This window comes from Atractosteus spatula, chromosome 16 (genome assembly GCF_055471065.1).
Source record: "Atractosteus spatula isolate fAtrSpa1 chromosome 16, fAtrSpa1.hap1, whole genome shotgun sequence".
In the NCBI taxonomy this organism is placed as follows: domain Eukaryota; kingdom Metazoa; phylum Chordata; class Actinopteri; order Semionotiformes; family Lepisosteidae; genus Atractosteus; species Atractosteus spatula.
The window spans coordinates 7,811,889-8,032,592 of record NC_142721.1 but is presented as its reverse complement, the minus strand read 5'-3'; the positions used below and the strand labels follow the sequence as shown (position 1 = coordinate 8,032,592).

General features: G+C 40.9%; 9 protein-coding genes and 2 non-coding genes across 22 annotated transcripts; 5 read left to right on the top strand and 6 right to left on the bottom strand.

Annotated features, from left to right (window-relative positions):
• Positions 1-10,355: 10,355 nt before the first annotated feature.
• swap70b (switching B cell complex subunit SWAP70b) lies at positions 10,356-44,718 on the bottom strand. The gene is made up of 12 exons (XM_088934912.1): positions 44,483-44,718; positions 35,935-36,075; positions 31,098-31,271; positions 28,524-28,751; positions 24,436-24,582; positions 23,749-23,857; positions 23,015-23,196; positions 17,645-17,752; positions 16,143-16,309; positions 13,598-13,796; positions 12,382-12,478; positions 10,356-11,772 (listed from the first exon to the last, which is right to left on the bottom strand). Exons 1-12 carry the CDS (start codon positions 44,576-44,578, stop codon positions 11,654-11,656), a joined length of 1,767 nt encoding a protein of 588 aa, XP_088791038.1. The 5' UTR covers positions 44,579-44,718; the 3' UTR covers positions 10,356-11,653.
• A 2,585-nt stretch (positions 44,719-47,303) lies between these two features.
• On the bottom strand, positions 47,304-53,941 carry wee1 (WEE1 G2 checkpoint kinase). Its single transcript, XM_088934799.1, has 10 exons — positions 52,848-53,941; positions 51,844-52,055; positions 51,421-51,487; positions 51,166-51,338; positions 50,805-51,073; positions 50,609-50,698; positions 50,310-50,395; positions 49,218-49,388; positions 48,852-48,997; positions 47,304-48,171 (listed from the first exon to the last, which is right to left on the bottom strand). Exons 1-10 carry the CDS (start codon positions 53,316-53,318, stop codon positions 48,012-48,014), a joined length of 1,845 nt encoding a protein of 614 aa, XP_088790925.1. The 5' UTR covers positions 53,319-53,941; the 3' UTR covers positions 47,304-48,011.
• A 2,009-nt stretch (positions 53,942-55,950) lies between these two features.
• Positions 55,951-70,832, bottom strand: znf143b (zinc finger protein 143b). Of its 6 annotated transcripts, none has more exons than XM_088934793.1 (16): positions 70,751-70,832; positions 67,967-68,085; positions 66,949-67,041; positions 66,455-66,550; positions 65,963-66,070; positions 65,525-65,718; positions 65,025-65,099; positions 63,686-63,808; positions 63,163-63,238; positions 62,569-62,694; positions 61,763-61,942; positions 60,700-60,927; positions 59,465-59,613; positions 58,634-58,792; positions 58,073-58,219; positions 55,951-56,507 (listed from the first exon to the last, which is right to left on the bottom strand). In XM_088934793.1, exons 2-16 carry the CDS (start codon positions 68,076-68,078, stop codon positions 56,424-56,426), a joined length of 1,950 nt encoding a protein of 649 aa, XP_088790919.1. In that variant the 5' UTR covers positions 68,079-68,085; positions 70,751-70,832; the 3' UTR covers positions 55,951-56,423. The 6 variants fall into 6 exon arrangements, with proteins under 6 accessions (XP_088790919.1, XP_088790922.1, XP_088790921.1 ...); XM_088934796.1 differs by having other exon boundaries at positions 65,963-66,046; XM_088934795.1 differs by having other exon boundaries at positions 66,455-66,538; positions 70,751-70,798.
• Positions 70,833-74,733: 3,901 nt separating this feature from the next.
• On the bottom strand, positions 74,734-97,890 carry ipo7 (importin 7). 2 transcript variants are annotated; one of them, XM_088934910.1, is made up of 25 exons: positions 97,679-97,890; positions 93,559-93,640; positions 90,636-90,789; positions 89,878-90,033; positions 89,432-89,588; positions 88,806-88,895; positions 88,062-88,156; positions 87,793-87,877; positions 87,574-87,708; positions 86,525-86,624; positions 86,037-86,113; positions 85,022-85,138; positions 84,795-84,884; positions 84,015-84,180; positions 82,858-83,018; positions 82,250-82,378; positions 81,150-81,216; positions 80,868-80,993; positions 79,838-79,935; positions 79,632-79,727; positions 78,946-79,166; positions 78,168-78,373; positions 77,558-77,764; positions 76,366-76,482; positions 74,734-75,837 (listed from the first exon to the last, which is right to left on the bottom strand). In XM_088934910.1, the coding sequence occupies exons 1-25, from the start codon at positions 97,760-97,762 to the stop codon at positions 75,740-75,742; spliced, it is 3,114 nt and encodes a 1,037-aa protein (XP_088791036.1). In that variant the 5' UTR covers positions 97,763-97,890; the 3' UTR covers positions 74,734-75,739. The 2 variants fall into 2 exon arrangements, with proteins under 2 accessions (XP_088791036.1, XP_088791037.1); XM_088934911.1 differs by having other exon boundaries at positions 77,558-77,761.
• Positions 85,355-85,524, bottom strand: LOC148819487 (small nucleolar RNA SNORA23). The gene has a single exon (XR_016094323.1). It is a non-coding gene; the product is annotated as a small nucleolar RNA SNORA23 (small nucleolar RNA).
• On the bottom strand, positions 86,717-86,897 carry LOC148819486 (small nucleolar RNA SNORA23). The gene has a single exon (XR_016094322.1). It is a non-coding gene; the product is annotated as a small nucleolar RNA SNORA23 (small nucleolar RNA).
• A 695-nt stretch (positions 97,891-98,585) lies between the features above and the next one.
• tmem41b (transmembrane protein 41B) lies at positions 98,586-113,059 on the top strand. The gene is made up of 7 exons (XM_088935109.1): positions 98,586-98,855; positions 101,204-101,321; positions 101,766-101,894; positions 106,873-106,966; positions 107,728-107,832; positions 108,369-108,507; positions 109,956-113,059. The coding sequence occupies exons 1-7, from the start codon at positions 98,756-98,758 to the stop codon at positions 110,123-110,125; spliced, it is 855 nt and encodes a 284-aa protein (XP_088791235.1). The 5' UTR covers positions 98,586-98,755; the 3' UTR covers positions 110,126-113,059.
• Positions 113,060-115,264: 2,205 nt separating this feature from the next.
• Positions 115,265-173,842, top strand: dennd5a (DENN domain containing 5A). 5 transcript variants are annotated; one of them, XM_088934771.1, is made up of 24 exons: positions 115,277-115,465; positions 136,843-136,914; positions 137,749-137,858; positions 138,615-139,284; positions 143,755-143,942; positions 146,813-147,130; positions 150,376-150,591; positions 151,143-151,377; positions 151,951-152,040; positions 153,981-154,131; positions 155,330-155,423; positions 156,598-156,729; positions 157,161-157,313; positions 158,741-158,828; positions 159,637-159,721; positions 162,439-162,567; positions 164,336-164,457; positions 165,011-165,156; positions 165,252-165,370; positions 166,178-166,359; positions 167,012-167,094; positions 167,741-167,864; positions 168,374-168,542; positions 170,655-173,842. In XM_088934771.1, exons 1-24 carry the CDS (start codon positions 115,366-115,368, stop codon positions 170,836-170,838), a joined length of 3,960 nt encoding a protein of 1,319 aa, XP_088790897.1. In that variant the 5' UTR covers positions 115,277-115,365; the 3' UTR covers positions 170,839-173,842. The 5 variants fall into 5 exon arrangements, with proteins under 5 accessions (XP_088790899.1, XP_088790902.1, XP_088790897.1 ...); XM_088934775.1 differs by lacking the exon at positions 151,951-152,040 and adding an exon at positions 155,736-155,843 and having other exon boundaries at positions 170,655-173,832; XM_088934773.1 differs by lacking the exon at positions 136,843-136,914 and having other exon boundaries at positions 115,265-115,465.
• A 1,567-nt stretch (positions 173,843-175,409) lies between these two features.
• sinhcafl (SIN3-HDAC complex associated factor, like) lies at positions 175,410-183,145 on the top strand. 2 transcript variants are annotated; one of them, XM_088935148.1, is made up of 6 exons: positions 175,410-175,494; positions 176,896-177,043; positions 177,658-177,757; positions 177,954-178,065; positions 178,416-178,566; positions 179,034-183,145. In XM_088935148.1, exons 2-6 carry the CDS (start codon positions 176,916-176,918, stop codon positions 179,194-179,196), a joined length of 654 nt encoding a protein of 217 aa, XP_088791274.1. In that variant the 5' UTR covers positions 175,410-175,494; positions 176,896-176,915; the 3' UTR covers positions 179,197-183,145. The 2 variants fall into 2 exon arrangements, with proteins under 2 accessions (XP_088791274.1, XP_088791273.1); XM_088935147.1 differs by lacking the exon at positions 175,410-175,494 and adding an exon at positions 176,249-176,282.
• A 2,989-nt stretch (positions 183,146-186,134) lies between these two features.
• Positions 186,135-212,680, top strand: scube2 (signal peptide, CUB domain, EGF-like 2). Its single transcript, XM_088934885.1, has 23 exons — positions 186,135-186,262; positions 187,031-187,153; positions 188,152-188,277; positions 189,676-189,810; positions 192,823-192,948; positions 193,105-193,221; positions 194,626-194,715; positions 196,007-196,123; positions 196,395-196,517; positions 197,366-197,482; positions 197,959-198,081; positions 198,452-198,568; positions 198,673-198,762; positions 199,024-199,146; positions 200,344-200,511; positions 200,776-200,979; positions 205,034-205,204; positions 206,983-207,150; positions 208,064-208,225; positions 208,452-208,649; positions 209,172-209,324; positions 209,436-209,515; positions 209,765-212,680. Exons 1-23 carry the CDS (start codon positions 186,175-186,177, stop codon positions 209,909-209,911), a joined length of 3,066 nt encoding a protein of 1,021 aa, XP_088791011.1. The 5' UTR covers positions 186,135-186,174; the 3' UTR covers positions 209,912-212,680.
• A 1,895-nt stretch (positions 212,681-214,575) lies between these two features.
• Positions 214,576-219,371, top strand: LOC148819480 (forkhead box protein M1-like). Its single transcript, XM_088934522.1, has 7 exons — positions 214,576-214,597; positions 214,829-214,941; positions 215,305-215,478; positions 216,151-216,279; positions 216,868-216,904; positions 217,777-217,937; positions 218,667-219,371. Exons 1-7 carry the CDS (start codon positions 214,576-214,578, stop codon positions 219,369-219,371), a joined length of 1,341 nt encoding a protein of 446 aa, XP_088790648.1.
• The last annotated feature ends 1,333 nt before the right edge of the window (positions 219,372-220,704 follow it).

The following is a 220,704-nucleotide window of genomic DNA, read 5'->3' as shown; positions in this document are numbered from 1 at the left end:
GTAAACTAATAATAATGAGAATTAATTACATTTTTTGCAACACTTTTCATCCCAAGGGATCCCAAAAGGTTTAATATTTAGGACCTCACCCTCTTCATCCACCACTGACGAGTAGCCCTTATCTGAGTTGAAGCCATTCTCAACCACTACAGTCCCACTCCACAACACATCTGGGGAGGAGTAAGAAAGAGTGCACTACTACTGAGATTAAGGATGAACTTTCTAGAAGGCCAGACTGTATAAGCCTGATGCAGGGTTATATGTGTGGAAATTGGCCAGCTCGTTGGAATTAATGCCCTTGCTCTAAAGGTATCTTTTCATAAACAAGCACTCAGGATCATGGATCATCTCATCTAGTGTTGGAACACCTACACCCTACTCCTGTTACCATACAGGAGCCACATACAGCAGCAGCTTGGATACTGACCAGGGCCTGCTTTGCTTAGCTTTGGACATGTAAGTGAACTATTTTATTCCCCATGGAGTTTTCTTAATTAAGTCAAGTGAACCTTTAATTTCACCTTTTAGAAAGGGTCAAGAAATCCAGTGTCACATGCTGGATTTAGAACTTTGCCTCTTTTTTTTAAAATGATTGACGGAGTTTCATTTAACCAATGAGTCTGAGTCCGTTGACACATTGTGTTGACAACAGAAGGAGCCCTCTTCCTTTGTTGCTAAAGGATGGGCAGTCTGACCACGGCACATCAGGTGAAGAGGTGAGAAATTTTATGCTTCTCTATATCATAAATTGACAATTAAAAGTAGTTGTTTTGAAAGCGGTAGAAAAGGAATAATTTAACCATTTACTGGCTGAATATTTGTTTTGTGCGAAAAAGAGATGTTAGTATGTTTTAAGAATGCTTCCTTTGATAAATAAATAATTCACATAATTTTTCATTACTGTATCATAATATTTAAAGGCAGTGGGACCTAGAAGTTCCAGCATGTCTTTTTGTACCATGTTGAATATTGTGATGTTATAAGGTAGTCAAATGAATGTTCAGTGCATGGTGTGTTTATATTATTACACCACAAAATCAGTTTTACACATTTCTATTGGATATTTTAATGGTCCAGTAATTTAAAAAATGTTTAAAACTAATATGTTTTAAAATTTATTAAAAACTCAGTTGGAACAGAAACCAGAAGACGGAGTGATACTCTGAGACCAAGGTCTTGGAACACTTATTAAGAACGTGGACTCTGGACCTGAACTGATACAATTCAAATATTTTCGCACAACCACCACTGTGATATCTTCACGGTAAAAGTACCGTCAAAACCCAAATCCATGCGTCAATGTGGAGCCACATTCTGGTATGGAAAACAGCAGCGAACTGAAGTTCCACCTGTCTTAAAGAATAAGGAAAAGCTTTAGATGAAATTCCGGTGTCGGAGACATGTGGTTTTCCTCATGTTCAGCTTGCTGGTATAGGGAGCAGGTGCAATGCTATACTGACATCTGGAAAGTTTGTGGCTAGCAGTCATTTCCAAATTTAGCTGGCTTTCCAAGCTGTGGATTAGCACCCACCCCCAGGAGGGAAGGTGCAGAGGAAGTGGGATTCCTGATGGATTTACTGGGGTTGCACTGGAAGGCACGCCACCAGCCGTGTGTGGAGTTCTCCTGAGGAGAACTGGAGCTTTCAGCCTGCAACAAAAATGAGGAAAACAAAAAGCCCTACTACTGACACAAAGCAACTGCATGCAAAACCTACAACAGCTGTAAATGCATGGAATAAAAGTCAGAGTTGATGTTTAAAGCACTGCTCTTCACCAGTCCTTTCAGGAGAGCTCTTGAGAGATAAAGTGTCTGTCTGTCCCTACAGAAACTCAGACTGTTCCAGCATTTTGAAGATTTTATTAATTAGCTAAAACAAGAAACTTCTTAGCATTGCTGCCTAGCAGTGCTGGAGCCCTGCAGTCAGTTCCAGACCTGAAGGGGATGCTATCTGCATGGAGTTTGTATGTTCTCCCCATGTTTGCGTGGGTTTTCTCCAGGTGTTCCGGTTTCCTTCCACAGTCCAAAGACATACTGGTGGGTTAATTGGCTTCTGGGAAAATTGACCCTGGTGTGTGTGTGTGTGTGTGGGCGTGCGCCGGCAATGGATTGGCCTCTCATTCAGGGAGTATCATGCCTTGTGCCCGTCGCTTGCTGGGATAGGCTCCAGCTCCCCCCGTGACCCTGAATTGGATAAAGCAGTAAAAAAATGGATGAAGAGAAGAAGTCTTTTGCTTTCCACCTTTGCTTATCCCATGGCTCATTGCGCTAAATAATTGCCAGTTTTATTAATTAATCAAGATCCTAGAAAACTGGCTAACATTGGGTGTGCACTATTGAACCAGGGCAATTCTGCGTAAAAACGGTATTACTTGATCAGCTCATTGTGGTTCATTTGATTTCACAATATTAGATCTCTCATCTATTTTTAATTTATATTTCCTGGAAATCTAAAATCTAGAGAACCTTAGGGAATAGCACATCATGATGTGTTTGCTTTTGTTAGTTCACTGGAACATCTGTGATGATCAGTTTATTGTTAATACTGGAGCAATCCTTTCCATTCAAGCACTCTGTTCCAAATTGCACTCATTCTAAACAGGAGATTCTTTAACCATGGTCTAAAAATATTCTTTAAGGTCCCTCTGGTAGATTTGTTTTGACTTGTTTGTACCTTGTTTTACCTCTGGAGAAAATCAGCCTTTTCTCTGAATGTGTTCCTCCTTTTGTCCATCCCATTAAAAATGCTTTCCCACTGACTACGTCCACTGATACAGCCCAGCAACAATCCAGGCAATGTCCCCCTTGATACTCTGATTCGCATTTCAGCTAGCATCTGTGAGCCTGTTCTTAAGCATGAGTCTGGAGCCTGTTTGTGCCCTCAAAAAAGCCACCTCTTACAGCAGAGATGAGTGTAGTTCCTATGTTTTCAAAACTCACAGCTGGCAAACTGCAGTCTACTTCAGTTTCAGTGAATTAAATGCCATTTAAACAAAATACTTCACTGCCATCCACGATTTTACAGTTTCCTAAAGTAAAATCACATAAAGGAAGATTGTCTTCTCTTTTCTGCTTTTCAAATCTTTCAATTCAATCACTCAATTCATATTTTGTCCCAGCATTAATGTTACTGAAATGTTGTGACAGAGCTTTAGAAAAATCATAGCATTCATTTTTGTCTTTACTCACTCATTTCATAAATATGGCTCCATAAAGCGAAAATACTCCTTGCAGCAATATATGTGACAGGATCAAGAACCTGAACTTTAAAAATGAGAATGTCAGGAATTCCAATCAGGAATTGGAAGGACATCATATTTATTGGCCCTTATTATTGCATCATGTTTGGGAGAAATCAATAAAGCTGTCACTATTCTGAATCATATAGGATGGGTGACTTCAGAGTTAACCACGAGCACCAATCTGAATGTCCTCCACAGGACTGCCTTAGAAGGACTACATCAGCCAGGAAGATTTCAATATATATAACATATTAATAGCCATTTTTAACATCATGCCACTCCAGATACTAAACAAAGTTATTTTGCGAGATGCTGTTTCCAAGGTAACAGTAAACAAAACAAAAGTGTCTTGCTATACTGTGCTGTACAGACCAAAAGAAGTGGTTGCCGTAGTTACTTGTGTCATATTTGATGTAATTCATACCAGGCTATTCTGCACTTGTGTCATCACGCAAGTATAGTCTGCCACCTTTACCACAGGATTTTAATCGGGAGTGCTATAGACAATGCTATGAAGTCACCTCGGGAAGATATTTTGGCCAGAAACATGGCCAACTAAAACCACAGCTGTGAGAGATTTATTCATTATCAGACAGTCAGAAAGAATGTTCCCGATCCAAATCTGTTTAAATGAAAATCTCCTGGAGAAGATTCAAATAAACTGGTCACGGACATTAAGAAGCCTAGACCACATGTGGCCACAGGCAGAGGAGAAGGTATTTTTGCCTTATTATGGAATGTTAGAGTTTGTGCAATTAATTCCTGGAGACGTGACCTTGATACATTAACGATTAGGACTCAGAAGAGTTTAAATCAAACTTTGCGAAAATGCGTTTGAGATATTAATGCCTCCTTTGAGGGGCAGGCAGATGAGCTTACTTTCAAATCTTCTGCTTCTTTGCCGTGGAATTCTTTGCAGGAGGGAACCTGTGTCCATTAGGACCAATAACGGGACTGATCCTTACTGACAGAAATTGAGATTTGATTTTAAATATTGAGTTTAACCCCCCAAAAAACTGCAGGCGAAAGTGTATATTTTTAAAAGTATTATTTTGAAATGAATGGTATTTGTGACTTAACACAATCTCATATGAAAATATTTGAAAATGTAGTGAGGAGTAGACAAGTTTATGCCTGGAAAGATATTGGTAATGCCTCTTGCTCCAATTAATAATGGGTAGGGCTGCTCTTGTTTAAAAGCTTCCATGAGTCACTCAGGTGGGAGCTGTGCCTTATTGTTGATGAGGTGGGTCCCTCCCATATGTATTTTGAGATCATTTGGGATGAAACGTCTGTATTACAGTATCACATTAGAAAAACAGTGTGTGTTTCATGAAAGTAAGTATTTTGCATTAACAGTACATTATTTACACAAAGTAAGTATTTAAATGCATTTTTTGTGTTCTTTTCATTATGCACATTTTGTCTTAACCTGTTGAATTTCGCTGCTGTTAACTAATCAGAACAAAATTGTCGACTGTACACAATTGGAGCAGGTATGGAAGTAGCAGGCAAACCATGACTTCATTATTGTGCAAGTAGATGCCTTGAGGTGCAGTCGAGCAGTTGGGCTATGTCCAGCTGAGCAAACAAACAACGCCATAAAAGGAATGTATTTTTGATTTGTCACATTATTTTGGATGTGCCACATTCCAATCCGATGCTGACATGTTGATCACGTTTAGAGCACTTGCAAGAATTTCACAACAGTCATTGCACACAGTTGACGGTATTGCTAAGCTTTCTGTTTGTCTAACAGCTCTTATTAGCCATGACAATAAAGCTGCCAGCTGAAACAGGTTAGCGCATGTAATTAAATGTTATCTCAAATGGCACTCATTTGGCCTTGGGATGAACTGTAAATTCTACACTCTCTGCCCCATCCTAATTTGGTTAACACTGGCTCTGCTTGCTCGTGATGTAATGGCCCGCATGACTTTGCAGTGTTTTTTTCATGCCCATAGATTCTAATTTGGGGTTGCTAAAAACCTCTTTTGTTCTTTTTTGGGGGCGTTTGCTGAAATAAGAGGGACAGCAGGAAGGGCAGATATGCAAAGTCTCTCGGCCTGTTGCCCTGAACACGGAGGCATTGTTAAAAGATTATTACTCACTGTCCCGTCTTGTCTTCACTCTGTGCTGAGGCTGGATTTCACCTGCTCCAGCGTGCCTTAAGTAATGCACAAACAATGTGTTTTAAAAAATATACTGTTTCATAATTGATGAATTTGCCTAGTCAAAGATGAATGTTGCACTTCTGTAGTGGCAGGAAGAGAACAAGGCAATTTATTGTGTTGAGAGAGATCGAAAATTCGTGTATTGGAGGACACAGAGACCCTGTGATGCTTAGATGTTACCTAATTTCATACTTATCTTTGAAATTCATTTGCATGGATCCTGGCAGTTATCGACCCCAGTAAATGACTTTCACAATCCAAATCAGCAACAGTGAAATTGCTAGAAAATGTAATTAACAAGCCCTGCTAAATGGAGTTTGTGCCAGACATTTGGGAGGAAGGTTAGATCTTACTCTCACCCACTTCCTCTCTCTTGAGTGTATACACACATCTCACACCAAGTGCTTCCCTTCACACATGACTTTCCTTCCTCTCCCACCACCTCATCAATACCTCTGCAGCAGCTCTCTAGCTCTTTCCTTGCAGTCATGAGGGGAAATTCAGGCAGCCTCCTCCTGGGGGCTAGTCAGCCATTCCCTCGGCCGGGATAGTTAAACCAAACGTGCGCTATACATTTCCCCTCCCTGTTGCTTTCCTCAGCATCTAACCCGACTGCTGAAATGAAGACATGTTGCTGTGGGATAGGGATTCTGCAACAGATCAAGAAGCCGAAAATGAGCACGCGCTAACAGATCGAGCGGTTTAGCTTTAACACGTTGCAGGGCCCGACGCAGACACCTGGCATTTATTTCATGGATACAGAGGTACTGTGGAAACCTGGGCCGAGGCATTTTTGTGCTCTTGTTTAAGTTATGATAGGGGCTTCACAGCAAAAAGGTTCATCAATGGGAAGTCTAAGATTAAACTGAGTTATTTTGTGAAAAGCTCACACAATGTTCCGCATGTGTCCAAAGTGATGCTGCTCTGGATTCCTTTAAAAGCAGTGGTTAATTCCAAGAATAAGAAAGCTGCAAAGCTCCCAGATGCAGGGAGGGGAGAGAACACAAAGACCTGGGATTCCTCCAGGGCAGAGTGAAAGATTTACATTTCTGGTTGGGAAAGTAAGAATTGCACTTGATGAGCTAGAGTGAATTCAAGGGTGTGGAAGCAAATAATGTCAGTCAGTGTTTAATAATCGCTGGGGTTTCAAATTCCTAGCTGGATGACTCAAAGAACGAAAATAACTTGCTCGGTGCATTCTTTAATTCATCCTTAACTAACTTTGGATTTCTAAAGAAAATAAAAGGCTTTTGTAACTTAAACTTCAAGCCAGAAACTGAAGAAAAAAAAATCTTAAATCTCTCAAGCAGAGGTTGGAAAAGTACCTTCTGGCATTTTTGAGCATTGCACAGATTTGTGCAGTACAGCCAGCAGGATGGAATATCAAGTGTACTCCAGCAATTACACAAGCTATGTAGCTCTGAAATTAAATTAAGCAAATACATTATTCTGTTAATTGCGTCCGGTATTTGAGTCCCAATAACACTAGATAAGTAATCTTACAGAAATTATTTCATCACTCTATGGAAGACAATACTACAGTAATGCAGGACAAAGGGTTATCTTTACACATCCTTTTTTATTTGAATGGCATAAAAGTCTTGTAACAAAAAAAACACTACTTTTGGTCATGCTGTAGAGATTTGTTGTTTTAGCTCATAGTACAACAAAAATAAGGTGCTTCAATACAGTCTCACAGAACATGTTCAGGGGGAAAAGTGTTAACTAAAGATTATTTAATTTTTCTCCGACATTCAGAAGCTGCATTGACACCATTGAAACTTTATGTGAGTAGAAACTGTAATAGGTGTGAAGCTTTGAACCTACCACAAATTAAGAAGTTACTAATTTTCATTATAAAATTAGATGCGTGCCAGTATTTACATGCAACATGTGGGGAATGAGAGAAAAAGATGGATATGCCTCAGTAGAATGATTTCAAGGACTGATCAGATTTCCTACAACCAGGATCTTCCAGGTTAAAACTCAAGCCTGTAGTTCTGACAGATTTGTCCCTGCAAATGTCCTTACTTTATAAGGTCGTCTCTGCAAAAATTAATAGTTGGAGGTGGAGTGGGTGTGTGAGATCTTGGCATTTAATTGTCAGCACTAAGAACAGAGCTTGAAGAGCCTGGTTAGGGGAGTGCAGGTGCCATGTTAGGAAACTAGATTTCTACAGACTCATCGAGATGCAAAGTCACTCTGAACAAGGGCACAACAGCTCTGTGGCACTCGACAGCAGAGGAAGAGAAGATCTTCTGAGGTCGTTGTCTTCTCTGTAGGTATCTGTTTGTGCAGAAGACCTTCCTCCTTTCAGCCTGAAAGAAGGTATTTTGGAGGGCTTAGATGAATCTATAATTTTAGAATTTATGTAACAGTGAATTGACCCATGAGAAGTAGATATTAGAACAATAATAGTAAACCCCTTTTTTCTGTAAAACACCTAGAATGTGCATTAATACTATTACTTTACTTTAGATTAATATATGGAGAATCTCAATATAGAGAACTACTTCAGTGTGCAAAAGGGGAGGAACAGAGTGTAGTTTTTAAATGCAGCCCTGCCACCTAGTGTCCATACATTCCCCTACCTTTTTTAATTCCACTGCAACGGAATACTAAACCTTTTTTATTTTGCAAAAATATAAACAGGAAGTCATGGGGGGGGGGATGTAATTTAAGCACCCCTAAAAACATTAATTGGGCTCATGTCTTAGTTGCATGAAAATAATATTTATACTTTACCCTTAATTAGGTTACCAGCATCAGTGTGTTTGACTTCTGTGTGCAAAGTCTTTAAACTTACATTAAAACAAAGCAGAGGTCTTGCATTAAACCTTTTCACTTATTCACTGGGAGATTATTATCAAACTACTATTAAATTAAAATATTATAAACTTTGAGCTATTGAAAGGCACAAAATTCTCCCAATCATTGTAAAGAAGTAGATTTTGTTAATTTATAAAATGTGGAGAGGGGTTGTGTTTAATGAGACTTTTTTGCACCCCTTACTGTGTAGCTGACTTCACGACTAATTCTCAGTGGAAGTAAATATCTAACTTTTGAAATTCAGCAGTGTATATTAAAGATGTGAATTCCTTACAGGCCCGGTCAGTTTCTCTGTGAACAATTTGCCTGACATCTAACCCCAAAGAACTGAAAAAGTAATGCCAAAGAAAGACAAACTACAGATCTGGTCCTGAAAGGGGATTTTCATTCTGTTGATAGTCCAGTGATAGGAGTCCTCTGCAAGTACAAATTTGATATATTTATGCAGAAATGCCAGCAGCAAAGGTTGTCCTATATTGTCTATGCATATGGTCACCAGAAGCCTCATTCTTTGTGAGGTTGCTCTGGTTTGTTGCAAGCCCTTCATCTGCCCTTCATCTATGTGCTGAAAAACAAGACAAGCGAAACAAAAAGAAATAAATTACACTAAATTAAAACAAACAAATGGAAATGTACTATGAACTAAAGTGATTCTGGAGTGAGGAAGAATGAAGAAACTACAAATGGTAAGTATACAGCTGACAAAAAAATTAACAAAACCTGACATAATTCTGTTTTTTCTGGCTTGGACAGCGCAAGTTATGGAAAGAATGTTTTTGTGCCAAAGCCTTGAAGCACAAGTGCTGGCCCATTTTGGCAAAATGTGAAGCTACTGATGGCTTCCAGGTTTCTAGAGTCCCTGTAACTTAGTATGTGAGCATTTCAATTGTAAACTAGTTACATATAACAAGTGCAATTGCATTTTGAATATGTGCTGATTATTCTGGGGAATGTTAAGTGCACAGATCAGAGCTCTTCTAAAGCAAAATTAAAGGTGCATACTGTTAAGGGTGAGCTTGACAAATATGATAATTAGAGCTAACTCTTTGTTCTGTCACTCAAGTACAAACTATGTGTTTCATTTCAAATTCTCAGTTTGAGGGTATACCGCCAAAAAGCTGGATACCATTAAAAATGCCTCGGCAATGTCAGTTTTTTTAACTGGAAAATTTTTTATATGTTTTTTTTTTCCCTCTGGAAATGACTTGTTAAATGATGTATTGATGGTGACAGATATGGTGACTAGATTGAAAACACCTATGATACTAGAGATTGCAGCACCAACTGATCTTTGACAGCTGCCATCCAGCTAAGACCTGCTTCAGCCCTGCAACTCACAAGTCGCAGGGCCACTTTTCATACCCACAATGGGTATGAATGGCTTGCTTGGCGAGACACACCCTTCACCACCAGCTGCTCCTCTTCAAAGACAGTTTTTCAGAGGAATTCCCCACCTGGTAGGGATCCAGCCGAGTCAGTGTAGGTGCATAATGTAACGTGGCTTTGCTGCGAGTTGCAATCCAGAGTAGGTCCAGGTGTAAGGAAACCATTTGAGCTTCAACCTAACTGGTGCAGCAGTTTGCAGAATAGGAATAAAATCTGAACAACTCCATCTGAACTGTAGTAAAAACAGATTTCTACATTTGCATTCTACTTAAGACTGAGGTATTGTCCAGGTGCCTTGGAATAAAGTGTTAACATTTTCATTTTGCTACTGATTCAAATAATCTTTACACTTATATATAGCGCTTTTCTGGACACTCCAATCAAAGCTCTTTACAGGTAATGGGGACTCCACCACCACCAGCGTGCAGCCCCACCTGGAAGATGCGATGGCAGCAATAGTGCGCCAGAATGCTCCCCACACATCAGCTGATGGAGATTATTAGGGGAACATGGTTGATTTAGGCCAGGGGGAAATTGTTCAGCTCCAGGTGAATTCAGAATCCAGTCCTGTCTTATGGTGACCAGTAATTATAGGGCTTGGTAGGAACCATAACCAGGGGTCTCAAATGCAGTTCAATGATCCTACAGCCGCACTACACTGCTGTAAATTGTCTGGTTGTATCCCTTCACCTAATTTTACTGCAATAAAAAAATACAATATGTATAGTCATTTCATTAACATCTTTATTAAAGTACAGTTTCAGTTTTTTTAACCTACACTAAAACTTCCTAAATATTAAATACTGTTCAAGATGTTTGATAAACAGTACACAAAATATGAAGGAAGAATAACTTCAGGCTGAAATTGTACATGAAGAAACTGTTAATAAAAATGACTTAATTAGGTCACATAACTACTGTATTTCACAGAACAGTAATCACTATGAAATTCCATGTTCCCATTTTAAGTGAAAACTGTTTAAATCTGAAAGTCAATGGATTCCATTGTTCTGGTATAAAAATTAATGATTTACTGCACATAACATGGAGCCTAAAAAAGTAGTTATTTCTAATTTGATAAAAAATTGTAAAATAAATTTGTAGTAATGTCTTTTTTTATCAAAACTTCAGTCTTTAGCTCTTTTTCATAGCCACGGAAATGCACACCTGTACATTCTTAAAATCTCACATTAATATTTAACAACTAACTTTTGTCTTCAATTTCACAAAGTTCTTTTCAGGCTTTACATGGAAATGTTCAGTTAAAAATAAATACAAAAAGCTCTTTTTTTCAAATGTTCTCCCAGTGTCTTTTGGTTAATACATAGCATGAAAGTTTTAAAGTAAAACGCTAATTTTCCTCAAAAGCAGTAACCATTATTAGAGAAATTACTGTTAATTATTGTTAAAAAAAACAGGCTTCATTATGAAAAATATCCTAGAAAAACGTCTTCACAACAAAAGAATAAGATATTACTCTCTGTGGTTGATTTTTTTAGCGAAGGTAATATAACTTCTGGGGTTTTATATCTAATACTACAGAAACAGCCAAAGATTTTTTGCAGGAAAAATTGTCATCTATTGTCAACAAAAACACGTTAATATTCTTTCATCCACACTTTTAGGAAATAAAAGATTTGAACTAATGAAGATTTACTCCATGTAAACAAAATAAAAAAAAACATTTGGATAATGTATGCAGTGTTTATCAAATTAAAACTGTACACTCAACAAAAAAACTGGAATTCCAGGCAGACAGGTTCAATTGAAGTGATATCAAGTGCAGCAGAAAAAGTAACAGGCTACTCTAGTTGATCAGGTGCAGTTTTAGTTAAGAAACAGGAATGCTATTGAACATCACGTTCCCTTCAGACGGGACTGTAAGCTTGTTCTGCACTAGCAGCTGCAGGTGTGGTAAAGAATGTTCCAGAACCTTCTCCACATCTGTGCCGATGCCCAGGATGTCTGAGCACAGGGCTGATCAGCCCGAGATGTATGCTCTCCATGGGGTATGTCAGTCTGTTCTATTGGGCCTCAGTGGTTCTGTTCTTCTTCTCCTGCCAGCTTTTCTCTCTCAGGCTCAGCTCTGCCTCAGTGAAAGCAGCTGCTCCCCAGTTAGTGATCAGCTGTGGACCCTTGGATCCTGGAAATCGCATGTAAATAAATATATTAATAACCCTCTCGGAATGGAGGGATAAGTGCCTTGTCTGTAGCCTTGACCCAAGTTTGTAACCTTTTCTCGGGTTGAAGATTAGACCTTGCAAGTCTCTTTTAAGATTAAAACTGTTGTAAATGGTCTTTCTTTTTCTTGATTTTACAGAATTAGAAATGATCCTTATAATGTTTGCTAGATCACCAGTTTAACAACTTGAAGATCCATAGATAAAACACAGACATTTTTCACTCTTTGCTGCCAGTAGAATGTATTCCAGCTCTGACCAATAGATCTAAAACGATCCTAAACCAAGGGCACCTTGGCTTCTTGGCTTATTTTTTTTTATTTCTATCTGAGCTGTTAAACCCAAAGGTTTCAGATTGAACAGGCTCTTTCACCCAAAGGTCTGAAGGACTTATAGAACAAGCTACCAATAAACAACAAATATAATAAGGTTGAAGGTTGAAGATGATATATTGGCTTCTTACAAAAAAATGTGGAAAGATCATAAGCCCCCCTTTAGCTACCATCATTTCAGCAAGATGGTGTGAATGGCCTCCTCTCATCTGTGACTTGTGTTCTTATAGAGTACACTACCTGGCTGAATTAAGCGGATCAGGCCTTCATGTTGAGCTACTTTGTCCTTCCAGCTCCTGGTCTTATTTGCAGCCTTCTCCAGCTTCTTCATCACCTCCTGTCACACAGAGAACTCAAGGGATGAGCAGGGTGGCAGGCACTCTGATGTGAAACCACAGTCCCCCGATACTCCCAATTACAAACAGAATCCACCATCCATTACAATCTATACCACTGTGTCAGTGGGAGTACTCTTGCTTCTTTAAGAAAAGCACATCCATTATATTTTGTTAGGTTTTATTTAAACCTAAAATAACTGCCCCCTATAAATTCAATGGAATAATAATAAAGTTCAACTAGTTTGTAACATATGATCAGAGGCCAGTATATGGCTGCACCACACAAGTCCCCCAGCAGGTGGGGCTGCATAACAACATTTAGCAAAGCAGAACCAAACATGACTAAAATCCTCCCAGAGGAAAAGAGAAAAAAGGCTAGCAATCACTCAGCTGAATTACATAAGCCTGACTTCTTTATGTACAAGCTTAAAGAATATAATTTAAAAATTTAGAATTTAGAAATTACTTTCAAAAGAGCTAACTCAAACTCAAGAGTGCTGCTGTTACAAAATTCTTAGCATGGCAGTGAGTGGTTGTCAGTCTTAATAATGGGTCACAGAGCACAGGAATTTGAGGGTCAAAATGCCAGTTCATTCCAGACTCCTTCACAAAAATGTGTTCAGTTTTTCAAGGAGTGGCTATCCACTATGACACAAGTCCTGGAGGGGGGGGCTGTGACTCAGCTTTTTCCCCCAAGATTTCCTCTTAGATCTTTCTTTCATTAGTGTATTACAACAGAAACTGAAAATAATTGCACAGACGGCGGATAGCCAGGAAAAAAGGGAACCCAAGCTATGTTATCCTTTCACTTAACTCAAGCCTAAGGAAACAGCACAATGGTGCTAACCAGTTCATAGTAAGCCTATTTCTTTTTAAAAACCCAGAAACCTTCATATGCTAGTATGTACCACATGTACAGTACTAAAAAAAGTGATTGATTGTCTACGTAATCCGACCAAAGGTTTTCAGAAACAGGGCAGAGCTGTGATGTGTAGGTTGTTAACCGTAATAAAAATAAATCAGGTGGTTTATTGATACAGAAACAAGCAGTTGATTTCCATTTCCTCCTGAATGAACTTCGTCACACCCATGACTCCCCCTGGGGTGCCACAGCTCACCTCGTACTGCTCCAGCGCCCCTCTGCGCTCGCTCTCCAGCTGTTCCAGCTGCTGCATGGCAGCTTCCAGAGCCTGCTCCTTGGCCAGGCGCTCGTTCTCCAGCTCCTGCTTCTCCGCCTCCGTCTGGGAGATGGCCTTCTGCTGTTGCAGGTGGATCTGCTCCAGCTCGGCGCGCTTCATGGCCTCCTCTTCCAGCAGCCTGCGGGGCAAGCACAGAAGCCAGGCTTTGGAGAGCCGTGCTGGGGAAGACATCCTGCGAGAACATCCATACGTTCTGCCAGCACCTCCTCACAAACACTTGTATTCCATCCTCATTTGGGTCAAGAATGTATCAGCTTAAAGCTCAAGGATCTGGCTGTGTAAAATTATTTCATATGTGTAATCTCTTATAACCGGTGATATGACAGAGTGTCTTTTAAGTGCAGCAGGCTCACACTCTATTATGTGCTTTTGACCGAGGCTGCAATCCGGTATAATAAAATTACTGTCCAGCTGAAGTGACTTCTCACAGGCGGTATTAGCAAAATGCTTCTTCAAACAGGAAATCATTCATTCACAGGTGCATGGAAATACCGAGGCATTCAGAGGACTTTCCCGCTATGCCTGCAAGCAATTAATGTCCAAAAAAACAAACATTTGCTAAATCTTAACATATTTCTAACCTAGCGTATTCAAAATAAATTATAGCCCCCTGGTTAAGTATTAACAAAAAATCATTTTAACATTTTACAAAATATATAATTTACATAAAATACATATTCAAAAGGGCAAAATTACATTTACTGTGCGTATATACACATCTGTGATTACATTATAATCTTGACTGTATTCTGAATCAGATTGCCTATGACAATACATATCTGATTTGTTGGCTATTAAATGTTTTTGCCCTTGACCTGTTGAACTTCCCTGTGGACTAACACGTTGAAAAGCTGTCTAAATAAAATTTCAAGCAAGGGAACGCTGGACACGTGTAAACCAGGGTGGGCCAGCCTGCTTGTCCTAGTTAGGGATGCTGATTTTTTTTTTATTTTACAAAATGAACTGTATTTTCTTTCCAATGTCAAAAGCCAGAAATCTGTTTGGGGTCATTTTCCACTCTGTGTGGAAAATTCATTGCAACGGAGTATAGAGTAGTAAATAAAAACAGGTTGAGAGGCAATGGGATGTCCCACCAGATAAAGCAATCCAAATGTGCGTGTGTGTGTTTGGCTGTGTGTGTCACAGTGCATCCTGTTTCTGTAAGTCTCCTCTGTGCCGCATCTCTCTGCTACAGTAGAATCAGGACCATCCTGTAGCTACCGGTACAGTATCTCTAATGTATACATATCATATTGGTTTCTCTGTCGACACTTTCACACGGAAATTTCTGCACCTGCACATCACATCAGATCTTGGTTGTTCTGCACACCCTTATGTACTGTAACCCTTTGCTTCCGTAGTGTTGTGATCATGCTTGCCTTGATGACCTTTGCTGTGAAACCTTTAAAAAAATGTAGCTTTCAGCTATACGTTAGTCCTGCTTCTGTTTTACCAACATGACAAAAGAGGAGCTGAGGCTCTGAAAGGTGTGAATAGAGGGTTAACAAGTTAAACCGGCCTCAGTCAGGGGGAGCACTTGCTCTAGACTAGCCTTTTCACAATAGTGAGCCACCGATCTGATGGCAATAGCGGTTCTCTCTCTATTAATCTGCCCCGCTTCAGAGACATGCAATTAACCTACAGCACCCTACTGCAGAGCTTGGTTATTGTCACATTTATATTATTAAATGTTTCTATAAATGTAGTTTATATAAATATAGTTTATAAATGGCATTTTCAACCCCAATCTAAAGCGTTACTGAAATATCAGCTGTACAAATGTATCACAATGTATCCCTGGGATCCTGAAAAAAACATCTGCAGGTTGACCTGCAGCTTTTTGTCTCCGACAATACTTTGCATTAATTGCGAATTAAATGTAATGCAGAAATAAGAAATTGTTTACATTAAGTTAATAGAAGTTGTACCACTCACTCACTAAAAATGAAGGTTCAATAATCTTATGCGTCAGTGTTTTCCATGTGTGTATGATATGTAATTAAAAAATGGTTGACACAGAGATGAGGGGTGTCGATACTGTGAGTATACCATTCTCACGGAAAGCAAAATAAATATAAGAAATATTATATGGACATTAAGACAAAGTGCCACCGGACAAGTCTTTACGCATCATGCTTGTCCCCTTTCTACTTTGATAGCTCTGATTTTTATTTGCAGCTAACTGACGCACAGGCACGTTAGTGCTCTGGTGCAAAATTAACCCAGCGATACAACTCAGGACTCTCGATTAATGTCATGCCTGCTGCTTTTCTTCATTACACAAAGGCTGGAGATGAAAGTGCAGTCAGAGGCATTTTGAGTTTCCCTCCTCGTGGCGGACGCCTCGACTGGACGTGGCGTTTCAGCAGCCCTCTCTCTGGGTGTGCGTGTGTGTGTGTGTGTGCGCGTGTGCGTTCGGTGCCTGGCTGCGTGTCCCCCGCTGTGCTGTGCCACTGCTGCTGACCTGGCCTGCAGCTTCCGGACGGCCTCTTCGTCCTGCCGGGCCTGCCTCTCGTCCTCCAGGGCCTCCTCCAGCCGTCGGTACATGTCCTCCAGCTCGCGCACACGCTGCAGGTACTGCTCCACCTCTGAGGACTTCTGAGCCACTTCCTCCTCCATCTGCTGCCTGACCTGGAAACGGCACCCACACACACGCTACTCACTGGCTCAGCTGCCAGCTGGACACACAGGCTGCCTGCTGGCGATTCTCCTCTACGATGAATGACACCGCCAAACGTAGACAACCCCCTTCTAAATGGTGATCCACATTTCTGCTACCTGAGGAAGACTTACATATTATAAAATGGGGAATATATATATAAATACAGAGGACTAAAGGCATTTATAAATACAATTTACAGGCAACATCACACCATTCAATTCACTCATGTAAAAGGAAGAAGTGTTCAAACCAGTTCTGGGGTAAATGGTACAGCATACCACTGTACATCATGTTTGACATGTACAAGATAAAACTATACTGGAAAAACAGCTCTGATACAAGCCAAGTTCCTTTTTGAATGAGATACAACGAGTCACATTCCTAACACAGGGCAGTTCTGTTTATTTTCGCTATATAGAAAAGGTTCCTGACTTTGACAAGTGTGTGCAAACTTGCATGGTCTTGCTACATTATTACTACATTGCAATAATGAATTAATCTCAATTAAGATTAAAATAAAGAATACTGGTGATGGTGGTCACGGACCTTAATACCAGGGATCTTAAATAACTCAGGATTCAGTATAGATGTACAAATTGTAACAAAAGATTCAGTTTTGTAGTTCACTGTTCAGTAGACACACCAGTACCCAAATCATGTGGTAGATTAAATCAAACTGTTTCTTTTCCAAGAATTATAATAGCAGAAGTAGGTATCTCAAAAGTCCCTCCTCTGCTTCCTAAAAATACACAGGTTGTCAGAACTGAATTTAAAAAAAAAGAGAACAAACAATTCTATTTGCTTTTCACCTTCCACTTCAGGAAAACTTTCTGTTGAAATTGAGATTTCTTTGCTAGTGTGTTAATGAAGTTGGTGTGTAAACAGCATTAGTCTGTGAAGGTTCCACAGGTCAACAATGAAAACAGATTAAACAAACAGAATTGTGAAGACATATGTGTTGAATTTTGCACATTCCCATAACCTGTTCCCTGCTGTTTTTTTCCCGTATAGAAGTTCGTCAAGAACTTATCTTTTCTGAGTTTATTGAAATAATGTTTTCCTTATTTATTAATTGTGACTTCTAGGAGCAGCAATTAAAAACAGGTTATATGAAACAAATGCAAAAAAAAAGAACAAGTTACAGCTCACAGTCCAAACTACCATCTTTTGGAAGATGCAACGCAAAAATTATTGGGTTGAGTCTGGAGCTCTGACTGCATTCACATCCTGCGCAACTCAGGGATTCCTGTGGTGACGGAGCTGCCCTATGAGGAAGAAAGGAAAGTGCCAGGCTAGGCAGTTACCATTTTTTCCCTTTCCAGGTCCATCCGGTAGCGGTCCTGCAGCTCCCTCTGCGTCTGAAGCCGTCTCCTCTCCTCTTCGGCAGCGTCGGCTGCTGCTTCCGCCAGTTTCTATGTGCGTCCGGAGGGGAAAAAAAAGAGCACGTTAACCAAGAGCTGCCGCCACTCCTGGAGAAAAACCGTTCTCTCACGGCTTCGCACAAAGACCAAGCAGGACTGCGTTAACAGACTTCGCCCTTGCACCGAGACAGAAAAACTCTTCTGTTGATAAAGCTGGCCGAGAGGTGCCAGCTGCACACTTCCAACAAATCCGCTCAAGAGGCCGAGTTCAGGAGCTCTCATTTTCTTTCACTTTAACGGTAGCATTACCCCAAAAAGTATAACCTTAAAACACAAAATGTCAGAAACCTTACCCCTCATGATACATTCAGGATTAGCTTGATTATTTTATTCCCGGCCAACGCATCGCCAAACGTTTTAGGGGCGGTGCAGTGACCCTGTGGCTAAAGATCTGCGCCTGTGGCTGGAAGGTTGCCGGTTCGTATCCCGCAGCCGGCAGAGGAATCCAACTCTGTTGGGCCCCTGAGCAAGGCCCTTAACCCCAACTGCTCCAGGGGTGCTGTATAGATGGCTGACCCTGCGCTCTGACCCCCAGCTCTTCTCCCTGTCTGTGTGTCTCATGGAGAGCAAGCTGGGGTATGGGAAAAGACAAATTTCTAATCAAATTATATATGGCCAATAAAATGATCTTATCTTATTTTAGTATTTGTCAAACTTTACATTCAGACATAGCTTATGATGAATGTTATATTATTTAAAACAGGAAACACAATGTTTTCCTGCTGACATACACCTTGTTTTTTTCAATGCAAAGACAGTTTACGAAGTTTTTATCTGTGTCTTTACTGAGCAGCAGAAGGTACTGTACAAAAGCAGCTTTTACCTCATGCAATAAATTCCCTGCTTATTTTTGAAAAGAAAAAAGAAAAGCCAGATTTAAAGTCTGAATCACAAAAGTATGGCCGTTCTGTAGCTAGTCTTTGATGAATGTGGCTCAAAGTGATATCTGTTCTAAATAATAATATTCTTTATAGTTAAATTGCATCTATACCTGGAGGCTTCATAGGCCAATTATAAATAACTGTTTTTGAAGTTTATTTTCCATTAGTCTTAACACACACTACATAGTAGTGCAATGCCTTCATAAAAGCGCTCTTGTGGAGCAATGCTGCCAGACAAGAGATGAAGAACAGGAACTGAAAGTACAGCAATAAATGCCTGATATAACATTGCAACAAGATGGCTACAACAGAGGCCCTGTTAACTCAGAGGAAACCCACCTGCATAAACTTCCTTTGTCACAGATGGCCCATTATTTTCTTTTTCTCATGGTTTGAAAAACTTACCAAGGACTACCCAAAAATGTATGACCATAGTGTCATTCTCAATTGACACTTTCTAAAGTATACAAAGGGTGCCTTTGCACATTCACGCTACAACTCCCCCCATCTCAATTGAAGTGTGAGGACTTTGTGATGCAGGTATCTTGTCAGTGCTGTTTAGAATTGTAGCGGGTTACTATTTTATTATGCATTAATATAAAAACAAACTTTAAAAAGCAGCTGCTGTCACTCTGATACACAATATTTATAAATCACCAATGCAGCACTTTTCAAGGACATGTTAAAGCAAACAAATCCTGTTTCCCAGTGCAAACTTCCCAGCTGCCAATAACCTTACAGCAAGTCCTGAACACCACCCAGCTCCAAATCTTTAGATAGATAGATACATACTTTATTGAACCCGTGAGGGAAATTGCAGAGCAATAAATGCCTGATGGCATTTAATGCCTGATTCTCATGGTTTGAAAAACTTACCAAGGACTACCCAAAAATGTATGACCATAGTGTCATTCTCAATTGACAGCTTTAGTGGCTTTCTAAAACTTCTGTCGGTGCCTGATTCAATTTCTGTTGTTCAATGTATTGTACGGAACAGAAAATATTTTAAAATGCACATATTAAAACCAGAATGACTACGAATGATTGTGTCACTGTTCAGCTGCCCACAGTGTTGTGTATTTAACCTCTCCAGTCTTCTGTACCACAGGGGTAAATGCAAGCCTCTTGATTTCCAATACATGAAGAAAGAGACTCTCATTCATGGAGGAACTGAAACTTACATGAAAAAGTACATTTTCTCCAACAACCAACCAAACCACTACAGCTGTGTCTATCCCTTGCAACTTTAATAAACACCCATAGATCACAATGCATTACTATCACCGAAAAGCACTGGCCTAGCTTAAAATAAGCCCACAAAAAATATATAAAAAGAACCTCTTATCAGAACCTCTTATTACTATACTTGCCTGCTATATAATGCTGAAACTGTATATAAACTTCAAAGCTGCCACAGCAGAATCAACAGAAACATTGATCATATTGCTCTTTCCACTAATTACATCTTTACAGCTTAAGGATGTGACACCTCTTTCCTAGCAGGTGTGTGCCGTTCCCCAACCTCCAGACAATAAAGAGCTGCAAGAGGTAGTTCTTCTGCTTACTAGTTTCAAAACTTTGTTTTCAATATATCCAGGAAAGTACGACACAGTAAGTCAGACACAAGAAGTCTCTTTTATCATGAAAAATACACAATTTATGAAGGCTTTATAAAATACAAGGTTATTATGCTATCAAAATGATGAAATTACATTATAAAGCTAAATACAAGGAGAATGTTTTTACCCTTTTTGTTTACAGTACTTGGTGTGAAAGAGTGCATATTTTCACATTAGACACCAATTATAAATGTTACAATACAGAAACATGACATCAGACTGATCTGCAACATGAGTCCTTCCTCAGTGTGCAAAAGTCACCTAACAAGTTGGTTAAAAAACAAAGAAATCAGGTAATTTAGTAAGACCAGACTTCTATAGTCAGGAACAGGAAACATGGTAGAAGAGTTGGCTTTATTCTTGACAACAGAGAGCACTGAAAGACTGAAAAAAGGTGTCCTGTATGTAAGTGTTCTCTCTTATCACAGAAAGTAACATTTGCATCTCCATGAACCAGAGTAGATCCAAGCCTCGATATCTGACATGTTCTGTGGGAAATACAGTTCAATGAGAACTTTTAAATGTGACCTTTAAAGATAATCTGTACCAGACGGTATTTAAAACTGGCAATAGATTTTGAATTTGAATGTACTAAAGACAAAAACTGAATATGAAAGGAATTTTACTATTTCCTGTTTGTGATTCTTAACACCTTAAAATTCATCCTTTTCAAACTATTTCAGAGTGACTCATGCAACATACAATTGGTTCAATGCATCAGATCACTGATAAAAGATATCAGCCAAGAGAAAGTCTTTGTCAGAAAATGTGGAACAAACACCAATTTATTTGATAAATTTGCCACCCATTCAATTCAGTAGAACTCACCAGGTGAGTAGATGGCTACTGGCTATTGGATTAGCAAGTCTCACTTTAACAGGGATGAAGACAATCCTGAAACCAACTGAACAGTGTTTGCAAGACCATTTTTATTATCAAAGAGACTTTTCTGCTATTAAAAATTGAATACAAGTTAATATCAGATTACTAGGATTAAATATTTTCAAATCAGTGTGAATAAAAAATAAATTTCCACATAAATGGTTAGAATTTTGGATGTAAAAAAATACCTAAAGAAAACTGCCTTCTTATGTAGGGCAGTAATAGTCAACTTTTAAATCTTCTTACAATGAGGATGGCCTTTTGGGGTATGTTATCCGTTATCATTCACATTGGTAAGAGATTATTTATAATCTATTGCTATTGTTTTAACGTTTTCAGACAAATACCGTACTACAAATAGGTAACTATCCTTCATTTTGCAGAAACTTCACTGCCACAATAGAGCTGTATTCCTATCATACATTCAAGAGCTTTACTGGCAGTTTAACAGACCTTGATCAGCACTCATTTTGAACCGCCTAATGTCCTGTAATCCTGATCTGTGAAACCAGCCCTTAATGCCTTGGTTTGGCACAGCACACTGCTTATTCCTGGTAAGGGTTGTAGCAGGAGCCCTTTCAGAAGCACAGGACAGGCAGGACTGTACCCTGGAAAAGACACCAGTCCATCATAGAGCACAATTTACAGACACCAAAAAACCTAGCAAGCAGGCCTCAACACCCAGCAAAAATCCCCACGAACATCCACCTGGTTTACATACTACACAGATATGTATATGGACTACATTGTTACACTCCCAAGAAAACAGCAGTGTGAAACTGGGCGGTCATATTTCCTGGTAAGGTAAGGAAAATGCATCACAATGACATCGTTCCTGTCGAGCCCCTCTGTGTCTAAGAGGGGGCGTCTGTTCACCACATGAAGGAAGGGTCTTTGCAAATTAGGGATTGCACAGAAAACCAGAGGAAAACATCTGCGGACTGATTAACCGGTTCTGACCCGTATACGGTCAAAATGTAACCCATGGGAACTCGGCTAACACTAGATGGTAGCCTTCTAGTTTTACAGAAGCTCTGTTAGCAGCTGGTGGAACTCCACCATGATGTACTGGGGCTTGAAATTTCATATCAGTGGCTGGTTCAAAGTCTGGTTTTATCTGGGTCTCAGCTATCTACGCCATATAGACACGTCGCTTCCTTCATGTAACGTGTGTAAATTAGGTTAAGAATGGCCAGCAAAAAAATAATTTAAAAGAATGAACATAGGCAGACATTTTTGTAAAGAATAGTAGACAAATTTCTGTCAGGTTTCAGAAGAGGATAGGGTCTCCTTTTGAACAAAAGGTTAAGGACCCTGTGAACCAAAAGCACAACCCAAGTCCTAATGACGTTAGCATTCCATTAAACAAGCATGTGCAATGCAAATGAACATTTCTACCTTATTACACGACCTGTTCAGTAGACCTGTGAAAACCTATACAGTAGAAAATGACATGGCACTTCAGATATACTCTCTTTTCTTGTTCAGAGCCATGGGGCACAGATTTCTTTGTGTATTGCAAACTGCTGTCAGCACCGGACATGCTTAAAGTTTTACCTAAATGGTCGTTTGACCCCAGAAAGGGCTTTACGGTGAACTGTGTTTTATCCTGTAGGTGTACACAGTGTTCGTTTTACAGGATATAAGGTGAAATACTGTGGACTGAGGGGGGCCATTTATTTTATGCCTGGAAAATGCACTCCCATATGTGTGAAACATTTGCCAAACTCTGTTCACCGCTCTCCCCTCCTTGGCCATTCCAAATTAGAAAAGTTGATTATACAACAATATAAATACTGCCACAGATGCCACAAAACGTCGAATGGCTGTGTCCTGTGGAGAGCCTGACACAAGACAGTGGCTGCATGTACCTTCCTCATGGTCTCCAGCTCCCTCTGCTTGTTCTCGTTAGCGGTCTGCAGATCCTTCATCCTCTGCTCCAGCTCCTCCTGCTCCGCCAGCAGTTTCTGCCTCAGTTCCTTCCGTTTCTGACGGGCTTCCTTGTGCGGGGCTGGGAGGCCCAGCTTCAGCAGGCTGATGCAGGTCTGAATGCCTGGGAGGGAAACCGAGAGGACGTCAGGGCGCAGCAACCCACTCTGTGACTCACAGCACCCCCCTCCCCTGTCCTAAAAGTGCCCCAGATAGAACGGTGGGACAGCTCGACACATCTTTTCGCTGCACAGGCATGACAAGTCTGCCTTGTTGCCTGGATCGTGATGAACAGTTCATTCACCACATAAAAATAAAACAGTAACATTTTTTGAGCCATGGTTGTGAGGTCAATAGCTTGGCTCAGAAGTTGCACACATGCTATTCCTGTGACTCATTTATATATCCTGATACATCCTGTTAATTCTTCAAGAGCTCAGAGACCTTCCTACATTTATCTTAACACCAGCAGCCTGACAGTGATGATCTCCCTTTATAACAACTGTCACATGCCTATTCCAGACTTCGCGTGATACAGATATAACAGAATGATTTATGACATGCTGCTTCGCACTGCAACAGAAATACTACAGAATATTTAGTCAAGCCCAGGAAATGTGGCTCAATGTTAAAGATAAATGTTCAAGCTTCTATTACAAAATGTCCTATTTCCTACCTTGAATCCATTCCTGCTTCTTCTTTTTATCAGATGCACTGATCTCAAAACTTTTGTCAGTGCATTTTATAATAAAGAGGCATTTCTTTCCCTCCTTGTCCGGTAATGACTGCAACAAGAAAATTATTGTATGTTTATTTACACCAGATTTCCTTTGGCTTAGGCCAATAAGTAATGAACAATGGTTAAGGGAAGCTGATGAACAAAGGGTGGGCAAGAATTTCAAAAACTCTGTTGATTAAGGATTGCTTATTATGAAGAAATGTTAGGCTATTACACAATGAGTAAGACCACTCCTACTTCAAATATGCCCTAACTTCCCATAATTTATGGTCTTGTGGGAAAGAAAAGAGACCAAAGCGATTCTTAGAATACAAAAGCTGATTTGCTTTTCTGATGCTGTTCCTTGTGCTGAGCAAAAATATCTCTGTTAAAGTATACTGCAAGAATGTAGTGATGTTTTTTTGTGTAAGATTTTGTAAGGGGAGGTCAAGAACAACAAATCCCCCAGATCGATTCCAGTCTTAATATCTCACCTGAAATCACCGAATGTTCATGAATACAGAATTTTTATATCTAGTACTTTCAGACTTTTTGAAGATCACTACAACTGGAAAAAAGATGGCCAGGCAGAAAAATGAAAAGATGGTTGTTGTTGCTCTTAGGAAAGACAAGTGAACCGCTGACCTCCACACAGCAGTTCCCATCCAGGGTAATATCCCCCTTCTTCTCCGTTAAATCTTCGCTCACGTAGTATGAAATAGCACTGGGGCGCAGCAGGAACCAGCGCTCTGTCCAGTTTTTCCGTTTGTGCCCTTTCTTCATCATGTAACCCTGCCGTGAAGAAAAAAAAAAAGTTTCTGGAAATATGCTCTCGCCAGATTCCATCGACAGCCAATCAAAACTTCCCACTCAATGACATCCAATCCGTTGCCTATGTCAATAGATCAGCACAGGACCACTGGCAAGGTGGGGGGGGGTGATCAAAATCAATAACGATCATGTACTGCAGAGGAGAGGTGCAACTAAAAGCAGGTTTGTTTTCTGTACTGTTTCTTAGATCCAAAAAATAACATTTACTGATGTAACAGCTGCTGTCAGGTCTTGATCTGGCAGTTACAAACTGAATAATCAAGTCTGTAGCTGAGTAGGGTTTAGCCTGTATGGGTAGCTTGGCTAGCTAGAGTTTGTAAAAAGAGATTTAGATAGAAAGTAGTTTTGCTACTTTAGAGATTCAAAGGGAAAACCAAACAACTAGCATTTTGCTAGCAGGGGGAAGTGTTGACTGACCAGCTGCTGATTCCCAACTTGCCATACTGTATATTGCTGACAATTTCAGACAGTGTCAGCTAGAACGAAAGAGGACATGGGGCTTATCTGTGGAAGGCCACTAAAGAAAGGCTAGAGCAAGCCAAACACATTAATGACTATATATAGATATTAAACAAAAAATACAAGAAGACATTCAACATGTTCTTCATGTCTGTGATTCGTGTAACATGTGAGTATCCCAAACGACTGACGGGTAAACTACAACTGTGAAAACTGCCCAAGAATCCAGTCACTCTATAAAAAGCTCAAGACAATGGTGGTGGAGCAGCAGAAACTGAGAGAGCAACATGAGACAGAGGAATGTGCAAATCCCACATTCAGGGGGAGATGCACCCTTATCAGAGCAGCAACACAGAGGAGCTGCTGGCATTTTGCTCCACTCCAGGACCTCAATACTAACAACCAAGACTTGGAAGCTGAAGGCAGCAGCTCCCAGGACACCACCATTGTAGATACTGAAATTCAGACACCAGTCACCACAATGTCAGGCAGTGCCAGTGACAGCAAAAACACAAGAACACATGTGGTGGTTGATGGAGACTCAAGAACAGTGCAAGTGAGTTATATAGTGAGGACCCCAAGTAAACAACAGCACACTGTCCTCCAGGAGACAAGGTGGATATCATTGTCCAAGGAGTGGGCAGGAGTCTAGCACAGGCAGAAAAGACCTTGTGGTTTAGGTTTTGATTAGGATCAAATTATTTGGCATAAGAACACTCTCTCAATTAAATGAAAGCAATCACAATTACACCATATACTGTATGCCCTATGTGGATCCACTACTCCTGCTGCTTGTTCAAAGCACTCTGACAAATCAAATAACACTTCTTCTTTTCATTCTTGAACTATGGGAAGACTATGTGGCAGCCAGTGTGAGGAGCCCGAAGGTCTAAGGTATAGATTTATTCACAATGAACCATAATGCACGGTGAATCACAAACCAGAGGATGTAGTGGAAACCAGTGAGACAATACATTTAAAACTGAGAACATGCAGCACAAAGGTGTGGTAGTCTAAGGCAAGTGACTCAGTGATGTTGTAGAAGCTCGTTTCTTTCAAGAAATATCTCATCTTGTCTAAATTAGATCCTCACACCAATTAGCTACTGCCTTCTAAAATGGATTGATGAGCTGAATGACTTCCCCACATTTGTAACAGTTATTATATTTTTATATCATTAAAGAGGAAGCACTCACTGAAGGCTGTTCTTTAAACCCTTTTTTATCTCTCCCATACAAAGGACCTTATTCATATTTCATTGTTCAGAGGTTAGCATTAAGGGACCGATTGAGAGGCACTATTTGAGTTTGTCTTGTCCCTCCTTCTGTTTTTATGCAAAATAAGGTGTGGACTTTTAATTAATGCAGTAATTAGCTAGAATGTCCCAATAGACAAAGATATTGCATTACATCTTTATCACAAAAACAAAAATAATCAAGAGCACCTTCTAGTACACAGTGTAATGTATGATTTTTCATCTTGAGAAAAAGCTGTGGTGAGTGGTAAAGTCCAGGAACGGTCTCTCCCTATATGTTTCATCTAACATAGGAAACAAGTCCTGTAATTTTTTCTTTAGCCATCTTATCTTAATACAGATTATTAGTATGGATTATTCTTATTTGTATTAACATACTGTACATCCAATGCATCAATACTACTATCTACCAAACAAGCATTTTATAGCACACTTTCACGGGAAGGTAATTTGTGAAAATCGACCACTAACACAGCACCTCAAACCAAACTACATTAAATAGCATCTGCCAGGTGCTTGTTTAAAACTGAACTGGAAATGTAAAGGGCAAAAAAATGCTGAGGGCAAGAGTCTGCAACAACTGTGAAAGAATTAGCCCGGGCAACTCTTTGGAAGTGCTTGAAACACATCGTTACTCTGCCCGCCAGATTTTCACAAAGTAGTTACTATTCCCATTATGTGAAAGTAAAGCAAGTTTTTGGAAAAGCAAACTGAAACAAGTGAGTTACTGAGCAGCTGCTCCAGGATAATAATTGACAAAAATATTAAAACATCAGGTTCTTGAAACAAAATCACAGTATGTACATTTCACAGAGAAATAAAAACTACCCTTCCTTTTAACTTGCTTTTTATGATTAGTTCCAGTACTTCATGATCGAGAATAACCAATAGTGTCTGTGCTACGATTTACGCCAAAGAACAAATGACACTGAGCCAATCAAGATTCCTCAATACAGGCCAAACGTAACCAGACCAAAGAGAAAATAACGAAGTCTGCAAATCATAAGAACCACCACTTTAGTAACAGTTGTCTAATTTATACAGAGAGAATTGTGAGATTATGATGCACAACATGGACAGAATCATTCAGTCGCGTAACAACCCTGAAGTGAAGTCTAGCGAAGTCTAGCTGTGAATCCTTGACTATTCTGTCTGCAAATCTGCAGCTGGCAGTGTCTGGCACTGTGAACACGGGACCATTTCAACCCATCCTATTCAACCATGGCCAAAAAAATTGAATGAGGAAGGTCTAAATGCTTGCCATTCATCCAGTGTGCAGCCACAAAATCAACAGCATTGATCATACCGAAATACCTCTGAAGACCTGACTGTTGCTATGATATTCTAAATTTGACAGCGACTTCTGCTCATTAATGTTTTAAAGTGAAAGGAAGGCTACTTTTGGAGAGCAGATTTTTTGTAGAAAAGGAGATTTTAAGTATTAATAAAACAGCCATATTAAAAATGAAATGGTACAGAATTCAGTGAACTGATACAGGAAAACATTTCTGTCTAGTTTTTTTTATTTTTCTTTGCATTCTTTTGAAATGTCCATATGCTATTAGCTGACAAGTCCTACATATCACTTGAAGGACAGCTATCACAGTTTCAATTTAATTTAACATCTCCCTGATCTTGTTAGGGGAGTATAAGTAAAGCACCTATAATTTTTCATCTTATGTTTATCATGTTAGCAACTGTGAACGACTAAACATCTGGCTTCCGTGCATCATAGTCAATAGTAACATCTCAGGCCATTATCATCGCAGTGACATCAATATTCCTCCTGAACAGTCTGAATGAACTGAACCTTCAGAAATTATTACAAGAGGACCTGTTCCAAGCTTTTCCAGCTTTCAACAGCATTACTGCTAAAAGACCCACTGGCACTTAAAGAATATGTCTCAATCCTAAGGGACTTTTTCTGGGGATAGAAATGTGTTGAAGTCAAAGTGTGAACTGTACAGCTGTTCCTATGGATCCAGAAGTTAATCCATTTTAAGTCATGTAAAGAGAAATGAACAGCCTGCTCTTCTAAAAACTAAGAAGCATATATGCATTCAAATCTAATGCAACCCAAAAGCAATAGAAAACACCCCTTAAATAGATCAAATTTAATTAGATAATTATTCTACATTAATTCTAAGATAATGTTATCATTCCTGCCATGTAAAATCAAAAGACTCACTTGTTTGAGCACGTCCATAATGAGCTCCTGGAAGACCTCAGTGATGCCCATGGAGAGGGTCTGCCTGTCCATTCCTTTACTGAATTGCCCTGTCCCAATCAGGTCGATCAGCTCCCAGGCTGTCAGGCACTGCTCCTTGCTGTTCAGCTGGGTCTTGTAGTCCTCGAACTTCTCCTCGATCCAACTCCCACCCATGGCATCCGTGAGCTTCCGTAGAAAGTACTCTATCTGTGTGAAGCAATGATGACAAAACACACACACACACGTTCAAGCCTGGGAACTGTTTCAGGATCCATACTTGACTAGGCTAGAAGCTGTCTTGCCCAGCTCTGCTGTCCCATTATGCACACAGCTACAGCAGGAAGGCTGCAGGTCCCAAGATCTGTCTCAAGAGCCTTTTTACTGCTAGGCTGCTAAAACCTGAACTGATTCAAAGACAAATCCTGACATGCAGACTCAACCTCCTCTTGTCCGCTGTTATTAAATCCTCTTAGCCCACTCTGTGATGTTTGCACATGTAAATGCAATTAATAAAAATGAATAATTGATTGATAGATTAACTGCCCTATTGAGTAATCCCCAGGTACAGTTTACGTGGGGCAATATCTTAAAAATGGAACAGAACTACAACAGTACATGAGTATGATTAAACTCCAGGCTTGAATACAGTCTTAGGAAGGTACAAAGGAGGCTGTTAACATCTGATTACAAAGAAGTGTTAGCAAGTGCTTCAGGAATATTTTTTTAAAAATTACTTCGGTTTCTAATTAAAGGTCAGATTCCTAGATATGACTGATGTTTTTAGCTGTTGATCCCTGTGGTTGTAATGCAGAAATACAGGTCTATATATCCCCAGGGGTCACAAAACAGCAGGAAGCAGCAAACTTCCTGTTCTATTACTATTACTGAACAAAATAGCAGATTCCAGAGTGTCATTGTTGGAGACCAAAGAGCAGAACACAGGCAATGTTTAGATGTTTCTACTACATAAAAATTGTAACTAGGCTAACTGTTAAAATGTTTAAAAATAAAGTACATAGCAGATGAAAATAAATAACTAAAAACAAAACTTTTGGTACAACAGAAAGTGGCTACAGGAGCAAAATAAATACAAGCTAAATTTTTTTAGGTACTAAATTCAAAATTTCACTTCAAATTATTTTTTCAGATATAATTTTCTTTTGAGATCAAATGAATCAACTATGCAGTGCAAACTGACAAACATGCCACGTTGGGTTTCAGAAACTCTGCTGCATCAGAAACAAGTATGTTTTTAAGTCGTATTTTTTTTCTTGTCTGCTGCAAACCCTATTACTTGAAAGGCTCTGAGCAACTACTGTGTCCACCATTTTGTCAACAAAAATGTCATGTGACCCATTGCATTCACAGTCCCAATCTTGTCTCCTAGCAACCTGAGTCATTTACCTCTTCTTCAGAAGACTGGGACAATGAAGGCTATTCCTGGGAGAGCCAACAAGGGGAGACCTTGTCCCTTGAAAATGGTTTTGTGTCAACACAGCTGAATGTTCTGTATCTCCCACCAGTTTATAACCCCTGCATGTTTTCCAGTTTTCAGCATTCTTTCTACAATTTAGTAGGCCTATACCTGTTGTCGTACTAAACCATACCAATTTTCCTTCTGGTATATAAAAGAATTTGATTAATGTCTTTATTTCATTATGAATCATGTTTGTCACCTGTCTCCTTGTTTTTCTAGTTGTAATGCATACTGCTGTATTGTCTAAAGCCTGAAGAGTTTCAGATACAAGGAACAGTTACAAATTAACTATTTTGAGGAAGCTATTCATGAACTGGGTATCCCCCTGGAATTTCTTTACACTGACTAGAACAGTTCAGTAGCCCTTATGCGAGCAGAAGGAACAAAAACGAAAGATTAATGAGCAGATAAAGAACAGATAAAAATAGCAATACTTAATGAACATATGAGATTGTGAAAAACAAAGCTGAGGAAATGAAAATCAGATTCCAGTCAAAGTAGAACAAAATGGACTTTGTACAATGGCCTATCACCGGTAAAGATTTTGTAATCTTTAAAACAGAATGCTGTAATCAATTGATATTTTAACATAATATAATCAGCAATAATTTTCATCTAATGTAGAATCTGACCCTTTATTAGAATTTATTTTAGGACAAAAACTCTGTTGACATTTCTTAGATTTCACAAAGGTATGGTAACTTTGTAAATTTACAGGAAATACACATAAACTATACAAAATAACACACACACACACTTGGGGGTCTCCAATCCTAATCCTGGAGGTCTCTAAAGCAGCAGCACCTGAAGAGCTGGGAAAAGCTGTTAAACTGGACCAATTAACCCAATAATGACCCAAATTACCCAAGTCTGTGTCCAATATAATGTATACATACTTGTAAAAACGAAATAGAAAAACACGAAGAACTGCTGTGTTTTTGGGACAATGAAGTATTTGATATTGAGTTAATCAAATTTCCTGTAGGGAGTGCCTCTCCTGTCGGTACTGTTCTCAGCTGTAGGTGGGTCAGTGGCTGAAAAAGGTCATTTAAATATATACCTGCAGGAAATCTCACCTCTTCAGTAACAATAACCAGAGGGTACTTGTCTTCAGAGAGAAAGTTAAAGATGCACCAGATTTTGAAGGCATCCTCATCTGTGATAAGCAAGTAGTTTTTAATGAGGTTTTTTCTTGCGCACAGAGTCCAGCACATCTTGTTGAAATCCAAACGATCAAAATTGTCCTGGACCTAAAGAAAAGACAGAGGCATCCAAAATTCAAACAAAGAAAGCATACTAATTACTAATATTACTCAGTGTACTGGAAAGATGATCAAGTCCCTGTGGCCTTCATTCTTCTTAAAAATGTATCCCTAGTCGTGATGTGGACTTACTAAATACAAAAATTAAAAAAACTTTGCTAGTTATCATTGTGGTATAACATTTACACATACAAAACACACGTTAACAGTTTATACCGGCTATTCAAAATATAATGCAAATCAAAAACTTGCTGCTTTAATGGTTTAAAGAACTCTTCCATTGTAGGTTATTCTTAAAATCTACAAATCATTGTATGTGATCCAAATGGCAGGTAACAAGGTCACAATTTATTGCCCTTCTATTATATGTGATAGCCATATAATTTCTGCCCAATGTGTATATGAAAAAAAAACATAAAAAGGCTACTGCATTTCGGTATTCACAAAATACAAGCAATAAACCAAGTTACACTCAGCTAAAAAGGATTAAGGAGACGGATAACTCTCTATGCACAATACAATGTTTTTTTATTAGGAAAGGTGGACTCTCTATAAATAAATCACCATCTTAAAAAGCATAGTGGATTACAAACACAATACATAGTATAGCCAAAATGCCTATTTTAAGCTTTTTTGTTTCAACCAAATTACTAGTAAGAGACTAGTAATCCCAATAATATGCAGAAGACACCAACTATTACATATTTTTCTGAAATGGCAGTTTGTTGTATTATTATACTATATATGTTTGATCACAAAACAAGCACATCGAAATGCAAGGTAACTCTGGTGAAATGTGCTTAGAGTCATTCGTAACAGAGTGGTCAATGGAATTCAAAACAGCTTGAGCCCATGGCGGAGGATGTATAAAAGCAAGCTAAATGAAAGTGAACGGAGGAATGTAAACAGTCAGTGTTGTTATAGCTTGTTGTAGCAGGGTATAACAAAGCATGGGGCTCTGCATGGAGATTTAACATTCATCATAAACTCCTAGATGTGTCTGGCATACAAATTTCTTTACCACATTAACGGAGGCTACTACCATGAGACAGAAACATTCTCTGCAAACGGTAAACTAATTAACATTGGTGTTTGTTATATTACCATGGAAACCCCTGGCACATTTACTGTACAAATCCCTACAGATTAGTGGCACATCTAATGCCAAGCCAGCAGGGTGGTGAAGAAAGAACAGAAATAGCTATTGATGTTGTGATATTCAGTTTAAAGTGAACTGCACTGAGACACACTCAGCAGTGAGTCACTGGTTTTATCCAAAAATAACAGTGTTAGGTCATTTTAGTTTGGAAACCAATGATCAGGCTGGTCCATCCTCCTCTGAGCTCAGTGAGATACTTACTTCCTTTATTCTCCCAAATGGAAAATGTACGTTGCAGGCAGGTAAAAGACAACACAATGCGAAATACATTTAACACAACATAAACCCATTAACAAATAAGAAACATACATGCACACATTTAGAAAAACACGGAGCGTAACAAAGCAAAACAAAAGCGAATACAAACAGTTATTTCAGTCCAGAGAATCACCTCATTGAAGCCTAAACAAAAATCTACTACACAGACAGGGAATGTTTTCTGTTTCTTGTTTCACAATCATTTTCTGATTATTATTTTTGGCCTGAAAATGGTGAAAAGCATGTTCAACAAGCCAAAGGCCTTTTCACTGGCTTCATGTAAAGCAGGTTTTACAACTTGAAAGAAAAACACAACAGGAGAGAGACTCGCATACCTTTAAACCCTTAAAAACGCAATCACTCTGAAAAGTGCATGTGATGCTATTCTTTACCAGAGAATTATGCAACATATACTGATGACCATAACAACTTGGAAAAGAAAGGTACTTGGTTTAAAAAAATACCACAATAAAAAAAAACTGTGTTTGAAGTTCCCTGAATAATATTCCAAGTATTAGGAGACTAGGTTACATACTGATACCACGTTTGACACCTGCTACACGTGCTGGCTCAATGAACTGAGTACTCCCCACTGCACTCATCAGCAGGGAGACAAAGAAAAAGAAATTAGGGCTACCTCTTCCTAAACACTGGTACACAAAATAATGCAGAAATCCTAAAACGTCTTGCCTGAAATATGCAAAGATTTATATTTCACCTAATTATCGCTAGGGACAGAGAACACAACTTAAAATGCAGAAGATAGCCATAGACGTGACCATAAAAGGCTATTCTTATCTGTCTAAACCTAACAAGCTGTCCCACGAATGTTAGAAGACTGACACAGTAGTCTATTTGGACACACAAGCACTGAGAACTAGTCGTTTACACACATACTGTGGACTGGAGAGTCTGAAAGGTGTAGAACAGTAATCTTCAGGAGTAAGGGGAGTGTATGGGGAAGGTATAGCTGATGGGATATCCCATGTTTGTGTGAAAGAATTTTTCTCACTTTTATTTTTGCAGCTTCCGTCAGCCACAAAACCTTACCCCCCCTCCACCACACACACACTCCCCTTGCTGTCCGTCTGGGACTCTCTCCATCTTTCTGCACTTAAACAATGGTGGCCTTGTTAAAGACCAAGGAGTACTTTCCTGCTTTAAAGAAATATTCAGTGCCATTCACAAGAGTAATGAGAGGAGGTGCAGTATAGATGGACATTATCAAAGGCACTAGCTGAATAAATGAGACTGTTTGATCTAGAAACCTAGACCCTTCTTTAAGTGCAGTGAAAAATAGAAACCAAAAACCAGAGGAAGCTGAGTTCTGAATGACTAACTCAAAACTCACGCCCTTGAGTTTTTTAAATATACTGGCAGACCTCAGGGGACTTGTCACAGTTTTCATATGCTAAATTAGTGGAAACAAAGGCTAAGCTCTAAACTGATTTTTCAGCAATCAAAAGAACAGTAAATGGAGTTCACAACAAACGTTCGGGAGGGGTTAGCAGTAGCCAAGTTCAAATGACCTCAGATGTGCTAAATCGTAATCATTCCAGACGTCATTTCCTCTGTTAAACAAAACAATAAATACTACATGCAAGACCCTGTCCTCCACCCCATCTCCACCTGCACAGCTCCCCCTTGGCCACTCAGCAGGAGAGACCCATCCTCCTCCCCCTACAGCCAGGGGGCTGGACCTCAGCAAAGCAGGTTAAACCAAATGACTCTGCCTAAAAATACACTGAAATTCCTGGATGGTGTTGTATTCACTGGGAATAACATTTACTGACTATAGAAAAAAATTGAACTACTTATACATCAAGTACCACAAACCTAAATTGCTTAATAAAAAGGCTTCATTAGTACAGACAGGTGTGTTGCCCCCCTTAAATATTATAGATCATAAAACAGTAATCTCTTAATTTCATTCACAACACTAAACAGTATTTTACAAAGTGTTTAAATGTGTTGAGAGTGCCTGAACTTTCAATTGTTAGGTTTTTAAGAGAAATCCTGCCGAACTTTAAGGGAAACAGAAATCCAAATATATTAATGGGAACAGTATAAGGAGATATTTGATAGCTCCAAACTGACACCATCCATAACTCAACACTGCATTACATCTTACGTCACATGGAGAACAAGGCATAGTGCATAGCAAAATAGGTTTAAAATCTGAATACATTAACCATTTCTGTTGTAAATAAAAAAATAATCTAAAATAAGAATCTCAGCTCAACTAAAGCAAGAAATCCATGCTTTTCAGGATACTGACTGGTAGGAAAGGCCAACACAGGAATTCACATTCTCCTGCAGACCATTCTCAGAAATGGGAATTCTTAAAAACCAGCAGAGTATTAAAAATCAACAGACCCGGGAGTTTGTGTTCTTTGCACATCACTTTCGTCTGACATGGAGCCGAGAGAGGCCAGCAAGGTTGTACTGTATGTGGACAGCAATGTCCCCACATGGTCTTATCTCTAGGTACACATTTTCAGGAACTTCCCTTTTTAAGCTGACGCAGTGCTCTTCGTGTGACGCTGCCTGCACAGCTGCCAGGCTCAAACGAGAAGGTGGCAGGCTGGGAGGTGTGTGACAATGAAGGCCCTGCTGTAAGGCCTGCTGCAAGGGTATCTTCAAGAGCTGCATGGCCACCAGTTCCCACGCTCACGTAAATGGCCTTTTCAAAATCTTTAGGTTTCTGGAGTATTTATAACACCAAACTCTCGAGATACAAATTATAGTAAAAGAGACACAGCAGGAAATAACTGTCTCATCGGTGCTGGGAAATACATAATGCATTCCTAATGCAGAGCAATAAACGACTGAAGAGATCCCTAAAGAGTTAGAACTATAATGAGGTTTTGCTAAAAGAAATAAAGTTACCGGACAGAGCTGCATTTATTTCTACACACATATAGAGGAAGCCAGACATTCCTTTAAAATCCACCTGGAGGTAACACCAGTTGAATTCTGGAGGTATTTTTTTTCAAGTAACTAACGATCATTGAGGGGGACTGGATGAGGAGGTTCTGCACTTGCTGACTGAACAAACAGCCAGGAAAGTCCTGTGAAGGCCAGATGCCGTACCACATTATTTTAGTGCAAACTGCAAAAGCCACAGAAGTTCCTGAAAAGTGATATTTTAATGGGCTTGGAGAAGCTACGGCAGCGCTGCGCGACAAGAAGAAAGCTTCAAAAGAGCGTGTGGGTGGGGAGCTGTAACTTTACCTTATCTAAAATGAACTTATTCAGGTAGGGCATGTACCCCTGATTGGAAACAGGCCCTTCGTCATCGTCCTTAAAATGCTCCTCCAGTGCCACGGGGTCATGAGGGATCTTCATCACTGTGCACAGATTGTGAGAGAGAACCTGAGAAGGAAAGAAACACAGTCAGAGAAACATTGTACCTGCAGCACCTTCAGAGTACAGCCACTCCCCCACAGATGCTTCTAGCCTAGCATGCGCTCTAATGATGGCTGACCTGTCTCGATCTTCGTCACAGCACAGTAAAGAACAGCCTGGCACACAAATGGAGGTGTGGTAAGGCATGACTCCAGCTGGGAAAGCGGCCTGACTCCAGGTTATGCCGCTGGGTAGCAGCCAAAGGACAGTTGTGGTCATTTGCGGCGCTCCTGCTCACTTCCCAGACAGTCACAGGACCCCTGGGAAGGGGAGTGCCTCGTGTCGAGCATGTCTCTTTGATAAAGAATGAATTTAAAAACTGACACCTACACTGAATCAATAAGGGGAATAAAACTCCAGGCTGACCATTAGAAAAATAATGGTATATCTGCTTTTAAAATCTAGCTGTATTAACCATTTCTAACCATTTATGCTATCACTTCAGAAATAGTCTATAATGAAGTGGACAATTTTAATCGGTGGATGTCTAGAACAGGACGAGTGCAAGGTTCAGCTAAAACCAGCAGTCTATGAAAGTCATGCAATCTTCCCAGTGCACTAGGCCAAGACAACCAGCTAATGCAAAGCAAAAGCACAGTGCAAGTACAGTGAACCAATGGCAGATCCATAATACAGAGCAAATCTGCTGTTGTATATTAGAGATTTCTTCAGTGCTAAAACAATGAAAATTTAGTGCCTGAAGATAAAAAAAGATTTTGTATCACAACACCTATGGAACAACATTGTTGCTTTAAATCCATTAATTTTGCTAAAAACAATGCTAAGTTCTATTCTTGAGCTATATTTTAAATATCCAAATATGTGTGCGTGAAAAAGAAGTGTGATTTATGGATTCTAAAAAGGCTTTTTCTTATTTATTCATCATCTTTCATATTGTAGAGTAGTAGAAAGTTTTAATTAGGCTAAGTGCACTGCAGTTTCAAACTCCCCCCCTAAATGTGTGCTTGTCATCAGAGTTTAGTCATGTCCCAGAACTATTTCACGCCTGGCTTGGCGGTTCTCCTTACTGCAGAAAAGGGTCTCAACCTGATCAGCATTTGTGCAATCAGGTGCAGCTGCCTTCAATGTATTAAACCGCAACACAGTTTGCAATAATAAAACTTAGAGTGACATAACAGACCAGCACCTCTGCAGCTAAGAAAATAAGATTTTCACATTCAAATTCAAACTACAGCTACCTCCTTTTTCTTCCAGTTTCAACAATATTCACCTTTAGTGGTGCAACATTCAATTCATTCCCACAACGTGGTTCCTTCAAATTGCCGAAACATAAAAGGATGTTTAAAAACAATTAAGAGGATGGTAAGGAGACACAGCCCAGTTATTCCTTACCCTTGTGGGGAGTGGAAGACAAAAACAGACCTATAACTACACTATTTGACTCATACATTTTTTTTTAAATGTAGATTGAATCCAAATGCAGTACACATTGTGAACACTATTCCAAGCATGTCGTGTTGAGTGAGAGTTACGAGAAAGCTGACGAAGCAAGCTGTCTCCCCACCCCACTGCCACAGACAGCCCCTTCCTGTTTGCAGCTTTATCAAGGCTGAGCACACAGATTGCTGTGGTTCAGACTGGTGCCAGTCAGTCAGGAAAACAACTCCTATCCTCTGCAAATAAGCCCTGCTCTGCTAGTCTGACACAGTGCAAGAGAGCCTTAGCAGGTCTCCGTGGAGACGTAGAACGTATGTTTTTTCATACGTACCATCATCAAAGGACCAAGAAAGCCTTTTAGTGTTTCTTGCTTATTTTTTAGGCATGACATAATATTGTAAATTTTGAATGTTCATGTCCAACAAAGGCACACTGAAATGTCTCTAGTTATTCTAAGAGAAAATACAAACACAGTTTGGGGCTACCAGTCTGCGAAATTCCAGTCTCTCTGCCTATGTGGCTATGTGGATCATCTATCTTGTGTGGATCCTAGCAGATCCAAGGATCTTCATCCAATAGTTTCAACCAAATATTTGGACAGCTTCTTCAAAATATAGGAACTATCTTTTGTCATTATAGAAATTTACAATACATTACTGGTTTCTGTGATAATACAGGGTATAAAGGTAGCTGTAACCTTCACCTTGCGACAGCACTGAGGCTGTTTTTTGATTAAATGTACTGCATATGTAACTTCAGAGTTTAGTTAATGGGAATGTTACGAAACACATCTGCAGATCTGCAAAGGCCAGACAAAAACAGCACGCCAAAGCATCTATGAACGTGTCAGAAAAATCGATAAAAAATACAAAGATCAGAATTCCCATGTGTAACGACATAATTTTTAAGAGGAAAGTGTCATGATAAAGAAATCTCATACAGTATATCAAAACTGCCAGCTACAAGCTCAGCATTTCACTTTGTGAAAATGGAAATTTCACTTTGAAGGTCAACCATTTACTGTGCCAGCATACTCTTCCCACAAGCGAAAGATAGTTTTCACATTACCACAGACAAGACGCTGATACACATCTGTGTGAGAAAAGGAGAACAGCACCGTAGTTTCTACGCTTTATGCACCAGCACGTTACATCTATGGTTCTGCACTGTCAATGAAGATAAGAGAAAGCTTAGGTTTCACAAATATGAAGATGGACACATCAATGCACGTAGCACAAAAACAAAAGTGATTAATTTCATCAGACTTTAACTGGTTCTTAAAGGCACTGTCTATACCTAAATAAGTAGAACTAAAAACTGTAGTTTCCATCTGTAAATTGAAATAGACCTCTTGCCTGCGTTTTGATTAACGACGCACAAATAATGAGGCAGTGAAAACTACTCTTCGATGGGCACCAGCAACAGGACACGACTCTGGAAAATTAGTTTTGATTACTTGAGAGCTCAAGAAATGGTGACATTGTACAAAATTAAATTGAAGCTAAATTAGTCAAAATGGCTGTATGTTCATGTTTGGTTAACATGTTGAAAAAAGAAAAACCTGCTGTTGATGTTGTTAAAGTAGTTACAGTTGCTAACAATAATGAAGCAAGGTATTCTAATAAAGCATTTCCTGACCAGAAGTGGCAATTCCTCAGCTATTGGTTGTTACATGTAACAAGAGACAAATATACCTATACAGTGCACATATACAGATAAAGAACAACACCCATATAGCCAAGGATATGATGGTCTTCACATGATGCAGTCCCCTCCATCAGAACAATACCATCTCTTGCAGGCAGGCAGGCTCAACCAGCAACAGCACATGACAGATGCAACATGTGACAAGGACATCAGCACACAGTACTGTCTGTACCAAGCCACTGATCTTGTCTCAGGGGTGGATGGGAGCTCAAAGGCATTCACACTGTCTGCTGGATGTTAATGTAACTCAATGTGGGAAACTGAGCAAACACCCGATAAAGTGAGGGGAGAGGCCTGACCAACAGAACTGTATGCAGTATTCCTGTATGTTCAGCTGAGGAGATCCCCCCTGGTAAGAAGAGCTATTCCATCCACCCATTTTCTTAGTGCTAAAAACAGGCCCAAAACAGGGCCGTGGGTGAGATAGAGCCTATCCCAGCAAGCAACAGGCACAAGGCAGGAAACAAGTTAAACGGGACGCACACAGATACAAACATTCACACACACTCACACCAGGGCTAATTTCCCCAAAACCAATTTACCTACCAGTATGTCTTTGGATTGTGGGAAAAAAAACAGAGCACCCAGAGGAAACCCACATGAACAGGGACAAACATATAAACTCCATGCAGACAGCACCTCAGGAACTGATCTCGGGGCCCTGGCACTGCAAGGCAGCAACGCAGATCGCTGTGCCACTGCGCTACACAAAAAGAGCTATTATGCTGACAATACATTACTCTCTTCCTGTCAGAAATTGTAACACTAATAGATACCTGGCTCTAAATAAAATCTACACTTAGCAAAATAACACAGTTCATGAGGAACTTAATAAAGATAAATGTAGATGCTCAGAATTAATAACTTCTTAAGAGACAATTAACTAGTGTTACGCCAAGCCACCCAGAAGGACAGCAGGGGCAAGTCAGGAGGCGTTACAGACCCAAGAGCAAGGGCATCACTGGCCGGTGCGCTCCAGAATGGACTCCGCTTCACAGGAGCAGGGAGGAGAATGGGGGATCAGGGAAGGGCTGGTCAGCCAGGCAGGATAGATCGCACTGAAGGGGAGCAGGCTGGACACAGGGCTGGAGTGCAGGCAGGAGAGCAGGCTGGACACAGGGGTGGACAAAGGGCTGGAGTGCAGGCAGGGGAGCAGGCTGGACACAGAGCTGGAGTGCAGGCAGGGGAGGACAGGGAGGACCACCAGGACCAGTGGCAGTGTTGAACTCCAGTGCTGCTGGGTCCCTAAAGCATCAACACCACAAAAGGACTGCAGGTCCAACGCAGCAGCAAACCCCACCACCAGCACACACACACCTGCAGGGTCAGGGCTGCCATGCCCACCGCAGGGACAGGGGTGTGCCCCCAGAGGAGTCAGGCGACAGGGAAAACCCAGGCAGGCAGGGAAACGGGATCACTGGCTGGCAGTGATGCGATGCTGGATTGCAAAACAGGAGCTATGCAGAGCTTCAATAACCCACAGCACCCGATGCAGTGCGACTTTTTGTCACAGCCAGCTGCTCTGGGCATCTCGTGTCCTCGGCAATCTGCGCAAAGCAGGCAGGAGGGTGGAGATGTGGTCTGCAGCCACTACAGCTGGGCACGCCCCGCCACTTCACGGCAAGGCCGAAATAACAACAACCCCGCGCAGAGGGCGGCAAAATCCCTAACCCCACAGTCGCCAGAACAAAAAAGATCAGGCAATAAACCTCACCCCCTGCTGAAGAAAACCAAAGCCAACTCATTATGCAGCAGCAGATTCTGCTTAAAACGACCACCAACTCAAAACCCAATCTTATTGCTATCACATGGGAGCGTAGCTCACTCGACTTGAAGACTACTGGATTTTAAAATTAGGTCTGGTTGCTCAGACTCAGAGGTCTTGAATCTAGAATCTCCAAAAGTGAGCTCAGTGCCAGTTTACCTCCATTCATCAGGTCTGAAGTATTTAAGTACAGAGGGATTGTCTTTGGAAAAAAAATACACACCGGCCATAAGCCTCTTTTCCAAGATAATGTGTAAACTAGCTCTTTCTGTAGACTTAGTATGCAAGATCATTATGCAAGCCTTATTTTACAGTGGTTTGTGAGGTGGTTTTTAACTCACTTCTGAGTCTGACTACACTACAGAAATGCTAAACTTAGCACAGCATGCAGAAAAGGCGAACATGATTCTTGTGTAGGTGGTCTGTGACCCACATTTTTTCATGAACAAAGAACATTGCTTTGTGTAAATCAGAGAAGACAATACGCTTCATACTAAAAAGCGTGTCTTTCCAAAATAAAAGTCTTTACGTTTTATCTGAACAGCATTACAGAATGACCTTTGATGCAAAGCTCTGCTGAAACAGCTCTCAACTGGAAGGTCAAGTATTTTTAGCCAGATCTCGCTTCCTCTTTTGGATTTTGTGCTACAGCTGTATGCTGAAAGATAGGTAACACATGCTACAAATGCGATACATTTCAAATAATTTTGAAAGTATTTTTTTTATTTGTATTTGCATCTTACATTAAGTAACACATACAAAGCATGTCCATCTTTCCAGATAAAACACACAATCATGTCACGGCATGCAGGGAGAGGACTGTACAGCAGCCCCATACACAGCCAATGATAAATGATTTCAGAGGGGGAACCTTCAATGTAAGTCCAGAGGACTTTGGAGATCTTCCAGATTGAAAAACTTTTTACTGGTTTTAATATCCATTAAAAACGTATGCTAATATATTAATAGTAAATATTTAAGTCCATGCCATTACATTGAGTTTTTTTCACTAAAATTGTAATAGGAGGACAGCTGTAAACTCGCCTCTTTCCTAAACATCAGGGAGAAGTAGTTCAGGTGGGGAGCTGCGTCAGCATGCATAAGCTGCAAAGGAACAAGTAAGGTTTATTCCATGCTGAAAAGAGATGAGAGAAAACACAACGTTTTGACTCTGGCGCTTCTTCAAGTGTCACACAGGTGTCTTTTCAGCATGGAATAAACCTATTACTTGTTCCTAAACATCAGGTACCCTCACATCTTCCCCCTCTCCTCACCTCACTGAGTGGATGGGCCTTTCCTTACGCCTCAGCCAGGCTGGGTAAACCAACAACAAGGGTCTCATTTCATCACGTCCAGCATTCTGCCTTGATCAGACTGTTCTAGCCCTTAATGCTACATCCAACGTTTCGTTCCTTTGCTTCTTGGTATTGTAACGCATAGCACTACAGTATGTTTTTTTTAATTGATGTCAATTCACTGCGTGCAGTAAGTAATGAACTTTTTGGCTTAAGGTACTGCCTGTCTTGCAAACACAAAATTAATTAAATGGAAATCTGCCTTTAATGGTGTTTGGAAAGCCATTATCACCTGTAATGGCTACATGGACACAGTTTTCACTCTATTCATAACTGCACTACATGTATATATTGCACACACCATGGACACATAGCAGCTCTACTCATATTGAGTTTTATTCAATTTCAAAAATGTAACCTCAGTTTTGTGATTTTTGTGTTTTTGTGAATTTTGTGATTTTTGTGATTCTTGTGATTTTTGTGAGCTCGCAGAAAAAGACATTTCATTACCAGCAACTACCGCTGCACGCCGTATTGTTGTGCATTTGATAAATAAACTTTGACTTTTTGTTTTACTTTTGGAAAGAAATCGCCATTGATTTAATCATTACTACCCACTTGATACTGTTGAGAGGTCTGTGTGTATTTTTTTTTTACAGTGTATGGCGACATGTCTTCATTTTGTCAACCGATGCAGTTCTGCTTAGAGAAGAAAGAGCCAAAATATGAATAGCTCTTCATAAGCAGTTTCCCCACCACTGGTCATGTGAAAAGCTGATGACAGTGAGAAGGGATATCTAACGAAAGAGACGTACGGTGTACATTATTAAAGGTACAGCACCCACATTAACTCTGACAAAACCAGTTCGTGCCTTAAGGGAGTCAAGATCAGAATTCAAGAAACGTAAATATATACAGTAACGAGAGGCTAATACATTTATCCCAGGCTTCTCTCCCCGTCTGTGTGTCTATGTGTCTCACGGAGAGCAAGCTGGGGTATGCGAAAAGACTCATTCCTAATGCAATAAATTGTATAGGGTTAATAAAGTGATGTTATGTTATGATGTTATTTCAAAAGACTGGATTTTGTAGTCCTGTAAATCCTGCACTTGCTGTAGTTCTGCATTTTAGCATAAAATGACTCCTAATTACCGTGTTACCAACACTAAGTAAGTCTGCACGATCTAACATTTTTCTTGGTAATGCAAGCAACGCAAAGACAATTTGACACGCTGCTGTAATTTCGGGTTTTATGCACATGTTCAGGCCCAATATAGAATGTAGAAGGAAATGGATCTCGTTTCAAAAACAGGCAATTGCGTCACTCGGACCAGTAATTTCAAGAATCCCTTTCCTTTCTGAAGAAATTAAAATGCTCTCCGAACGGGTAGCTGGCAAACAATTTTTAGAAGTAGTATCAGATAAAACTATATAATAAAACAGTATGTGTAAAATATGGGAAACGCTGTAAGCACTACCTTTCAATTCAAAAATTGCCACAAATTGTGAGACTAGGTATCAGATGTTACTGTGAACACAATTCAAAAAGTTTTCTTCCACTTCGGAGCTTCGTTTATTTACATGTACCGACATCAATATTATGATGTCAAATACGTCTATAACAAACTTTTATTAAATGTTTTGGTAAAAGACATGGAGTTGTCAACTAATTATTACAACTCCGATACTGGGTAACCCCACACGTCTGACTCCTTATTTTTGTTATTGGATTTACAATACGTCACCAAAGCAATTGCGACTTTAACCATTTAGGATCTGGAAAGCAATAAAGCGCAGATGGATCACGTTAATTATACCTCCCAGCACTGAAAATTCGTATAGGGTTAATCATTAGTGTACAGCTACTGCTTTCTTTACCCGATAAGATTTGCTCTGTCTAAAGCTTGGTGCATGTCATTTAACATTGCAAAATACATAAGATCACTTTATTGGCCATACAGAATTTATTGTATTAGGAATTACAATTGATCGAACATAAAAACGGAGCTTGTAAAGCAGTTTTATTTCTTACTTTAGCTAAACCCACGTTGATTTATTTTTTAAAAAGGCAGCGACTTCACTTTAAGTAGCGTCCGATTAGTGCGCATTAGCCTGGCTTCAGGTCTCTAGGAGGAAAATAACTCGCCTGGAAAGGTACAAGCACGATTTCCAGCACGAATAAAAGTAACGAATTGCTTCACAACCTTACCTTTAACTGCGATTTAGATACTTTCCCGCTTTTGTCCACGTCCAAAGCCGTAAAGGCGTGCCAAATGGACTTTAAAAGCTCTTCCCGAAGTCCCATTTTGAACCGTTTTACCCAGCTGTCTCAAAACACTCTCAGTTCTGTGCGCCCGTAACAAAGTTTCTGTTATCTCTGCGGAGGTGCTGTACAATGGGAGCCGGTCACATGACCGACACTCCGCCGGCTCTGAGTGAAATCACTGAGCCATTAGCGCAAGCACCTCAGCGCCGCGTAGGGACTGGAGATTATTAAACATTTTCACCATTAAAGAGCTTTTTTTTAATGTCAATAATAGTCTGATGGCTCGCTCCTGGTGACAGTCACTGTGGTATGTGTGGATCGATATCAAAAGTCGATTCAAAGGAAACTAACCGTGAAATCAGGTGTTTAGATGGATAAAATTATAATTTTCTTCGTACGCTCACGACAAATGCGATCACTTCCTTTTGTGTTTAAAATGTTTAAATGAAATCGGCATCCCCTGATCGCAATTATAATTTTTCCAATTCAGGTGTGCAAAGAGTCTTAATTCACATTGAGTTTATATATATCATAATCATATGAACCCTTACGTCTTTCGAGACCCCAGATATCACTGGATTTTGGACTAAAAGGTTATCCCGCCCTTTCAGTAAGCGAGCAGGTGTGATGTGAGCAAACGGCACAAGGCTTGCTTACTAATACTTCATTTTTACCCGCATAGAGCCTGGAGTCACTCATGCATGTCATGTGAGAACAGATTTCTGTAAGTTTTTAATGTTTTCACTATTTTCCCAAATAAAATACATAAAATTGCAAATTTGGAGAAGTTTTTTTTTCCCCAGAAGTTATTAGTAATATTATAATTTTAAATACTTAATATAATATCAATTATATTAAGTCAGAAAGACTACAGAAACCAAAATTATCCTGCAGCTAAGATCACACCTTCCCCCTTCTCTTAACGACAGACTACTTTTCTTCTAAATTGACTCCATTCATTGGAAGTTTCATTTCGCACCTCTCTACACCCATTCTGACTTCACACCTCTTGATTGGCCTCTTTCTGTCCCCTGCTCCCGCCTCTCTCCCAGCCTGTGTTCTCCCGCTACATCACCTTTGCTGACTGCCTTGTCTCTCTCACACCTGAAGAAGGCCCCACAGCCGAAACGTTGTTTTCTTTCTTCTTTTTTTCCCCAGCATGAAATAAACCTATTACTTGTTCCTTTGCAGACTACGCATGCTGACGCAGCTCCCCACCTGAACTAATATCAATATTATAAGCATGTAGTACCAGCACATTCATCAAGCAAAACAAGAAAATAGCATAAGAAAGGTCATAAATGAGAAAATGCCGTAGATTTCATTTGGCAGCTCATCGTAGCCTGTAAATACAAGGACCTCTCTCAGATATTTCTTCCAAGATCTCAGGAAACGTGAACAACAGTTCCAATTTCATTCCTTAATGTTAGATACCCTCAACACGCTCCTGGGATGTCTCCTACTCATGTTAAATCCCATCATCATCTCTTTATCGGCCATAATATTTCTAGCATTAGGAATTCGTCTTTTTCCGCATATCCCGGTTTCCTCTCCATGAGACACAGACAGGGAGAGAAGCTTGGGGTCAGAGCACAGGGTCAGACATTTATATGTTGCCCCTGGAGCAGTTGGGGTTAAGGGCCTTGCTCAGGAGCCCAACGGAGTGGGATTCCTCTGCCGGCTGCAGGATTTGAACCAGCAAAGTTTCAGGCATAGGTGCAGATCCTTAGCCAGAGCCATTGGATTTGAGCACATATAGACTCTCAAATCCATCCCTTCATTTCCTAACCAATACATGGTATCGGGGCAGCCAGAGCCTATCCCAGCGAGCAAAAAATGCAAGTCAAAGACACCATGGATGGGACGCCAGTCCATCACACAGCCACACGCTAAGGCAACCACAGGGACTGATGATGGTACCTAAATCCACTGCCCAACATCCTCATGAGTAATTTTACAGAGATGAACAGAGCACAAAGATGTGGAACTGAAAAAGAAACATGCACCTGCAACTCAACTCAAGATCTTCAACAGTTATTCAAGGTTAAATGGTACTGCTTAGTTGGAACAATCAGGCAAGAATACTGGAAAAAAAAACACAAAAAGTGAAAAGATGTGGAACATCACAGCTGTGTGGTAGTTTAACTTGGCAATCCGGCTACGCATCTGGTATTCACAGTAGAACCTAGTGTTTTGTACAACATTTCTTTTTGCGTATGTGAAAACATCCAAAATTAAACATGCAAGTTAACTAAAACATACAATAGAGATCACAATTCCCTGGCTACCATCCCTCAACTTGAACAGCATTTGGAGTGTATAGCAACAGAAGGTAAAGACTGGCTGGTTTCCAGAAAGAAAACTATCAAGACGTTCTTAAACAGCATATTCTCTTTGGAAGATTAAAATATTTTGACAGTTTTAACTATTGACAACAGCAATTTTGAATACAATCTGCCATCTTCTGGTTCCATCTGAAACTACAAGCTTACACAGTGCACAACAGGTATTTCATCAGTCAAAATAACATCAGCTACTTCAGAAGTGGAGATCGAAACCTACACCAATCTCTGAATTGAGAAGCCATTCCATCAATTTGCTACTCATTCACTGAACTATTGGAATAGCACCCTCGATTTAAAACATTCAGCAATTAACATACTGCTGCTCTATCAAGGCATCTTTGGAACAGAGGGTAGTAGATTCAGCTCACATCCGGGGTTTCACAGGAAAAGGAGGGGAGAGAAGACCTCAGGACCACAGCTTTGCAAATCTTTATATTTACTGGATTTAGGACAGTTTGTACAAAGCTGAAAAAACTATCATACACTAGTTTAGACAGTATGATACACTGAGAAAGTATGAAACTACAGAGTATACTGCAACAAAGACAAAAATAAAATCTTGTAAAAACAGCTAAAAGACAGTTGCATTATTCACATACTTAAGAAAGCCTAATAACCTGGAAGTGATTGTTTTTAATGCTACAGTTACAAACAAAACACTAATAGCAGCAGGTTTCATATGGCAAGGTCACCAAGAAAATAAATTCCAAGGCTTCATCATTGCCTACAAAGTGCTCAATTCGATATTTTTCATAAAAACTGGTTTATCAAATATATTACCCGAGATCAGGTATTTTCACAGGCTGTAAAAGGTGCAAATATCTACTGTTAACTTTTAATTCCCTCACAATGAGAACAAAAAGCTTCTAGTACATTATTTTGATAGTGAAGGTTTGAAGAGCACCCACATATGCTGGGGATGTTACATCCCTAAACTCTCAAGGACAGCAATGACCGAGTGTTGAGTTTTAGTTCTAGATTCACTTAACTGCAGTTTACACGTACCCAATAGTAAGCACTACCAAAGAAAGTACAGCAGTTTTATCAAACGTACTCTGCCTTCATCCTAAGGCATTGCAGACCTTGGTCCAACACAAACTTTCCCTTTGCGGGGATTTCAGTCCACTTCAATAAATCGTAAGGCTAACCGAACGATTCATTTTCTTTCCAATTAGCCTTGAGGTCCTGTTACTAGTTGTCTGTGCTGTCGACCTGGTCATCATTCTGTCTGTGAACAACACCCGCTCTTCTGCTGCAGCTTTAGCCATCTGTGCCTTCTTCAGCTCTCTGCAAATCAGAACAAGCACACGGTACCGGTCACCACGAATCTGAGCCTTTGGAAATAAGCATTCTGTTAAATTGGAGCAACATCTTCAGTGCTGGTCTCCATCAAAAGTAAAGCCTGCATATCATGTTTTGAGGAGGTGTGAGTAAAGCTTTAAAGAACGGGGACTGAATGCCCGATCACATGCTTCCGTCTCTGCTAGTTCCTGCCACCCGTTGCTTATAAAAAGACATGGGCAGACTGTCAACGAACAGCACTAGACTGTTATTCACCTGTTTACCCCAAATCAAGAAATCTGTGTTCTACAGAGAATGCGCATTCAAATTGCTCCAAACAAGTACAGACTTGTGGATATTTAAATTAGAAAAGTAATTTTAATATAAATTAAACTACTTTTAAACATTAGTGATCAGTTAGCAATCTACAGCTCCATATGGACGGATATGCTTTCATAGCACTGACTAAGCGATACATCATCTTTGGAGCACAGAGTAAAAAACAGTGCCCCCACCCTTAAGCATATTTCTGTAGAACACACATATCAAATTACTTTTAAAAGATACATTCTGCCATTAACATCAAATTAAGTGTAAACTAATTAAAATATAGAATTATGTATAATATGGAATCACACTTCTAAATTCTTCATTTCAAAACATGTTTAACATTTCCAATTACTTACTTCTGCAAAAGTGCATTTTTGAACTTTTCAGCATTGAGTTCAACTCGGAGCTGGTCTGCACTCATTCGAGCAGCAGTGAGCAGCACTGGGTGTTTGATCAGGGCTGAAGCAGAGGGTCTCCGCTCTGGATCCGGGTGGATCATCAACTGCAAGTACAAAAACAAGGAAATCACAGAATCCATTCATTGTACTGCAAGTGCTACCTACATGTGTTGCAGAAACACAAACATAAGCAGTTCAAAAACTAAAACAGTACAAAGTCTCACTGCAAAGAACTTAAAGCATATTGCTAAACCCAGAGTTTCCCAAAATCATTCGCTCTGGACAGGTGTGATCTAGCTTAGAAGAAAAATGGCACTTTCATACCTTTAATAACTCCAGGAATTCCAAAGACAGAACTTGTGGCATCCTCGGGAGTTTTCCTTGCCGTATTTCATGCCACTTGTCACCATTAGAAGGCATTGGTTCAGCTCCTGCAGCACTTATTACAGTCAATGCCAGGGCAAAAATATCAGCTTTTGTTAAGTTTCGATAGTCCTGAAAAAAAGAACAAGAAAGTTCCTATAACATGATAAAAACACTTTGAGCTGCAGTTTTCAAAAAGTAAATTAGTGCTGGTAAAATTTAGCTTATGCTTTAATCTTGCATGCAAAATAATGTTCTTTTGATTTTTTCAAAATTCATTAATGCCATAAATCAAATAATTGTAGAATAAACATGCAATACTTGGATGAACTTGCAATATTGGAATGAAACATAGGCTTGTTACAGTTTTGCAAGTGTTGTAACAGAACCATGCATGGTCTCCTATCCATGGCCATGAGAAATTCCAGGTGTCAAACCTGTGAAGTTTTCTGCTGAGGTCTCTTATGCAAACCAATACGTACATGACTCAGCTTAAAGAGACGGTTCTGTTTAAACATAGGCATTCCTTAGCTGCCTGCAACCAAGATACTCCAAGTAGGGTCTTAAGCAATAAACTGAATTCCCAAAGGAAAGACATGCAAATTAAAAAAAAACTACAACAATCCTATTGTAAAAACAGTTTCAACTCACACCAATCTGCATATTGTTAAAAAACAATGTTGCATATAACCTAAGTCTAGACTGCAGTGTGAAAAAAACTGAAACCAATGTGCCCCTTTCAGAGAACGTGTAGTCAATATCTGTATTTCATTGGGATGAAGGTCATACAGCTAAGTATGACCCAAAGCCTAGCGGTTCACAAAATGAAATCGGATCCATGTCACTGGCTGTCCAGGGCTGGGGGAGGCCCAGAGGTAGAGCAGATCACAACCCCTTCAGTACAGGGATCAGGTTAACTGGGAAGACTTCAGACTTATCATTGGTCACGGCAGCATGGTAAAGTATATCACTCCCCTTCCCTAAGGCTGATGCATGTTTGTAGCAGTGAGTTGATCTGAACCACACTTTATTTAAACATCTACAAATGGTCACCTCTTGTAGAACTTCATTCGCCAAAAATCGGCTGTCTCCCTCCTCAACCTGTGGATTGCTTATCCGTGTCACATGGCCAAGATCTCCTGGAGGAGGGGATAAAAAAAAGATTAGTATTACTCTGGTGGTGTTAAGCTGACAAGCACTAGGACTACATGAACATGTCAGATCTGACAGTTCACATGGTTTAATATCTCAGAGTATATAATATCACTGACAATGCCCGACGCATCAACTGTGAATTAACCAGTAGTAAGGTAAATGTCAGGAAAAACCTTCACAAAAAATAAAGTGCTTACCTATTTTGTACACAACACTTGTGGATAAACCATCATCATCATCACAGTCATCCACACATGGTACAGTCTTCCTCGATATGAAGATGTTACCTGGCAAAGTCACAGAAGTAAATGATGAATTTGTTATGCAATAAACCAACATAAAAAGATGTGGAAGAATTGGCAGGGAAATTAGCAATTCTAACGGGACACTTACTAGGTTTAATATCCATGTGTACCAGCGATGTCGAGTGAATATATTTCAATCCCCGGGCCACTTGCAGAAGTAAATCCTTCAACTCCATTTCAGTAAAATAGCGCATACTTCTGTAGTTCTCCGTGAGGACATCAGACAGGCTACCACCATTGCAGTATTCATTCTGGATTAGCATGTGGTCATCTTCTGCCCAGGCAGAGTAGTACCTGACTACGTGGGGATGCTGTCCCAGCACTGCATGAGCATAGACTTCCCGGAGAGCATTCTGCCTGGAAACAGAACCCAAAGCTTTCTCACACTGCAATCAGAGATCTCTTCGCATTTTCAAAACACTAACAAAAAAAACAACATTTGCACTTACTCGTCTACAGAACCGGCCAGTGGCTTCTTGGAGCGTTTTATGGCATAGATACAGCCGTCCAGTCTTTTCACGCACTTGAACACTGAACCAAACTCTCCAGACCCAATCTTCTCCAGCTCATGGAACTCTGTTGCATATCTGGACTTCATGTTACTTTCAGTTATAGTAATCCTCTGTTAAAACAAAAACGTTTAAGTGCCACATTCTTTTATCCCAAAGGCTAATCTGGATACTCGGTTGCTCAGGTGTACCTACCTTAGACGGGGGAAAGAGTTCATCTTCAAATTCTCCATCGCTAGCTTCCATATCCTCCCCGCAGGAACTAAACAAGAAAAAAACTCGCAGGGTTAGTGAGAGCAGACACCACTAGAGGGCAGCACTTCCGCCCTGGAGAGCACGTGGTGACTCAGGCGACACGTGCTCCAGTCGTGTATTTGCCAACCGATTATAACGAAGCCCGGTACACAAAACTAACCCGTGCGTCATGTTCCGCACACCCCTTCAAATGGGAGACACGGTGACTGTAAAATAAATTATTTTCTTCCAAGTTGCAATGCACACTGCAACTACCAGTTAACTTTTAGAGCCAAGTTTCCAAGTCAAAGGCCATCGATTTCAGAATGGGCTGATGTCCTGAGGAGGAGAGCTGACCGAGTAGCTAGTGAAGCTCTGTCTTACTCGTTCCAGTGGGTCCGCTTCCTGCTGTTCTTCTGCAGGGCGGCGGACTGGATGAGCAGGGAGTCCGGCGTGAAGGGGTTGATGTTGATGTGCGGCGGCTGCTGGCTCCGGCCCCCGGAGGCGCTCTTGCCGGAGGGCTCCGCGGTCCTGAAGAGAGCCCCTCTGCGGCGCACGGACGCCGAGCCCAGGGCGCTGGCTTTGGACAGCAGGCTCTGCGAGTACAGGATCAATACAGCCAGCACATGAAACGGACCATCCCGGGGACTCGTTTCAAGGACGCCCCCAAAACACTGCCCCCCGTTCAATCCTACAGACCCATCCCGTTTCTGCCCTTAAGACATGAGCTAGCTTATTAGCAGCAACCATCAAATTCCAACAGCAGTAGGTGAAAGGGGCGATTTAATAAGTCTGCAGACAGCTGTGTATTTACACTTGCCGAGACATGCCTGGGAATCATGAATCACGCGATCGAGACCAACTTCAGCCTTAAACCGCAGATATTTACGGAGCTTTTATAACTCGCTTAAATAGGTCACCTGGACAAAAAAAAAAGTGCAACAAAGCGAGCCTTTCACAAATGTCTGCTAAAGCTTGAATCGCGCTGGGATTCCTGAACTAACTGATGAGACCCGTGTTTGGTGCTGGTGTTAAAAACCGTCTAGCAAAAAATAAAAAGAGAGAGAAGACTTTACTGAAGTAATTTCTCCCCGATGTGCCGCAGCTAGATTTTGCAGCCCGGGTCCGACACATGAAGCTCTCTAGTTATTACCCAAGTGAACAAGTCTGACTTTTAAAAAAAAAAGGAGACTGAGATGTCAAAAAAAGAAAGTGTCCGAGCGCGGAGCTGTGTTATCTGGGAAGTCACCTCCCTGTGCAGGCTGCGGGGGTTTCTTCCCGATCACGGGCCAGCGACAAGCCGGCCGCTCGGCCCCTCAAACGCTCCGGCAGCTCAAATCAAAACAACCGGAGCCTCCGGCCCGGCCGCTCCGCCCGAGAGCGCTCACCTTGGGGGTGTGCGGCGTGTCGAAGAGCCGCAGCTTCCTGAAGGTTTTGTGGGGAGGCGTGTCGGGACAGTCCGGGACGGGAGAGCTGGAGCCCTCTCGCTCCTCCCGGCCGTAGGCGCCCCCCGGAGAAGACCCCCGGCAGGCCGAAGAGCTCTTCCTGGGAGACGGGGACTCCATCAGGAAGGAGCCCGGGGACTTCACGGGGGACGGCGATCCCAGCCCCTCCTCGTCCCAGAAATCCTCCTCCTCCTCCTCCCCGTGGAGGCGCCTGGGGCTGTCCCCCGGCTCCTCGCTCCTCTTCTTCGCCGCTCTCTGCCGGGGCTGCACCGGCGAGTCCAGCTCCTGGAAAGCCGAGTCCGCCCCCGTGCTGTTGCCGTCCTCCTCCACGGGGTCGTCTTCCCCGTCGCTGGGCGAAAACTGCAGCTTCTGCCGGATGGGCCCCATCTTCGGAGAGGCAGCGCGCAAGCTCATCTCCCCTGCACCGCAAAAGGCCCGGTGGGTCTCAACCAGGCACACAAGTTAAGACAAACACACAGCTGGCCGCCGACCCGAGCCTGAATGCATATGGTGGCTCACAAGACCACCGGGCCCGAGGAGCCCCTCCCCGGGCGATCAGAGTCCGCGGCGCGGCTGAAAGGGGGGTCTCAGCGGCGGCGCCGGGTCACCGAGCTTCCCCACACAACCGGAGCCCTGTCACCCTGAGGCACCCAGCGGACTCGGACGCGTCAGCGCGGCGCTGGCCCAGTCCCTCTTCCTCTGGGTCTCCCACCGGCGGGCCCGCAGGCGGAGCTTCGCTTCCCTGCCTGGGCCGGACACGGCTAGTGGAAAATGGCTGCACGCACGGCTCTCACTCCTGCTCGCTGCGCTACACCAGGCTGTTCGAAGAAGCCTCCTCTTTTCCCTTTCGTTCTCCTCTGGAAGATAGTAAGCTAGTCAGCTTTCCGGAGAACAGTCACTTGTCAAACAAAACCCCCCAAAAAAGTTGTTTTTTTTTGCCGCTCCCCCGACATGCGTTTGTTTACTGAATTAATTCGAATCACTCCTCTCCGCAGCCCACTACGCGGCTTCCCGCGACCGTTGGTCAAATGACTCCCGTCCCAGCCAATCAGCGCCCGAGCTGCAAGTTTGAAATCTGGGCGGTACAGCGCTTGGACACGGGCAGTTACGTCACCGACCCAGGGGCTGGACACCACACGTCATTTTGGCGCGAACATTTCGCGATCCTGTTGGTGTGGGGGGTGGGGTGGGGAGGGGGTTATTCTTGTAGTTTTGCGCAGGGTGGTTTTATTGAAGGCTGCCTTTCCGATTGTAATAAGGATGTCCGAGTCAACGAGCCGTTGTTTCGGTTACAAGAACTGCTCTAAAATAAATTATTGAATTTATGATGTATCTGGATAGTGTCTTTTAGAGCGCCATTGAAGGCTCGTTACATCAGTCCCTTTAGGAAGTGTTATTAAGGAAATCTTTGTAACAGATTATTTAGTTGTTGCTGGACTGGAGCAAGTTTTAAATCGCTGTAGGATGTTTATTATTGATCTAAAGTTCTTGCTCTTGATAGAATCTCTACAGTCAATAAGAATGATAATTAGGAGTAATGTCCTTGAGGAAACTAATCTTGTCTCGGTGTGTAGGGACGATGAGTTTTCAAAACCTTTTCGTATGTTTTATGAGTTTAACCCTGTATGGGACTTCGTGATACTTAGATATGACACAAGGAAAGGTGCAATTTAAAAGAGAAAAAAAGTGTTCAAACAACAACTCCCACGGAGGTTTAAATATTAATTTTAAAACATTTAAATATACTCTTGTAGTCCTCAAATTACATTTAAGCGTGACACACGAGCAACTGCCGTAGAGCCAGATTCTTATGACATAAACGTGAAGTTATGTTACAGGAGGCTGTAAATAGAGATTTCTTTTTCAGGGACCGCCTTTTTATAAATTACTCTTGTTTTTCCTAAACGTTTTAAGATTAATTGGTAATCTCCTATTTATTACCTAAAAATAACGAATCACTTAATACAATTAACCAAAGTGTAAATTTGGAAACATTTCGCGAACGTCCTTAAAATAAAAGTTCTGGGGAAATACGATGACTGGCAACTGTTTTAGTTTTTTCACAGTATAAAATACTACTTTGTGTTCTGAATATTTAATTCAAATAATTGTAACTATTAAATATACACAAATAAAGAGACTATTGAAAAGGGTAATCGATTTTTTTTTAAAACGAAGGAAAAGTCATCTATTCACACGCCCTAATTTAGACATTTAGCTTTAAGTTTCGGAAGGGCGTTGTGATTGAAATGTCCTTTGTACCTTTACCACATACTTCGCCAGTGCCGGATTTTCCACCACAGGTGGCTCTTTAAACTATGATGTCACCGCATTACATCATCGGGCGTTCCTGCCTTGCGTCTGGCTTTTAAGGGTTCAGTTGGCTAAGGCGTTTGTTTCGACATTTATGTCCGTCTTGCCTGTGAGCTAGATAACTCGGATAAGCAGTGTTGATCTTACTATCTACTTCACTTGATTAGCTCCAACTTTTAATCGGATTTTACTCCTTAAGCCTTTTCGTGTTAAATCATATCTTCGATTCTTCTGATATTGCGCAAATTACGCTTAGGGAAGCCTTTTATTGTTGTGAATATGACTTAAAGGAGAGCAAAGGTATATTCTAGTTTAAAAATTGCTCGTTTTTGTAGAAGCAATTCATTTTCACAGTTTTTTAAAGGTTATTCTTATTAAGTACAGCACAAATGTTACCAACATGTTCTCCGTTCAACCTCAAGCTTTTGAATGTAAAAATGGTCGATTGCTTCCTGCCCAGCAGAAATTTAATCAAATATTAAACTTCTATACACATAATGATTTTAAAAACACACTGCAGTTTTTAACATAAATATACACACAAATGGAACAAATTATACATAAAGTGCTGCAGTGAAAAATCTAAAAAACCTGAGTTATCACAAAAAGTATAGTAAGTGCCTCTTTAGGTTTGATCTGACTTTGTGGTTTAGGGTGTTCAATTATAGTTCTCCTCTTAGCTATAAGAATTATTATTCAAACAACCCTAACTAGGAACTGACCCAGAGCAAGATTTCAGATGGATTGTACTGCTTTAATATTGCACAACCAAGAATTTATACATAATCAAATGTAAAATAGAGAAATTTAAACCATTAGCAGGTTATATATACACAGTACAGTGACTATAACCCCCAAAACATGTAATTGAAAGAAGGTGGTAATCTGTAGCTCCAAATGCATTCATGTCCTGAGTACAATGTGGAATACAAAACGATTTTCATAAAGAACTTCTGGGATTTAATCCATCCTTCTAGATAAGAGAATTTAACATTTCCGATCGACAGGAAAGTGATCAATTACGCCCCCCCCCCTCATTTAAAATATATATACACAAAATCTACAAGAGAAATTCATGGTTTTGACCTTTAATATTAATAGCGGTGAGCAAGCTAGTTGCATTTTTTGCTTTTTTAATTTTCTTCTTCCTGAACAGTCTCTGATAGCATTTTCGTGGAAGCATTGGAAGGCAATGCAAGTTGTATATTAATCATCCATTCCGGGATTTTCTCCTTGCTGTATTCTTGAGGCTATCCTAATGGCTTCTTCCAGTGATGGTTGTTCACTCAGCTAAAAGATAAAAAGGGTAATCATATACAAATGCTGACTTCTGAAAAGAAAGATTTCAAGTCTTATATACAAGACAGTTTGATTACGGCTATACTTGTACTTTAGTCATTTGTTATACTTAACAAGTTTTTAAAAAATAACAAAGAAAACTAAAATATGAGCATTTTAAATATGACTGATAAGGTATAGTAGGTTTAATTTAAACTACAAAGGAACAAGTAATAGGTTTATTCCATGCTGAAAAAAGAAGAAAGAAAACACAACGTTTCGGCCATGGAGCCTTCTTCAGGTGTAGTTAATTTAAACTAGAAATACTGATTGTTAGGAGACAAAATATCGACACAGATGCATAAAAAAAAGCAGATCACCCCTTATCTGTAAAACTTAAATTGATAATGATAAACCGCAGCAGACTAATCTGTCTCTAGCTGAATGATTTGGATGTAACAAGACTCCATAAACAAATTTCCCCTAGGGGACAATAAAGCTTTAATTGAATTGAATAATAATCAAGTCTATTCTTACAAGGTTTATTTACACAGGCTATTGTGTAACAGACTTCATTTGCATCAAAGAGTGATAAGTGAAAAGCTTGTAATATAGAAAAAAAATCTTTAAATTTGGCGAAACTTAATAATTTGATATACTTGGCACATTTCTTTGCAAAATGTGTTCAAAACCAGTAATATACATAATTAGTGTTTATAAAGAAATAGTTTCTGTGCTTTACATTGGATACAGTGGAAAATGTATTCACAGATTTATACCGAAAGCAAATACAAATGTATCCTGTTTCCCTCATCTTCAAGCCTATTCACTACTTTAAGATACAGCAACATCTTGTCATGTGTGAAAATGTATCAAATGAATACATATTTTAATTCCTGTTTTTATTCGTACTGGAGACAAGAAGTTAAAAGTAAGGAGATCCACTATCCAGTGATGGCTGAGTATTCATAGAATCTGCAAGTAACAATTAAGAAAACAACTTTAAGACTTTTCTGAAAAGTCTGCATCCGTTAAGTGTTAGTTCTTGGGCCAAGTTTAAGGGTGCATATTTCTGGGTAATGTGATAAGCTTTCCAACTTCTTGTTTGTCAGTTTTAATGTGAAGCCATGTGTTATAAATCAGTTTAATGCAAGCCATCTTGGCAAGCAGAAGGCTGTGTTGAGACCTGAACATTATCCACATGCCAGGCTGCAGGCTGTTAGAATTATGGGCCACCATAACAGTTCGGAAAACACAGGCAATTATCCTGCTTCCTCCAGACTCTTCCTGCGACAGTAGAATTGCGTGGTCTGAGCAAAGTGAAAATCATGCGCACCATGCTTTCACACCAGAGATGAAGAGTTTAAAATCCTACTTTATTTCTCAGCAGACCAAGAATCTGTGAATTCAGTAACACAAACTGAATTAAGTAATATTCAGTAATAATGACACCACACATTCAGGGAACAAGCTAGTTCTTGAAAATGGCAGGGAATGAACAGTTAGAGTCGCCTGCAGTCAGGGTGCGCTCCCTCGTGCGGAGTGTTGCTGGGATGTTTTCTGTCTCGTTCTAGTACCTGAACTGCGATCTGCGTGCCGTTCGATGTTGCCAGAAGTGTGACTGGGTGAGGGCTGCCCGATACCAGATGATGCTCATGATGTTCCTGGGTCATATCAGTCTGGGACGTCTGGAATGTGGCTAAATCTGGAGTCACTATGGCAACCTGAAAATAAAAGAAAAGCGCTGAGTCGGAAAGAAACGACTAAAATACACCCCTTATCCCTCTCCCAGAAAACGATGTGGACTGCAGTATTTTGAAAACACGGAGCCAGTCAGTCCTGTTATCTATTTCCTTCTACTGAACAATCAACCTTCTATCAGAAGAGTACACAAAGACAATGAATTTGCTCTGAAAGACACCATTGTCCATTGTCAATGGCCAATCTATTGCCCGTCTGTGTATCACGTGACACTCCAAATAAGATTGTTAATGTAAGTTTAGGGTTCACATTCTGAATCCTTTCTATATTTGTCAATTAAATATAAAACTCTGGACACGTTTCTTAGCCATATTATGTTTTTTGAAGAATACTGAAAAATTGGAAATAAGTGATAAAATTAGAAAAAGAAAACTTACTTGTCCTTCTGTCCCGTCTGCAGTTACCATAGTGACTGAATGTGTGCCTCCTGAAGCCAGCACTGCTTCGTGCGCTGGGACAGTGATGGTGGTGCCATCTTGTGTTACCATTGTGATAGTGTTCCCCAGGGCCTGCATGTCTGCCTGGGAGATACTGACCTGAGAACAGTGACAGGGGGAAGAGAGGATGAAGCACATTACATGTACACGAACTGCTTTCATAGTGCATGCAGTTAAAATACTGAAGAAGGCTCCACGGCCAAAACGTTGTGTTTTCTTTCTTCTCTTTTCAGCATGGAATAAACCTATTACTTTTTCCTATACTTAGAGACAGGCTTTGCAACAAAATTGCTTCCAATACTCATCTGTTTCATTTTTAAGGCTTCTTGCTATATTGATAACATTTACTTAAAATATACTGTGGATTCAGGCTTTAAACTGTATTTTAATATATAACTGTAGTCCTGAAATATGCTATATCCTATTCTGCAGACATAGCAATATTTGTTTTTATTTTAAAACACAAAGACTGCTTACTATTTCCACTGTCTTCTTAATACAATTTGGAATTTACCCATCTTCAATTGCAAATATATTTTTTTTCTCCATTAGTGGTTTTCATGGGGTTTGGGATTTAATTTGGTGTAGTAAAGTAGGTTAAACTGCAGGTCCATTTATATACATGGATAAACTACAAGCAAAAGCAGCTGACTCACACATGCAAAAATGGGGTGGAGATGGTTTTTTAGGATAAAATCAACTCTTTACTTCCCAAGATCATGCAAAATGGAATTTCATAATAGTTATTTTTGGCTTTTTCATGATACAAACCTGTTGGGTACCATCTTGTGTAATAAGAGCCACGTGCTGCTGTCCAATTGCTTCCTGGTTCCCAGAAGTAACTTGTGCTGTCCCTGCATCCTCTCCTTCGATCCCCGGCACATAGGTTACCTGTGACTTGATCACATCTTCAATAGGCCCTAGTTGAAATACAAACAAAACTCACTAAACCTATGTTCTCAGCTCTACCCTTTTCATACCAGTCATATTACACAGACTCTTACCTTCCATGAGCTGACAAACAGAGTAAAAACAATCACCCGACTACTGGAAAAGGCTCAACAGCTGAAATGTCTTCTTTTTGCTTTCACCCTGCTACTCACACCTGGCAGCCCACTGAAGCTCAGCAGGTGTGAGCCTGGCCAGTGCCTGGATGGGAGACCTCCTGGGAAAAACTAAAGCTGCTGCTGAAAGTGGTGTTAGTGGGGCCAGTAGGGGGCGCTCACCCTGTGACCTGTGTGGGTCCCAATACCCCAGTATAGGTGACACGTAAAACTGAGGTCCTGACTCTCTGTGGTCATTAAAAATCCCAGGGTGCATCTCGGAAAAAGTAGGAGTGACCCCAGTGTCCTGGCTAAATTTCCCCTTGACCTTTACCACTCACAGCCCCTAATAATCCCTAACTGGGGATCACTCTGTTCTCCTCCTCACTGAGAGCTGGGTGTGGGGAGCGTAGTGGTGCACTATGACTGTTGTCGCATCATCCAGGCTGCACACTGGTGGTGGTGAAGGAGTGTCCTCATTACCTGTAAAGCTCTTTGAGTGGAGTGTCCAGAAAAGTGCTATGCAAGTGAAAGGAATTATTATTATTATTATTTTGTGTAATTGTTTATTTATTCCTGAGTAAAAATAATTTCACACACACTAGTCCCCCAGACACATGGTAGTAGAGTAAGCAGAAAGTGACACCAAAGAGACCCTTTCTTGAATAATGCCATAAAGAATTAAAATGATCAACTGCCTTATAGAATTTGCATTTTTTTAAAACATAGGTTAAAAACTGCTTTTTGTATTGCACTATTTTGTATATAGAGTGTAACAGCAGAATTTATGGAACAGGCTCCATGTGGTTCCACTGTTGTAATATCGAATGGCTGAGAAGTCTGGTTCCATGATGTATAAACTATAATTCATTGTCTCTGACTTTGTCCTGTGGAATTTAGGTCCAGTAGCGATGAACGCTAGAAACCAGAGCATGCAAACAACACACAAGCACACTGACTGACCTGCCGGGGGCTCAAAGTAGGCCTCCTGCTCCTCCTCGATGGGCTCCGTGTCGTTGTGCGCTGTGCGCTTGTGCATGGCCAGGGTGGAGATCTGCTTGTAGGTCTTCCCGCAGTGGTTGCAGTTGTAGGGTTTGGATGGGGTGTGGACCACGTGGTGCTTGTACAGACTGGAGTATTCTGTGAAGCGCTTGTCACAGCCAGGCACAGTGCACACGTAGGGCTTCTCCCCTACAGACAGAAGCAAATAAAGGAAATAATCCTCCTTCAGCATTCAACTGCCTCAATCAGGGCTTGCTGTAGGTACAGTAAGTGTTGCTCTCCTGTTTTAATATCACAAACACGTTCAGCCAAAGGATACAATCTGAAGATGAAACTGCTTACTACTTTTTAGTCTTCTCAGTGTCTTAGTGTACAGTATAATAACCCACAGCATAATAAAAAAGAAAATTAGGTTTTATAATTTACAACAAATATTAAATAAAATGTTATATTATGATCTTAACAGTTGTTCACTGAGTCCATAAAACCTCTAGGGTCACATTCAGTGACTGAAAAGATGACAGACTTCGCTTATTACTTCGAGTTCAAATAAACTTGTCTCCATGAGGTGTGATGTAACACTAGTAGCAAAATCCACAACATTTCATTTACAAATGACCTGGGCATCTCCTAAAGTAATTAAACTGGTTCTAAAAACAAACCATTGCCCGGCAAGAGCAAATAGAATGTCAAATTCAATCACTGATCAGCCCACTGAGGAAGAAAATGAAATGTTCCTGTATGTGATCATTCGTTTATACTCCAGCTCCACAAGAAACACACATGAACCGAGTCCAAAATTAGCGAAACTTCAGGTGAATCTCACATTTATTTACCTGTACCTTTATACTCTTAATGGCAAAAACTAGCAAAGAGTGCTGATACAGACTCCTTGGCAACAAATCAGCAGAGCTCACTAAACCGCTGACAGAAATTCTTGAAATTCTTGGTTTCTGGAACGTGTGCAGTGAGCGTCCTGCCAGCATGGTGTTGTAAAGCTGTGCTGATCTGCGAGTGTGCTTGCCTGTATGGATCCTCATGTGGTTCTTGTAGTTGGTGGCACTGGCGAAAGCTCTCCCACAGCCCGGCTCGGAGCAGTAATAGGGCCTCTCTCCAGTGTGTGTGCGGATGTGAACCTTGCGGATATTGGATGTTGTGAAGGATCGACCACAGCCTTCAAAAGGACATTTGAATGGCCTTTCTCCTGCAAGCGAGAAGAAAGATATAGCCTCAATGCCCAAGGCAAAGTAGACGTTTATTCATGACCAGATAAGATTTCATCCTAGTAAAGGCAACACAACTGCTGCTTCAAAGCAACAGCTCCCAATAAAAGAAGTAGTGATTCTACTTGGTTTATACACTGTGTGAATAAAAAACTAAATACATTAAATGTGTTTTTTATCTGAAGGAAAACTATAAAATGCATTCCATGTTTTACATAGCCTTTTATAACTATATAAAGAAAAAATATTAAATCGACACAGTGATAAAGGATTATCTTAACTGGACTGTCGACCAATCTCTTTGAAATACACCTGAAGAGAAAAATAATAAGTGTTCTTTTCTTTGTAATACTCACAATAATGGCAAGAGCGCCTTAAGAGTATAACAACAGGACACTGACATGCTGCGACTAGTGAATGTCTGACATTTATTCTAGTTCCTCACAAACACCGGGACAGTTATGTGATAAAATCGTACTATTTACGTATACTTTTCAAAAGAAAAAATATTTTTTCCTGCTTTAGTATACATAATCTGGGTTTAAGACTTGCTTTCTTAGCTTTCTCCAGACGGCTGAAACAGGGCAGTCAAATGCTGCGGCCGTACCTGTGTGAGTTCTGATGTGTTTCTGCAGGTCCCCTGACGTCTTGAATGACTTGTTACAGTTCATCTCCTGACACCTGTATGGTTTCTCCCCTGTATGGGTCCGGATATGACTCTTTAACCCATAGCCTGCCAAAACAGAAGCAAACCAAAACACAGACACTAGCTGTTACCTATACTGACAAAAATAATGAAACAGGAAAAAAAGTTATCTTTTTCCATCTTCAGAACGAATAAAAAAAGAGACAGAATCTCTAGGCATCAGTCGACTAACTCAGTGAAGGCCTATATACAGTAGGCTTTCACCTTGCAGTAATTGTGAGGAAATGATTATGAACATTTTTTGACAGACGGCCTGAAAGAATGTAAATTCTGAATTGAATGCTGCTTTACTCAGTGCTTCCGAGTAAAATTGTCCAAGGAAAAAAAACGTATTCTAAAATATTTTTATATATTATTCTGGATAGATACTGCAAGCACAAATACAGGGTCAACTGAGAATACTAACTTCCAAAGGAATCTGTGCTGGACTACTGCTGCACCTCTTCACATTCACAGGCTCGGACGTTCCCAGCCCTGACAGGAAAGGGTCATTACCTGTGGCGAACGCCTTCCCACAGCCGAGGTGGTCACACTGGTAGGGTCTGTCGCCTGTGTGGGATCGCTCATGTACCTGCGCACGAAACACACCGTCACTGCAAATACACCAAGGGTCTCCGCATTGGACAAGCCACTCCAAATACAAGACCCATTTCCCCCAGATTAATGAACCATAATGAATGTGTGGCAAAGCCTTTTAATAGCTTTATTTACATTTAAATACACAGGATGTCTAGAAAAGGTGCATTTTGATTTTTCACTGTATTTTGGGATTTGTGCTCGATTTAAGGATGTTGTCATCTTTTTTTTAATCTATCGTATCCCTGTTGAGACAATAGAAAAAACTGTTGTCTCCTCAGTAACAATATTACCGAAATACTCAGATCTCCGAGAAGCAGAATTTCCAAGACAGGACTATATTGACTTCCACATTTTCATTATTTTGACATCTTTTTTATCTCAGCACCCTGCACGGCCTGCAGAGCTCTGTGCGAGTAGCCCAAGAGTACGAGGCCCTTGCCTTCAGATGGTGGGCTGTAGTGTAGAGTTTCCCACAGCCCTCATAGTCACAGCGGAATGACTTCTCTCCAGTCTGCTGGGGCTTTGTCCCATTGCGGTTCACTGGGGCACTCTGCAGAACAATCTGGGAGGAGAAACAGACACCTGTCATGAAGACATCAAAGACTTCTCCGTTGGACTGAAAACACCATTCAAAAAATCTATTCTTAACTACAATATATAGAGCACCTAAACAAGCAGAATTTAATTCCAGAGTGAAAAGTGGAAAGAAGAAACAACTTTTCAGCTGTGGAGCCTAGAGTTGCAAGGGCACATCTTTAAAGTCCCATGAATTTGAAATGTTTATTTGAGTGTAACAGGAAAAATACACTATGAAGAATAAAATCTGGTCTTTTCATAAAGTAAGTTTTTTATGAAATACAAAATATTTAAAACCTATAGCACATATTAACACAAAAGGCAAATTCGGTGGTCTACAACACAGATATGGATAACATCTCTTGCGTCTCCATCGTCCTCAGTGTTTTTGATTTTTAACATTCAGAATAAGGAGCTCAAATTCTATTCAGCACCAGATAATATTTTCCATTCCAAAAAATGCTGCTTTGGAAATAAAAACGTGTGCAGGCAGGCTCTAACATTTTTGTGTCAGAGTCCAGCCAGACACACTGCACTCAGCCCCGAAGCCTGCTTTCTGCCTCGTGTTCCTGAATGGGAGCTGCTCTTTATCGTCTGAGCCTCTTTCCTTCTTTACAGGAACTGACAGAGGTTGCAAGCACAGTTTCAGAAACATTTGCAGCCGAGGGAATTCATGCTGCACAATCACCCTCCATAAGAAAAGTTTTAGGAAAGGAAGGAGAAGTGTGCTGTGTGTCCAGAGGTCCTTGTACTGGATTTGTGAACATACTGTTTTTTCCACTTAGACTGATGAGCAACAGTAGCTACAGGTTCTGATATAACCCTAGTATCCCTAGACATTATGAGATCACAGAGAATAAAGGGATAAATTCACACATTTTCAAATCATTAAAAATGTGACAAGGTAAAGACAACAAAGTGGAACAGAAAAGAGAGAAATGCAAATAACTCTATTTTTTATAAATACTACTCATTACCGATAATGATCCAGCAAACCTTAAGACATCCTGATACATCTTTGTGACCTTAAATGTTTCTTAAAAAACTTCTTAGCACAAAATTTCTGATTTTTTTCCAGAAGCATATTTGATCAATTTCACTATGGAAGAAAGAACTTTGAGAAATTACTGTATGTAAACCGCACATATAATATATATTACACACTTTACTTCCCAAGGTCTTTTCAGTAAAAAGCAGATTACCTGCATCGGCATGCTGGCATCGCTCTCACTTCTGCTGATCAGCCCCGTGCTGGTTACACAGTCAGAGCTTTCCACCTGAGAAAAGAGCACACTGCCTGTGACAGGGCATCTACTGGACAGTGGCTAGAAACAGCCCCAGTGGACAGACTGCTCGGCACAGAAAGGGATCTTGAGCGTATTACTAACTTTCCAATCATTAACTTAATAAATTCAACAGGTTGTACCAAATATTTATTGAAACGCCTCTAACATTTCTCTTCTCTTTTTAGATATGAAGTTTTGGCTGAAACTCATGGAACAGCCAGGGGCTTGGGGGCCACGTATCCCCCAAAGCCAAACAGGTTAGAAAGGAAAAACAAGTAAGAAGTTCAGATAAAGGGATCAGTTAGCCTTAGCGATTAAGGATCGGTTCAGGAATACAAAATGGCAGACATAGGGGTGTTCCAGAGAATTAATGTCCTGCTGGCTTAAAAAAATAATGTGTCCTTTCCTCAGTTTACCTTAGTGGTGTACTGCTCTAGCACGCTGATGGTTTCAGGGTCTATGGTGCCCTCTGTGTGGATATCGGACACGGTGCCATCAGCCTGGATGGCCAATATAGTGTCCGACTGCGGCACCTGTACTGTGTGCTGGATGTATGCTGTGGTGCCATCTTCTAACTGCACAGCCTGCAGTGTGCTCTGGTCGTATGTTTCTAAAAACATTGCAATGAAAAAAGGCGATTAGGAATCATGCCACTGCAGTTTTTAATTAACAGATTACAATTTATACTTGATATGCTCATTTATATTTAGAAATACATGCAAGTATGAATATATAGTTCTTCACCAATTGTACTTTAGTATCACAAACAACAGATTTAGGAATTGCACAATTTTAAGTGCTTTAATGTTCTCTGCTGAAAAATCATCGACTGGGTTAATGCTTGAGGAAAATACCCTTTGGAGCATGGTGAATGTAGGCCGTTGTTCCATCTTCCAGTTGGACAGCCTGACCATCTTCAAGTCTCAGACTTTCTCCTCCTAAGAAATATGAGGAATTTGATCCTCAACAATGCAATTATAAAATGAAAACATCTGCTGTGGACACAAAAATGCTTTCTTAAAGTCACCTCACAAATACATTAACTTTCAAAGGTGTAACAGCTTTGTCAGTTAAAGTGTTAAAATTTCAAAAGTCAAAATAGAACTAGGCTTAGGCTAGGAGGCTTGAGTTAACATTAAGTAACCCCAAATAACTAAAGATTTCATTAATTCAATGTTATGTATGCTGTTAGGTGTCATCTGGATGCACAGGTATTTATTTTATTTTTTTAAATGATAGGAAAGGCTGTGTTATCTGAAAATCGGTTGTCTCAAATTCAGATTTGCCTATGGGAACACAACAGGAATCAATCACAGTTAAGCCACAAGAGACGGGAGGTAGCACACCTGTTTTTGGCACAGATACGTGCTGGACATACGCTGCAGAGCCATCTTCCAGCTGAATCACCTGGCCATCCATGAGCTTTCCATCTGAAAGAGAAACTGCATTTTTCATTACACTCTGCCTCTCACACAACCAACACAAAATACTCATTATACTCTTTCAATCAACTACTAAGAGTGGACACTAGCATACTGTTTAAATTCTCAGCTACCTTGAACATTCAAACAAATCAGTCAAATGACCGTTTTTAACACTAATATCTCAAATGAAGTTACTGGTATATTTAGGTTGCAAATGTAAAAAGCTTAGCAAGATAAAAAATACTAGTCAACATGATTACTGTGACTGCATAAGAAGAAACTTTCCACCAAAATATATCTAATATATAACTATTATGGGCATATGTTCGTAGGCGGCAACTTGAAACATTCTAACAACTTAAACATACTGTATCTCATACTTCTTGCAGTCTGTCAGCAGGAAAAAACGTCACTACCTTTGGGGTTGTGCTGTATATATGCAGTAGAGCCATCCACAAGAGTCACAGCTTGTAAACTCACAGTGTCCATGTTTTCCAACTGGTCACCATCTAAAAAAGCAGAACAGCAGTCAACATGGGAGAGAAAGGTTTCTCATTTTACTTACCTTGGCACTTCTTTGAGAAGGCACATCTAAACTAGAATAAGAACTGGAACAGAACTAAAATCAGTGTTCAGTAAACTTTTAAAAGATCTCACTGCTGCACAGCTACTGTGTATAAAAAGCTCACTCTTATTTGTCACCCACTATTTCAAATGAAAGGTGTCAAAAGTTTTGCCTGCAATTCTACAGTTATACAAAACTGGATGCTGAAATATTGTACAAACGTCATGCATTCTATTAAAAAATAAAAGCCAATGAAAAACAACCCCACACCTTAATCCACAGTCATCCTCCTGCCTCCTGAGCCATGTTTATCTATTTGAAATTACATATGAGCTCAAGCACACACACGCAGCTTTCCAAAGAGCTCTGAGGGTCTGTGTGGATAGTATATGGAAATGCAAAGGAAGACAGAAAATCCTGAAAACACAGGTAGCATGGACAAGGAGCAGAAATTAAGCAGGTCATGAGAAACATATACAGAGAAAACACACCTGTACATGAGCCTTGATTAAAAAAAGAATACTCTTTTAAAAGCATGCGTCTAACCCTATATACCATGCTGGAATAAACTGTAAGATGAGCAGCATCTCTGCACAAATGTATTCTTGGCTTCAGCACTGAAACAAAAAACTCTACATCACTGCAATGTTGTGTTTCATGCATTAATAAAAATTAAATTACTTCCATATTACATCATTTAAAATCCTAAGGGAGTGTGACCTTGAGGTGGCTCACAGGTAATTTTACTAAGTCTGTATTTTGAGTACATACAACAACAACAACAACAAAAATTAGGAAATGTATCCTAAAAACAGGATTTTACAGAACAACCCCTCCCTCACACCCAGTTTGATGCCACTTGAACACACCTGCAACAGCAACTGCCTCGGCCAGGCAGAGGGTGACGTGCTGGGCATCTCCTGCTCCGCCCTGGAACTCCGCCATGCCCTGCGAGTCTCGGTTAATCTGAGCCAACAGCATGATAGTCCTGGACATGAACACAGACTCTAATTCATCATAATGCTGGACATGAACATCGGCTCTAATTCATGATAGCGCTGGACATGAACACAGACTCTAATTCATCATAATCCTGGACATGAACGTTGACTCTAATTCATGATAGTGCTGGACGTGAACATCGACTCAAATTCATGATAGTCCTAGTCATGAACACAGACCCTAATTTATTATAATCCTGGTCGTGAACACAGGGTATGGCTTTGGTGTACAAGAGTCCACTACCCTTGACACTAAATGGTCTGCAGCTGTATGGCAAATTCGCTAGAACTTTCTGAATATGACCCCAAGAGGTCACCAGCAACCCATTTTGAAATGAAAAAGCTCATTTGAGGCTGACAGATTTACCTTCTTGCCAGTTCAAGACACTATCCTAAACTGCTACACGCATTTGTGAAATGTTCAGATGTTCATGTGACAAAAATTGGCTCTATGCAGATTTTCAGTAATTCTGAAATCTTGTTGCTGTTTCGAGCTGATACTTGACCTGAAACCTCAGTAAGATGTAAAACCTTTAAGATCTTAAAAGCAACTGGAAGGCTGAAGAGAATGACTGGCTCCAAAGCTTTCTGGCTCAATTCAAATTAAGTCAGCCTAACCTTTAATACAAATGCACTATGACTAATATAGTGTAAGATACATTCATAAATAAATCCTAAAACAGGGGTAGTGAAGAGCCGAGACAAAATAAATCCCAAAACATAAAACTTTATTGTGATATACTGTGCAAGATAATATTTTTTTAAGTCAGGGCTCTGCAGTCCTGGTCCTTATGACACCAGTGGCTATTGATCTTAATTCCATTCGTACTAGAGTTTAGCTCCTAATTGAACACACAATTGTTTTACTATTGTTTTCATTTTCAGGTACATAGGACACATTCCTAATAAAATGTAATTTGATATCTTCCATCATTTTACAATTGGAAGATAGTACAATATATTGGAATTAAGCAAACCAGTAGCTCAAGAAAGGGTTCAATTAAGTCCTAAAAGATCAGGACTGGGAAACCCAGGATAAAGGGCTCCCAACTGCAGCACTAAAAGGGGTTGAACTTTCTCTATGACATCATTGGAGTTTTTATTTCAGGAATGTTTCAATTCCAGATGAACACAGAGTTTACAGCTGCTCCTGTAAGAGGATTGATTCATCATGAAAGAAAATAATTCATCAGTAGCTCAGTCTTTACTGTCCACAAATAAAAAAAACAAGTTCACTTGTATCCCAAATGCATACAGGAAATACTGTAATACAACACAGATGATTAGGCTGAAGGCTGTTGCAGGGAAGTGTTGATGCAATTAAAGCAAAGGACAACATTAACACTCTCCACTAAAATTATGCCATCATACTGTTTGGTACTGGCATATTCTGAGTCTCTTCTACTGATTAATTATATTCATGGAATCTGGAATCACCTCCATCAAAGGCCAAAAGGTTTTAAGTGTTTTACACATAAACCATTTTCTCTATGTAATTCTAAGGTTATTGTATATAGTTTGTAGTTCCAAGACGGGTTATTAGCTTCAAAGCGACTTTCCATTATTGGACCCTGTCTTGATTAAATTGTCCTGAAAATTCAAAACGGACCTTGAAAAGTGTTAAACCGCAAACCCAAGTACCGCGCTGCTTAATGGGGCTGTACTCACAAGTGGAATAAAAGCAAAGAAATACACAACGCAGGTGTAACTCCTTTATTGACCCAATGCAGCCCTTTCGGCAATTTCGTGTGTTGTTTAGGGACCTAGCACCTAATAAATGACAACCTTGCACGGGAACTGTCCAGAAAGAAAAGGGGGGAAAAAAAATCGTGAAGACGGGTCATGTGGCCAGGCGAGGGGAAAGGGATAGGCGATAGCTACCGAAATAAAAAAATAAAGATGGCTGTGAGACCAAGAGATTACGAGCGCTGGACTGGTGATAAAGGGGTGTGGGTTCCCAGCCTTTCAAACTGCAAAGGCCACGGAGAAGCGGTGCAGGGATCTGTATCGTCAACTCCTCCAATACACATCCCCGACCTCTACATTCAAACATCATCTCCCTCTCTGGTCACTTACGACACAAGCCGAGCGATGGGAGAACGAGAAACATCACTTTAAAAAAACAAAAAACAAAAAACAAAAACGAACCGCGTTAAAACTTAATTTCCCCCTCCCCAACAAATATGTGTTGCGTTAAGCGAAAAGGACAAAATGGGGGGGTTAGGACTTCATGAAAACGACGCTGTAAACGGCTGGGCGCATATACACACGATCATACACAAATCGTGTTTTTTCTTTTTTGTTTTACAGAAAAAAAAACCCCACATGATCACGACTGAGGGAGCCTGGCGCTATTTCGAGGTAAGATTATAAACGTTTTATTATATTCCGCAACGGTCGGCGAATACGCAGCAGGCAAATTCGAAATCGTACAAAGGAGCAAAGCAGGACCGTAGACCAGTGAGCACAAGAACGCGGAATCCATTAATTAATAATAAAACACTTTCAGGCTTCTGTCCTTAGGATGTGTTTTAATTCGGTATATTTCCCTCTCGGTTCCCCCCCTCTCCGGTCTCCAGCCGAAAGTTTTCCCCGCTGGAGATGGCTGTTTGAAATAAGGCACACTGGGTAAAAACACATTTATATACTAACCTCGAAAATTTTCCAACAATTCCTTCGTCCGACCACCATGCATCAGGGCAGGAAACGGACTACAGTAGCGCCTGCGTCCGCCGAGCCCCGGCATCTGAATGGAAACAAAAGACACAGAGGATGGGCTAAACGTGGGCTGGCCCAACCCAGGGAAAGGACGCTGATTGGTCCACGGAACGCTCACTTCCAGCCATCCGCTCCGTGTTTGGCCCGTGGTCCCATCAATCATTATTCGCGGACGCCCCACCCCCCCGTCATACAGATTGAGGGGTGAAGACGACTGGAAGCCATTCTGGTACGCTTAGTTTTGGCAGACGCTCGATGAAACGCTTAGGGAAACATGGCGGGGTAGGCCTTGCAGCTGAAAACAGAAATGTATGTTATGTTGTGTTGCTGCGGGGGTGAATTAATGTTGTTCACAGTTTATCTCACCTCCGTTGACCTCCACGTGTAGAAATATTCTAGCATTTGCCCTTCCTCTGATGTATATTGGCAAACAGGCTGAGTTTATGGCCCTAGACGTACGGAAGTCTGCAGCAAATTTAGCCAAGTTCAGCATATAAGTGAACTCGACCGGAAAAAAAACGTCACTAGTGCACGCATCCAAGAACTGAAATCCTACACGGGCAATTGCTCTTCTAGTTGTATTTGTAAATTCTTTATACATTTAATATATTTTTTTTAATCCTACACGGGCAATGTTTATTTCTTGGTCTGCTGTTTTCTTGTATACGTCTTGCATTTTCTTTAAGAAATAAAATGCTAGATCTGAACTGTATAGAATCGTCTATTTTTATACATTTGAGGGACTTGTGAAAGTTTTTTTTTTTTATTTTGTGTAACATTACAGTTATATTTTAATATTTTCTTATTCTTTTCTCCTTCGTCTATCCATTTTATTAATGATCTTACTCATGTTCATTTAGCTGTATATTGTATTTGGTCTTGGTTGCTAACAATTTGAATTTGAGCAAGTAGTTGTTTTTTTATTTTATCTTCTTTCATTTAAGTTCCTTTAAGGGGAGACAAACACCTATTTTATGGAGTGATCATCGAAAAAATGTGACATTTCAGAACAATTTGAAGGCAAGGTTAAGCTTGATCTAAATTCCATTGTACTATGTATTCAAATTTGGATGTTGAACCTAAATATGAATCTTAAATATATGCTGATCTAAAATATTTGCTCAAAAGGTATCTCTCAAGTTACATGGTAACAGAGAGATTGAAAGCAATGATTTGTAACCTGTACTGTAGTCTGCACCCTTTTGATTATCAAAATATGTTCTTGCATCCCTTATCAAATCATTTGAATTGGTTTATTCTTTACACCTAAAATATATCCTAAATATAGAATGAAAGAGCTAAAATTTATTATAGTAAAATTAAAAATGCATGAAAAGTTACTTTTCATCTTGACCTTAATTTTTTTGGGATGAAACAAAGTAGTTCTTACATGCATGAAAATATATATTGCAATCATTTACGTACTAAAAAAAAATGTCATTCTCATATCCCAAGAGAGGGCAAATCGGGTTAACGCTTGGGTCCAGAGCAAAATGGTAAAACATACTTGTGTTCCTGTTTGCTCTCCGAAAATGGGCTTTTCATAACCGAATACAAGTCTCTTCAAGCCTTCACTCAAGTGTGTGGTGACTTCTTGCTCCTCTGTACCATTGATGCTGTGTGTCCCCCAGGAGTACGGAATAAGGTCACATATCCTAACCAAGTGGCAATATACAGTATACAACACCAAGGCAAAGAATCACCTCAGAAAAGTTGTACCTACATGGAAACAAATGGTCTATGTCACTGGCGTGAAAAGCGATATTAAGACTCCTTTGGGACAGAGGAGGGTGAGTGAAGACAGTCAGAGAGACCGTACAAACACAAAATGTAATTGCTGGCCGATGAAGCATGTGAATAAAGCAGGAGGGACTCAATTACCAACAATCAAGACTGACAGTTTTTCACAAACAAGCCCTGTCCATTGTTAATTCTGTGAATATAAGGGTGTGGTCTCACCTGATTGGGATCGAGAGACTTCCATGTTGTCACCACGACAGACCTCCTCTAGGTTTAGGATTAAATAGCAATAACTCAATGTGTACTTGGCTGGGCCTGAACAAGTGGCGTTTTAAGTTTAAATGTGCATCTGGGTTCCGCGTTAACTCTTGGGAAACAAGTACTTGAAAGTGTTATAGTTATAAGTTGTTGGATGTTTAGCAGTTGTGAATAGCGGGTACAAAAGCAGGAGGAAAAAACTGACTCTTTGAGGCTGCTGTTCAATTAACCACTTATAATTCATTTTCACCATACTTTGAGATTGGTGGCATTTTGTTTAAACCATCAATGTCACAACCACATTGGCATTCTTACATTGGGGCACCTACATCAATTTTATGTTTTAAGTATAAAGTACATTCTGTGATGGTGAAGCCTTCAAACAATGGGAAAACCCAGCATGTGCCAAAATACTAGAGAACACAAACTTACACATAACTTGGCTACACCTTGCTGCCTCTGGTTTTATTTTTCTGGGACACAAAAGAACCAAATACCACTTTGAACATTTGTCAATAGTACCCGTTTTAAACACTGACTTCAGATTGTCTTGCATTTAATGTGGAGGAAAATATTTTCCACTGGTAAATTCAGATGTAGAAAGATCTTTGAAATACCAAAGGGTACACTCCCACTGTAATACAGCAACAAAAAAAGTTATTTTATTGTAGCTTTGAATAAATAATGCTAGTTACTTAAATCCATATCATCAGTGGGTTCAGAACACTTAATGATCTTCCATCAGGTGTTTGAAGGGGGAAAAGCTAGTGAAGTCCATACACCTCTTGTATGGAGTAGGGCCCACACATCAATTCCTTTCTTATTGATCAGGTTACTAGTTCATAGGTTTACTCCATTGAACCCTCATCCTCACAAGGAAAGGGGGTGGGGTATCTTCTCAGACCCACAAACTACATTAACAGAAGTACTTAAGTATTTGTTGTTCTATTTGAGAAGTAACCTTTTAAGCCAGCCCAAGACTGAGTCTTAATAATAATAATAAAACAACAACAACAACAACAATAATAATAATGAGCTTAAAGACACCTAGATAGGCATCAGCTCCACAGACAGTTATACTCACAGAATAACTGAAAATAAAAGAGTAGTGAATTTGTTACCGGTATGAGGAGAGCCATGATCATGAAGAAATACAGAGAACAAACTAGAGCAATAGGCTCCACACTAGCTTCTGGAGAATCCCAACTCCAGTTAATCCTACATCCTACTCTGTAAAGATTCAGAACACCTATTGACTAAATTGGTTGCTTAATAAAAGAATCTTTGTCATTAAGGGCTAAAGGGTATTTAGATGTTTGTTTTAAATATAAAAATGTATCCACCTTTTTAATTAATTAGGGTTCCAGTAATGACTACTAATAAAACCTGCTAGGTGAGTTCTGAGTCTCCATGAGATGGGCTGGGCTTGTTCCTAGAGGATTTTTTTTTGACGATGAAACGGTCATAAATTCAACAGATGAGAACCTAAAGCATAATAAACTAATAAACATAATAAGGACAATGTGAATGAGTCCTTTAATATTAGTTTAACAGATCTCCTAATTAAGATGGCCCCCCATGAAAAATATTAGGCATCAACCCTTATGAGTTATCAAGAGTTATCAAGACCTACTTCAACACACTTATGTATCTGCATTAAAACTGCAGGTTTTCTAAAGACATAACTTTGAGGGGGGAAGATGAAGTTTTACTACTTCTCATCTTTGTGTAAGCAATGTAAACACAGATCAGAAAATATTTTTGATTACTACTTTCATGAAGAGCTACACATTTCCCTCTTTCTGCACTTCCTCAGACTAAAAGATGGTTCAGCAGACCTTGAATTTCTGACACTGCTCACAGTGTGCAGAGAAGTTCCTTTTTGGGATCGCATTTTAAAAAGGTACAACTCTAACATGTAACCCAATTTTTGTTGTTTTAATATTTTGTTGTATATAGAGATGGTTCACCCATACATCAACCAAGCGCTTGAGATAATTTCAACCCAAGAACTTCAATATCAAGTCCGATTATACATGCTTCAATGAAGTATCCAATGTACTTTCAAGTGCGTACAACACAATGGTCTTGTATCCAAATTTAACAGCGTTTTTTTTTTAAAAAAGGAAAAAAACCCAGAGGGAGTTGCTTTTTTAGCAGCAACGAAATGCCACTGATTATTCAACACAGTAACCATATTCATGAGACAAGCAGCCATAATCAAGTCAGAAAAGTTGCCTGCTTGAGCAAGAATGTTAGTTTCCATTTGCCTTTTTAAATATTCTCCATTGATTTTACAAATTTGCAGTCTGATACAGAAGGCTAGGAGACCTGAACAATATGAAAGTGCTATTAATTAATTTACAGATAATCAGGCATCACATAGTGCTATAACAAGTATCCAATATGCTACATATGAATACACTTGCTTACACCTGTCAAATGCCTAAGGTTATTCTCCAAGGCTACTATAGTACCTTGGCTTATATACATTACAAACATGGGAATTTGATAATGCAAAAATCTAGACAAACACTACTGCCACAGGTATAATTTAAAGGTGGCCTTCTAGCCTATACTGTGAATTTCATGAGATACTTAGTCCTATTGTCAATGATTTTTATTTCATTTTTGTGGAAGAAAAAAAAGCTGCCGTCTTGACATCCCCTCCCACATTCGGACTTCTTTAAGAATGTAGCTCGGAGCTTAATTTCTTCTTTTGCTTTTTCAAGTTCTTGGTTAGTTTTCCCCAGCCATAGGTGGCATTTGGTTGCTTTCCCACATCTTCTGGTGCCAAGTCCAATTCAGTACAGTCAGATTGAAGAGTGAGTGAGAAGAACCAGCTCTGGAACCACTACTTGAGGGAACAACACAAGCTTTTTTTTCACTACAACCAGTCACAGAGTAAGAGAGGGAAAGGGCGACTCAATTCATTCCTGGAGCGTTGCCACCAAAATTGAAGTTAGATGGTACCACCGGAGCTGTGAACTTGTATCCGCCATGCTTCTCAATCATTTTTGATTCTGAAAGGAAAAAAGCTAGCGTTAACTTCAACGTGTTCATCAGCTGTGCTGGTAATGTTACAATCAGAGCTAGATGTACTAGATGTCCCAGTAATTCTAAGTGCATCTACATATGCCGGGAGGGTTTACATACACCACTTACTCCCTTCCCTCTGTCTTATTTGCCATAAAGATACAAATCGAACATAGTAGGCTTCAATCAGATTCCCTATATTGTGTGAAACACTAAAAAGTTTAAATTGTACAAAAGTTCCTCCTCTGGTGCTACGGGCACTGCCCAGGCTAAAAAGTGCACAGGACTCACTCTACATTTGCAGCGGGGATAAGCAATTAATAGACCATAAATATAAATACACTTTTATTAAATAAGTATCATTGTATATATATAACAATTTAAAAACTCTAAATATTAAATAGCTTGTTTTGGATACCAGAAAAAAACAACTAAGAGCACTAGAGATTATGCCGGTGAACTTCACTGGGAACATTCGATCCCTCCTCTGCGGGGAAGTGAAATGTTGAACGCACCATGGGCTGCCCTTCTCTGATCGGCGAGAGTGGCGATGTCCTGAAGCTGTTTCGCCTGTTCCTCATCTAGGCCCTGTGTGAGTGCCTGGTACCACGCAGGCTCACGCGTCTGGACATCTGCCATTACACACAGAAAGGAGAACCTCAGCCACATCACCATACTCCCTTACCACACTTCCTGCCTGCTTACAAAAGGAATGTTGTATAAAAAAAAACAATACTGCTTTGTAAACAGATTTAAAATTGGACAGAACCCCTCCTGGTTTCCACTTTAATTTGCATGTCTGCATTTAGGCACAACATATTTAAAAAACAAAAAGGTCATACTGCATGGGTTTTGTGATCTTTCCCATGTTCCCATTAACGCTGCAGTCCCGGAAACGTATAGGGTAGGAAATTCCGTCAATTTGAAAACGCTAGCTATGCAAGTAGCTCAAACATCAACATCTTCAATGCCAATGATTGCATGGCCAAAGCACGTGTAAAGAACAGGAATGAAATAAACTAAGATCTTCCATGAAGAACTGTTTTACAGTAGTTGTGTTTACTCGGGAGAAGTCGGAAAAGGGTCCACGCCAGGTTCTGACGATCTCACTTTGGCAGTGTGTGAAGGAACAGGAGTGCGGTTCTAAAGATTCTCATGAGCCAGAGCAACAAACAGCACTAATGAAAGTGTTAACTGTGTAGGAGAGTTTTGGCACTACATTTACAGTACTCACAGAGGGAAAAAATATCAAGAGCAGGAATTAAGCTGTTCAAAGATGACTAATACCAATATCAACACTAAAAGGCAAGTGGTGCACAGTTCACAAAGAAGTCATAACATATCAACATGCAAAAACATGTCGCTTTTTACATGTAACTGGCTTGTTTTAGAAGATAAGAGCCACAGATATGTTACCCCCCCCCCCCCCACCGCTTTCCCCAGGCTATTTATAAGCATGCATGCAGAGCACAACCTGGAGCAGCTTAACTTGAATTTCCACATGTATAAACAAAATCACTGAAAAAATATCCCAACTCTAAAATAACCTCTGTTTATTCACACCCCTCTGAACAGATGCAATTAATCGCTTTCTTTCTGGAACATGTAAACCTCAGACCCGCAGGCTATATTTATCTACGGCCCAAGGAAATGCTTCTGTGCCCAGGGCATCATGTGCAATGTCATTTTACAGCAGCGAGTCCTTACTCTGCAGGATGACTTTGAAGATCTGGTACTCATCCACAGGGTTGTCCTCATCATCCACAGCCGTGGTGTACCCCTCCAGGGCTGTCTCCTCTGCATCGTCCTCCTCCCAGTCCTCGTCGTCCCCGTCCTCGCCAGCCTGCTTGGCCAGCATCTCCAGATACTCCTGCCCCTCCTCGTCTATGTCATCTTCATCGCTACCCAGCTCTTCTGCCAATGAAAGCCCAGCCCCGTCAGGCTAAACGCCCCTCACCCGCTGACCTCTGACACCCAGCAAGCACTTTTCTTATTGACCACAAAGATGACTATATCACCTATTTTTCAAAGTATTGCTACAGTGGGCAGTTATTTTAGGTTAAGACCAATTAAACCTACAAAGGAAGAGTTGGGGAAAAAAATAATTGATATTACCATAGAAAAAATTGTAAGCTATCCAGTGGACATGTGTTGGGGCAGTATTTAGCATTTAGAAACTGTACAAGAGTGATTTTGACTGATGGGCCCTTCATTCCAAGTCTGCCTAGTGCCCTTGTGGGGTTACAGGTGAAGAGTCAATCAAGACTAATTTTATGGTTTTAGCCGCAGCAGCTCTTGCGGCCAGTCCAGCTCGTACCATTCTCGTCGTCGTCTTCCGCTTCGTCGTCCTCATCTTCGTCGTTCTCGTGCTCGGCCCGGCAGGCGTACGCCCTCTTCAACCCGTTGAAGAGCAGGATGACTGCGGGGAGCAGCTGTGCGGCCACCTGGTTCACCACCTGTGGTCTCTGTTCCAAGTCCATCAGGGCGCACAGGCCCAGAACGCACATCTTCCGGTCATGCAGTCTGCACACACACACACAGATGATCAGCTTTACCAAGGTCACTGCCGTTTGCCCAAATCCTGAGCATCATGGGGTCCAATACAGGGAGAAATTAGGTCTCTTTTTTGTTCAATTCACCTAAATACATTGAACAGCGTAGGGAGTACAGACACTCCCCAGCTTGCATAAATCCGATTTTCCGCAAAAAAGTTTCCAGAGTAATAAAGATTGATGATGTGAAATGTATTTTAGGCCTTAACGTGAGAAACTACTCCCGTTTCTCGGGAGGTAAGAGGCAGTCATGCAGCACTTTGTGCATCACCTCCATGTGCAATGTCAGGAATAATTTCCACCGTGTTTTCGTATTGTTTTAAGTCACGGCTGAAGAATATTCTAGTGATGCGAGAGGCGTAAATCTGTATTACTATAATAACAGCACTAAGTGAAAATATACCGTGTAAGAGTTTGTTCTAACCCATACATAATTTGGAGAGTGCCCGTTTACCTAAAACAGACACCTTCTAATGCCAATAAAATAACATTTCCCCTTTACACTCTTAAGTTGCAAACCACCAACAGGAGATCCGGGCGTACCCGAGGAAGCAGTCGATGTCGTTGAGCCACTGCGTGATGAAGTGGTTTGTGATGGGCTCGGTGTTGTTGGGGAAGCGCAGGTTCTCCAGCGTGTTCAGGAGGAGAGCGGGGCTGTAGTACAAGGCTGCGATGGCCACCTGCAGGCACATGGTCCGCAGCTCGCTCGTCTTCACCTCCCGGGTCAACCTCTCCAGTGCCGCCGCCACGAACAGGGGCACCACCTGCCAGACCAGCATACACCGGCCCGTTACCAAGCGCCCCCAAAACTGGGACGCCCCACTTCCCTTTCACTCATTCTGGACACCACTCTTCAACAGGACAGCAGCACTGGAGCAGATTTGTAAGAACAACTGACAAACAGCCCCAAAAAACCATCCTGCCACTTGCTGCCAGGGATTACATTGCAGAATATAATTAATATACTTTTTAAAATGATGAGTCTTCCTCCAAAAGCCTGCACTTGGCCAGCTGCACACTTGAGCTGATTACATTCTGCAAGGATTTTGAGGTTTAAAGTGACACTTAATACAATCTGCACCTCCTTGGGGTTCATAAATCAAGGTTCGCAGTGACCAATATACCAAAACAGGAACAGTGAGGTGGTGCAAGTGAACGATGGCGGACTGGCCGTTAGGGGTCGTCTGTGAACACAACACCAGCCCTGCTCCGAGGGTGGCTGTACAGACCTGGTCGATGCCACGCCCTTTGCACTGCAGAATGATGACTTCTAACAGCTTCGCTGCATGACACTCGGCATCCTCACCCGCATCTCCTGTCAGGACCTAAGACAGGAAAGATTGCCATGCTTAGGAAAAGCTACACTAAACAGAGAACTACAGGTATTCAGATTTCGCTAACACACAGGACTGTGGCTGTTCTAGAAGGGCTTTACCTTTTTGCACATGCTGTAGATCATCTCAAGGTATTTGGTGTCTGACAGAAGCATATCTGTATCTACCGTGACATAGTTATGCAAAAGAGGCATCATATCTGTGGGGGGAAAAAAAAAAAGATTTGTGACCATTGTTCATTGACCAGTTCCAGGAGGAAACTGGTTATAATCTTACACATTTCACTGCTGCAAAAAAGTTAGCACTGTGAAAGTATTTTTGTTATATAAACCACAGAAGATAACTGTACTTCACAAGTTTGATTGCATTTGGTTGTAAATACACACACATGTACAACGGCACACAACAGCAATATGATTGACACGTAGGTAGACATGACATCTTAAGACAATCCTCTATACAAAAGGTTCAACTTTTTAAGCAAGCATGTTCTCCATATACACATCTCCATAACAGAGCAGCATCATATTAAAATTGTATTATGTCAGGGTAAGCAGTATCAGTAAAACTCCAACTCCAGTTTTGTAGACCAACAGTCCAGTTAGACCTATAGTTCACCCTAAATCACCTTAAATATTTAGGTGACATTTTTATATTACTGATTAATTAAGTCATTTGGTCAATTAAGCAAACTCTAGTCTTTGAGAACTGAAAGGTCTTCAGATATTTTCTTAAGATTACCTATTTTAACAAATCACCAGTTTAACAGATGACATTTAAATTATTCCAGGTCTTTAGATCTTGATTTAGTGGCTACTTGCTGGACAGGGCTTCTACAGGAGCAGGGTTAGACCCTCCTGATCCGGACTGAGTGCTTAAATCGAGTCCTGGAAAAAGATTCTGCACAGTTTACAGCTTTGCCTACTCCTACGTTTGACCTTTAAAATTAATAAAAGATCTGCCAACATTCTAGACAAACCTGACAGTATTGACAGAGGAAAGTAAGATGGTACAAGAGTTAGTTCAAATTTAGCAGAGAAAATGACAAAACAATAAGATGTTTAAATGTGCAGAAGCCCATGAACTCATTTCCCATTTTAAATCGCGACTCGGAGACCAGCAGTTCGGTACCTGTGAAGTAATCGAACCCATCCTGCTGGAAGACCTCAAAGACTAGTGGTAACAGCTGCCACATCTGTGGGGACACCTGCTGACACGTCAGACTGTGAGCCAGAGACAGGATCTCCTCGTAAAACTCTGAACACCAGACACAACAACAGAAACAATTCATGTTAACTTCTACTGTCAATATGGAGCTCATCCAATTTTATGCATTAACTACATAACTTAATGAACAATGATAAAAAAAAGCTTATTGAAAAAACACTGCACCACATGAATCTAATCACTCACCCAAAACATGCTGCTGCAGAACTGTTCCAATCACCTGCAGACAGATACCTTCTAACTGCTGAGTGATCTGAAACAGGCATAATCATAAATTTAAACTTTAAAATCCTGAACAAAAGGAAGAATAATCTTAGGAGAGAACAGGCATAAACACAATAAGGAAAATAAGATTTGTAAGGATTTTAACAATAAATGCACATCACTCTTCATCCATTTCAGTAACGTTAGATTCCATGATCTAGGAATATTTATCTCATGCCTTTCAGAGAAAATCAAGATGAATTACACAATTACTGATTAGCGACACTGCTCCATTGCCTTTTACAAACTCTAATGTATATGGTAAATACCAAAACTTATTCCAACTAAAACATGATAAATAATTTAAGATCTTTTAAGTAGGTCAAATGCAATAATGATGGACTACCTCTGTTGTCTGGGGAACAAACATTTTAAAAAATCAGCTTCTTGTAAAAAAACACCGTTAAAGAAGACAAATATAGAAAAAGCTTACACACTAAAGAAATGATCAAATGCACATTTAACATGCGGCAGAATAAACAATTTTAAAAGAAGGTATTACATCCCGCTCAAGAGCATTTATAAGAATTATTTCAAGTCTAGAGAATGCAAAAGCAGCTGTTCTGATGAGTAAACCCCTGTTCCTTTTTTTATCTCAGTTTAACACAAGAAGAGCATAAGGGCTGTCTGTGCCTGTAATCTGGAGGAGGCTCTATGTGCAGCATGTGTTGTAGACAAAAACTAAAAATAAAAACTGAGAAAATGACACAGAATTGCCTTTTTGGAAAGATGGGGGCTTTTGCTTACCTAATGCTCATTAGGTAACTCCCCCAAGAAAATGCAACTTGTCTTTGGCTGCCTCCGATACACAGATACTCACAGAAATGTACAGTGTTTATTCCCCTCCTTAAATATACACTGATAATTCTCTTTAAATTTCAAAGATCTAGCCTAAGGGAGCAAATATCTATTTTCCTTTGACTTCTTTACTCCCCTTCCTCATGGATTTGTCTGGCCCAGCACTTGAGCACGGCTGAAACCCAAGCACTGAAGCCGCCTGTACGAGAAAGAGCAGCACTGACCTCCTTGTGGTCCTCCACCACACTGAGCAGAGTGTCGATTGTGTTCAGGATGCCCATGGCCGTCACTGCCTTGTCATCACCGCCTTCCTCATCGGGACCCGTCTGGATTACCTGGTTAAATGTCATCGCCTGGTGGGCACAAGAAGAGAGAGAAGCTTTGAGTCCTCAGGACATCTCCCATGGGATCTCACCACAAGAGCCACCGCATGGGTCATTAACTGCACTGTAAGCATGGCAGATAATGAAAATGCAACTTTCTTCAAAATGTGAAGTCTCTTTCAGTAGCCTGTTTTTTTACTCAGCCTTTCAGCTACTAACAACACAATGAACAAATATGCTTCTGTGTTTAAAACCAACCACAGCACAACCACCTATCTCATACCGCACCTTTTCCAATTTGACACCAGGGCTGAAATTCTACCAAATTTGTGGGGTTAAAAATTGCAAGAAAGTTCAGAGGAAGACAATGCCTTTGTTGAAAAACGTGCACATCTGAACAGACCAGCAACACAGGCAAATTTTTACTCATTAGGCTTCAAAGCACACCAGTTCAGTCATAAAGGAAAAGGAACAGCAGCAAGAGCAGCTGCTGCTTATTGGACACTCACCAAGTGCTGGGTCATCTCCACGGCGATGGGCGTGACTTCCTCGCTGTACTCGCAGATCATCTTCTGGATGACGTTTGTGAGGTCATCGTTCTCAGTCTCCCGCACAATGTGCAGCAGCGCCTGCATCACCGGCCTGATGAAGGGAGTGATGTACTCTTTTGCTGAAAGAACAGAGGGGGGGGGGGGGGGGGAAGATGAGCTTTCACTTATCCTTTCAGGCAGCTCCCTGCTCAAGCATGCTGGAAGAGCAGAGGATAAGGCTCAGCTTCCTTCAACATGTAAAAATAAACCTAAGAGTAAAGCTGTTCTACACCATTCAGCTCAAGGCAAAGCTTATGGCAGAGACAGAACTTTTACCTTATTTAGAAAAAGCTTAATAGAATCTCCCAATATTTTGCCAGCATTTTCAATGAATGATTTCCATACAACTACAGTAACAATAAGAGTCTTCTGAACTGATGTGGGAGATCAGCAGTGAAGCACAAACCCGATGACAGAAGCAGATCCCATGTGGTAATTCATTTAGAACTGAAAATAGGAAGCACTTTTAGTTTGGACAAAATGTTCTGGGGGGTCTGGAACAAGCTATCCCTTATGTAGCTAAAGCCAATACCCTGCCTTCCTTCAAGAAACAGCTGGATAAGATACTTGGATCAACTGGCTACAGGCAATTAAATGAGCCACATGGGAGATCCCTTTGTATACGTTTGTTCTTCCAAGATCTAATCAGGAAGTACAAAGAAACATTACCAGCCTCTCCGATTACATAGTCCAAAGCTGTAAAATAAGGTGCAATACCTACATGTATAACGTGTTGCTAACATCATGTATACAAATCAGGAGGGTTATATGATCACCCAATGTTCCTTGCTTTACCTGTTTGATTAATCCTTAAATCCAGTAAACCAGATTCTATATGAGAAGCACTTGAATGCGAGTGCTTTCCAATGTGTGATACAATTAGAAACACCACCGAGCAGACTTTGAAAGAGCAACCTTTTTGATGAAGTGCACTTAATGATCAGTTTTACCCAAACATTATCCAAGTTCCTTATACGGTCAGTAGTTTTACCTTCCCTGTCCATCAACTGCAGCTCAGAATGGGTTGTTAATTAAGACAGATCAAAGCTCAGGAGAGGAATAAGCAAAAGTGACACCTTTCTCCTGGTTGCTGATGAGAACCTGCAGGGCAATTGCAGCTTCAACTTTCACCGGCATTTCATTATCATTGATCAGACAGCGTCTCGTCAGCTCAAGTGCCGTCTGCAGGTTCTGGTCGCTCTTGAACTTCACTTCACAGAAATAATGAAGAACCCAGCATGCCTGAAAAAGGGGCAGAGATCAGAAAATGTGTTACTGATACCATGCACTTCGACTGCACACACTTTACATCCCCCCCCCAACACTCCATCAAGCTAATTCTGGACTGGATTCACTCCCAAAAAAACGGCCTACACAACGTCAAGAACCGTGAGCTCATACAGCTTGCTGAAGATGGTGGGGGGAGGGGGTGAGCAGAGGCCCTCAAAGAACAAACCTTTCAGAAAAAAAACACCACCCCACCATACAGCAAATAACTACAACCGATTAAACCTCTTACTAATCCATCAACAAGATGCACCTTTAAAAGGTGTACTCACAAATCCCATACAGTATATACATAACCGATGTTCCTTAATATAGAGTAATCATGGAGATAAAGATGTTCTGAGACCAAGTCGCGTGAATCTGAGAATTTTATAGTAAATTACATTTCCAAGTCTTTACACACAAAGCCCAGGCAGAAGCACCTCCAAGTGAGAAAAAACAACTGAAAAACTACACTGGAGGGGTGTAGTTTGTATACTACTGTACAAATCAATGTGTCAGCTTATGCAGCTGTACTCTAAGGGGCAGATCCTGCCTGAGGATGGCATGATGAGCAGCTGCCGTCTTACCCTAGCTCTCATGTACCCCAGCTCACTGCTGAACAATGGGAAGACGTGGTTCTGCAGCATGAACTCCATCTGGTCTTTGTAGATCTTTTTCTGTTAAGAGGAAATGTGAAGAGTTTAACAGATTTTTTTTCTTCATGACTTTATCCTTCTGCCATGTTTTTTTTTTTTAAAAATCGAATTAAAAGACGCTGTTAAAAACGAAGCTTCCAAGACAGAAAAAAAAATACCTTCAATAAAACTTCAGCCAGGGAGCCGATCATGTGTAGAGCCCCATCCTTTTTGCGTGGGTCCACCGTGGGATCTGTGAGCATCTGGTAGCAGAAGCCCATGGTTTTCTGAAGCACCTGTTGCCGAAAAGAGCCCTTCACATGAGCACTGCTAAAAATACTTTTATTACCCTGTGAACCTCACAGCTATAAGCCGGAATTCGCCTGAATTACTAAAACATGTAGAAACACTTAAATCTTCACCAACTCAAAAGTTCAACAGTGCATCTGCATTGCAACATGACTTGTTCAGTACTATTACACAATATTAGTGTTCGAAGTGTTTACGGTAAACCATGTGGGAGAGTATGGAGGCTGGCCAGTGGTGGAGACGTCGCTAGACCAGTACTATGACCTCCAGTTTCTCTGTGGCTGCAGGCATTGTGTGAGCACTGCTGTCAGACTGCAGGACACAGGCAAACAGCAACACTTAACATGGACTGTCACCATGCACACAGGCTGCCCACAGCCAGGACACCTCAGCTTTTAGAAACGTCACCGGTTCAGTGTGTGGTGAGAGGAAAACACCACATGTAAAGCGGAAAACATTTAACCGACAAAGTTATACTAGCCTATCCCAGCGATTCTGTAAGGACTTCTTTTGCCCTTTGTGACAAAGGTAACCAAGGAGAAAAGGCAATTCGGGTCACCTCGCGTGTTAAGTAACTAGTGTTTAATTCACACAGAAATCTGACAGTTTGAGCGATTCCAAAAAGTAACACCTTTGACCAAAGCAACGCTTCTATATGTCCGTGTCACGGCCGTGAAATAATCTAAAGTAACTTTTAAGAGAACTGACAAGTGACTCGGGTTCCAAACTATTCAGTAAACTGGCAGCCCACAGATGAAGTGATGAATGATCAATGAGCTGCACTACTGAGAAAAATGAGGGCCTTGAAATGTGACACGATCAAAGGGGGAACATTGCAGAAAACACAAGAGGAACTGTGTTAAAACACGTTGACTAAGCACTCACTTCTTTCCTCTTGCTACACGCTGTGAAGAGAAGCGTCTGCGCAGCTGTTGTTGGGGAGATGAAATCTTCAAACACGTCTGTTCAAGAGAAACATATTGCATGCTAGTCTTGGTTACCAACAATCAACAGAGGTGCAGCAGCAACAGCCACCTGGGAAAGTCTCATTACATCTGCTTGATCCAATTACTTGCTATCGAGTCTTTAACTATTTTGTAATAATCAGTCCACGGTACTGGCACTGCATCCAGATGACACCATGTGGCCGAGCTACATTTTGGCTCTATTCTAAAGGAATAAGATGGCTGAAGATTTTCAGAATAACAGAAGTAGAAGAGAGTAACCTTCAATTAACCATGTTGATTACAGCCTATCACCTAGAGCCATTCATTCCAAAAGGCCATTCTTTACTCATGGCTTATCACCCATTCTGATTCTTCATTCACGGCTCTGATGTATTCATTAACAGGGGTGTAGAGGGGCCTTCTTACCAAACTTCATGCGGATGTACTCATAAGGATCTTCCTGCCACAGCTCTTCATCAGTGTCTGTGTAACACATCAGGGGGAAGACCACATCCTGAATGATCCCCTGTGTTATGTTAAAAATAAAAAAAGCACATGACCCTGAGCAAAAACAAATCTGAGTCAGGTAATCACATACAGCCAGCAGTAATGCACATGAGCTGTGGGAGAGTATGGAGGCTGGCCAGTGCTGGCGCTGTCTTGGAGACGTCACTAGACCAGTACTATGATCTCCAGTTTCTCTGTGGCTGCAGGCATTGTGTGAGCACTGCTGTCAGACTGCAGGACACAGGCAAACAGCAACACTTAACATGGACTGTCACCACGCACACAGGCTGCCCACAGCCAGGGTTCCTTAATCCCTTCACAACAGCAGCGCTGGGGTTAGTCAAATTACAGATTAATATCACAGAGGTAATTAGTGTTCAGTGTCACTAACTTGTACTTTCATGCCCTGCTTAAAATACGATTACTAACGGCTGAGGATATTAATGTGGATTTATTCAGACCAAACCAATTATGCAAGGTTAAATCTGTTACAAAAAAACAAGACTAGAGTTGATATAAATCATACTACTTGGAAAAATATTGGAATGAACCTTCTTGTGGGGGAAAAAGGCTACATTTGTATGGCACAGCTGAAGAAACATGACAAACAGGAGCGCGTGAACTCGAGTGCCTGGATTTAAACAAGCCTCCAACTGCAAGCTGCACACTCATCACATGAGTGGCTTTACACCCATTAGACAAGAGGCCTCCGGCACACAGGCTGGTTTTGTTACTTGGTAAGCAGGTCCAAAATGGGATTTAATCTTAAATAAAACAACGGTCAGAAACCGCATAATAAAAGAAGAAGAATGCTGTTCAGTAGAGAATAATGCTTGTCCTGGATTGTAGAATCAACATTCTGAAGAGAATCAGACGACCACCAATCCCTGGTATGTCTGACAGAACACACCGAGACAGAGAAATCTCACCTTTATGTCTCTGCAGCTACAGGTGAATTCATTACATACCTGGATATGTGGTTTGAGGTTTTTCCAAGTAAGCGCGTGTCCAACGCCCTGGTTGATGTAGTTCAGCGTCTGCTGCAGCACCCTGGGAGCTACATACTGCTTTTCCTTATACTGATATAAGACCTTCAATAAAACCTGTAAGACGGCACAGAACAGGGTTCAGTCGGGAACAGTGGAGAGTGACGTCATGCACAACAGAGCAACGGTTCCCACTACTACCTGCTGAGCAGAAACAGCATAGCCCTTGAGGAACAGCTCGGCAAACTCGGTGTACTCTTTGGAGATGTTACCTGGGCTGCCATACCTGCAAAAGCGGAAGGTTGGGTCAAAGTGAGAACCAGGGGGTGGGCAGTCTCTCCAACAGAGACCACGAGCACCCAGTTCCTCCCCCGAAACTAGTGTTAAACTAGCAGGTGAAAAGTGTTTATCATCTAGCAGTCAAGTGAAGGGGGGGGGGGGGGAGACACAAAGGAGAAGAGCTGGCATGCCTTTCGAAGAGCCGAGCCAGGATGTGCAGAGCCCACTTCTTGCACTTCCACCAGGGGAGCTCAGGCCGGTCGTCCTCGTCCACCTGCAGGGTCTCCTGTGTGGGTCAGAGGTAAAGAAATAACAGAGGAGTATGGATTTTTGTGCCCTCAAACATCACCGATACTTAATCATATCTTATACTTTAACATCTTCTTTCTCCATTACTATCACTTGTACGATTTGAAAAGAAGGGAGCTCCTATTCTTTTACATGGCCACTGTCTACAATAAGGGTCTCTTTCATGCCCTTTGCTTTCCTTTATTATAATAAAAAACTATTTTATATAGCATCTTTAAAGGTGGCTTCTCAAAGCGCTTTACAGAATGACGACAACAATAAATAAAAAGAACATACAAGATAAAACACAATTGCAATATACAGAGGAGACATGGATGGTGGTACTAAGAAGAGCAGAGGGGTGAAGAATGGAACCAGTGAAGTAAAGGCTTTTCTAAAGAAGAAGGGTTTGAGTCTGGATTTGAAGGAGTTTAGAGAAGGTGACTCTCCGATATCCTTGGGCAGAGAGTTCCAGAGCTTGGGGGAATAACAGAAGGCCCTGTCACCCATACAATATAGACAGGCCTGCTACATAAAAAGTGTCATAGCTTGTTTGGATTTCTACTACTTTTAATACGGTATATTATACATAAAGATCTGAATGTTCTTAACATTAAACAGTACAGTGGTCTCTTTGCTGTACTCACTGCAGGCACATCTCTGTCCACCACCGTCTTGAGGATTTCCATCCACTCCGTCAGGTTCTGCTGGTTAATCAGCTCCAAGGGCAGGTTGTACTGTGGGCACACGGAACCGAAGCAATCATCCTACAGAACCGTTCTGATCTCGCCTAACTGGGGCAAGCTCCACGGATGAACAGCTAAATCAAGATCCGTGGGAGTAAAATATGTCTGAACTTGAAATAAGAGGAAGATCTAAATCTCCCTTTGTAACAGAAATGTAAACTCTGCTTCTCTGCTGCTTTATTCACCCACATGAGACACAGCCCATCCTCGTGATGCACAGAACAGTTTTAACAGTGAAACAGTGCTGTGCAAGACAACAGTTAACAGATTCCCTCCCTTTACTCAGTTCAACAGATGGCCACTCTTCATCTGCTGGCACAAGCCCCTGGTTTATAGCACAGAGATGTGCGACTCCGATATTTTCAGAGTGAAAATGATTTTAATTTTAACGTACGTCAAGAAAAAATAAAACCCCCCTACACATCTGGTACAGCCTCTAACACTTGTTTCCTGAGTGATGATATCGGAGAAGAACTGTTGACTCCCAAGTGTCCACACTCTTCCAGAGCAAAGTACAGTATCAGTACCTGAAAAAGTGCATACAGGATCTTAAAGATCTGTTTCTGGATGAGCACAGATTGGCTGGAGGGGTCAGGGAGGAGCTGGATAAAGCGATCCTTCAGCATGGGCATGAAAATCTGCATTGCAGCTACCAGTGGACTCCGCTCATCCGGCTTCTTATACCTGAAAAACAGACACTCTTAACTCAAAGGAACTGAAAAGACCAGCAGTAAATGATTTCATATTCAAAATGGCTTAACATACAATACAGGGGATTCTTTATGTTTAAACCCGCTGTATTTTACAACATGGGAACGAGAAGAAGGAATTTGGAGAAAAAAAGTAGTTAATGTATAAGTAATGTATAAACTGCTGATTAGATGACCTCAAATGCACAATATAATAAGATTTAATTAAAACTTTCATTTCCCCGCTGGTTTCTTCCAGCTGCATTACAGATAGGACCTCTTACTCGTAGTTCTTCACCAGCTGATAGAGGCACAGGAGGATTCCCAGCCAGGCATTGCTGTCGGACTGAAGGTAGAAACCGATCTTATCCACGATCGCAGTCCACTTGCCAGGGTAGTCGTGCTTGATCATGTGATGAATGCAAGTAGTGAGCTGCACCCTGCGTGACAAACCACAGAGCAATCTTTCAGGACAAGGGCCGTTGTTTAGAGTTGCAAGACGAGATTTATCCATTCAGTTCGCTCGAAGTCAAAAATGTTTGCAAATGCAAATCTGTGCCACACCATTAACCACCAACGAATTCAATTCTGATTAACAAACTTATATACACTTTAAGCTGTTCAGGGCAGGAGGGGCTCTGAAGTAATAATAAAGATTCTGCTGTGGAAATACACACCTAAGCAGTGCCATCATCCTCAGCCTGCTGCACAACACGTGGTATGAGGGTTGTTTGATTAACTATTTCAAATTTGACATGTGATGAAGACCAATATAAAAAAACTCAAACGTGATCACAGGGGACAAATTTATTCTACTCTCATCCATTTAACCACTCTTTCAGCGTCTCCCACAAAACAGTGGTTCATCAATACAAAAGCTTACATCTGCACGTTAAGTTAAAAACTAAAAAAAATAGATCTCCTGAGTCAGGATCATCCTTAATCCTACCCAGGAAAGACCACCTGAATAATTTTCTGCCTTATGCTGCTCAGCTGCCGCTTTAGGAATAAGAGGCCGGTCAGGAACAGGACAGGGGCCGACCTTATGCGCTCAGGCGAGTGGATGATGGCCTCCACGATGTTGTCCCGGATGAACTGGCGGTCCTCCTCGGGGATGGTGGTGGCGGGGGCCTCTCCGCTGGTGCCCTCCCCCTCGCTCCAGTACTGCGTTACCATGTTCTTCAAGTAGATCACCCCTGAAAGAGAGCGAGCTCCCAGTCAGCCTGGGGGAGCCCCTGCCCCGGCAGACCCCGCTGGTGGAAACAGCCGTGAGACGTGCCCCATCACCCTGAAGCCCCGCTTCTCCCTTTCCACACCTGGGAACCACTGAAGAGAAGCAGGCGACGTGCCTTTCCACCTCATTTTTAAAAACGGTTGCAGTTGTTCACGGGAGGAGAAATACTACCAACAAAAGACACAAATTTACTTTTGGCCCCTTTTAGCCCGTTTACTAACGCGCTTTTGCTCTGCAGTGCACCAGGGAAAAGTAACACAGGATCATCGGCACAGTGATGAGCGTGCTTTCGCTGACCCTGGCTGTACATCTCTAATTACTGTCGCTGCCAGTGCACGTCTCTGCTGCATGTCTGAATGATATCACCAGACAAGTCTGGGTCTTTACACACAGCAGAAGAATTCAACGTTGCGACACTAAATGTAATGGAGCCAATTACTCTGCTTCTCAAACCCACGGTCCATACAGAGTTTCAGAAATTTTATGTCACATTCTGACAGTCTGAGATCCGGGTCCAACATTTTTTTTTTTTTAAACTTTCACCAGCAGTTCACTGTCTCACAAATACACAGCTATTCTCATAAGGGTGACAGCAAGCCCATTCCCCATCAGAACCAGAAGATGTTAGTGGTAAAAGCTGATGTTATCAACTCAAACCATGCTTTCTTTGAAAAATAAATGCTGAACCACATTGAACTGGCTTCGCATGTGGCCATGTCCTCCATCCTAGTAGCTGTGAACGTGGAGGGGAAGTGTAAATTGTTCAGTGGGACCACAATGAAGAGGCTCACAGATCATCGGGCCTAACAGCAGACATTAGACTGCTGACACAGATCTACATCACGGCTCAAATAATCCAGACTCAAACTACTGAGACAGCACAAACCCAGAATACAAAGCTCCACGCTTAACCGATCAGGCTTCAATTGAAATAAATGAGGAAAAAAAAAAGACACGTCAGTTTTATCCCCATATCCAATCAGCAACTCTAAAAGCCCTGGCATCCTTTTCTGTTCTCTAAGCTACAGATCTACTGTCATGGCAGTGAAATCTCACCCACACAGGTGATCGGAAATCTCTCCTGGACTCCCAATAATTTAATTGGCTGCGGTATGCAGTGAGGAAACACTAAAACAATAAGGCGTTTTGAGCTTTCAAATGAAAGAAACAAACAATAGCTATGTCAAATTCAGCATTCATTTGTTTAAAATTATTCTTTCAATTATAAGTAACCGTGGACATCAGGAATGTCCCCTACATGGACAATGAAATGACCTCACAATCATGGTTTAGGTATAAAGGAGGCTTTTGCAATCAACATTTTGCCGATTAGGAACATGTGAAGCACAAAACACCCGAGTTCAGATCAGACCTAAATCCTGAAGTGTCATTCCACTTGCTGAGTCAGGGTCCACCTAAATACAGGCAGCACCTTCAACACATGATTGTTTGATGTAACCAAGCCTCATTCACAGAGGACCACCACTGACACAGTGGCCTGCACACTCAAGGCTTGAGACAGGCCTACATAGACGCCAGCAGTACTAATGCCTACGAAGACATTCTGCAGAGAACTCTATATGTATACAATCAATGTGAAGCAAGGATTGCTCCATTCCTGTAGAGAGGAGATATGCAAGCACTACTGCCAAAATCTGCTGTGTCACAACTTTGCGCATCATGAGGCTTAAATGCATCTGGTAAGTGCTGCTACACCAGAAGGTCAAGACAAGCATTTTTAATGCTTGGTAAATTGAAACAAGATGCACTGCTCAATAAATAACTGTAATTCACAGAAGAGGGGAATCATACGATTTGTACTTCTGACTTCATGGTCTGCAAGGCAACTATTTTTCACGCGCAAATGTATCTGAGTTTTCATTTGCAATAAAGCGAATTCGGATGGTCTCAGCCATCCTGTTTAGATCTTTAGCTGAATTTGATTGATTGTTTTCAAAGAGTACGCAACTTTAAAAACTCACAGCCTAGAGCCATGTTAAACAGTAAACAATTCACTGACAGTACAGGTCTGCAATAAAGAACCCCAGACAGCACATTATCTCTTAATCCTCATGCAGGTCATACAATGGAGAGTTAAAAAAAGTGTACTGAAAACAAACAAAAAAAATCAAAAATAGAAGTCCTGTTTCTAAAAGACCTGAAGCTGTTGGCATGACTAAGCTAACAATTCCAGAGAGCACTCCTTACCATCCTATTGTGCTGTTTGTTACAGCCACTTCCTGCATTACGGAATTTCAACAGCAGAACTAAAAGGGTATCGGAACAGCTACATGCAGCGGAGCTTTCACTTTGTGAGAAACCGTCTTTAATAAGGTATTTTCATAAGCACTCAGCACAACACAGTGGGGGTTAATTCAGTCCGAAATTCAGAAATTCGGTCCAGAACAAAACACCGAAGTGACCAATCAATTCCAATCACTTTTGGAGCGGTCCGGAGTTCTGCATTAGGAACTAGCAGAAATAAACCCAAGTCTGTATGAGGCTCAAAGTGTGACAGAACCTGTCCCTCTATAGCAAGAATCGTACATGCGATTGTCCCGGAGGTGCAGCGTGGTAAGGGGAAGGGTTTAAAGGAAGCACTGCTGTGTTTCTTACTACCAGCAGCTTCCTGGAAGAGCCCATTTTGCAGGGTTTTGGAGAGGACAGCAGATATGCACCACAAGGCATTCAAGTCCATCAGACGGCCGACAACCTAGGGCATGAAACTCACCTGCTTGTCTGACGGGCAGGTCCAGCTGTTCGGACATGGTGACCTGGAGCAGCGTGGAGACGAAATTCACCTGGCTGTGACCCTGCCGATCGAAACGAGAGGAATAAAGGTCAAGCTACTGGCCAGATGCAAGAGGCCAAGATTCATTTACTTCTTACACAAGAGAATCGAGATGACAGACAACACATTACTTCAGAATGCAAAACAAGATCAGGTACCTATATGAGGCATTATTGCAGAGCAAGTCCCTTTACATTAACTAAAAAGACAATCTAGAGTGCCTGTGTTTTGAATGACAATGGTGGATAATGCACCAATACTCCCAACTGTGTACCTTAGAAGAACTATTGAAGAGTGGCTGTATGGGAAATGAGTCACACATCATACTTAAAATATTACAGCAGCTTATGAAATAGCAATGAAATTCATTTTCATAGGCCCTCCTACTGAATGTGTATAAGAGTATTAAAATGAACCTTTTGATGTTGTCTCACATTAAACCTGGCTGCCAATATAACAAGCTGTTTAGTTTTCATACCTGACTCAACACTCCATAATTCATTCCTGCAGAAAAGTTAAGCGACAAGGAGTCAGAAAGGAGTCAAAGTGTTACATTTTATTTTAGGTTTGTGGCTGTAGAAAAGGGTTTCCTGTACCCAACTGTACACTAGCGGAGCTCTTCAACGCAATACCAGTTTTTACATCTCATTTGGACATTTCCATGCGGTATTACTGTAATCTTTAACAAAACAGCTCTCTCGGAGGACTTAAGTGTCACATTCCACATGATCTGTGTCACAGCTGCACTCTGCTCTGCTGGGACGAGACAGATGTTTGAAATAGAAAGGATTTTCTCCTACCCTGGAAGATCCTGTGTAGAATACAGGCAAAGCTGACAAATGGCTTCACATAGGTTTGTCTTTATTGCTGATGTGCTAAGTAAACTTAATCACTTATATCCTAAGAATGTAAGAACCTGAAAACACTGCTTTACCTCTATAGGACACAAATTCTCAAAAGTGTGTTCTTTTTTTTTTTTAAACAGGCCACTGCCAGACTGGTTCCTATTCGAATTCCTCACTGATCGGGATACAAATGCTTCACTCTCTTGCACACGCCTCAGCAGAGAAAGCATGTCTAGAGAAACTTGACTTTAAAACCCAGCAGGTAGTGGCGCTCAAATTCAGGTGCCGAGCCTAACAAAACCTTCAATCTTAACTGTGGGTGCTTCAAAAAAGCTGAAACAATTAGAGAAAAACATCCAGCGTGAGCATTGATGGAAACCTTTTCCTTACAACATTAACCACTGGGATTACATGAGTAAAAGCAGCCTTCAGATGTCTTCAGGTTTTAAGGGCAGCCCGAGATTATGCAGTGTCACTGGTGTGGCTTTCCTAGGGAGAGTGTCAGCACTGAAGAATTCAGGCCTCCAGCCCCTACCCCCCCCCCCCGGCTGGAGGCCCGCCAGCCCTGTCAGCCCCCTCTCTCGCACTTGTCCTCTCTGCTAGCATCAATCAACTGGCACGCAGTGCCCTCATGGCCTTAATGGAGATTCCCTCGGCGACAGAAACCACTGCCACTTGGCTTTTAGGCAGATTTCTCCACGCATCTCCCAGCGAAGAAAGACGAGGTGAATGAAAAGGAGCACCTGTCACAGAAAGCAGGGTGTGACAAACCTTCTGACATGCATTTATAAAAGCAAAAGGTTTTGACCGCTGACAACTGAAGAGAAGGTGTTCTTACGACTTTGGCGGTGGAAGATGTTCTGGAAATTTCAAAACAGATGCAGGCTGGCCCTTTATCTGTCAAAGGAGCAATGATCCAAGCAACTTAGCGTGAACCATTTTGTTCCGTGTAGTTACAGGTGGACTCATCTTAAGTCAGCTATTCCCTGGATACCCAAAGGCCATGAATCTTATTATCCTTCCCGGCCCAGAAAAGCTGATCTAAAAAAGAAAAGCTATAATTCATCGAAGACAAAGTCGGTATCATTCCATTGACTTATAGAATGAATGCTGTAAATCTACCACAACATAATGCTTCCTCTGTTCTCTTTACACTGCGCGTCCTGTGACTGCTGGCTGTCCAGAGGAAAAAATGATCACAAGTGTCAGTTTATCTAAAATTAAAAAACACTTTTAATTTTCATCTTTCTACAGAGATTACAAACATCCATTGATATCTCATATACTCCCCCCATGTTCTGCTGTTAGAATGTATTCATAAACCCTGTTTATTAGTTAAACATCCACACTACTTAGCATGCTAACATTCTTATTAATTATAGTTTGCATTTCAATACACAGCCACGCACAAAGATATTTTAATCAAGTCAGTCCCAACAGCTGTGCATTGAGGAGCTGTCTGGAGTTTTGCACGCGAGACAGCTGCTACACCATGCGCCTGTACAGTAAAGGACTAACAGTTTTCATAGGGAGAGATTAGAATGCATTTTCAGAATTTCATGTGGTCAGCATTAATGTCCGTCAATCTGATCCAACCAAAATCGGGGAAAACCAAAGTATAACAGCCACTTGCAGGTCTGCTCCTTGCAAAGAACTGAAACAAAAGCAAAAATCCACCTTATCGAACCCTTGTTTACTCAGTTCTTGCAGTTAATGTTTGTGGTAACCAGGCCTAAGATCTGGAGGTGGAACTCTTAGCCTCTCTGAAGTCTATACTCAGAACATCCCAGATCTATAATCACAAGCAGTGGTTACAAGCTTCTAAATGTATGAAAGCTTTCTGTGGAAGAGGTCCTTCAGTACTGCAGTTTATACTGGCAGCCTGAGCTCATCAATGGACAGAAAAAAGTGGAAGTATGTGAGCTCAGCAAGTGAAACAGAAGGCACTGTGGCTGCAGCCTGACCTATCCATAGTCTGATCCCTGGTCTTTCCAAGAGTTTTACAACTGTCTCTACAGCAACCACACGCAGTATTTCTAAAGCTAGTGATGGTATAAATTAGTTTTTCCAACATAAGGCATTTGCATCCTTTCAACAATCTGAAACGTCTCCAACATCCACCTACTTTACACGTTTGGCTAAATTAAACCAGCACCCTCAGATAAACGAACGATTTGACCCTCCACAGAGAGACCCTCTAACAGCGCAAGTATTGATCTTCAGGTGGCCAACTGTTAAATGGAAGAGTTTTTATTCTTTTAAACAGAATCCCGTGGATCTGCGCACCAAGCGCTGTGACTAACTGTTGGACGTTATGACCTTTCAGGCGTACGACGCACTAAAACAGTTGTGATTCATACGTGCTGTTAAAAATATGAACACGTTATTCTGAGTCTGAGCCCCGGGGGTCAGGAAGCTGGTAACCACGACACCGTCGAAATCAACTATCAACCGCGTCCACGACCTCTGTCTGGGGGGGTGGGTGGAAATCACGTTCTAAAAACCCCATACCAAGCGACGACGAGACCAACTTGTCTTGTCTTTAAGAAGTGTAATGTCTTTCCTCCTGAAAACGACCGTGAATTCGTCTTTTAAGAACATCCAGTTGGTTCCACGCCGCTTTGAAACACAATCACTATTGACTCGCCATGGGGGGAAAGATCCCGGTGTTGCTCAAAGGATTTCCTACAAGGACCACCGCATTCTTCCCAGAATATTGCCACCATTCCCACTCCAACGTCACTGGGAGAAAAGTTGGATGTTCCGACTAGATCGGGAATAAAGCCATCGAAAACGGCGAACGCGGGGCTCCGTTTCACTTTCGGCAACTTTGGTAACATCTGTCTAAAATAGGCGACGCCATCGCCAACAATCAAAGTTACGACAACACAAGAAACAGATCAGAGATGTAAACACTGTAGCTTTGCGTTTAAAAAAAAAACCCGTTCAAGCAAGCGGGAGGGGTCGAGTCAATCATGCCGTGACCTGGCATTACACTAGGACGTGAAGCGTAAATGGTGTCAGCGGTGACGTTTTCAGATAACAGATTGTATTTCTAAAATGATTTGTGGTGGCTACTCCAGAAAACCCGTTCGGCCTTTCAGCCGGCGGCCAATCCCTCCCTGTCCCGTCCGCCCGGACTCTCTCCTCCAGCACAGGCAGGTCCCCGTACCGATCTCACCGTGAGGCCCGCTCCGCCGGCCGCACCGCCTTACCTCGCTCAACTGCCGCTCGGCGGCCTCCCGCAAATTGGGGTCCATGGTACCCCGCAGGGCCTCAATCAGCGAGTTCGGATCCATGTCTAAGTTCGGTTATGGCTCGGTTTCGGTGGGTTCTGTGAACTATGAAGTCCCAATCGATGCGCACATGGACGCGCTGTTCTTCAGCTACCGGCGCGAAAGGAAGAGACGAACGTAGGACCCGGATAGATCAGCGCCAATTTGAGCACAGGACACTTCCGCTTCTGGCGCCGTGCATCCTGGGAGTTGGAGTTTACTGACGGCTATGGTGACGGAATAGCACACAACACTCTGGTCGGTTACACTTTTAAAGAAATGTCACCAACACTGAGATGTCAAGAAAATTTTAAATCCATATTTAAATGTATAAAAACCAACTGTAAAGCATCGCGTGACAAATCCTCTTATGGATGAATACAAAACGTCTTATTGAGGTACTGCACCTGAATATTACGACACAAACAACACGATTTCGTGTTCTTGAAAAACTATAACTTATCCTAGTGTTCAGATGTTATTGTAAGATCTGCGATTGCTCACGCTTCGCAAGACAAGCCATGCGTACAAAATATCATATTTTACGTTTTCCTTAATATTAGCAATAATGCGACTATTAATACATGTTTTCATGATCAATCGTATAAACATAGTATGAATGGTAGATGCATTAACATTAATACTAAGTTATTAATTATCTCAGTGTTTTCCTTAATAATTGACGACCGACCGCGAACCTCACCGGGAGAAGCGAATGAAATTGGATGAGGGGATGGAAACGGGCCGGCTGGCACCTGCAGGGGGCGCTGTGTAAATTCGGTGGAGTGATTTCCGGGGGGGGAGCTCTCTTGCCTCGATCTGAAACGCACGATTTCTCAAGATCGCCGATGACAGTACGAAAGGTAAAAGGTCACTGCTCTGTCACCGGTCAGGAGCCGGGCTGAACTTCATAGAGAGAAATTGGTTTTTTTTTTTAACACGCCTCGCTGGAAACCTGATTTAGAGAAGAAAATACAAAGCTTCCTAAGTCGTAGTGTGCTTTTTCCTTAGCCGAAAATGGCCAAGAAGCGAAGAGACAAGCCAGAGATGGACGGCATTTCGCCAGAATCATTATCGGACGAAGAAAGAAAAGAAAAACAGGGAGAAACCATTAAAGGTAGTGAAATAGAGAGGAACAGTTCAGAGTGTAATTCGGTTAGCATTCGCAAATGCGCGTTTTCAAAGTCATTTCTGTATAGTGTTACGATATTCACATTTCGGACATAAGGCGATTAACATTTGTCAAATCCTAATCAATTTCCCTGTGCTGCATGTCTTTTACATTATCCGCTGAACATGATATAAAATAACCCTAATAAATCATCCGAATCCTTAAGTTTTTATCCTATGTTGTTTTTTCAACTTCATGGTTTACACTGTAGAACCCCAGGAAAACGTGAGATTTTGTATTTATTTATCTGGGCGCTTAACCAGACGTTTTCAGTGTAAATCGAGAGGTTGCGAGATTATATCATAATTCTAAAACGAGTTTTTTTGTAGTTACAGATATTCTTTCTAGTATGCTATACTAGTTTGCTCTGTATTCATTCACTTCTGGCAAAATGTACACCCAGACCGAAAAAAGTCACTCGTTTTTCATGTCCAGCAGGTGAGCTTTCATCTCCCAGTAACCGATAATATTGTTTAATGGTTATGTCGTGAAGGAACTGTTGGTTTAGATGACGGTAGTTACTGTAGTTGAATTAGATATCTGGTAGAGGGGAAAGGCTCTGTTGGGATCGCACGCTATTATGATTTAAAGAAACGTTTGAGTATAAACCTTTATAGTTATATGCTGAGAAAACTGATAAGAGATAGCTCTAAACGTCGGACTCACATGCAGTAAATAAATGTATCATTATCAACACGAAAAGGAAATAATGTAATAACGTAATTAATGAATGTGGTAATAGGAAATGAAGCAATCCAGCTTTGATTCCATTGGTCTGCAGTCATCCTAAACATGTGATATAACTGAAGTGTAGGAGATATCCATTAGCTGCAGCAGACCATAAAGGGTATTTTGTCTTGTGATAGTATAGGGGAAAACTATTTTTGAATGTCTGTTTTTTGTTAAATCTATAAATCACATGTTACTTGTAGAACCTGCCAGCTGGGGCAGACAGTCAGAAGCACAGTTGTTCTACAGTGGTCCCAAATTGTGCTTTTAAATAACTTCACTCATTTACTGTACCATTAATGCTGGAGTGAGCTGTTGGTGTCCTCTGCTGACAACATGTTAATGACTCCCAAAGGTGAGAGCAGGTGATGCAAAGCTCAGTAAGCTGTTGCGTTTCTATACAGCGCGCTGTGCAGAAGCACACATGCAATTATTTGGTTCAAGGTTTCTTTACAGTTTTTATCTGAAGGGCGCTGTGTTTATTCTTGTACTACATGTTTACCATTTATATTGTTTTATTTTAAATAACTCTAGAAAACACAAAGTATAAGCCTGCGGAAATACTTTCAGAGCGCAGCCCCAAAACAAACGTTACATGAAAGCTATTCTGGACGTTCTGGCTGTGAAGGATGATTTCAGCATGTGTAAACAATTGGGCTTGTCTGAGAACATCATCCTTTTTCAGCATCTGTATTACTATAATTGCTTTTGAAGTGACTGCAGTCACAAAGTACAGTGATGTTGAGTCATGGTCATTCCATTGTGGGTGAGCTTGGTTGCTATAATCATGTCTCTGATGCCCAGTTTTGTCAGAAAATGTAGTTGTTGCTATTTGGAAGCAACCTGTCAGGCCACCCCTTAAAACTGGACAGTCCTGTTTCTGGGTCTCTGCATATGTTTGCCAAGATCTGGATAAACCGTTAGTGCTTCCCAACAGTCAACCCATCACTGTGTATGCAACAAGCTTTTAATCACACTGCAAAGTCACAAGACGATTTTTCGTACGATGTAGCGTATCTGTTTGGCTCAGGAAGTTCTCCTATGCTGGGAAAATTGCACAGTGAGAAGAAAAGGCGAAGGGACAGGATGTTGTTGTGGGTATTTTATGAATTCATTGTAATATTCCCGTGAGTGTTGTGCTTCTGAAGTTGAAGAAAGCATAATGCTTTTAAGATGAGATTTGGAACAACTTTCTCCTTAAGCCATTTGTAAGGGGCAGGAGATGCTTCATTGGGTTTGCTGGTGGTAACTTCTGTAAAACGTGATATATACAATTCCCTTTAACTGATGCTACCTGGCTTTAATTAACCCTGCACATAGGCTTTCCTGAGTTAAATATAAGGCTTATTGCGATGGCTTAGTTGATTATGAATTTGTGCATCTTTGCTACAAGGAGGTGCAGGCCTGATTTGTAGCTACTGGGTATTTTATAACATAAGCCTACATTTCAGCATAATTTGTGGGAAAAGCTGAATGTTATTATATGCTCCCTGATAATGCAGTCCGCATGCCATTTTTTTTGTATTCTAGATCTGCTGCCTCTAATAAAGTCTCTTTCTCTCCAGGACAATTGTCTTCTAAAGGGGGGTCAGCCCGCATGTCCCTCCTTATCTTAGTGTCCATCTTCCTGTGTGCTGCCTCAGTCATGTACATGGTGTACCAGAATTTCCCGGAACTGAGCGGGTAAGATTCTTTCCTTCCTCTTTTTAATGGATGACTTTCTGCGTAGTCTAAATTTCCATTTGTTGAATGTCTTTTTTTAAACTATTAAAATTAAATAAATTCACTGTGAGCAAGGGACAGATCTTTGGAGATCAGATATCAAAAAGCAGTATAAAACAAAATCTAATTTAGAGTATATGCAGCAACATACGTTATTAAAATTCTGGTGGATTCTTACAGAATCACTTTTCAGCAAGTTGCCTTTTCTCATGAGGCTGTAATTTAATGTGTGTTGATGTCCTGTTGGATTACTTTGGCTCTGACACCTGTGTGTTATCCTGCTTATGCACTGAAAGGGTTTAGGAGCAAGGCAAACAATACCAATGTTTTGTGCTCATTTGAAAATCCTTTTTACATGGTTATTGTGAGCTGCAGCGGCAGGTTTCTCTTCTCTTTCCTCAACAGTGACGAGCGGGAGAAGATGAAAATCCCCAAAGACATGGATGACGCTAAAGCTCTGGGAACAGTGCTGTCAAAATACAAAGACACCTACTACACTCAAGTGCTGGTAGCATATTTCGCCACTTATGTCTTGTATCCTTTGTCAGAAAGTTAACAATAAAGTGAGAGACCCCTTAGACAAGTGGTTAGGTCTTTGAGCTTCAGCTCAGTCCCCGTTTCTTAAGCCCTTGACCAATCTGCTTTCTCCTAGTTGCTCCAGTTTATCCAGGCAAATTGCTGAGGGGAACTTTGTGATGGACCAGCATCCCATTCCTTAGGGGGTCATGTATTCTTGGCCTGTTTAAACCAGCAGAACCCAGGAAAGACTCTGGCCCAATGAGTCACTAGGCTCAGAGATGGACTTTACCTGCCTCAGTTAAAAAGCTGTTTTAAAGTCTGTGAGATCAATCATCTAGTTTATCTGGCTAAACATTTACAGAGTGGTTACTAAGATATGCAGTGCCACTGCTCCACAACTAACAGGAAGGCAGTGAGATACCATCTGAGGCTCTACTCAGAGGAAGAAACAAGTTGTTCTCAGCCTGGCTGCCCATGTGTAGGAGTGCAGTGTGGCCTTGACTCCCACTGTAATAAGGACACTAGCGGACACAATAGAAACGCAGTACAGAGTGTGACTGAGACTAGAGGTTGCAGCATTTGTACTTGTTGTTTCAGTGCAAGATTGTTTCCGAATAGAAAGTGAGACTTTTTAAATTGTGTGATTATGGAATTTCCGCTGAATTAGCTTCACTTCTGAATGTATAAATTCACGGCACTATGACTTAATCTCAGACGCCCAGCAAATGGAGATGGTTGTGTGTATTAGTGGGTTGCACTCTGGAGTAAATGAGCACCAGAGGAAGTTGTTTTGGATAAAATGCCAGCCAGATAAATTAATAATAATAATAATAATAATAATAATAATATGTCAAGGTAGGGCCAGCAGCCATATCACCCTGCAGCTGCCCACTGAAGCTAAGCAGGGTTAATCCTGGTCTTTGGCATCATTATAAAAAACTTTAAAAAAAACACAACTCAACATAAAGTAAATACACGTTAAAAACAAACAATATTTCTAGCCATGCAACAAGACATATACACATGCACACATCACATTCTGCCCATATTGCATTATTTTTGCATTAGTCTGATAACCTCGTACAGGAAACAGTCACTAAGCTGTGTTTGTTTTCACCAGTGTTTTACTCTAATAGAAGTCCATTTACTGCAGGATGCACAATGAAAGCTATAACTAAACCGAACATTTTCTGACTAGGATTTACAAAGGAAGTGGAGATTTTAGGATTTTTGAAGACTTATGAAGAAGAGGGAAGACAGGATTTGATTTGAGTTGAGTACTGTGACAGACGAAGACGTAGCTGGAAGATTGGCTGATGTTAGCAGTGGACGACACGACAAGAGGCTGTGACTTCGTGAAGTGAGGAGATGCTAGCCTTGGGGCCATTAGTGAGAAGAGCAGCTCAGCAGGAGATGTGATTTAAGAAAGGCTGGGGGGAGCACTGTGGGGGATGGGTAAAGCTCAGAGCCTTTTGTTCTTTTGTGAATGTCAGTGTGGTGCTGAGTTAACCAATTGCATGATGCAAAGAGAAGATTAGTGGAACCCCCTTTCGTTGTGAGATAATCTCTTTGCAAAGAGCTACTGAACCGAAAATTAACTTCAGAGGTTCATCAGTAGTTTTTGTAACTGAGGGATTTAGTGCAGTTTCTAGAACTCTCCCCACAAAACTGTAGATGGAGGGGAAAAAAATGAAAAGGAGGGCTTTGGGAACATGTTTGTAACTTTAGTAGATTTGGTTTTGTTATCTGCCCTGCTTAAAAAAAACACATCCTTGTTATTTTAAAATTTAATCATAGGTGATTCTGTGCACGCAAGACAGCAGAAAGATGTTTTTGTTAAGGCTAAGATCCATTGAATTAAAAAAGACACTTTAAAATTATTTCAGCTTATTGCAGTTAAACTGCGCATGTTGAATGTTAATTTAAATGAATCATAAAAATCAATGTGATAAAGCCATGAAGCAAACAATTTATATGTGCAGTGCAATTATGCATCTAAATGGATGTGTAACTAAATCTATTATTGGCAAATATCATTTGGATTAAACAGAATAATTTGAAATGATGATAAACCCATTGAAAATTGCTCTGTAAAGGTGCATCCAGGTATATTGAACTAGGAACTGGTAAATGAAATTGTGAACACGATTTGCAGATTTCTATTGGAATCTTTGCATCCCCAGCCACATGTATGCAGGAGAACAGAACAAGTGGGGATGCATCACTGACAGCACTTCAGAGAAGCATGCACATTATCTTTAAGAGGTCAGGAGAACATTGTTTCTGCACTTCACACCTTTATCACATTTTGGATAGCGTCTGCTCTTGATAATACATCATGACATGCTGCTTTGAAATTAAGAGCTGCATCTGGGGTGGTTTTTCCACATAATGTAATGGAAAGCACTGTGGAGATGACTGCAGCATAGCTGGGTACCATAGCTGTAAATTCTGGATCAGAGAAGTAGTCCCTTTTTGGGGTGTTAAATGTTCAGTCTAAGATGAAAAAATTGAAGTGAGGATGCCTGTGATTGGAATTGCAAGGAAGTCTTTTTTCCATTCCCTATGACGCCCCTTCTCATGAGAGGGCAATGGGATGAATGAATGGGACTGACCCTGCTGCAAAGCCTGCAGTGACCAGCTCAATTTAAAGAAGTCAAAAGATTGTGCTGTAACCTCACAATCTGTGACACGACCAGAGGCTGCAGCATACAGACTATGGAAAAAAACTGGACCTGATTTCTACTAAAATGGGACCTGTATCACAAAAGTAAACAGTATATCTCTGCAGAGTACAGTGTACTGCAATTGATTGTAGTTGATTAATTGTGGGCAGACTTGTGACTGTAGCTGTAATTGCCTGTTTTGTGTGACAGTCTCAAGGTTGGTATTGGGGATGTACTCACTCATCTCTTTCCTGTGTAATGCTAGTTAGTTCAAAAGAAGTCAATAAATGACAACTGTACCCCTTGATCAGCACAGAAGTCTGTTGAAAATAACAGAACCAAATTATTAAAATTCAGTAAATGCAGTTTAGCCCCATATTACGTTGTCTGAATGTGATCTGATTTTTTACACTAGATATGAGCTTCGTGAAGGCAGCCTGTTCCATCATGTTTAGAAAAAATGGAAATCGGTAATTATTGTGAGAACATTTGCCTCTCAATTATTTTATTAGAAGGTTTTATTTTCTTAGTGGTGACCATTTCAATTCCTGCAGGATGATGTCAAATTGATCTTTGGTATGTTTGTTTTAAGTTATTGCATTTGAATTATTAAAATATGATAAAATATTTAGCTGAGAACAGGACATTTTTCTTTTTATAAAAGCCCAGAAGATGTGAATCTAATTCCAGTAATTTTTATCTCAGTCTTATATAACCTAGCACACCAAGTTGAAGATAAATATTTTTTGAAAGGGATTTTTTAAAAGAAGAAATAAATTCATCATGATTGTTTCTAATAGTTTTATTCTGTTGTGTTTTCCATCTGGCTTAGAACAGGCGTACTTCCTTTCTTCAGCTACATAGTGCCACCTGGTGATGACAATTCTCACACATTCAGCTAACATTGTTAAGTATAGTACTGTGGCTATATTAAAGTCTTATTTTATATCCCATTTCAATATTCTTCTTTCTGTCTACAGTCTTTAATTATATGCTTCCAAACTGTGTTATTTTTTAATTGTGATAATATCTTTTCATTTGGTGACAGACATCCTGTAGCCGTATTGAAGGTGTAATTTCAGTGCTTGGCTAGTCATTTTTTTTTCTGGTTGATTAGTTGTAGACAACCAAATTTATTCTTCGCGTGAATTACTCTTCCATTAATTCTGATTGTTACACCCTTGGCTGAGATGCCTAGCCTGGGAGTTGCTGGAAGTTGTTTCTCACTGTTAATCTAATTGCATTTCCCAGTAGCTTATTTGTTAGTTTTATACTAACGACCCGCCCATTGTGTCTGAAGAAGGGCTTGGAGTCAGTCTAATGAATTTCCATTCAAAGCACAGAGATGTATTTTTTATAGGTCTACAGGTGCAGACTAGGACTAGGGCTAGGACTGACTAGGAAGCATTGCTGAATTTTTAAAAACTTCTTTGACATTTAAAACAGAAGTCATATAGTTGACCTCTGAATCTGACACTATTAAGTGTTGAAGTGACCAATGAAGCACGTTAAAATATATTGTTAAAAATATACTGTCTATATAACAATAGCTCATGGCATTTTTAATCACAGTTGTCCAAAATAATCATACAGCCCACAGCTGACAAACAAATCTTAGAGGGTTCTGAATTACTATGATATCTGTAGTCAGTAGTTATTTAATAATACAAGTAGGGAGCTGCATCAGCATGCGTAGGCTGCAAAGGAACAAGTGAAGGCTCCACAGGCGAAAGGTTGTTTCTTTTCTTCACTTTTCAGCATGGAATAAATCTTTACTTGCTCCTTAATTAATAATAGTTCTGAGTACTGTATTTGTGAAGTGGTTTACATGTAAGAGAGGACCTTCTTCATACACAACCTACAAAGCAAGTTTTGTTCCCAAGGTAAAATGTCACCTCCCACAATTATAAAATGGGGTAATTGCTCTCGAGCTGTTTAGGGGTAAAGAACTTGTGATGTTTGTTTGATTAGGGAGCCAGACCTAAGCTGAGAAATGATGTGTGAAGCGGAGTGAGACAGGAGACGGAGGCCGGTGGACGCGGGGGTGGAGACAGGCCCTGGGAGTAAGTGGTGAGAGAGTGAGAATGCTTCTCAACGGGCAGGCGCTGAGCCCGCTACAGACGGAGCCGCCTGGGACTTGCCCTTTTAGTTCACGCCTCAGGGGTGGCGCTGTGACACGAAGTCACACTCGAGCGGGTGTTAATCGAGTCCTGGTGTGGGCCGAGCTGCGTTCATGGCACGAACGTTTTCCTTCTGTTGCAAGCAGTTGTCCAGGAATCGCTCGTTTCTGCTGTTTGTGAACTGTTGCCTTGACTTTGCTGCCTCAGCCTCCAGACGTTTGCTATTCCAGGATCTATTTTCCTGAGCATCCTGTCGGGATACCTCTACCCATTCCCACTGGCTCTGTTTCTGGTTTGCCTGGTAAGTGGCACAGCAGGCATTACCTTCACCTGCTTTTTAAATCTCCGTTATGGATGTCTGCAGATGTGCACTTGTGTGCACAGCTTTCTTGAGTTTTGTGAAAGGCCAGTGCAATAAACACTGTTTATACAAATAATGAGTCAAATGTAAATTGTGTTCTTCTAATGCTTATAGCTGTTTTGTTTAAAACATTAAAGGATAAGTATATAACGATTCTGAACTGACCATCTCTACACAGAATTTCTCGGTGAAAGAAGGGTTAAACCTCAGGGAACTCTCAAGTGGCCTAGCTGGTAAAAGCACAGGCCTGAGAGCTGGACGAGCTGTTATAAGTTGTTACTGGCTACTCCCAATCAGTAACTGGCAATTCTAAATTAAAAAAAAAGTAATGTGCAAAATTGAGTGTCCTAGCATTTTAAGCTTGTTTATGAAGATATACACGGGATAGTGTAAGAGGTGAATATTAATGTACTATTTGATTTGGGGTCTCTGAAGAACAAATACCTCCATCAAAACTGTTAGACTCAAGCATTGGAGATGTTGGTTTTCATTGAAATTAATTCTAGTGAAGCTTGTAAAGTAGTGATTAAGCTTACGTTAGGGTCCGTGGAGTCGTTTCCTACAATCGCTCCCGCTTCTGAAGCGATTTCAGGTCAGCATATGAAATTCTTGCAACTGATTTCTGTGTTCAGTGATTTACATGATTAACAGAAATTAATACCTTGTCTGTGCGTCTGTGGCCCTGACTCTTCTCTTCCTAGTGCTCAGGCCTCGGAGCCTCTTTCTGTTACATGCTGTCGTATCTGGTGGGCAGACCGGTGGTCTACAAATATTTAACGGAAAAGGCAACTAAATGGTCCCAGCAGGTAACACACTGTACCTCATTTTCTGGTATTGTTGTTTTTTTTCCCAGTTATTTACCCAGTTGAAATGTTACAAACCAGATGTGCTTTCTAAAGCTTTGGATAAAGACTGAAAGGCTGGAGCTTCGTGCCAGGAAATCTTGGCTGCTCCTGAATCTGTGATTTCAGTGGATGAGTCAGCTAAGAGCAGGTTAATCGGGGTCGGAGCAGAAGGAGAGCATCATGCTTTCAGATGACATGGGATCATTCAGGGGCCCAGAAGAGCAGCACTGCACACACTGAGCAGCATGCATCTGTTTACTGAGGTTTTTATTACACAGAAACGGCTTCCAAAATCCAGCGTTAGGGTAAATGATGTCAAAATGTATTGAAATGTTAAAACTTTAGATTTTCAATTTAAGCTAGTAGCCCAAGGTGGAAAAAACTGCATTAGACCCGTAATGCTGCAAGAATATAAAACATGTGACTGACAACACTTTGTTAGTTGCCAATTTTGCATCTGCAATTGCTTATTTGTGTACTTATTCTCTTTGTTGCAGGTTGACAAGCACCGAGAACATCTTATTAATTACATCATCTTCCTGAGAATCACTCCTTTCCTTCCTAACTGGTTTATTAACATCACTTCACCTGTCATCAATGTTCCTTTGGGGGTCTTTTTTGTGGGGACATTTGTTGGTAAGAGCCGAGTGCATGTTGCTTAATCTGAGCTTTATTGTAACATGTGACTTAAATTAATCAACATTTAGTTCTGTGCTCTAGTTCTGGCTCTAGGCCAATGGGTCCCAAGGAGAGACAGGGGGACTTCTGTACCAGGGCTGAGAACCACCGCTGTAGACTAAGGGTCCACTGTAGACTTCAGCCTGGGTCCTGGAGGCCAATGTCTCTGCAGGTTTTAAAGCACCAGTACTATCACTGGTCCAGTGAAGCCAGTGATGAATTAAGTGCTGAGTTGTATTGAAAACCAGAACAAACACTAGCCCTCCAGGACGGCTGTATCAAATTAGAAACCACAGCATTTGTTTCAGTTGATTGAAACAGTAACTATAATAAGGGTGGGTTTATATTAAAAAGAACAAATGTTGTAACATTCCAGCTTTATCAGTACTGTAGTATTTTTTCTCGGATGCTCGGATTCATTTGGAAAGTTAGGCTATATTCTTAGACACTGAAGACAGGGAGTGTTTTGAACAAAACCAAAAAAAGTAAGATCTTTATTTTTACATGTTTAACTCCCAGATATATAGTCTGCTAATTTGCGTTTCATTTTGTCAATGCAAGACATAAATATTTAGAAACACAGTTTGGTCAGGTTGTAGCTAGTATTTACAGTAATGCATGGCTCCATCTAGTGGACTCTGGGGGAATCCAGCATATTGGATTACAGTGGTAATCAAAAGTTAAAATATTTATATTTATCAAGACAAAGGTGACCATCGTACGTTTTGTGGCAGTAAATGCTTTTAATAAATTTTAGCTTGATTATTTAATCATTCAGATTATGGCAACATATGTCGTTACTAAATTCTCTTAGCTGATTTGATTAACATTTCCCACAGAAGAGCAAGTACTCATGAGTTGGACCTGTCAGTTGTTGCACATAAAGAACTAACCAAACCTCAAATCAATCCTGTTTGATAGATTTAAAAATGGGCTATTCTGTCACATTTCCAGAAATTCTGTCGACTCTGGGTTGCTCTGTATTTCTGAGATAAGACTGTGCTCTGTGAAACATCAGGCATTCTGTTGCAATGCACCAAGATTATGCAGTTCTCTTCCAAGGTTATACAGAGACCCTGACTTTAATGTTTGTTTTTAAATCATGTTAAATCGTGACTCAGTTGTTATCTAAACATTCTGTCTTATTTTAGTATTTACTCTCCACTTATTTCTGAAGATTGGGATCACTTGGAACTGATCACTCAATTAAGCAAGCAACCTGTTTAAGGAAACTCTGGGCCTTGAGGGCACTCTGTGGAGAGATCTGCAGGCCTTCCTGTAGGGAAGGGTATTCAAATATTTACTCAATTTAACAAGCCTCCTAGGAACACTGTGCTTGGTGAGATGGTTCTGAAAGGCAGTGCGTGAAATAAAATGTTAATTATCTGCCCTCTGTTTTGCTCCAGGAGTGGCTCCTCCATCGTTCGTGGCGATAAACGCTGGGACGACTCTGTACAAGCTCACCACTGCCGGGGAGGCTGTGTCCTGGAACTCCCTGGCTGTGCTGGGGGTCCTGGCTGTCCTCTCCATCCTTCCGGTCTGCTTCCAGAAGAAGCTGCAGCAGAAGCTGGAGTAGCCCGGCCCTGGATCACCCTGTCCGTCAGCTCTCCGCTCACCTCTCAGGTCCCTCTGGAGCTTCCTGGCCGGCAGTGAGGCGAATCCGTCTCCGCCGCCGCCATGAGCCGCGCAGACCTGAAACCTCAGACAGTTTAGTGGCTTGAATAAAACTCCCGTTTTTATTTTTGCCGGTTAAACAGACACTCACCCCTCCGCTGCCTCCTCCTCTTGTCTTTTCGCAAAGCATTGGTCTCTCTGAAGACCTTTTGTATGCGATTTTTTTTAAATGGGATATTTTTAAATATTTATTTCAGAGACTTTTTGTCCATACTTGATTGTAAAAAAAAAAAACAAAACAAATTTGAGTAAAGCGGAAGCAATATCTTTAAAATTAGTCGTTTTACCATCATCAGTCTGTGGCAAGCACTCGTGTGCTTAATCGACAGCTGTGTGTGAAACACTGGTAAAACAAAAGGAAGATCGGTATTCATTTTTGGTGAACCTTCTTTTATTCATACTGTTGTTCCTAAATCCATACTTTCATTCAAATCTTTGCTATACTAAAGATGTAATTATACATCTCATCATTGAAAATTAAAATCTATCTCTCTTCCCAAGCACCCTAATAAGTCTTAGTTTTTGAAGGTGGACTAAAATTAACAGTCAGACTGCTCAAGCCTCCTCAGAAATCTGTTATCATAGCAACAGGCAAGCTGTTAAAAGATCTGATCATTATTGCTGTGGCAAGAAGGTCAAAGTGGCTTACATGTGCAGAGTATGTTCTGATTTAGTATAGAAGAGCACGAATATGGGCCTCTCCCTGGATATGACTGTATTCCATCACAGGTTACCGCCTGAACAGCACAGGGGAAGTAACTGACTGGAGCCTTGAACCTGCGAGCCTCTGAATGAGTCTAGGACCCTGACAGCTAACCCATGCTCTGGGGTTTACTCTGGGAACAAGCCATATCTTGAAATGGATTAGTCTGGGCATTATGGAAATGGTTTTGGATGTTGTTACCCCAGTCTGACATAATGTGCTGCTGAGAAGAAAGAGGGAATTGAAGAGAGAGTTCATCTCCTTTGTTTCTCCTAGTGTTCGGTCTCTGATTGTTTTCTACTGTTTCTTCTTCGCGTCCTTTGCAGGTGTCTGTTAAAGTCCTTTTTGACGTACTGGTACTTTAAAATGAGCTGCGGCACACTTCTCGCACACGGAAGTGCTTCCCAAGGCCTCCTTCTCCAATATCTCCGAGTCGTTTCGTGACCAGAGGTGCTGGTCTGTTTTCCTGCTGGGGCGTCACTGTGTTCGCAGAAGCATCTTCTTGCTCGCTCCCCCGAGCTTTGTGTCCAGTAACCCGCTCTGAAAGAATTCAGAACCAAGTGCTTCAGCTCTTGGCACTTCCTGCTTCTCAGCCCTGTATCATTCAGAGGGCCTGCACACTGCTCTTAGAAACTCCATTGTCAACGTTTCATCTCTTGCTATTTTGTGCTCGGCCATAACATGACGTACTGTATTATTTACCAGATTAGTAAAATTGATGGTCGGGTGTTTAAGTGCGCTCCATGTGTTATGATTTCAAAGAGCTTTGTGGGGTTTTTTTTAACATTGGCCGTCACGCTTCTTGCCAGATTCAAAGTCACGGGGTGGAGGTCTATTCAAATGTTAATGTGGAACTAAAGTGAATTCTCTGGGTTTCAACAAGTGTTTTAGATTGTCTGCTGAAACTGCCCCCTTCCTGAAAGTAACAAAGAATCCACAAGAGGTGGTTTCAATTAGCACATACCTGGGGTGTTACTGTTGCTTCCCCAAACCTGACAGGCCAGGTTCTAATTATACCAAGATAAGATCTCTGTGCTGAATTGCCTTTTCCCCAACAATGCGGTCTGGTTTCATTTTCCACTGCTGTCCCTGAGACTGCTTTTTGCAAAGTCTTTCTTATAGAGTTTATTTTCTGGTCTTTGTCAACGTAAAGGAGAGTTTGTTTAAAAGATTTACATCAAAAGACAGACATTTTTGTAAAATGTAATAGAAAGAATATCTGGTAAACACAGTTACTCTTCGGTTTTACATGTTTGTTTGTTGCAGGACTATTTAAAAACTGTTTTTTGCTGTAGGTATTAATCTGATAGGAGTATCATGTAGTTTATAGCTTATATATGGAATCCAAATTTAATTTAAAATTATTTTAAAATTTATTTTGAGATTCTTCTAAGGAGTTATGATATTTAGACTACCTAAAACTACCACACAATATTAAATTGTAGTAATGTTGGAAAGAAACAGTCGAGGCTGTTTAGGTGGTGCTTGTTCATGTTAGAAGAGAAACTGCCTTTTCATGGAGTAAAAAATATTTGCCAACATTTTAAATGTCAAAGCTGTACTATAAAAGGGAAACCTCTCTGATTTACTCGTAAACTGTTGGAACTCTTAGGGTCTGGATCATTTAGCTGGTTACCTAGAACTTATACAATTTGCTGACATTTTACACTCAACTGTATCAGTATCTGCATAGTATCTTTGTCCTCTACGTACTCTTGTAGATTTTGAAATTGAACATTTTTCAAACCTTCTGAGCTTGATCTCTATCAATTAAAATGGGATACTTCATAACACATATTTGTACTATTAGAAAAATGATTGCAGGTCAGGAATAGTAAAACACACCAGGTGAATATATCTCTAAATAGTGGTTGCAATATTCAGTTTATATTCAGTTTGTTTCCTGTAAAGGGGTGTGGTGAGCAAGATGATTGAATATGTCCACTGTTCTGTTCGTGTGTAAAAAGGTCCATCGGTAAACTACAGTATTAAATTGTGCTCCTGAAACATGTAATGCAGTATGATCCATATTTATAAATGCTTTCATTAAGTCTTTTTCCCCAACGTCACAAAAAAGTTTTATTATTCATATATTTATTAAAAAAACTAATAAAAATCACATTTGGAATTGAAGCTGTTGTCTTTATTGAGTCAATACTTAAATACTTCTATTACAAGAGACCGGGGATTGTGACACAGGGCACCTACATCTGTGTTAAAGAGGATGAACAAGTTCCCTTGTGTTCTTCTATATAAAAAGAAACCTCCTCCCCACTGTTTTTTTTCACGAATCGTCTGGGGAAAGTTGCCAAAGTGTGATTAACTGAAGGGGTATGTGGGGCTGGAGTCACGACTGAAGTTGTTTTTTCACTTCTAACTCTGAGTGCAGGCTGTGTTCCGCTGAGCCGTTGTCTCAGTCTCTCCTCAATCAGAGGGCAATCTGCCGGTCTCTTCTTCCTCACTCTGCTCTTCGTGAGCGGCTCTGAATGGAGACTCGTGCACAATGCCCGACAATGCAGCTCTGCACTTGCCACTTTTCCCATTATTCTGAAACAAGCTTGGTGAAACAATGTCATTTGAAGGGAAGTATGAAATGTTGAAGTTTGCACTGCCTGCATGGCAAGTAGTTCAGACAGAAATGCCAATGAAAGAAGAACTGATCAGATTCTGATCTCTCATAAAACAGAAAAACAGGTGTTGAGAAGAATTCATCGGAATGTTATGTTTGTATTCACCTTTCAAAGATGGTAACAAGGTTAGTGTGAATTCAGGCATTTTGCAATTTATGAAGGGCAGGCTGCAAACCTGGATTATAGTGCAGGGCCTTGGGTACATGCCAAAGATAAAATGAATTCTTCCAAAAGCCTGTTTACTTCTATTTTTATTTCCATTTTCCCTCGAGTGCTTATTGAAGTACATTTATCATGGATTTTGTGGGAATGGGGGATCAAGGCAATTCATTTCCACCGGCAGTAGGTGAGACATATTTTTATGGATAACATTTCATACATTCTCTGCTTTGCCAAGAACAGGGGCTCCCAGTCCAATCCGGCTCTGTTACCCACGTGAACCCTTAACTGACTAAAAAACAGTATTCATTTTGACTGTTGGGTTGTTTTTGGCTTTTAAATACATTAAAGGTTGTATTTTAACTGTTGCATTTCATAAAGGCATACAAAATACCAATCTTTATAGTACAAAAAACTTGCAAACATTTGAAATCAAGCAACTTACTAGTTCAATTAAAGCTGCAATTAACTTAACCTGGCAGGAATAAATATTAGGATTGGGAACCCTTGGCTTAAAGAACTAGCTGCTTTTCCTAGTTGTCCACATTTCATGGCCCCTGGGCTTTGTACAGAACATACTTTACTGCATATTTCACATTTAATAGACTACATTAATAAAAACCTCAGTACTGTGCCCTCGGTAGACTTTATCCTGCAGTGCTGTGCTGGGAGGGAGTTTTTTTTTGCCCTATAGTGTGTAATGTGTTTCTTCTTGTCAACTTTGAACAAGAAAGAACTGTTAAATTTTTTATATTTTTTATTGCATGGTCTTTGTAGTATGTATGCATCATCAGTGCATGTATTTTGTGCATGCAACATCACGTCTGCCCAATTTCAACAAAACAAAACACTTCATCGTGAATGGAAAGATTTACACATCTTTTGCTGTGTGCATATTGCGTTAGGGGTGCATGGATATTGCAAGCATCACTAACGTTTTTATTCATTAATGGCGACCTGTGTTTCTAAGGTTGGAAGTTGTGCACACCACTAAATATATTTTTACCACAGAACACCACAAAGATCCACGTTCTTCAATGTACTTTAAAAAGAGTTTAAAATTGTATTTCTTCTAATACTACAGTTGTCCTCTGCTAGATTTTAAAGCATTCTACAAGTCCCATTAGAAAATAACCTAAAGGTTTCAAGACGAACGTTTCAATTATCTTTAGAAATCTATACGTCATTTAGTTGTTTTCTTTAGGCGAGTCCCTGGCTATTAGTCAGCTGTACTTTTCTGTTATAGTGCAGTGACACCATCACTCAGTTGCAGCACATATAGTATTTTTTAGGAGAAAAAAAATTACATTGGCGTATATGCATGCGGAGAAAGCTGAACTGAACCAGTGAATTGTAAACCAGTGCATGACCGCATGCACCCGAAGGGTTAAGAGCATAACGTCATCCTTTTCTTCAGCATTCGGCGCAGGCGCAGTCCCACCTCGGCAGCAGCAGGGGTAGGAGGCAATCTGGCAGCTGAAAACAGCTGGACGGGGACCCACAATGCAGCGCGTCTGACTCGGCTCTCGATTCTGGGTTTTGGGGGTTTAGTGGTGAATCCATAATGGCAGCGCGAGGTGATTCTCCAACCCCCTGATATGCAATCAGCTGAAAAGGCGAGGAAAAGCACAGCACCGGACCAGTCTCAAAATGACCACCGGCTTCAGCTCGAACTCCTGCCGATTCGCAGACTACTTCGTCATCTGCGGACTCGACACCGAAACCGGGCTGGAACCAGACGAACTGTCCGGTAAGTGTCGTAGCCCTGTGCCACACAGGGAGGTAATATAATGACCATTTTTATTATTGGGAGAAAAAGCCGAGTTGGATGTAGATCTAAATTATTCGATATCAGTCATAGACAAGACAAATGGATCCCCCTTACAGCAGCAATGTGAACATGTTTGTGAGATACAAACATGCAACAAATAAATCAGGGTTTCTTTAAAGCATCACAACAGTGGAGAGTTGTGAAAACACAAGGGTAAAAAGTAGAGACATTAGTTCCTAACGATCTATTAAGGGTGATTTCGTTAGAATCTTTAATCACACACCTTATAGAGTAATTAATTAGTTGAGAAACAATTTGAGTGTTTTTTGACTAGATTTACATCAGATCTTTACATCGCGTTTTAAATCTGTGTACTACTGGGCATTCACACAACGAGAACAAGCGAAATAGACAATCACGTCGACTCCGCTGTGAGATGATGTACGATGACCACAGTTCGGGTTTTTGTCTTTCGGAAGGTCTCTTCCGAAACAAACGGCTCTTGGCGCACATTATCTAAATTAAATTGCCAGAAGATGATGCTACCAACAGGCCACCCTGTATTTACGTGCTGCTAAAATTGAATGCAGACTTGCGCTCTGAGCGGTGTTGTAATGACTGTTTGCCTATCTGTGGTAATTCGGTACATTCCGAGAGGTTTCTCCAATTTCGGTCTCCAACAGCTTATTTCATACACGGTGCGTGCACAATCTTGGAAAGGGCGCATTGAGGCAATGTCTGTCCATGCTTTACACAAGTAACCTCGAATCCGTCATTGCAAAAGTAGCTAATAGCAGTATCGCAAATAATGTTTGTTTTATCGTATGTCATGTTAGTGAAATAAAATAAAAAAAAAACTGATTAAAATGGCATGTGTATTATCATTTTGAGATGTATCTGTGCAACGCCTGTGCAGCTGAAGAATCTTTCCTGTGGTTAAAGCATTTCCTCTTGTACCTTGTGCAGAGTAAATGTTTTCTTGTCAGCACAGCCGGCCTATTTGACTATACCAGCCAATGTAGTGGAGGACTCAGCTTCTCTCTCTGTCCTACAGTATTGCAGATCAGCTTATGACGGCTTCATAAAAGTAAATGTTGAAATCGTATCTGTCAACGGTTTAAAAGGGTCATTAAAAATAACAAAAAATATTTCCTTCCTGTTCTGTTGCAATCTTCCCAACATAACAGTTGACATGTAGTACTGTTTTGTTACTTCTCTAAGGGTTGTTTATCTCCAATCTAACAGATTTGGGTAACCATTATATCATCAGTTTCTTGAGAAATGTTATATATTGACTCAGTTTCATACATTGACACAGTTAACTTGTGAACTTTAATTTGAAGTTAAATAAAGTGATTTTGAGTTCATCTGGTATATGAAAGTTCGGAATATCTTTTAGCTCTCAAGGATCAAAGATTGTTTAGGAGCCTGGGGAAGAGATCTATGCTTTAGAATGCTAAGAGATGTTATAAGGGAGTAATAATTTGCAATGACTTTTTGTAGACTTTAAGACAAGCAGTTATATCATTTAGGGATACTTTCTTCTGAATGTTGGTGTGGAAAGCTTTATCTGGTTATTTGAGTCAAATCACTGCCTGCCATTGATAGCGTCTGCTTAGATAGTGGCATCTGATACTGCACTGTGGGTAAGAAGGGGTAGGTATGATAGACCTTGTATTCACTGTTTATCAAAAATTGAGAAAGACAATTTTAATGTGATTCTGTTGCTCTAAGTTGACACAAATATACTGTAGGAAATGCATTTTGTAAAGGTGTTTAATTTGAGTTTGGAATAGATGAACTGTGTGGTGTAGATCACTTTGACAAATACTGAACAGAGCCAAACTGTGCACACAGGAGTCTGCTAATTCTGTCTTGTAAAATGTGATGGGTTGCTGAATTAGTTAATTCAGGAATAAAAGAAGAGGGGGAGGATAGTTCATAGGCTGTAGCCTAGGCCTCGTTTTCATAGCTTTTTAATGAAACAATTAAAGAGACCCAGAGCAAATAGTTATGAAGGGTAAGAGATCTTAATCGGCTAGAAGAGAGACTATTATAAATCAGCATTCTGAAACTTTAATGTGTGGTGCTCCTGATGGAACCTGTTGTTCCCTTTCCCCCCTTTGCTTCGGGTTTAATTTTTGTAAATAATGCATTGCTTTGGTTGGGTTGGGAACAGATTGCGCAGGAAGTATTGGAAAACAAAAGGAGGCTAGGAGCTGTCTGCCATGAGGCGGTCTCTAGGGGGCTCACACGTAGAGCACACTGAGGCTTCAGGCTCCAGGAGCAGGGTGATGTCATCGCATCTCCGGCGCGCTCCAGGAAGTCTGCGAGTGCTTTTCCAAGCCCCGGGGGAAGAGGGGAGGCCAGACCTATTGAGTGTTATTTAATAGCTAATGTAGTTACAGAGCAAGGTTTGCAGGTAGCCTGTGCTCAGTGCAATTCAGATCTCTGAATGGGGAGCCTGTTTCATTCATATTGGCCTGGCGCTCATGCTAATGCGCGAAGAGACTGCGTTGTGCCAGAGTCCTCCCACAGTCTCCGCATTGGGAAAGCTCGGAGGCGCTCGGAGGAGAGAGGCTGAGGGCTGCAGTGCCGAGAGCTGGGCCCGTGTCTCTTCTCCAACACCTGCTGATCCTGAGCGAAGAAAACAGGGCTCGGTTCCCTTGCAGACGAACCCATACCCGCCCAAGGGCCACGGAAGGGCATTCTGTACTTTCTTTTTCTTTCTCACAAAAGCAGTACAGCTCTCTTTAGTTCTCTGTTGTGCTGAATCGAACATGCGTTGGTGGATGTGTATGAAAGAGCGGAGCCTGCACACGTCGCCTACTGACGAGCCATTGCAAAAGACTGGACGAGGCACTGTACTGTTACGTTTTATTACCTGGGCTTGGTCACTTGCAGTAGGTTCAGAAAACAAAATGAAATTGCTCATGTGTTTCTGCCAAATCACTGCCTGCCACTGAAAGCAACTTCTGATAGCTAATCTATACTGAATAGTCCATTTGCATGCTACCCTGGGGGTAACATGAGAGGGGTAAGTGGGAAAGGCCTTGTACTCACTGTTTATCAAGAACTGAGAAAAGCCTTGTCCATCCAAATGAGTACCTAGATAATGAAAATCACACTCAAGCAGCTGCAAAGCGAATCAAGTCTGTGGATGTATACATTATCTTTAATCTACATTATAGTGTAAAAATAATCTTTTACATTGTATTCTGGGACAACTAATTGTGCACACTTAAATATACCCTGGTCTTGGCTGTCCGCAGAATGTGGTTGTACTCGTATCTGTCCAGTGGCAAGATGTGTCTCTGAGCAAAACGCCAGCCCTGTGATGTATCATTCTGGATGTATGCGGGGGATATTGCATAGATCAGAAAGTATCCGCCTCGTAGACAAAGGTTACTGTAGAATTAGAAAACAGAAATTTTGTGAATGCACATGGAGCCGAGCAAACAGCTGTGGGCCAGACTCGTTTCTTGATTGTGCCAGGAGTCCTGCTCAGAGGATTGAAGGTGGGTGTGCCCCACTACAGAAGCTGTCCAGAACACTGCACTTGGATAGATTGTGAACTTGCAGAAACATGCAAATGACACAGGATTCTAAAGGTCACGCGAGGTTAATGACAGCATCTGTTAATAGGATTTTGTTGAGTCGTGTCTGCACTCCTGTGTGATTATTCATCAATTAATTTCCAGTAACTGTATGTGGATTAAAGGATTTGATAATCTGTAATCTATTTCATTTATTAGTCTAACTACCAGTTCCCTGCAATTTACTAAGTTAAAGGTAACAAGAGATAGATCTTTTCTCTGAATCATCCCCAAGAGTTGTTCATATTTACTCATCTCCACCAACTAGAGCTGTCTGATAATGTCTAGACAGTCAGACGGTACACTGAGAGTCTTCTGGGTGGCTTACTGTATTAATCAATCCTGCCATTAGTACAGTATATATTTTAGTTTTTCAGTGAAATCAAATACTTGGTTATTTTCTTATAATTCATTTATTATGCTGAAAATTGTGTTCTTCTCTTCTGTACAGTCTGCTTGCAGGAACTTTTTTATCTTAAAGACAAACCGAAAGAAATGCATGTTGACATGTGAGGGTACGGAAAAGCCTAAAAAAACTACATAAAAGAAAAAGGCAGATGATAATACACGTCTGTGCTTGTGACATTACTGGTAAAAAAAAAAAGTTTGTTTCACTGAATTGCAGAAACTCATTTTGAAGTGTGGGAATTTTCCTTTCTTATCTTGGTGTATGAAAGCTTGGCAAATTCCCACAACAACAAAGTCAAACAGATAAAATGTTCATTAGGCTTCGGGCAAATGCTTATGTCAGTCTGAAGCAAGAACCGGTGATTTACAAGAACTCATTGCCAATCCAGAGATTGTTTATAGGGACTGAGTGTGCTGCTCTGACTTGTAACAGATGACAATGGTACTGTCTTCATTGAGTGAGACGCCATAATGTAGTACTCTTAAACCTGGCTCACAACCTGGAATACTGAGGATTTAAAGCAATCTATTTACGCCAGTATGTGAGAGACGTCAGTCTCCAAGTGTTTTAGCTAAGTGCGTGTTTGGTTGTGTGTAGTGTGTTTGCAAAGAAACTGTTACACATATTGAACAGGCTTCCAGAAAAATTCAGAAACAGGCAGAATGTTTGCCCAGTATTTTTCTTGGCATGTAGTTCTGTAGTTTAAAATACAGCAGCTGGTACGACAGGGCCTTGCACAAATCATTTCATCTCAATACGCATATTAAGTATTCTTCAGGAAGTAGCATAGTCTTTTCATGGTGTATTTTCACCGGAAGAGATAAAATATGGTTTTCTGGTGTGGAACCCCAGGCTTGCCTCCACATTGATGAACGTTTGGAAACATAAATGAAAGCGCTAAGTAGAAAAAAATGGAAATTGTATATTAAGAACAAACTGCAATCCAAACATGTAAGAAAACTACTTATGAGCAAGTCTACACTAAATAAAACTGATCTGAGGATTTGTGAAAATGAATGTGATTTCTTCACTTTTTCTGGAGCTGACCAAACTAAGTCGACCCCATGATGAGGGAAAAAATAGAAAACAATCTTCGTCCACACACAATCCAAGAGAATTCTGCAGCCAGGCTTCTCTTTTGTTGCGGTTTTATACAAGTGAAGTACAGAAAGGAATGGCTCAAAAATGTGTGCCCTGAACTTTCCACAAATTGCGTTCAGGCACCACCAGGGAAAAGCACAACACTGTAGTTAAGTCCCTGTATGTCTTTCAGCATTTGACCTGGGCTGCTTCTGTGGTGAAGCGAAGGAATCTGTGAAAAAGCCAAGGTAATTACTAGCATCTCTCGACACATGAGCAGCGTATGTGAGGGGCTTCGCGTTGACTCCTGGCCGGTCCTGGGGGCCTCCTGTTAGCTGTTAGCTGCTGTAGCCACGGAGGGCAGCGCTGAAATCGGAGGCCTCTTGTGTTTTGGTGCCGGTGTTGTTCGTTCTGCATTGGCTCAGGCGTCATGGCCGCCGGATATGTGCTTCCTGTCCTCTGAAGCTGCGGATGCTGTTTGTTATTATCAGCAGGGCTGAGCGCTGAGCCCAGTGGTGTGTGTTTCTGAGACACATTTGCCTTCTCCTCTGACTGTTAACATGCCGGTAGGTGTAGGGATGTGTGTCTCTAGGATCTGTCCAGTAACAAAGACTGGGGAAGACAGTAGTGCCTTTTTTGATATCTCAGTGGCTGTGCTGAAATGCTGTTATTTGCATACAGACAGCTGCTGGCTTTGGTATGCAGTCAAAGCATGTGCAGTATCCTGCTGCCTGAAGTTGACTGGACTCTCTGTCTCTCTTCTTTTCCATTGACATTTTGGAGACCGGCATCACTGTTTAAATAAAAGCAGATTGTTCTTTAAGGGTAGTGCACAGAATAACTTACTACTAGCTCACAGACATCCTTTAAAGTATCATTTCTCTTCAAATGAGCAGTGACACATTACACTTGATCTTAAGCTGATCCAGCTTTTACTTTATTAAGCACAGCGGTGCTGTCTGATCTCATAATTTCACACCAAAACACTTTAAAATCTCATGGGGCATCAAGTTTACTTTTGTTTTTCTAGGTGAAAGAGCTTTTGAGGGATTTTTTCCACTTACCAGACATGTCAAGTTCAGTCGAGAAGGGGATTTTTGTGGTTTTTCTATGAAAAATCTGGTCTCTCAAAGGCTTTGTAGTCAGAAGGTAACTTCAGGACTCATGGGTGTGAAAGTGTGGCATGAATCAATGCTTCTTTCATGCTGTTTTTTTTTCCTAGATACATTAAGCTTGTATTTGGCTCTTGAGCAATTTGGAGAGCAAGCGCATGGTAATTGGACGAGACTGCCAAAAAAATGGTTTGAACGCAGATCAAATTTGCCATTGGAGTGTTGCTAACAAGTTGTGAGAAGGAGGCATGACTGAAACTTTCAGGTCTGATAAATTGATTGATCAGATTGATAGATTGGTTTAGAAGGCTTTTATTACTGTACGCAGTACTGCGGTACTAGGCAGCTTGGTAAATCCTGGTCACAGTAGACTGTTGCTACCCGGGGTCAAATCCAGAGCAGAGCTCAGCCTGTGCTCAGGCACCTTTACTGGTTACGCCATTCAGGAATCTCTTGAGATTCTGGCACTTTTAGCTGGTGCTTTTTGTTGTACTTCCGGGTCCTGAGGCATTCAGTAGTAGCACTAGTTCAGCAGTAATACCTTTACTTACTTCACTGCTCAGTCTGCGGATGGCTCCCCTCAAGTACGGTGCTAAGTTTGCATCTTTATAGTCCAAATCAAGAGGGTTCCCTGTGGTCTACTCTGGGTTTGTTGTGTGTAATGGGATCCGTCATGGTACGTAGCTGAGGAAGCTGGCGAGAACAGGTTTCCTACTGTTTGTAATCTCAAGGGCTGTGTTGCAAGTTCAGACGGCACCACTTCACAGAAAGCCTCCGGTAAACTTGAACATGAAAAGGCAAAGGCGAGCGTGAAAAATTCCCTGTGAGAGTGCTGTTCCACGGCAACCAGCTGATTTCATCTCTGTCTCCCCCGATTAGTTTTGCTCTTGATTATGAGTGGCAGGGCCTAGGACAGTTAGCCTAAAGCATAGAGCTCCTTTATCCAAGAGTACAATGCATTTCCTTTTGTTCTGTTACAAAGAACAAAGATAGCAATCGTCCACTGATGCTTCTTTGCCTTTTTTGTTTTTGTACAGTTCTACAGTGCTACGATGTTATTTTTAATAACACAATTGCTTGAGTGATTATATACTTATTTCAGCTACAGTGGTACAAAGGATACCTTGAAATGAATGTATAGTTTCAACAAACAATAAACACGCCTTGACTACGATACTGCTTATTTTTGTAAAAGAAAAACATTGGATTTCTACTAATAATTAATTTTTAAGAATTAATTATAAGATGGTCATTATAATAGGATTCTCTAACACTACATTAAAAAAATTACAGTATATTCAGAATTTGGCAGCTAGAATCATGACTAGGCTGCACAAGTGATCACATCACTCCCATCTTGGAGTCCTTGCACTGGCTTCCAGTCAGGTTTTGAGCTGATTCTAAAAATCCTTCTGCTTATGTTTCAGGCTCTACAAGGCATGACATAGCTCCCTAGTATACAGACAATAAGATGTCTGTTTTTGCCTATCCATGTGATCTTTGCCTTTCTCAGTCTGGTTTGCTGTGTGTTCTTTCTGTTCGTCTGCACTCTGTGGATGATGGTATCTTCTGTTGCTTCTGAAACCCATCTGAAAAGAAGTTGGGGTGCCACATTTGGTGTTGTTGAGACTAACCTAATCCAGAATCAAATCTTGACCTGGGGTGCTTGTAGTTTGTATGTTCTCCCTTTGTGTGTGTGGGTTTTCCCTGGGTGCTTCAGTTTCCTCACAAAGACATACTGGTGGGTTAATTGGCTTGTGGGAAAACTGGACCTGGTGTGAGTGTGTGCATCAGTGTGCCGGCCCTGCCTGCACCCACCCAGGGTGTACCCTGCCTTGTACTTGTTGCTTAGTGGGATAGTCTCTGGCATACCCCAACCCTGAATTGGAAGAAGCAGTTAGAAAATTGATGGAAATAAAGCAGTTAATGCAAAAACCAGAAGAGCTTCCATTTCTGTATTACACATCTTGAATAATCTCTCTCTGATCCTGCCTGTTATGTCTCATGCAGCAAATCTGGAACCTTAAGGTTAAGGTTAAATCTGTGCTTAAGGACAGGTCCACTAATCTTGAGCGCTTGAGCTCAATTAGACTGAGCAACCACCACTGTTACGGTTATTACCGATAAACGTTTCATCAAAAACCCAGTCAGTCAGTCAGCGCGGGAGCCGGCTCTGAGTTCACACGCAGAAGCGTCTTCCTTGTGTGTTCCAGGGCTCTCAACAGCTGCAGGCAAATGTCAGAAAGCGACTGCGGCCCCAGCACACAAAAACCCCCAGATCGAAACGCTAACCTGTCTGGGTTTTCCCAGAGAGCAGTTCGGTGGCGTCTCACCCCACCTTTTTGTTCTTGCGATTTCTTTGCGCTTATAATGTGTGAAAATGGTAAAGTGTGCTAAGCCCTGAGGTCTTGTGGTTTCCTGAAAGCTTCATACTGTTCTGATTTCAGATATTTCCTCCCACTGGCATGGGGCTGTTATATTATTATATTTTTACATTCTACTGTTATTACCATTATACACCACCAAGTCAAAAAAATACATAATGCTGGAATTCTAGAGTGATGCACACAACAAATTGTATTGCACCCATCAAGTTGCACACAACAATTTGGAACATTGTGAATGTTTTCCTTTATGAAATAATTTAATAATTATTTAATAATAATGATGTTCTACAGAATTTCTCTTTGAAATGCTCCCCTACCCTTAAGTAACTCTCTGCATTCAATATCTTTATGTACATTTTAGGTCTTTGACTTCGAGATCCATTTGTTAAGTTTTAGTGTGCATCATCTTATCACGGTGTGTTTGAAAATAGCATTTGATGTGTTGTAAAGCTATGAAAAGACCAGAATTTGCAGGATAAGCAAAGCCTTAAATTATAAATTTAAACGCTCTCCATTTTATGCAACATTTTTATATTTAAAATGTTCTCCCTCAAAATCACTATTCTTATAGTATGTAAAGTGATAATCAAATAACCCATCTTGCAGTATGCCACAAATCACTTATTGCACACAAAAAATGGTTAATTATTCAAGTAACATCTGTCTTCGCATACCTGATGAATTTAATTTCAATAGTGACTCTCGGCCAAAATTCAAGAGCTCTGAGCCTTTGTCTCATACTATTTAAAGAGGAGATGTAAGGACGTCGAATACAATGTTTCGATTTTAGTACTCGCTGTACTTTCTAAGAGGTGCAGAAATTAAGTTCTTTAGGGACTAAAGTGACTTCAAATATACACGTTCTGTTGCAGCAGATTTTTTTTCAACTTTGGTTTAGCTTTTGTCTGCCAGATGTCAATTGAATTTCTGTGTATTTTTTGTTGAGACTGTTCTAAAGCCCAAAGTATTTTGTGTCAAAATGTGATTGCACTTTTCGTTTTTAAATGAATGACATAGTGTGAACTAATCGGGAAAGTTAATCACCCTGATGGGCCATGGCTTATATATGACAGTCTATGAGATTTAAGACTGATTGACTCCCAGCAGTGTATTAAAGTAGTATGGAGCAATTCAAATAATGAAACCTTAAGTTGATGGGAAGTATTATGGCCTAGAAAAAGAGCTGCTCAGAATTAGTATAAATGGCAGCATCACTCCAAGATCATGTCTGCTTTACATTCAAAGAGACAATTTGCATTGTGATCATGATAGTTATGATCAAAATAAGAATTTCTAACATCTGAAGAAGTCTTCATTTAGTAAGCTTACAATCTTTTGCTTGATTTTGACAAAGATATGTATTCTGTGAACAACTTTTCTTTCAGTTGCAAAACTTGTACTATTTGTCATTTTTGTGAAGCCAGCAATCCCAGGCCAGGTGTATATAATCTGGAAAATCAGCCAGTGGAGCACAAAAGTAAACAATAACTCTGCCAGCGCAGATGTCCAGCTGCAAGGGAAGTCAGTCAAATCATGTGGTGTGATCGGACAAAAAACAGAATTTCTGAAATTACTGTAATAACTGTATTTGAGAGATTTTAGTTCCATTCTCCAAAACTAAAAAACAAATGAGGACATATTTGTCATCCTGTTAAGTACAGAAATTCTTTATTCCCCATCTCGGATCCTGGAAAGATACATTTATGAGTGTCATCAGTCACTATGTTCTCATATTACACTTTACATAAATCTTCAAGGAATATCCTCAGCAGAAATAAAATGGCTCATTCCATGATAAATGAAAAGGTGACGAATGAAATATGCAAGTACATTCTTAGTCAGTACTGTCAGTACTTTTTTAATTGCATCAAGGGATAGTCGATAGTATATCGCAAAATACAGTGATAGTCTGTATTTTCTAAAATCGCAATCTCATAGACGAAGAGAAAAATCAGTAAATGATTAGTCTTTATTTAAAATGCCGTGACTGCGTCAGTTTTTGTATGCATTATACAGTTATTTCATCAAACATCTGTCTGTAAGATAAGAAGAAACCGAAAAGTGTTCCACCTATGAAGTGAAAGTTAACTTTATCTTTGGAATCTCTGAGCTTTGGAATTCCTTCTAAGTGTGGTGCACAGCTGAGCATATTTCCCCATATTGAGAGGAATCTCTTGGCACGTGTTGGAGCCATCTGTAGTCACAGAAAGATGTGTTGGAGAATTGCTGCTGTGGCCTTTGTGTATTTCCACATTTGTTTCTAGAATTGTTGCGATAGATCAAGATTACAGCATTCCCCCTGGGTAAACTGGCTGCTGTTCTGCACAAGCTAGACATGTCCATGGGCCCTAAAACTCTGTCAAAGATACAAAAGATCATATTTTTTTATTTTGAAGAAACACACATTTGTCAAAGTAGTACTCTCAACCTATTGTCTGTTGTCTTTAAGTTTTGTTTTGTAAGAAAGCACATTTTTCTCATTTACATGGTGAACATGTAAGTTAAATTATGCTTCTGTCTTCCTGTTTGGAGATCTTTATTCACAGTTGTTCCATCATAATACTCCTAATTAATTTTATTTCAGAATTGTTAGCCTTTTATAGAAAAATACTTATTCAAGCCAAAAAATGTGCTTTAGCTTTTTTTTATATTAGCTTCTTGTTGAAACAACAAACAATCCTGAAAAAATACTATTTTATGGAGTTTGATTATTATGGAATAACTAGAAATAAACATGTCCAGAGGGGAATGGTATATCCTCGATGTTATCAGTAAAAGGTTAACAATATCATATTATGCAGGGAGTTTGAAGTGCTGAGTCAAAGGCTGCAGGTACGTACTGTTCTATGTCTCTTATCAGGTTCGATAATTCTGTGCTTTGCGCAGTTCACTGACAGCCTCCTCTCAGCACACTGTGTTCCCAGGCATCCTGTAGCATGACTAAGACCAAAAAAATCGCAGCAGTGCTCATTCACTAAGCTGACATGATTCCCAAAAAGAAAGCAGATGATGTTCATTTCGGAATTGGCAGATCAACACTTTTCTCCCCCCTCTTTTTCTTCCTCTTTATACAAAGCTGTGTCCCAGAAGATGCCTCATGCAAAGTCCTAGATTTTCCAGGGAGAGAGAGACCGGCTGTGAATTTGTTTGAAGTGGCACTTTGCATGTTGGTGACAAAAGGCCGTTTGTGAATGGGGGACCGTTCACAGCTGTTGCCTGCCGTTTGCGTTGTGGCCACTCTTGCTCAAGGAGCTGTCAGCATTGGGGACGTTGCTCATCTGCTGCTTCAGCAGAAAGGACTTTATTTTCACAACAATGGAGTGCGTTTCCACTGACGTGTGGCAGCAGAGAAAACACACACTATCCAGGACGTGTCACCCAAAGAGTTCTACATATCTTGACAATGTAAGCACACAGGAGAAAGCACAAAAATAGCTAGAATGATGATAATGAAAATGTCATAAGCACCTGTAGTCTTTGGAAGGCTTGCAGTGTGCTGTTGGTGACAGGTTTCTTCTTATGAATGCAAGGAACTCATTTGTACAGAAAAGGATGGCCCTTTAATTGAGACTGCAAGGAGGTGTCAAAACTAAATGCGCTTAGAATTAAAGCTCGCCAATTCTCGGGGTAATTTTTTAATTAGTTTTTTATGTTACTGAGTGATTGTCAGCTGATGCTGTTTCAGGAAGTGGTTTAGGGCCAGTGTTTACAGTACTATGAAGTGGGCTACGCCCAGTCAACATCCAGCGCGAAAAACAAAGCAGTCTGCTCCAGTGCTACAGCACAGGAGCCTCTCTTGGTGGCCTCAGACAAAGGGCTAGACTCAACCACTTCAGTTGGGTTTTTCATGCGTGGGTGCAAATTCTGGGCGAGTGTGGAGACACAGGTTTTCCACCTGGTCTGCTTTCTTATTAATTACACTGGTGTCTCCACGTTCACTGTGACTGGTATGTTCAAAGACAGTCAATCACTGCCATTAATTCACTTTGACTCTAGATCAGGCTCTGCGCCACGGAGTATTGAGGTAAAGTGAAGTAAGTGAAGGAAAATGGACTAGGCTCCTAGTTGTTTAGAAATTTCCCTTCGTTTTATTATGTGTTATTGGTCATTATTATTCTCATCATTGCTGCTAGAGCAGTGTCATTATAAACGCGTTTCAGTTCATAGTGGAGCAATTCCTCCCAGTAAAGGCTTCTTTCAGAAGGAGATTATATCCAGAGATTAGAAAATATGAGGAAAATATGTGCTCAACAGAATTATATTTTTATGTCAAAAGAGGCAAGACTGCCAAACACACTCCAGCTTTGTTTCAGCATTTATGACAGGTTTGTGTGGTAAATTGTGCTCTTGTGCTGTGTTTTGTCTCAGTTGACTGTGGTATCATTCCCAGTGTAATTTATAAAAATCCAAGAGCTGGAGGGTATCTCATTTTTCCTGACAGTAAGTGACTGTTGCAGTCAGTCCTTTTAAAAACCCTGCAGCTTTAATCCACCCCCCTGGTATTGAACATTTGCAAAGATATCTTTTTTTTTTGAGAAGTCATGTTGGTCGTCTGAAGCCGGCACTGGCTTCAGATTGGTTTCATTCTACAAAATGCTACGCATGAATTTTCAGCAAGCTTCTAAAAGAAACTGCTAGTCGGCTTTGCATTTTTAAAAAATGTTTCTCTTGGAGGTAAGAAAAAAAATTCCATCATCTTCTTACACTGCAGCGTTTACAGATAAGGCTAAGCTTGTAGCGGCCCAGTTAAAATACATTTGATTTCAAGTAATACAGCATCCCTGTTTAATTTTGTGGGGGATTGTGTCTTTAGAATATCAGGCCAGAAAAAAACAGGGCTGTTGTTTCCTCCGCATGTAGGCCAAACAGCTTAAAGGTGACGTGATTGAAGTCATTCTTCATGTTGTGTGCACCTGCTTTCCAAGGAATATGTCAGGGGTTCGTTCCTGCAAACAATGACTGATGATAAGAGCCTTTAGCACATTTTGAGAGGAATCATCGGACAATCCCAGCTGGCGATAGTAAATGATATATTTAACATCAAGGAGTGCCCAAGGGAAACCACAGGTTTAGTGAGGTGTGAATTTAATCAGAACGGCCTTTTTTCTGACAAGTACCATATTATCCAGAGACTCCTCCTAATTGATGTGTTCTTCCAAGGCCTATAGATTTTAGTTTACCATTCAAAGGCAGCTTCTTTCACCTTAGTGGAATGCAAACTTCATTTAAACATATTCCACTACATGCATGTTGCCAAACTCTTCTCTTTTTTTGTGAAGTTAATATATCTGAGATGATTCATTTTACAGGTGCTATTATATATATATAAAGGTGCTATATTATATATATATAGTGGCTGGCACAGTGGCGCTGTCTTGCAGCTCTGGGACCCAGGGGTTCAGTTCCTGGGGTGCTGTCTGTGGGGAGTTTGCATGTTCTTCTTCATGTTCACATAGAATTGTTCCAGGATCTCTGGTTTTCTCATTCAGTGCAAAGTCATACAGGTAGGTTAATTGGCCTCTGGGAAATGTGGTCCTGGTGTGAGTGTGTTTGTATCCGCCTGTGCCCTGCAGTGGGCTGATGTCCCGTCCAGGGTGTGCCCCTACTTTCCACCCGTTGCTTGTCTGGATAGACTCCAGCTCCCCCGCAACTCTGGTTTGGATAGAGTGGTTAGAAAATGGATGGCTGTATAATAGTTGTTGGCTTATCACTGGAGTCATAAAGACATACATTTCCCCCTGACTTAGACTTTTTGTTTACATTGTTCGTGAGTTTTAACTCCTTACAGCTCGCGGGGGTGGAGGCACCACGCAGGACTCGTGTAATCGAGGTGGGAAGGCCTGGCAGTGCGTCTGGAAAGTGTGGCTGCGGTTGAATCTCTGTTGTCAGTCACAGTCCCCTCCCCCTTCTGCCCACAGGTGTCTGTGGGGCTGCCGCACGAAAAGGTCTTTTAGATCACTTTGGGCCGGTTGTCTCTGCACTGCTGGTGCTGTCAAATGATCTCTGGCTTTTTGGGTCGCCTACGAATGGAATATCTAACAAGAAGGAGGATATATTTGGTCCAGAAGGTGAGAGGGACAATATGGCTCTTCTCTGTTAGTTGGAAACACTGCGGCTCAGGCTGAAGTGATGACTCTACAAGTATTTGCCCATCCTTAGATATCACCTTCAACTCAGATCTGCTCACTCTGATTGACCACGTGACGTTTTCCACACAGAAGTCGCTGAAGATGCGCGAAGAGACATCGTGCTTGGAGACCTCGACTCAGTGTGCTGTTTACCCTTCAAGCGTCAAAGCAGACTAGTCTGCCTAGTTGCTTCTCAGTTTGCCGGTGTGTTTTTCCAGAACAGTTTCCAGCTCAGTGCCACGCGTGTTTAAGGCTTTTACCAATGGGCTTGTTAAGTAATTCTGGTTGGGCTGTCAGTTTGAATCCCGTATCCTCGCTGGCAGCAGCTAGTGCAATCAGGGGGTTGCGAATGCATGAACAGACCTCCCCCCTCTCCAGTGCGGCGGAGCTCCCTCTGAGCCACTGCAGACATCACAGACATCCCTGCATCAAGCCAGCTCCTCATTGTTCCGCTTCTGGCTGCGGCTGATCTCGTGTGTCCTATTGGCAAAGCCGTTACCGAAGGAGATGAGCCTGACTGAAGCCCCTTCACTGACAAAGGCTAGTTAGACAGAGCGTGTTAATTCGTTTCTTTTGAACGAAGCCCAGGTGGTTTACAAAGCACTTCTTCTGAGCCTGTTTGGTTGTAGAGTCTGTTGCGGTTATTCCCCAAGCTCGTGTACTGTACACTTGTGTCCTGAGAGCACATCAGCAGCCGTGATTCTTCTCATTGTAGTTTGTTGGTGGATTTTCTGACTGTTTTACTTTTTTTTTCGATCACTGTACTCCTGTCATTTTTTAAACGTGTTGCTAAATATCCAAAGTTAGATCTATGTCATCTGGCCTTTTGACTTTTCTGGAAGATCAGTTTAAAACATTCACTTTCATATTGGCTTGGATATGTTAATAAATTCTCAAATCAATATCCATTCACGTAAGAAGCATTTGTGCTAATAATTTGCTAAACAGGACTCGGGTTTGGCTGCAGTTAATAACAACAAGGCCTTCAAAATGAAAGAACGTGTTGCTTTTTCCAAATACTGGTTCAATAGGCAGGAACTTTCTGTCAAAATGCATAAGATGACAACGATAGACTGGAATTGTCAACTGAGGGGGAAGAAATTACTGCAGCTCCACTCCACAGGCTGGAGTGCCACAGCTGAGCATTTAGGAATGAGTTCCCTGGCTAGGGTGAGTAGCTGCTCATTCTTTTGAAATAACTCGAGAAAGTCATTTTCCTCTCATGGTGTCAGTGACTGAAGAATGACAGGCATGCTTGGCTGTAGCTCTTGGCTCCTGAAACCCAGGGTTTGAGGACAGCAGACCTGGTGACTGGTTTCAGTTGTGTTCTTGTTTTCCGCTTCTGGTCACAAGCTTTCAGCATGAGTGCTTGGTGTCTGGAGATACAGCTTTCTTGGTCTAGTTAAAGGAGTTGTTTCAGCTGCTTAATCAATTTCTAGAGAGACATCTCTTTTGTTCTTCCAGTTTTAACAAGTATAATAGTAGATTAGCAACTTTCCCCAAAGCACAAACGCCCTGATGCATTTACAGTAAAACCTTTTTAAAAGAGTAGACAAGTCAGAGCAGCACCATAGTGTTTTTAGTTTACATAACCTCGCTATAATTTTTCCTTTTTTTATCCCACATGAACAAGTACATTTAAGGATTTTAATTTTTGCTTTACTAACTCTTTAAGCTCTGAACATGAAGGGGCTGATGTTTGAAAATTTTATCTTGAAAATATACTGTAAAGCCAACCAGATGAATTATATTCATGTTCTAGACTGTGTTAACTAACTGTACAGCAAACATTTTTGCATCTTTGATATTGATTTTGTGACTTGATTATAGTACCTGTTATAGTACAGTTCATATTATAAGGGATTTGTTTCTGTGAGAAAGAATCAGTACAGACATTCCTCTGGGTGATGCTGTTTCAGAAGCTGTCCTAATGATGGATAGTTTCTTGTTTTCGAAGTGCGTGCTGTCATCATTGACTTCTGGAACGTATAATCTAGTTTATCAGTCTCTGAGGTCACCATGTTGGATCCAGTTACTTTCACATGTGCTGTGGGCCTGTCTGGACATTAGTGAAGAGACACACATCAGCTGCCATTAAAGCTATATTGTAAAGTGGAGAGCAGAATTTTTCAAGAAAAAAATAAAGCAGCATAAAACAAGAGACGTAAAGGCATCCTGTTTTTCCTGTGGGGCATGTCATTGTGGATTTTACCAGTGTCACTACACACTGGCATCAAAATAGCAGTTTTTGTATGATATGTAAGTTTGGCACGTTGTGTGACATGATCTGTTTGTTATACTGGCTCCACAGTTAGGCAACATGGGTACGAACGATGAAATAAATCCATAATTTGTGTATTCAGAAGTATCTGTGTGCCAGGCTTTCCTGTCAGTTTGTAAGATAATGAGAAAGGGGTCTTCTTGTGTGTGGTAGGCTCTTGACAAATGCATATCATTGACATATAAAACAAGTTTAATTTAAAGTGCATTGCAATGTGACCCATCCCTTGATAGCATTGATTTTTCCTCCGGAACAAACACGCATTAAGAGGGGAAGAAGAGCATCTGTTCCATTTGGCCACTTTGAATGTCAAGCCTGTCGGAGTTAGCACACTCATTGCGTTAGCCATAATGCAAGAGCTGTAACACATACACAAAATAACAAGATTAGCAGTCAGTGTTCAGGTGTTTATTATGTCTTTATTTGCATGCGTCCTTGTGTTTAATAGATCAAGAAGTTTCAGCCTTAAGTTTCTGGCCAGAGCAGTTAGGGATGCAAACATATACCCACTTGCAAAACACACACAATAAATGCGTGTTCTGTCACAGCCTGCAGTGGCATTGGATGGCTCACTGTTCTTAGCTTTGTACCCGAGAGGCCTGAAGGGGTGTTTGTTTTTTTACACCAGTTGCTGGCAGGTTTTGGTGGTTCTTGTTGGTTCTGCTCCCTGATCTGCAGTTGCTGACTGCCCTTTAACAATACAGTACGTCCCTCTCACTGCCCCTGCTAACAGATCCATTCCTGCCTGGCTGCTGCAGGCAAGGAGTGAGCTGACCTTCTCCGACTCGCGGCCTCTCCTTGTTCTCTCGCAGCTCTTCAGTGCCAGTTGAAGCTTGTCCTTTCTTAGCTTGCAGGTGTGCTACAGGCGCTGTGTGGTATTGGTGTGTTCACTCGGGCTGCAGTTCATTCCCAAGATGCTTTCAGGCGAGAGGTCAGAGTTCAGACAGACTGGGCTCTTACTCCAATAGTGAGCAGCTTGAACTTGTGAGGCAGTGCTGCTGTGTTAGGGCAGCTAATAGCAAAGGGATCCATATCCTTTAATGAAATGCGAAGTGTATTCATGCTGGGAAGTGTTTCAACAAACAGGCGAAGGTGGTTAGAAACTTTCCTTTTCCACTGTCATTGCAACAATGTCGTTTTCATGGCTTGAAGGTTGATGAAGATGTCAAGTCTTTTAAGAGCTATGCTGCAGTTACTGCTGTCTTCGTATTCTGTACCCTGAGTAAGAAAAGTATAGAGGTGTATTAGCTACTACAGAGAGTTACTTAAGCAATTATGAAAACTGTGTTTTTGAATACAATTGTGCGTTTTAAAACTCTCAAAATGCTTCCAGCTCTAATTTTGACTTAAAAACAGAGGCATATTTAATTTGCTGCATTTCATTTTAACACACATTAGTGGAACTTCTAAATGACAGTAATTAACAGAGGGCAGGTTCAGCAAGCGGAGATGCTATTCCTGGAGTGTGCTGTCTCCAGGTTGACTTCTCGGGATCGTACCTGGTAAACATGGTGTATGACTTGATTTTCAGGTGCAGTATGTAAGCGCACTGGAATGTTTGTGGTGGACACGTGATAGATGAGTCAGATTTGTGTCTGTGTCGGTGTTTGGTACTGAGATAATGGATTGTATTTTTTGGTAAGGAACTTGAAGTTGACTGTTGGAGCTCATTGCTTCAAGAGTGCACTGCAGAAGAAACGAAGTAATGCAGTGGGGCATGTGTCATGACATTGTTTTCATTTTGTACTATGGTTGTAACTACATTTGACATGTTGCATGCTTTTACTTGACTTCACAGCACTAGGGTGCGGGAACACTTTGATTGTACCACAGTAGAAGTTTGTTTATACATGATCCTGTATAGTAAATCCCATTGAACACCGCAATAAGAACTCTAGAAAGACATTTTTAAAAGCAAGGTAATGTGGAACAAGCTGCCCAAATGTGTTGTTTATGATGAAACAGAATGTTTGGCTGGTGACATTTGTTTAAAAATCTGTATGAAATCCAAAGTCACATGCCAAACATTTTCTTTAAAACAAAAAGCATTGTGGCACAATACGTAGAGATTCATTGTGTTGATTTAGTAGAATATATGCAGTGTGTCGATATTGTTGCTTAGCACAGATCTGTATATCTGTACACAACAGACAAACAACACCTCTGAGACGCACAGAGGCAGCTCTGAAACCCTGCTCTCCTTACATCTCTTTACTTATTTGTCATTACTTTGTTTCCTTGGTGGCCTGCAATTCCAGGCGATTCCAATTATCCAGAAATGTACACAAAATGTCATCTATGTCACACAAAAGCTGCTGAAAAGGGACATCCACTTATCCTTGCATAAAATAATTTTTTGTACAAGAATGGCAACACCAAATGAGTGCTTTACAGTTTGTCCAGGCTTGTTTCCTCAACTGCATTCAAATCAAGCTAGTTCTGTCTCCTGGTGTAGGAAGGAGACAGAAGGATTCCTATTGTTCTGCGTATTCTACCAGAGGCAAATGGGGAAAAAAAAACACAACTAAACCACCATACGTTGAGATGTTGTTTAAGAGTCATCGGATCTGTTTTTCTTTTGTGTCCACGCTAACATTCTCATCCTGTGACTTTCATATGTCTTACCACGTGACTCCTAACACAAAGAAGCCTCTGTATTTTGCAATGTCTTACCAGAGATTTGGTTTTAACCACCAAAAAGCCCAAAACAATACTAGCCATGTTACATCTAAAACCAGAGCTGAACTGATAAAGGAGCAAGTAATAGGTTTATTCCATGCTGAAAAGAGAAGAAAGAAAACATTTCGACCATGGCACCTGAACTGATAAATGCTTTAATGGAGATTTGACTAAGCCTAAGAACCAGTCTTCTTTAGGAATGGTAATAATTTCATAGTTCTGTGATACATGGGTATGCAAAACTCTTTCTGTCTCTCTTGTCTTACCTAATGGTCATTTTATTGACTGAATGACAAAAGGAATTGACTCATTTTTTTAGCCTTTCATCATTGTGGCTCATCATCAGTCACAAATAGTGAGCCAGCAATAGCCGATATTTAAGTAGATGAGAAGCTACGACAGTTAGTATTTTAGAGTCATTCCTAATAATGAATATCTGTGTACACTTTGCCAGTGTCATTTGCCTTTTTCTGCATTAGGCCATGTTAATTGTACTGTATTTGATTTTTGTTCGTCTTTGCTTGTGATGTTCTGAAGCATATCAGATAACCCAGATTTTTTTCCCTTCATTACATATCTTTGACGAGGTAGATGGGTGTATTTGTTTAGGATTTGCTTTGAGGGCTGGGGTGTAGCTCTTGGCGTAAACTCCACACAAGCAGCAGTTCATTTTAAAGACAATGGACGAGGATCCCCACAGCCCCGTTGTGCACGATTCTGGCAGAGTAGTGAGCACACAGAGCACCTCACTCTTCCAGAGCTGGCAGGCATGTATGTGAAGCTTAAAGAACTGCGTTTCAAACCCTCACTGGTTCTGATGCATGAAAAATTCTCCAACCAGATTCCTTACAGTTTAGTTAACCTTCCATTTAATGTGGAGGTTAAAGGGCCATCAGAATACTGTAAATTGGGCATTAATTGCCAAGCCAGTGGGGATGTTTATGACTCATTATTAATCTCCATACTTCAGTTTCTCAAAATTGTTAACCAGCTGGAGCGTTATATTCCTGCAACAATATTTTTATTAATGCAATGAATTTCAGTTAAAGCATAAAGAATCCAACCTAATATAAAAATGCCAAATTAGGTATTGCTGGTTGGTGTGATTCAGGGATTAAAGTGTCTCTACTCTTTAGAATAAATATTCTTTATGAACCTCTACAAAAGCATCTCTTAGGGATATCTTTTAATGAAGCACATGGACGTGATTTTTTTTTGTTCACAGGTTCCCAGATTTGGGACAGTTTTTAATCTCCCACAGCTGTCAGGGCTGGCCTGTATTTTATGAACATGCAAATTTAAAGCTCCTTCATTCCTGAAATATGTCAAATGTGTGTAAGCCTGTAAATATACTGACGCACATTAGTTCTTAAGATGCTTTTGTCTTCCTGGTAAAAAAAAAAGATTGTCCAACAGGTGCTTAAAATATCTGTTAGTTCTTAGAAATTCCACAGATGGTCGTCAGATGATCAATTGGCTGTCTGTTATGCTTACTGTCCATTTAAGAAGGAAGAAAAATGTTGGGGTGTTTTTGTAGTTCAGAAAAGTTCAAAAGTTAAATCTGGTTTCAGTGGCTGAACCCCCTTTGCTTGTGAGACCCTTCGTCGTGCTTTTTTGTTGTTGTCTTTGAAATTGAGGCAGTATTACCGGCTTGTGATTAACTGTTGTTTTATTTGTTGTATAGCATTATGCCAGTTTATACAGGCTTCTAAAATCAGAGATGGGGCCGGACGGTGCTCAGCGAGTGCGGATGAAGGTAAACCCCCCCCCCTTCTGATGGTCCTTCTGATGTCACATCTTCTCAATACCGCTTGTGCCCCTTTAACCTTTAACCTTTAACCTGACAGGCCCTTCTTTCACAGCACTCTCGTTTTGTTTCAAAGCTGACTCTTCTGCTGCGCCGGTGGAGGGAATCTCTGGGAGTCCTCTCTTACTGCCTTCTCCTCTAAACGCCTAATGAGAGAGAGAAAGTCTGTTCTTGCAAACAATGCTGTACCTCACATGTCCAGTGCTGCTACTGATGTTGCTTGGTCGATGTTGTTTCTTCCCCTCCACGACAAATGGTTACCAGCAGATTTTTCATGCGTGCGTCACCTGTGCTACCACTGTTGTCTTTTTACATTTTTTTTTACTGTATTGCAATAAGGGCAGCCAGCTGCTTTAATGTTGCATACTGACATCTTCCATGTACGTGTAGGTGTTTGCATTTAACAAAAGCATTATTTGTACTACGATCTGTTAGCAAGGCTTTTATTCTTTTATATTGGAAGAACAAAGCAATAAATAACAGAGAATGCAGTATTAGCAAAAACATTGTCAAACTTCAGAGCTGGACTCTAGGTTCGCCTTTGGAGCTAATCTCTGATATTACTAATCAAGTAACATAAATATGCAACATTAAAAGCAGCAGTGCCTTATGCAGTACACCTTTTGCCTTTCAAGACGACTGTGCCCATTGCCTTGTTTCCTGTGCAGGGCGTCTTGTGCCTCAGTCTGTTTCTGAAAGGGTGTTCCCATTCGTGTGCTCGTGCTCGTGCGCAGCCCGTTGGGCAGGAACTCTCTCATTGACCCCTCTCTCTTGTGCTTCCAGGTGAGAATTTTGAGCAGAGTCCGTTACGGAGAACGTTCAAGTCCAAAGTGCTGGCCCATTACCCTGAGAATGTGGAGTGGAGCCCATTTGACCAGGATGCTGTGGGAATGGTTAGTGTCCACAGGCCGGGACCCTGCGGCGGTTCCGTGCAGAGTGTCGTGTAGGGGTCCCTAGGCTTCCTGATAGGGCTGCCTGATCTCTTGCCAGTCACACGCTTCTGAAAACAGTGCTGCACTAGTGACCGCGGCTGTGTCGTATAAGCCACACTGCTGCGTGCCATCTTTCTGAAAGAGAGAGAGGTGACACCAGAAGAGCATGTAGGCATATAGTCTTGCCAAGGTAATCTAAAAAAATATTCACTTTGCTTTTTTTAATTTCGGCGTGCAGTTGTCATTGGGATATTTCTCTTTCAACCTGTTTCCATGCTAAATGTTTAAATGATATCAGTCATGTTGGTAGACAAGGGGTTGGGGGGGGGGGCGGGGGAACTACGTTATACGTGGAAACATCCTATTTACTTTTACAAAAGAACACGTTGTCCTTTGTTACCATCTGCATTTTTTGTTTGTTGGTGTCGCTCTCAGTTTGCCAGTGCAGTATATATGGGAGCAGTTTATTGGAGAAAACATAACGATTAACCAGACGTAAAACAAACTGGGAACACGGGAGGGGTGACGAACACGAGCAGACCGTTTGGCCCGTCTCATCGCTTCAGCTGCCTGCTAGTCCCAGCAGTCGGGTCCGCCTGGAGCCTTGCCAGACCCCCTTCACTTCGGGCCGGCTGGTGTACCGGTGCTACACCCATGCGGTGGTGGGGTGTCAGAGTGAAAGCCTAACGCCCGCCCTCTCTCCTCTTGTGTCGGAAGCTCTGCATGCCCAAGGGGCTGACGTTCAGGACGCAGGCAGACAGCCGGGAGCCGCTGTTCCACTCCTTCATCATCACCCGGGAGGACGGCTCCCGCACCTACGGCTTCACTCTGACCTTCTACGAGGAGGTGACCAGCAAGCAGATCTGCAGCGCCATGCAGACCCTGTACCACATGCACAACGCCGAGCAGTACGACATCCTGCACACCTCCTCCTCCTCCACCAACGGCAGGGACTGCGGGGGCAGCCAGGAGGAGCTCGGCGGCACCGCGCTGTCCAAGCTGCAGCGCTTCAACTCCTACGACATCAGCAGGGACACGCTGTACGTCTCCAAGTGCATCTGCCTGATCACGCCCATGGCCTTCATCCAGGCCTGCAGGAAGGTGCTGCAGCAGCTCCACCAGGCCGTGACGTCCCCCCAGCCCCCGCCGCTGCCTCTGGAGAGCTACATCTTCAACATCCTGTACGAGGTGCCCCTGCCGCCCTCCGGGAGGTCCCTGAAGTTCTCGGGGGTGTACGGCCCCATCGTGTGTCAGCGGCCCAGCACCAGCGAGCTGCCGCTCTTCGACTTCCCCGTCAGCGAGCTGTTCGAGCTCCTGGGCGTGGAGAACGTCATCCAGCTCTTCACCTGCGCCCTGCTGGAGATCCAGATCCTGCTGTACTCCCAGCGTAAGTTCCCTCCCTTGCGCTTCGGGTCGGCTGCTCTCAGCTAGGTCTCTATTATGACAGTCAATGACGGAGAAGGCACGGTTCGTCAGCCAAAACAGGGCCGAACTTCAGTGACGGACCCTAGATTGTGGTTTCTGTGCTTATCTCTGATACCACTAGTCAAATAAAATGAATACAACAGCCTGTCCACAGAGATGCAGCAGTGCCTTGTGCAGTACAACTTTTTCCTTTAGAGACAGCGGTGCTGATCGCTCGTTTCCTGTGCAGGGTGTCTAGTCTGATTCTGAATGGGCGTTTCCACTCGTGCGCGGCCAGTGGGTGGAAACGCCTCATTAACTGCTCTCTCTCGCACGAGGACCTTCATGACGGCTCTGACCTTGATGAAACCGTTGACTTTGTGTCGCTGCATTGCTCCAATTATATCTCATGTAGAGATCATGACAGTCCTACAGGGAAATATAATAAGATTGCTTACAGAGACTTCTCCATGTGCATCATGCCCTGACACACAGAAAGTGTGGAGGGCAGGTATCCCATAGGATTCTGTTCCATCCTTCTCTGCAATTGTAGACATTTTTCCCATTAACGTAAATGCCTTCCAACAGTGAGCTGATTTTCAGTCTTCCAAGTCTTTTCAGTATCACTTCATAACAAGTGCCCTTAATTACAGTGAAATTATACATGAAGGACCACATGGGTAGTGCAGATTATTCCCATGGTGTCTTGTATTCAGCATGAGGGGATGATGAAAGTGTGGTCAGTTTTTTTCCTGTTAGTAACACAACGCAAGGATATTATTTAAGGTACCATAAAGCTTTTAGATCATTTAAAATAGTTGAATTTTTTTCTAAAACAGTAGGAGCTTGATTTCCCCTATTTTATAAAGAGCATTGTGTTAATCTTGGTGGAGTGGAAAACACTTTATTGTGGCCTCGACGATTCAAGAGGCGCGATCCATTATTAAAAAATGTAGTGTCCGTGGTGCTAGACATTATCCCGTATGGTTTCCTATTTTAGTACTTTCTGTTGGCATGTGCTCATTATAAAAAGATGCAAAACGTGGTACTGCCAATCCTAATTAAAGGTGTTCAAAAATATTTTTTTTTACCATTTTTTAACTAAAATGGAAGGCAGATGAGAAGGATGACACAGGATGTCTTTGAGTCCTCTCTTTGCAGTGGGGAATTTAACCCTCTTAAGTTGAGCTTTTTATAGGCGCTGCAGCCTGACAGAGCCCTTATTGTCATGCTGGTTGAGATCTAGATGGTATTTATAGGAGACAAATCCAGGTTAATTCCAGGGAATTTGGAGACCCAGTAACTGCAGTCTGAAAACATGGAAGGGCAGCGGAATAGAACTGATGAAGAAGCTTTGACCCAGAGCAGCAAAGAAAGAGGTTTTGAGATGAATATGTCATGAAGACTGGGTGAATGTCGTGACAAAAAGATGTAAACATCTCAGAGTATTTTGAGAATTATTATGCATTAAAATCTTTCCATTAAATAAAGTCATGCTTGCTCCTAACCTTAGGGTGAGTGAAAGCTGGGTTGTGCAGTGCCTATTGCAGAGTTCAGGCAGTTGGTCTCCTATAGTAGCATCAAGTAATCATCAGATTGAAAGTGGCATGCTTGTCTGGGTGAATTCTGCTGTGGAAATTGAATAAACAACCCTACTGCTTTGTAAAACCGTCTCCTTGGGTGTTCAGAAACCACATCTTGCATAGCTTTCTTATTCCCCCTGTCAATACACATCTCCTGACTGAAAAAGGCGTGAGATACAGGCCAGGTTCAGGGCTTGGATAAGTATTGTCTGTTTCCTGTCAGTGACACAAAATGTTTATATTATGGCACAACTAACTGAAATGGATTTTAAATACAGTACTATAGTAATTGCTTATCAGTATTTTTCTAACACCTACACCAAAAAAGCACAAAACATTAAACTTAATTGTACAACAGCCTAGAAATAGGCATTTGAGAATTTGCTTTGAAGAGAACTGTCTTTTATGATCAATGACAACACCACTGCAACTTGAAAGAAATCAGAGTAATTTTTCAAAAGCATAAGATATGTTTTCTGCTTTCAGTTTGGGAATACTATTTTCTCACAAGTCTTAATTTTAGCTAAAAGTGTAAACTAAGCCTTTATTCATGCTATATGTAAACAGAAGAAGGTAAAAAGCAGAAGTAAATACTGAAGCTCTTATTAAGGCAGTTGAAAGTAAATCAGTCTACAGCAGCAGTTTGTAGCGAATGTAGTAATTTATTTTCCTAATGCAGGAATGCAGGTGAATGTTTTGTGCCTACAGTATTTTTGGAAAATGTGCTATTTATTGATAATTCTAATTTTAATTGGATAATCCAAGAGTATTCTTTATTCTGTGCATGTCTAATCATTTTTTACTTTTATTGTTCAGTTAGCACTTTAAAAATTATAGGGTCTTGCCTCTGATGATGTTAAAGAATTAAATAAAGAACAAAATGTGTGTCAGTGTTGGGTTCCAACGAGATATTTATTCATTATAATTGCAATAAATGCCAAATTATTAGTGGAAAACAGCAAAGCCTGTCAGGTGCATTGCTGAGGTGTTGCTAAGCAACGAATCTCTGAAAAGGAGGATGTCAGTGATGCAGAGAAAATATGATTGGCTAGAAATTACATCATCGTTTTTTTTCTTCAGAAGTCTTAACACTGCAGATTTTTTTTTTTGCAAAGCTTTCCCAAGAATTAAGTCAACTAAATCTGAAAGGAAAAGTACTGTAATGCCATTAGATGAAGTGTCAAACAATGCTAAAATAGCCACCCTTGGTGAGCGAAAAAAATTGAACTGGCAGTTGTCTAGAAATAGTACCGTAATTCTAGTCTCTCAGACAGATAAACCCAAGGTGATGGCTTTTAGATGATGGTTTTCTTGGTAACACCTTAAATATCAACTGCAATTAAGTAATTATGTGTCTTCCGGATATATTACTCACCTCTTCACTTGACTATAATTGTAGTTCAAATGGTACCTTCATCTGTGTGGAAAGCCCTTGCAGAAAATATGCTGCACTGTCACAGGGGTGGTTATTATATTTACACCGTACTAAATTGAAAGAAATAGTTATCTCTTGGTCTCTGTTTCAAGTGATTTACTTTTGTCAATCACTTTTATCACTTGTTTCTCAGTCTTGACAAAAGAAAATGCCAGCCTGGAACCTGGTTCTGTTTGTTTGTAGTTTAAAAATGTATTTTTGAAAAGGCCTGTTTTCTTTTTTTCTCTGGGATGATGTGGCCAAGATGAATTTGCACTCCTGCCCCTGAGTCATCGCCCTTTTACTGGGTGATGAATTCATAACAGGAGAAGAGCTGGGTAGGAGCGGGAAGGGTAGGAAGAAAGGGTTTCTTTGTGTCATACAGATTGAAAAGAACAGGCATCCTCATTCTTTTAACTGTGTATTGAACTGTGATGAGCTAGGTAAGAGGACACTTGAAATAGAAAATAAAACTGTATCTTATATAATCTTCCATGGACATCTGAGCTGAAGTAGCAGTCAAATAATGCACATCACAAGCGTTTGGAAAACAAAGAGGTCTTATTAATGTAAAATATTCAAGCAAAGAGCGCTGGCTTCTGTTTTGGAATCTGCATATCCATTTGATTCAGAAATGATGAAGCCGTGGGAAATAGCCTAGCTAGGCTATCTAGGAGCTTAGCTGGTTTGCTGTGTGTACATGTTACACAGGAAATAGTCTCAATTGTCTCTAAACGCTCCTGCAGGAATTTCAGAGCATTTTGCTCCCTGATGCACGGGGCTGATTACATTGTCCTGATACTCAAGGATTGGCTTATCAGGTGCAGCTACAAATTACCACTGTGATTTGCAAGATGTTCTGTGTATTAACCCACCACAGTGCTATACAGTGTGTTACAACACCCCTTTTTACCATGTCTGGTATATAATTGGGATGCTTTAGTGCATTATAAGTAAGGATCATAATGGAAGACTTTGATGTTTTGATGGGTAGATGTAGGATAGAAATCTAAATCATGTTAACTCTTTATTCTTATTCCTGCAGAAATCACAGCATCCAGTGTCCTCCAGTGTTGCTACCAAAATCTTGCTGGCTGTTGCATATTGATTCATAAAAGTGTTTCTTGTAGGGTGGTGTCATTTTAAAAAAAACCTGAGAGGAACAGCAACCACTCTGACAGTTATTTACTGTTTTCTTCTGATTTGTGTTGAAGTGCCGAAGCGAAATTAGCTTCCGTCTTCGGCAGAACCAAAAAGTCCCTCTTCGTGAACACGAGTGCCAGATTAAGCCGCAGGGGGTAGATTACGCTGTCTGTTTTGAGAATAGGTTATATCTTGGGAAATGGAGTATGCGGTATTTTAGGAATGGCTTTCTTTCATTGAGCGCCTCTTCCCTGGAGCTGTTGTTTCTCTGCGCGTGTGGGCGGCGGTGACGGTGTCGGGTGATGTCTTTCAGATTACCAGAGACTGATGACGGTTGCAGAGAGCATCACGGCCTTGATGTTCCCCTTCCAGTGGCAGCACGTGTATGTGCCCATCCTGCCCGCATCCCTGCTGCACTTCCTGGACGCGCCCGTTCCGTACCTGATGGGCCTGCACTCCAACGGGCAGGACGATCGCTCCAAGCTGGAGCTTCCGCAGGAGGTGAGGCGTCCCGTTGGCTCCTGCGTTGCCCGAATCTCGCTGTCGATTTCCGCCCAAAGGAGCCGCTGTTCTCCGTCCTGCACGTTGTACACACAGTCAGTCCGCTCGTCCATTTTCTCTCTGCTTCTTCCAGTGCAGGGTCGCAGGAGAGCCAGTGCCTATCCCAGCAAACAATGGGCACAAAGCAGGGTACACCCTGGATGGGACGCCAGTCCGTCACAGGGCTTCTAGCACAATGCTGACAGCCCCCATTTGCACATTATTATATTTATGATATAGAGTCGTTTGCCAGATTTGGTCTCATAGATGTCGATTCATTATAGTTCAGACAGTCGCTTTAGTGTCAGAGGGAGCTGTGACATGCAGGCACTTTGATTTAAAGGTCTGAAGTATTTTGTCACATCGTTGTACCCGGAGGAAACCCATGTGAACATGGGGAGAACATACAAGCTACACTCAGACTGCACCCCTGGTCTGTAATTGAACCCAGGGCCCCAGCACAGCCAGGCAGCAATGCTGACCACTGCACCACTGTGTCACCCCCTGTACACACAGTCGATTGTCTTAAAATATGACAGATCCCGGCAGTAGTCTATAGTTCTGATCAGTATTAACAGCAGAATTATTGCTGCTGTTTTCTTTTTAAAAATGCCAGGATCCCCAGTGGACTGTTAAAGAGGATTATAAAAACGCTAGTCTACCATATCCACAGGAGTCCTAACCCTGAAGAGGAGATTAGACAGTTTATATAATTATCCTGATTGTTCTGGGAGTTTCTTTCTCCTTCTCTGTTTAAGTGAATGTTTGTCTTTCTTATTTTGCACTGCATAGGCTGGGTAAAACCACTCTCGTACATCTCTGTTGCGTTTAGCAAAGGCCTATAAGTCTGATAGCAAATAATTTTTAATCTGTTTATCATCTGTTCAGTGTCTCTGCTTTGCATCTATCCTTTCTATGTATTTGCAATGCCGATGTCTTACGCTACACATGTGATCAGTAAAAGTAAAACTAACATCCAGGTGGATGCTGCACATTGGTGGTGATGGAGGGGAGTCCCCATTACCTGTAAAGTGCTTTGAGTGGAGTGTCCAGAAAAGTGCTATATAAGTGTAAGCAATTATTAATTAATTATGAACATGTGCTGAAGTTTAGAGTAGATATACTGAAGATGAGAAATTGTTTTCACTTGCCTGACATTGGCATATGATTCTCCCAAGTTTGATTTTGATTTTTAAATTCCTCAAAATTTTATACTTGAATGCTTATTTTCCAAAGTAATCTGCCTGATTTTTTGGAGGCTGGAGAGTTAAACTGAATGGGAGAAAGTCCATATTGTATGGCACTCCTATCTGAACCATTAGATCCATCCTGTCTTGGGAGCATGTGACGAAATCTTGGAAGTTCTTAACAGTGCTAGAAATGTAGTGCTCCATGGTTTTGGGTTGTCAATCACTGATCTGTAGGATGAATTCTGAGATCTAGGCAAAGGTTTGTACCAGATCCCTACCATTCCAGGTACCCTCTGTCCAGGGGACAGCAATCCCTTTGTTCTCCTATGACTCTAACCTGCCTTGCTCCTTAATCAGGCCTGCCTGCTTTCTATAATGAGCTGGATCCCACATAAAAGGGACAAGTTTGACAACTGAATGGGCATACAAGTTCTCAATTTCATCCTGTGATTGGTTTTATAATGTAACTTAACTGGGATGAAACTGCAACCCTCTCATAAGCAATATTTAGTCTTATTGAGGCCACAGTTGCCAGGACAAGGGTCAGTGGAGTTAACTTGCTGGAACAGCAGAAGTGATTCATGAAACCTCAGCCTTCACTGTCCAAATTGCCCCACGCAAAAACCTTTATTTTTATATGTGTTTGCGACATACTGTGCCAAAAGCAAGCTCTTTGAGATGATGTCTGTAGTTAGAAATATATTTTTTTATATATAAAAAGCTTATTACAGAGAGAAAATCTCAGAAATTCACATTCTGGGAGGGATTTTCTACATTTTACAGCAAAAGTGAAAAGTTAGGATGTGTGTTTAAAATCGCATATCAGGGTGGAACTCATTTCTTTGAGAATCGGTCCTGGTACAATTTCAGCTTTAGGGTTTTTCACCTCTCCGTTATCTCCATGGATCAAGAACAGTAATTTGTTTTGGCCTTCTGGCAGAAAATTTTAGTGAAATGCTGACAGCCCCCATCTGTGTGTTATTATATTTATGACATAGAACTGTTTGCCAGATTTGGTCTCACGGATGTCGGTTCGTTACAGTTCAGATAGTCACTCTTGTGTCAGAGTGAGCTCTGATATGCAGGCAGGTTGATTAAATGGCCTGAAGTATTTTGTCTTTCTTTCGGCTCCATCAAACTAAATGCTGGACTGTTATCCTTAATATTGTAATGAGGCCACCTTACTTATTGTGCTTATTGTATACCTTATTGTGTTGTACTGGGATTTTAGATTTTTGTGCTGATATGTACATAATAATAATAACAATAATTTGAGCATAAGGAAAGAAAAATTGAGAGAATTGTATGTACCTTTCCTCTGTGTGTTGCAGTGTGGCGACACCTACTGGGCAGAACTGATTTTCAGATGTGTTTTGAGCACGAGGCTCTTTATTTTTGGTATTTGTTTGCAAACAATAGTAACTTCGTTTCTGTTGTATCAGTATATTTTTGTTATTCACTTTGCAAGCTTCCACAGGCAGAAGTCAGTAAAGAGAAGGAATGTGTTGTGATCTGGCATGCGACATGATGGAGATATTGTACAAAAAACCTTTGTAGTAACGTTGAAATTGCAGGGCTGTGATTGTGGGACTTCAGTTGTCAACATCTCCAGCATAATATCGTCTTGCTCCTTTATTTCAGGCCAATCTGTGTTTTGTGGACATTGATAACCACTTCATAGAGCTGCCCGAAGACTTGCCCCAGTTCCCCAACAAGCTGGAGTTCATCCAGGAGGTGTCGGAGGTGCTGATGACGTTCGGGATCCCTCCGGAGGGCAGCCTGCACTGCAGCGAGAGCGTGTCCAAGCTGAAGGGCTTCCGGGCCTGCGACGTGGCCTCCGACAAGCGCAACGGCAACCTGGCGGGCTCGCCGCTGAACTCCTACCACCTCCTGAAGGAGAACGAGACCATCGCCCGCCTGCAGGCCCTGGTCAAGAGGACAGGGGTCAGCCTGGAGAAGGTGGGTGTCTGGGGGGCTGCTTGCAGAGCTCTGCGTCTTGACCCCGGTCAAGCTCAGGGTGGTCTAGAGTGGAGCAGAACCCTCTGCTTTCCAGCCAAAGTCGAATTGCAAACCCAGTTCTCCACATAAATTTCAACATAAACCGACGAGAAGAAAACATTCTCCCAGCAAACAAAGGGGCCTCCAGCAGGACCTGAGATTTTGAGGTTGATTTAAATACAAACCATATTCAGTCTTTTCTTTTCTTATGTGCCTCTATTGCAGCTGGCTAGACTTAGGCCTCAAGACCGTTTATGGGAAATTATAATTTTTTTCCTCATAGAAAAAGGCCCTGGAAATCACCCTTTGTAAACAGAATTTTTAAAACTCCAAAGTCCTTTTATCGTATAGCTTTGAAAAAAGCTATTCTTAATACAGAATCAGAAGCCACAGTTACTGTTGAAAGTTTCTGAATACATCCGACTCCAGTGATCCTTAGATATGACTTGACCAAGCTACCCGCTCAAGCGCTGTTCCTTCAGTGCCAGCGGTAAAAGGCATGAACCTGGGTTCCTGTATAACACATCCTTTAGTGTGTCACTTTGGCTGCTGTCAAATCCAGATTATTTAACGAAGTTGGGTTTTTTTTAATCAGATTTTGTAAATATTTAATTTGGTTTCTGAAGCTAAAAATCAAAGTTATTGTTGCAAAAAAACCTAAATTATTAAATACCCATTTACCCGAATTACCTTTTAATGTAGGTTAATAGTTTGTTGTGTTCAGCTGTTTTGGGCAAGACCTTTGAAATCCAGGTGCTCTTCAGAGCAGTGCTGTAGGGAATTCAGGGAATTAAGGTGGATCGTGCAGAGAAAGAAACAGAGGACCTCACAGAAGGCTTTGTTTCTGCGTGCGGTTTTGACCCAAATGGCACGTTGTGAAGAAAGATTTAATTGGTGTGCTGCTCAATGCCAGTCCTACAGCCTAATGAAGTGCTTGCAGGCACCTGCAGCCATAAAACACGTCTTCCTGTCTCAACCTTGGCTAATTTGTTGTTGTTTTTTTTTAAAAAAGAGTTAATTAATCAGCCAAATTGGCAGCCACCCTTTTTTGGAAAACTGTAATCCAGCCAAGTTAAGACAGCTGTCCTAAGAACCCTGTTCTCCCATTCAGTTTAACTCTCCAGCCTCCAAAAAATCAGGCAGATTACTTTGGAAAATAAGCATTCAAGTATAATATTTTGAGGAATTTAAAAATCAAAATCAAACTTGGGAGAATCATATGCCAATGTCAGGCAAGTGCAAATTTGTCAGGTTCTGTAGATATCATGTACTGTGTATGTGGTATAGCTGGAGTTATAATAGGCATTGAGCCATATGCTTTATTCATACCAGTTGTGAGCTTCATTTTAAGACTTCATTTAAGCATCATTTAAAATTTTTAAATTGTGTTTAAAGATTAAGATATAACAAACTATAAATAAAGTTTTTTTTTTTTAAGAAATGGAAATGTGGAGCAGGACGTATTACTATGGAAAAAGGTGTTCTAAAGTATAAAACGCCAGACCTTCTTCAATTCTTCAATTATTTTCTTGGATTTGATTCAGTGAAACAGGAGAGAAAATGTTCCTAGTCAGCAGAAATGTTTTCAAAGAGATGTCTTCCAGACGACATACATTTCTGTTTAAGTTTTTTTCATTGTCAGGAAAGTGCCCATGGTATTAATTTCCACAGACTAAACCAAAACACTGGACAGATTATTGCCAGATGGACAGATTAGTAATGAGTACAGTTTAGACATCCGTGGTGACCCAGAAATATAGTGTCTGTGTCCGGATTTTGCTGGGACAGTCCTGTAATCAACCAGGAAAACTGTGAGAGCCCCACCCAGAAATCTAGGAGCCCTGTTTTCACCTTAGGAAAACATAGTCACATTACCTATAAATGGACTGTTTTTCATTCTGGTTTAGTTTACACGCTCGGTGTCTTTTTTTTAGTTCAGTTAGTCACTTCACAGAGAAGAAAAGGCAGAAGAGTGATCAACAGAGCTGCCCTTTTAAAGAGTGTAAACAGCTTGATCTGCGTGTTGAGGGGTGGTTTGTTTTTTCTTTCCAAAAAGGCTCGATAACAATAGCCTTGCCATCTTAAAATAGCTATGCTGTCAGCAGCCTCAGCTATAAATGGCAGTCTCCCTATATTTGTCTTTCGAATGGGTAAGACTAGAAGGAACAGAAAGCTTAGGGTTATTGAAAAGTCAAAGCCCCAGGGGGAAAGGGATTGTTTGAGGCAGAGCTGGGTTTACTGAGTCAGGAAACTCACCCAAGGGGCAATGCAGGACAGCCTGTCAAATACCTCTGCCCTCTCTTATCACACCCCCTTGGGTGATTAACTGCTTCTACCTTCCTCTCCTCACCTTTCCCATTGTCATTGTTTGTCATTGTTCAGGGTTTCTCCTTTTCACCCTGTAAGTCCTAGGGGCCTAGTTCTCTGGTGGCTGTTCTATGAGCTCAAGCACCCTCAATCTTTTTGTGTGTCATTGTTAAATGAGGAGTGAATACATATTTGTACATTGAGGATACCGCAGATGTCTTAGCAGGAGTGCAACCGGAAGGAGTACATTGTATTTAACCAAAGTATAAATCCTTGTAAATGAGAGAAATTTTGAACAGATTTCTGTTACAGTGTGGCGGTTGTTTATGTTATGATTTAAGATGAACGGCCCATAATTGTTTTGTTTTTTAAATGTACGCTTATGCCATAGGTTCAGGAGACTTTAAGGAAACATTTTTTTTAAAAGAAGTGTCTGTTCTGAGAGGGCGAAGGGCTTTGTGTTTCTTCACATGGGGATAAAAAAATCTGCCCCCAATCAATTGCGTGAAGCTCTGACTGAAGTAATCTGTCCTTCAGATGAGACATAAAACCGAGGTCCTGACTCTCTGTGTTCATTAAAAATCCCAGGGCGTTTCTCAAACATACCATTGGCCTTTACCAATCATGGCCTCCTAATAATCCCCACCTATGAACTGGCTTCATTTCTCTGTTCTCCTCCTAATAGTTGATGTGTGGTGAGAGTACTGGTGCACTAAACTGTAGCTGCTGTCACATCATCCAGGTGGGGTTGCACACTGGTGGTGGTGGAGGGGAGTCCCCATTGCCTGTAAAGCGCTTTGAGTGGAGTGTCCAGAAAAGCGCTATGTAAGTGTAAGCAATTATTATTATTGTTAATGTGAGGCCCCAGTCACACTTTCGCCCCCCCCCCACCCCCCCAGCTGGAAGTGAGAGATGAGGCCAGCAGCAATAAAGACCTGAAGGTGCAGTGTGAGGAGGAGGAGCTGAAGATGCACCAGCTCAACATCCGGGTGCGGGAGGTCTTCGCCAACCGCTTCACGCAGATGTTCGCCGACTACGAGGTCTTCGTCATCCAGCCCAGCCAGGACAAGGAGTCCTGGTTCAGCAACAGGGAGCAGATGCAAAACTTCGATAAAGTGAGTCCCGGAAAGAAGCGTACCAGGGAACCAAAACTCCCATTAACGCCGCTCTGTCGGATCAAAAGCTTGTGGGCATCGGGCTTGACCGTGATATTCCTCGGTGCCTGCTCTGGTTTTCTTGTTTTTCTCTTTCGTCAGGGATGTATCACAATTAACTCTCTACCATGAATTTTAAGTGCCTGTAAGAAGGGAGACCGCTATGATTTTTTTGGGAATTACTGGGCGTAAACGGTGGAGGGTGGGTTGCCTGTAGAAATGCATCCAAGTCTCTTTCCAGATGACAGTGTAAACTAATCGTATGCATTTATGTTGATTTACTTCCATGAAGTTTTTCATCTCATTTGCCGTGTCAGAAAATAAACCAAATTGACTACAGCCCAGGCGCTGCCAGTCTCCTGCAGCCCATTTTGAAAAAGTCCACCTGGGAAGCGCTGTCCTTGTGGGACCAGTTTGCTTTTAAAAGCCCCCCTCTTGTCCTGCCTCGGTTGAGCGTTGGCTTCTTGGGGGGCCTTCGTTCCTCACGGCGCCCCCTGCCGCTCTCCCCGCAGGCCTCCTTCCTGTCTGACCAGCCCGAGCCGTACCTCCCCTTCCTGTCCCGCTTCCTGGAGACGCAGATGTTCGCCTCCTTCATCGACAACAAGATCCTGTGCCACGACGACGAGGACAAAGAGCCCACTCTCAGGGTCTTCGACTCCAGGGTGGACAAGATCCGCATGCTGAACGTGCGGACGCCCACGCTCCGCACGTCGATGTACCAGAAGTGCACGATGATTGACGAAGCAGGTCAGGCCCCTTCAGCGCGACGCTGGCCACCTTTTGACAAGGCCCAGAAAGGCACTGTGCCCAGATCGCTGGATTCTTTTTCCTTTTATGTGTTTTCATCCAATGTCATTTTGTACATGTGCTTATGAGATAATGTGCTTTTTGTCATTTGATATGAAACTGAGCACTCAGAGATGGCTGTTCATGCATATATTTATTTATTATTTATTATACTATGGTTAAAATCTACAGGGAGAACGATTACGGACAATAATAGTAAAACATATGGATGTACAACAGAATGATATAGAAATTGTGAGAAACCACAGTCAATCAAATTAATGCTTAGTTTAAGAACAGAAAGGCTGAAAAATACTGTACAAATTTCCAAGGATAAGCTTGCACTTAGAAGGGAAGGACTGAGTCACTACTGACAGAGTAGTGCCTTTCCTTGAAGACATGGTAGCACAAGAAACAAGTCTGAACACTGATAAAGGTATTAATGCAGTGTTTTTAATGGGTGCCCCTACCTACTTTGTAATCTGACATGTTTGTGATGAAAGACTTACCTTTGTGTTCCCTTGCTGTTTTCAGATGCACATCTAAAAAAGCGGTTTGAGAAAATCGATCTGGTAGCCCCTGTACCACATTCCATTGGACTGGAGAACTATAAGGCTCACATTAGTAATTACATGCTGTTTTATTTGCTCCACACAATTCATGGGTGGTGGTGTCTGTGTGTGCCTGCAGTACATTATGATGATTAGAGGAGGGCTGAGTTTGATTCATTCCCTCATAACATGAGTTCATTGCTTTGTATATGATCTGCTTTAAAATTAGGGTACTGAGATATACAAAACTGTTGTTTGCCTAAATGAATCCTGACTTGCATGATAAGTTACTGTTTTTTTTTCATAGGCATCTTAGTTCATCAGATGTTTTAAGTGCTATAAATTATAAGCACTTTGAGAAGCCACATTTGAAGGCGCTATATAAAATAAACTTTATTACTATTGCGTTGTGGTTGGAAAAGGAATCCTTTGATGTGTTTGCAGTATTTTTAGATCTGTAAACATCACAGCAAATCAAACATTAGTGAATGTTTTAACTATTACATCTCAATAACCTCCTGGTTTTCTTTGTTTCATTGTGTTGGCTTAAAATAATTTCCACTTTTTTTTTACAAGTTTTTCAGAATGACATGCTGTCTTAAACCAAATACCACAAATATTGAAATCCATGGATAATGAATTTTGTCATTGCATTTTTGTGCAATGCATTGAAAATAGAAAGGAAGGAGTCATTATTAATAATGTACTGTATGCATGCACATTACTAACCATTTTAAAGTTCTTATAGAAACAACAAATTACTTATCTCTACTAACATCCCAGTTATCTCAGTGGGTTTATTGGGCTTTGTTGTCATGTACGTTTTCCAAAGTAGTGTTCCTGAAAAAGCCTGTAGAAAGACTCACAGCACACTTCAGACCATATCACTCAGGTCTTTATTTTTGTAATTTAGCATCGCCAGTTATTTTTGTGACAGACCCCATGATTTGGAACGGCTGATTGTGTTTTTTTCACATCTCGGCTCTCTGCAACGATCCCTGCAGGAGATTGTAGCAAAGAGCCTTGACATGAAAATCACACTGTCTGTCTGTTCCTAATCATGAGGCTGTGACAAAAATAGTTCTCCTTTCTTATCAAGCTGAGTTGGCTCTCGCCGACAGTGCAGTGACCGTATTCAGGTGATGAGGAAGAGTAGATGGATTCTTCTGGCCCACCCAGGTGGGAGCCTGGCTTGAGTCTCTCATTTTTTAAGAGGTCTCAGGTCATGCTGTCCTCTGCCAGAGGCTAATGGCTGAGAGAGGCGCTTCTACCAGCAGCACTGAAAGCCTGCAGGTGCCCAGGATGTGACAGAGGTCACTGTGTCACTGAGAGCTGAGAGACCCCTGGCCGACTAGCTAGTGACATGACACAGGCTCCAGCTCTCAGCCCTCTCGAGGGATTCCTGACCCAGGTCCTAGAGTTAGCAGAGCTCCCAAGCGAAGGGTGTGTTTTGAGATTTAAATTGTTCTAAACCAGGTTTCCGAACTGTAAAATGTGCATAACATTTAAATCCTAAAATCTTAAAATTACTGATCTTAATGCAATATTGACAGTTTTTTCGTGAGTCCTTAAATCTGTGAAGATGCACTTTCTCCTCATAGGGCAATTAGTCAAATTGTTGTTTTAAGACAATTATCACCAAAACGTTGAATTCAATTATAATTATCCAAGAATTTGTCTCATGCAGGTTTTCTTTAAAAGGGCATCAAGCTAGTTTGGTGTGAGGGCTACATGGGGAGAATCTGCATCTCGATACGAATTACTAACGGGGTGATGCATGGGTGTGATAAAGCCATGAAGATCATATAATCTCCCGGGTGTGAAATTGGTCATTAATGGCTTTACTTTTTCAGCGCAGTGGCTCACAGAGACACGGGCTGGTGTCTACTCCTAAAACTGATTCTTGCTGTGGGGATGATCATGCAAAGGATTTTTTTTTTACTTCTTTTTTTTTTCTGTTCCAACACCATCAGCTGCTGAGAGAGGTAACAATTCTCCCTGTGTGTTGTACAGAAAAGGCGATAGAGATGAGGCTGGTCAAGATCGATCACACTGCTCTGCACCCGCACCTGCTGGACATGAAGATTGGCCAGGGCCGCTACGAGCCTGGCTTCTTCCCCCGGCTGCAGTCCGACGTGCTGTCCACAGGGCCCATCAGCAACAAGTGAGCAGGCGGCAGGGGAAGGTCACCTGTCTTTCTCCAGCAAGCTCCAGCCAGCCGGGCAACCCCTGTTGCTACACTGAAATCGTTCTCAGCAATGAAAGAGTGCAAGCTGTCTTAGCAGACTGAGAAAAAAGAAGGAAATCCTCTGCATGCATAGTACTTGAGGTTTTTACATTCGGTAAAAAGCAGCACCAACAAGCATGTATGAGACCAAAGTTAAATATCTGAGCTGAAACGAATATCAGGTTTATGTAAAGACATCAGCTGCCAAGTTTGTTTGTTGGTATGTAGTGGGACATAGGCCACCCCCTTATCATGTGATTGGGGGTTTTATTTTCAGTTTCCATATACAGTTTAATAGCTATAGATATCTGTAGTATCCCCCGTACCCCCCCAGCACACACACACGCCTCAGAAGACTTGCACAGCATATGAAAGTGCTGGACGAGGGAACAAAAGTGAAAACTAAAATGATGGCTGTAACACTGGTGTGTGTGTGTGAGTGTGAGCGACAGGCCATGGCTGTGACACTGTTGTGTGTGTGTGTGAGTGTGAGCGACAGGCCATGGCTGTGACACTGTTGTGTGTGTGTGTGAGTGTGAGCGACAGGCCATGGCTGTGACAGTGTTGTGTGTGTGTGTGAGTGTGAGCGACAGGCCATGGCTGTGACACTGTTGTGTGTGTGTGTGAGTGTGAGCGACAGGCCATGGCTGTGACACTGGTGTGTGTGAGTGTGAGCGACAGGCCATGGCTGTGACACTGGTGTGTGTGAGTGTGAGCGACAGGCCATGGCTGTGACACTGGTGTGTGTGAGTGTGAGCGACAGGCCATGGCTGTGACACTGGTGTGTGTGTGTGTGTGAGTGTGAGCGACAGGCCATGGCTGTGACACTGGTGTTTGTTTGTGTGTGTGTGAGAGCGACAGGCGATGGCTGTGACACTGGTGTGTGTGAGTGTGAGCGACAGGCCATGGCTGTGACACTGTTGTGTGTGAGTGTGAGCGACAGGCCATGGCTGTGACACTGGTGTGTGTGAGTGTGAGCGACAGGCCATGGCTGTGACACTGGTGTGTGTGAGTGTGAGCGACAGGTGATGGCTGTGACAATGGTGTGTGTGTGTGTGTGTGTGTGTGTGTGTGTGTGTGTGAGAGCGACAGGCGATGGCTGTGACACTGGTGTGTGCTGTCCCGTGTATCTCAGGTGGGCGAAGAGGAGTGCCCCAGCGCAGTGGCGGAGGAAGGACAGGCAAAAACAGCATGCAGAGCACCTGTACTTGGACAACGACCAAAGAGAGGTGAGCTCCCCCCTCCCCCCTCCTCTGTCGTCACACCTGTAGCTCTCTGTCTTTCACAGAATTTCTTTTCTTTAAGTCTGGTTCGGGGCCGTCTGAAGATACAGTGAATCATTGCAAAAAAAAGAAGGAAAAAACTCTTTGTCTCACCTGCACTAATCGTTTTGGTTTCTTGGCATATTTTTCTCTCCTTGCATGTATGGGTACAAGCGTAGCTTTTCTTGAGTGACATTTTTTTGTTTCTCATATTGTCCTTTTTTTTTTGTCCTTCTCTGTCACGCTGGCTTTGTTTCTTCTGTCTCCTTGTAACATCAGCATGTGGACTGCCTCTGGCCAGAAGTGCAGTGCCTGTTGTCTCTAGACTGGGGCTGGCATGAGCCGTCCCACAGGCCCTCTGTAAAGTCTGTGTCAGAGGTTGATCTGGTATGTCTTGAGAAGGACATGCATTGTTGATGAGCCCGAATCAAAACTGCATGTTCCCGTCGTCTTCCTATTTTCCCCTTCGTTTTCCTGCGCCTTGGCAAACAGTACTTTAGTTACAAAATTAACTTTCCTTATAGATTCTCTTCTACCACACCTCAAAATGTTAAGATATTGAGAAATGCTAGTCATTTTTCAAAACAACAGTGTTTTTCTCATATAAAATCTTAAAAACAGTAAATATACACCAAAGTACAAGATGTAAGATAACATAGCTTTTGTATTTAGACAAATGTAGAATGATACTTTAAAACATTTTTATAGTTAAACCATGGTCAATTGTTAAGTATTAGCAAACAAAACACTAAAATTTAAATTTATTAGTGGTTTTTGTTTTTGTCTATTGGAGATATTTTTTACTTGGGCTCTTCTGTTCTTGACCTTGACAGAAAGTTGCCTGTTTGCCCTTTGTTTTGTTGATTATTTAGCGTGATTATCTACAACTAACCCATAAAATCCTGTCAGGTTTTAATTTTATATGTTTGTTATGCTTTTAAAGGACTCCAGATCTCTAAAAAAGACTCCCAATTTCACACACAAACACATCCTTTCTGGTCTGGGTACTTGTCCAAGGCTGTAGTTCTGATCCTTCATGTGTGACTGTCTTGAGTTAGCAAGCTACTGTAGCTACACGTCCGTGTTGAATAGCAGTGTTCACACCGAAGCCTGCGCTCTCTGTGTAACTCCTTCACTGCAGAAGTACATTCAGGAGGCCAGGAACCTAGGCACGACGATTCGCCAGCCCAAGCTGTCCAATCTCTCTCCGTCTGTAATCGCCCAGACGAACTGGAAATTTGTGGAGGGGCTGCTGAAGGAATGTAGAAACAAGGTATTGGAAAAGGGGAATTTTTAATTTTTATAACACAAGTACTTCAGAACACAACTCTTGTTAAAATTAGTCCAATTTAAGGTCACCAAATGGCAATTGTAGTTTATATATGGGATTTGGGATAATAAAATCCCCATTTCCATATCTAGGTGTAATAGCCTGCATGAAAGTACTGTAAATCTACAGTACTGTTACTGTAATTACGTACTTCCTTAAAGATCAGAGGTGCTCTCTGAGGAGAATATCAACAACCCTACAAAAAAAAAGCAACAGCGCATGTGCAAGTTTCTTCTTTTGCACCTTTTCGGGACAGTTTGAAGCGGGGGCTTGGGGGGTGGGGGGGGGGTGTCGCGCGGTTCCGGGGAGGCCCGCGGGCCCAGGCCCAGGCCCAGGCCCGTGCTGCTGTGTGAAGCCCCGGCCCTGTGTCGCAGACCAAGAGGATGCTGGTTGAGAAGATGGGCCGCGAGGCGGTGGAGCTGGGCCACGGGGAGGTCAGCATCACCGGCGTGGAGGAGAACACGCTCATCGCCAGCCTCTGCGACCTGCTGGAGAGGATCTGGAGCCACGGCCTGCAGGTCAAGCAGGTAACGCAGGCGGGGGCCCGGGGGGGCGGGGGTGATGACCGCTGTCGCTCCCGGCGCTTGTGCAGCGCTGCTCGGCTCAGTTCCCCGAGGAGAACTTCAGACCCGGGAGGAGATGCACCTCATCCACCTGTAGAAGAGCTGCTCCCATCTTGGTGCTCAGAAGCAGCCATTACACAGCCTGATGGGGGGTCAGATGGGCAAGGGAGAAATCATTTTGTCAGTGGCATTAAGAGGGAATTTATGGAGGGCATATCGAGCAAGCCCAAAGTGCTATTTAATTAAGCAAGACACGTAAGGGAAAGACCCCTGCTCTTGCGAGTGGTGTCATGGGATCTTCAACAACCAGTAACGAGAACCTCACCTTACTGCCTCATCCAAAGAATGACACCCCAGTACAGTATAGGTTCCCCATCACTACGCTGGGGGATTGGGCTTGAGAAGAGAGAGGAACTTACTGGTCCAATGGCACCACCTGCGTTAGAAACTTGGCAATACTTACAGGTCTCCCATCCCAGTACTGACCAGGACCCCATCTTGCTTAGCTTTGAGGATCAGGCTCCCGTGCTGTAATGCTGTTGTCAATACATGTAATGTATCTTTTAAGTGGTATGGCCATCTCCCGTGTCCTTTCTCAAAAATACAATACTATAGAGCATACTATAGTAATCGCTTGTCCTATAGTATACTTCAGTATCACACTACACCATTTAACAGTGTGTGATACTAGGTTGTGCCACTATGAGATGCAGCACAACAGGATATTCTAATGTGCTACAGAATACAGAGCTATAGCAAAATGTTTAAAAGACTTAGATTTTGCAATAATATCAGTATACCACACTGATTTCAATAGAATATTTTTATATTTTGTTTTGTATATAGCGTACTTTTAACAGGATTGTCTCTGAGTGAATGAAAGGTGGCAGTTTGGAGGAGTGGATAGGGCTTTGGCCTTTAAACTTCAAGGTCTTAAAATGTAAGGTTGGGCTCTAAGAAATGAATAATAATAAAAAAGCTGTTTTTTGAGAGAGATAAGTAGCCCATTTTGGAAAAATTCTCATGCAGTCAAGTTGAGAACGACATTTGAAAAGATATCTTTAGAAGTGATGTCAGCATCCCACTACATCAATGTATTCCCACACATGCTTTGTTTGTTAACATGAATGGCATGTAATACAAGGAGTCATATAATTACTAATTATTATTTGAATGCGGTGAGTTTTTAAAACCTTTTATGACTTCATTGGGATTCTGTAAGCTCATTCAAGTTTACCCTAAGCTGCCTTTTGTGTGAACTAATTCCTTGAAGCCAATTAGTCAGATCGGTACACCATAATGTCTCAGATCTCAATTGCTTGGTAAATGTTTTAAAAAGATTATATACTTTCTGAGAGAAGTTATTGATCTATATATTTTTTTTCTGCTAGGGTAAATCTGCATTGTGGTCTCACATGTTACACTATCAAGAGAGCAAGGAGAAAAAAGATGCTACACCTGGAAGTTTGGGTGCTCCAGGTAAGACAAGCCTATTCCTCCATTTGTACTCCAAACAGGCTTTTGACACTTTGTTGAGAAGTGCAGTAGTGATCCTAACAAACCAGTTTCACAGAAGCAAGGTAATTACGCCACCTGGCCAGGAGAATGAGGAAAATACAATTAATTAGTTTTTAATGTTTTTTTGTATATGCAGTACATAATTAATTTACTCCAAATTCTATAAAAGCCTCTTTGTATTAATAAGGTTAAGCCAGAAACATGCTGCACATATGAATTACGTCTGATCAGTGGTTAAGTATTGCTAAAAGTTTGTTTAAAAAATGAAAGCTCACCTTTAATAGGTTAAGAGTCCAGTAAATTCTAATTATGTAGTGTTAGATTTCATCCTGTGGAATTTTTATGTGTTGGGTTTTAGTGAACTTAACAGAAGCCATTTGCATTGAAAGGACTATTTTTTAGCCAATGTCATTTTGTACTAGTAAAAAAATGATGAAAAAGTGTGAACTCTCTGTAAGTGATGACGAAACATCTTTTCTGCTCTATTAGTAATAGACAGTATGTCTGCAACATCAAAGTGATGGTTTTTCAGTTGTTCTTTGAAAAAGTACAAGACATCTTTTAAACTGCGTTTTACGATCCTCCAAGCAGAAGTCATTTGCTGACTCATGTTACAGATGCAGCAGTACTTGCAACTTCCAAGGTGCTTTTGACCTTGTGAGCCCAGTGTAATGGTAACTCGCTCTTGTGAAAGTGTAAAATGGCTGTCTCTCATGTTGAACCCTGGCAGATGCTCCTGTCACATAACTCCTGCTGTTGTGTTTTACAGGCTTCATCCAGGACACAGAGAGAAGGAAGTCAGACACAGGGCCTGTCATGCCTCCTCTGAAAGTTTCGCTCATCCAGGACATGAGGTGAATTTTCTCAGTTGGCCACTGACCTATATATTTATTTAAATATTGAAGTCGTTTAAGCTTCTTATTTGTGCTATAATAGTGTAGTAACACTCACAGACCCAATCTTAAAGGGAAATCTATATACCAACCCCAATAATAAAATTAATCTTTGTTTCCTTTTGAAATGAAATAAAACTAAATATTTTTTTCTTCCAGCTATTTCTCTGTCTTCTGAACGTTACCTTTGCTTGTTGTGATTATTACAGTGTCGTTCACACGTTACACGTTCAAGGCAAAAATGGTGTCAAGGAATTGGATGTTGAATGGAATTGAATATTTTTGCACCACAACCAATTTAATATAATGTTTTATGAATTATTTTATCAATAGGTTGTTTAATGACATGAGAAGAATAGATTGAATTTCAATTTAATGTATAGTTCAATAGAAGCTCTATTTTATAGTTGTTTTATTGTAGAAAACAACTTAGCTGCATCCCAGCAATATGTACTCTTTACTGCCATCTTCTGACAAGTTTAAGATAATAACATAGACTTTTATAGCTTTTTGATTTTCCCCATCTTAAAGAGTTGATGCAGATGGTTTTTTAGGAGGACAGTCAAATTGCTGGAAGTATATTTTTAGTGTTGGGCTTATTGTTGAAAGTATTTGGCCAATTGCAATGAAACTTGCTTTGGAAATTTGGAAGGTGATCTAGGACACATTCCCTCACAAGATAACACTCACTACACCAGATCCAGAAGTCTCTACATTAAACGGTTACAAGGGACCACAGATAGAATCCCTTATGTGCTCTAGCAAAAATCTACATTACCCATGACCCCTGACCTTTCCTAAAGGTCAGAGGCAAAATAGTCTTATCATTTAAACAGTACACATTGAGTCAGGGTTATTTTGGAACATATACAGGGAGTCATGCATGTTCTAACTAAAACTGTGCTTGCCCACTAAAATAGGTATGTCAGCTAGGTCACTGGTGGTCTTTGCTGGTTGCAGCTGTATTTCTTTCTTGCTGTTATAGTTGCTCTGCGATTACATGAGGAATTTGTGTGTTGCTCTCAGATATAGCACTTCAGCCGTTTTGACCTCTAGTTGCCTTCATTGTGTAAATGAAAAGCCATTGATCATGTACCATTCCCTAATCCAAATTTTGCACATTCTTAAACTCCATTTTCAATTATTTTAATGTTTCATCTACGATTTTGTCCATTTTAATGTTGCTGTGTTTTATTAGACTGGTACTGTTTCATGTATTTACCAGAAATGTAAAATATTAAGAAAGAAGCAAGAAAAAAAGCTATTTCGATTGCAGTCCAGCACTGCTTCCAAACACATTACAAAGTAATCAAGTGCAGAGGATTGATTCTAAATTAATTCCCAAAAGCGGATTCTTTAGAAAGAAATTGCTGATCTTATAAAAAGACAGAAAAGATTTGTATTCTGATTGTGTAGTGTAGAGGAGAAGTCGACCTGTTCCTGAACGCTAGAGCACAAAGTGAAAGTCTTGCTGGAAAAAGGACATTAAACAAGAAGAGACAGGCATGATGAAGGTTGGAGGAGGCACTGTTGAGTCGAGGGTGAATTTCCTCACTGGCATGAAGGAAGTAAAAAGCCAAGTCATCTGACTGTGTTACTTCCAGCCTAATTAACCAGCTCCCCGCAGGGTTTAGTGAGCAGTGCTTGTAAGTGTCTGTCTCAGTCGGGGCTGGGCTGTAATATTCCCACCCAATCCACAGCTCTCGCAGGTCCTCCACAGCCTAACATGACCGTGCTGTAAAGGATGTTATGGAGACAGTGAGTCAGACAGTAGTAGTCGCTTCTCAGTCTCCGGATTATGCAGTAATAAAAATGTCTCCCAGCGAAAGCAATGTGGGTAATATAGATCACACTGGACAAAGGGAGTGTTGACCAGTTCTTCACCAATTCCAGCATCTGCTCTAAGCAGATATTTGCTTATCACTATTTCTATTGATAACTTACACGCTCATTTAAGAGCTACATTTTTTTCTCACCTTGTAGTTTAGTGCTGAAAAGCAGTTAAACAGTGTTCAGTGTAGAGGAATAGTATTTCTTTTTGCTCCATCTTCATCATTCAGCGTGTTTAGCGTGTGAATTATGACGTTCCTCTCAGTAGGTTCAGTAAATATTCAAGTGATAAATGTGCATACAAAGAAATACTCAGGTGGTTGAGATAAATCTGTGGTGATAACCTGACGTTGTGTCGCGTATACAGTATGTCATTTTTTTCCCTTTTTATTTGGACGAATGGAAAGCCTCTGGGGAAAGCACTTTCAGGAAATGGGTTGAGTTCTGTGACAGTGGATTAGGCGTGGCACTTAGGCAGTCAACAGGAAAATGTTTACGGACAGAGAAGTAAAGCAGAGACTGTCTGACCACTGAAGGGAGGTTAATGTCGTTGTGATTTCTCTACTAACCTGCTTTGTTACCATTCTTTTGTCAACAAAACACTAACTCCAAATAGGTGTTGGAAATCACGAGCCTAGTATATAGCTAGCTGGTGTCTCTCCTGCTCCGTTAGCACCTGTGTGTAAAAGCTCTTGTCACAGCTGAGCTGAGCCCACTGTTCTCTGTGAGTGACCTAGATTTCAGCATGAACGCCCTACAAGGCCCAGCCAGAGCTGACAGAACTGGGGTGTTGTATTAAGCAGACTCTGATGGATTAGCTCCTGTCTGAATGCCTTTCCCCCTCCCAGGCACATCCAGAATATCGGCGAGATCAAAACCGATGTGGGCAAGGCCAGGGCCTGGGTGCGACTCTCTATGGAGAAGAAGCTGCTCTCGAGGCACCTCAAGCAGCTGCTGTCAGACCACGAGCTGACCAAGTGAGCCCCCCCCCCCCCCGTTCTCAGGCACAGCCTCCGTGTTTTCCCGGAATACAGGAGTCATTTCTGCAGCAGAATAGGAACGGAAAAACAGGGAAACTGCTTGAATTCTACCGCTTGATCCATTCTTTTGACAAAGGTCAGGAGACCGTGAGTGATAAGTAAGAGCAGAAGCATTCCTGCTAAGCTTTGCAGTTCTTTCTACGGCCAGTTTAGCTTTCTCCCGGGAGGGCTGAGATGTTAGATATTTTTTCAGTAAGGTTAGATTTGCAAAGCACAGTGAGCAGGAGGGCTTCTATTTTTATATGTCAGGAATCTGGTAAAGATTTAGAGTCTCGGGGGAGTTGGTCTGTGGTTTTTCCCATTCACCTCGTTCGGCTCCTGTTCTGTACGACACTGAAATGGCACCCGTATTTCTGAATTTCATCTGATTCCCAATTTGAACTTTCTAGTTTTCCCTTTTAGGTGCACATCACAGCAATAGCAAAGTGTGTCAGTCTTTTGATTCATCTATAATATATTATCCCTTTTGAAATATCAAGGCTTCGCAATCTGTCATTAAAAATGAATTATGGAGTCCCTGCCAGCTTTTATTTATTTATGACCTGAGATATCTGTGGCGTTCTGGGTCACGCTGTGGGTTCTTATGCTTTGAAGTGTGCAATCTTCCTAAAAGGCTCCCAGACCCGATTTTTGTACCTTTTAATTTGCCATGGCAGATTGTGTCAGATGCCCTAAGGGTCATGCTTTCCCTTGTCTTTGTTATTACAGTTTTAAATATTAATAACAAAGCAAGACGGGTTTCTGGGGGTGGAGATATATTATGAGGGATGATGATGACATGCATTTGGATTTGTGTGCATGCAGAGGATAGAGCTGCTTTTTTGAGTTTCATGTTAGAATAGTGGGATTCAAATACAAATTTATTGGAATTTATTTCTTACCGGGTTCATGATGTTAGCTTTTCTGAACCACCAAAAAAAAAACAAGTTCCCTGAAGGAGCCCCATTATAGTGGTGTAGTTGTCAGTTTTAACCCCAGCCAGTCTTTCAAATGTACAATTGCTGGACAGTGGGCAGTAGTGTCCAAATCTAGCAGCACCAGTGCAGTAAGTTTTTTACATTTCAGCCTAAGTCACCTGTTCATAAAGACTGGGAAGACTTGGAAGTTATTCATCAAGTGAACAAACAATGTGCTGAATTAAGAGACCTCTGGTCCATGAGGGTTGATATTTTCAATTGTAAATTATTTCGGATTGACTGTATTTAACAGATCACGTGTAATTACATTTCTTCCAGTTTTTATAAATAGATGATTTGAGGGTGGGTGGCATGGTGGCACAGCGGTTCGTAGCGCTGGGGCTCGGGGTTCAACTCCTGGGGTGCTGTCTGTGTGGAGTTTATATGTTCTCACTGTTTTCATGTGGGTTTCCTTTGGGTGCTCTGGCTTCTTCCCACTGTCCAAAGCCATACTGGGCTTCTGGGACAGCTGGCAGTGTGTGTGTGTGCCCTATTGTAGACCAGCTTCCCATCCTGGGTGTATCCGGCCTTGTTCTTTGCCGAGATAGACTCCGGCTCCCCCGCGCATAGGAATTCCCCGAGTTGGGAGAAGCGGTTAGAAAGTGGATGGATGGAATGATTTAGTGGTTGCTAATAAAACCTTCATAACGGGCTGTCCAGGAGCAGAGTTCAAGATGTCTGCTGTGGAGAAGTAGTTCCCTGTAGAAGGAAAATCTGAAGTGTGCCTTGTTCTATTCTGTGCGGCTCAGGAAACTGTACAAGCGCTATGCCTTCCTGCGCTGTGATGATGAGAAGGAACAATTCCTGTACCACCTACTGTCTTTCAACGCTGTGGACTACTTCTGTTTCACCAATGTCTTCACAACAGTCAGTAAGTACCCCACGCAGCAACACCCGTGATTTAATGTTTGCATGTATAGTAAACCCACATTGTGTACAAGACCAAAGCTCATGACAGAAAAACCATTTAAAACTTCTGTGAGACCACATCGAATTTAGCATGCTCACTGCTGCATCAGATTTAATTTGCCCTTAATATTGTGCTGAGCTGAACCATTGCGGCTGAAGTATAATAGCCCTGATAAGTCTTAGCTTTGACAGCTGCATTACAATCACACTCGTTATAAAAACAGATCGTAAATCTTTTTTTTTATGCACTCTTGGTTAGATTAGCCTGGGTTGTGGCAACCACTAAAGTGAACATTTGTTCAGAAAACCAGACATAATGATAAAGTGTCAGTTTATTGAGAGGATTAGTTTTCCTTGTAATAAATTTGTTATGCATGTTAAGGCACTGTCATCTTTCAAGTGATGAACAGCTTTTAACTGAATTTCTTATGGTTTTTAGATGTCATTTGTTGTAGACCTAAAGACAATTTAGTGTGTGGCTCTCACCCGTGTCTTTTTTTTTTTACCCCCCACAGTGATTCCCTATCATGTATTAGTCATTCCAAGCAAGAAGTTGGGGGGCTCTATGTTCACAGCCAACCCGTGGATCTGTATCTCAGGGGAGCTGTCTGAGACGGGGGTGTTACAGGTCCCCAAAAATACCCTGGAAATCACCTTTGAGGTGGGTCTGAGATTTGGGAATTCAGAGAAAAGGAGGGCTGGGAACGTCTCATGTCTTTTAACGTCTTGTATATCTTCTGTTTTTTTTCCTTCTAGTGCCAAAATCTTGGAAAACTGACCACAGTGCAGATTGGACATGATAACTCAGGACTTTACGCTAAGTGGCTGGTGGAGTGTGTCATGGTCAGAAATGAAATCACTGGCCATGCTTACAAGTGAGTACCACAGTAAAAAATAATATCAGAAGAATGTATTGCTATATATTAGTAACAAAAGTATTAATTAGGAATTTATGGATTTGGTTTTTGCTAGTGGACACTTCGACAGCAGAACAATTCAATGTCAAAAAAGGTTGAGAACTGGTACTGTTAGCCAAAATTCCAGGCAATTGCGACAGTATAGTGAGAGCGGATGCAGCCCTTCAGATGAGATGTGTTTCTTGCGAATTGTAGTTAATAAAGATCCTTTGGCACTCTTTGGATGAATAGGGGTGCTCATTCCAGAGTCCTGGGTAAACGGGACTTTAGGCTATGAAAATATACTCCCTCGCTTCAAGTCCAGGAAAGACCACGTTGCTGGTACAAGTGACACTGGTCCAGAGTTTCCTGTCTAACGTACCAGTACTTTGACTGCCTGAGGAGTTGCTGTCCCTCGGATGAAATGTTAAAGCGATGTCCTGACTACTTTGTTAATAGAAGTCCCAGGGCACTGTTCAGGAGAGTAAGGCTGTTGCCCTGGCTATATTCCACTCTGGGCTTTCCAGAACAGGGCGTTTCTGTGGTGGAGGAACGTGCACCCCTGCCCCATGTACAGCACCTCCTTGAGATGCAAGAAAGTTTTTATTAAAAGGCACAGATCACGGAGAGATGAAAAATATCAAACCCAAGGTCTCCTGTGCGGATGTTCGTCTGGGAAGGGTTTTAAGAAACAGATCTCTTTCAGGGATATGCGAAGGGGAGGGTTTTACCTGGGGACAGTGTCAGTGAACAGGGGCTCCTTTAATGCTCTCCGGCGTGGCGCAGGTTCCCCTGCGGGAGGTGGCTGGGCAAGGGCGTGGATGACGGCAGTCTGGAGCGGATCCTGGTGGGCGAGCTGGTGACCCCCAACACGGAGAGCGAGGAGCGCTTCTGCAGGACCCCGCCCATGCAGCAGTCCCCCAGCGTGATCCGGAGGTTCGTCACCATCTCGCCAAACAGCAAACCAAGTGAGTGCCGCCCGGTCAGGAGCACCAGCTGTGTGCCCCCATGTGGGGGAGTGAGGGACAAGAGCGCACAGCGGTGAGGGGGGGGGTCACAGTCATTCAAAGTGTTATTAGGAAGAGGAACAGCGGAGTCAACAGCTTTATACATCTATCTCTTCAGGCTGGATTACAGCGGAAGAAACTGGAACAATTTATTAAAGAGAAAGATTTCTTTATATTATTCTTTTTAATTTTTATTTTCCTTACAAACTGTGTGCTGTCATTTCCACCAACAATGCTCTGGTTTAAATACATTTCTCCTTTCTATATGGGCTGCATAACGTTTCTGTTGGTGAGATGTCATTTGCCGTTCGAACTACATAGGGACCTTGTCACACTGGAGTTAGTCTGTCTCCTGTTATAAATGGACATTTTTTTGTTATCTGACTAAGTAAACCTAATTTCTGCTGTTCTGTAAAGATCACCAAGCTTATTGGTCTGGGAGTTTTTCCTTAAGCCATAAAAATTCAAGGTCTTCCATTGGAGTCTTTTTGCTGTGTTTTGGAGTGAATGGTTAATTCGGAGGCCTGCTGATTACACTAAATGGCTCTTTTGGGTTGTAAATTGAACCGGATGATAACAAAGGCCTGAAAGCATTTGTCCTGCTCTCTTCCAGAGTTAAACACAGGCCAGATACAGGAGGGTGTTGGCGAGGCCATCAATGGGATTGTAAAGCATTTCCACAAACCAGAGAAAGAGGTGAGTCCTCTGCCTGTGTTCTGTAACCAGTCTTGAGCAATCTTGCCTTATCTTTTCAAGCTCAGCAGTGAAGTCCAGTGTGACTTTCTGCTTAAGAATGCTTTCTAAACATGGTGACGGCATGTGTGCTTAACCGTTTAACAGAAGTATGTATGCTTATATTCCACTGTATTTTTATTTTTTAAAAACATTTTCATGTACACTTGTTTCTGTGTGCCTTAGTATTTTTAAGAAGCACATTATGTTTGAGGGGTTTCAGCCTGTTCCCCAATTCATTGTTTGTCCTATAGAAATAGAGAGGATTTAACAAATGGCGTTGTGTTTTACTGGGTGTATTGGAGTTAGAGCATGTCTTCTTTACCCTTTATTGACATGACTTAATAGTCAACTTTGAGCCAGACATGAATTAATAAGCGGTGGTGCAGTGGTTAGCATTGCTGTTCAATTCCAAACCTGGGCTGCTATCTGCATGGAGTTTGTCTGCTCGTGTGGAATTCCTCTGGGTGCTCCGGTTTCCTCCCACTGTCCGTTGACATGCCTCTTGGTACACGGGCCCTGGGGTGAGCGTGTGTGTGTGTGCCTGCCAGGATAGGCTCTGGCTCCCCCACGGGAGAGACGGGTTTGATGCCTGTGCTTCTTTTTACAGAGGGGCAGCCTGACGCTCCTGTTATGCGGAGAGTACGGTCTGGTCTCCGCCTTGGAACAGGTGTTCCTGCATGGCTTCAAGTCTCCCAGGCTCTTTAAAAACGTCTTCATCTGGGATTTCCTAGGTAAGTGTTTTGCCTAATTCCTGCCTCCAGGCTGAACAAAAGCTCAGGTTTAGGCTTTTTCCCCTCAGAATTGCCAGTTATTTAATTTCTTAAGTACCTCCGCACCTGGGCAGGGAGTCAGTGCCAATTAAAGAAGTGGAACATCTTTCACTGCCATCACCGCAGCTCTTCAGCACCTGATGAAAGTTTGACTTAAGGCAGAACCATCTCGGCTGGCTTCTCATTTGCAGTTTGTTTGCATGTAGTCAAAGAAAACTTTCTACAATGCTTGAGGGGTTTATATGGTTCTTCCTCCAAGCTTTGAGAAATGGAGAGAGCTCATTAATATTCATTAATAAAAACACACCATAACCCTGAGAAGTGACTTGATACAATATATTTTATAACTTGCTATAGAGGTGTGAAGACAGGCTGTGTAAGACGCCTGTGCCATGTCTGCTGTATGTTTTGCCTCTCATTAGGGCTGCCGTGTTGCCCTGTGGGTGAAATGTGATTTTTCCTTGCTCCAGAAAAGGCGCAGATGTATTTTGAAAGCCCCGAACAAAGGGAGATGGTGCAAGATGAGAACTGGCAGACGAGAGTGAGGAACTTCTGTCGCTTCATGAACGCGATCAACAGCACCCCGCGGAGTATCGGCAAGGACGGCAAGTTCCAGCTGCTGGTGTGCCTGGGGGCCAGGTCAGTCCGACTCCAGGGAACCCCGACTTTCTTGAGGGACATGTGCACACTGACACCCGCAGGCAGTAGTGCAGTGCAGCACGTAGCTGTGCTGGTGGGAGTCTCTCAGCGCTGCGCTGTAACACCAGGGAGTCGCAAAACGATTTCCATTTGTGCTGTCCAGAAACCTACGTTTCAGAACCCCAGAAATGAAATGTAATTATTTTGTATTATTCGTACACAGCTTAATTGTTTTAGTTGTAGAATTGACAAAAAAATATTTCTTGCACGTTTCCTGTGGTGGTACATGTTAAATAACACAATCTCCTATAATTTAAATTATTTTGGAATTTCCTGGTATGGTTACTATTTGTACTGTGCCAGAATTAGCAGGGAGAGCTACTCTTGTGGAGACCCTGCCTGGCTGCTTTTGAGGAATTGCAAACCATATAAACTTAATGGAATCTCTATCCCCCCCCCCCCCGCCAACAGTGAATGGTAACCTGCTATAGTTCTGTCCCTTTAAAGGTTGGACTATCAATGTAGGCAGATCACTTATCACCAGGGGCTGCCTTCCGCTTGTTCAAGGATATTAAAATAATGTGACTTCCTGTTATTCCATCCAGCTGTTGTTTTCAGACAGAGGATTCTCGGGAAAACAAACAAATATGTTTCATTACCTGCCTATCAGAGCTTGCCAGTCAATGGACAGTCATTTCCTGTGTTGTCTTTATTACGAGCCGGTCTGTGCCGGGACTTGCATGCTGTGTCCTCCATTTTGTTGTGGCAGTTCTGCTGCAGTGACAATTTTCACCTGTGAAATACACCTCCATCACAGCACTTTTTTTCCCAGTGTTAACACTGTGAGTGCTCTTTGTGAACAAGAACAACAAACAACCCCCTTTCATGTTGCTCATTGGAGGACATGCGGTCTTCCCAGTCTTGAATATATGTACATGTATGCATACAAGACACCTGCAGAGGTAGCTGGCATGTTCAGACAAATGTGTGAAAAACTGAGCGCTGAAGTCTGGTGCACATGGATCATGGGGAACGCATTGTCTTGCTCAAAGACAGCCGGCAACGCTGCCTGAATACTGGCAGCTGTGCTTGCAGTGGTATTCCCCAGTAAGGCCCTGTTTGTGTTCTCTGGTGTGCAGTGCCATTATCCCGAACATCTTCCCCTGGGTCCTGCGTGCATGTGTTCAGAATGTCATTGGCCCGCTGTGCGCAGTGTTCACCACCCTGGTGTCTGCATTCAAAACTATGATATACGTACACAAATCTATAAACCTACACCTAAATCTTTGGATTTTTTTCCCCTCAGAAAAGCCTTTGTTCATCCTTGAAAGCATGCCTTTATAAAGCAGACTCTGGGCACTGTAATACAAGTAATCCATTGCATAACATCGCCAGTGATTTGTTTATCGTTTCCTGGTTGGAACACTCTGATGTCGTTTTAATCTTCCCGTAGTGGGGTGAACTTCCTGGGGAGGGGTGTCTGGGCACTGCAGCCCTGCTGGTATAGGCAGCTCACTCAGGGCAGCCAGGGCTCTGTGACCCACATACATGACCAGATTCAGCCTGGGTCATGTCACCCGCTGGTTGGCACCACGTCACCCACAGCAGGAGTGGCATCGCCACTGCTAGCCAACACGTAAAGACGCAGTTGAATATTCCGTCTTGGGGGGGGGGGGTACCTCACAAAAGAATTGGCAATTCTAAAATAATTGAAAATAATATGTATACTGCTGATACATATTTGTAGACTTTCAGTCAAGGTCGGCTTAATTTAAATATGCCTCAGGCTTAAGGTTTAGCATCTGTGAAGTCTGTTCCTCCTCAGATCGAACTGTCACAAAAGCAGTTACATAGAATATCTCTGGCCTGCTGTATGGTATCAGTTATGCCTTTAGAAGTTCTAGTGAATTTTGACTGTGCTTGGCCGCACAAGATCGTGCAGCATTGTTAATTGATTCAGCTTCATCCTATTGAATTGTACTGCTGGATAATTAGCTGGGAGCAGCTGTTGTGTAAACACATTAAAGAAACAAAATGCTCTCTCTGTACCAGCCCTGCCTATGCCAGGGCCTTATTAACCACTGCTGACTGTGTGCCATGTCTCCTCCCCAGGGATCATCTGCTGCACCACTGGATAGCTCTCCTCGCGGACTGCCCAATCACTGTGCAGATGTATGAGGACATGGCGCTGATAAAGGACCACACGCTCGTGAACTCTCTGATCAGAGTGCTGCAGACGCTGCAGGAGTTCAACATTACACTGGAGACCTCTCTAGTCAAAGGAATAGGTATTTAGGCACACAAGGACACAAGCAGCACCCGATACTGCAAGCGCAAGGGGGAGCTTCGAAGGACTAGTCTAACACATTTTTTACTTGGAAAAGAGACTTGAGGAAAGGACATTTTTGGCTTATTTTAAAGCTGCAGTTATTTTGCCATATATTAAGTGCAATGAGCCTTTTACAGTGTGTCATTATGTTTGTTCTCAAAATGTGCTGTTAAACCCATTTTTATTCTTTGTTGTTTTTTATTTTAGTAACAGAAACAACCTGTGCTATACTGTATTCAAGAATTTAGATCTTTTGTTGTTGTTGTGTACTGCTGATAATAGCTATATTTAAAAGGAAGCAAACAAAAATAACTTAATATATTTTCAAAAAGGAACAGTATTATTTTGATATGTCTGTTGAGTTGCTTGCTCTGTTATTGAAATTTAGGTTTCACAGAGGCCGAACTTGAGCTCAAAACAAATGTTGTAGAAGTATACTTTATAAGTACTAACCCTTACAACAATGACACATAGATGACCGAAAGGTTTCTATAGAAATAGTTGCAAGTTGTTCTCTACAGAAATGTACTGCTACGTGTCTATAGAAAACTTTGGGTTATTTTTGTAAGGGAACAATGGGAGGGAATACGATTTTTAATATGAAATATGAAAAATGAACTGAAATTAGTTTTTATATCTTCTCTAATAATGTACACATTTAACTTTTTTTTCCCCAAAATGTAGTGTCAGCGTTCATCATATACTGCTTCTGCGGGTATTGCTTCCTCAGATCATACATTCAGTTGTGCCGGAGAAGAGTTCACCCTGTCTATTTTTTTAAATTATAAATCAGGCTTTAGAGCTTCTGTCTAGTGCATGTTGTCCTTTTTGTATAAGCGACCGTCGAGTATCATTTCAGTAATAATTGGCAAGTTTGAAAAACCATTAACCTCCATTCTACTTTAAAAGTTGACTTGTTTTTCTGTCTGTGCTTTCACTTGTTCATGCTTTCACATATATTATTATTATTATTATTATTATTATTATTATTATTATTTTTTAACCTGTTTAGACCTCACTGAGACTGAGTATAAGTAACATTCCTTCTAAGCTCTTTCTCTCATTCCAAGAACAGGATTGTGGGAATCATTCTGTTTTCATGGAGGTTTGTGCTGAGCCAGACATCCTCTCCGTTACTGACAGGACACTTTCTCCATCTGCCCACCACCTGGCATGTGAATTCCTGAATTGTCCGCAAAAATATCCTCTTGCACTTCTCGGGATATATACAGTATATGTTTTTATTTACCCATCAGCTGAAAAACAGGCATTATCAAATAAGCCAGTGACCAGGTTTGGGAGTTTCACATTCATTTGGATGTAGGTTGCAGTGGAGGATGTAGGATCTAGGTTCGATTGTGTTTAGTTTGCTGCCATTTTTAACAAGCGTGTGTGGATTTGGAGGAGACTTCAGTACATCCTCCTGTGGCACTAACAAGTTCATAGGTTGTAATCTGACAGGATTTGAAGGTCCACTTCAAGGCTTTCCTCCTGGTTTTAGAACGTGGCGGATGATAGTACAATTTCCAGTTAGCTTTGCTGCCTCACACCTCCAGGGTCTTGGACTGATTCCTTGTTCGAAACAGTCCTCTGTTTTGGGGGTATTTCATTTTTGCCCCCCCCCCCCCCCCCCGTTCTTGTGGGCTGCTGTGGTTTCCCCCCTCTTCCCAAAGACACGTAGGTTTAAGTTCTGAATTGCCCCCTTTTTCGGGAGTTTGTTCTCAGCAGGGCCAGTGGTTAATATTTGTTCCCAGTGCGGCCAGTACTGATAATGTGATTGAAACAGAACAAAATCAGCTTGACGAGATTAATGGGATGGGGTTGCGTTCTCATTCTGGTGGTTCAGACCCTCAACTCGCAATGTTTTTCCAACTACGGCCGAGAATGAAGCTACTTCTCACCTCTGGTACCGGATCTTCTTTGATTAACAAACTGTGATGAGGGTCTTTCTGAGGAAGTGTTTTCCCAGCTCAGTAAATTTGGAGGGCATCTGCTTGGCACTCTGGGCTTTTGGGATTTTTTTCTTGTATATTATTCTCCCAAATGAAAGCATTGACGATTTTTAACCTCATCAAATTCATTGACACTTTCACTTTTTAGTGCACATTCCTGTAGAGTAATCTCAGTTTTTGACATGATCTGGGGTGTTCTGCAATTTACTTGTTTCGCAAGACACTACAAGGACACGGAGCATCTTTTAACACTGGGGGAACATAAGAAATTGTATTTGTGAATACAGTTCTATCCAAGTATACAGACATGCATTTGTATTCCTGAGCCATGTGAATCCATGGAGAATAGTGGAAGTTTACAGTGTTATATTTCACTTAAAGACAGTGGCTGTATTTCTCAGCTCCAGTAGCCATCTCCCATAGACTTAAGATTGCTGCTGTTAATATGCTATGCAATATTCACTACACAGAGCAAAAGTAAAAAACAAAGAAAAATTAAGGGTTATATGGTTCAGACTTTTGTCCCATTGTACTAGGCAGCAGAGTTTGAAGGCATAATAGCTTCATGGAAACATTAAATTAGACCATTTCATCCCCAAAATGCTTGGCTAGTGCTGATATTTCATCCGCCTTAAGTCTGAAACCATATACAGGCTGAGCTTCTTGGGACAGATACTACTTTTTTAAAAAAGGTTAATAAAGCAGTGTTGTGTAGTGTAAAATAAGAAGTGGTTAACTGTACAGTGTATAAAATGTAATAAAACAAAAGGATAATGTCTCCATGTAAAAGTGTATTGTATATTTTTACATAAACCATGAACTTGCTCTGTAGTATGTAGATTGCAATTAATAATGTATCTGGGAAGTGGTTTTATAGAAGGCATCCTTTTTATCTTTGTAACTGCTCTGGTTGTATCTATTCTGTATAGGAAATGTAGCTCTGAACTAGAGAAATGGCCCTGAGTAGTTACACTTGTATTTTACACTTGTTCTGATGAATAAATGGTAAACATTTCCTAACAGTAAGGCTTCTTATTTATTTCCACTTGGTGTTGACCTTTTAATGAAACTGCTCTACTCTAAAAACACCTCATTTGGTTCATAAGAACGATTTTTGCCACAGAAATTGGCTGTATTTCCAGTTAGTTTCCTTGATATTCTTTCGACACTTAAAGCAATTTTGAAATTATTAAACAAATTAAATGTGTGTTGTCTAAATACTAAATAAAGTAATAGGGTGCATTAACACGTTATGCCTGTTTCAAGATACAATTGCAATTGAAAACACCTTGAAAACCTTGTATTTACAGAACGCTGTAAATGTTAAAAGACCAGTCCTTCAAATAACAGCCGAAACGGTTACTATTACACTGACTTTCTAGGTCCTTTTAAAGGATTTAAGATCTCTAATAACATACAAAATCGTGAATTCTCACAATTAATGCATTGATCTGCGTTTACGTTTTTGTGATTTTCTACAGCTCGCTCTGTATTTTATATTTCATAAAGACCAGCATGGTCTGTCTAGTTTTGCACCGATCTGCAAACTAATATGCAGTATAGACGCTATACACAGCAAATTTGATAAGACACAAACGCAGGTACAGTTCCGCTGAAAATACGGTATTTCTATCGCTGCTCAGTGACCCAGTTAATCGATGTCATCCTGATTCCATCGAACAAGGGCTTGCTATTTTCATCGAGGGCTCCAAAATAAAAGCGACTGCGTAGGTTAAGCTAAAAATAAGATTTATACAGTACTAAGCCCAGGTGCGTTTATGTAGGGACTCGGGGTGCTTGGTCGCATTACATGAAGCGCATGTGGCGGGACCTCGCAGGCGAAACAAAACTTCTGCGAGCCCGCGAAGGACAGGGGAAAAAAAACCAACAAAACGGGAAAACAGTGTTTGCTTTTAATCGCCCTCGATGGGACTTTGCGGGGGGGTGTGTGTCTGTTTTTTTTTTAAAGTGCGTGACACGTGGGAACGAGGTGGACGGGGGCTCCTCGCGCGCAGCAGGAGCTCGCGGGGCGCCGCCGCTTTTGTCCGCCCCGCGCGCGCAGCCCCAAGTTGTGAATGAAACTGCCCGGGACGCACGTACACCGCCCGGGCTCGCGCCGGGGTGGGAGGAGCCCCGCGTGAACAATGTCAACACTGCCGGGCGGCCAGCGGTCCGTCCCCGCGGGCGGCCGAGCAGCGCGAACCGGCACGGCAGCCCCGGGACCGCAGCCCCGAAGCTGAACCGCGCTGTAGGAGCTGCGCCCGACCCCGGGCGGCTGTCGTGCTACCGAAAACCCATTCGCGCCATTTCAGTGCCCCCAGCCTAACAATAGTTTTTTTGTTTCATTCCTTCAGTCCCCTGCGGCTTTGTGGGAAGTGCAGTCTCTTTAGCCACCCCGAGCCGTAGGAGTGGCTTGAGGGGGGCGTGTAAGCGAACTACATTTCCCGGAATGCAACATGCTTAAATGCCTGTCCGGGGCTCCTCCGATTGGTTAAATTTGTGTTCAAACGAGTACGTTGGACTCCTTATATGGTGTTTCTGTGATGCTACGTTTGGGGCCAATGTTTTCATGCTAATGATATTCTAATATCCAGCTGTATGCAGGAGTAGCGTAGTAAGGCATGCGCAGTCGTCCCCCTCAGAAAACAGCGAGGTTTCAAAGTTTTTGTTGGTAAGTCCTGTTCTTTTTGCAATTTCGCGGGCGGTTTTGCTATAGATTTTAAGAAAACGCACACGAAGCATGGCGGTCGGGGTTCCCGAGACTCGGAGGTGTCTGTCGGGGAAGAAAAGCGGATAGATGCTTGTCTGCAAGGTGGTCATTAGCGCACAACAATGGGAGAACGTGGACGGGGAGCGTGGCGTGGTAGTAACAAAAACTAAAATCAAGGACATCAAACTGTTTCGCGCTTCCCCCCCCCACCCCGCTCTCTCTCTCTCTCTTTAAAATAAAAAGAGCAGACGCCGTGAAAGTTACACATTTGCGACCGCTGGCGTGCAGACGACGGGGGAGTGGGGGGGGACTTGTTGTTGTGAAAATGAGGATTTGTCTTGAGTGTTGCATGGTTCAGTGTCGGTAACGTTCCTTTTAAAATAAAGCACCTCCCCGCTTATCTGCGAGAGGGATCCAAGCTCGACTCTGCCGAGCTGGGTCCAGATCACGCCTGGCATCGCACTGCATATCGCAATATTGTTACGGGAAAGTACGGCGGCATTTCGGGGGACTTTATACCAAGTGTTTTAAACAGACGAGGATCTTTGATGCTCGCGTGGTGACGTCAGGGCGAGAGGTTTGATGGATACAGTGACCCTGAAGCGTCTCGGCTATAGATGGTAGCGTGCGCGACACCTTTGATGCTGAAACGTGTAGATTTTGCCGTTTGTGCATTCATCCATTGAGCTCCAGGGAGATGAAAGAATATGCCATCCAAACGCCGCGACGCATCTTCTTTGTTTTCTAAAGTAAGTTTCGGTTTCGACGCGATTTAAAAGCGTGCCGTTTGGAAAGCACGATGCGACGAGAAGTAATTTGGGAGAAAAAAAAATTTCCTCGCCTTCCCAGGTGAAGGGATTGTTGAATTTTTTTAAAAAAGTTTTGTTTTTGTTCCACCAATGTTGTTTTTGCACGTAGTACGATCGAATCGCGTTGCTTGCTTGCGAGAGAAAATGGGTTATGTTGTGTCTGGCGCTACAGCTCAAGTAGTACCAACGTAGCACGACATTTAGGTCAAATAATTGGCTAGTTACGCTTAAATATGCACTCTTAAAAGACCGCGATGGTACATCGTGGTCTTTCAAAGTTTGTCGTCGCGTATTTTGCTGTCTATTCAGAATTTAACATTAAAAAGAAAACATTTCTTTGCCTGCAATGCACGTTGCGGTGTCCGCCCCCTTTATAGTAATAACCGCGGAAACAAACATGGAGCAGGGGCATGTCTGAGGCACTACCGTATTCACTTACGTATTCACGTGTGTTATGTCGATCTGTTTTATTCGTCTTTTATCAAAAGATCAAATTGATTTCGCTTCTGTTTGACACCCATGATTTCGCCTTTCCCCCCCCTCCCCCCCTCAGTGTTGCACGAACCTTTGGAGATGTTTGGTTTTCATAAATCGAAGATCTATCGCAGCCACGAAGGCTGTTGCATTTGTAAGACGAAGTCGTCCAGCTCTCGCTTCACAGACAGCGGTCGGTACGAAGAAAACTTCAGGCTCTGCTTTGGGTAAGTTTGTTGTATTCTGCGTTAAAATGTATTTGATCGCAGTTGCATGGTTCAGCCACAAAATAAGAGTTAGACACTCCTATGTCGTTTTCATTTATTGTTACCACTCGTTTATTTTTCAACAAGAAGAGCGACTGAGTAGCTGTTCCGCTGCCCTTACTGAAAAGTTCCCAGTCTCCAGCCGCTCTCTGGTTAGCTGGGGGGAGAGCTGGTAACCAGCTTTGGCGACATGTCTCCTCTGCGTGACACTACCGCGCCATGAATCAAATCTCTAATTAATCTACCTCTCACGTTAGTGAGCACGACTTTAAACGTGTATAAAAACAGCACTCCGGGAAAAATAAAACAATCTGGACCACAGCGGTGATTTATCACATCATTCAAGATCCCAAAACGTAGTTTTGCCGTTCATCAGCGGTCTCCGATGAAATAACCGGTACCAGTACCACTTGGTACTCTTTGCTTGGCAGTGCAGTGTGGTATGCAGCAAAGCAATTATAACAATTACACTTGATATAAGATTCATCAAATGTTTCGGAAGTCTTTCCAGATCTCCATCACTTTTCTAAACGTATTGCTAGCAAACAGGACGGAAATATTTTTTGTTGTTCTAGGCTGATGGAAGATCGGACGGGAGATATATGTAATGCTTGCGTCCTGTTAGTGAAGCGCTGGAAGAAACTTCCCCTGGGCTCCAAAAAGAACTGGAATCACGTAAGTATCCACTGTGCAGAAAATACTTTTTTTTTTTTGCAAGATCGTGGTGAAAAGGTTTGGGCTGATTTTTTTTAGTTATAAAGAAGTGAAGCTTCCTTGTATTTCTAGTACATGCCAGCAAAAAAAAAATAATGGGGGATGGCTTTGTGTTTTCCGCCTGTCTGGCACTGATTTCTGAAGCGTCTCTCCTCAGGTGGTTGATGCGAGAGCAGGGCCTGGCTTCAAGATGACCAAACCCAAGAAGATGAAAAGCAGCGATGGCAGCAAAAAGAAACTCAAGAAGCTTCACAAGTTCAAGAGGCAAAGTGAGTAGCAGGCTGGATGTTAGATCCTTTTGTGTCTGTGTTTGTAGTGGCCTGGATGGGCTGTGCGTGCTGTACGGGCTGCTGCTGTGGCCCAGCTGCAGAAGATGACAAGGCAGGTGTGTTTGTAGTGTTAAATCGTCTTAAGTCCCGGCAGGTGAGGCTACGATTTCAAGAAGGTGTCTCACAAAGAGACGCGCGCGCAGAAGACATCATCAGGGGAGTTCCCACTTCTCCCTGCATGCCTCACCTGTCTGGATCTCTGCATCGCCCTTCACCCGCGCAGGAGCCAGACTCCTGCGGCTGCTGGCAATTCCCGGGAAGTTCCACCAAGCCTTGTCCTTCCCTTACAGATTCGGATGCTCACAGCACCACGTCCAGCGCCTCGCCCTCCCAGTCGCCCAGTTACAGCAACCAGTCCGACGAGGGCTCTGACATCGAATCCAAGCAGAGGCACTCCTCCCCATCCGTGTTTTCTTTCATCGACCTCTCTTACTGGAAAAGGTGCGATCTGTTTTTTTTTTTAGCCCGCTTTCCTCGGAATTCAAGCTCTTTTTAAGTATTCCTGGCCCAACCTCGCATCAGCTTGTTTACTCGCTAGGGGGCGCTGCTTCAAGTAGCAGGGCATGACCGCTGGAGCAGAGCTCTCCAGCTGTGCTCTCGGGGGAGTATGTTTTTTTTTTTTAGTATCGTTGGTAAAGACGATCACTGATTAGCAGATGGCTTGTCAGAATAAGTCATGTGCACACGATCTGATCCAGGGCCCTTCGGCTGTCAAGACCTTGCGAGTTCCCGGTCTCCTCTGTGATAGTTGGGTTGAGGTTCTTCAGGAGCGGGTCTGCTGAGCCCTGCGGTACCGTCAGGAAAGTGGGATCGGTAGTAAGACCTGCGCAGACTGATCCGTGTGGAAGCATGTTTTGCCAGTGATAACGTAAACCTTTAAAGGGCTGTTTTTCTGCTGCTGCTTTTAGGCAAAAGGTGTGCTGTGGCATCGTTTACAAGGGGCGCTTCGGCGAAGTCATGATCGACCCACGCCTCTTCAAGCCATGCTGCAGCTCCAAGAAGCCGGAGCCCGCGGCGGCACCGGAGGAGACCGGGCCAGGCCTGAAAGAGGAAGACGAGGAAAGGTGGTGATGAGGGCCTGGTGTGGCTCGGCCCGGCTGTCCGGTCCTGACCTCAGTTCTTGTCTCCGGTGACCCCTTTCCTCACCCCCTTCCCCATTATTTAGTTAAGTGTATATCAGTTACCCAGGTAAATTGTTTCTTTATTGTCTTTTGTACATGAGTTTTCTGATGTATCTTTTTTTAAAAAAAGAAAAAAAAGCCAAAAAAAGGCCGTTTTTAAACTATGGGCATTAGTAAAATATTTATAGGATCAGGAGGCGTGATTATATAAGGCCTTAACAGCCAGATTATTCGGTTTTTCTTTTTTATGTATTTCATTCAAAGACTGTAAAAAATCCTTTTTTTTATTGCTAGTATCTGCATATGTAAATAGTGTTCAGATTTTATACTGGCATCTTGACTGCCCTTTTCTAGTCTTGTTTGGTTTCTTAAGTGCAGTCTGGATTAAAAAAAACAAACAAACATTTACTTTATATTTTGATATGCAAAATAAAACACAAGGTCTTTCGAACCAGTGCAGTGAAGTGGTGGAATACGTTTGCGTTCACAGCAATGCTGTTTGGCGTGTTGTGGGAACCCCTTTCTCTATTCCTCATTGAACTGAAACATTAATTTTGGACAGCTGGTTGACTCAAGATGTTTCTTGAAATGTATGGAACGGCAGTCCTGAAATGGTATACTTCTTGGGCAGCCCGATTAATGTGTCTTTTATCAGGGGATCTAATCGGGGTCATTGAGCTGTGCCTACCTGATTTGGAACAGCCTCCGCTAGTGCCACGACCCAAGCTCGACCCCATGATCACAGACCTCAGCCCGGGTTTGGGGGAGCACCTTTACCCACTGAGCCAATCTGGAGACCTAAGAGTGTGTTTTAGCTGGAAAAGCGATGTTGGCGCCTCAGTTTAGCAGCTAATGGGCACAATAGTGTGGCCTCTTAAGCTTGTGCCCTACAAACAGTATAAAGAGGTGACAGTGGTCTGTGGCTGATGCACGCTTCATGTCACTGCCTTGATCAGGAGAGAGGTCAACCCATGGTAATGTCAAATGGTTTCACTAGCATAAACAAACATAAAAGCGAATTGAGGTATTTCCAGTAAAACCCAGTCCATTAATGTATGGATGCATCTCCATTACATTGAATTGCAGCCTGGCACATTCATTTACTAGTTTACATTGAATAAAGGAATACTTTTTTTCCTTCTGCTTTTCAGCACACAATATGGTGCTGTATTCGCAGGTGTACAGTTATTTTTGACCCACTGGGTTCTAATATGCAATGAACTATTTTGTAACTCAGTACAGGAAATAAACATCTCAGAATGAGTATCGTCTTCCATGAGCTCTATGAAGTATAGATTCTAGGGCAGAAATTATGAACTTGTACTTTAAAGCAAGTGAAATTTTTGTTTTGCAAATCACAGAACTTTATATGCAACTGAGTTTAACCATAGTCAAGTAAATGCTGGGTTGTTTCCCAACAAAAAATGGGAAAGTTGTTTTCCCTGAAAAGATTACATTTCCACATTGGTGTGAAAGGCCTTATCAGTAGGTAAGATGGAGCAGTTCCAAAGCTCAGAATTATGCCACCAAACCATACTTGTAGGATTGCATCTCTAACTGTAAATTTCAGGTTGCTTTGTAGCCTTTAACTAGGAGTATTGAAAGGACAGCTTTGTGTTGAAGACTAGTCTTCCAAGTAGTTCAGCTCTCAGTGGACTTCTGTTCTGCAACAGATAACAGGAGCAATACGATATCCTAGGATATACTGGCAACGTATGTGACTGGTACTGTTGCAAACACTTTGGTCTTTTATACTACTGATCTTTTAAGACCTTGTTGGTGCATTTGCTGCTTGTGCTGTAGAAGAACAAGAACTGCCTAACTGAAAGTGTGGATTGGAGTTTAATTTCTAGTCTGGCTCAGAATTCTGCATGTTTACAGAAACCTGATTTTTTTTTTCATCTTTGTCTTCTGCCTGGTTTGTGTTAATGCACCATTTGGGTATTTCAATGAAAATAGTTTGCTTGAGATGAAGTTGACCACCTTTTTTGGTGTTTTTTTTCCGGATTTTTAAAAACGGCAAGTTTGTGTAGCTGCATGTGAAGCAAAATGTTTCCAAATGTCACAGCTGTCCTTTTGATGTGTGAAACCATTTTTTTTAAATGATAAGTTGTACTGTGGCCAAGAAAATGCACCTGTTAACAGGGAAGTATTTGAAAGGTCAGGGTGTTGTACATCTTAAAGAGTCAAGTATTTCACAAGTAACATGACATTGGTTTTACTGTATGGAAACATCATTTTAGAAGAACTATAACACCAAAAGATGAAAAACCAAAAATGTACTATAATTCAGTTTCAGATTTTTAGTAAATCCAGATTAAAACATTAAGACATGTATGTAGTTCAGCTGTTTTGCATTATATGCATCTTAACTGACATTTAAAATATCTACTGTGCTTTCAACCATTCATTATTCACATTTTCAAAGTCATGAATTGTACTGAATGTTTGTTGTACTGTCCATGTAAAGTAAAATGTGCTGAAGTTTTTTTTTCCAACTTGAGAGGTGGTTCACTAAATGTGTCCCCCCCCAATACCAATACACCTCGTGTTCATTTCCAACAGATTCTTGAGAATCTGAAATATTTCCCAGGTTTTCACTGAAGTGCAGGAAACCACTTTACCTGAAGATGGCGCCTTTGAGTTCCCGTAGTACTTGTTTCGTACTGAATGAAATAGGGGACTTAACCGCAGACATACTTCAACGACGAGAGAGAGCTATGTAAAAAAAAAATTAGGATGGAGTGCCCCCTCTGCTTTTAATTAACAACAAAGCCCTGTTGGTTTCATTAAGTGTAGAATCGGATTTATCCTGGACCGAATGAATCCTAATAAAATGATTGAAGAGCAATTGCTTTCTTAAAGCCTATTCCCTCTAAATTTGCGTGCTACTGTGTATACCTACTGAGGTGGTTGGGACTGCTGCCTCAACACTCTTGGCTCCCGAGTTTGATTTTGGACGATCTTGTGCATTCTTCCCATGTTTGTGTAGGTTTTCTCCAGGTGCTGCAGTTTCCTTCCACCTCACAAAAACATGCTTGAGGTTAGTTTGGTGTCTGTCCTTGTGGGTGCCCGGTGAGGGATTACACCCCATGTGCCCTGTGCTTCTGGGGCAGATTCTGGGTTGAGATGAACCTTGCCAGGAATAATGGGGCTTTCAGATATTGGACGTATCCAGTGAAGTTGTATTTCCAAGACTTAACAGCTGGCCATGTTTTTTGTCACTCCGACCTCTAAAAAAATCATCTTGTATTGAATCATCTACCAAACAGATTTTCTATAAAGATTCTCTTCAGACTAATTTTTCTCGCGTCTTGGTTAAGGTCATTTATTTATTTGTTTTGCATTTCTGCAGTGCATAAAACACTATTTTTGTTTCTCTTTGTCGTGTTCTGCAATGTCAGAGAACTGTGTCCTTTATTCAGTATCATCATGTATCAGTGATAAGATTAAAGAACTTTTCAGATTATTTTTATTTTCATTAAAACGTTTGAAGTAGGATAATTGTTGAACGATGTCAAACAAGTGATGGAATGATCTGTTTTTGCTTACTACATGGGGAAAAAATACCAAATCAAAAATCACAATTTAGTATTTGTAAGTCGAGGAAACTGCTATTTTTACGAAAAAGGTACATAATCATTTGAAGTGTGCCTTTGTAAGAACTGGTGAAATTCTGCAAGGGAATTTAGGTTTAATTAAGCGTCTAAGTCTCCAGTCTAATTTATTTTATTTATTTTGCATAAGCTTTCTGTATTCACCTGATGCTGTAAAATGACTGTTTGAAAATCATTTTATTTTTGTGCACTTTTTGGATTTTTTTACCAACTGTTAAATTGAATGCTATTTTATATATCTCTACTGTATTACTTCTGTATTTTAATAAAATATTAAAAATGGTTCTGTCTGAGTTCTACTGAAAGATGAAGCACATTTTTTTGTTTTTATATTGTACTATATCTAATATTTGAATTAGGATAGATGAGGTTTTTCTATCCCGAGAAATGATTTTTCAGAAATTTCATTTTAAATTTACAGAAAATGCTAATTTTCCCGTGGAACTCCACACAGTTACACTAGATCTATCGATGCATTTGATGACAAAGTTGCAATTAAAAAATCCATAAGAATATTTTTAAATGTATTTGTAAAATTTAATCGTTTCCCGCTTGCAGCCTGTTGTGATAAATTTTGTACACCTTTTCACAGTTTCGGTTTTCTAAATGTGCCTTCCAGTAAAAATATTTTACTAGTACAGCAGTATGGATTTGTGAATGCTGGCTTGATCTCCATTTTACTCGTTAATTCCAATATTATACCACTAGATGGAGACTAGTCCTATTTTTTAACATCATTCCGCTCTATTTCGTAATGCTTTTTAAATCACCAATTTCAAGGACGACAATACATTTTCTGGCATATATGTCTGTCCCAATAATTTCCTTCTGTCTCCTACAGTTCGCTTTTTTAATTCATATTCTTAAAGGAAAGGAAAGCAATCTGCTTTGTCAGATCAGTCAAACTTCTTCATAACTGGTATTTAAGTTTGACTGGGATCCACAAAATAAATGCTTTTAGGGGTATTACCTCTTGTAAAAACTATTTGGGTTTGTTTCAGACTTGGTACGTACGTATTAAACATTTGAGTGGATGTTTTGAACATAAATATCAATTAAAACACGGAAATATGGAGCGAAAACAACGTGCCAATACGTTTTTCGCGACAATTTTCTACTCGACTTCTTGTAAGGTTACGAATCGATTGGTCTGTGACTTGGGAAAATACCAAAAGTACTTAACGACACGTATATATGCGCAAATACCTGGAGTGTTATTCCAGGAATCACTTTTGTATTCGTTTTTATGAATAATTTCTCCTTTCGGGTAAAAACAAGCACCTTAGATATACGGTTTAATTAGTGTTGATAATCTGCACATAATTAACATTTCTATGGTTGTTTTCATTTTATTTTACTGTTTTAAGGTTTTAATATGTGGATTAGGCGATCTGTCAACACCTAAATGTATCAGCAAAAGACGCGAATAAATTGAAATTCCGGTTTTTACCCTAAGGAAAATCGCTTGCTCTTGATTCTGTTGCGAGTGAAATGGGGAAACCATGCGCTCATGTACCACTTTCCAATTCATCTTTAACAACAGTTACGCAAAACTTGATATTTCCCCGGAAATCACCGAAGAAGGGTAGTATTAAAACTCGAATAACAGGTGTCAGAGTAAGATTCTGCAGCGAAGTCTATCGTATACTTGACAGAATTTGGTCTCTTGTTTTAGCTATTTTAGGTCAGGAATAATTTGGTTTATTAGCTATTGTATATTCTACTGATACTACCTCCCCCCTGTCTCCGACCAAATTACATTGCAGCGCTAGTGTATGCACAGTTACTGAGAATTGTGAACTGCCTTTATATGTGAAGGTAAGCCATATACTATACTACGTACTGAAGGCTTCGACGAAGGAGCTTCAATAATTTGCTAGTAACAAAGCAAAAGCTATTAACAGTGAAGTGTAAAAGAGAATAAAATAATCCTAGGATACTATTAACTTATTTTAACTAAATATGCGTTTAGAAAAGATATAACGTTTATGAACAAAACCAGTTTTGGGAGGTATATGTCATATGTATTCGTTTCCAGCTTGCAGTGTGATCTCATTAGACCCCAGACGGTAAGAAAATGTAGGGCTGGTTTCAGTACTGCGCTGCGGCGAGAGATCTTCAAGGTAAACCAGGTTTACTAGTGCAAGGGGTGTTGGTGGACCAGTAGGTGACACTGTTCCTTCTTGACTGGAGGTTTCAGATCAATACCCAGCATGGAGGCTGGGGACATTGTACTGTGTGCGCCCGCGACTTCAGACGAGGTCTTGACTGCCTGGTCATTAAAGACCCCATGACACTGTTCGCAGTAGAAGCGGGTGTTAACTTTGATGTCCTGGCTAAATTCCACTCTATAATTTGACACCCCTGAAGTCGGCCCTTCATCAGCTACTGAATTAACTTCTCTACCAGATCTGTTTTGTAGTGTACTACGGGTGCGCAGTGGCTGCCGCGCATCAAAATTAGTGCGCACTGTGCTTAAGTGGTGAAGTGGATCCACTCTACGTGAAGTGTCTTTGTAATGAATTGTGATGATTGCTTTATAAACGCAAGGAATTATGAAATTGTTGTTAAGAGTGCTAATGAAGAATCCAGTATTTGTGTTGTGAAAGAGATAGGAACAGGAGTTCATGCTGAGATTAACGCATCAGTCTTTTACGGAGACGAACTGCTTTAATCCTTCTTTTGCTCTTGAGGCTGAATTCCTTCCATGAATTTTTTGTTTATCCACATTAATAAACGGATACTCAAAGCAGAGCACGTCGTGTCGCACTGACAAAAACTTCGACGCAAGAAATTTTGATGGCGCACATTCCAGATTTTAAAACGACCTAATCTCGGTTTTCTCCTTCTTGTTTTGCTGTTTCAGGTCAATATCGCCTTTCATGCACAATTCTAAACTGGGATTTGGTTACACACTTAATTGCCTCTACATAAAAGGAAAACCAAAAATCGCCTACCATAATATTATCATTTTTTTAAAAAATTTTAACTGCCCAATAGGATTGATCCTTATTTTTTAGCTGTCCTGAAACTCCAGTCAAATTATCACTCCCGATCTCAGGCCATTCTTTGTGAAGTGGTCCAAGAAACGTTTATCACGCCTCTGACTGAACAGGGAACTGGCGAACAGTCACTTTCGTCTGTCTCCTCTCTCTCCGACTCACACACACACGCACCCTCACACACTTTTTTTTTAAAAGAATCCCTCAAATCGGCTGACAGGATAGAATGAAAATGAGGCTGACACTTGGTCATTTTGTTAGTACAAGCGCGTCCTTGCAAAGAGACACCTAGCTTTGGATCATATCACTATGGGAGCTGTTTGTTTTGCACGGGACTTCTGTTTGTTTTTCCTCTTGTTAAATACTCGTCAAAGCACTGCGAGTGCCAGGAATCAAGGTAGGTTCCTCGCTGTCTGGGACTGATTTTGTTGCACACATGTCCTTTAACGGTGTTTAGGTTATGCACGCCTTTTCTCCTTTCCTAGTCCAGAAGAAATTTCAGTATGTATAAGCCCTAATATTTTATATAAATAAGAATACAGTTTTATTAGGAATTAAAACATTTAACCCTCGATTACTCAAACGTATACTTTTTCGTAATTACTCATTTACGTTTTACCGTCCTGTTCTGTCCAATACAGTTTTATGTATAGCAAATTTAAACGTGTAACTATAAGGGATAACCTTCTGTTTTGCAATATAGCTCTTTATTTTCCTAGTAAAATGCATATATAGTACATTTACATTGGATCAGTTCTCGGACAGAGGCTGTTACTTTAAACTTGCTTTAATTTGGTTACACTGTATCACTACATTGGTTCCGTAATTTTGAACAAAATTCTGTCAAACAATGTCTTTGGATAATCTCGGTTCGCCTACCTGTAGCGATCCTGTAAAGCTCTTGGAACATTTGCATTGCGCTTATCAAAACGTTTAGTTTCTGATGACTTTTGAACACATGCTCTGAAAGAAATGGCTATAACGTTTAAAGACGCAAATGATGCAAATGAATACACGGGATACGATAATTTTTATAACACTATAAATATCAATCTGAAACTTTATGGAGAGAGTGAGCCTGTAAAGAATTCTGCACGGACACAAAGAGGTGAAAAAAGAAAGACTTGCATTAAGTTTTTTTTTTTGTGCGTTACGTTAACTGCAGATGTGGATCATTGCTCTGGAGGAAGTGATGGCTGTCATGTAGATGCGATTTGTCAAAGTACCCCAGCATCTTACAAATGTACATGTAAACCGGGTTACAAGGGAGATGGAAAATACTGTGAAGGTAATCTTTAATTTTTAAAATGCCAATCCAAATTCATTTGATTGGTCTTTCCCTTCTAAGGCTACAATGATACCACATTTTCTTTGATACGTTCAACAAACAGTTGTCTCCCAGTTTCGAAACGTCTAGTGTTAACAGTAACCTTGCCGCTGGTGCCGCTGTTAATGTGTAAATTGTGTTTCTTTTAGTCCTTTTATAATGTGGAAAAGTAAAAAAAAAATATATTGTCACTTAATAGACATCTTTCTAACGTCAACATTCTTAAACTGTTTTAAAAACGATTAAGCCTGAGTTCCTATTAAGTGTAAAATAAAAGTTTTGTAGGCTGTTTAATAGCCTGCTGTATAATAGCTTAGTCCAATGAAAATGATTATTTTATTGTTTGTGATAATTACTGTGTGTGAGCATACCATCCTGTGTTCAGAAGTAATGTTGTACAGGCATGCACTGCTCCTGTATTGGATTATTATGTTTATTATTGCTTTTCTGACTTCAGACGCTGTATTGTTTGTGTGTGAGATCTGAAGTAGTGTTTTAAAGAAGTTTATACTGAATGATGTATAAGCCAGTCCACAAGGTCTGTAGGTATGTGTTATTCTCGTCTTTCTCCTGATATCTGGAAGTCAGTCCCGTATCCTCAGCTAAACCAGTTTCAGGAGAGTGTGTTGGCCATGTGGAGTGGATAGATAGCCTACCATCCACTTTGCTTCCCAACTATATTTTGCTGTGTTTGAATCTGCGATCCTGGGCTGATCAAATTAAAAAGAACTCCTACAGATGATCAGTACTGTGTGTTTTCACATTGGATCACCTTTATGCCAGGTGTATAAACATGTCTGTTCTACACAGTAGATAAGGGGATTTATTTATTGTGGATATTTTATTCCAAATGAGAAAACCAAAAACTTTTTTTTCCCGTGTTGTCATGGATCTGCCATTTCCCCTCTTCTCTGGAGTAGCAAACATTCATCAACCCTGACTTGTGTCCCATTTCTTAGACATTGATGAATGTGATATTGAGTACAATGGAGGCTGCGTACATGAATGTAACAACATTCCAGGCAATTATCGCTGCACTTGCTTTGATGGATTCAAGCTAGCACATGACGGACATAATTGTCTAGGTAAGTGTTTTATATATCTCTACACACCAATCTGTGGAACAGGGCTTTTTTGCTCTCTGGAGTTAGTGTCATTACCGTAAATATGCTGATACAAATTTTAATTTGACTTTATTTTGAGAATGGCGTATACTGTTGACATGTTACTTGCCTGTAGTAAAATGCTTGGAATGAATGGTTTTGTTTTTTCTCAACGCAACGTCTTTTACAAAATCCAGTATTGACTAAAACTAAGAAGCTTGGGATATAGCATTTACTCTTTCCACACAGAAGATTGGCTTCTGCCGTATGTTAAGTGCTCTATTAAATAGGATTATCTGAAGATACATTGCGCATATCATTTGTATTGCGAGGCCTGAGGAAAAGCAAAGCTTACAGGGACATTTTACTAATAAAGTCCTCCCTCCTCCCTTTGCAAGGGCAGTTATCTGTGGACAGCAAATGAACAGGCTTTTAAGAAAATGACAAAAAATGAATTATATTGCTTGAGTTGATTGAGCCTCTCCAGCAGTTGGATTCTTTGTCATTTCTGTATTCTTATAATCTGTTTTAATTAGTGAGCACATAAGAAGAACAGTGTGATCCCTGTCTTCAGTGGTTTTTTAACTAAAACAGTGTTTTATGTAAATATTAGCATCACAAATCAATGATTATTGCAAATAATGATTTGACTAAGATGAAATTTTGAATATGCCCTGCAAAGTTTGATGTATCGATTTGATCAGGGGGAAACGGTTCCCTTCCTTAGCAAAACAACCATGAACTGAGCCACTACCACCTCTCCTTAAGAAATAAACCTGTAATTATCCTTTTTGATTTCCTTCACTTTAAATTTCTACCTTTTCATTTAAAAGGATGCTAGACTAGTCTGAGATTAAATTATAGGTATGGAGCAAATGTAATGAACAAAAATGTAATTAAACGGACCTTTCTTCAGGAAGGCTTATATCTCAGGATTATTTTTTGAGCTACCTGTAATCCTTAACTACTACTTCATGAGCAATGAAAGCAGTGGAGCTAGTTGTGTACATTCATTTGTTTTGACAGTTTTGCAACGTTAATATTTTTAATATTGCTGCAATCTGTCTAAATAAAGTCCACATTATTATTGTTAATGTCATGCTGAGTTTGTTACGATTATTGTTACTATACCTAAAATGAGCCTCGCGTGATAATCATGAAATATATGTATGAAAAGTAATGAACTTTTGCAGGTGTGCATTTGTACATCAATTGCGGTTTAGAAAAGTACTGATAAGTAACACTGTACTATTATAAGTCCTATGTGGTCAAACATGGCGATATGTTTTACAGATGTTCCAATGATTAGAAAATGATCTGCCGTGATTTTTAAATGGGTATCATGACACGAGGAACAAGGTTTTTATTACCTCTTTTCAGATGTGGATGAATGTATGTTCAACAATGGAGGGTGCCAGCATATTTGTGTCAATACCATGGGCAGCTATGAATGTCGCTGTAAGCAAGGCTTTTTTCTCAGTGACAACCAGCACACCTGTATTCACCGCACTGTGGGTAAGGCCTGCGTTTCTGTTTAACTGTCTTCACAAACAGTATCCTTCTTTCCACTATATTCCGAAGTTTAAGAGGCTGTCTCAATGCACACAATTACAGGTTGCTATCTGGTTTGTCTGTCTTTAATATTTGCAAATGAATTTGCACCAGCGCGATGTAAAGAAACCGAGTGACGATGTCTTGGTTTGAAACCAAACTTCTTTGTCCTTTTTTTAACGATATTACAATGTGACACAGTTGGAAAGCTGAAAGACTCCAAGATAAGAATGTGTCTCCTTTACAAATGCAGCCTAGCCCATTTGCTGGCGTGTAGATTTCCTCAAAATAAAAATCAATTTCTTATAAGCTTTTCTTTTGCCCTGAGAAGGATATGTAAATTGTCAAAGCGCCTAGGAAATCAAAGACTGCTCCTACTTGAAAGGTGTATGGCAGAGGGGTGGAGCTTAGCAGTGACACAGGCACAGCGGAAAGTTAGGGAGCTAATTTGTAAGTGTTCATGTAGAAGTCTGTGATTGACAGCACAATAGTGGATGATAGCTTTTAAGTTGGGTTCTTTTTCTCTTGTATTGTCTCTAGGATTTTGGTTCTAAAGACCTCATGCTGTGGGAAAGGAGCCCCATGTCTCTCTGAACAAAACAAGTTAATAATTGCAGCACATGATCCTTTGTCCTCTGCATCATAGATGAGAATAAAGCATCTATTTTATGTGTCAGTAACTTTTCAACCAGAAGTATTGTATTTTGTTTTCAATAAATTGACTTTAAAGATACTTTTCCACACCACTGACTTTTCCGGGGTAAAAGTACCAGAGGCTTACGGACACATTGCTTAAATTATGAATGTGAAGGATAAATTGGTTCGGTATTCTGGAAAAGACAACTGGAATCAGAGTGGCAATTTGTAACAGTGTAGGTGTCCTAGGTTTTGGGACATTGCAGTCAAACTGCAGTATCAACTGCACCCAATCTGAACTCCATGAGGAGGCAATACTCCCAACCACAAACCACTGCAAAAATCGTATAACTGCTACTTCGCCTAAAATAGCTTTGAATTGAACAGAGGAAACTTGTCCCCAAGGTAGCAAAACAAACACTGCTGAAAGACTGCTTACAAAATAAAGCTCTTAAACATGTAAGGTAATATTATTTGAAGGCCACTTGAAGTAATGCATCCTCCCTGTGTTGTTTCTTTACTTTCACACAGCATGCCTTTGAGGGAAACCTTCTGCTTGCACTGCAAATGGTCCCTGTCTTTTGTCTTTCTGTTTGGCTTTTTCCTTTGATTTGCCTGAATCAAGGTCTACAGGCCTTTACATTTGAGCTGTGCAGCTGATGGACCTACAGGCACTTATGTGTGGTACAAAGCACATGTCCTAAGGCTCTGGCTTTGTGTGGGCCAGCTCAGATATATTGTCCGCGAACTCGTGCTGAAATGTGTGTCCAAACAAATTTGCGGCTCAAAGCTCTTTTAGTGTAATATTTTGAATATAAAATATATTCAATAAAAATTGAACTTTAGGGAAAAGCTTGTGTACAGATAAACAGTTTAAAGCAGGGTGTCTTCTGTTCCGAGGTAGCAGTCATATTCTGAAAAATAAAAATAGTTTTTAATTTAATTACACCATTTTTGGCTTCGCTCCGTGTGCTACTATGATGCAATGAAATTTTATGAGCCAGAGAGAGATGTAACAAGGCTGTAAAAACCCACCATAAGAGCCTTATTTTTCTTCTTGATTTAACTGAAACATATCGAGATAGTTTTGCTAAATCTAAAAACTGGATTAAGAATCTATATTGTAGTCATTTTCTCACTTTTTCAAAGTATTATTAATTGGTTCTGCATCCCTTTATCAATGGCAGTAGAGCATACAGCTGTCATGTTACGACTTTATTATTTTCATCTTGATGGATTGTGGGCCAGATATTTAACTAGAGAAGTGGCAGTGATTGTTCCACAGGTGAAAAATTGTTCTGTTTGTAACTTTCCATACACAAGTTAAAATATTTTAATGAACAGTTCTCCTTCACTAAGGTTAGCACATTTATTTAAGGGAAAGGATAGTTTTCCTTAAAGAAATATCTGTTCTTCAGTGGCTCCTTCCCACACCTACTCACTCAGTTAGAGTCGAAAATGAGAGCATGTAACGTTGGGAAAATATGCAACAACATTTGCAACAATTTCAGCTTCAAATGAATGCCTTCCAATCCCAGTCATCACAGGTCATTTTGTTTGGTAGATAGACTCTCTTTTAATAACAACCCACTGGACTGTATGAACTTAAATTATTGTGAATTAAAAAAATAGAGGGTAATTAATCAGGTGCATCTTTCTCATATCTTCTTGGTAAATGTGTTCTAAACAGTCATTTTTAGACATTTAAAAAACTAGTATAAGTGAGAAAGTAGAATTAATTTTATAAATAAATATACAATTAAATATATATTATCTGTTTATACACATAAATGTGTTACTTGTAAGTATGGGAAAATATAAAATATGATTATTAAAGAGATATTCTTGTTGGGCATTTCTTTCAACATCTTAGGGTGCTTAGGTATTTTTGGTTCATGCCTGTCGTGTTTATATGGTAAGGTGGGTCACCTCATGTGCCATATGTCATAATACATAACTGCTGTGGGATCTGCTTGTAAAGATTGTTGTACTTTGGCTTGTCTGAACTGCAGTTTAGTACAAAAACATCTCAATTAATGCTCATTGACTGTCAATCCTCTTCTTGTTGCCGCTGCTGTAGGCATGCATGGGAGAGCCATTTGAGGTTTAATTACTGGTATCAATGCTTTAAACACTCTTGGAGAAACATGGAGATTTTCTCCAACACAACTGGCAGCATTTCAAATAAGAAAACAAGATGAATTAATGCTTACATTTTGAAATTGCTTGGCTATAATTGCAAATTAAATGCCAGCTGCTGTTATTAACTTGTCTGTATATTGCTGATTCTGTACTATGCTGAGGAGAGGGATGATTCTGTGTTCCGATTCTCCTTTCCAGAGGGGCTGAGCTGTATGAACAAAGAGCACGGCTGCACACACATTTGCAAGGAGACGCCGAAAGGAGGAGTTGCCTGCGAATGCAGACCCGGGTTTGAACTCGCCAAAAACCAGAGGGGCTGCATCTGTATGTCAATCCAGTTCTTTATGTTTTTGACATTTCGTGCCAACAGAAACAAAAAAAAACCCACTGTCTTATCAAAATCTTTGTCCACAAAGAATTGTTGCACATTGAACTTGCTCTGCTGTTTAGAGATGAATGCGTTTTTGGGATTTTGTGTAGTGACCTGCAACCATGGGAATGGAGGCTGCCAACACTCCTGTGAGGACACAGATCTGGGACCGATCTGTCGATGTCACCAGAAGTTCGTCCTGCACTCAGATGGGAAATCATGTGTAGGTAAGAGGTGCCTGTCAGAATATGTCATGATTGACAGTCATGATGCACAGGAAATAATTCAGGGCATTCCCTGAGCCACATGCCAACTCAAAAGTTACACAGCAACAACTCAAGTCATTTTGATGTCATTTTGTGACTTCTCAAATGTTTTGCAGCAGTATAATCATAATCAGACAATTGAAATTTGACGAATGTTGTCTATATCTTCATTTCTTTCCCACTGGAAATCTGAGATTGCATTTTGGCCTAACCTCGGTCCGTGTATTCTCTGATATTTTGGGGGAATTTTAAAAATCTAAGGATAGTCATTTAAACATAAAAGGAAACTGCTGTCCTTCCTTATTTACTGCAATAATAAAGGTCTGCTGTGTTTTACTGCAAAGAAGTAACCTGCAGTAAAAGCAACCAAAAAAGAACTAAATTGTTTCGTCTCTTAGATTAGATTTAGGCAAGAAGGTTAAAAAAATGCTCTCATTGTCTGAAATGTGTACTTTTGGTTGAGAAATAAAGCAGTTTTCCTGCTCCCTACTCTGAAACTCCTTTCGCACATTATTGCCTCTATTGCCTGCAAGTGAAAGAATGATCTTGATATCTCAGCTTTTGAAAATGTTTGTCTCCCTGTTGCAGTCAACTTCCCCTTCACTTCATACACAGACTTTCTTCTAGATAAAATGGCACAGTGTGAGTTTTATCATGATGCATTTATCTGTAGATGCCTGTGAGGTCTTGATATATCGTAATTGTTCCAGTCTAAATTCCACATCATTCCAAAAACATTTTTTGCAGCTATCAGGATAGTTGTATTTTATCTTTAACAAGTGCCTGCTACACTCAGGAATAGAAATTACACCATGGGTATCATAGAATTACATCTGAGAGAACACACAAGAAAACAAGCTTTAAGTCTAACTTCTCTATACATAAAGTATGTATCTATGACAAAGTTTGCATCATTTAACTGAGGTGAGAACTAGTTCTGCTGCTGACCTTTTCCATCAAGCATGTTCTATTCTGACTGGTCTGCACTCATCTTAAAATGGTTTTTTTGTGTGTTTTGCATAGATTGCTGAATAGAATAAAAACAAAAATGTGGTATTGAAATTTGCAACGCTTTGTTTAACCTACCAGTTTAAAATCTGTGGTACATTTAGTATGAAAAGCATAACAAAATAACTCTGCAATACTCTTATTTTCACAACCTCCTCGCTTATTATTATGTCACAAATTCTGCAAGCATGTGTGTGTGTGCGCCTCTGTGTGTTTGTGCATTTTTGTGCATGAGTGGGCACATGCAAACGTGCTCTGACCATCTCAGATCTGAAAATGCCACCTGAGGACGTGTCCCACAGGTGGGGACTCAGGTTCGGCTGACCAGCGGCTGTCCTGTTCTCTCCCGTGCTGCAGAGAGAAGTGAGGCTGGAGCAGAGACCTCAGACCACAATGCCACTTCGCTTGCTGATGTGGACAAGCGAGTGAAACGCCGACTGCTCATGGGTAATGCCGTTCTTTCTGTCTTGCATTACCTATTTTTCTGGAAAAGTGTTCCCAGATTCCGCCCTGGCAGTCACTGGCTGCCGCACTCACATCATAATCCTGTCACTAAATAGCCTAGATTATACTACCCCTTTTTGTCTTAATCTTCTAATTCCTGTGGGCTCAAAGAGAATGCATAACAATGCAAATGTTTAAGCATTTGCATTTGCAAAGTAAGAACTAGATGTGTTGCAAGAGCTCGATAGCTTTAATAATTTCTGGTTGTATTCAGTGTTTTCTTTATTGCTCCAGCTAAATCTTTCTGTTGTAGGAGGGAAGAGGGCATTCCTAAGTGTTTTTTGGAGCAAACTGCGAAATGGCTGAGAGCCACCTCTAACTCCACTAAGTTTTTTTTTTGTGAATATTTCGACCATGACATGGGGCCAGTGTGGCAAATTTCACATGTTTTTGTACAAATCACATGGGGTGAAGTGGTGGCTTTTCGGCACAATACTGTCAGCCTTGTGGTTATAGGAACCCTTAGCGAAAAGAAAAATAAACTTAATTTCTCACTTGAACTGTTTCCATACAGTATCAAATATAAGTCTCTTTGCACAGTAGTTTAACAGTGTGCTATTTTCCTCAAAAGATTAAATAGTAGTAATCATCTGTCAATTAATTGATCACATGTGACTGATGTATTAAGTTTATGTTAACTTGCAGCACAGGCAGGGTGTTAACTGGAAATCTCCTTAGAGCAATTCCTAACAATCTCTCTCCTTAAATGGAAACACCAATACTATTTTTATATTTTGGGGTTAGAAAGAAACATAATTGATAAGTGTATTTGAAACCACAATAAATGTAAAATGTACACAGTAACTTGTAAAACCTCCAGTTCACATCACAAAATAGACAAAGGTCCCAGGAATCCATATCGCCACATTGCATGTTCTGTGATTAAGAATGAGGCAGCAAAATCTGTACTGATTTGCTTCCATTACATTAGTCATTATAGTGACTAGTGAGCAGGAAGGGCCGTTTCACGTCACAATTCATGTGAACTGTCGACAACATGCGATTTTTTTGTTTAATTCGGAATTTGTCAAATATAGCGACACCATCAATTCATTTGTTTTGTTACCGAGATTTAATAATAGGTCAGAGAAATCGGGACTGCAGTTCCCCTTTGACAAATGCCGCTAAGAGCAAGAAAAAATTCCCCCTGTTGATTTCGCTCTTGTCCCATGAAGCAGTGCCTTCCCTGGCGGGGTCTCAGAGTCCAATGACAGGTGTCCCATGTTGTTTTCAGAAACCTGTGCTGTGAACAATGGGGGCTGCGATCGCACCTGCAAAGATACGTCCACTGGCGTCCGCTGTAGTTGTCCCGTCGGATTCACGTTGCAGCCAGATGGGAAGACCTGCAAAGGTTAGATCGTAACTTCCAGCAAATTGCACTCGCACATAAACCTTCCTGGCAAGAGTACCAGAAGCCTCATTGGGCATCTGATCTCCATATCGTACCGGTTGTGTTAATTTACAAGTCTGTAGTGGACTGGAATTGAAAATAACCCAATCTTGTCCAGACTAAAAACCTTAAACGAGAATTTGGTAATATTATTTTATAGTATAACACGACCTAATGACACAGTTCTGCTCCCGAGTTTCACTGTCTAAAACAGGTTTGACATTTCTTTCAGACATTGATGAGTGTGAGTTCAGTAACGGAGGCTGTGACCAGTTCTGTAGAAACACAATTGGCAGTTTTGAGTGCAACTGCAAGAAAGGATTTAAGCTGCTAACAGACGAGAGGTCTTGCCAAGGTAAATGAAAGTGTTGTTTTCTGTTTTGTTGATAAAAAATAAAAATTGTTGTCCACCTTCCTGAAAGGGCTCTGCTGTAAGATCATTGTACAAAAGTACAAATCCTACACATACAAAGGGTTGTTACGTTGTCTATACCATGTTATCCACACTGGGATGTGGATAACATAGGATGGACTTTGAGCAGGACCAGTACTGACTTGTAGGATTCCTTTGTAGATCTTTAACTTGCAGTTCTATAAAAGCTCAACTTTACATCTGAAAAGAATTTCCTTAAAACACAGATGTGTCCCCTGATAGGAGGATGAACACAATGCAAAAAAGATTGCAGTCCTATCTGTTGTTCTCCACTGGGAATGGAAGTGACTCATAATTCGCTTTCTTTCCAGATCAAAAAGATAATATCACAACCTAACAGGCCAAGTGAAAGAATTACACCCCTGATTAGTGAGACTTCTGAAGCCAGACATTGTCTGTCCTGGAGGGTGAACAGGTTCTTTAAAAAGCCCCAGAACTGTCAATCTTAAAGAGTCAGACTTCAATAGGGGCATATTTATTATGGGGAATAAAATGCTTACTTTTTTCAAAATACTGTTCATTTTGCCTTAACCATTCCTTTTACAGCTTGTAATTCTGCCTTAGAGGCACAAAATTGGAAAGACTTTACAACTTTGCATGGCCAAGGAAAATCTTTTAACTTTTTGAACATTGAGACGTTCAAAAATTAATTTAAAACAAAAATAAAACGGAGAACTTATGTCTGAAAAAGATTCAATACCTGCTGAATCTAGTGCTTTGTGGCGCTTTAGGAAAGAAAATTCTGTGACGTCCCTCTTTTTGAATTGCAGATATCGACGAATGCTTTTTTGAAAGGACATGCGATCACACTTGTGTGAATTATCCAGGAAGCTTTGAATGCGTGTGTAACAAAGGCTACATGCTTTACGGCTTGGCTCATTGTGGAGGTAATCACAAAAATCACCAGAACTGACGAGATAAACAAGCTTTCTGACCTGGTAAAACTGTACTGTCAAGGTCTCGGCAGCCAAAATAATTACTCATTTACATATGAATATCCTCATCATTTCTAATGGACAGAATTTTAACGAAATATCAACTTAAACTGTAAAGTGACATTATCCCATAACACGTGATACCTATTTTACCAGTTCCTATTTTTCAAATGAAGGCTCCAGAAATGCATTTCATCTTAAGGATAAAGCAGCTGCCAACTTCTAAAGCAGTGCCTAAGCAGGATTTCTAAGTGTTATATCCAATTTATGAAGTTGGACCAATAACCAATTTCTTATTCTGTGAATGGTATCTAAAAATCCCAAGGCTTTTCAGTAAAATGTTGCTACGAAAACGGCACGATGCAGGATGTACAACCTTAAAGGAACAGTAGTGACAGAAAATCAAATACAGATCTGTTTCTTCTCAGATATTGATGAATGCAGTGTGAACCATGGGGGTTGTCAGCATTCCTGTGAGAATACCATTGGAGGATACGAGTGCCACTGCAACCCAGGATACAGGCTTCACTGGAACAAGAAGGACTGCATTGGTAAGAGTTGGTGGAGCTGTCCGGTTCTGGCTAGGCGGGGTGTTGTGTTTTTATCGATCTGCACATGGGCACATTGCTTTTCTTTTAAAAAAAAGCCTTTTTTTCTGAGTCTGGGGGGGGTTTAAAACAGGAGATACTTTGGCGGTCTTTCGCTTTCCCCTTTCTCCCCTGTGCTTTTGCTAAACGGAAATGGATCCCCTGTCTTCTTGATGTGTCTGCTTCATGGGTACGTGGGATTTTGGGATGAATCTCAGAATATCCCTGAGCTGCCTGTGATGCACTGCAGCGCTTTCCAAGTCTTCTTCCTCTCCTGTCTTGGCATTAATGTTCGGTGCCTCTTGAGTTTGTTGTATTTTTTTATCCCGTTTAGAAGCAGAAGGTTTTCCAGCAGCTAAAGCGCCTTCTAAACCCATATTAAACTGCAGCAAACAGGAAGGCAGTGATTGCTGTTTTCTAACATGCCAGTCTCAAGTGCACATCTCCTCTGGTAAGATGCACCGTTCTGTTCTCCTAATATTTTTACCTGGAGCCAGTTACCTTATAGCTGTATAAGTGACTGGTCCTTTTTTCATGCCTCTTTGTGTTTTTCAGGTCCAGAAGATTCCTATACACTGACCTGCGGAACGCCTTTATCTTGCGTCAGCAGAGGGCAAGGAAATGGAAACCACTATAATTGTGTGGGCAAGTACATTTCTACATCATCAGTTCTTCTGTGTTCATACACATACATGTATAATTTAAGTGTGTTAACCAACGGAACGATCGTTTAGTTTTTGTCCTTCCTGGTATGTTTTTTCAGTGATTCAGTTTATGGTGGTATTGAGTATTCTGTCATATATAAACTAGAGAATTTACAGTGCATCCAGAATACAGTGTTTTAATTCATCTTTTTTCATATACAGATTAGCAGGACTGGTTTATTAAGTTTAATTGTTTCTCCAGGAATAGATTCTACAAGCATTCCACGAATTAAGACAACTGCCACTTTTAAATCCAGTTCTGGAAAGTGCACTTTAAACAGAAGTCAGGAGAAGCTTCAAGAGGGCTTGAGTGCTGCTCTCTCAGGTATGAAGGACCTTGCAATAATTAAGTTTTTGATATGGCCTGAGCACAGCTCCAGAACATAGAGATTTCATGGAGGCTTTCTGAATATCAGCTAGAAATGAGCAGAAAATGAGAGAAGAACAGTGTTTAAAACTGGGATGTTTTGGATGTTGCACAGCTGTGACATTAGAAAATGAAATTAGCCATGGTGTGCCTTTCATTGAGACCCTGCCCAACCATCAATCAAATCAGCTTCCAGTTGTGGGATTATACTGGTGTCTCAAACGACTGGGCACTGTGCTACATCATTTTTAATGTTATTTCAAAGGACATAGAAGTCTGACCAAAAAAAAAAGGAAGCTCATGTTGGTCACACTGCATTTTTTTCAAAGCTTTCGACAATAAACAGGGAAAAGAAGGAAGCACTGGAGGTTGCTCAAAGTTAAAATAGATCAAATCTGTTAGAAAAAATGACATAGTCTTGAGTGTTCTGAAGTAAAGAACTTAGTTTTCTGAACTGCCTGTTAATGGCAGAATTCCTGCATGTGGTCACAGCAGTGCCTCTCTAGGACTTGTAACTGGGAGTTGTCTTTATATTATCATTGCTTTGAAAGAATGCTATTGCAGGTCTGCTTGCATTCCGTGTTCCCAGGTCATGGAGTTGTCATGTATGACGTGTAAAACCGGGTTTCTCTTGGGGTCATACAGGCACCTAGCCTAGTGAGCTTGGAAACTGACAATCTTTAAAGAATCTTTAAAGACCATGCTCTTCGCACTGAAGAGGGGTTTCGAAAGTAAATCTTTAAAAACACTTGTATAAGATTAACAATATTCTGCTCACAAACCAAAGCCCCTTTAGAATGAATTGCAAGGTATATTTGTATAGAACTCCCATCAATTTGTCTATTTTTGCTGGGTCTCAGTCATACTTAAAGGTACTTATACAGTATATATGTTTACAATTTCTGATATGTCTTATCACCCTGTAACTGAAACAAGGATATTAACTCCTTCTATTGCAAGATATTGTCATATTCTCAAAATACCACATTTAGTGTAAAACATCATTTAACAAAATTTACTCACCAGTGCTCCCCTTTCAAAATGTATTAAATACTTATTCATCTTAGCCCCTGGTAGTTAAAATGTCCTTGGGCGTGAGCTATTCCTAAATAAAATGCTGACACCGCATGTGTGTATGTTGCTTAACCCGCACAGACAGAAAAGCCCCCTACACCGAAAACGTGCAGTTCAGCTTCGTCAGCCTGCAGTGTCATTCTGTGAGCAAAAAGTCACAGAACCGCCAGGGGAGGAAGGCCGGAGAGGAGGAAGGGTCGTCCATTACTGTGGAGTTTGAGCTGGAAATGAACCTAGAGGAGGTAACAGGTTGGTTTGCCTCTGTTACTGAGGTGGCACCTGCTTCCTTTCTGAGCTCTTAGTTCTCGTGTTGCTCCTGCTTCTCTTCTTCTCTCAGAGCCAAACTAGCAACAAAAAGTATCTCCTGTTTTGGTGTGGTTGTGCCCCGAGCCGGCTTTGCCAGGCAGTGGTGTCAGGCCTGATGGGCTTGTTGACGTCCGCAGGGCCTCGTCGGGAGGGTGTCTCGCTCGTTCTTTGGGGTGGCTGTTTGTTATCGGGAGCTCTTCTCCACAGAATCGTGCGACATGGGCTGCGTGCGCAGGCGGTCGGAGAAAAGGCTCCGGAAAACCATCCGGACTCTGAGGAAATCCATCAACCGGGAACAGTTCCATCTGCACTTCTCTGGGATGGAATACGAGCTGTCAAAGAAGCTGACCAAGCCCTTGGGTTTCCCCGAGCAATGTGGGACTGGCCAGGTGCTGGTGGACAAGAAATGTGGTAGGAGACCTACTGTACTCTCAATAACCATGCATGACAATCTCGTTTTCCACCTGCTATGTAGTAGTGTAGTTTTCCAGTCGAAATGAGATGACTTGTTTATTTCTTCTTGCTTCACATTGTTGTGTGGTAATTCAGTCACATCTTATATTGAATTTATTTGCTTTAGTTATTCATAGATAGGGTGATAGGATGTTTCTAAGCGTGCCCTAAAGCTAAAATGAAGAAAAAGGCAAAAAGATATTTATAGAATTTTGACAGTCATGGTGAGACAAGCATAGTTAGATTTTAAAAATGATTGAGAAATTCCTAGGGTGATAGGTATCCGTTTTTTGGGTTAAATCCACTTCACTGAAAACTTTAAACAATTTATTGAGTGGGTTTTGCATGAGTTTCTGAATAATAATGAAGAAAACCAAGACATTTGTCAAACCTGCTCTGTCTAGTTTGACAATGCACAGTTGTCCATTTTATTTAGCAAGAGAGTGAGGTTTTTAAAAGACATAAAAAGTGTCTGAGAGGCTTAGACTGACCTGCTGTTTAAAGAACTGTCCTTAACCTCAAGACACCCTCATCCGAACCTGACTTTGGCCACAATATTTAAAGAAATCTGCTGTTCAGACTTGCAGTGGACTATTGTCTGTTTTACAAAGCTCCACCCTTGAGTGGGAACAATTAGTGTCTGTGGTGAATAAGGGGGTCCTGTTATCACGATGGCAGTGAGGGGCTGGGAGATGGCCGTGAGTTGTTTTTGAGGAGGGGGTAGTCGAAGAAAATCCCAGCTCTCCTTGATTTTTGTTCAGTATTCAGAAATGATCATTGACTCTCTTGGCTAGAAAATGTCTTTCAGCCACTATGCTCAAATCAGAAACCTACACTCCTTTGAGAGGCCTAGTTTTGCTATTCGTATTAACTAATCGACTTTAAAAATGTAAGATAAGGAAGATTATCGTCATTTGAAAATGAAGATAATACACCTACATGAAAATAAAAACCATTTTGTAAGTCCATTTTGTTACCAAATAATGTTAAAAGTCCTTGGATTGGAGAACACTGCTAAACGCTCACAAAGCTTATAGAGCTTCAGCTTTTTGTCATAATGAGGGGTTTTACACATCTATTAACTTTTATGATTTTGTTTTGTTTCCCAGACTTGAATTAGGAGGTGTGAACAGTTTTCCCTTCAAGTAACCCGTATCTACCAAGTATTAAATTACTGAAAACCCAAACAGAAATTCCTGGCTTCAGACTGCTGTCATCTGAGTAACTGCTTCTCGGTATTTGCAATATGATTACATGTAGAAACAATAGTGTGGCAGGAGTAGTTTTAAGCGGAGCGCACTATGAGTAACCCCCCGCCTAAAAAAAGAGACGCCATGTTTTGTCTTTCCTACCACCACCTCCCCCTCTCTCCCCTGACAGAGTGCTGTTTAATCTTTTCAGTTTACCCAGTCTACTGTAAATCACATCGGGGAGTGTTCTCATTCCTAATGTCATGGCTGAACCCTTACGTCAAGCCAGTAACTTTTAACAGTCCCCTAGCTTTAAATAAGACTTCCTTGAGGCACAAAATATCTCCTTCTATAATTATAATCTCATAGAAGTTGAAAATTGAGAGATAAGAGGGCTATTTTGTATAATAACTGCCACTAAAATGAACGTCTTGACTCAAAATGACTCGAATTGTGTCCCACGTACAGTTGATACTGTTCTGTGAAAGGAAGGCCCAGAATGCCCCAAGGGCATGTTGTTGGAAGAAAATTATCTTGTGTTTGAGATCTGACCATTAAGAAATAGCTAAGGTTGGCATTTTATAACCGGAGGTTTCAATCTTGTGCCACTCTGAGCTTTCAGCGAAATGTATTGACTTATTTAAAACGGGGAAACATCACAGTTTCAAATCGACAAAAACAGCGTGAAAATTTAAGTACTTTTTCATAATTTTGTTTCTGTTTGTTTTTGTATGGGAGACATTTACACCACTGTTGATACAACCAGGCTCTTTAAGAGGTAAATTCCTTCTACACATGTCTACACAGCATGACCCCAGCCAGTGAACTGTTCAGAAGAATTGACTTCGGCGACACCATGGGAATCAATTTGCATCAGCTGTTTGTAGCTCTTCTTGAGAAGAGGAGAAGCGATTCTGATGGAGAAAATGAGGGAAAATCAGAAACCTGGCCTCTTTTATTGGGTTCACCTCCTTACCACTGTGATACCATAGTGTTTGTCCATGTCATCAAATAGGCAAGAGCTAAGGAGCTGAATGGAGGTGAAAGGTCCTTTAAACTTCTTTGTGGCCATCAATTCGAAGACTCTATAGGATCTCCTTTTTGCATTTGAAAGGCTTCAAGGTTTTTTTTTTTCCAGCAAATAAAAACGGTTGGAGACAATACGATGGTGGCTCTTAACGGTCATTCATGATAAACAAAAGACCCCAAAAATGAACTCCTCTTGAGAGAATTACATTTTCTTTCTTCTGAGGTAAATCAAGCAATTTGCCGAGGCACAAATGATGGCTGTTCGGTTAACCCTTTGTGAGACTCTCATCATTTCCATGTGCTTTCACTGAAATGGCACATTATTGGTGACTCTGGCCATAATTTATTGAACTGTGTGAAGTCTTCTCCGATGTGTGGCTATGTGCATAGCACAGCAATTACGCTTCTGATTAAATTAAACTTAGATTATGTTGTAAGTCCTATTTTCAAAGAAATATTTATCTTATGTTGACAATGTAATAATAGTTACAACTATTTACATCAGTTGTTTTTTAACTGGAGATGTTTACCAGATTCCCAATAGTCTTCCTTTCTTAATAGTGATTATTACTACTTTAATTGGAGCAGTAGTTGTGTATACTTTTATTTATTCGTATTTCATATTAATGAAGTTCCAGCTCTTGAGGACAAATTCAATCCTTTTTCCATATTACCTTCTTAAAGTGGTGGTCTCCATTTAGCAGGCAAATCGAAATGATTTTTCTTTTATTTTTTATGATTGTCATGATCGTTAAACATCTTCCAAAGTGAAGTCAAATAGAAAAGACGACAGATTCACAATGTTGTGCTGCTTGAAGGATATTCAACCTGTCCTTCAAATGAGAAATTCAATGTCCTTTTAAATGAGAAGTTATTAGATATTTTCTGCTGCTACTGGGTTGGGGAAAATAATTTCTTAAGGTGAACTTAACACTCCCTGGAAATGAGTACTAATGTGATTTACACAGTCCATTTGAAAGTCTTGTATTTAATTTATCAATTTATGATCTGATCTTGTTAGAAATCAGTAGCAAATCCAGGCTGCACTGGGTCAGTATAGTGAGTCCAGGGATGTGATACTGTCATTGAAAACCAGGCTCCAATTTGAAGTGGTGTTTGTGGACCAGTGGGTAGTGCTCTGTCCTCTGTGCCACAATTTTCCAAACTATTTCCTGAATATTATGACTGGGGACACTATGCCGCAGGAGGTGACAACATCCTCTAGTTGTAACATTAAACCAAGATAATCCTAGTGTCCTAAACAAATTCCAGTCTGACTTTCCTTGAGTTCCCCTTTAATCCTGTGGGTAAAGGAATTTCCCATCTCTCTGCATGATCTGCTCTTTAGTGGATCAGTTGGTGCATAGAATCAGGTGGATGAAGGTCTCCTATATATAATGTCTCTTTGGGACAAATCAAAGAAAAGCACTGTATAAATCTTAGGGATCATTCATTATTATGATTGTCCAGTGCAAGAGCAAGTTCTGTCAGAATAAACAGGTTTTGATTTCACTGTTCTTTTACAGGGTAATTGCTTATTATGGTAATAAGGCTTACACATTTATGTGAAGATGCATAATGTTTTTTAATTGTTTAAATGAAAAAGTTGTTAGATGTTGATCATGGAAATGTCTTTGAAAAAGCCTGGGTTCCTTATCTTTTTAGCATTTGTTTATTTATTTATATATACAGTATATCCCGTTACCAGTCTTACAAACTGCGTGTTTGTCGTACGAGAGTGCCTGTTTCTCATCTTTCACCCCATTCAACACAAGTCTCTTTGCCCCTGCCAGTCAGCTGCAGTGTTGGGTCGTACTATGATGGCGAGCAGAGGAGGTGTGTTCCGTGTCCTCCTGGCATGTACCAAGATGAGGAAGGGCAGCTCTCATGTGAAGTGTGTCCAGGTCCTGAGATGACAGGGCACTCGCGGCCTGTGGGGGCTCGTAACATCTCCGAATGTGGAGGTGAGGTACTGTTTAGAAACCTGAGGGAAATTTCCAAATCTGAATCGGATTAGACCACCAAGATGCTTCCCTGCTTTTAAAGTAAATGGTATTTTAGATATGTTTAGGAAGCTTCGATGTTCTGACAAAGAGCTCAGGAACAGATGTTTGTAAAGATTAAAAACCTGAAGGCACTGCAATGCAGGCCCGTTTTTATAATGGCACAATTCAGTCTGAAATGTGCCAAAGTGATATGTTTTTTTTAAACACTCTTATCTGTGCTGTGTTAGTTCTTAAACAGATTGAATCACTTCCTCACGATAGACTAAACACAACAGTAACGGAGAATGTCACTTTTTAAACAAACCCACACAGAGTAGCGAGTAAAAGAGAACTGATTTAGAGTGTGATCTGCAAAGGAACGAGTTGAATTTAATTCCATGCTGAGCTGTAAAAGGAAGCAACTGGTGTGTTTCACTGTATTTCACTGGATGTGCCTTGTCCTTGTTCCTTTCCAGAACACACTCTGATGCTGTTCTCTGTTCAAACTCCTAGGAGGGTTAACATCAATGTCATTGCTATCTCACAGTTTTGTTTGAAATAGCTTCTGAATTTAATCAGTTCTGTCAGATTCTTGAAAGAAAGATGTATTTCACTTGGTTTAGAAGTTAAAGCTGTGCTAGACTCTTCTGTGCTGTGCTGTTCAAGGCAGATTAAAACAGTTTGCAGTTTTGTCTCTGTAAAATTGTATCAAGTTTTGATGATAGATAAATCATCAAAATACAGGTCTTAAAGATTATGTGCATAGTCCTTAAAAAAATTTTATGAAGTAATTCTTAATGATTTTGTTTTTTGTATTTAACTGCACTATAACAATGACATTGAACCTATTCAGTTTCTAAGTTAACCAATGCGTGACAGGTTAGTTAAGGGTCAATTTACAGTAATTTGTATTGATATGAAATCAACCTTTAACTGGAAAAGTGTTCAAAAGTAAAAGTGTTTAAAAAGATTAAATCTGAATATTTTATAGATATGAATTAGTTCAGTATTACCTAGTTCCATACATATTTTGAAAATGTATTACTGCCCTTTAAACTACAGTATATCTAGGCTTACTTAAATAAACTCACACTCCTTTGTGACATTTGTATGACTCACAACTGAGACATTAAAAGTCATCCAATAAGCAGGGAGAAGTGACACACAAAGCATTGCAAAATATACTTCAGGTTTGGTAATGGTACCAAACAAGTGCTCAAGTACATTATCAAACCTATGCAATATAAAATGCCTGACAATGACATACTGTAAGCCAATCTAATAATTTCACAGGAAATACTCCACTAAGGCAGTTGCTCCCAATCCTGGTGCTCATGACCCACGCACCTGTTGGTTTTCCAGCCAAGCTGGAACACAAGTTACACAATCAGTTTCATGATCAATCCCTTCATTGACTTCATATTAAGGTGAATTTTGAACTGTTTGCTCCCACCTCTTAAACGTGTTGGAGCTTTGACCCTTGTGCTCGTGACTAGAAACAAAATGCAAATATTCAATTAAGGCAACTTCTTAGATCAAGTAAGGTGTGTGGGGCACCAGGACCAGGGTTTTGAACCACTGCACTGAAGTATAACTTGATATAATGAGCCCCTTCCTATAACTAGCCCCTTCCTATAACTAGCCCCTTCCTATAACTACACATCATGTCTGTTTGTAAAATTCCTGAGATCTGACTCACTGCTGCCTTCACCCTGCGAGTCCTTATTTAATTTGACCTGCCTGATCTTCCGCTCCAGGGCAATGTCCTCCTGGCCAATATTCTTACGACGGATTCCTGCCATGCCAGCCCTGCCCACTGGGCACCTACCAACCCGATGTGGGGCGCACTTCCTGTTTCCCTTGTGGAGGAAGCCTAGTCACCAAGCATGATGGAGCAGTGTCCTTCCAGGATTGTGAAACAAAAGGTCTGTTGGCCAAGCTATCGCAGTGGGGTTTTTGTCTCCTCTTCGCATTTTCCGTCACAACTCTGAAGCTTGAGGTAATATTTTAAGCTTCAAACCCGAGTGTAATTCGATATCCCTTGGTGGGATGCTCCCAGATTTTATTGGATTTGGCACTTCACTGCAGCTTGTGCTATTTCTCATCTCCTTCAATAAAATCACAGACATTATATTGGAGTGCAGTGCTGCCTGTGGATAGCTTCGGGTCTTCTCATTTAAGTCCTCCAGCTGTCAATTCCACGTATTACTGTGGGGAGCAGTGCTGGCCCCTGGGATGAACAAATGATCAACGGCACGTGAGGCTGAGAATTCAAAACAAGACCACAGAACAGGAGCTCTTTGTTTGCAGAGTTACACCTAGGAATTTGTGGAAAGGCATAAATCAGTTTTATGTTTTGAACAGAAAAGAAATGGACAAAGTAAGGCTGCACTTTCGCCCTTGAATGGTACCAGATGGTACCAGGGCAGAGGTGCACAGCTCCTACCTTTAGAAGATCTTGAATAACTAATTAAATAATGAGTTGCTAAGTTGAACAAATGTAAAACTTTCCCTGTTTTTAAAACCTTTCGTCATACAAAAGCAAAGCATTTCATTTCAGGATGCCAATAAAATGTAGAGTAATCCCTTCATAAGGTTTGTTATTCTGGCTTATCGAAATGATTAAAAGTTTCCGCACAAAAACAAGGTGAAAACCTTTAATTATGTTCTATGAAGTCTGGTTTAAACTGCAACCACTTTCTGCTCGACAAAGGCATCTGCATCTATCAAGGACTTAGCTGAGGATTTTCGTCCTGTGTGTGGGCCAGAATTTAGGCCTTGGGCTGTGCTGAGAAACCTCCATTTCCTTACTGTTGCCACTGTCTCTTGTTTCAACAGTTCAGTGCTCACCAGGCCACTTCTATGACAGTACCACACACAGGTGCATCCGTTGCCCGATAGGGACGTACCAGCTGGAGTTTGGGCAGAATTACTGTGTGGCCTGTCCGGGAAACACCACCACCGATTTTGATGGATCAACCAATATAACACAGTGCAAAAGTAAGGCGGATGTTTTTTTGTATTCAGGCATGACCTGTGGCATAATGTACAGAAACTAAGCAAGTACTAACCAGTAGCAATTTCAAAATATCAACTAACCCTTCTTAAATACATTTGAGCAAGCCTGAGCATACAACAAAGCTTGCTGTGTATTCTGAAGTTGTCGGAAGTTAGCAGCACCCTGAAGAAGGTCAGTATTTGAAAGAATTTTTACTGCATTTCACAGACAGGCACTGCGGTGGAGAACTGGGAGATTTTACTGGCTACATTGAGTCACCAAATTACCCTGGCAACTACCCAGCAAATATTGAGTGTACGTGGACTATAAACCCCCCACCTAAGAGAAGAATTCTTCTTGTTGTTCCTGAGATCTATCTCCCCATTGAGGATGAATGTGGAGACTATTTAGTTATGAGGAAAAGCCGTAAGTATTGTCCTGTCCACATTGCAGGCTTAAAAATGCATACAACTGCAAAGCAGCATTAAAATAATTTCAGAATGCCCCCAGCAAGGGTGTTAGTTTACATTTTTCTAGGGAAAGCTGTCAATATAATATTAAGAAACATCAATGACACATTTTTAGATTGTTGTACCTCATTACTTCCTTCAAAGTAAGAAAAGTGTTTCCAAAAAATTGTCTCACCACAATTTCACAAACACAGTCAAAAATGTTTTTCCTTTTTGTTGTGCTCCTTCACCAGAGCAGTGTACACATTCAGACAGCAGAGACATATGACTCTTCTACAATGTGGCCTTGGAGCAGAGCAGTAAAACAACACAAAATACAAATTGGGATATCTCCATTACGTTCTAACACTAACTTAGTCACACAGAGGTGTGACTTGAAGATGTGTGCATCCATATAAAATATTTGTTCACCATATTTTAGCAAAAAAAAAAGCTGAAATGTACGTATTTGATTATTTTATTATTATGTTTTTTACAGCTTCCTCAAACTCGGTGACAACGTACGAGACCTGTCAGACATACGAGCGCCCTATAGCTTTCACTTCTCGGTCCAAGCGGTTATGGATCCAGTTTAAATCCAATGAGGGAAACAGTGGAAAAGGCTTTCAGGTGCCCTATGTTACGTATGATGGTAAGAGTACTTCTCTAATGACAGAAGCTATGTTAATTTTGTTGCTTATTGAAGATAATTATCAATAGCAGTGTGGAATTCTAACATGGTATCAACTGCTTTTGCTCCCAGAGGACTACCAAGAACTCATTGAAGATATTGTCCGAGATGGTAGATTATATGCATCAGAAAATCACCAAGAAATACTGAAGGTATTGACTTATTTTACATGTATACTCTCTTATATTAAGCTCTTTTTATGGTGTCTTTATTGTTTTATATAAGGTAAAATAGAAATCTACTTATTATATTTTTATAGTAATTTAAAGATCGACTTCATGTTGGTCTCTGAAAATGCCTTTCAGGTGGAGACAGTGCCACCTCCTGGACGATGCTTTGTAACTGCAGACATTTTCTCTAGTACTGAGCTGCCTTGATGTTTGGTTTGTTTTTCTTTTCAGGACAAGAAGCTAATGAGGGCTCTGTTTGATGTACTGGCACACCCTCAAAACTATTTCAAGTACACAGCTCAAGAGTCGAGAGAGATGTTTCCAAAGTCATTCATTCGGTTCCTGCGCTCCAAAGTTTTGAGGTTTCTTCGACCATAGAAACAACTCAGAAGGGCCTCATTCTTGAGACACTTCTTGTTTTTAATTATTTGTTCACCTTCTGACAGAAAAAAGAATTAAAGGCCACAAGAAAACTGTCTCAAGAAGCCCATGGGACTAATTTGCGAACTGAGCTTCAGGGGAAGACTGATGCCAAATGGATAATTTATACTAATCCTTGTGTGGAGCTTATTGTGCACTCAAGAAGCAAGAAAAGACCATAGTCACCCTAAAAAACCTGCTGGGAGTTTACAGCTTTTTAAATTGGGAATTTAAACACTTAGTATTTATCACAGACCAGCTTAAGGGCAGTGTTCCAAAACAGACTTGTGAATTGTTAATCTATCACCTTTACTATGTCTTTAAAATAGTTTTATTTTTTAATTAGGATTTAACATTGGCAGAATAGAGCATGTATCCCGGATCAGAGTTTTTAACATAAAGACATCATTGTTTTTTAGTTTGGTTTGTTTCCGAGAATTAAGTCCACTTTGGAAAAGTGCTCTTGCAATAGGGAAGCCCAGTGGTTATTAGTGCTCTAGCTGGATATAGTTTAAAAATGTTACAAACCCAATTATATCATTAGGGTTCTTTATGACTCAATTATTCAGTGGTGCTGTGGTGTGTACTAAGCCATTTGAGTTACAGGAGGTGTTTCTTAATGGTTCTTTATTGCTTTTTTCATAAAATGAAAAAAGTGTAAAAGAAATCTCAACGCTGTCAAACTCATGGCCTCACAGATAGATGCAGGAATCATGACAGTTAGACATTTAGGACTAAGGGAAGAAGATTTACCTCTTAAACAAAAAACACAAACAACAAGCAGTAATAAACAGAAAGGAACATGCTGTCCCTTTTGTGGGAAATAATATTTCACTTTTACACGAATTTATGTCTAGCTACAAAATAACATTGTTCTATTCATTTTCACATAAAAAAACAGTTATTTTTATTTGATATGTTAAAGGCAGTTACTGCATCATATACAAATATAATCCAGTTCCAAGCAGGAAATTCTTTAACATGAAAACAAACATCACACCAGGGGCTGTTTGACTATTCTTTTTGTAGCTGTCTATTTGAAAGAGCTCTCAGATAACCCTAATGATTATGTAATGAAAATTGGAAGAGCTACCCATGTAGGTTTGAAGTTTTATTACCAAAAGCCTTCTAGTACCAATGACAAAATGGAAAAACAGTAAGTGTTCAATTCTGTTTAGAAAAGTCTAGAGTAGCATACACTTTGTCTCGTGAATAAAAGTGACTATTTCTTTAACATACTTAGTTTTAAATGTAGCATATATTTTTGCACACGTACTTTTTATTAGAAAATGTTTTAACCCCTCTTTTAAACAGTGAAGATGCGTTTACATTTGGATTACATCAAGTCCTGTCATTTTGTGCATGATTGCCAAGTAAAAAAATAAGTGAAGCTTGATTTTTCTCACAACTTTGAATACTCAAGAAAGTAATATTCCAATATTCATATTTGTCTGATATGCCCCAAGTATTTTCTTGTATAAATTGGGGAATTATTCTAGAAACATTTCAGAAAATGTGTGCTTGGAGGCTTTAAGAGCTAAGCAACTACAGTTGATTCGCAGTGTCAGTGAGACAGTATTATCACAAAAGGTTTCCCAACTTGCTCATTGCTTATTGCAAGTTTTCCTAAAACTTCCTTTTTCCTAAAATGTTGAACATGACATGTACATCTTGTATAAAAGTGATTGAAATTTGGAAGTGTAAATGTTTTGGAAAGCAGTGCAGGGGACAATTTAGCTAAAGGAATGACTTCTACTTCAGAAAACCTGTAACAGTTGGAGTCTTTATTTTTTAAGTGCCACATGGGAAGGAGGGATTTTCTTAGACTTATTTTTTCCGAATGGCTTTTGTAAATTATGTAAAAAGGTTGTAGGAACAGTAGTAATGATGATGTATTTGAGTAAGTTACATTCTTAAAACTGTATAATCTGTTAAGGTACATAGTTGTGTGAAACATCTTTTTTATATTGAGGTTCTTCTATCCCAGACATTTCCTTACAAAACAGAACTGAGTGGTACAGATAAAGCAAGATTCAGGTAAAACATATTCATGTTGTTAGATGCTTGTACGAGCAGGGCCAGTACAGCAGCTGGTCGTTGGTGGGGTTAGTCTGTTGGTGTGGGTAACTTTACTTGTTAGGTTTCCAGTCAAACTGTGCTTTTCCATTTTTAGACATAATACGTAACTTGGTCTAGTATAATATGGCACCGGTGGAAAAGTGGTTTAGTGTGTCAAGATACACCTGTGACACTGAACAAGATCCATTTCACAGTCTTCAATTCTGTGTTGCTGTGTCAACCCCAATTTTAGTTTTTAGTTACATGCAAAAGTAAACTGACAATTTTTTTTCTTTTTTTAATGATGGGTTTTATATTAATCTGTGAACTTGTAGCATAAATTGATAGTTGTCTTGCGGGCTATTATATTGGCTGCTTTTGTAAGGGAATTTACACAACTAGCGTGGAACGGTCAATTTGAATTCAACCAACACCCTCCTCACACTGTGTCCTAGTGATTGGCATGACGGCTCATCTGAAATATGAAGATCCAACCAGTGTACAAAATTGTCAAGGAACAGTTAAACGACGTCAGCTGTGATGTTGACATCCCGGGTTGGTTAGCAGTGGTTACTAAAATAAAATGGCTAGATTTCCTAGGAAATACATTCCTGTCCATATTTTGTATATGTATGCCAGATGTTATTGTAAATAAAGGTAAATAAATAATGTGTATTTTTCCATCCATTCATCAGTACACTGCTTATTCCTAGTAAGGACTGCAGCAGCCTGGAGCCTATTGTGGAAGTTTAGGGCCTGAAGCTGGATTGTACACTGGACGAGACAGCAGCCCATTGCAGGACTTGTATACACAGGGGGCAGTGCCTCTTCGGGAGCCGAGAGCGATTTGGAGCACCCAGCAATAACCCAGGCAAGCTCTAAACAGAATACACGCCAGTCTGGAATCAGACCCTGGACCTGAGAGCAAGCACTAATCACCATGCCACGCTTCTTCAATTTGACTTCCTTCACGCAATGCAAGGTGTTGCACTTTGTCCTGTAAAAATTCTATAAAAGGAGCTTTCAACATTTTTTTTTTCAACATTTGTCTGGAGTCACCCAAAGCAAGACGTCTCTTCTAAATGAAGATGTCCATTTATACATGAGCGGTGAATTTGTCTGTTATTACTAAAGGTAGAGCTACAAAGAGTTAAAATCATTTTAAAGTCAACAGATGCTGAGAAAGTGTTCTGCAGCGGAGATGCTAGTGACTTCATGTCCACGCTACGACGTGGGCTCAGGTTTTCCCTGTGTGTGAGGACCCCTAAGACCGTCTCCGGGGATTCACAGCGGACCGGGAGCAGTGGCTGAATAACCATCGTCAATCATATTAAAAGGAATAAACAACGCATACTCTGAATCGTTGTACAGTATACTCATTGTGCACAGGCACCATGTCTGCGGTACCACCCATTGTGATCATTCCACTTGCGGAACGCAAGGTGGCGCTAGAGTACTCACCACCGTGTCAAATTACAGTTACAAATTACCGCGATATCTGACTCTTGGCGGCGATTGGACGGGAGAGTTAAAGCCTCCAGTTTCAAAACGGTGTTGGGTGGACATTGCGACAAAGACTCGGAGAGGTTTTCTAAATGGCATTGCATCCTTTATGAAGTAGGTGTAAATGTAAGACAGCTTTAGTTGTGTGGAATAGAATCGACGACATCTTATAAAAGACGGGCGTTTCAAATGACTCTAATTGCTATTTCTCGGGCGCTGTCATCATTTTATCTAAAGTGTTTCGTGATAAATCATGTCTGTCATCATGGTGTGATGTTGTGGTCCGGAATTAATACGGAAAGAAAATAAAATTGTGATCGAGCTGCAAAACCCGGGTATTATTGTGGTGAAAAGCTGAGTAGTTATAAGGTCAGTTTAGGAAACAGCAGCTGTTTTATAGTTTTGAACTGTATTGGATACGAAGCAATCGGAGATGTTTTTTTTAAATGTAACGGGACGTTGTGGAGTCGAATCCCAGGTGGGACACTTGGTGTGACTTTGCTCAAGGTTACAATATTTCACTCGCATTATTTCTCAGTAAAATGCATGTCTACGCACAGCAAATGGATATGAATGTAACTCGCTCTGCATTGAAGTGTCTCCCAACTTGGCCAATTGTTATATTAATAAAAATATGAACTGATGCCTGTTGTTTTGCCTTACGGTCTTGCATCAACGCGCCCAGTTTACAGACATAAGCTACTGACAGCCTGTGTTTATTTTGTGTTAAGACCGTTTTCATAAAACACAACAACGTCAGCAAAACTGATAGATTATTGAAGTTATGGTTTTAAATAACGAAATAATGTCCTTGTTTTGCAGCGTAAAAACCGAAAAAAAGGAGCTACTGTAAGTATGTAAAGCTGCCTTTCAAACCATTTTTGCCTGCCAAGCTGACAGAACACATTCCCAAATCTTTAGATGCTATGAGAAGAAAGGATCTAACCAAAGGAGGTCAATTCATCTGCTCAAAGGAGAGAGGGGGGATTTTTTTAATTTAGGGGAACCTGATATTTTTGTGCTTTGGAAAATTGCAGGATCATACAGAATTTTCGAATAGCATGGAAAATGAAGAAAATGAAGGTAAGCTGCACCAGGTACTATAGCAGTTTGTACACTGTTTCCCAGTCATAGATAATATGTTTTGCTGTTCTTTGAAACAATGTTTTCAGATTTAACAGTAATGAACATGGTTACATATTGTACAGATTTATCAGATGCATGATAGAGCCTTATTTTTGTGTTATCATCTAGCTTGCTTTTTTTGTCACCATCGGTCTACAAGTTGTTGTTTTTTTCTGTGAAACTGTACAGCAGAAAATGGGTCAGAACTGGATGACAGCCTGACTAACATTAATTGGCTGGGAAGGTTCTCTTGTGCTGGAATGATCCCAGAACAAAAGAAGAAAGTTACTACAAGAACCAAGGTAAGACTTGGTACGAAGGCTCATTTACACTGCTGTCATGAAGCAAAGGTGGTAATTAAATGCATATTTTTATTTTTATGTTTAAACATACACCATACCATAGAGGGTTAATAAAAATTAACATATACAAGTGAAAGACAAATTTGTAGTTTAACTGTGTAATAGTTATTTTTTGCGAAGTTCCTGTTAAGGAGGATGCCTTTAAATGCCTTTTATGTGCTAGAGGTCAGAATGTCAGTTTTTTTCTTTTAACTTCTTGTTTTCACACATTCATAGTAACTTTGAAGGATCAGATCTGCAGACTGTGAAGCCTTTGTTCTAATAGGACCTGTTTTCTTTCCCTCTGTTCCCTCTTTCCTTTAGTTCGTGAAACCGCCAAAATGTCCTTCGGTTAAGCGTCCCCCACACTCTTATTCTGATCTTATAAAGCTAGCCCTGAACAGCACTCCAGGAAAAAGGCTGACACTCCAGCAGATCTATGCTTGGGTGGAGGAGCATTTTCCTTATTACAAAAACTATGCCAACCCTGGGTGGAAGGTAATTGCACTTGCTATCCATATCAGCTGAACCTGATCATTAAGATTATCGTGATAGACTTGCAACAACATGTGTTCCTGCGCAATAAATACTCAACTTTTCTGGTTTCCATGGCATTGTTTCTGTCTAAACAGTGACCTTTACGACAGAATACATGTAAAATACCAGTAGGCCTTTGGGTTTAATTAGTCTGTAAATCTCTACTTAAATACTTTAAAGTCAATTAGGACCTTGACACACTGCACACAAGTGAAAACTGCACAAACCCTCTGGCTTCATCCTGGAGGTGTTCTGCTGACGTCAGTGATATCTGGGAACACACTGGAGCCCTTGCAAAGATGGATTGCCAGTTACCAGAGTGGGTGTGCTGTTGAACAGAAAGACTTGAGTTTACGAAAACATCAGTCTTGAGAGAGTTCTTGGCTTGCAACGCTTAGGTCTCCACTTCTATACAGAAATATGTATATTTAGGAAATGCAGATGCACACGGTAGACCATCCAAATGATGTGTGGATTGTACGCGTCTGTAACTGGAAACAGCAGTTTTCCCACGTACACTCAGCCTTTCACTGGTGCACGCTGAAGGCGAGTCCGTGTCAAAGCTGATCACTAGTCTCCGTGTGGATTCCATCTGTTGGAAGAAAAACGTTCTAAAAATCTTATCTTTTGCAGAATTCTATCCGACACAGCCTGTCGATCCGGGATATTTTCATACGGGAGACAGAAGGAAACGGCAGGAGCTCCTTTTGGACAATGAAAACCCAACCGGAACCCAGCGTCTTTCCATCACTAGAGTCACGTGTAAGTGTCAGTAAGGACAGCACTGGGGTGTTCATGTGAGGCAAGGCTAATGTCTGGAGAAATAAAAGGCCATCTCAACTGCTTTTCTTTATGAAGGAAGTTTGGCAAAAATATGTTCTGTGTCGGGTTCTTATTATTGCTATAATAAAAATAAAGATGTCTCCTATACAAGTGAAGGACAAATTTGTAGTTTAACTGTGTAATAGTTATTTTTTTGCGAAGTTCCTATTAAGGAATCCCCTTTAAATGCCTTTCATGTGCTATAGGCCAGAATGTCGAAAAGATGTTTTTTATTTTAACTTCTTGTTTTCGCACATTCATAGTAAACCTATTTGAAGGATCAGATCTGCAGACTGTGAAGCCTTTGTTCTAATAGGACCTGTTCTTTCTTGCAGTCCAGCACCTTGTTTAAAACCGAGAGCTTTTTAATAGCCTTTCTTTTTAACAGGTAAGATAGGAGTAGATTTATCTTCCAGGATTGTACTCCTTACTTTTCAGTCAAGTAATTGACGTGGGAAGCAATGAAGACATGTTATAAAGTGTATGTCTAGTTAATTTTTTGTCCTCGTTTGTAATTGTCTTTTTCAGAATATCGGAGTCCCAAGTGTGTCAGTAGGAAAAAAAGGTATTTTATTATTCAATCTTTTTATTTTGGCATGGCTGAATAAGTGTATACTAAAGGGATATATCCATAAAATAGTCACCACAAAGCATGAAATGTATTTTTTCTCATATCCCTGCTCCCAAAGTTGTGAAGTGTCCTTTAAACCTTTCAGAATATTAATTTAAGGGAACTGAAATGCTATTTTTATATTTCTGGGTTAGGACGAATTGATGAGTGCATTTCAAACCACATTAAGAGTAAAATGTACACTGTAACAAATCTTCCATTTTACATCACAAAATAAACAAAAGTTCCAGGTATGCATATCGCCACGTTGCTATCATTGTCTGCGATTCAGAACGAGGCAACAAACCTTCCGGTGACGTGAAGAGGCTTTATTACATTGTACACAAGCATCTCTTTTAATCCAGTAGAAATATTGCACTTGATTTCAAGACGGTTTTGCCGACAAATAGTACTTATTGGTTAACTCTGCATGCAGATGATGTTGGAACATTTCTGTGGTGAAATGTCTGCCGCACAACCTGTACTTATTCACTTGTACATCACAGTGACTAGTGAGCAGGAAGGGCCGCTTCATGTCGCAATTTGCTCAACTTCTCCCTTTCGCAGGGGTTTGTGACAACATGGCGACTTGTGGTACTTTCTCAAATTTCACGATTTTGTGCTTAAATCAAAACGTGTAAAATTTGTCAATGCATTTCTTTTGTTACCAAGGTTTAACAACCGGTCTGAGAAACGGACCGCAGTTCCCCTTTAAGAGTCTTCATTTTGTACCCGTTATATGTGGAAATGTGGTAAAAGTAGCAAGGTTAGAAATTCTTTATAAATGTGGCCCTTAAAGTCTCCATGTCTCTGTTAATAACGGCTAGGCGCTGTGAAGAAAATGCAGCCTCTGTTGCCCCATGGCATTGTGCCCTGCCTAGTCCCCGTTCCAGTCTTCATAAACCCCCCAGCTCTCCGCCAGGTGGCGCCACACGAGCCTCCTCACAGCACCCAGACTGTCACTGCACAGAGAGCGATTGCTCCGAAGGTAATGCAGTACATCCGTCTGATGTTTGTCTGAATCTGCCAGGGGCTGTAGTAAAATGGATAACATGACATAGCATCATACATATTGCACATGCTGAATGTAGGTGATTTGCGTTGGTAATGAAGCCTTCTCCCAGGGCATGAGATCAGTAAATAGTCAGTCATCAGCCTCCATCAGCTGGACTGTTCTTATGAGACCTAGCTGATGTAAGAGGGCCTCACACTGAGGCAGAAGACTTTAACCTGCTAGCCTATCCCAAGATCAGCAAGTAATAGATGTTTAGTTCTTAAAAATCTTTGCAGAATTGTGTATTGTAATTTTTGTTTTTTAAATATCCCTAACTTATCTCGGAATATAATATCAGAATTGCACGAGAGGGTTTCATTTTAAGAAACGCATTTATAGAGAATATAAACCTCCCACAAAGCGCACATTTGTGTGAGATTAGAGATGTATGGTTCATGGAAAATGCACAACTTAAAAAAAAAAATCTTCTAATTTTTTTTAATTATAAACTTTTGCAACATTAAGATCCCTTTCACTTTTGACCATTTCTATTGGAAAGATGCTTCCTGATGGCAGCGTGTTTTCATAAACTATGCTGTAAGAAACACAACCCAAGCACATGGCTGATTCTTTTGATCTTTTGATATTCTGTCCTTGAGTTCTCTGCTTTCATGAAGTGATTGCTTTTTGAGCTTCAAAACATCGTTTCTCTCTTTTCTCTAGATTTCTATCACCATAAGTGCCCACACTGCATTTAGTCCTCAAGTACCTGTGATAAGCCAAGCATTACGGGAGCCCATCATTACCAAGAGCAGGAATAAATGCACCCAGCAGAGGCTTCATCAGAAACGGAAGCAAAAACTCCAGCCCTTAAAGGATCCAGGACTGCTTTCGCAGGACCAACCTGGCTTCGCAAATGACTCGGGCTTAGACAGTGAGAATAACGTGTCTTTGGAACCTAAGGTGGACAGTGGAATATTCGCATCATCTCCTTTTAAAACACCTAAAAAGAAAAACATGGAATGTTTGGCCACATCAACACCAGGTGCAGATTCTGCTCTGTTTTTGCGGAGTGCCCCACTGCTAGGAGGAGAGACACCAACTAAATCTCTGGATAGCTTACTTGGTGACAGTTTCTTTAAGTCTCCCGGTGGTGAGAGTCTAGAGTATGAAAGCCTTGGGTTTACACCCCTCGCAGAAAATGCTAGGTCCAGCCTTGAGGGTAATAACGGTGAGAAGGATCTGTCCGAGTTCGCTTTCCTTGGCTTGACTCCCATTAAAGCAACTACGGCTTCCGAGGAGCCAGGGCTGGACCACAAGAATGAGGGCCTGGCGCGAGTCTTTGCTGACTTCACTCTTCCAGACATTGACGAAGTCACAGACCTGGCCACTATCAGCTGGGCAGCATTTACGTCGGACGGTAGCTAATTCTGTGCTGCATCATTGGGTATAATTTAATTGTGAACAATGTCATGTGACAGGATTAATATGTAGTGTATAGTAAATCTGGACTTGAAAAGTCATTAAGCTGCTAAAACAGTATGTGAAGATAAATTCTAGCAGGGATGTGTAATATACTGGTGAAGATTATTTTATGGAAATGTATTTAGGCAAAACTGTAATTTATAGTTGTGGAAAGAACTGTCTTCTGTGATAAAGTCCATGGTGTCAGCTTTTTTGGTTTGCATTTGTCTCGGTTCTAGGTCTTGAACACCTTATTCAAAATGGAAGGCTTTCGTTGTAATGTGATTTAAAAAATAAACACTTTGAGAACATAATTTACAACTCATCTAGCTCACTTGGTTAATCCCAATATCCCATCCAGCTCTTCCTTAATATAAGATTGTTCAAAAAACCCTTATTCAAGATCTCATTTCTAAATGTCCTGTCTAATTAGGCTGTCTGTTAGAATACTAAATCTGTATATATGACTAATTTAGTTAGAATTGTCAGCTCCATAAGTGTGACTGTAATTACAGACCAACTGTTACTCCTATTACATGATTTTCTTTTGTCACCATGTTATGGAAGGATGCTGCTTCAGTGGTTTTCCAGTCAGTGTATGTTATCCATGTCTTGAGTGACATTGAAATGAGGTGGTTAATAAGAACCCTCATTTCCTTTAGTGCAATTGGTAGTATATCATCTGGCCCTGGAGATTTATCTGACATGTAGCTAGTAGCAGTGAAACTTACGCCACTTCTGTGTTACTACATATTTATACTCTTTCCTGGGCAGGAAGCACTTTTCTTCATCCTTTACAGTTCTTTTGTTGTTGCAGTGTTTTGGCGGGAAAACCTTTCCTTTTCATTGTGATATTCTTTCATTTCTCTGTTGGCTTTTCTAACATCTTTTTTGGAACTTGTTTGCAACTTATTGTGCTGCTTCTTTAATCATTCTATAACGTACTTTCTTTCTCATTTTTCTTGAATGATGTATTAGTTGGGACACTGCTTTCTAGACTTTGACTTCAGGGATTAATCTGTACATGTAAGCAGAATTTGCTCTCATTCAATGGTAGTGACTCTTATCTCATGTTACTTCTCAGTTCTGTAACAATCCTGTCTTACTTCCTTTATAGCCCACTTTCCTGAAATTACAGTCCTTTGTTTTGTACACTACCTGTACAGTTTCAGAATATACTTCAAAGCATGTCATATTTTGATGTAATGGTTATATCACCTCTGTTTTCCCCATTGTCTCCTGATTGTTCAAAAAGACTAGTATGTGCCTTGACAAACTAAGAAAGCTAGCAATGTGT

What these genes read in the sequence shown, in the direction of transcription:
- swap70b (XM_088934912.1), bottom strand. Translation starts at nt 44,578, where the DNA reads ATGGGACTTCGGGAAGAGCTTTTAAAGTCCATTTGGCACGCCTTTACG. An exon ending in TTATGGACGTGCTCAAACAA is followed by an intron (nt 24,583 to 28,523) that starts GTGAGTCTTTTG and finishes TCTTCACGGCAG; the next exon opens with GGTTACATGATGAAGAAAGG. An exon ending in ATGGGAACTGCTGTGTGGAG is followed by an intron (nt 23,858 to 24,435) that starts GTCAGCGGTTCA and finishes TTCTTGTTGCAG; the next exon opens with TCATTACCGGACAAGGAGGG.
- wee1 (XM_088934799.1), bottom strand. Translation starts at nt 53,318, where the DNA reads ATGAGCTTGCGCGCTGCCTCTCCGAAGATGGGGCCCATCCGGCAGAAG. An exon ending in AAGCGGACCCACTGGAACGA is followed by an intron (nt 51,488 to 51,843) that starts GTAAGACAGAGC and finishes TTTCTTGTTTAG; the next exon opens with TTCCTGCGGGGAGGATATGG. An exon ending in AATTCCTGGAGTTATTAAAG is followed by an intron (nt 48,998 to 49,217) that starts GTATGAAAGTGC and finishes TTGTACTTGCAG; the next exon opens with TTGATGATCCACCCGGATCC.
- znf143b (XM_088934794.1), bottom strand. Translation starts at nt 68,093, where the DNA reads ATGTCCAGGACTATCATGCTGTTGGCTCAGATTAACCGAGACTCGCAG. An exon ending in CGAGGCAGTTGCTGTTGCAG is followed by an intron (nt 67,042 to 67,966) that starts GTGTGTTCAAGT and finishes CTGCTTTTTTAG; the next exon opens with ATGGTGACCAGTTGGAAAAC. An exon ending in CTACAGCCCACCATCTGAAG is followed by an intron (nt 63,239 to 63,685) that starts GCAAGGGCCTCG and finishes TTTCGTGCGCAG; the next exon opens with GTACATGAGCGATCCCACAC.
- ipo7 (XM_088934910.1), bottom strand. Translation starts at nt 97,762, where the DNA reads ATGGATCCGAACTCGCTGATTGAGGCCCTGCGGGGTACCATGGACCCC. An exon ending in CAGCTGGTGAAGAACTACGA is followed by an intron (nt 89,589 to 89,877) that starts GTAAGAGGTCCT and finishes TCTGTTTTTCAG; the next exon opens with GTATAAGAAGCCGGATGAGC. An exon ending in TGGAGATGACCCAGCACTTG is followed by an intron (nt 82,379 to 82,857) that starts GTGAGTGTCCAA and finishes TGTGCCCACCAG; the next exon opens with GCGATGACATTTAACCAGGT.
- tmem41b (XM_088935109.1), top strand. Translation starts at nt 98,756, where the DNA reads ATGGCCAAGAAGCGAAGAGACAAGCCAGAGATGGACGGCATTTCGCCA. An exon ending in AATTTCCCGGAACTGAGCGG is followed by an intron (nt 101,322 to 101,765) that starts GTAAGATTCTTT and finishes TTTCCTCAACAG; the next exon opens with TGACGAGCGGGAGAAGATGA. An exon ending in TATTTCGCCACTTATGTCTT is followed by an intron (nt 101,895 to 106,872) that starts GTATCCTTTGTC and finishes TTGCTGCCTCAG; the next exon opens with CCTCCAGACGTTTGCTATTC.
- dennd5a (XM_088934775.1), top strand. Translation starts at nt 115,366, where the DNA reads ATGACCACCGGCTTCAGCTCGAACTCCTGCCGATTCGCAGACTACTTC. An exon ending in CTCAGCGAGTGCGGATGAAG is followed by an intron (nt 136,915 to 137,748) that starts GTAAACCCCCCC and finishes TTGTGCTTCCAG; the next exon opens with GTGAGAATTTTGAGCAGAGT. An exon ending in TCGCTCATCCAGGACATGAG is followed by an intron (nt 159,722 to 162,438) that starts GTGAATTTTCTC and finishes TCCCCCTCCCAG; the next exon opens with GCACATCCAGAATATCGGCG.
- sinhcafl (XM_088935147.1), top strand. An exon ending in AACTTCAGGCTCTGCTTTGG is followed by an intron (nt 177,044 to 177,657) that starts GTAAGTTTGTTG and finishes TTGTTGTTCTAG; the next exon opens with GCTGATGGAAGATCGGACGG. An exon ending in TCACAAGTTCAAGAGGCAAA is followed by an intron (nt 178,066 to 178,415) that starts GTGAGTAGCAGG and finishes CTTCCCTTACAG; the next exon opens with ATTCGGATGCTCACAGCACC.
- scube2 (XM_088934885.1), top strand. Translation starts at nt 186,175, where the DNA reads ATGGGAGCTGTTTGTTTTGCACGGGACTTCTGTTTGTTTTTCCTCTTG. An exon ending in GAACAAGAAGGACTGCATTG is followed by an intron (nt 198,082 to 198,451) that starts GTAAGAGTTGGT and finishes TATCCCGTTTAG; the next exon opens with AAGCAGAAGGTTTTCCAGCA. An exon ending in TCAAGTGCACATCTCCTCTG is followed by an intron (nt 198,569 to 198,672) that starts GTAAGATGCACC and finishes TGTGTTTTTCAG; the next exon opens with GTCCAGAAGATTCCTATACA.
- LOC148819480 (XM_088934522.1), top strand. Translation starts at nt 214,576, where the DNA reads ATGGAAAATGAAGAAAATGAAG. An exon ending in AAGTTACTACAAGAACCAAG is followed by an intron (nt 214,942 to 215,304) that starts GTAAGACTTGGT and finishes TCTTTCCTTTAG; the next exon opens with TTCGTGAAACCGCCAAAATG. An exon ending in TGTGTCAGTAGGAAAAAAAG is followed by an intron (nt 216,905 to 217,776) that starts GTATTTTATTAT and finishes AATAACGGCTAG; the next exon opens with GCGCTGTGAAGAAAATGCAG.